This window comes from Manis pentadactyla, chromosome 2 (genome assembly GCF_030020395.1).
Source record: "Manis pentadactyla isolate mManPen7 chromosome 2, mManPen7.hap1, whole genome shotgun sequence".
Taxonomy (NCBI): Eukaryota; Metazoa; Chordata; class Mammalia; order Pholidota; family Manidae; genus Manis; species Manis pentadactyla.
In genome coordinates, this window is record NC_080020.1 from 176,675,308 (window position 1) to 176,963,665 (window position 288,358).

The window sequence follows — 288,358 nt, forward strand, 5'->3', positions numbered from 1 at the left end:
GAGAACTTGGGGCGGGGAACAGGTGATGCAGGGGCTGGGATTTTGAGCTAGGAGGCGAAAAGCTTCGATATAGGGAATCTCCTTCCATTTTTTCAGGCGCTGGCAGAAGTTAAAGAGATCGCGAGTGATGTTAGGATCAAGAGTTCCCCCCCTGCGGGCCATTGGTTGTTATTGTCTAGGGGGTATGTCAGCCAATCTTGGGAGCAGTATTTACGGAGAAGTTTTGGTTTTATATCAGGCGTCAGGGAGAGGGTAGTTAGATACTTGAGCAGGCATTCAAGAGGTGAACTTTCAGGGAGGAATGAGGAGGCTCCCATGGCTAAAGGACAGAGAAGGAGACAAACAGGGGAAGATGAACGGAGACCCTCGGACTGGGAGCAGACCGCAAGGAGACAAAGGGCCTCCCCGATGATCCTTGGTGGTCTGCGGAAACTCGCATACGAGTCGGTTTCTTAGGAAGTGTGGGTCGTCACCCAGACTTCTCTAAGAAGGCAGAGTGCCGGAGTCCGAGGGACCTAGTACTAGGAATTTTCGGCGGAAGGAACGGAAGGAGGAGGGGGGGAAAAGGGAGCGTTCTCATCCGCAAAGGAGTCACCTCGTTTATGGCTGTTGGAGGAGGGGGCCTGAGGGTCCGCTGCAGCTGTGAAGGCTGGAGGCGGGGAGAGTTACCTCCTTGTCCCCGAGTGTCAGGGCCTTGCCGGACGATCACGGTCAATGGCACTGCAATAGCTCGGGGAAGAGTGGCCCACTCCGGGGGAAAACTTACCCAAAGGCCAGAGAGGAGTGGTGAGTGTGAGGAGCCAGCGCCGGAGAAAGAGGACGAGGGCAAGCTGCTGCTGGTGTCGGGGGGAAGACGGGGCCCAGTTGGGGTGTCCCGTCTCCCGGGTTTCAGCACCAATGAAAGGAAGGAGCAACACACAGCAGCAATTCACCGGAGAATTCCGCTTTATTAGGGAAAGGTGCTGGGTTATATAGGAAGGGGCATGAGGTGATTGTGGTGTTACTTCTACGGGGCTGGTGGCTATTGGCTAGGTGCTGGGATTGGGAGGGGGGAGAGAGGTGATTGGGCTTCAGGTGGTGCCGGCAGGAACTGAGGACCCGGAAGAGAAGCAGGAAGTTCGCCATCTTATGGGTGGGGGCCCTTCATAGTGTTAGGCAGGAAAATAGATATGAGCGGGGTGGAAAGAGAAGAGGGTCAGTAAAGCCCCCTAGAAAGGACTCAGTTAACCAGTAAAACTAGAAATCCAGAAAAGACTGAGTTAATGAGTTAATCAGTTAAGCTCAAAAGATCAAGAGCAACTTGGCCTTCCTTGAATGTTTGAATATTCCCCAAATAGTATCTGAGCACAGCCCATGTCTTCATTGTGTCAATTAGATCATTGTAAGATTTACTCTAGTCTGCTAAAAAGCCCACTTATAAATAGCATAATAAAGACAGGGAGATCCCACCTTAAAGCCAAAATTGCATTTAGAAAAAACCCAAGAAGTTAAGAAGAAAGATTCTTAACATACTCTTTAGCAAACAACAAACAAATAACTCTGCCCACCTTGGAGGAAGGGCAGACAGTCTTGATTGATATGCTCCCAAACCAGGAAGCTGGTATCCTGGGAGGGGACCAGAGCAGTAAAGTTCTTGTGTTAAGCTAATTTTGCAGAATTACCTAGAGGGCTGATAAGAAACTTAATGTCTCATCAAAGGTACTTGAGACCACTTAACAAGTTCACACCCAGAGCCCTTTGTCACATTCCTGAAAAATCCTGAAAAGGGGGAACCCCCAAACTTTCTGTGCGCTCCTCTCTCTGAGGTCACCTGTACTTTCTAAGTAACTTTAAATAAAACTTTTACTCTGCTTCACTACTGTGTCTCTGCCCTTCAGTTCTTTGTTGCGGCAGGGACGAGAACGGAGGAGAATACACAACGCCTCTCCCCCAATGCTAGAACTTCACGGTTTAATGTACTATGCCTTTAAAAAAACCTGTCCAAGGCCTAACAAAGTCCTTCTTTCTGAGTGCACTATCAGCCTTGCCAGTTTATCTTAGGGGGAAAACCTCTACTATTGTTTCTATTAGCTCCTGAACATTGGCCTTCAGGTAACCCATTTCCTGATCATTTGTAGGAGAACCTGGGAGATACTCTGGGGTGATTTTAACAAAGGGCCTGAATATCCAAATGATCTGTAGGGTCAGGGACAGGATGTTGGGAACAGAGGGGTAGAGAAGAAGGTAGAGAAGGGGTATTTATGTTAGATGTGGGCTTTAATTTTTGCCCTACAATCTTATTGCTTATTTTTTCATCATATTAAGGGAGTCCCTATGGCTGTTATACTCCTTTTTATACACTTTTTAAAACTTGGCCTTTCCATAGGTACCAATGAGACAATAGTTTAGGAGTAGAGCTCTCTAGAAAAAAAAAAATTTTAATTTAGCCAATTGAAAGGAACCATTGTATGGCTATTGATGAGAACTATCTTATATTAATCTCTAGCAATTCAACCAATAAGCCTTTTTATGGCTTAACTGTGGACACAAGAGGTATCCCCAAAGAACGTGAAAGATGCAGGCCTCACAAGATCTAGAAACTTCACTCCCAAAGTTAGCCTAAGAAAGATCTAGCCATAAGTGGGGTGTAACCCAAATTTATGTCCAGCCAAATTAGCGGAAACAGAGTCCCTAGTTTCCCACAAGACTAACAAGACAATGAAGGCTGAGACAGTAGAGGCCCTTTGTGAACCGGGCGGGATCCCTTAATGACAAATTCCCTGGAGAGCTAGCAGAGTCAGACAAAGAGAATCTGCTTATCACATCTACAGCCTTTTCTGTCTGCTATACAAACCAGTACATGCATCGTTCAGCTGATGGAGACCAGAGAGAATATTCTTACTGGTCTTAAAGCCAAACTCTTAAATCATAGAACAAGATGAGGAAAACCTGTTTTTTGTTTGTTTATTTGTTTTTTATGTCACGTGCACATTAACAGCTTTAGCTAAGCTCTGCATATCTTGGAACCCAATTAATATTTAAGAGGGCTGGGCCGCTCCTCTGGGAGTTGTGTGGTGTTTCACAGCATACCTCATTGTATTTACGTTTTCTTGAGTTTGGTGGGCAATCTAGTGTCCATCTAACCTGTTCTGTGACCCACTTACCTAATGTGAAAGTTGCAAGAATTAGATGGTGAGTGAGTTAGGTAGTCTGACAGCTTTTAAGTGCTCAACCCGGGTCCACCAGTTTGGGCCTTTTTGCTTCCAGGATCCCCATTAATAATAGCTTTCACCTCATTAACTCACAGCAAAGTTTATCTAAACAGATGCTGGTCTAGTGAGAACTGTGATCTTACCAGTCAGTGAGGCTGGCTCGAATGATAGCTCATAGTGTTGATGGGAGAGGTGGGGTCGGCTTAATGGGGATGGAAATCCATCTGAGGCACGGCACCAAATATGTTACGGGAGCGTTATGTATTTTCCTCGGTTCTTGTCCCCACTGACAAAGAACTGAAGGGCAGAGACACAGTAGTGAAGCAAAGTAAATGTTAAAAGTGCAGGTGACCTCAGAGAGAGAGGAGCGCCCTGAAAGGTCGGGAAAAGTTAGTAAGTTACGCACTCAGAAAGTGCAGGTGACCTCAGAGAGAGGAGCGCACTGGAAGTTGAGAGGTCCCTCTTTTAAGATTTTTCAGGAATGTGACAAAGGGCTATGGGTGTGGACTTGTTAAGCGGTCTCAGTCCTCCAGGTAATTCTGTAAAATTAGCTTAATACAAGAACTTTACTGCTCCGGTTCCCTCCCAGGATAGCAGCTTCCTGGTCTGGGAGCATATCAATCAGGAGTACCTGCCCTTCCTCCAACGTGGGCTGAGTTGTCTGTTTACTAAAAAGTACGTTAAGAATCTTACTTCTTAACTTCTTGGGTTTTTTAAAATACAATTTTAGCTTTAAGATGGAATCTTTCTGTCTTTATTATGCTGTTTATAGGTGGGCCTTTTAGCAGACTAGAGTAAATCTTACAATAGCATTATCTGATTGACACAATGAAGACGTGGGCTGTGCTCAGATACTTTTCCTTTCTGGGGAATGTTCAAACATTCAAGGCCAAGTTGCTCCTGACCTTTTGAGCTTTAACTGACTAAATGTTTTCTGGCTTTTCTAGTTTTAACTGATTAACTGAGTCCTTTCTAATGGGCTTTACTGACCTTATTCTCTTTCCACCCCACTCATATCTCTTTTCCTGCCTAACAATAGGACCTATGCCTGTGTTATACCCATCTACAGTTTTCCTCCTTGTGACAAACAACACAAAAGACAGAGACAAAACAGTGGCCATCTCTAGGAGGAAAGGGATCAGTAGAAAACAAGAGTACTCATAACAAATTTTTACCAAAGTTTCTATACCCAGTGAACTAGTTCACCCAACTACTCTGTCCTGCTAATCTAAATTTAGAAGAAGAAAAAGGACCCTTACCACTGTCATTTCCATAAGACCTGATAGGCAGAGATTTTGGAGACTGACATGGTAAGAATTCTTACCTTCTGCCAGCATTTGTCAGAGGGCCAGGATCTCTCAGCTGCAGCAGTTCTGAAAGGAGCAATGTCCAGCCTTTGAAGGTTCCTTCATTGTCGCCAACTGTTGGGGCCAAAAGAAATTTCCCTTCTTCAGTTCCATATTTTTGGCTGGTATAATAATGAAATCGACGTAAGACAGATTAATGGGAGAAAAACAAATTTCACACATACAGGAGCCTGATAAAAATATGAGACCCAACAGCAGCCAGGTAATTGAGATCTATATAACATCCTGAGCTAAGGAAAGGGTAGGGTCTACAAAGGGGAAATAGGCCATTCACAAGAAGGCAGAAGAAATGTTTGGGAAACAAAGGTTTCCCTTTTTGGCAGATAAGTTTCTTAGGTAAAAAGGTATCTCTGGTAATACCTCTCTTCCTGGTACAGGCCCCCTTTCCACTGTAAATTTAGGCAGTTGAGAGGGATGTAAACAGCTTTTCCTGAATCTGCTTGGGTTTTGATTGCCTTCAACTCAAAATGATCCTTTTGCCAAAGGGACATATTTTGGGGTGACAATCTATTCTCCTTCACCAAACCTCTAGTTCTTCTATTTTTATTGGATAATTTAATGGAAGAGTTAAATAGTGTGCTAATAGGCCTAATATATAACGTAATATGTGGAAAGCTTTGCACAGGAGTGGGTCAGGTCTCTGTGATTAACAAGCCATCTTCCTTGCTCCTGTACCTTTATAAAATCATTGGTTTAACTGGGATAGTCCATGCTCATTCAGGCTCTCTTGGGAATGTTGTTGGAGGCTGTGGGAAGGCCCAGGAAGTTGATAAGGGAGTGTCCTGGGATCTGGAGCCTTTACTCTCTAGCAAGAAAAAAAAAGCCTAAAAGGTGGCCTGGGGAGGAGGGGTAGCCTAACGCTCACGCTCACTCCTTAGCCTTCTGGGCGCAGCGGGAGCTCTAAGCACACCACCCCAGCGCCTCCCTCACCACACAAAGCCTCCTTCTCCCTGCTGAGGCTAAGGTTCATCCCTTCCCCCAGCCTGCTTTCCAGGAGAGGGGCAGAGTGTTTCCCAGGATCCATGTGACTGCCCCTGGCAAGTGACGATTACAGATGGTTTACCAGTCAGTAAAACTGCCAAAGGCTTTTATGCCGTAATAATCCTTTTCCTGTTTAAAACTCTGGGGATTTTCTACTGTTGCCAATAGTTTTTCAAGTCAGCAATTACAGTGTAGATTATGTAATGGCTGAGTATTAAAAATAGAAAAGACCAGAGTTTGCATCTATTTTAACCAAATCAAAATAGAGCAGAGGGAGGGGACAGGAGGAGGAGGAAGACAGACCAGAGGTGGAGGGAAAAAGTGATTACGTGACCAGAAGCAATGCGGTCGCATAATATGACTGGACAAACCAGCTCACGATTTACTCTGCCCTTCTCCTGCATTCTTGGCCCAGGGGACTGCCCTCTCTTTCTCAGCCTCCTCCAGGGAGGGGGGGCCCTGCAGAGCATTCTGAGGACTAAAAACCCTTGTGGATATTCTTCACCTCCATGTTGGGATCTTTGCCTTTTTCTGACCAGCAAAATGACTAAGGGGGCGGGGATTGAATCTGATGTCCTCACAGTTGCCCTTCTCAAGTGCGGGATTACTGTGTCTTGATTTGCAAGGTCTTGGGGCTCAGCTTGTTTTTCTTTTTGTAGTTGGTAGAGTGAAAGGGTGGCTTACTGAGAAGTCTTTACATCCCAAATTTATATCAGTCCCTTGCCAAAGCCACCTCCCAAAAATATTCAGTGTAATTAAAAACCATGTATTTACTGTGAAAATGCAGCTTTAATATAGATACTTCCTGTCCCTTCCTCACACCTGCATCTCTTCACACTGGATTATCACATCTAAACCCCTCATCCAGGGCTACCACTTGTTTATTTTGTGTGTATTCTCACTAATCCCCCACCCCTCCCCCAAGTTAAGACATCTTTGTTTTTCTAGATACCTTTGAGTAATTTCAATAATCCTCTAAAATTGAAATTTTAGGTGCTAGGTAGGTCTGGAGTAGGGGGAATGTTTTTGGAAGGAGAACTTCCAGTGGCCTGACAGAGCACATAAAAATATACCAAGCTTCCTACTGTATTAACCCCAAGGCCCCTCCACTCCCATCCTGAATATCCACAGAGGGAGATTAAATCACTTGTAGGCCTTGAACCTGTGTAGAGCCCATGCTCAAAGCACCCTACTTTGTAGGTTCCAAGTGGCAGGGAGTGGCGTACTTTGAAGAAGCAGTTTACTGTTTCCAAAGATTGACCCCAAATAGGTTTGGTGGAATTAGGTAGAGAGACCTGAGAGTTTAGATCACCAATACAATCAGTCTCAGGCAATATTAGGAAGTTGTCTCCTCATTGTTAATTTTGTCCCTTTCCATACTTACCCCATCACACTGCATTCTCAGAGCCTTCAGCTACACTGGGGTGGGAAGAATGCCAACATCTAGAATAATACTGGTCTCAGCTCCACCCAGCTTCACCTAGCAGTGCTCAAACTAGTGGGACTGCAGTGAAAAGAAGAGAGCTCTAATTTGAGGATTTTAGGCATCATTTCACTAGATGGGAGGAGGATCTGGGGACCTTCATTAGGGCCTTTCAAATCATGATACCAACCTGGCCTGGGAAGTGCCTGTGACATGGCACCTCTTTTCTTACTCTGGTAGGTTTTTAGTTCAATGGTGCTGGTTTCCTGGCCAGATTCTCACCAGAGGCTGACTTTATAGCCCAGATTTTAATTCTTCTAACCCACTATTAATTAATTTGTGCCCATTAATGCATGCAAATGTGCCTAGCCAAGTGGCCTGTTCTCAGGTGTGGTCAGTGTCACCGCAAAGTCAGTTTTCTGTTGTTAAACAGGGTGGCCTCCCAGACCAGGTGGTCAGCAGAACTTGGATACTCACTTGGAGTAAGTATCTGCTCTCCACATCCCATCCCACCATTGAGGCTTTGAATAAGGTAAAGAGTCCACTGAAGCACATGCCTTCAGGGCTGCTAGGGGCTAGAGTCAATCCAGGACTAAGTCATTAGCAAGGTCCACAAAGGAACCCTTTTTATTACCTAACCTCAACACTCTCTGTGGCCTCCTTCCTGCTCTTATCCTCATGAATAAGACCATAAGGAGACGTCACAACTTGACCACAGCAGTGTTGAGTACACAGCTCATCCCCATTCTGTTCCTGAAGGTGATCACCCTTTCTACATTAAAATATGTAATGGACTTGCACCCCCAGTACACACATATGTGCACACATGTTACAGTGGTGGTGCATCCAGTGTCTGTGGCTTGAGATAATACTAGTGGTCACAAGCTGGTATGGATAATAACATTCAAATAGGTATAATATTTAGTCATCCAACTGTATGAAAAAATTTGAGACACAGTGCTAATGTATGTGGAATGTTCATTTGGGCAAGGTTTCTTGCATTAGGTCTCTTGCATTAACTCCAGTAGTAGGTCTCAGAGCTAGACAACTATTTCCCTTTACTGCACACATCATCACACCCTGTAGACCCCTTCTCTGTCACATTTTGACATCAGACTCAGAAATGAGTTTGGAGAATGGGCCAAGACAGGCTGAGGGTTAGGCCTGAGGACTCCACCTATTTGCTGTACCTCTGGTCGGAAGTATCAGGCAGTGGGAGTCTGGAGAGGGTAGGATGTGGGGAGAGGTGGTGTAGTAACCGATAAGACAGCAGCCACACCTGGAGCTACTCTTTGTCTTCCAACAGAAGATGGGGGAGGGAAAGCAGGGAGAGGGAATAAGAGGAAGAGGAAGGACAGAGAGTACAGGTGAGGAGGGGAGGGAAAAAGGAAGGGAGGGAAGGGAGGAGTGTGTTGTAGGCTGAACCTTGGGGGTGGGCAGAGCTAGATTGACAGGGGTGTCTCTGGGCCCAGCTGAGACGAATGGGCCTGGCAGAATGTCTTGTTTGAGGTGCTGAGTCTTGAGGAAGCAAACAGGAGACCTCTTGGCAGTCTGGTACAGTCTTAGGGTAATCTGACTCCAGGCCAAATGGGGTTGCTAACTAAGAGGCAGTGCCAGCCCCTCCTCTGTACTCTCTGTACCCTCTTTCCTTCCAACCAGACAGGCCTAGGCTCCAAAGACCCATTTCTTTTGTCACCAAAGGCAACTGTGGAACAAACTCACTAGCACTTACTATCCTGGAGGGTTTACATTTTAAGAGGAGACCCCAAAATATTGCTTCTACTACTACTTTAAGTATTACTAAAACTATTCTCCTTTTCTAGTCAATTTTGATAATTTAAAAATTTTGCTCACAAAATTTTGTTTAAAGTTAAAGTATCATTGATACACAATCTTACGATGGTTTCACATGAACACATTGTGGTTTCAGCATCCAGCCATATTATCAAGTCCCCCCTCCAATGTAGTCACTGTCCATCAGCATAGTAAGATGCTATGGAGTCATTACTTGTCTTCCCCTTGCTATGCTGCCTTCCCTGTGACCTACCTATGTTGGGAGTGCTAATTATAATGCCCCTTAATCCCCTTCGTCCTCCCTCCCCACCCCCTTCCCTTTGGTAACTGCTAGTCCCTTCTTGGAGTCTGTGAGTCTGCTGCTGTTTCATTCCTTCATTTTTGCTTTGTTATTATATTCCACAAACTAGTGAAATAATTTGGTACTTGTCTTTCTCCACCTCTCCCCCTGGCTTATTTCACTGAGCATAATACCCTCTAGCTCCATCCATGTTACAAATGGTAGGATTTGGTTTCTTCTTATGGCTGAATAATACTCCATTGTATATATGTACCACCTCTTCTTTATCCATTCATCTACCAATGGACACTTAGGTTGCTTCTGTATCTTGGCTATTGTAACTAGTGCTGTAATAAACATAGGGGTGCATATGTCTTTTGAAGCAGGGATCTTGTTTTCGTTGAGTAAATTCCTAGGAGTGGAATTACTGGGTCAGGTGGTAAAAAAATTTTTTTAATTATTAGAATAAATTTTTCTATTGTTTTCATATTTCTACTGTATTAATCTTCCCTTTTTCATTCCTAGTATCACTTTTCTAATGTTTCATGCCTTTTTTTCATTAGTTTTGTTAGAGTTCTATTTTCTTTTTTTAAGAACCAACTTTTATATTATCATCTCTATTGTTTCTTTGTCTTCTCTTTCATTAACTTTTACTTCTTAATTATTTTTAAACTAGTTTTATAATTGATAAATAATATAAAGGGTCACTTTCTCTTACAAACTGTTATACAAAGACTAGTTACCTAAAAGATTGGACAAAAGATTAAAAAAGAAATCTATGTGTTTTATAAACATAAGAAAAAGACCTTACTTGCAAGTAAAATAATAATTCTTTAATGGTGGACTTCTAGGCTTGAGGGGGGTGAGAGACATTTTAGAGCAAGTGCCCAGTGAGGGGAACCCTAGATTACAACCTTGAGGCCACTAATCCCAACCTGTCTTTTATTTACTGGTATTAGACAAGGCACAGACTTCTGTTTCCTCTTCTGTAAATAGTGACTAATAAGAAATGGCCCAACCTGCCTAACTTTATTGGCGGGATATCAAACAGATACTGAACGTGGAGATGACGCCTGAACTCCCACACTATCCTGTGTCCAGTTTTTCTTTTCCCGCAGGTGGCAGTAGGGAGGAGCTGCGGATGTGAACCCAGCCTCTCCTGGCAGGACTGCTTACCTAGCCTTTTAAGGAACATTATTTTGAAGGAAAGGAAAGGGTTTTATTCTCTCTTTACCTCATGGTGCCTACTGTCTTATCTCTTTTTCAGATGTTTTGTTTTTTATTTTGTGTTAAGGTTTTATAATTCTGTATTCTGTTGGAAACAAGTCCCAAGACCCGGGAGTCAGGAATGGGTGATCTCTATCAGCGGTTCTCAAAGGTTTTGCTCTCACGATCCTTCTATACTCTTAAAAATTATTGAGGATTTTGGAAATTTTTATTTGTGTGGGCTGTAGCTATTGATATTTGCCATAATACAAATATGGGAACAAGTATTAGAAACTGAGGCTTTATAAGTATTTAAAAAATAACAGTGATAATTCCTTTTAATGTTAACATTTTTATTAAAAATGTATTTTCTAAAATAAAAAGTTTAGAAGAGTCATACTGTTTTACAGTTTTGCAAATGTATTTTTTTGCCATTGAATAGAATTTATTTATTTTGTCTGTGTATTTTTTTATTGAAGCATAGTTGATATAGAATATTATATTGGTTTCAAATATACAACACAGTGATTCAACAGTTACACACATTAGTAAATCCTCACCCTGACTGGTGTTGTTAACAAAGAAAGATGTTTCAGAATCATTGACTATATTCTCCGTGCTGCACTTCCATCCCTGTGACCAACTTATTATGATTGAGATTTTTGTGCCTCTTTATCCCTTTCACCCACCCCAACCTCTCCCCCATGGTAACCACCAGTCACTGCTCAGTGACTGTGAGTCTATTGCTGTTTTTTTCATTTTTTTTTGTTTTGTTTTTAGATTCCACATACCAGTGAAATCATATGGCATTTGTCTTTCCCTGCCTGGCTTATTTCAGTTAGCATAATACCCTCTAGGCTCATCCTAGTTGGTGCAAATGGCAGGATTTCTTTTTTTCTAATGAATGAATAATACTCCATTGTATATATGTACCATGTCTTCTTTATCCGTTCACCTGTTAATGGACACTTTGGTTGCTTCTATATCTTGGCTATTGTAAATAAGGCGGCTGTAAACATAGGGGTGCATATATCTTTTTGAATCAGAGATTTTGTTTTCTTCAGGTTTATTCCTAGAAGTGGAGTTACTGGGTCATATGGTATTTCTGTTTTTATTTTTTTGAGGAACCTCCATACTGCTTTCCACAGTGGCTGCACCATTGTACATTTCCACCAGCAGTGGAGGAGGGTGCAAATGTCTTCTATGCCTGACTTAACAGAAGACAGCTGGATTCTCATACCTGCCTGTATATTCAGTCTGTTGTGATATATTGCTTTGGTGGAGTAGATGAATAAAATCCATCTTCATACAGAGTTGTAGTTGGAAAAAGTAGGAGTATTTTAATAGCCTTTTCACATAATTGTGGATATATTCTTTGATATGTCACCAAAATTGGACAAATAGTAACTTCTGAAAAATCAGTTACAATGTGGAATCTGAAACATATCAATGACTTCTCATACTAGGTTATATTAACCTCTGTTGGTCCCTTTTGCACTTTGAATGGGTCTTTCATTTGTGCCAATTTTGAAACATCATGCGTCGGTCATTTGGAAAATAATGGCTCAGTGATTTAAGCAGATCTCCCAAATGTAGACACATTTTTGTCTACAATATTGTTTTTGTTAATATGATCACTTGTTTCAGCAGCAAAGTCTTTAGGTATGGGGAAGCGTCCAGCTCATGGTGTGGATACAAATGTCCTAAAGTTCTAATTTTCTCTTGACAGCTCAAATTTTATCTTTGGCAAAAAATACTATAAGTTGTTTTTATTGATGTGACAAGCTCACTTCATTCATTTTTGAGAAAATGTCTGCCAGATGCCCAAGTTTGCATAATCATACTTTGTCAACCATTCTTTCTAATAAAAATGATGTTTCACTAAGAAAGCAGGTAGTTCAGCTCTCCACACAAATACTCATGTATGTGCATCCAGCACTACAGCATACAACAGAGGTGCTTTATGCATAGACTGTTAACAGGTGTGTACTCAAAATTAATAATTACTGCTCCATCATGGGCATTTTTATGTGAAGTTGGCCTTTTTGTTAAATTGTAGTATGAGGGGGTGAAGAATATGACTTCTTGATTTGTGTTAAGGCTCCAGCTGTTTTACCCAGTGTTGCTTTTGCATTATCAGTGCAGATATCAACAAAGTGAACAGTGCAGAAAAGTCTTGGTATTATTATAAAAATGTTCTTTACTCTTAGGCCACCCTGAAGGGGTCTTGCAGATGCCCAGGAGTCCAGGGATCGTAATTTGAGAGCCTCTGATCTATGTGATCATGGGTGATAACAGCTCATGGTTTGGAATACCTCGGCTTCCCTGGGGCTCAGTTTTCTCAACTGTATGGGGGGCTTGGGCAGGCTTTCAGTTTCTCCACACTGTTGGACCATTTGCTAGTTCTTGAAACCACTTCTCCCCTAGAAACTGTGACTGCTGTAGCAATCTGTGTAGCTGACTGTGATTGCAGCTGTAGCTCCTCCTCAGTTCACCTCTTACACGTGGGTGTCCTCCTTGTTCTGTCACCTCCTCCTTTGCTCCCTGGGTGATCTTATCCCCTCCCTGCTCTTTAACCATCCCCTGCGGGCTGAAAGCTCCCAAATCTCTATCTTCAGTCCAGAGGTCTATCCTGGGCTTCAGTTCCAGCTACCCTGGGACCTTTCCACCTGTATGCCCTACTGACATGTCAAAGTCAGAATGTCTAGACTGAGTTCATTATCTTCCCCCACACATTGTCTCCTCTTCCAGAACAACCAGTCTTTTTATGTGAAGTTAGCCTTTTTGTTAAACTGTAGTATGAAGCACCCACTGCTTCAGCCAGAAGCCCAGGAGCCCTCCTCTCCTTCTCTAGCCCCCTCACTTCCCTCATCTAATCATCTGGGCCTGTCAGTTCTGCCTCCTGAATATTTTTCAGTCTCTCAGCTCTTTCCAGCCCCCCACCCCCACCCCACTGTCCCAGGTCAGGCCCTCATCACTTCTTACCCAAGCTATTAGAAGAGCCTTCTTCCTGGTCCCCCGTCCCACCTTTCCAACCTGTACTCTACAGCTCAGGCAGGAAACCATAAGAGTTACCTTCTCAGTTCTTTTTTTCCATTAAATAAATATATATTGAGCACTTATGCAAGCCAGTGTGTAGGACACTGGAGATACAACACAACAGACATGGCCCCTGGCCTCCAGCCCTCACAGTGTAAGAGGGGAGAGAAGAAAATACAGGGCATAGGTAATCAAAACAATGCAGTGGGGAGAGACCTGGAGAGGGGGTGCCTGGCAAACCCTAGAAGCCTTAGCTGAAGGCCAACTGAGTCTGAGGGATGGCTGGAAAACACTTCCTGGAGGAAGCAACACTCTGAGACTGTACTCTGGGTGGGAGTTAGCTAGAAGGGGCAGAAGTGTGGTGGTGAAGAGCTTTCCTGGTAATTTTTTTTTTTTTTTGTATCATTAATCTACAATTACATGAGGAACATTATGTTTACTAGACTCCCCCCTTCACCAAGTCCCTCCCACATACCCCATTAGTTACTGTCCATCAGCGTAGTAGATGCTGTAAAATCCCTACTTGTCTTCTCTGTGTTGCACAGCCCTCCCCGTGTCCCCCCCACATTATACATGCTAATCATAAGGCTTTCCTAGTAATTTGATCAACTCACTTCCCCACTTAAAGCCCTCTTCTGAGCTTCACCACTGCCTGTGGGATCAAGCCCACATTCCTCCCCACAGAACACCCGTGTGACCCTTGTATTCACCCCAAGCTGCTTTTAGTTCTCTCCTGCCCGGGCTCACTCCCTCACAGCCCCAGGCCTTTGCACACTTCGTGGGTTCCTCCTGCCTTCCCCACTCCCACCCACTCAGAATGATCAGTGTCAGCTGACTCAGGAGACCTTCCCTGACCCTCCCATGTAGACTTTGTGGCTCCCTGTCCTGTACTCTGCACCTGTGCACACGCTTGGACTCCTGTGCACTCATCATGTCGTTTGAGCTTGTTCGTGTGTGTCTCTGACTCTTGCTCCTGCCTGCTAGTACAGGATCCCGGGTCCCACCTAGTTTCCACACCATCACCCTAAGAGCATTTTGGGCGTCCCCAGGGTGTGTGTCTCCAGTGTGCTGGTGGATAAGGTTAGACAGTTACCCCCACCCCCACCCTGCTATCTTTTCCTGTCCTCTAGCTCTGCCACCTCCCTTTGCCCCTGCCACACCCGATGGAGCTATCAGTTCTGCCAGACATTGCCACACCTATCAGGCACCCACACCTGTCGGGAGCCACTGACTCCTTTACTGTAGGAGCAGGGCTGTGGGTCTGCTGATGCCCCCATTGCCTTATAGAGCAGTGGGGTTTGGCCCCACTGATATGTCTGAATCACAGCTACCACTCTAGCTCAGAATTACCTCTTTCTTTCCACTGAGCAAAACTTTGTCTCTGGGTCAGCTCCTGTGTCTGTCCCCTCCTTCTGTTGGAAATAATTCTTTCTCAGTGGGCGTCTCAATCCCTCATGCAAATACATTTCCTGAGGTTCTGCCCACCAGTGGGCTAGACTGGTGTCACCTGCATCACCCTCCATCTCCAGCCTGGAGGCAAAATATGGATATTTATTCATTTAAAATGGTAGATAACAATAAGCAATACTGAATACAGCTTTGCCATTTAAAAAATCCAAGCAGACTAGAAATACATAGAATAGAAAAGTAAACTCCCTTTACATCTCTTCCCCTATCCTAAAGCTTACCCTTACTGGTAGGCACTATTAATTATTTGGTGGAAATGTTCAGATATTTTGCTCTGCATTTACACGTATGTACGGCTAGCATGATAGTTGAAAAATTAATCTCTGCCCCCCGAATTTTCCCCATTCCTACTCTCACAATTCATGGAACTAATTCCTCCTAAGCCAGCTCCCAAGATTAGAAAATGTTATCAAACTTCAGGTATCTTTGGTTTTTGTGTGCCAAAAGCTTACACACATAGGGAAACTTCAGGATTTGCAGAAGAGCTCGTCGAAGAAAAAGGATTCGCCTGCCCAAACTGAATGCCTTGACTAGAAGCCAGATGGAAGAAGGATTTCACCTGGGATGGAAAGGCCCCCCAACTCTTTGCAGCCCTCTTCTCCCCAGACTGGCTGGTGCCAGAAGAGATGGGGGAGAAAGATCTGTGGTTTCCAGAGCCCCTGCCTTGCCTTCTAGTGGGGAGGCTAGGAGTAAAATCCCAGACGTGGGGCCACGCTGTGGGAACACAGGCAGCCTGGTCCAAGATTCCTGGAAGCCCACGAGTGGCACAGAATGGCAGAGGCTACAAGACCTGGCCTTGTCTTCATAGCCACTGCCTCTGGCTCATGCCTACCACTTCTCAGTGTTCTGGAGACCTCAGACACACCTAGAATTAAGTTTCCTGTTGGCAGGATGGAGGCATCCAGAAACATTGAGTTACAGAAACTAAAGTTTGGTCCCTCGCACACCTGAATTTGTAAAGTGAGATTCATTCCTGGGGCTTGTACTATTCATATTCTTGCCGCTTTTGAAAAAAATTTCAGTGTATCTTAAAGATGTTTCCACAACAGTAGATACAGGTTCATTCTTTTTAGAAAACAATGTTATTTTTACAAAAATACATGCTTATATAAATAGGAAATTCAACAGTACCAAAGGAGAAAGCAAAGTTCTTCAGTCTTCTGTTCCCATTCCCTTTATGTAACTATTGCTACCAGCTTTTTGAGGTTTCTTCTAGAAATTTCCTATGCAAATAAAGACATGTGTTTATTTCTGTGTAGCTCTTTTTACCTACAAAGAACCTTACACTATACTTATCTGCAACTCTTTTTTAACAATTTGATCTTATCATTAAATAAATAGAGTTCAACTTCATTTCTATCAATGATACCCAGTATTCCATAGAATGGATGTGCTACATGTATTTAAGCAGTTGATTGGCATAAGTTTCCGGATTTTTAGCCTTTACCAATTAAGGGCACCATAGATACCACTTTGCATATAATAAGTCACATAACTCTGTGCCAGTTCAGTGAGATAGGCCCTATTATTATTGCTCCTGCTTCATGAATGAAGGAACTAAGTCACAAAGAGTTGAATAACTTTCCCACGGTCACATACATAGGCGATGGTAGACCTGGGATTTGAAGCAGGTAGCAGGTCCCAAGCCTGCACTCTAGATTAGTACACTACAGCTCCTGCCTAGATGCCCCGCACCTGTGCTAATGTATCCATAGACTACATTTGTACAGTGAAACTGCTGGGTCAGAATAAGTGCATGTTAACACTGAGTGGTTCTAATTGGTCAGAGGGTTATTTTGTGAAAAGAGCAGTGTGTTTCTTTTTATAATCAAGGGCAGAACCGAAGTGCTTCCTGAGAAGAGAAGGGCCAGGCTCCTGTGCCTCATAGGTGAGTGTGTTTTCGACCCATGGCCTAGGCCTTCAGCTCTGCATCCTATCTCCCCTCACCCCTCCCAGCGATCTTGGTAAACCCTGCTCAGGACCTCTAACAAGGCCACAGCCACAGGCTACTGGAGAAGTCAGGCCCTTGGCTCCTTTCCTGTCTGCACCCTCTTGGTCTCTCAAGGGTGAGGGCACTTCCCACCTAGAAAGGCTGCCTAGGCCCCAGTTGCCTATTCCATCTGCAAGAAGAGAAAATGGCAGCTGCCCAGAGAAATGTAATTGGCTGCTCTTCCCTTCCCCACCTGCCCACTGCAGCTCCTTACAGCTAACCACAAGCGGCCCCAGTGTGGGACCTTCAGGCCTGCATTCACATCAGAACTGCACAGAGCGGGGAGGTCGGAGCATGTGGCATGGCTTCTGCATGGCAGTAGCTTTTATAGGACTACACCAGTGGTTCTCAGATGGGGACAGTTTTGCACCCCATGCCTACCAGCAGGGGACATTCAGCAACGTTTAGAGATATTTTTGGTTATCACAATGTGATGAGGGATAGGAGGGTGCTACTGGCATCTAGTGGGTGCCCAAAGTCCAGGGACACTGCTGAACATGCTGTAATGCCCAAGACAGCTGCTTACAACAGGGTTCTCTGGCCCGAAATGTCAGGAGCGCTGAGGCTGAGAAGGCCTGGGCTAGGAGGGCAGGCAGTGCGTGGCACGCGGCTCGCCCCATGATTGCCTCTGCTTTCAGGAACAGCGGCAAACGCTTACAGGTCTTGTTTGCTTGTAGCTGCCACTGTTCTAAGTGCTTGACATCCATGAACTCATTTAATCCTCACAGCAAGTCCATGAGGCAGGGCTCCACTGTTACCACCCCCCTTTACAGTTGAGGAAGCTGAGGCATGGAGCTGTGAAGTGCCAAGCCTCAGGTTCCCCGGGTCCCAGTCTAGGCTGGGCTTCCATTAGAGCCTCTCACACGGTGCTCACGGCAAGTGCTCCCGGGTTTCTCTCCTTTCTTGTGCTCCTTCTGGAACCTTGGGAGCACCAGGGATTGTTTTTATCTGTACAAGGAATTAAAAAATTATTTGGCTGGTCTTTTCTTGCTATTTCTGAGTCCTCCATTTGTGATGGCTTTTGTATTGTTTTCTTTACTGGGGTGAGTACTGACTGCAGAGATTGTGGACAACCATGAAAATTTACTTGTTGAATTTGCATGAAAAAGTCCTGTCCCTCCTGCAGTGTCTCTTAGGGCTCTTTTGACCTCTGGCCTACAGGCTGGGCTGCTTGGGTAGTAGATGTGCTTAGACTGGAGAGCAAACTTTCTCATCCAGGAGGACAGGAGGAGCTGGTGAGTCAGGCTTGGGACACCAGGGGCACGGGACTGTTTTGACGAGGCTCAGAGTTTGTCAGAAGCGGGTGCTTCTCCAAAGGAGGCCTCCAACAGCAGCTTGGGAAGTTATAAAGGGGGTGAGGATGGTGGAAGAAGTATGAAGGGATCGGCTGGATCAAAGCCAACTTCACACCACAGGAAATGCTTATTGGCTCATTAATTATAGGATGTCATCGGATTGGCTTTGCCTCTGGGTGTGGGGGCACTAACCAAGGCTTCAAACAAACAGGCCCATCACTCAACAATGATTAGCAGCAACCATAGGCATCTTCACAGGACCAGATTGACAGGTAGCCTGCAGTACAGAGCCTCAAGTGTGGCCTGGCAACTGGGCTTGGATGGCACACCCGTGGAGCCAACGAGCCCATGCTCGTGCAGCCCACAAGGGCACAGACATGGGCACAGATGTGATGCATTCTCTCTTGGGCCATTTGCTGAGAACTTGCTGTATACTAGGCACTGAGAGGAGTGCAGAAGAAATGTATGACACAGACCTTACCTACAGGCTAGAGCATTGAGGAGAAAAGATTATGTTTGAAAAGTGAGACAGCAGCACAAGAAATATGTTGCATATAAGCGATGCAGTTGCTTAGAGCCAAAGGGGAGTTTTGGACAGGGATTCCCCCCCTGGTGGATGGTAGTGGGCGAGGTGTGCTTCATACCACCATATTTCTTCTAAGGGAAGTAGGAAATACAAAGAAGAAAATAAAAAATCATACTAATAACCCTTATCATAGACACATATTGTTACCATTTTGTCTTTTTTTTGTACTATTATGTCCTTTAACATTGTTTTTCTCTGCCTATAGATTATATGCACACATATACATTTCATTACATAAATAGGTTCATACTGTACATACTGTTCTGTGACTTACTTTTTATACTTAGCGGTAAGTTGCAGACAATTTTTCTTACCACTAAATAAAGTTCTTATGGATCGTATTTTACTGTGTACCTACCATAATTTAACTAATCCCTTATTTTTTGCCTCTTTAGGTTACTAACAGTTGTGGCCTACATAAAATACTGACTTGGTGCACACCCATATTTTTATCCTTAGGATATAATCTTCAAGAATTGTTAGACCAAAGACTGTGCATACTTTCAGTGATGTTGATACTTATTGCCCAGTTGCCTTCCAGGGAGGCTGTAACACCTTGGGCTCTCACTACCAGACAGTCTTATGTGAGTATCTCTTCCACTACATCCTTCCTAACACTACATATTATTATTTTTTTAATTGCCAGTTTGATAAGCAAAACTAGTATTTCACTGTTGCTGCTTTATTTTGCTTTTCTTTATTATTATTTTATTACTTGGCCAGTTAGTATTTTGATGAATTGTTTGATTATGTGCTTGGTATATTCTTTTTCTCATTTATTTGCACAGTATTTTATTTTTGTTATTTCGTGTGGTTTACCCTTTTTGTCTTGTTTTATAGGAGTACTGATCTATATGCAGGCTATTACCTCTTTTTCTTATAACTATTTTATCTTAGATTGTCATTTGCCATTTAGTTTTGTTTTCTGTCTAAGAATTCATAAGTCTAAAAAGTTCATGCACTCAGGGTAGTCTATATAGGTTTTCCAAACCACTGGGCTGGAAGTGGCATGACTAGAAGCAGGGCGGCCCATGGGCAGACCCTGTGCTGGTACTGGGGTGGTAGGACAGGGCCTGCCTGCAGTTGGGGCCAGGCTGGAGAGGATCAAGCTGGGCTGATTCAAGGCAGAGTGGACCTCGGGTTGGAGGGTGAGGAAGGAAGGGGAGCAGTGTGGGGTGACTCACAGGATGCTGACCTGGGTGATGTGAGCAGGTGGAGGATGAACGAGAATTGGAAATAGAGGAGGAGGAGGAGGTGGGGGCAGGGCCAGAGATTGTTATAGTGCCCCTTGCCATGTTGATGGAGGCTCTCTATGGAGAGAACTCCTTGGTATTTGGATCTCTAGGGCTGGTCTGGTTTCTGTCTTTGTGTCAGGCTTAAAAAGGCTTTTTCTGCTTCAGAATTATATAGTCACATAAATCCTCTCTTAATTATTTAACAGTTTTTTTTCTAGTCTTTTGCCCTGTACATGTAAATCTTAATCTAGATGGAATTTGTTGTATTTTGGTGAATTGTGGAATTAAGTATTTAACTTCTTGTTCCTGATGTCACTCATTAGTGATTAAATGATTTAAATGTCCATTCTTACTCTCTGTATCTGAAATACTGTATGTTGCAATACATACACTATGTTATAGTACATTTTCATGTATACCTGAGTCTGCTCTGGAAATCTCTAGTTTGTTCTAGTGAATTGTCTATTCCTATATCAGCACCATCTGCTGTGATGGAATTTTCTTTAAATATATCTTAATAGGTGTTGGGGTAAGATGTACCTCATCATACTGTTTTTCTCAGAAAATTTCTTCGCTTTTTCAGGATGGACTTTAAAATCATTATACCAAGCAAGCCCTACTCACTTGACTGCACACTGAATGCCGGAACATGGGTGCCCCTCATATGGCCCCTTGTATTCATAAGCACAAAACATACCAGGAGCTGGGTTTGGTGGGGCTAGACTTTCTTCCCAATGTGGAATCACATGGCCTCTTTAGAAATAAGTCCCTCAGTGCCACTGACCTCCACTTGGCTATCCTCCAGTCTTTGGCCCCAAGACAGTCCTGTGGATCCTCAGAGTCCCTGTGTTCCTACTGCTGCAGCTGCCATAGTGCCCAGCTGTATGCTCCCCAGGGTAGCCAAGCCAGCCTATTCTGGGCTCTGGCTGTCCATCTTAGGGAGCCCGGTTTCCAGCCAGCGCCCTCGCCAAGCCTGGTCTCCTCTAGGGATTTCCTGCAGGTTAGCTCTAGGGAGCTTCTTCCTAGTTTCTAATATACATGTGTTTTTTTCTCTATTTCATATTTTCTAGGCTTGCTCTTATTGAAGGGACTTTTTCAGGGTCTTTCTTATTGAGGAGTAATGAACACAGTAAATTCACAAACCTTAAGCATATGGTGAATTTTTGTGTGTGTGTGTGTGGTATGACTCTACATTTATTCAGGTCTTTTTTTAAAATTTTGATATTGTTAGTGTTCAATTACTTGAACAACATGTTGGTTACTAGACTCCCCCTATTGTCAAGTCCCCCCCATATATCCCATTACAGTCATTGTCCATCAGCTTAGTAAGATGCTATAGAATCATTACTTATCTTCTCTGTATATACTGCCTTTCCCATGTCCCCCACCCCTACATTATGTGTGCTAATTGAAATGCCCCTTCTTCCTCCTTATCCCTCCCTTCCCACCCATCCTCCTCAGTCCCTTTCCCTTTGGTAACTGTTAGTCCATTCTTGGGTTCTGTGAATCTGCTGCTGTTTTGTTCCTTCAGTTTTTCTTTGTTCTTATACTCCACATATGAGTGAAATCATTTGATACTTGTCTTTCTCCGCCTGGCTTATTTCACTGAGCCTAATACCCTCTAGCTCCATCCATGTTGTTGCAAATGGTAGGATTTGTTTTCTTCTTATGGCCGAATAATATTCCATTGTGTGTGTATGTGTGTGTGTGTGTATATATATATATATATATATATATATATATATACCACATCTTTATCCATTCATCTACTGATGGACACTTAGGTTGCTTCCATTTCTTGGCTATTGTAAATAGTGCTGCAATAAACATAGGGGTGCATATGTCTTTTTCAAACTGGGCTGCTGCATTCTTAGGGTAAATTCCTAGGTGTGAAATTCCTGGGTCAAATGGTATTTCTATTTTTATTTTTTTGAGGAACCTCCATTCTGTTTTCCACAATGGTTGAACTAATTTACATTCCCAGCATACGGTGAATTTTTACGTATGTGTACACTATGTAACCACCACCCTAATCAAGATACCTCTTTTAGAGTTAAACTGTTGGGAGGTTAGAGGGAGGGACAGATCATGAGCATCTTCCCAAGCTGCCATCTATTTTAGAACTGTCTTCAAAGGGTGTTAAGGGGAGAGCCACACATTGAGTCTATACAGTGGTGAGGAGAAAATGGTCAGGAGTGGTGGGTCATGTTCTGGTCCTCCCCCTTACTGGCTATGGGACTTCTGTGCCTCAGTTTCAACAACTGTAAATTGGGAGTAGATGATAGCTCCTACCTCACAAGGTTGTCATGCAGATTACACAAGGCATCAGTGCAAAGAAAATGTTAATTATTGTTTTTGTTGTTGTTGATAATGAGGAGGTGGCAGTGGTTCTTAATGAAGGGTGTGCATCAGAATCACCTCGGGGTGCTCTCATAAAACACGTGCTCAACCTGGCCATATCTATTGAGTCAGAACTCAGATTTTAAATGCCTCCCCAGGTCATTCTGTTGCTTATTGGTGATTAAGAACCACCGGGCTGGAGGGGGCCGTGACTGGAAGCAGGAAGGCCTTCTGGTGGCCCCTGTGATAATGAGGGCAGGAGAGGGTGGAGTTGAGCAGGTCCAAGGCAGAGTGGAGAGGTGGCCAGGACGTGGGGACCTCAGGTGAGGGAGTGAAGCGGGAGGGAGAGGCGACTGGGGCGATTCACAGGATGCTGACCTTGCAACAGAATGAGCAGGGGAGGACGAGCCAGAGTCGGGAATGTGGAGCAGGGCTAAGGGGCAGTGGGTCAGAGATTGTTAGAGCTCCCCTGGGGTTGTTGATGGAGGCTCCTGGCGCAAATAACAAGTTAGTATTTGGATCTCTAGGTCTGGCCTGTGGTGTTTTTCGTGGCGTCATCAGTGTAAAGGAGGTAGATGAAGCCATGGACCTGGCCATAGAGTCAGTGTAGAGAGCAGAAGAGAGCCAAGTTCACAAAGCATCTACCTCTGGGAAGAGCTGCCTCCACTTTCTCTGAGTGCCTGTTTCTCATGTAATAACCCCCTTGCTGATGACCATTGAGGAATAAACTCAGTCTTGTTCCTTGAAGATGAATAATAACTACGGACCACTTTCTTTCCTCATAGGTCTCAAAGTTTTTCACATCCCCTGACAGAGGAGCTTAACCCTTATCCCCCAGCATGCTCAGACAGCGCCTAGTTAGGGGCAGTGTCTCATCGACGGCCCTTCACCCGCAGTGCCGCCATACATACTTAGGCCCTGGTGGGCAGCTCCTTTGACTCTGGCTTTTCTCAGGCCCTTGAATCAACCAGCTACTGTCTGGTAAGAATATAAGCCATTCCCCTACCTCTCTCAGAGACAGTTGCATTTAGAACTACTGATATTATTGAAATAAGGAAAATGTTGGATACCTGAGAGAAGGTGATACTGAATCAATTATTCATTTGCCCATAAAGAACATTCCTGTCCAGTAGACCTTTCTGCATAGAGGGAAATATTCTGTGCTATTTAATATGATAACCACTAGCTATATATGGCTATTGAGCATTTGAAATGTGGCTAGTGTAACTGTGGAACTGGATTTTTCTTTTTAATTAGAGTTAAATTTAAATTGGCAAAGAGAAGCAGGCACTATTAGATTGCATTCACTGGATCAATGAGAGGTGGGGACACTACACCTGACACCCCACTTGGCTGCCCAACTATCAACTGTCCCCCAAAGGGTAACTCTGAACTCAAATGGGCTTTCTTTCTCCCACCCCTCTAGCCCTGGCCCTCAGTTTGCCTCCCCAAGAACGCAGGTGCCTACAGTTGTCCCCCAGAGGCCTCTCCCAGCGCTTGTGACTTTCTGCCTTGTCGCCCCCGCCCCTATTTGTGCTCATGCCACAGCAAACCCTACTTCCTCCAGGAAGGCTTCCCTGACTCTTGTCCCTTCCAGGTGAGACTAGTTTTAGGGCTCTGAACAGATTCCATTTGGCTTCCAGTCAGGGGTGGAGGTGGCAGGGATGGCTCTCAGGAAGGTGAGGGTGCAGCTGCAGGATGGATGTGCGTTAGATCACTGCATTTCAAACTTCCTTGACCACCACATTCAGTGAGAAATACATATCCTGTCCCAACCACCAAACACACCTACACCCAGGTGCATTTTTACCCACAGGTTGAAAAATGCAATGAAATCATCATTGCTTGGGACAATGCCAAACACAGGTCAAGGGGCCCAGTCCAGACTTCACCCTCTAGGTCCCTTGAAGAGCCGGCAGGTGATGGCATTGGCAGCCGTGGGCTCCTGGTGGTGGTCCACCTGGTGGTGCTCTGATCTTTGCATGGCGTCTCCTTTCAAGGCCCTAGTCGGTTGTATCATAAAGTGACCATGGTCACTGTTTTCAGGGCTGTGGAAGGTGTGTGAAGTCGATGAAGCACTCCAGACACCTGAGAGAAAGATGCCCCTCTCAGCGTCAGTGTCACAGGGCTGTACGTCTCCTCCCTCTTGATGAAGCTCCTCGTGGAGGTGAAACTCCCAGGCCTCGTGGGGCTCACCAGAGCTGCTGCCCGGGCAGGGCTGTGAGTGACAAATACAATATGAGCAAAGTGTGGAAATTCTGCGTGCAGTCCCACAGCTATAGAAATAGCCTGTCAGTCAGAGGACAGATGATAAATGTATGTAAGGAGCATTCGAGGGGCAAGTGAGTCTTGGAGTCCCATCTCCCTTTGGACTTTAGTCTTGAACTGTAAGTATTGAAAACAGTACCTATGAAATAGCTACACCAAAATCCCTGCCTCTAAACCAGGTGTTTTATCCCTCCAAGGCTTCAAATGCTGTTGACACTTGTTTAGCGCACATTCCTACAAGAGTGGCTATCTGATTTCCAAGCCCATCACAGAAGAAAAGGAACAGTCTGAAGCATGGTGCTGGCAAGCGGCTTTCAGAGGCAGATGCGTAGATAACAGGCAACTGAACGCGAGAGAAACAACTGTCTAGTTCCGTAGAGAATGCTCCTATCGATGACCACTTCAGTGAGAAAAGGATGTTTTTTAAGACAGGGGGCTTTGGGACCACATGTTAGCAACATTTCCCTTTAAAGTGGTTAAAATAGTATTTTGGCAATTCAAGTTTCACTTTTCAGAAAAAATAATTCTTGAGAACCTCAGTAATTCTGGATAAATTGGGTGCTGCTGAGCTGCTCCTGATTAGGGCTAGCCTTCCTCCTCGTGTGTTTGGGGCACACTGTGATCTCAGGCTCCTGGAGCAAGTCCTCTCCACCCACACCCTAGTCGGCCTCACAACCTGAAGCTGCTTTGCTACTATGGAATTCCTTTGTTCACCAGCATGAGTTTGTGAGCAAATCCTTTCCCATTTGAACCCAGTATTGGGTTTCCCATTTGTGACAGTATTGACTCCCTGAAGCCCTAAAGATAGGTATATAGAGAGAGCTCTGAGCCAGACACTCCCTGGGGATGGCAGGCCTGGGTGGGACTGCCTAAATGACCAGAGGGCAGGAGGAAGCCACTGGGATTGAGCTAGGGTGAGTTTTTAGGGAGCAGTAGGGGTGGGCTGGGAAACCAGTTGCACCCTCTTCATGGCCTTGCCTGATGACAGCCCACTTACTGAGGCCAGGCCAGGTCTCCTTTTCTTCTGCAGCCTGTCCGCTCCCAGCTCCCTGGCCCCCTGGTCCCCAGATCTGCTTCTATGAGTTGCCCTGAGTAACTGCAGGCAGGGGTGCTCCAACCAGAAGGGGACCTCAAAGAAAAGCCAGGCATTTCTGAGACAAAGATTGTTTATTCCTCACCATCTAAGAAAGTGAGTATGAAGCAGAAGTGGGGTTGGAGATGGGTCAACCCACCAGGAGGTTCTGTCTTAACAACAGGTTGTTGTATAGTGTGTATGTGTAATGCATTACTCATCCTAATGTTGATATTTGTATATGCTGTTTGATTACAAAATGATGGAACTGTTCCTCCTAATGGGGGAAAACACAATAATAAACTAAAACAACAATATCAAAAGTCTTTGAAAAGATTTCAGAGATTTGCAGAGCCATTCACTGATGTGTCCCCAAGGCCAGAAGTGGAGTAAGGCTTGGTCAAGTGATAGTTCTAAGAAGCTGCCCAGTGGAATTATTTTTTCAGAATAGAATGTGAGGGGTAGAGAAAAACCACTCAATTGTAAGTACTGTAAATGAGATTCTGATGAGGAAGTTGCAAATGGTTTTAACAGGGAGATGGTGGGGCAGCACAAAAGAAGACAGACAACCTTAGATTTTCAGTGAGCCTGCTGGGTTCTCCTAGGTTTGTGGTAACTGGTGTGTGATACACCTGGTCAAAGTAGCCAGAGGGACCGAAGTCCAGAATAGCAGGGCTTGGGGAGGAAGCCTGGCTGGCACAGCAGTTGCCCACCTGTTTCCTGACTGAGGTCTGTTTCAGGCAAGAGGATGAACAAGGTAAAGACAGGCCCTCTGATAGTGGGAGGTACAGAATGTTAATGTCTGAAATAAAGAAAAAGTGCCCAATTTCCATTTATTTCCAGCTGCCTCCCTTGGTATCCTGAAACTGGATGGAAAAGTAACAAAGATCATGTGTCATGTGGAGTGAAATGAAGCTCCCAAAGTGGTGGAACTCAACCCCTTCCTGAAGTAGAAGAACCTGTCTTCAAGAAGTAGAAGCCCACTGTGGAAGGCAGAACGTCACACACGTGGAGACCATTCAGGGCAATGCAGGGTGTAGCCCTCTGGGGAAGGCTCGTAGGAGAGGCAGGCTGAGGCCTCCTTCCTTGGAAAACAGCTCCTGAAAGTGTGACTTGTCTTTCAGGCGAACGAGGGCCGCTGTCCCGTCAGTCCAGTGCTCTCCCCAGCTGATTGCATGACGGCCCCCCTGTGCACCCAAGCAAGCACTGGGACTGGCTGGGCTGGCCTGGCAGGTCTGAGGATGCAGGGTCCACTCCACGGCCTATGGGCACAGCTGGGGCCCACAGACCCCATGCCTGAGCTGTAGGGTCCGGACATTAAGGAACCCTGTGCCTGCCTCCTCTCTGCCTGGCACTGTGCTGGGCGTCCTTGGGTGGTGTCGTGGCACATCACACCTGGGAGCTGGGTGGTGTCAGGTAAGTAAACAGGCTGGGACATTAAATTGTCTTCATAAGGGGCAGAGCCAAGGGCTCGGAGCCAAGGTTTCCAAGGGCAAAGTCAGATGTCACTTCCATACCCCACCCTGGGCAAGACCAGTGATGACTCAGCCGAGAACCCTGCCCTCAGGAAGATGGAGCCAGACATCCGGTAACTGACCACCTCAGCCCAGGGGAAGGGCCAGGAGGCTCTGAGAGCCCTGCCCTTCCAGGCCAGGCTCTTGTTTCTCGGATCCCTGCCTGCTCATGCGACCCCCTCACAAAGCCAATACCTGCCTGTGAAGTACTCAGGGGCTCCCTCCTGCTCACTCTTTATGGAAACCTCTCTCAATCAGTGGTCATTTTAGAGAAGGAAAGCAGTTTAGAAAAAAAACACTTTTTGAAGCAGCCGTGGCCATTTTTTCCCCCTAAAGACTATTTTTAAAGAACAGTTTTAGGTTTATAGCAAAATTAAGAGGAAGGTATAGAAGTCTCCTATATACCCCCTGTCCCCATATTCACAGCCTTCCCCTTCATCGACAACCCCCAGCAGATCAGTACCTTTGTTACAATTGATGAATCTATGTGGTGGCCTTTTTTTCCAACAAAAATTTCATCTGAACATGCTTAAAATTGAAAACAGATGCCAGGAGAGCTATTCTGCGTGAAGAGAGTGTGGGGAAACCTGTGGGCGACCTGTTTCTCGACCGCCTCCTGCCACCTCACCCAGATTCAGCAGGACCAGGGTGTAGCCTATGACTCCTGCTCTGAGCAGGGGAGACTTAATCCTATTCTTTGTTAATGAGCTCGTCTCTGGGTCTGTGCCTTTAGAACATAAGTTTCATGTTGGCAGATTTTGAAAAAAATTATGGTAAACGATACCATATTTATAAAATATAAAATTTACCTTTTTTGAGTGTACAGTTCAGTGACATTAAGTACATTCACATTGTTCTGCAACCATTGTCATCACCATCCATTTCCAAAACTTCTCTATCATCCCAAATTGGATCTCTATACCCATTAAACAGTGACTCCCCATTCAGCTCTGCCCCCTACCCGCCAGATTCTAGCAACCACCATTCTACTCTGTCTCTAAGAATGTGCCTATTCTAGGTACCTCATAAATGAAATCATACAATATTTGTCTTTTTGCATCTGGCTTATTTCACTTAGCATAATTTCTTCAAGGTTCATCCATACTGTATCGTATGTCAAATTTTCCTTCCTTTTTAAGGCTGAATAATATTCTGTTGTATGTATATATCACATTTGATTATCTATTCATCTGTCGATGGACATTTGTGTTGCTTCCACCTTTTTGCTATTGTAAATAATGCTGCTGTGAACATTGGTGCAGAAATAATCTGTTCGAGTTTCTGCTTTCAGTTCTTTTGGGTATGTATCCAGAAGTGGAATTGCTGGATTGTATGATAATTCTATGTTTAAATCTTTGAGGAACTGTCATACTATTTTCCACAAAGGATGCACTATTTTACAATCCCCCAAGCAGTGTACTAGGGTTCCAGTTTCTTCACATCCTTGCCATTGTGGCAGATTCCATTTTAATCTCTTATTCATGGCTGAGAGACTATGTCAGTGCCTAGCAGATAATAGGTGCTCAATAAATATTTGTTGGGTTAATGGGAAGCCTTTGTCTCTGGGCAAGTCTTGGTCTCTTGTACTTGGGTGCCCTCCTACCTGTCACCTAGTCAACAGTCCACTTTTAGTCCCTGCTCAGCTCTAAGACAATCACCCTTTTGATGGAGTAAGTTAACTAGAGCTTCAATAAAGAGGAAATGGTGGCACTGTGCAGGTCAGGGAATCTAATATGCTGGTTAGCATGGGAGTGTTTTTCAAATTGTGGGTCTCTACCCATTTGTGGCTCATGAAACCAATTTTTAGTGGTTAAAACCAGAATTTATGAAAAATTAATAGAATAAAATACCAGAATATACCACATGCAAAAAAGAGTATCACTCTGTGAAACTTTTGTTTTTAGTGTGATATTTATGTATGTGTGTAACGAACTGCCAAGAGTTTGAAAACACTGTTGTATAGGATATACAGCCTCTGCTTAAACAATTCCCCATGGCTGGGTGCGTACTAACTTACAAGGAAGCCCACGCCATTTGGGAGTCCACTGCCACATTGGAATGTTCCTCCCTCACGGAGCAGAAACCATTCAGCATGTAAGATCTCTGCTTTGAGGCCCTACTTTATGCTAAGACCTGTAATAGGCACTTGAGATGAAGAAGAATAGAGGGTGCCTCCAGGAGTTTAATGGAGAAGAGAGGCTGGAGGACATGGAAGGGGGCAGCCTGCTGTGAGAAGGAAGGGCAGAGGGGGCAGAATGAGTGCTGCCTGAGCGAGTCTAGGAAGGACGCCAGAATGGGTCTTGAAGGATGAGTAGGACCTTGCTATTCTCTACCCAGAGGAACGCTTATAGGAAAGTATGGAGATCAGAAAGAGCAGATTTTGTTCAAAGAAGAACAGGTAGCCTGGCTGGGGTCCAGGGGCTGGGGGCCAGGGTTTCTGGAGGTCTGGGTAGAGGAAGTTGAAGTAGGAGAGCAGGCAAAGGTCAAATTGTGAAAGGTGCCAAGAGCTTAGATTTTCACCCTATAGCTAAAGGGGTGTCATTTGAATATTTAGAATACAAATAGGTGTCAGGATGTGTATTGTGCCCTGGGGAATTAGGGTGAATGAAACAGAAACCTGGCCTGAGAAGTGCTGTTGGGGCCCTGGCCTAGTGGGCCTCTCACTGGGAGCCAGGAGAGGGGGTGTGTGCAGTGCCATGGCATCTGGCATGGGGAGTGGGGTGAACTAAGGAATCACACAGAGAGACAGTTGTAGGAAGTGGGATGCGTGGTGTGATGGGAAACAACGAGCCCATGATGGGGTGAAAGGCGTACCTGGTTTAGACCAGGAGGGAAGACTTTTGTGAAGAAATGATGTTTAAGTTGCAGCCTGCAGGCGAAGAGCCTTCTTGGCAAAGGAGACAGCATGGGCAGAGGCCATGAGGTCGAGAAGACCCTGGACCAAGAGGCAGCCCAGAAAGGGAGGCTGGAGGGCTGAGCCAGCCCTGGGGAGGGCCAGGGACCAGGTGGGGGCAGGCCTTGAGTAAGGATTTAGGATATTATCCCAACGGCAGTGAGGAGCCACTGTAGAGTTTAAGCAAGTTTAAGTGTGTTATGTGTTTACTTTTATATGAAACAAAAAGTACTATCAGGATGAAGGTAAGAGTCAGGAGGCCCAGAGGAATGGAAGGAAGGGAAACTGTGAGGCGCTATGGGAAGCTCACCCTTCCTTTCTGGGGGTCCTGGAGCTTGGCTGTTTGGATCTGGGGGTGCGGGATAGGAGAAGTGACAGGAGATGCCCAGAGGCTGTAACCCCTGAGGGAACACTGGAGGGCAAGGAGGGCGGAGGGAGTCTTCTCTTTCTCCAGGACTCCTGTTTCTGGGGCCATGCCCTCAGCCAGGCTGGTCTTTTGACTGAGCATCTTGTTCCCACCTCTGCACCTTTGCCCAGGCTGTTCACCCTCCCTGGAATGCCATTCCTGCTTCTTTCTCTTTCTTCCTAACCCTAGGTGGCTCATCCCTTACCGCCCACATCCTTTGGAGGGCTTTGCCCACCACTCTGGTTCCCCCTCCCTCCCACGCCCAGTCCCACACTGTGTGCGGCCCGCAGAGGTGGGAAGGATGGGGTTCTGCAGCATGTGTGGTGGCACTGCACTGATGGGAGCCCCTCTTCAGCTCCAGCGTGGAGCAGGGTGGGAGTCTTCCTCAGAGTTACCACACAATCCTCCCCACTCTCCTGGCTCCCAGTGAGAGGCATGCACAGCCCTCATGTCCCTCCCATCTGGGTCACACGGACCCCAGGCCCGGAGCGAGGAGGGTTTGGGGACTGATGCCAGAACCCCGGCACCTCCTGTGGTCTGCTGCGTGGATGAAGTGTGGGAAACTATCATCCCGCTTCCAAGTGTGGGCTCCCTCCTGCTTAACACAGCTGGGCTAGGGACATGAAGGCCTGAGCTGAAGAGCCTTTTAGGTGTCCCTTTATGGCCTTGCTGATCTGGGACGCCTTGCCCTAGCTCAGGGGGCAGCCCCTAGCAAGCAGATTCCCTCCTGGGCACACTTATGTTTGCCTGGGGTTGAGAGAGTGCTTGCTGGGCCTTTTCACCTATTGGGTAGCTGGGTGGCTGGGGAGGACCATTCATACTGTTACCTAAACCGCCCCCACTGCCACCGGGAGTGCCATTCCGGGCCACATGGAGCATTACCCATGTGGCAGGCAGCCCAGCTGTGGTTCCTGCAGGGCAATGTCTTTTGGTTGGGATTCATATTAGACACCCCATATGTTTTCTCCAGTGAAGGCATCTGCATATAGGACATCTGTGTCCCGTTTGACAGGCAGGTCTCCCTTGGTCCCAGTCTCCACAGATCTAGTGTAGGATGACTGCTTCCTTCTCTGAGGTGTCCCCCAGACTTCCCACATTTGATTTAGTGCATGCCACATGGTCTGTATTTTAAGTCTGGACATCCCACATTTTCTCTCCAAGTCTCATGAAAATTCCATCCACCATTGCTGTATGATACTGAGGCAAATGAGCAGAAGCAAATGTGCTTAGAGATCCGTAGTCCTTCGTAACTTCTGGCATTAATGTTACTGTCAGAGCCATGCCCAGGCCTGGGTTTTCTTGCCACCCAGCTTTCCTGCATCTCCCCTATCATAGCCTTGTGACAAAGGTCTAATTACTTAATTGTCTTCTCCTTCACTAGGCTCTTAGCTCTCAGAGGGCAGCAACTGTTAAACTCATATTTCTATCCTTTGATCTGGCACACAAAGTCCATATATTCCATATGTATTTGTTGAGATGATGGATATATGAATTCTAGACTTCTTGAGGATGGAGATTGAGTCAGAGTTGAGCCCATAGTAAGGCAGATAGGTTGGCCAATTGATGGGAATGCTGGAGAATGACCTGGAAAAGTTTTCCAGGTCAAACTGGATTTTTATCTTAAAGGAAACAAAGAAACCCAAAGGCTAGACTCTCCCAAATATCTGGAACACGGGTCAGTGAGAGGCCAGACCCTGTCACATGTGAACCATGATTTTGGACAGTGGGAAGGTGGTGTGGTGAAGTGAGGGGAACTTGGGTAATAAGAGAGGGGCTTTGCATGAACCAGTGGTGACCAAGTGCTCAGAGCTGAGGAACTGGTTAATTCAGTTGTCTACCCACAAGGTCCAAATCTAACAGAAAGGGAAGGAATGAGAGAGAGAGAGACAGACAGACCTCAAGTTTGGAAACTAGATCAAACCAAACCTGAATCCCCATTTCATCTCCTTCAATTATGGAGCTCTAGACATAGTATTAATCCTTCTGAGTCCTAGTTTGTGCATCTGAGGAATGAGAATTAGATTAATATATGTGATAGGCCCCACACCATTCTTAGCTCATGGTAGATACTCAGTAAATGATGGCATCATATTTTGCATGCTGTATCAACATGTGTCCAGCTAATGTAAGTCAAGAAAAGGTTACTTACTAGAAGAATCCTAGCTCACAGCCTTGAATTGGTTGACTCTGAGGCCTCAGAAAGGCCAGGAGAGTTGAGCCTGGGATTTCAGGAACATGAGGGCTGCTCTTGGTTGGGGGTAGTGCCAGCCCCCTTATGTAATCTCCAGACAGAATATCATTGGCCAATTGGGATCCTGTGCTGACAGTCCCACTAGGAATTGAGATGAGGTTCTTCTCCAGAAAAGTGAGGTGCTGTATCCAGAAGAAGGGGGAGTGGCAGAATTGTGGATCCCCTCCACCCCCACCTCCCACCCCACTCTGGTGCTCATTTAGGCCCTTCACGGAGCCCTCATGTACAAAACTACATCAAGACTGCTCCCCCCGCCCTCCCCATTCTTTAAATTCCTTCACCAATTTTTAATTTCAACACAGTCTGCTCAGTCTAGCTTAGCCCAGCCCTGAGCAGGAGGGTGGCATCTTTACTCAAGACTGCCCTCCTCCAAGGCCTGCTGCCCCCTCCCTGTCTCTTCCCAAGAGTCCCAGGCCCAAATACATACCAGCTCTGTACAAGGTTCTATACATAGACCCTACAGAAAAGAACCTCACTCCTGCTTTTAAATGTTATTCACTTCTTCCTACTTTCACTTTTTCAAATTGATTCTTCTTTTTACTTTACTCTTGGTGCAGTCTAGCAGGAGACATATTCTTAGGAAGCTACTAGGAGACTGGGGGTTTCCAGTAGAACAAGAGGCTCAACTGAGACAAATTGAAAATACGAGTACCAAGGATTGCAAAGTATCCTTAAGGACTGAGCCCTTCACAGGACCCCAACTGCCAGCTTTGGAAGCCTTTTCTGCTCCCAGTATTCTCCCACAGCAGTATCAGCCACTCAGGATGTCTGGAAGGCCTCTAGGCCTAAGACTTCATAGTGACTAGCCTCAGGCCCAGCAAAGGTGAGAAGCATGCTTACCTTCTCAAGACTGGTAAGTCAGCATATGTGCCTTTATGACCTTGTCCTCCCCTCTCTTTTGGAAGATTCCTACTGCCAGGGCCCTCATGCCCACCAAGACCAGTCCATTTCAGGTGGTATGTATCGCTTGCTGTGAACCTGCCCCTTCCCTTTCCCCTTATTAAAGCTCATCTCTCCTGTGTCTCCCCTTTCAGCCATCTGTGTGTTAGAATGCTCTGATTGGTCACTCCCCCATACAGCTGGTAAATTTAAAGTCCTAGAAAACTTGTATTTTATAGGGGAGTTTAAAGGGACAGAGTGTCCACTTCAAAGGGTTAGCTAAGGATTAGCTTCTAGTTGTGGGGCTCCTGGGCAGTGTAGCTCTAGTGCCTGAGGGAGGGAAGGAAAGGAGAAAAGAAGGCAGGAAGGAACTAAGGAACTAACTGTTGGGGAAGGAAGCAACTGATGGGGAGAGATTCCAGTCACAATCAATCACCTTCTCTGGATTCCATCTACCATGGTAAACAGATGGCTGCCTGCTCTGCCTAGTCATGTCTGGCTTGGGTTCAGCTGAATTCTCCCAGCCTGAGCATCATTAAAAAGTAGAGAAAACAATTTTTTTTTTTTTACAGAAAATTGTGAGAAGCAGTGAAATGTGGCATTTGGGTATGGGAATTTTTTATTTCTCTTTATTTGAGATATAGCAGCCTGCAAACCACAAAATTCACTCTTTGAAGTTTACAATCGAGTGTTTTTTTAGTATATTCACAGGGTTGTGCAGCTATCATCACTATCTTAATTCCAGAACATTTTCATTACCCCAAAAAGAGACCCCAGACCCATTAGTGGTCACTCCCTACCTTCCAGCCCCTGGCAATAACTAATCTACTTTCTGTCTCTGTGGATTTGCTTATTTTGGATATTTCATATGAATAGAACTAAACAATAAGTGGCCTTTTGTGTCTGGTGTCTTTCACTTAACATGTTTTCAAGATTCGTCCATGTTGTAGCATATACAGTACTTCATTCCTGTTTCTTGCTGAACAATATTCCATTGTCTGGATATCCTACATTTTGTTTATCCTGATGGACATTGGATTGTTTCCACTTTTTGGCTATTACAAATAATATTGCTATGAACATTCATGCACAAGTTTTTTTGTGGACATGTTTTCAGTTCTCTTGCGTGTACACCTAAGAGTGGAATTGCTGGTCATGTGATAATTCTGTGGGTACATTTCTGAAGAACTGCCACAGGTTGGGGATTTTTGATACCTTTTTTCCCCTAATTATAAACATATGTTCACTGTAGAAAACTCATAATATATGCAAATATATTCAGAAGAAAATAAGATTCACTCTAATTATATGACCCATTAATAACTTATCCTTACTATATTGGTATATTTCCTTCTTGTCTAGCTTATGTACATCATTTAAAAAACTGTTCTGAACTTAGAAAGATATATATATGTAGTTTTGTGTCCTAATTCTTTCACTTTACCTTCTGTTGTAGGCATTTTCCATCTCAGTCAATATTATGATGTGATTCTTTCTGACCACATTCTTTCAGCATTGGATTCATCATAGTGCATTTAATCAAGCTGTTCTTGGACATGGAGATAATTTCCACATTTTTATCACTATCACAAGTGATGCAATATCCTTGTAATGTAAATGTCCATTTACATCTCTGATAAGTTTTGAGATAAAATCTTAGAAGTGAAATTCTGGCTAAAAGAATGTGAAGCTCTAAAAAATAAACCTTTTGTTTTGAAATACTTTAAATTTACAGAAAGGTTGTAACACTAGTACAGAGTCCCCATATACTCTTTACTCAGCTTCCTCTAATGTTAATATCTTTTTTTAATTAATTCATTTTTTAATTAAGGTATTACTGATATGCACTCTTATGAAGGTTTCACATGAAAAAACACTGTGGTTACTACATTCACCCATATTATTGTGTCCCCCTCATACCCCATTGCAGTCACTGCCCATCAGTATAGTAAGATGCCACAGAGTCACTATTTGCCTTCTCTGTGCTACACTGTTTTCCCCCTGATCCCCCCAAACCATGTGTGCCAATCACAATACCCTTCAATCCCCTTCTCCCTCCCTCCCCCTCCGCCCTCCCCCACCCCTCCCATTTGGTAACTGCTAGTCCCTTCTTGGAGTCTGTGAGTCTGTTGCTGTTTTGTTCCTTCAGTTTTGCTTCTTGTTATACTCCACAGATGAGGGAAGTCATTTGATACTTGTCTTTCTCTGCCTGGCTTATTTCACTGAGCATGATATCCTCCAGCTCCATGCATGTTGTTGCAAATGGTAATATTTGTTTCTTTCTATGGCTGAATAGTATTCCATTGTGTATATGTACCACATCTTCTTTATCCATTCATCTACTGATGGATACTTAGGTTGCTTCCATATCTTGGCTATTGTAAATAGTGCTGTAATAAACATAATGGTGTAACTTTAATATCTTAACTAACAAGAGTATATTAATCAAAACTAGTAAATTACCACTGGTACACTACTATTAACTAAACCCCAGACTTCATTTGGCCATCACTGGTACTTTCTTACTAACACCTTTCTCAATTCCAGGAACCAGTCCAAGATATCATGTTGTATTGAGGGTGTGCATACTCTTAAGGCTTTCAATATATGTGTGTGTGTATGTTTGTGTGTGTAAAAGTTGTATAATTTTATGGTCCCACCAAAAGTATAGGGGAAAAAAGACTTTGCCAATCAAAAAGGCATAATAGCAACAACAATAACATAAATTTAGTGGGCATTTTTTAATTGTTGGTAGGTTTACAGATTTTTTCATCTGCTCAGTGGCCAATTGTACTTGCCTTTGATTTCCCAATCTACAGGGGTTTTTGTCACTGTCTAGGCCCTGAAGTTCCATTCAATCTGACTTACAACCAGTGTCAGGTGAGCGTCTTGGAAGCCGTCACTGCATCTTGCGAAGTCACCAAAGCAGGCATCACCTGGGAAGGGCAGGCCTGCCCGCTTATCCCTGCAGGCCTTGTTTCCACAAAGAGGAGAATTCCCCGTGCTGCGGACCCTGGGTGACAGTGGGGTGTGCTCTCCTAGAGAGCTGTGTACAAAGAGAAGTACAGGGTGGGCAGTGACGTATTGGAAAGAGCCCTGTCTAGGAGTTGGGAGAACTGGGGTTTGGTCCTACTTTTCTTAATACCTGTGTGAACTTGATAAACTCTGGTCCATTTGCTGAGCTCTAATTTTTTCATTGGGTTAACTGGCTGAATCTCGGGGACTGAATGGGCAATTGTGAAGGCACTCTGTAAAGCACTGTACAAATGGGTGACATGGTTCTAGGGAATGAGGTCAGGAAGGGGACTGAGTGTTGCCTTATGTGGACAGTATGAACCTTAATCTACCATCCCTGGAGGGCAGGAAATGTTCCTGAGATCAACTCAGTTCCAGCCCTGAGCTCTGGTCTTGCCTGACAGAGAGGAAATCCCACTGTGGGCACTCCAGGCCCCTCCCCACAAGGGTCCCTCTGGAATCCAGGAGGCACATGGTACTGCCCAGCAAGGGGCACTTCTGGGAGCTGTCCACTCTCATGGGCCCATGTGCCCTGTGAGGCTCGACCTCTGCCCCTAGGCCGCGCTTGAGGCTTTTATGCCCAGGACCCTGCCTCCCCGCCTCTCAGACCTGCCCCTCTCTGTCTCCATCCTCTCTCTGCTCCTGAGTTTCCCGGCTTCCCTCTCCTTTTCTCCCTTCAGGGTAGCCCTTAAGACACCCCCCTCAGAGCAGTAGGAGCGCAGGATCAGAAAAACAGACACAAGGGAGAGAAGGGCCTAGGGGTGGAATTTGTCTGATCCTGAGACTCATAGAGGACAAATCCAAGACCTTCTTGGAATGGAAAGGGAAAAGGGAAAACACAAATTAATATCTGAGAAACAACGTGGCCACATGGAGAAGAAATTGGAAGATACGTCCTCTTGTCCAGGTACGGTCACAGACCTGCTGTATGGCCTCAGACGCGGCCCCCGTTGGCTCTGAGCCTGTTTCCTCAGCTGTGTAATGAGAGAGTGGGCTCCACAACCTCTAGGCAGCCGTGGGCACTCACTGTCCTGGAGAAAGCCACTGCCTGGAGGGGGGAAGGTTGTCTTTTATTTGACGTTCCTGGTCTTTCCCAGTCACTGATCAGGTCTCCTTTAGCAGCATTGCTGACAGATTGTTATTCAGGTCTGTTGTTGTTCCTGTGAAGGTTTTCTGTGGCTCTGTATAGTCATCACAGTAAACATGAGCTAGCTCTGGGCTTGACCTAAGTGCCCTCTGTGCATTATCTCATTGCATCTGCATGACTGCTTTTTGGGTTGGTCCTATTGTTTTCATGTGATGAAAGAGGAAATAGAGGCTAGGTAGCTTTCCCACGGCCACACGGTGGGTGAGAGGCAGAGCGGGCCTCTGAAGCTGAGCTTTCTATCTCACTGGGTTGTATCCCCCCAGGGGGACAGAGGGAATCGGAATGCAAGTGTCCTGGGGCAAGTGGGTGACCATTGTCTGAACCAGTGTGGGAAAACTGTCCCCGAAGAGACTCCCGGCTTCTCATATTCCCCTGAGTCCTGAAGAGCTGAAGAGAGAGCTCTGGGTGGAGCATAAGGACCCCCTGGGAACGAGGGTCCTCTGGGGATGAGAGCAAGCGTTTCTCAGAGTTCTGGGGTTGCTGCCTGGCGGTAAGGCCCAGGACCCTGCCTGCATACCCTCTCTGCACAGAGCTTCCTCCTTTTTCCAGGGCCGGGGATTTGCTGTATTTATGCAAAGGTGGTCCAAGAGCACCACAGCCTGCTTCCTCTTTGGGCTGGGATAGGGATGATGTCTTGGTTTGCATCTGTTCTCTGGGTAGGCACATGCCACTGTCATCATGCACCACCCAAAGTCAGGGGCCCACCAACTGGGGCTCGCTGCCTAGAGAGGGCCCAGGACAGCCTGGAAGGGTGCAGTGGAGTGATACCAACAAGCCTCCCTCCCAGTGACTCTGTGACATTGGTCCCTCTGCTGTCCCCACAGAGTTACTTACACTTCTAATTGCTACCTCTCTCTCCTTCACCCATGCATGGGCTTAAACTTCACTGTGGAAAAAGAAAATTCCAAGACCTTGTGACCTTCCAAAGATGCATTCTACCCAATGTTTCTGATGAACTGGTTGGGAAATGATACCTTAGTTATCCAGGTCTTAAGCTAGGTTTGCACTTATATTGACTTAAAAGTCATATTGGGCCAATTCTTTGCATTTGTTCTTATTAAGCCTTCCTAGGCAGTACTGGCTCAGGCATTGTGAGTACAATAGAAATACCAGACAGAAGGTCTAAAGGCTGTCCTTCATTTCACAGATGGAAACAGAACAGTCCAGAGATGCTAAGCAGCTTGTCAAAGGTCACACAGCCACTGTGGCAGTTCTGGGTTTGGAACTTGAGGTTCCTGCCTTTCAGCCCTGTGCTGTTTCAACAGCATCTTATGTAATTTACAGTATGGTTGGAGGAACAGGAATGACACCCCTTAAACAATACCCAGCCCTTTGAGGGGAGCAGAGGTCCCCTTGCTGGTGATTTCCAACCCACAGTGGGCTGCTGCCAGTGTCTTTATGTTGTATATTTATGTATGCATGTCTGGCAGTTGTAATTTTCTTTTAAGACTGGGAAATCCCATAATTTAAAACAATGATTGGGTGAAATTGAATTCCTATACTTTTGCCTAGTTTGTGCTTCTTTAGTGTATGTGTGTGTGTTGTGTTTTATGGGGGTTTTTCTAGCACTCTCTATCCTCAGACAATTTCACACAGGTTGATCTGGGTTAGGGCTCCCGGTGTGTGCTTTCAACAGGGCACGATGATGGAGACAGAGGAGAGCGGGAATGGAGTGTGGGGAAGGGGTAACCCATACATGTGTGGAAAGGAGATACTGTGCCATCTTATTGGCTGGGAAACTCTGAACCTCAGGGAGAGGGGGTCTGCCGTGGTTGTCCGCTAGTGGAGTGAGGTGGGATCTCTGGGTGAAAGGAAAGAGGCTGTAAAGGGCATCTTTTAACCCAGAATGTACAGTTTTTGAAGGTTCCTGACTCAGTGTCAATATTATCCTTTCATTTGCTCAAATAATTCTGGAGAACACCCAACAAATAGTGATCTAAAATCACCTCTGGGCAAAGGCCCTGTGTCAGGTTCCAGGAGGGATGAATCTTACATCTAGGGACATATCCTGGTTATGTTCTCTCCTGTATAGGAGGGAGTCAGTCTCCTCTGGGTCCCATGGCTGCCTGAGGGCTCCCAGTCCACCTCAAGGGCTCCAGGATTGACTCCTGCCTAGTGCCGGGCCTCTTGAGGTTGGCATGGGGTAAGGCTGCACATCCACTTTGCTGCCTTACCAAGATCAGATTGGAGGAGTGAGGCTCTGTGGGGCTGGGCCTGGCTTCCAAGGAAGTCAACTACGCAGCTCCTCTGAGAAGCCAGTGGGCTGAAAGCAGTTGTTAGAGATCATGTGTCTCCATTCCTCCCTTACACCCAACTTTTTGTTGGAGAAAATGAAGACTACCAGGCTCACTATCCCAGAATGAAACCAAATTTGGATCTCACAAGAGATCAGAACAGATTCTCAAAATGGAAGGCTGGGGACTTCAGCACAGGCAGGCGTGCGGGCCTCCGAGGTGGCCCATCTGGGTCAGGGCCTCCCTGGGCCAAACAGCGGAGAGGGGCAGGGCTAGGTGAGGCAAAGCCGAGGTTGGGTCACACTTCTAACTCCTGTTTCTTTGGAGCTATGAGTTAGACAGATTTTATCTTGCCTGCTTTGACCCTCCATGAGGCAACAGTTGTGGGTGGTGGAGAACAGAGAGCAGCTAGCACTCTGGTTCTTCTTTTGGTTCATTTAGCAACTTCTTGTAACTTTTGAGCAAGAACAGGTATAACCCCTTGTGCCCTGAGGTGTGCAGTCTCTGATACACGCCTGTGGTCCAAAGGCCATTGAAAAACTGACCCTGGATCAGCCCAGTCAAACATATCGGGGGAGGAATGGGGGACATTAAATATGCAGCCTCAGCTGGGCCCTTCCATGCATCTGACTGATCACTCAGCAGATAATTGTGGGCATCTACTTTGTCCTGTGCACCATGAGGGGTATTCTGGCTCCTTCATGCCTCACTCCTTCCCCTTTATCGCTCAGCGAGGCCCGCCCCTTACCGATAAAGATCCAGGACCACAGGGAGGAAACCGTGGGCTTGGCCTCTGTCACTGAGTGAGGGCAGCTGGTAGCAGTCTCTTGGCAAATTCAGATGAATCTGTTACAGAGTTTTCCTCGAGTAATTATGGGTGCTTTCCAAACTTACCAATTCCCTAAATAATGGGGTAGGAGGAAGGGAAGCTTTCCAGGGAGAGAAACAGAATGGGCAAACGCCCTGTGGTGAAAGGGAGCAGGGCTCCTTCAAAAATCCCAGGAAAGATAGTATGACAGGGAAAGATAGGTGAGTTTGCAGGTTGGGCTCCTGTTGGGCAAGTGGGGCCTCTCTGTGAGCCCCTCTCATGATCCCTGTGCTTTGCCCAGGACACCCCTTTCCTTCCTCAGCTCTGGGTCTAGCACTAGCTTTTCTGGAAAGCCTTCCTGAGCACCTGGATACAGTCGGATCCTCTTCCACCTCTCCTCCAGACCTCGTCTCACCTTAGAGGGAGCTCTCCTTTCCAGGGCTGGGGCTTTTCAGCCTTCCATGGCATCTGGCTGAGGCCGACCCCTCCTTCCTCCTGCCTGAGGATCAAGCCTTAGTCTGGAACTGTCCCAGTGGGGAATTTCCTGGAGCTGCCAGGCATGTGACCAGGGCCTACTCTGTGCCCAAGAACCAACCCTGTCCCCAGGCACTCAGGGGCTGTTAGTCCCAGGGTATGAGGGCAGTTAGCTGACAGGGAATGTGACAGGAATGTAAAATACCATCAGCCCAGGACCCCATATCCTGGGAACAGCCTGGCTTTATGCCTGTGTGCCCTCCCCAGCCACCCAACATTGTCCTATTCTACTGCTGCTCTGAAACAATTCCAGAATCCCTACTCTTTGATCCTAGCCTTCTCCCAGAGTTTTCATCCACAATTCCCACCCCTGTCCTCAGCCTCATGGAGTCCCCCGGCACCCATCCTGCTTCCAGCCCACCCCCATTGCCCTCTTCTGAAGGTCCAGACCCTTTCTAACCTATCAGACACCCTGTTCCCCAAGCCTGCCAGCCCCTCACCCCTCTGTCCTTCCACTGCCCATGACCAGGTTAGAACACCCCAATGCTGGGTCAGATCAACCTCCTGCTGCCCACATCTTCCCCGTGGTGCTGGACCTACTACAAACTCCAGACCTCCAATTGCAACCAAACCTCAAGCAGTCAGCCTTTCCCTCGCCTCTTGCCCTAGATGTGTTCCAAGCTTTCCCTGCTGCCCTCGACCCCGTAACTCCTCCATCACGCTTCTGGCAAGCAACTCCAAATCCCACCTCTCCGGGGGCTCAGAGGTCACCAGAAGGGGACCCCTGCTGGGGCTGTTATGGAGGGGTGCTGCTCAGTCCTGGCTGGCAAGGAACCTGAGCAGTTGCGGGGAGCGTGGTCATCTGACAGCCTCCAGCTGCAGCCAGTGGGAGTGTGGCAGGGGTGATAATGCACATTAAACCTAAACGTATGTGTGCCTGCAGCCATTACACTGTGAATGGTGCAGAAAATTGAGCAAATGAGTTTCCAGTATTCAAAAACAGATTATCTAATTTAGTAAACAAAATTGACGCATAAGTGAAGTTCCAGTATTATCTTCATTTTACTTTTATCTTGCTAGTTGGCACAAACAAAAACATCAACCAGCATTCATGTCACAACTACACTCATTTGTCAGCTATAGTTGTAGGTTAGTTATGGATTCATCAGATTGGTAAAAATGAGTGGAAACATTTGCTAAGACTCAATTTGCTATGTGCAATTTACAATAAAGAGTATTATATATTTTATTATTTATAAACTGCTAAACATCCTTTATGTCAATAACATTTATAATAAGGGCCAATTGTTAAGCATTTTCCAGCACACCACAGGGCAGATTCCTTAGACTGAGGAGTGACCAGAGATTTGACTCTTCGGAAGGATTCCCAAAGGAGGGAGGAAATCATGAGGGAAAGAAGCTCCCATCATGGAGAGAGGAGGGGCAGGTAGGTGAGGCTCAGGTGGAGGGATTAGGATGGGTGGGCAGAGGCCCAAGAAAGGATGTTGGGGTGAAGAGAACCTGGGGTGGGTGGGGAGGAAGCTGGGGCTGTTTTCTCTGCCATGTGGGATGCAAGCTGTCTCCTGAGGTGAGAGCCAGGGAAGTGAGGAGATGACCTGGGGGAAAGGTCTGGCCTAAGTGGCCAGTGGGAGGCAAGGAGAGGACGTGCCAGGATGAGGCTGGCCCAGAAAGACAGGAAGTGACAGCACCAGAACAGACAATAACTGACAGCTGGATGGTGGGGCACAAACCAGGTGCAGCCCTGGGCCAAGCCCCTCGGTACAGACTGCTGTATTCATCTCCCAGGACAATCCTAGGAAGGAACGGGGGCTCGGAGAGGTCACATCCTTCATCCAGGTGGTTGAGTGGCTGAGTCATCATGTGAACTTGGGCAGCAGGCTCTGTTGACAAGGCAGGAGTCTGAACAGAGGCAGAGGCACTGTCTCTCTGCCTAGCAAAGCCGCTGAGCCTCTGCAAATTGGGATTGCGCCAGGACTGGCAGGGCAGGTGTGGCCACTTGTCAAGGGCCTGAGGGCATCACGAGGACTGGCAGAGCCGCCTCACGCCTCTGGCCCGTCCAGTGTCCACCTCCCGGGATGTTCCCACCACCACTCCGCAGTGTCTGCTAAAGCTAATAATAACAAATCAGGGCTTGCCTTTCTTTTTTTATACCTTTGTTATTTTTCTAATCATTTATTCTTACTGTATTTTTAAAAAGTAAAGTACATGACAAATTGGAAAATTACAAAACTGGGCCTCTTCCATAGAACATTTGAGAAGCACTGTCCTAACCCACCCTTCTAATCACGCCCTCCCCTTCTGGAAAGCCTTAGTGACCGCCACTGGCAGAGGTTTCAGATGGTGGGTGGAGACCAATTTATGGGTTGGAGCTTAATTCAGTGTGTCATTACCAGCTTAAAAGAACAAGTAGAGCGAAACAGAAAGTATCAGAGTATATTGCATGTAGTAAATATATTTTGTTTCAGCTATATATATTTACTTACAGGTATACATATATTTCATATATTATAATGTGTATGTGTACTGGAGTGTGATGAATGTTGTCTTACTATTGTCACAGTAAAAAAAAGTTTGAATGCCACTGGTCTGCAGGTAAAGACGGCACTGCCAGGTCTGACTTTCTGAGCCATAGAGGAGAGAAATGACTGAGGCAGGGCAGGTAGTGCTTTCTGGGAAATTTGTGAAGGAGAGCTGGGTTTGGGGGAAGGCCGGGTTATGGATGAGGAGAGGGGATGACAGGAGCAAGGGCCCAGAGAGATCACACCTTTTGCATCTAGATCGTGCGGGCGCTCCAGCTCAGAGGGCCTGGGTCATGCCTCTGGGAGCTTGCAGGTGGCATGAGGATTGCAGTCCCCGTGATGGGAGCCTGGAGGAGGGAGCCCCTCAGTCTGCCAGGAAATCAAGGGAGACTTTCTGGAGGTGGCAACACTGTAGCTGACTCCTAAGGAAAAGTTGGGGTTTGCCAGAAGAACGAGTTTGAGGAAGGCTTGCCTGGCCAAGTGAGTGGCTTGTGAAAAGGCACAAACAAGCCCGTCATGTCTGGGGACCCTGAGCCATTTAGTGTGGGCGCAGCATGAATTAGGGAGGGGACCCTCATGTGTTGTGTTACCAATTGAGATTTTATTTTGGGATGAGGAGCCATGGAGGCATTTTGAACAGAACGACATGAGTAGACTTACATGTCAGGACTCTGGGTCCCCTGAGGAGAGGAGAGTAGCAGGGAGCAGACAGGGTGGGAGACCTCCAGGACACTATTGCAATAGTCAGGCCTGAAGTAGGGCAGTGGCGTGCAGGGGGATGGGAGGGAGAGGGGCTCGGAAGGAGGAGCCAGCAGAATGTGGCCCCCATCAGGGACTGGTTGGGGAAGTGAGGGGTGGGAGGCCAGGGTGACCCCGGTGTCCCCCCAGGGTGGTACCTTCTGCCCAGATAAAGAGCACCGGCAGCGGAGCAGGTCTTGGGGGAAGGCAACACGCTCAGTGTTGAAAGTGACACTTGGAGGTGGACTTGGCAGCAGACAGCTGGAACGCAGGAGAGGTTAGGGCAGGGATGCAGACAGGGCAGAGGGCAGAGCGAGCAGTAGAGAGCTGTCGGGGGGCCTCGGGAGGAGGAGCCCATGAGAGACCGAGGGAGGAGTCTTTGAGGCACGTGGGTCCCAGGAGCCAAAGGGGCAGAAAAGGCCTGGGAGGAAAAGCAGCAGGGCAGATGCTTCGGAGAGTCAAAAACGGCCCACTGGGAGACATCTGGGGAGCCTGGCAAGAATGCAGCAGAGGGCAGTGGGGCTGGAGCCGGGGCCTCGGGCTGTGAGGCCGAGCGGAAGGGGGGCTGCCCCTAGACCGTGGGGTGCCTTTGTGTGAACTAGAAAGGGCAGCGGCCTCCTTCAGGTGGATCAGTCCCTCCCTGCTTGCTGGCCTTCAGCTCCACATGCCCCACAGAGGGGCGTCCACATGCCATTGCCTTGCGAGCACGGTGGACCAGCCCTTCTAGAAACTGACTGAGAAGGAAAGGGAGAAGGAGTCATTGACCAAGGGGGATTCAGGGGAGGGCTTTTTTTTTTAAGATGTGAGAGATTGGTGCATGCTGACTCACACGAGAGAGGGACCCAGTGAGGGAGAGGAGCTGCACTCTCCCAGGAGAGCTGCACCAAGGAGCGGGTGGGCACCTGGGCAGGAGGTGGCATGCCCCTAGGGCGCTGGGAGCAGGGCCAAGGCTGGTGCCCTTGCCATGGGCTGCTGGTGGGGGCGGGGGGAGCAGCGTATGTGCTCAGCCTGTGCCCTGGGCCACGGTGTGCAGCTGCCCTGCAGGCAGGGGTTAGCTGTGAATCTCTGCGGTAGGGCAGGGAGACGACCCAACTGGGGACACTGAGACACAGCTGAGCCTGCCTGGCCGCGGGGACCAGTGGTCCTGGGGCCCAAGACTGGTGGCATGCAGATTGCCTGGGCAGCGGGCTTGGAACTGGGCAGGTCAGACTGGGGAAGATCTTGGCACAGAGCTTTTGTTTACTTATATTTTGCTTTTTACTATAGGAAAACTTTCAAACACAGCCTAGTGTTATGGCAAACTCAAATGAACCCTCTTATACCTATCATTTAGCTTCAGTTATTATTCCTGTTGTTAACGTTATTTTATGAACATTCCCTCCCCTCACTTTAAATGCCTTTTAAAAAACTTAAAAACATTTTTAAAATAGATTTTATTTGTTCAGAGAAGTTTTAGATTAACAGCAAAACTGAGCAGAAAGTACAGAGATTTCCCACATACCCCTCGTTGAAAACTTTTCCATTTGGAAATAATTTTAAGCTTACAAAAACTGCAAGAACAAGTTTATTTTTAAGTAATGTTTTTCTTACTAGAGAATATATTCTCAGAATTTATATAAAGGAAAACTGAAATCATGCCTGATCCCCCCACCCAAAAATAACTAATGGCATTGTTTTGGTGTATTTCCTTTCAGTCTTCTTTTTATACTTATATACATACTTTCAATTCGATCATTTCATCCAGAGACTCTCCCCATCCCCCAAAGCCTTCCTGTCTGATTCATCCACATGAGCAGGCTCAGTCCCAGGGCTCTGGCCCCCAGTCCCTCCATAGGGAGTCTGCTGAGAGCAACAACAGTTGATCCAAGGTTCCTGCGTGTGATGCCTTCATTCCTTGGATTCAGTGCTAATGCAGGTTTCCCTTTAACCTTCCTCTCATTTTTGTTTCCTTGGGTAATGCTGGTTGATTTCTGGTGGGATGAGTTGCCCCATTCTTCCAGGGCCACCATTTTGCCCACTTCCACACTCATCTCTCCAGATTCAGGGCATTTGTGTCTGGGTCTCTTCTTTACTGGCCTGAGAACTCTGTGGGGGTAGAGCTCAGGTCTGATTCATCTCTCAACATGAGGCAGAATTGGCCTCAGGAAATATGTATGGGATTGAGTCAACGCATTTCCTTGGCATTAATCCATCCCCATCTGTGCTGTAGACTCTTGGAGTATCTTACACTAATTTATAGCCATGAGTAGGGTGTCTTGTCATACAGTAGGTGCTCAATAAATGTTTTTTACTGAAGTTACCAATAACCTGGAGGTTTCCATATGTTAGGGCTCTGCTGTTTTTCCATTTTGCCCTTTCCTACCTTCCCCCACTTCTCCTAGATGGTAAAGAAGAGCTACCACATCCACATGCTGGTGGGAAGGTGTCCCCGCTTTGTCCCTCCATCTTCTATAAGTTAGGACTAAAGTTAAGTTGGCAATGAATTCAAAAGCAGCAGTTCCCTGCACTGAGGCTATTTTATATGTTTGCATTGTTCACAATACCAGTTATCATTAGCAGCAATTAAAACTATTTCAGGATCAGTTTATAGCTGCCTTTGAGATATTTTAAGATGGACTGAAGTCCTCCAGGTGTCTAGCTCTAAGCCAAGTTTCCTGGTGTCCTTAGAAGCCCACTTGTATTTGGAGAATACCCTGTCTATATGTTTTGATTGTTTGAACATTTCCTAAATTTCAGAGGTGTTTGTCAAAAGTGGGTTAATGTCTCCAGAGCTGATTGGACTGTCTTACAAGTCCCACTTAACCTCAGTGACATGGCGGGGACCATGGCAATGGGAGAGGAGGAGGGATTTCTGCACAGGGTCTTCCCTTCGAGCCAGCCCCTCTAGCCAGGCAGAACCCCTAGGCCTCTGTGGCCCCGAAGGAAGGGGTGAAGGCTTGGTCTAGAGTGAGGGCACACACCAGGAATTGGGAATAAGGCAGGAACCCAATTTGGAGGGTCAGGCTGTGAGGAGAGGAGTGGGGAAGTAAGGACACCTTAAGTAATTTTCCTATTTGGCTGAAAGATAAATACAGGGAAAGAACCTGTTTCTGCACACTGGACCTCTAAGGAGTTTATCAGCAACTTGTTCTGACCAACCCTTGGTTGGCCTTGGCCCTGACCCTGGGCCTGGAGGGCTAGCAGTGGCACCGGGGCCTGGGATTGCTGTTCCCCGAACACCTCCAGGACCCTCCTGGGCCCTCTAAGGGCCTCAGTTGGAACTTGCTGACAGAATGGGCTCAGCTGGCCTGCTGAGCTTGGTGGCTTCCTGGGAGGAAGGGTTCTGAACAGGGTGGTAAAGGAGGTGAAAGGCGACCCAGAAGAGGTTCTGGAACATTAGAGAATGGGGGGGGCCCTGTGGGCAGGACTACTGTGTCCCTCAGTGGCTTGTTCAGTGAGGGCTGTCAGGGGGACCAGTCAAAGGAAAGCTGTCCTGCCTAAGTGCCTTTGGCTGTGACTTACAGGGTATGGAGTTCCTGCACTGGGGCTTCCTGCCCAGGAACTGTGGGGCTGGGAGTCAGGGCCTGTGGTCTGGGCATAAGGAACCAGACGGGGCCCTGGGTTTCCCCAAGTGCCTTGCTTTGGCCAGAGCCTACCTAGACTCCCTCGGGTTCCGATCTGAATCCCTAAGAGGGTTTTGGGCGCAATTCACCTCTTTGCCCTTCTTTTCAGCTTGAAGACCCATGGAAGCAGAGCACTGTAGCCTCCTGCGAGCTGCACCACGCACCCTGCACACCCCCACTCCCTCCAGCCTGGGGACCGTGGCCTCCGATGAGTTGGGTTGGTAGTTATACGGGATTGGGGCAGGCAAACCGCATCTTGGCCACGGTGTGAGCACCCAGAGGTGGGATGAATGGAGGGCATCCTGTCCTTGTCCCCACATGGGTCGGGGGCAGAAGACAGCATGACCCACTTTCAGAGCAGGGTGGCTGTGACTGGGGCTGCTTCAAGCGGTCAGCCTGTGCACACATTTGGTCTTAAAACACTTCAGAACTGGGCTGTTACACATCTGTATCCTGTTTTCGTTAGCTTGTAAGCCAGGGTGATGGGAACATGCCTAGTCTTCTGAGCCAGCAAGTGTGCTCAGAGGCTAAGAAAGAGCAGGTGTCTCCAATAAATATGATTTTAATTCTCAGTGTAAATATGTGTACAAATAAGTCTGTGAAATGAAAGGTGGGAGCTGAGTTCTATATGCAAATTCCACAATTTCATAGCCATTTGGGACAGAGAACTGTAGTTGGTGTGTGTGGTGCAGGTTTTCTAGGCGCAGGATGTGTGTGCAGTGTGCAGGGCAGGTGTTTGTGGACAGCATATATATGTATGGTGTGTGGCAAGGAGTGTGTGTGTCTGTGGGTGCATGTCTGTGGTGTGTATATATGTGCATGAAGTCCCCATCACATTGGTTGGAGACAAGACCAGCTACATAATTTACAAGGCCTGGTGCAGAATGAAGGGGTGGGGCCCCTTGTTCAAAATTATTGGGAACTTCAAGATGGCAACAGCAGAGCATCAAAGCAAGCCCGGGGCCTTTCTGAGCGCAGAGCCCCTTGTGACTTCACAGATCCAAAGTCCATGAAGCCGGCCCTGGGGGAAGAAAGTGCACCTTCTGCCTGCCCTCAACTTCTTTTGTTTCCTTGAAAAGTCCTTGAGGCCCCCTCTGTTGCCTCTCCAGCCAGCTCCCAGGGTGACCTTGCCCTTGGGAGTGGGGCATAGCACGGCGAGGAGCTGCAGCAGTAAGCCTGGGCACCTTTCCTGGCCCTCTTCGTCTTCGGTTTGGGCTCCACCGGGGCAACTAAATCCACAAGGTGTCTCTGGGCTCAGGAAAATGATCTCCCGAAGGACATTCAGGTCTCCTCCCAGGCCCGGCCTGCTGCGTGAAAGCTTGCCTTCCACCCTCAGGATCTGAAGGCTTCAGGCTCCTCTTTGGGCTTCTGCTTTGCTCCCAGAAGTCATCAAACAGCAAAGAGAAGGAGGCGTACCATTTCAAGGTAGGTCTCCATTGCCCACCAAGGGCTTCAATTCTCAGGGGCCCCGATGGGCCCTGTCCTAGGCTTGTGCCAGTTCGCACAACTCCTGGAGGGGAGGAAACGGCAAAGGGGAACCAGGGATCTGGGGCAGCACTGGGCCAGCAGAGCCTACAGCCCTGCGATCTCAGTGCGGGGGTGTGAGGGTGGGGACCTGCTAAGTCCTTCCTGTTTATTGTCCTGATTTGCCTCCTCTCAGTTACGTAGGTATGTGTGCCGGCTTCAGAGCACACTCAGCTGCTGATAGGTAATAATGAGGGTGTTCCTGCCCTAGTACCTATACTTGTCGATAATTAAACATGATTTCCTAGGTTCTGGGAGGAGGCAATTGCACCCTGCCTGCCCCAGCTGGTCTAGCTCATCAGTGTTCCATTAGCATAGGAATTCCAAGGTCCCTGAGCTGTTCTGGGTTGTTCCAGGTAATGCGTGTCTCTCAAAGGTTAAGGCAACTTGAGAACTAACTTCACTGTATCCTGATCCTAGCCAGAGACTATCCCAAAACTCACCCCCTTCCAGCTCTCCTGTAATGATGGGACCCCTGTGTGCATCTGTTTTGGGGCCCCGAGACGGGACTGTGAACAGAGCATGAAGGGCCTCCCTGGGGAGGACCACCTGCCTCAAGCCAAAGGACCCAGAAGAATATAAAGGTTGTGGGGAGTATAGGAAAAGTGGGCTAGAAAGTGCTTTGGGGCCCAAGTGGTTGGGCAGGAGTGGAAATTGCTATAGCTTGTTAATCATTGGCCATGGGCCTTTGCCTGCCCCAGAGAGAGAGAGACTGCTGGCCAAGGACCCCCAGGCATGGGTGGGATGATAAACTGGCTTTCCAGAAAACAAAAAAGTCCTGATTTAGAATTTGCCAATCTCTGTGGTGCAAATACTCCCACCAAATCTGATTTCAAGCTACCAGTCGGTTTAACAACTGGCTCACAAAATTCTTCAATATCGAGCAGTCAGTTATTGCTCACAGCAGTACAGCCATTAGAGTGCCGTCCCCTCAGATGCCATGAAAGCACAAGCCCCCAGAACCCAGCCATACACACCTGGGAGAGGCACCCCCACTGGCCTGCGTTTGTTGGGCAGATGCCCTTATCCATGCACCGGGCAGCTTGGGGCCTGAGGCCAGCCTGTCAGCTGGTCAGGCTCGTGCCGCCCAGTCATGGAGTAGGGCAGGCCTGCCTCTCAGCTTGGCAGGACGCTTGCCGAGGTGATGGATGTGAAATGACTTTGCCAAAGTGAACACCAGACACCGCCAAGTGCAAGGACCCAAGTCCCAGGAACCACCTGTTTCTAGCCCAGAGCAAAGGGGGGATCTGACTTCAGTGTCCACCCTGATGGCTAGAGACTCACAGTTTGGGGCACCTAATAGTCCTAATTTGCCGGCTGACATGCCAGCTTGCCTCTCATCTCCCTTGGCCACATGCCAGCTTCCTCACTCATTCCCGCTTCCAGAGGACCAGGGATGCAGGGCAGTGAATACCAGAGAGCCACTGGGTCAGTTCCTGGGCTACAGAGCAAGGCCCATCCCAGGGGCCGGAGGCCATCCACAAATGTCCACCCACAGAAGGGGCTTCCTGGTCATGTGGGCGGCAGGGCCATTCCTCTTGGGTTTAGGTGTCTCACTGTGCAGTCTTCTTGGAGACCCAGCTGCCTTGGCGCCTTCCCAGTGGCTCCACTCCCTCCTCCTCTGGGCTCCTGGCATGGCAGGAAGGCTTCACCTTAGCCAGGCAGCCGTGATGAGAGGTGTTGGCCCAGCTGCTTCCCTGCTGGCTCCTGTGTCAGGAGGGGTGTGGGCATGGCTGGGGACCCTGGGACTGTCCAGCGGCAGGGCTGCAGCCAGGGCCTCTGGGGCTCAGCTGGACACTGGGGGATGAGTGGTACAGGGAGCCCGGGAGAAACAGGCTCTAAGCCCAAAAAAACAGCCCAGAGCCCAAGCTGTGCCGTGGGTGCTGGTTTCTCTCCCATCTGAATCTCCCCCAGCAGAGGGCCCCTGCTGACCCTGGATAAGTATCTAGGGGGCAGGAGCAGGCCAGGTTTCCATGAGCCTCATGCTCCGGTCATTGCAACAGCCAAACTTGTGAACGTGCCAGCCTGGGGCACTGCAGCCCACACTCACCCAGGAGTCTGCACGTGTGCCATGGGTGGGTAGGAGGGCTGGATGGAGGGGGTGACATTGGAACAGGGTCATAAAAGTGTGTCCCACAACAGCCGCAATCTTCCTGCACAGGCCCAAGCCAGGCTCCAGCTCTAGGATGCACAGATCTGCCTTCTGGGCATCAGTGGGGTGATCCTGGGCAGCCCTGTACCCCCAGCCCAGCAGGTCACCCAGCCAGCCTCCTCCCTCCAAACTTCCCAGAATCTCACCACTGGCTTTGCAACATGTGGATCTTTCTCCCTCTCAGAACAGAAGGGAGTGAAATGCCCTGGCTACTCTTTGCATGAATGACCAGGTGAAGGGGGAAGTCAGGGGGCACAGGGGTGAAGCTGCAATGCTGGGGAAGGGGCTCTAGGCAGGTTCCTGGAAGGTGGGAGGGAACCGAAGGGAAGGAGACAACACAGGGGAGCCCAAGATGGTGCCCTCCGAGAGCTCGAGCGGGAATGGAATCCTGGATTAGGTGTCCACTCCCCAAAGTGCAACGTTTGCACCGGCCCACTTACAGAGGCCTTGCAGAGGGCACATGGGCTGAGGCCCAGCCCCAGCCCCAAAAGTGCTCTCACTCTGACTTAGGTGTGATCAATGAGGGAAAATTACTGTGGGGATTGAATTCATGGAAAATGCTTTCGTGTATGTCCCGTCATTTGAAAACCATTTCTGTGCCTTCCTGATTCCGGGACCTGCCTCTTTCTCCCTCTCCAGAGACTGTTACAGGATTCCATGCTTGGTTTACAGTGTATGAGAAACACCTCCCCGATGCCTCTTCTGCGACACATCACAGGCCTGCAATGACTGTAGGCTTTTCTCTTAGCCATTCCAAGTGGTCACTTCAGGTTGAGGGCAAAGGTCTAGAAGCTGATGGGCCTCTCCACCTCCCTTCTCCAGATGACAAACACCTGAATGTCATAAGGTCCTCTGTATCCTCGTCTGTTATTCTGGGACACAGGATGGGGAGGTACCAGCACAGGAGGCCCCCTCTGAAGCTGGCCTTTCTTCCTCTGATGTGCGCCGGCCTGTGCCAGTCCTGGGAGGATGCGGGAGGGTGAGGCACTGATCCTGCTCGTTAGGCAGGATGCTGCTAGGAGGGCGGGGCAAGTAGGGGTGGAGCTTCCAGAACAAAGGAGAATGGGCAGCCCTAGGGGCCCAGGCTAGGCATCAAAAAGGCCCTGCAGAGTGAGCAGGCCACAGCAGCTGCCCGCCTTTGTGCCCAGCAGTCGGTCAGACAACCCTCGCTTGCATCCTCCTGCGTACTCCAGGCCAGGTGCCCAGCCACGCTGCTCAGAGAGACCTCCTGCTTGACTGCACCGACACTGGTGTGTGGCTTTCTTTACGTGGCTTGCGTTGCTGCTGCAATTCCTGACGAGAGCACAGGGATGGCTGAGAGTGGAGCCAGGAGCCCAGAGGGCCGTCGGCAGCACGCCTTCGTCCCCAAACCTTTTGATGGAGCCAGTGTAGCCCCGGACCTCTGGCTGTTCCGCTTTGAGGTCATCAATGACCTCAACCACTGGGACCATGTCACCAAGCTAAGGTTCCTGAAAGAGTCCCTCAAGGGAGATGCCCTGGATGTCTACAGCAGACTCAGCCCCAGTGACCAGGGAGACTATGCGGCTGTGAAAGAGACCCTCCTGAAGGCCTTCGGGGAGCCTGGGGCCACCCCCAGCTACCTGCCCAAGGAGATTGTCTTTGCCAACAGCATGGGTAAGGGCTACTATCTAAAGGGGAAAATTGGCAAAGTGCCCGTAAGGTTCCTGGTGGATTCCGGGGCTCAGGTCTCTGTGGTCCACCCGAGCTTGTGGGAGGAGGTCACTGACGGCGACACGGACACCCTGCGGCCCTTTGAGAATGTGGTCAAAGTGGCCAACGGGGCAGAAATGAAGATCATGGGTATCTGGGATACACTGGTGACCCTGGGCAAGCTGAAGCTGAAGGCAGAGTTCCTGGTGGCCAACGCCAGTGCTGAAGAAGCCATCATCGGGACCGACATGCTCCAGGACCACAACGCCGTGCTGGACTTCGAGCATCGCACATGCACCCTGAAAGGGAAGAAGTTCCGCCTTCTGCCTGTTGGAGGAGCCCTGGAAGATGAGTTCGACCTGGAGCTCCTAGAGGAGGAGCCCTGCATGGAGGGGCGTGGCCAGCAGCTCTCCTATTGAGAAGACCCACTGTAGTGGAGGGAACAGTGCAGATCCTCAGGGGAGTCACTGGGCTTGGCCAACCTTCTAAAACTGGCTTCCTCCTCCTCCCTCTGCAGGGGTCTTATTCTGCCACTGGTGGGGGAGGCTTCCCTTTGAGAAGGCAGAGGTGTGCAACAGCACAGGCTGGCTTCCTTAGAGGGAGAGAGGGTCCCCGTGGTTGTCAGGCCGCTCTTGGTGGCAGACTCAAAGGCTGGAAGGCGGCCGGAAGAGGCTAGAAATGATTGTCTTTGAGAGAGGACTGGGGGATTCCCTCGGCAACCCTGGGAGGCGGCTCGGTCATCTTCAGGTCCACGCGGCTGTCTCAGCTGGGCTGGATCCTGCCTACAGGGCCCTTGCCAGCAAGACCCAGCTGCCAGGGGTGAGGGTCACTGCTGCCCAGGGTTCTTCTCTGCTAGGTCTTCCCCCTGCACCATGTATGTTTCCTTCCATAATGTGTTTTGAAAAGCATTGAGCCTTGTGCCAATAATTCATTACTTCAAAAACCAATAAAGATTGACTCACAGAAAACCTCGTAATTGTTGACTGGGGACAAATGCGATGGGTGTAAGAGGGAGGGAAAAACTGGGGGTGACTATCAAAGAGAAGGGAGACCCAAGTCTCCCCTGACTGCCAGCCTGGAGATTTTAGAGCATAGATATGTGGTGACTCTATGTCTGGATTTTCTTAGCCTCAATTTCAGATATTTTGATGTATTTCCTCCATAATTCCTGTTATCATTTCTAATTAGTAATTCCTCTAATCATTTCAAATGACAATATTTTAGCACCCAAATTGCCTCTTTTTTCAATTAAAAAAAAATTGAAGTATAGTTGATCCAAACTGCCTTATACCCCAAAATTATTTGTGAGGTCTTGACTGGGTATTAGAAAATTATGGTTATTATAAACAAATGGGAAAGCATCAATGTGGCAAATAGGTTCTTGCAGATGCAAGGGAGCCAGGACTTGGAGGCAGAAGGCAGGTCAGGAGCAAGCGTTGACCTGCGTAAGGCAGCCCACAGCAGCTCTGGAGGACAGAGGGGGCGTGACAGTGGGGGGCCCTGGTGGCAGAGGATAGCCTCTTCCTGGGGGGACTTGGAATGGAGCTGGAAACCTGAGAGGAGGGGTGGAGTGGGGAGGACCTTCCCACACCGGAGAACTGGGCGTCCATCGCTTTAAGAGGTCGGCCTCACATTTGCCTCCGACTTCCTGCCTCCTGGCTGGGAATCTGAAGACACCCATGGCCGAAAGGGTCTGCAAGGGGCACAAAGCTTCGCAAACTTTTGATGGGAGATGGGGAGGGCCTCTTCCCTTCATGAGGGTGGGAGGAGCCCCTCCTGGAGGTTTCCACCTGGACAACCCGAGGGAGAGACAGCCTGAGCGGAGCCAGAGGCAGATAGCCTTCTTCCCAAGAAGCCCCCGGGCACTTGGACCTGAGCATGTGAAGCTGATCTGAGCCAAGAGAGGCTGCTCCTCAGGGTTCCAGCTGGGATATTCCTGAGAACCGAGGCACCAGCTCCGCCCTTTAACCTCATAATTCCAGTCCCTGAGCAGCCAAGCACATTAACAGGAATTAGCTGCATCAGCCCCAGGCACATGGGGTGCAGCTGGGGTGGAGCAGGTGGAGTCTTTTCCCAGGAAAGTGAGGTCTGAAGAAGGGGTGGGCCCAGCGAAAGGCCTTGGTGTGGAGGTAGGAGAACTGAGAAGAAAGTAGGAGAATGGGAGGAGATGGCCTCCTTGTGCCTCCCAGGTCTGTGTCTCTCAGATTCGGTTTTCAATCCCTAATGAGTGGGGTTTCTCTCCCAGGCCAAATCCTCCCTGGAGGGGACAACCCAGGCAGCACCTCCCTGTGACCTAGCTTCCTCCAGGCCCTTCAGATCCTCGCCACACGCTGGGCTGGAGGAGGGAGGTGGGCGGGGGAGAGGAGACCCTGGTGCCGGGCCGGAATACCAGGGCAGCCCCCAGCTTGTCCTCTCCCTGCTCTTCCACACCCAGCAGACGTCTGAGCCCCGTCCTGGGTATACAGGAATGGGGGGAGCTGAGTCCCAGCTGCAGAGAGCCTTCATGCTCTGTCCTGAGTGAGGAGAGCTTGTGTGGCCAGCAGGCCCTCAGCCGCCTTACAGGGAGGTGAGCCCTGGGTGGGCCCAGCGATGGGGGGCCAGCAGGACCTCCGCAGCCCAGGCTCCCATGTGGGGAGGGACTCAGTGGTGGTCCTTGCCTGGAGACCCAGAGTGAAACTTAGGACAAATGCTGTGTGTGTGAGGTGGTTCCAAACTCAACTGTGTGGAGGTGGACCTAGACTGCAGGATGGTGAGTGCTGCGCTCCGGGGAGCAGAGTATCAAGCGGGGAGCCCTGGGGAGCAGCCGGGAGAAGTGGGCTCTGGGAGAAGGCTTGATGCCAGCCAAGAGTTTGTGCTTGACTTGCATGCAAGTGTGTGAACTTCAGAGAACCAGGAAGCTTCGTCTGGCTTCTAAGTGTAGGATGGAGTAAAGCAACAGCACAGAATCCAGCTTTGGAAGCCATGGCCGTATTCAGACATGGGCTGAATTTAAGATGATGTGAAAGGGGAGACATGCAGGCATCAGTGTAAAGGTCTGATCCTGGCTGTGCATTAACATCACCTGGGAAGATCGATTAAAGCTGGCTTTTCCGGTGGTCCTGATGAGCAGCCAGGTATAAGAACCCTGGTCTAAATTCTGGCTGTGTTTATCCTCTTGAGATCCCTGGACCAGCAGAAAGGCAGCCTTAGCTTCTCCTGAGAGCTCGTTAGAAATGCAGACTCTCTGTCTCCACCCAGACCTGTGCCAGAACCTGCACTGAACAAGATCTCCAGGTGATTCTCATACATACAAATGTTTGAAAAACCGTGGCCTAGGACATTCTGATACCTCTGGTTAAGGGGCAACTCATGGCCCCCACAGAGTACTGTCTTCTCAGATAATGACCACCACACACTGAATGCCTACTAATTCCCTAGACTATACTAAATAATTGCCCCTGCTTTTATCTAGTAAACATTTATTTTTAAATGTCTATTTTGAAATAATTTCAGATTTAAAAAAAGGATGCAAAAGTCATATGAAGAATTTCCATCTCTTTCACCTAGTTTCCCCAAATATTAACATTTTACCAATTAGCTTTTATCCTCTTTTTCTCTGTATGTGTGTATGAACTGTTTGGAAATTGCAAATATGGGTATTCATTTACTTCTAAATACTTCAGTGTTTATTTCCTAAAACACAAGGAATTCTTATATAACCACAATGTAATGATCAAAATCAGGAAATACTGACATAGATAAAATACTATTATCTAATCTGCAGACCTTATTACATTTTCCCAACTATCCCAATAATGACCTTTATAGCAAAAGAAAGCAACTGTTCTTTGATCCAGGACCCAGTTCAGCCACGCACTGCATTTAGTTGTCATATTTCTTTAGTCTCCTTTAATCTGAACAAGTCCTCAGTCTGCTTTTGTCTTTCTTGACCTTGGCATTTATGAAGAGGTCTTGTTACTTATTTTCTAGAATGTGAATCTATGTTTGGGTGACTCTAATGTTTTCTCATGATTAGATTCAGATTATGCATTTTTTGCAGGAATACCCAGAAGTGGCCCTGTGTCCTTCTCAGTGCATTGTATCAGGAGACATGGGATGCCTGTTTGTTCCAGTACTGGTGATGTTAACTTTTACCAGTTGTTTAAAGTGGTGTCTGCCAGTATCTCCATGGCTGACTAATTTTCCCTGTGTAATTAATGAGTGTCTTCTGGGTTGATACTCTGAGACCTATATAAATAGACTATTTCTCCTTAGACTGTCATCCACTTGATACTTTGATCCTTGCCTACCAATGGTGATTTTCTAATTCTACCCCTCTACATTTATTAGCAGGCTGTCAACTCTAAAGAAGAGTGTCCCTTCCTGTTTATTTACTATTTACTTACATTATTGTAGACTTACAGACTCTTATTCTAAGTTATACTCTTACTATTTTGACTCATTGTTTTAGATTTGGCCTTGGGAGACTCTTCAAATTGACTCCTGTCTTTGGACATATCCCCATCATAATCCGAGCCCTCCCTTATTTTCTGTCACAAGAAATCCCCAGCCCCTGGAATCAGCCATTTCTCCACGGAGCCCTGGTTCTTTCTGGTGGAGTCTGTTATTCAGAAACCAGGATCTGGGCATTAGGTGCTCTCATTGCTACTGGAATAGTCAGAGCTAAGAAAAAAACATATAGTAGATCTATATATGTTTCTGTATGTATCTATCCCTATCTATCTATCTATCTATCTATCTATCTATCTATCTATCTATCAATCTATCATCTATCTATATAAATATGAGTTTATACTGATACCTCCAATTCCAACAAGCACCAGACAGTTTATTGTAATCTTTCTACTTTGTATATTTATAACTTCTTTCTCTAGCAATGAGAAGCCTGGTTCTGGGTTACTTATTCGCTCAGTCTTAGAATACCCAGAAAATAATTTCAGAATTGCTAATCCGATGCCTATGGAAAATAAACTTGAAGCAACCAGTTATTAATCACCTGCACAAGGTCAGGGTGGACCTTGGTGGCAAATGAAAAAGATAAATTACGAAACCAGACTGCAGTCATCTTAAGGTGAGCTAAGTCTCCCAGGTATGCAAGGCTTTAGGTGCCAGACTTCAGGTATTACTTTATCTTGGGGATGCAATGTGTCCATCACGAGGGCAGCTAGAGTCAGAGACTGAAGGCCGCAAGTCCTCTGCTTGTGGCAGTGCTGAGGGAGTGGCCTGCCTCAGGCCCCAGAGAGGTGCTCTGGCCTACCCACCTTGTTCTCCGTCGCTGAGGAGATGGCAGAGGCAGTGGTCGGGGCTGATGCCAGCACACATTCCAGTCCCATCAGTTGCTATCCTATCCAAAGTCCACTGTCGCCAGGCAACCCCAGCTAGTGAATGCAGCTCCCTGGCTGGGCTGCAAGGACAGCGAACTCTGCTCAGGCCACTCTGACCTTCCACTCCACCCAGCTGTGCTGTTCCTTATTGTGGGCTCATAAACTGGTTCTCAAGTTCTGCCTACTCAGATATTGTGGGCCAGCCTCCCCCAAGTCTGACTGGGGTGAATTCTCCAAGGCACATGTTGCCTTGGGGACTCACCTGGGGCCAGCCTTGCCCTGCCTCTCTGAGCTTCTATTAGTGTTTTCCTGCCTTGGGAAGTGTGTGAAGCGAGCCCTGCCCTCTGGGAATTTACTGGCTGAAGAGGGAAGCAGTCAGGCGTGGGAACCCCCAGGTTCCTACCAACTCTCATCTTCACGGGGACACAGGGAAGGTCATGTGATAGGGGTGGGGGTCAGGAAGGGCCCCATAGAGGAGATCTTTAAGTCTTGAAAGACAAGTGACTATCTCCCAAGAAGATGCAGAGGGGAGGGAGCAAGGACCAGAGGGGCTGGTGCCACTAATGTGGTGACGAGGAGACAGGGGGAGGCAGAGGGTCAGGTGTGGACGGTCCTGTGTGACCTTTGAGGAAACCAGAAAGCCAGGGATAGCTGATGCTGGATTTCTTCATTCCTAAGTTGCACTCAATTAAAAAGTGATTATAAATGTAATCTTTTTTGGAGAAATTAAAAATAAAACCTGTAACATAAATGTTTGTACTAATGGTATATCCAGATTTAAGAAGTGGTAAAATGTATATGTGTGTATAGTGGGAGGTGGAAGAGTGGATCCTAAGGTAGCGAAAAATACCTGATCACAAGTACCAGCTTAGACCATGTAGCTGCCTGGTGGGCAGTGCTGCAAAGGAATCTGGTACTGTGTTCAGACACTGCCAGAAAGCTTGATTGGTGATGATTCATTAGTGATGTCTGTCCTGGAAGCAAGCATGGAGAGTTAAGTACCTGTTTCCTATGTGGGGTGCAATCAGGGGTCTTCACTCTTAGGTAATGGGGAACATGGAAGGGTTGTAGGTGGGGAAGTGACACAACACCTGTATTTGCAATACATTTGAGCTTCAGTTCACAAACTCAGATGTGTAATAAATGTTATTTAAAAATGTTCTTCTGAAATTAAAGCGAATTACATCCACCTCTGAGTCCCCATTCAGCCAGGCTATTGAGACAATCTCAGTCACTTTGGGGGTGCTCTTTACCCTGAATTGGGGAACAGTCCCAGATTCTTATGCAGCTCTAAAGCATTGGTGGGGAGAGGGGCTCTGAGTCATGGATGCTCAGGTGCTCGGTTGCCATGGATGCCTGTGTCCCTGTCCACAGGATCCTTTCAGACCCCATGGCTGTGCTGCTTTTGGTGTCATGCACAGGGGCAGTAGGAGGCCTTCCTTCCTGCCTTCCTAGGGACACCAGGCAGCTCCTCTGGTAGGTGTCCTGTCACTTCCTCAGGGCGAGGCTGCTAAGTGATGTGCGGGTTCTCCTGGGACTGCCCACCACCCAGCCCCAGTCCAGCCAGATCTGTCCTCCTCATCTCCTCTATGCATCCTGAGGGCCTCCACAGCGCCCTGGCCAGGGCACGTGAACATATTCCTGTTCAGGGGTTTAGGCAAGTACAGAAGGAAGAAAACTGTCATATCTTACAGGCAACCCTGACGTTTGGCCTAGTAACATGAAAGAATCCTGAACAGCCAGAGGACTTGCCTGATGGGGAAGAACCAGAGGCAGAGGCACACACATTAGTATTTTCATGTCCTGCCCTGCTGTGCATTGTTGCAGCCCATGGAGGCAGCCCAGAGAACAGGGCTGGATGGAGGCAGGTTGTCTGGTGGGGATTCTGTGTGGCCCATGCGGGATGTAGAGGTGGAACAGGCTGTGGGGAAGAGGGACGATTCCAGAGGTAATGGGGACAGTTTTGCCCCTCTGGCACATTTGGCAATGTCTGGAGACATTTTTGGTTGGCATGGCTTTAGGGGGCTGCAGGAGTGGGGGGGGAGACGGCGCGACTGGCATCTAGTGGGTAGGGGTGCCCACAGGGCACTGGAGAGTGTCCCCAGGGCAGAACTCTCCAGCCCCAAGTGTCAACAGTGCTGAGGCTGAGAAACGGGGGGGGGGGGTGGGGGGGTAGCTGACAGGTCGCTGATTTGGCAGTTTCCGTCCGAGTCTTGCAAAACCCCTACAGTGGCAGTTTTATCCTCACTGACAGACAAGGAGATGGAAATTGGGCCGGTTAGTCTGACCAACGTTGCGGAAGCAGTAAATGGCTGAGGTGGTAGTTGAAGCCCCTAGAGCAGTTTGGACAAAGATTTGGTAAAAATGAATTTAGGTTGTTTTCATCTACTGTAAATAGAGCCAGGAGAGCCAAAGTGGGCGGAAATGAATTTGGAAAAGCCAGAGTGCCCAACAGATAGTTACTGGTTAACCAAACAGTGTATGAGGTGTTTGCAAAGTTCCTGAACATGTTCACTATGGTCAGAAACACTCATGTTTTCATTAATTTTGAAAGCAAAAAATTCACAAAAATCACCAAACAAGTAGAGGAGACATAATTGGCTGAAAATAAATTGGGAGGCAAACCCCCCCCCCAAAACCTCTCCCCAAATCCAGATCCTTTTCTTTAATTGTTATTTCTTGTTTGGTTAATTTTTTTATTGTTTAAATTCCTTAGTGTTTTTTGTTTTTTGTTTGTAAGTAATGAGTGCTCATTATAGGAAAACCAGAAAATTGGGTCAATCCAAAAATATGTAAAGAAGCTTCACAAAGAACCTTGCACCCACTCACCCTCCCCAGGTCAAACATGGTATAATTTTTCCAGACCTTTCTCTACTGACATTCATACGGATTTATTTTTGTTCATCCTTTCTTTCTCTTTCTCTCTCATTTTCCTTTTTCTTTTTTAGCAAAAATAGGATTATATATTACTTTCTGTTTTGTAAACTCCCATATTTTATTTAACCAATTCCCTATTTTGGGACATTCATTCCGATCATTTCCAACATTTTGCTGTTACAAACCTCAAAATACGGTGGTAAAAAGCAATGTACAACACAGAGAAGACAAGTAGTGATTTTACAGCATCTTACTATGCAGATGGACAGTAACTGGGAAGGGGTATGTGGGGGGGACTTGGTGAAGGGGGTGGAGCCTAGTAAACATAATGTTCTTCACGTAATTATAGATTAATGATACCAAAAAAAAAAAAAGACAATGTAACACAGCCACATACAACTTACACAAACCTCATAGCCATAAAGTGGAGTGAAAGAAGTCAGACACGTGTACAGTATGATTCCATCCATGTGATAGTCTAAAATCTGCAAAACTAAACCATGACGCATATGGATGCATACTCAGGAGGCAGAATTATAAAGGCAACAAAGGGTGTGAATATGGCAGAAGCAGGGTAGCTGTGGTGATGTGCTAGGAAGGGCATTTGGGGACACCTGGGTCCCAGCTGTGTCTTGGTTCTTGACTGGGTGGTGTTTATGTAGGTGTTTTTTTAATAATAACCCACTAAGCAGCACATTTGTATTTCATGCGCTTTTATCGATGCATGGCATTTCAAAAACATTTTTAAGTGAACAGAATTAAAATAGTTGGCTGAAATATTAACTAGAAATTTAAAGTAGAGGTTAAGACTATTCAGAAATTTAAACAAAATACTTGAAAAGTCACAAAAGAATGTGCTCCACTTCCTTGCTGCATCAATATTTTGATTTTTTGGAAAATAATGTAGACTATACTTTTATCTCAGATTGTCCTTTGGGCTGAATGTTTTCACACCATCTTGTTCTCAACCAGATGGTTCTTTATCAAGGTGATTTGTTTTTGATTAAATCATCTGGATTATTCTAAAGCCCAGGCACTTTCTGTGGCCCTTGCTGGTCTGCCTTTGTACAACTCTGATGTTGAGCAAGTCTTTAATTTGTAGTAAAAATCACTGTGTCTCACCATTTGCCCTTGGGACATGTGACATTAGAGATGATTGTCCTGCCTGATCTCTGTGCCTTAAGTTTGTCTCTGTCTCTTATTCATTCATTCACTTATCCATCCATCCATCCACAATTGTACATCGCTGAACACCCAGTGTGCCAGGCATGTATAGGTGCTGGGACAACCCTGCAATGGGCAGTTTAGCCTCTGTGCTTGCAGAGTCCCATTTAATACTAAACAGACAAACATAGTAGCATGTGGTGAAAGGAAAAAATGAATCAGGTTAAGGGGTAATGTGGGTAGAAAGTGGTGAGGGGTGTGCAATTTTATGCAGAGAGGGTCGTGGGGCCCTCGTGGACAAGGTGCTGTTTGTGCAGAGACCTGAGTAAAGTGAAGGAATAAGCCATTGTGGCAGGGGAGGGTGGCCCAGGTGGAAGGAGAAGCAAGTGCAAAGGCCCTTGGTATTGGGGGAAGAGCCCATAGGCCGGGTGGGTGGGGCAGAGGGAGTGAAGGGGAGGGTGGCAGGACACCAGGTCAGGGAGGTTGGCCAGGGCCAGATCAGGGCAGGACCTGTTGCTGAAGAAACATGGGAGTTCTGCTGAGCGTGATGGAGTCCACAGGAGAGTTCAGTACCAAGGAAGACTTGGAGCTGATGCCTGTCTTTAAAGGACTGTGTGGGGCCCGGGGAGAGCCTGGGGTGGGGTGGGGTGGGGAGAGGACCTGGGGAGGAAACAGGGAAACCAGCTCCCGACTTTGCCTTTAGTCCCACCCCGCTCTGGTGGCCCCACCCCCACTCTGGTTGCTTTTTGGGTCTCTTCACGTGATCTCGGGGCTTTGCTCTGTGGTGGCCCCTTCACTCTGGAGATGGCCCTGAGCCCCTGTAACTCCAGGGGAAAATCCCAGGGCAAAATACCTTTGAAACAGAAATCAGTCAAAGGGAGAAATAAAGTGGGAGAAACCCGTTTATTGCTTACAAGCAGTCATCCACTTCTGCTCTCTCCCGTGTCTCTCACGACCTGGCTGCCAAAGAAAAGGGAGCCCACCCAACCTCTCCAGTCCAGATATGTGCTCGCTCCCCCTTGTAATTACCTACTGATATGGAGATAGACTACTTCTCTTTACTGCTTGGAAACACCTGTTGATTTGGGGATGCGCTAAGGCCAGGCGAGAGATTCTGGAAATGTTGCAATTTTACTCACAGCCCCTCCAGAAATCTCACCTCACAATCTACTCACTCCCTGTCTTCCACAATGGCCCCTGTGCAAGAAAACTGGAGCACTGTAACCAGACTAATAACATACAATAACAACAGCAATAAAATCATGATAATCCTCAAGCTGGAGGATTCGGCTAAGTTCAGTCCTATACAGGTTAAGTCCACAGCTCACCCATTCCCCAGGAGGTCAGTAGCTGAATGGGTAGGGAGTTGTAGCCAGGGGATGGGTTCAGGCCCCAGGGACTGTAGAAGAAAATAACCTTAAGGCCTATAATATACATGTTTTAATGACACCAGCATAGGCAAATCTTGTCCATTAGATAGGATGCATGCAAGAGAGTGGTCCTCTGATAGGACAGTGGCAGGAATGGGATCTCGTCTTGGTCTAGTATACCGGACTTCCAGCCCCCTCCCTGTGGGAGTTACAGATGGGTCAATATTATAGGGCTATGTGAGGTACATGCACTGGCCATAAAGGTAAAACCAAACTTTCCTGTAAGATGCTCTTACCTCCTGGACATTTTGGATATACTACTGTGATCTCTGGGGGCCACTCTGCTGTTACTCCAGGAACACGCAGGAGGCCAGCTTCCAGGTCTTTTCCCAAGATGCCAGAAGGGCCAGCCATCGCTGATCCCTGTGTCAAAATGTCCAGGGCCACATCCCCTCAACAGAATCTCCAGGATTTAACGCAGTTGGGGCTGGCAGCAGGATGTTGCTCTGCTGGCCATATCCTGGCTTCAATAACTCCTCTTTGGTTTGCACATATAGCTGTATAGGAGAGGCAGCAATATGTGTTAGCATGTCCACAGGGCTTAAGGCTCCTTTTCAGGGCTTTCCATTCAAACACCGTAACACTGTCCATAAGCGAACTGACCAGCACTGTAGACTATTGGTGTCCAACTTTAGGCCAGATTTCAACAAACCATTGTACCTTTCTTATCATGCCTGTCCAGTAGGGTTATATGGTACATGAAACTTCCACTTTATTCCTAATTGCTGCACCCATTCTTGCAATGCATGTCCAATAAAGTGAGTGCCTTGATCACTCTCAATCACCTGCGGCTGGCCATAGGCTGCAAAGATATGCTTTGGGCCCCTCTTGGTGGTTTGCTGATCTGCATGATGTGCAGGAAAAGCAACCAACAGTCCAATAGTTGTGTCCACACAAGTCATGTCATACCTCTCCTTGATAATCCTTTCCACTCTCTTGAGAAACAGACATCCCACAATCCCAGCTGCTACACGGCCACTCAGGGCCTCTAAGCAGTCTCCTATCTCACAGAGGGCTAATTCCACAGCTTCCAGTGTCTCCACCCTTCCCCAATTCTGGGGAAGGGCCCACCCCTCTAGGAGGTCCTTTACCCCAGACCAATTCCCCACTAGGGGCTCCTCAATTGGAAGCCCCACAGATAGGAGGCTCCTGATTGAAGCTGCAGCCTCTACCGCTGCAGTCACTGGGGCCTCCGCACATCCCCAAAGGGGGTTCCTGGCATCTCCCCACCATCTCTAGGGGCAGCCTGCCCAAGGGTCGCACCCATGAAGACAGATTTTGGGTTCAGAGGTCCTGCTGACTACCTCCAGGTATACTCTGGGGGAAAATCCCAGGGCAAAATACCTTTGAAATCAAAACCAGTTAAAGGGAGAAATAAAGTGGGAGAAACTCATTTATTACCTACAAGCAGTCGTCCACTTCTGCTTCCTGTGCATCTCATGACCTGGTTGTGGAAGAAAAGGGACACCACCCAACCTCTCCAGTCCAGATATGTTCTCACTCCCCCTTGCAATTACCTGTTGATATGGAGATGGACTACTTCTCTCCATCACTTGGAAACACCTGTTATAGAGATGCACTAAAGCCAGGCAAGAGATTCTGGAAATATTGCAGTTTTACCCACAGCCCCCTTTTCTCTTTGCCTGTGGGCAGTAAACAGTGCTTCCCTCTGGGGCTGGCACATTCACAGCCAAGTACATCAGCCTGCATTTGTCTCTTAAAATGCATCTTGACCGAGATACCCCCTAACTTAAGCCCCTCAAGAAAGCATTCATCCTAATTCTGTCAGGTGATCTGGATGCCATCTAACTCCCTCGGGGTCATACCCAGATGTTGAGACTGTGTCATGTGTACCTGACTCCAAATCATTGTGTTCATTTTGAACCAGACAAGGCTGAAGACAGAACCAGCTCACTTCAGATATAGTGCACTTTCAGTCCTAGACCACCACTGGAAATGAATATCACAATAACGTGAGTCAAATGAATTTTTGGGTTTCCCAGTACATATAAAAGCTATATGTACATTATAACGTCTATTAAGTGTACAATAGCATTGTCCAAAGGGCAATATACAAACCTTAATTATAAAATACTTTACTGCTAATGCTAGCCATCATCTGAGCTATTGGGGATTTGTAATCACTGATCACAGATCACAACAAACATAATGAAAATTTTGAAATATTACCAGAATTACCAAAACATGACACAGAGACACGAAGTGAGCAAATGCTATTGGAAAAATGGTGCCAACACATTTGCTTGGCACAGGGTTGCCACAAACCTTCAGTTGGTGAAAAATGCAGTATCTGTGAAGCACAATAAAATGAGGTATGTCTGTATCTCATTTGCCCCAGTGGGATGCCTTCTAGGAAGTTGACCTGCATCCACTAATTTAACCTCTGTGGGGCCAGAAGTAATTTGTTAATTAGATATTGAAATTTGCAAGTGATTTTTCTCTTAAAAAATATGCAACAGAGCAGATACCAGGCTAGTCCTGTAGAAATGTTATTCTCATTTATTTGCAATACAGTGAATTTTCTCTAGTTGGGAGAAAGGGTGGTGTTCCCTACACTTTGAACAGGTGACTCAGGCCCAGGTCAACTCTGCTGCTGCCTGCAGCCTCTGTGGAAACCCCCAGAGGAGCCCTGGATTCTCTAGATTAGTCAGGATCACCTTCAGCCCTGAGGCAGCTCCCTCCCATTCTTTGGCAAGTTCATTTCCACTATTTAAAAACTAACTCACCTTCCCTCTCCACACTGTCAACCCCAATAACTCACCTTTGCTTAGTCAACCTCACTTCCCTCTGCTTGCAAAAAATAAAGAGGATCTTTTTTTTTTTTATTATACACAGGCAGTGTTCTTATACTTCCATGTCCAACTTGTTCCTAAAAGGTGGATTTGAAATGACTTCCAAAATTACATATATTAGAATTTTTAAATAAATATCAAGGCCATAGAAAAGACGGGGATTTAAGTCACACATATACAAATTACAGGATATAACATAATTGCTGAAGATGAGATGTGGATTTAGCTCTGAGCATCCTGGCAGCCAAAGCAAAAAGAGAAAGATGACCCATTTAATGATTAATTGTTTAACTGAGGAAACACAAACACACTCTTCAGGGAAAGCAATGTGATTCCTTCACTGAGTTCTGAAAGGTGATTTTACCCAATATTACAAGATCTAAGTGTGGTGATGAGAAAGTAGTACCTCAATTAAGGCCTGTCTGATTGTTGGTTTCCATTGATGCCTCTTAAGGGCCTCATGCTGTTTCATGCCCTGTGCTGATCTATACTTGACTGGTAGTTGCTTTGACCAAAGCTTTTAACCTCAAAACTGCAGGGAATTGTTACCACCTCTGCAGTTGTTCAGAGTTTACACACTTGAAGTGTGGCATCTTTGTTGATTGTTTGGCTAGAGCTCCAGCTACTGTTTCTCTCAATCTGCAGTTGGAAAGATACATGCAAATGTTGGTCCTTAAAGCATCTCCCACTCTTCTGATGGAATACTTGAAAAAGGTCAGTACTTTAGGAAGGGTCTGTCTCTGACCCATCCTGGCACTGCCTGGTTTCTCTCTGAGTCTCTGAGCTGCCCTACAGGGTTGAAGTGGTTCTAGGGTTTGGTTTGGTTGGACTTTCTGAACAGCACCTAGGTGAGGTACTGCCTGAAAAATACTCCTTTCCCACTATATGGCCACATTCTGTCCCTGAGTCACCCTCTTCCCTGCTCCCTCTTTCAGTTTAACCACTTCCTGCCCACTATTTGTTGTCTAAATAGCACAGTCAGAATGACATATCTGAACACTTTCCTACCATCTGACGTAATTTTCCCTTCTAGGCTGATTTCTTCTCCAAATGTCAGAATTCTGTCTTCTGAAAGGCTAAGGTACTTTCCTGATGGTGCTCCAGCTTCCCTCGTTGCTAGTAAAGCAATCATAATTGCTGATGTGTCTTAAATGCTTATTGAGCATCAGGCACTGGGCTAGGCTCTCTCCATACCTGATCTGAAATCCCACCCCACCCCAGCAGCCCTGGGAAGTAAGTGCTATTATCATCCTTGCTTTCCACACTGGGAAAACAGAGCCCAAGACACTTGCCCTGAGTCACCCAGAGTGTAAAGAGTGGAGTTGGCGTGGGCTCTTGGGTTCATCTGACTAGTCTTTGTGCTTGACCATCACCTAGGACCTCCTTCCAGGGTATCTAAGGGACAAGGCACACCCCTGAGGACCTCTTCTTCCACTTGGCCAGCTGGCTCATTTTTGTTGATCAGAGTTAGCCTCAGTACAACAGCATCTTCTATCGTCTGGGCAACGGGAATATAGGCAAAGCAAGGCAAGAGTCTGTCATTCCTTTTTTAACTAAATGACCTTTCTGACGGATGGGCATTAGGTCTACTGTCCCCACTGACCACTGTGCAGGGCTGGAGGCTTCTGCCAGTTACCACCCAGCCTGGCTATCTGGGTGGTCAGCACGTCTGGTCGGGCTGGTGTGTTTCTCCCTCCCGCTGTACCCTCGGTCCTCCCAGGAGTCTTCTCTTCCAGGCCCATGATTTCCTTGAAGGAAGACAGACTGCTGACGGAGCTCCCTATCTCTACTGCCATCGCTCACCTCTGCCTCCAGGGGAGGCCAAGAGCTTACAAAAGGCTCTTCCCTCCCCCCAGGGCCTCAGTGGACCTCTTTTGCCCTGAGTCCCCCGGCCACCAGCTCTGTCGTGGCCATGGGCCATACCCTTTGTTTCTGGGCTGGCTCTTGTCTGTTGTCCCACTAAATCATGAGCTTTTTCCCACAAGATGTTGCCTTCACACGTACTGAAGGAGGCTCCCGGAAGCTCCAGGCCAGCAGAGCCTGCCCTTCTGCCTGCTGAAGGGAGCCAGTCACTCTCTCCTAGTGGGCATCTTGCTTTTCCTCTGGCCAACATCACCCCTAGTCAGCTGTCAACAGCCCAGCCACCATGTCCGGTCACCACAGCACGCCCCAAGGATTCTACATGGGTCCAAGCAGGCAGAGAGTTGGCTGCACAAGCAGTGCCAAGCCCTCAACACCGCTTCCTACATAGCTCCTGCCCGTGGGGCTCTTGGCCTCTGGAAGCCAAATGTCCCTAATTGATGGGAAGGTACAAGGGGACAGCGGGATCAAGGGGCTGCTATTCCAGAGTCTCTTGGCAGAGAGCCTTGGTGTGTCCCTCCTCATCTAAGTCACAGTGACATCTAAGGGGACCAAAGTGACACTTGAAAATGGGGGTTCCAAAGCCTGTGAGGAAGCTGTGTTGAGTAAATACTGGTTGAATAAGCGATGTCACAGTTTCCACAACCAGAAAGATGTGGTGAGAAAGACAGTCTTCAGCTTCTCTGCAGCAGTCTTCCCATCCTTTGCTGGCATCTTCCTCTGGCAGAATGCAGGGTTGTCGCCACAAGACACCAAGGGGCTCAGGCGTCGGGGGTTATTTCTCATAATAGGCAGGGAGGGAGTTAAGAACGAGGGGAGGGCGATGGCTTAGCAATGACAATCCACAAGCATCTTGTGCATCCTGTTTCTGCTCCATTGACTGGAACCTAAGTGCTCCTCAGAAAATGGGGAGCTGCATTCAAAGGCTTAAAAACAGAAAAGATGCTGTATGTGGAAACTTGATTACAGTCTGACACGGTTCTTGCAAAAACAGAGGCAAGGGAGCGTGGGGCCCAGGAGTCCGAACCCACCTGCTCTGTGGACTTGGGACACGGGCAATGCCGGCAGCACTGGCGCCAGGCTGGTGTGAGTGCACCAAGGCCCTGCAGGAGGGCACCCCATGCTTACGCTCAGGGCAGGTGAGTTGCCCATAATAAGACAGGGACCCTTACAGCGTAACAAGGGGCACCTCTCATTAGGCTACTGTGAATGGTCAGGAAGCCTTGGGAATAAGATGTCATTTTGTTGGGGAGGCTGTCTTTATGTGAGAACTGTCTGCATAATTATCTGCGGTTGCGAGCTGCCTCTCCTTAGCCACCATACACAGGGGTCCTATGTTGTGGTAGACATAGCTTTCCACATGCTCCTGATGGTTCTCTCCTTGGCGGGTTCCATTTGGGGCCTGTCCAGAGACAGATCCTAGAATCACAGACCCTGGGTGGGCTCGCACGTGGCCTCAGCTTCTGGGAGAAAGCCGGAGGGCCAGGCTACTCTGCGAGGTGGAAGTACCGGAGAGAGCCTTTGGCCGCCATCCCAGTGACCCTCTAGGGCACCATAAAGACCTTTTGAAACTTATAGGTGGCTTTAGCATAACAAGTCAGTGGTCAAGAAGGAAGAAGACACCTTCTTCCTTCCTCTTGACTCTGAGCAAGCACCCTCTCAGGGGAGCAGGAATGTTGGCTCAGGTCGGCGTGTTGGGCTTTGCGAGCTTGCCGGGACTTTTCAGTCAGTTACCCTGGAAGGGCGGCTCCTGGGGGCAGAGCTTCTGTGTCTTCAGCTCTGTGACAAAGCCTGGCACAGAGCAGGTGCTCAATCCCTCTTTGTTAAATGAATGAATGAATGCAAATTAACTGACAGGGTTAATAAGTAGAAGAACTGGCTTCTTAAACCAGGTGTCTTCCTCCTGTCAGCGGATCGTGTGGTACGTGAGCTCTTTCAGAGGGCCCGTCCTCCTCTCACGTGGCCCGCCGCACACGAGTGCTCCCAGCCGCCTGGCCGCTGCCCTGAATGCCTGCCCTGTTGTCCTGGATGTCCTCTTTAGGAGAGAGCCTAGCAGAAAGACGAACACCCGTTCGTCTCCAGGGCTTAATTTGAATGCCATCCCCTCTGGTTTCTCATAGCGTGTCCCTGTACTTAATTCGACAACCACATGGCATTACAATGTGAGTACATCCCTCTTTCCCACCAGACCAGGCGCTGCTGGAAAGATGGGCAAGTCGCGTTCGTCCTGCAGCTCCAGCACACTGCCTGCACGGCTAGGGGCGTTGTGAGGAGCTGAGAGCAAGTACAAGAGCTGGCGAAACAGGTAAGGACGGCAACTGGCACCATTCCTGATTCTGATCCACAAGTGGGCTCCACTGGAGCTGCACAATCTGGACTCTTACCACAGAATCCTAGGGCTGAAAACCTTCAACCAGTGAATTTTCCATGAAAAAAAATCTGATTCACTCAGTTTTGTAAGGAAGAACTATGAAAGGTTAAACTGGGGTATGAAACATCAGGCAGACCAAAGTTTCTTTCATAATGAAATAATTTATTGTTTGTTAATGGTCAAACAGCACAGAAGTTTACAAACACACAGCAAAGATTCTCTAAAACATGTAGTTCTAAAAATGCATGTGCTAACTGTAGTAAAAGCACCATTCTCTATATTTTGACACAGGATTTACATTGGCATCATATTTACATAAATAAACAAACATCTGGAGACAGAATTTCATACTCTCTCTGCTGCTCCTGTTTAGGCTGTTTTCACCATTAGGAAGAGGGCCCCTGACATTGATGGTTAACAGCGATATTCCCAGAGCACCAATTCTAGGGACAAGGGCTGAAGGCAAGATTGGTTCTCAGGTAAAAGCTAAAATGAAGAATGTCCCCCAAACCCCCAGATAGAATAAGAAATCAAAATCTAGCCAATCTTAGAATTGGGTGCCTTACTAATTCTCATTTTATGATTTTGAGAGAAGTCAAAGGTACTCAATTTCTTCAGCCATTTAACAGCTGACTCTAACAGTGCCAGGCAATTATTTCTTCTTTCAGAAGAATATAGTACCAGAAAATCATCTTGTAATAAATATTAATGAAAAAATCATGGTAAGTCACATATCAGTCCACCCAGCACCCTCAATACCCAGGTATCTTTGGAAACAAAACATCTGTCTACAGAGATCTGATCCTGTAGAATGAGAAAACCCACCCCACAAAGGATCTTTGGGTTGTCCTCTCCCAGGAAGCATTCAGTAAATCAGGAGTAGCCAGCTACCTGCACATAATGCATCCGGGAGGCAGACATAAGAAAATAATGGACTGACATTTGAAGGAAATTGCCCAGTAGCCTTTCACTTCCTGGTGTTCAACACACAGGGCAGGTATGGGAGAAAACGAACTTAGAGACATAAGTGAAAAAGACAAGACCAAGATTAAGGAATAGATTAAATAGCACAATGAAAGTATTCTTGCCCACAAAGTATGATGTAAGAACCTAAATGACAATGTCTATGTAAATTTTAAAAATAAGTTTTCTCTTTAATGATGGGTTAGACTCAAGGAGAAAAAATCCCACAAAATCTCTTAGCAAGCCCCAAGATATTGCAGGACGCTTACTTTGAGCATCACAATTCTACCTATTTTATGGGCTTTCCCCCACCACACCTCAGGGTTTTGTTCTTGGCCACTTCAGGGACAGAGAAGAGAGGCCTGTAGGAAACGCAGGTAAGGACTCTTTGTTTCTTTTGAAAAAAGTAGAGGTTAAAGGAAGATGCCTACCTTAAAAAAGCCAAAACCACTCAAGGGGCAGGGCCTACTTAATGCCCAGTTTTGAATCGACACTGAAATCGTTATTACAGTCTTAAATTTACCGGGAGAAGATTCTAGGTCCTGCTGAAAAATGTGGCACACTTTGAATCATTAACTAGCATTAGGTCTGTGACTAAAGAAAGGAGTCAGCAATCACTATCAGCACCTTGAAGAATTCAAGATCTCTGCTTAGCAAAAGAAAACCAAAACAAAATACCCTGGGTGTTCTGCCTGCCATTACAAGCCAACAGGCATGGAAAGCTATGTTTTCTGGGATGTTCACAGAAGCACACATGTATTTTCTCACTGCATGAAATCAAACTGACTACATACTCTGATTTTCCCATTTGCATTGCAATGGTATCAATAAGAGTATACATTTCTTTTCAGGTTTTAAAAATCAATTTTTCACATAAAAATATGCATATGCCTGTATTTACAGACATATGTATTTAAGTACAATTGTCAAAGTCTTAAAGGCTGGGGTTTCTATCTTTGCCCATTCCCTCCCCCCACCCACCCCCGACAACCCCTAATAGAAAGGTTTTTCATTTCACTTAAAAAACAAAACCTCAAAGACTGTATAGCTCTTAACAGTCCCGCTGGTGGATCCGTGAGTGAGAGGACAGATTGGTGGATTGGGGCTGCCCCTCAGCCACATGGGAAGGGGGTTAGCTGCCTGGGGCTGAGTTTGCTGGTCCTGAAAGTTACAGTTTTGGTGAGAGAGGCCTGTCTAGCATGCCGTGGTCTACCTCAGGTTTTGAAAAGTCATGCCAAACCCTGGTGTCAGTTTATTACAAGGGCATTAAAAATATAGAGATCTATCAAGTCCTACATTTATATATGCAATCAAATTGAAAAGGACCAGACAAACAGTGCAAAGGTCAAATAATTACTGTTTTATATTGGGACAGTACAGTTCATATTTCAACCAAAAGGCAAAAATGCAGTTTAACTCAAAGGCACAAAACAATTAAAACACAGAAAATAATAGCATCTCAGATGCCACATTTCTAAATTAAACAAATACACAAATTTTGTTCCCTTCCCTCCCCCAATGCAAACCCACAAGCTTTTCCCGAAGTCTTGAGTTTTTGATGCCATCCAGCATCCAGCATCTTGGACTTGTGAGGCGCTTGAATGTAGCAATTAAACAAAATGCTTGAGAGGTCTAGCGAATAGCATTCGAAAGGGACCTCAAAGTGCAGGTATATCTTTTTCAAACATGTTACAGGCTGAGCTGGCTCTCTGAACACTATCAATGCTGCTTAAATCCAGAAAGCAGGCTTTAAAAATGCAAAAGGCATACAAGTTGTATTTCAGTGCAAATCTTCAGCTGGTAATCAGAAAATATTCCAACAATAAGAAACCCTTTGTGTCACCTGCCCCTCTCCATACCCAAAGCTGAAATGAAGAAGAAAACCAATAAAACAGAACCCAGAAGAATTACAGATGACTTTGGAATCATTTAGGAATCCACGACTCCGATTAAAAACTTTTAAATACATTAAAGAATCATTAAAAAGAAAAACCCACAAAAGTAATCTTGCTTTGTTTAGCCTGCTCTTCCTGTAGAGCATGAGCCCCTGTGGAGAGTGCGTGTGGACTGTTAGTTGCATGGAAGGTGGAGGCGCTGGAGGAGCAAGGCTGTGGGGGGCTAGAGACCTCCGGCCAGCGGGAGCACCGGGCCGCCCGCTCCTGGTTCCGCCGCGGAGCCCTTAGGTTGCAGTGCGTCTGTGGATTGTAGGAATGTTCTCATCACTTTGTGACACACACAGTTTCAGCGTCACAGATTTTACAAATGGTTCAAATTCGATGAAAAAGATTTGCCAGAGGCTGACAACATCAAGACTTCAAAAATATGAATGCAAAAATATTAAGGGGAATGAACCAATTTTGTAGATACCTACATACAAAGTTTCTAGAACATCTATAAAAGCACAAAGTCATAAGAATTTATTTCTATTACATTAGTTTATATAAAATGAATAAATAGTATTTATAGATTTAATGTGTCTTATGTACATATACATGTGCTCTGTTTTAGCTTAAATAAAACTGCTACAAAGTGGGAGACCACTTAAGGGAGAAATCATAACCAAAAAGAAAACTCAGCCTTTTAAACTATCAACCCAAAAACCTTCATAAAGAAGTTTCCGGATGTGTCCAAAAATAATCACTTAGGAGAGAAATTCTAGTAACACTGTACCATTCCCTCCTGATCACCTACAACATAGGGAGTAGAAATGTGGACTTTTCCTTTCACTGATGGTGGACACCAGCTCAGCTAGTGCCAAAGCTCAGTTATTGCTGAAAGTTAAATAGGAAAATAGATTAGAATTGGACCAAATGTCACTTATTCAGAAAAAAAAAAGGCATAATCACTTTTGTGTTAAGTGGGAAATGGAGATCTCATTTATCTCTGAGGTAGGAAAAAAAAATGTTCCAGAGACAAGTCGCATCACAAACTGAGGGGAGAACGTGCCTTGGGCTGGCAATACACAGCACGGTCCCCAAAACATCACACAAAAATAGATTGTACCGTTTCATTCTCGAGAATAAACAATGGTGGAACTTTTATAAGCTGTGCGACCCCAAAGGCATGCTGTCAAGGTGTCCATTTTAAAATGAGAAATACTGTTCCCCTCCACACGCGGGGCAGGGCATTAGCGTAGGTATGTGTGCAGGGCGGGTTTTCTGGAGGTATTCCTGACTCCTCGGGGGTTGAGGTCCGTGGTTAAGTGCTCTTAAATGCCACTTTCAAAGCTTACTTTGGAGTTCTGAGATCAGGATCTCAACTTTAAGAGTTTGTTTCCTTCAGTTTCCTAAGCACAAGACACATTCGGACATTTCTTCTAGGCAAGTAGCAGAGTAAGCCAGAAATCTTTAAGAAAGGTTGGGGTCACTACACAGAGACAGTAAATAGGAGGGGGAATTGCTGAGATGTGACAGTTGCTCATTCGGTCTAAGAATTCTTGGGTGCTTCAAATTGATTGGAATGTACAGTCTCTCAGAGACGAATTTTTATGGAGAGAAAGAGAAGCTAGTGGATGCAATCAGAAACCCAGAGTCCTAAGCAGTTCCTTGAAAACTTTTACAAAGCTGATTTTGGTAAAGGTGGTACACTGACGTTTACGTGCAAGGGAACTGCAGGCAGGTCCAGTACACTACCTAATCCGATCCGACAGGGAGAGCCATCCGCGAGGCAGCTGAAGGGACCGCGCTCCCTTATAGACCCAGACACGTCTTGTGGTCGTCCTGGAGCTTTATCCTCTTCACGCCGGAGCTGGAGTAGCCCTCGTCACTGCCGAGGCTCTGCATGCTGCCCCGCTCGTCAGAATCACTCACGCTGCTGCTGCTCCAGTCCAGGTCACCTGTGAGATAGTCTGTGCTTTCAACGTCCACATCAATTTCTTCTGCGGGGAAGATGTGAGAGAGAGAGAGAGAGAGAGAGAGAGAGAGAGAGAGAGAGAGAGAGAGAGAGGTGAAGGCATTCCTCAGAAAACCCAGGCTGCCAATCAAAGTGATCCCAGCCCTTCCTGGACGCTGGTGCCTAGCTGCTAACAGGGCCTTGTAGAGGAGGGCACATTGCTTAACTTCTCTAAATCACAGGCAGGCTGCGAGTTCCTTCTCGCTCTGCCTGTGCGGGGTGGGCGTGGGGCGCTGGGAGAGGCTCACCCCTGTCAGAGTCCGAGCGCTCGGAGGAGACCGTGGAGCCAGTGCTGTCCGTTCGTATCCTCTCGATGCCCAGCTTCTCCAGCTGCCTCTTCAGGTGTCGCTGCTCTCGCTGAAGCTGGTCTATTTGGTGAATGGCTTTTCTGTCACAATCTTCAAGTTTCTGCAAGTCAAAGGAGTAACTGTTGGAGCCCACAGGCAGATTTAAAAATTGGCAGTGACCCTGCCTCTTCCTCTCTAGCACTGAAGTACACCAATTTTCCCCGAAGCCATTTGCTGTGTCACTTATCTAGCTTTGCCAGACAAGTTGACTGGCCAGTGACTCCTGTCTTCATCTAACTTCTTCAGCAATGACATCGTTGAGGGTACCTGTCCTGTCACTGGGACTCTGGAGGGGAGCTCTGACTCTAGCATCCTGGTACCCCTCAGTTTTGATACTGGAATGACTAGGTGGGACCCCTGACCTGGTCTCACATCTCCCTCATCTGTGGTGATAACCTGAACCCCGCATCTCTCTGAACTAGAGCACTGCTGTGATGGGAGCTTAAGAAACACACTCCCATTTAGAAGTATGTTTATTCAAGCACGTGGCCCAATTGCAGAGACACATTTTGTGTCATCCCAAATCTCAACTTCTGTTAGCAAGAAATAATGGTTCCTTTTGAAGTCCTGATTCCAAACTGTTCAACGTAATAGCTTAAAAAACACATTTCCATAAACTACTTCTTTTAACAAATCTGTTTGTGGTGGTTTTGCACAAAATAGGTGGTTTTCCCCCAGAACTGTCATGTTTGCTGGCTACTAACCATAATCAGAGTGACATCTGTCCAATGATGATATGACTTTAAAAACATGCTAAACAGTGATTTTTGGCAGTGGCTCTCAGAAATTTAATATAACTCCCTCACCCTTTGCTATTCAAGCTACGTGCTGAGTCCTGACTCTGCTGCAGACCCTTTGGGAGGTACAGGGGATACAAGGTGGGTGCGAAGACCCAGTACCCTCTCTCGTGGACTCTACTTTCAAACAACAGACAACCAGACAGTCATACAAACCATGGCTGGGGGTCAACTGTGACAAGTGCTGAGAGAGAGACACCCAATCCCAGGACCCCCTGGAGCAGGAAGGAGGTAAGAGGGCCAGGAGAAGTCTCCCTGAGCTATGGTACCTGTGCTGAGATCTGGACAGATTGTTCTTGGGAAGCATAGAGGTCAGCCTGAAACAGGGCCAGAGGAAAGCAGGGGGCCTGTGAGGAGTTTACCGTAGTAGGTGATGGCGGGGTGAAAATGGAAGCAGACCAGGCTGTGAAATATTTAGGTCTTGGAGAGACGGCTTAGAAATACACCACTCAGGAGCAAGAGCTATCAAGGGAGACCCAGCATTTCTGGCTTGTACAATCACATGGACGGCTGGATGGACCTTTTAACTTCTGGTGTACAGACGGGGGTGAGAAATGCTCAGCTGGGCTCTGGACATGTTGAGCTGGGCTGCCTGGGATTCATCTACGAGGCAGCTTGGAGGAATTCAGAGGAGAGGACAGGCCTGGAGATACACGTTTGCTGTTCCCGGTAACAACAGACACAGCTTCACTGGACAGTAATGAGAAACAGGCATCCTGGGGATACACTTACCTTTATGTGCAATTTGGCTTTTGTTAATAAACTCAGTGTAGTGTGTCGACTCGACTCAGGCCCAAGTGGCACTAGCCCCTTCAACTTCTCCAGGCACAAGCGAAGATGGGCCCGTCTATGAAAACAAGATCACAAAAGCATTTGAGAATTTCACAGTAGACTATAAGGCACCCCAGAAGAACAAATTCTAAAGGATATGAAGTTGTCCAGGCCCAGTAAGGGCAAATGCTCCCAGTGACCTCTCAAATAGAGGTCTTTTTGAAATCAGTCAACGCTGGTGAAAACCATGGAGAAGAAAAATCCAGGGTTTTCTAAAGTGACATCTCTTTATCATAGAAGTATCAGGGTAAGGACTAGTATCTGCTATTAGGCACATTTATCCAGTTATCTCCAGTCTCTGGTCTATAGGGAACCCACAGAGCATCCAAATTCAGAAAACAATGACATGCCAGGGTGAGAACCCTTTTAACCCCTACTCAATTATTTAGGGCTACTAAATCACTGCTGTCTATAGTGTTTACATGTGTGAACAATTATTCATTACAGCTTTATTTACAAGAGCAAAGACTGAAACAACCCAACTCACTATCATTAGAGACATAATTAAATAAAGCAAGCACACCCGCACAGTGCAGGACTCTCTGTAGCTATGAAAAGAGAGTGAGAATGTGTTCTATGTACTATTAGGAAAGAGTTCTCAGACGCTGAATGAAGAACAAGGCATCACACTACATACAACATACTATCTCTGGGTAAAAATGGAGAAAAAATTATTATTTCTTTCCTCATACAGATTTATACCGTGATTCTGGAATGATACATAAGAAACGATAGCTAGGCAAAGAGAAGTCAGGGAATAGACAGGGAAAAGGAAAGGGAATTTTTATTGAGTAATTTATACTCTGGTTTTTCAGCCATGTACACAGTTGCTATTCAGGAAGTTCACTACATTTTTAAAAAATAAGGAAAAAGCACATCACCTGTTTTGGCTATACTAACAAGTACAGCAGTTGGAGCTACACCACAGGAAGGTCTTGGAGGGGGCAGAATGGCGCAGAGAGACAGGGAGAAAGGGAGAAAGGCTGGAAGAAGCAGAAGCCACAGCGACCCATACGAGAGAGCCTTTAGTCACAGACTAGCCACAAGCACAGGAGTCCCTAAAAGTTTGGAAAGTCACATGTCATTGAAACTCTTGTTTGGGCTTTATTCTAGAACCTAGCAGAGTCCATGAATGTGAGAAACAGGCAAAGTTCAGGGTTTCTGCTCAAGATTCAGAGTTTTTGCTTTAGCCTACCACCTCCTTAAATCCTTGCAAGCCTTTTCAGCCCATAGGGATTCTTTCGTTTCCTGAGTACTGTTTTCTACTATTCATTGGGAAATTCACTGTTCTGCCTGAATTGTTGGGTATTTGTTACTTCACTATTCATTGCAAACTCTTTAGAAAGCTGGGGCTGCAGCTTAATGACTGCGGTATTACCACAGTGCCTTCTCCCACATGCTTAATAAATGTTTGCTGATTGGATTATGCCACCTATTCAACTAGACTTTAAGCTTCTCGAGGACAGAGTCCACCTCTACCACATCTCTGCACCTTCAGCAGTGCTCACGCTCCTAGGGTTTGGCGACATGACCACTGGCCACACACAACACCTGGGCAGAGCTCCTGGGAGGCTACCTTCCAGCTGAACTGGGAGACAAGTTTAGTTTGCTCTTTATTTCCCTCTTAAATGTTACTATATCAGCATAGGCTGGGAATGTAAACCAAAATAAAACTGCCTCAGAAAGCTCTAAGGTCAGCACGAATGATATTGACTGGGAGTTCAATCTACTGCCCTTCATATCAAAACTTCAGGATATTCTCCCAAGGCAGATCTAACAAGGGGTTTATCAGACATCCTTCTGAGCCGTGCCTCATCTGGATCCTGAAGGAGTTGTCGTAGACTCTCCAAGGGCCCTCAAAGCCTTGACAGGCTGGAGGAGTACAGCATTCGCTCCTAAGTGAGGAAGATTTAATGGTACAAATGCCTTAGTGTTTTATAAGACTTCCATTTGCTCTGAAGACCTGTCTGTGGAATGACAGCAAGCAAAGACTCACATTAGAGGTTTGCTCTTCCTCTTACTCCATGAGGGGGAAAAGGAAAAGCAGGGCTTGTGTGGAAAATGTACTTGTTCACCTTAGATAATATTCTTCAAAAAGAGCCATGAAAATACATATTACTAGAAACACCAGGAGAAAGTAAAATTAGTCACTTATATAGTTATTCAACTTATTTCTCACTACAAAGTGTATAGACTAATTGTTAAATCAGGAAAAATGTTCAAAAATGAAAACTGGATTCTGGACATTTTTCAGCCTGCTTGTTATTTGCAAACACGGCATGATTCAGAACAGTCTCATTATTAGTCCTTTTATAACGTGGGTTTATCTACAAATATGAGAATGTAATTTTTTAGGAAGTTTGTCTACTGATAAAAATATTTTAACAAAGTCATCTTCCCATGCATCGTCATTTCTATTTATACAGGGAGTCTAGCCCAGAAAGTACAATTTTCACTATCCAAACATAAGTTTCCAAAGATCACTCCCAGCTGTGAAACTAGACATAAGCCATCTAATTCAAGCTGAGGATAATACATGTTCATTCAGCCTAGTTCTATGAAAACAGGGGCAGGGTGCTTCCTGCATTTTTGTAGTGATCCAAAGCCTGCTTCTGCCTTCGGCCCAGCCTGCCCTGGCCTGCAGCACCTCACTGCTCCAGCCTGCTGGCCGCCCTGCCCACCTGCCACTCGCCTACAGACACATCCCTGGACTAGTGCCTGGGCCAACCACAGGGGTGGGATGCAGTCACTTCTAGAGAGTAGTGAAATTCAATTACTGAACCAATAAAGTAGCACAAAGAACCCCTCTGTAATGGCTCCTGCTGAGGGTCCTCATCCCTCAGGCAGACAGACACACCCACACGCATGTGTGCACCCTCCACTGGGGATCTGGAACCCTTCGGCTGGCCCTGAGCATCCTCGGAACACCGAGGTCTGAAACAAGCAATACAAGCACTAGCCTCAGTGTCCCCTCCTCAGCCCCATGCCCCTGCCCAGGCCTCTCGGCTTCTAGGAGGTGCCAGTGTCCCAATCTGAACCAGGTCTAACTCCCCCTCGGGGAACTAGCAAGGGTTTTGCCTCACGTTGTCAACAGGAATCACTCAGTATGTTGACCCGACCCCTACTTAGATCTCCTACCATCATGCCTTCTTCAGACAGTCCTGTTGCCAAGAGCTGCCTCCCAGCTGCCCCCACTCCCCAGCAGAAAAGGGCTCTACCAACTCCTGGCACCCTCCTGCCCTTAGCGACCTCTTCTTTTTGTGCTGATCCAACAGCTTTGAACTAGGTCATGAACTTAATATCAAATGTCACCTGCTGACTCCAGAAATATTGTTTTAATTGTTCTCATTGGGCTGATAACCCTTAGGTCTACAGTAGCATACAGAAACCAATCTTTGATTTGAGCTATAATCAGTGATGCTCAGAATCAAGTGTGGCCTACAACTAGTGATAATTAAATGAGATACTAGAGCTTTCCTCAGTTTTCTAAAAAAGTATCTCAAGTTTTTGTTTTTAATTATTTTTATATTCTCTCTCTGTCAGTCACTACACAACCAAATGTTAATACAATGATTAAGAGTAAAGGTTTGGGATCCTCTTACTCCCTGTGTGACCTTGAGCGAATTACTTAACTCTGTGTAGCACCCTTTTCCTCTGCTGCAGAGGGAGGAGGGCCCTGCCGGAGACGCTGTGGTGTGAAATGAACTGAGACAAGGCGTGGGAGCGCCTGGCCAGGCCCTGATGTGGAGTGCTCCACATAGAGTGGCACTTAGCCTTTCCATCCTAGCTTCCTCTGTAGACCGGTGGTTGCTGGGAGCACACACAGGTAATCATAGCACTGTAATATTCCTTTTACAATCCACTGGGATCTCAAAGTGTCTCACTAGGTAGACAGACACTATCTGGTAAAGCCCAATTCACTGAACTCTTCCTTAAAAAACACAGTTACCTTTGTCATTAAGAGATTTAATGGAAAACCTAACCCACCTTCTATGGAAACAAAGATTTTGCTTATGCTAAAGATACTATTTTTTACATTTAAAAAATTAGCAAGGATTTTATAGAGCTAATGCATGCAAAAGGAAGGACTTCTTCATGGCCACATGCATCATGTAGATGCAGGGGGAGAAGGGGCCCCCAGGTTGGGAGGGAAGCATCTGAAGCACACCCAAGCCTTCCTCCTACGTATCTACTGCAAAAGCCGAAGGGGAAAAAAATAGGGGCAAATATGCATTAACCTTAGAAATCCAAGCACATCTCTGGATGCGCTATCCATAGTGACAGAATCTAAAATAGCTTGTGTACAAAAACAAGAAGAAAGCATATTTAGGAACAAACTTAAGACAGTTTGGGAAAGACTTCTAGGAAGAAAACTATAAACTTTGCTGACAGACATAAGAAAATCTGAATGAATGAGAAAAAATAGCCCATGCCTAGATATGAACCCTCCAAGTAAAGATGTCAGTGTTACTCAAGTTTGTCTACAAATTTAACATAATTCCAAGAAAAAAAAATCCCAACAGTATTCTTTTCAATGCTGGGAAATTAGTCTAAACTTCATTTAGAAGAATGGAGGTGTGAGAGGCTGCCAACATTTTTGAAAAAGAATGAGAAGGAATGTGCTGTATCAGATACTGAATTGCATTATAAAGCTTTAATAATTAAAACAGCATCTACTGATAAGGGAACAGACAAATCATACATATTAAAGATTTAAATATAAAATATTTTTGGATATCACACAGTTCTGCTGTTAGTTTTCCTTAACTCTCATCAGCCATGAATTATGGAAAACTAAAAGTACCCAAGTGGAAGGAAGCCATTAATGAAGAGGACTCGGGGCTGCTGGAGGCACTCCCTCCTACCAGCGCTCCGGCACTGACAGAAGGCACCTTGGGCTTAACCAGCGTGCTCATAGACAGTTTTGAATGCTGCTCTTTTTATTTTTGCCTTCAGACTCAAGCTTCCTTGGTTCTACTTGGACCATGTCTCTCTTGGACCAACACATCTGTAAACCCGGGAACAGATGCAACAAGGAGAGTTAGAGTAGGTAAGTTGTGCCATCTGCAGATAGCGTCCCTATGCTGTGTTACCCCTAAGGGTCAGTCTGACTTGGGTGTACTCAAGACTGGGGGCGGTATCAAGTCAGGTGAGTGTGTGTGTGCACGGGTGTGTGTGTTGTGAGGGAGGCACTGTTATCAGAGATTACTCTTTTTTACTGAAGGTGTAAATTGAACTCTCTCTCTCAGACTTTCATGGTAAAGTATACGACACAAAGGAGAATTTTAAGGTCAGGGCTGAGTGAGTGTACAGGATGACAGCCAGTGAAGAGGGCAGGTAAGTAATGTGGTTCACAGGTGGAAATCTTGAAACATACACTTAGCTCTTTCATTCATTTACTCCACTAGCACTTCTGAAAGGATTCCTCCACATTGCTACTTTCCTAGGTGCTTAAATACAATGGTAAGATCAAGTCCCTGCCTTTAAGGTTCTTAAATTTAGTTGGAGGGACCAAATATGGAAACAAATTATTGCAGAATTATTGCTCTACCATGACACATGACAAATATCCGCTCCTACTAAAAGTTCTAGAATGGGTTCCTCTTTGCCCTCACCCGCATCTTGTTTGATGTGGTTAACTTCTCCATAAAAGATGCCAAGCTTTCCTAGTCTATCATGTTTTTCCTTTCCAAATCAATCACATTCAGTTATTCATTTATGCACTGCAGACCTCCTCTGTAAGTAACTTTTCTTTCATTACCAAGTAACAGAAGAGTAAGTCCTCTATTTTGTGTTAACCCATTAGAGCCTAGAAATAATAACGCTTCTGTTGATTATTATCTGATATCTTTGGTATCAGGAAAATCTGGTATCTCTGGTAACTCATGTCCCTTCTCTTTAAGGAAAACCCTATTTAATGAACATGATACTCTGGATCTCAATGACTCACTTTTCATTAAAATTGAGGCTAAGATTATTAACCAAAGAAGAAAAAAAGTTTCATAAAAACTATACCCTATTTAATACTCCAAGGTTTCACCATTTTATCTCCTATCTTTGTGTAGACACAGACCTAACCATTTAAATAGCTTCCTAAATCCTACTGGATAATTGGAGGTTGAATAAAAGCATAGGGGTACTTTCAGATATGGGTATGTATGAGCTGTTTAGTCAGAAAAAAGTTATTTAGTATAGAGCAAGAAGAAACAAATTGTCTCAAGGGATCAAAAATTACTCTCTAAAAGTGATTACAGGTCACAAGAGATTCTAACTTTCTCCAGATTTGGAGTTTAGAACAAAGCCTTACTGGGTTAAACAATAAAGTCTAGTGAAGATTATAAGTCACACTTTGAGGGGGGGAAACGTACTCTCTTCCTTTTTCTTAAGCAATCCCTTTTTAAACAATTGCCAAGTGCATCATTATTACCAATTTAATTGGAACCTTGGAAGGTTTTAAAGATTTCTTGTAATTGTGATAGTAATCTTTGTAAAAAAAAACTCACAAAAGTAGTCGTATATGCTAGCTGTATGGGAATGTCACTCAGTGAACAATGTATAAATAGCAATTCATGGTGGCTATATTTTAAAGTTCTAAAATCATTTCTCTATTAAAAGTATAAAATAGTAAGTATGCCTCATTTATGCTTCCTTTCTAGAGCCCACTTTAAAAAAATACAAAATATAATTAGTACTTGCGGGCTCTGTCTTACCCCTTGACTACTGATGCCTCTATGACAGACAGTCAGGGAGTGTCCCTCATGCCCCGGGTAGGGACTGGATATTGGCCGAATAACCAGCACTACGTTTCTTCTCCAAGTTCTTCTAAAAGCAGATGCCATCTATCCAAGAGGTATAGTCCAGGAAAGATGGACTGTAGTGGTTCAAATCTGAGTGCTCCTCTGCACCATCAACAGAGAAGAGATTTTGCACACTGATACCTACATCTCTCCTTTGTAATGACCAGGTCATGCCCTTAGCCCCATGTGGCAATAAAGCAATGTGCATTTGTTACAACATCCTAGAGTGAAATCTCAATGTGGTCAAGGCAGTTCAGAAGCAGTAAGAGTTGTGCAATGCATACCACAACTCAGGCCCAATGCAAAAGTCAGGCCACCTGATCCCTGCCAATATAAGGAGCCTGGCCATTTGAAAAGTCGAAAACCCAAAAGAAACAACTATAGGGACCTGTAATCAACTAGAATATCCTGCCAGAAGAGACCTGATTGGAATGAATTCTCATGCCAGACCAGATACCACTGAAATACTATTAGGCCAAATGAAAATAACAGCTTAGATCAGGCAGCTAAGTCCTCCCCCCAGAGCACACACAAAAATCTTTTGTCAAGGAGTCAGAAGACTAGCAGAGGTACTCTCTCTAGACCAGCTACCATTCCAGAAAAACAAGTGTCTACTATTAAAGGAGAAGCCAGAGACTTCTTTTTGAAGAGTCCATTCTAGCACCTGACTCCTGACCCACTGGCTGCAGCTTACACGCATTCACTCTCTCCATTTGCTGAAGGGCTTATTGAAAGGCACTTTAAGCCAGCGAATTCCCAGCCAAGAGAAGGAAACAGGAGAATTATCATCAATAAAGGGCATATAGTAACAACAAAAGATTAAAAGATTTCCTATATTCCAACAATAATTAATTCGTAATTATAGTGGGGAACAGTAGCAACTTAAAAATACATAAATCCAGGAATACCTTTTACAAAAAATGTGCAAGATTTACATGGCAACTACAAAAGTTTACTCAGAGACAGAGATTGGAACAAATGAAGACATACCCATATCTTGGATAGAAAGATTTAACATATAAACATGAACTTTTTAAGGTTACTTTATATTGGAATGATTCAATTTTGAAAATCCTGAAAGAATTGGGGGATAGGAAATTGATGGATTGACTATAAAATGCATCAGGAAAAATAAACTAGTAAAAATAGCTAAGAACATGGTAAAATATAAAAAGGAGGAGGAGGGAAGGGCAGAGATTTGCTGTACCAGTTCCTCAAGTACATGATAAAACCTCAATGATTAAAATAACGTGTACTGGCACAGGAAGAGCAGATGAATCAGTGTAAAGAACAAGTCTAGAAACAGGCCTAGCCATAAATAAGAATTTAGTATATGACAGAGGCAGCAACTTCAGTGAAAGAAAGATGATTCTTTAAAGGTAAATGATAAATGAGACAATTGTGATACACAAAGGGGCAGTATCATTCATATATATACCTTTTATACTATATCATCTTTTTTTTTCAAAATAAAAAGATAAACTACTCCTCAGCAGAAAATTGGGCAAAGCTTATTTTACAGGCAACACACACACACAGATATGAAGATTATTCAACTGTACTAGTAATATAAGAAATGGAAATTAAAACAAGTTTTTTTTTTTAACTTATCAAATTAATAAAGATCTTAAATTATAATATCAACTTGTGAAGGTATAAGGAAAATACAGCTTATAACCTGCTGGTGGGCAATCCAGCAGTCAACATCAAAACCTGTAACAACGTGCATACCATTCATTCCACAACTGTTTATTTACCCTAAGGAAATAATGATGATGTTGGACAGAGATTTATCTACATGGTAGTTTAAAGAAGCATTGTTTATATTAGCTAAATACTGAGAAGAACCTAAAGTAGGGGGACTGGTCATATGAGTCATTGGCATATTCATATGATTTAATACTGGGCATTCACTTAAAGAAATGATAGAAAAGGAGATTAAATGACATTGGAAAATGTTCATAATGTAGCTTGAAAAGGAGCAATATACAAACTATTTACTGTATGATCCCATGTTGATTTAAAAAATACGAAGTCTAGATGGCTATGAACTTGGCAGGAATGTCAGCAGTCGCTACTGTGGCAAGGTCTATCACGGGGGATTTTTACATTTGTACTTCTCTGAACTTTCCAATTTTCTGTACTAAGCTGTATTTTTAAAGTTTCTTTTTCCAAAAATAATTGGAAAGATATGTTTCAAAGTTCCATTGGCTTCATCTGGCTGCTAGAATTATAGATAATTTAATTTTTTAGTATGGCTTTCTATATTTCTCAAAATTTTCTATAAGGTTACTTTTAAAAAAAGAAAAACATTGCACACTTGCTAAGGGTGTTTCCTTAGGAGGCAAGACCCACCAAACTAGTTACAATGCAGAGAAGCACAGGCCAAGTGACAAATGCTAATATCTACAGTGATATTAAACTGAGGCCCCTGCCCCTGGGGCTTGGTCTTTACTGGGCTCTGTATTCCAGCCCCTAGAAATGGCATCACCAGTGTTCTACGAATGCCTTGTCTATTGAATGGAAAATACTGGCACCACCAACTCCCACCTCCACCACTCTAGAAGCCTTTTCATCTTCCCAGTAATGCCAAGGTTATTAAAGTGGTAGTATTGAGTATAATATCTTCATAGTGGAGTCCTGATGAACACCCACTATTCAGAATTTCTAAAATGCCACAGAAAAGGTTTCAGTGTAAAAAAAACTAACCCAAGTATAATCACTCTGCAACATCTAGAAGAATAAAAATGCCCACCATGAGGAGTTTTTCCTAAGCTGTTTTTTTTTTTTTGAGAGCCATGTCAATCTTTTTATGTGATGTTTTAAGGTAAAAAATGCTTTCTTTTGTAAGATTCGGCTACTAAAACCAGCAAGACTATAGAGCAGGTGTTCAACTGACTTCAAATCCCTAAAATACTTAAGCATCCACACTAATAAAGAAGAGCCAACAACTTTACCCTCCTCCTGTGGGTGCAGCAACCAATGCTTGGTTGAATTAAGTAAATTTGAATCTTTACTTCCTTTTGTCTGCTCACATGCTCTAGTCTAGAGAAAGAATTATCAAGATTTGAAAGACTAAACTCCGAAAAAGAAAGGACAATAAGGAAACAAGATAACTAACCCTTGTACAAGCAGCAGCTGACTGGTCCTACGGAAGCAGCCTGAATTATAAGCAGCTTGCCCAGCGATGAGTTCAAGTCCAGTTTTCTGGCATCTGCTGCCACAGCCTCCTGCGCACACCTCCGTGTTAGTGCACAGTGTGTTCACTGAAGCTGTCTCTGCAGCTTGTCACATGAACTGCACTCCTCTAGCATGGGAACTGTGTGGATTTAATACCCTAGTATGAACTCATTTAATACCCAGTATTGAGCACAAGCTCTTGACATGCTGTAAGTGGAAAATAAACATCTCTGAACTGCTATGATAAAACTGACTTTCTCTGCCGTTCTTGCGCAGGTGAAAGGCAGAACCTTGCAGTAAGCCTCACAGCCCTTACCTGAAGGGGTGAAACTTTAATAATAAAAATAAATGCCTAAGTAAAGGGTTAAAGGAGTGAAGGAGAACTAGACTTTCGGCAGAAGTAGTCCCAGTTTACCCAGTTCACCCCAAAGGTAGGAAGATAGGAGAGGATCTAAAGATGACAGAGAAGACACATGTGACTACCTTTCCACCGCAAGTGGTACTTTTGAGTTCCCAGTTCATGAGGTGTAAATCAGGCATAAAGAATGCTCTGACTTAAAACACTGTTACAATCACAGAGAAAGTATAAGGAAGGAAACTGGGATGGGCAGAAAGAAGCCCATATACCTCGAGATACTCAATGCCCCCTGGCCCCGCATGCATGCCATGCCACAGTGGGGCGATGCTGACTGTTCGCCCTGTTCCAGCATTCTCCTTCCCAGTGGAGTCTGGTCTGCCCTTACCCTGACAGAACATGTCATTCAGATCCTGACTTTCAGAGTCAGGCTCCTTCTTCAAAGAGGGCTTGCATGAAAGACTCACATGTATTTACACAGCCATCATTACATATCTTGTTCAGGCAGAGCACTGAGAAAGCCACTCAATCTGGATGGCTAGCCTGTGTTTCAAGTCGATGGGAGCCTGGAGACCAGAATAAGCCTTGTTCAGTAGTTCTCAGTCCTGGCAGCACATGAGAGTCACCTGGGGAGCTTTTAAAAAAATACTAGAGCAGAGTCTCAACCCAAACCAATTAAATCAGAATTGCTAGGGGTGAGATCTGGGCATTGTTTGTTTGTTTTCTTAAAGCTCCACAAAGAACGATCCATTTTTTTTTTTAGCATGCTAAAACCCAGCAGTTATGTTTTTTAAAAAAGTCTTTCCTAGCGACAGAAGATTTGCTTTAAAATACACTCTATGGAGAAGGATGGTTTTGATTACACAAGATTGGCAAAATGTTGGTAATTGTTGAAGCTGGGTGATGGACACATAGGAGTTGATTACATTTATCCACTATTTGAAAATCTCTATACTAAAAGGCTATTTTATAAAACCAGCAGAAAATTTATTTTCTTTACCCCCAAATACAAGTGTATATGTGTAATGTATTTAATATAAAAATATTTTTTAAAAGCATTAAAAGCTTTGCAAGTGATTCTAATGTACAACAAGAGTTGAGAACCACTAAGCATCACCTTTGAAGGAGGGGCAAACTTGACTTGGAAAATAAAGATTTAAATAAGCAGCAAGAGGATACCTCGGTGAGAGAGTTCAACTCAGGTTCTGGCAGGATGGATTCCAGTGAGGGTGGCAGGCCTCCTCTATGGACCACCATCTCTGATTTCTGCTGTGCATATATTTGCCTGAATTTTGAGAATCTTTATGCATAAGTAAACTAAATACACACACGTGCGTGTATATATCTCTATGTGTATGTGATTGAAGACTGCACTGCCAATTATATTTAGTAGTCTGCAATTTTTTAAAAACACTCTTGTGGCAATGCTGCCTATGACCTAAAATTTTGGACTGTGGAACAGTGACACAGAAAGGCCCTCCTCAGGAGGAACAGGCTGCAGGGGTGAGGGTGGGGTGTGTGGTCTTGGGAGCTGGTGAGCCTTCCATCTCCATAAGTGATTTATGGGCAGGGCTACTTAGAGGGCCCTGAGCGAACTCCTAACTCAGGTGCTCCTCGTGGGAGGCATCAAGGAGAGCAACCAAGTCTCAGCCTAACGAAGACAGATTGCATCGAAACGCCCCTCATACCACCCCCAAGCCCCCAACTCACCTATTCTTCTCCATTTCATTATGAGTTGATCTGAAGAGGGAATAAGAAAAGAGTAAGATTATTCTGGTTTTAAAGGACTACTTCAACACCAACACAATTGCTTTAGTTTCTTTCTCTCCGAAGTTGGTAGGAGAGAAGACAGGGAGAAAAACCTCAGTGGGCTCTACTAAAGACATTAGTTCCTTTCTGGTTTTAGATACATGTAAACCCCTGAAATAGAGTTCATGGAGAAGTGACAAACTAAGAGGCATGCAATCCCTACTGGAAAAGTTATCGACTTTAAGAAAGGAAATAAAAGGAGCCTATTTATACAATGAGAAAAACAGCCACGCAATGCAATGTGAATTGGGGTTACAATACCATGAAGCTTTCTTTAGGCTGAGGGTAGAAAGCAGAGGCTCTGCTCCCACCCCAGCCTTGCGGGTTGTTCTAGGTGTAGGATACACACCAACTTTTTATGCTAAGTTGTTGACAATAGGATACAGTTTTAAACGGATAAAAATACCTCTTCCCTCAATCTTTCTATTCCCTAAACTCACTATTTTATTATGTACAACCTCCTGAAATCCATTACTGTTGAATAACTACCAAATGATTTTAGGAAGGGGCTTCCAAAGTGCAACTCATAGGGAAGAGGATAGACTAGGTAAAACAGCAGTTAGGATGAAATCTGAAGTCTAGCTTTGCCACTGACTGGTACTATAAGAGAAATAAAATTCTTTACCACCCAGTCCTTGGTTACCCTTTCTGTAAATGGGAACAAAAATTATTGCCAATTATCTACTGTACAAGCATGCATCTATGAGGTAGCAACTGTTAAAAGTGATTAGCGAGCCTTGGATAAAAGCTGTGGTAGATGTGAAATCATATTATTAGTGTGTTTATAGCTGACCTTGAATATAAGGTCTGGTCTAAGAACCCATGGACACGTTTCCACAAAAGTTACAAAAAGTCAATGTGGCCTCTTCAGTGTCCTCACACAACTCCTCCCCGACAAGTTATAAATAAACTTGAGGAAATTCCCAGGGTTATAAAGGAGCTGAATCTTGACCTTTCTTATGGTAAATCTCTGGAATCTAACTGGTTCAGGAGATTATGCCTTTGCTCAGGTCATGAATACTCTGGGGCCATAATGAGAACCTTCCTGGACCTAGAAGAGAGAGTCTCAGTCATCATGGAGGAACATGACTTCCATGAATGTGTGTGTAATGGGAGATTTCCTTCTCTTCCACAAAGCTCTTGAGCTACCAATTTTTATTCACAAGGAAGAACAAGAAAGTAATGGCAGTATTTTAAGTTTTAGAATATCTGTTTTCTAGATAAAGGATATGTAGACCTTAAAATTGGTTACCTTAAAACATTTAAATTGATGTATTTGGTTATCCCTCAGCCCTCTTCAGTTACATTTTCTGAAGATTTACTTCCTGCAATGGCCAGCAGCGAATCAGTTAACAAGAACCAGGCCTGCATTGCAAACCTTTGGCTTTAAAGCACGTGGCATTTTAGTTTTAACAGAGACTAACAAGTTCAAAGTCTGACAGATTTTTTAAATGCATGAAAGTATATGACAACAGCTGGTCAGGATTTCCCTGCTTAATCGTTGACAAGGGCCATCATTGGGAGGTGGTGGAAGAGAGGATAGGTATTTGAAAAGAACATGGTCTCTGATTGTAGAAAATAACAGCACACAGGACATTGTTACAAAAACTTCTGGATTCTTTGAAGATACATATGAAAAATTCTGAATCCCCAAAAGAAGCTTTTTAACAAATTCCATAGGAAATGGCTTCCAAACTTTGAACAGAATTTTAGGAACTACAGATTTTATCTGTTTACTTAAAAGAGCTGAACACATTGTGATTTTTCCAAGGGGAGTCATACTTACTGGCTAGGGCATTACTGAAGTATATTCAGTTTACTGAAACTGAGTCTGCTTTAATAAAAAGTAGGCTTTTCAAAAAATGATCAAAGATTGACTGCCAACTCTGTTGATGCGTAAACCATATATTTTTCATTAAAGAAATCCATGTGATTATTGAAAAGATTTGGTAACTCTGGAATCACTGTTAAAGATTCAGTGTCACCATCTAAAAAATATACTCTTAACATTAAGGTAACTAAGGCAAACTATAGAGTATCTGAGAAAAGGAAAAGTCTTTGGGTTCAAAAAGACTCCCTATGTGAGGTCAGCTATATAGCTACTGTCTAATGAAAGAACTAGGTGGCAAGTCCTGAACTTCCACTTTCATAAGTGCCAAAGCCTGCTTTACCAACTTAACAAAACATACACTTAAAAACTCTGGATTTCAATTCTAAGTATTTACTAACCGATTTTAAAAATCAGTAGGAAAGAAAAAAAGGTTCCATCTCTCTGTTTTCTAGTAGTTTTCTGGATGACTCCAAAATAATCAACAGTCACATTTTCATTTGTTTTTGTTGTTTTTTTTAAACTAGAGAAACTTGATTAAGATCTGCATTTTCACTTCCCAGGAAGTTTACTATGTGACTCTTTTTTTAAATGTCCAAGGAAAAGTAACCCCCTGATTCTACAAAGAGCACAGCATTTCAATCTGAATTAACAAGAATAAACTGTTACCCACTGGTTATGTAAACCAGCAGTAATCTCTCCACAGTCTTTACCTCAGTTCAAAATCCTGACCATACATGGCCTTGGATGTAAGTCTAATTCAAATCAAGGGGTCAAACTGCCTTCTCTGGGGAGATCTCTCACTGCCCAGGTAAGGGTCATTCCAAACAGCTCATGAAGGAAATGATCACATTTACAAAACAACCTGCTCTTGCTTCATCTGTTTGCTTGGTGCCATCTCCAGGTTTAACCATGGTCTCTCAGAGATCCCTGCACCACTGAAGTTGTTACAATAATATACTATTAGTTCAGAACATGGACAACATGATAGCCTCCTGTCTCTAACCATGGAAAGCAATCCAAACCCATGAACAGAAGTAACACAGTTTTTCCAAAAATCAGCCATTTTTCAGAAATAATGTTGGATATTAAAGAGAAGATAATCTTTTCTTGGCTTGAAATGCTCAACTATTATTTTTCCTTCCTAATCACCTTTTGGGACCAAGCTACTTCTCTTCAACATCCCCTTTTTTCCTCTTTCCACAACTGAACATCCCCCCACCAACTTTCCTGTGAAACTTGGGAAAAAGTAAAGTGCCAAGGATAAAGCTTTGACTATTAATGTGGACAATTCCCCACAAACCATGAGGAGACAAGAATAAAAGCAACAAATGGACTACATTTTTCCAGAAAAGTAAACCAAACCTTTTCAAAGTTCTTATATATAAAACTTTAAAAACCAATACTGTAACAAAACACAACACAGCTAAGTTATTTTATACCATTGCATAATACAAGTGATTATTCATATCTTTCTTATGAATGGGTGCCTTAGTACCCATGCACACTTATTGGCTACCACCTTCAGGTTAATGCTAAAGATGGGAGAGGCAAAACCACCAGGTAGTTAATTACCAGGTTCATCCTTCACGTGCCTTCCATGCCTTCCTATTCAAGAGGTACTCACATCCTGTGGTTCTACCAACACTAAGGACAATGGGGTGAATCAAGGACAGAAGTGGCAGCAAGAACAAATTGAGTTTTAGGCTCAAGTGGGAACCTTCTGGCTTCTAGTGGTCTGTATTGTGCCACAAAGCTGAACAGATAATAGTTACATGCAGGGAGTTATTCATGAGGATGGGAGAGGGATAAGGATTCTAAATCAGTGATGAAAATATCAGTGATTTTAATTTATTGGAATGAAAGGTATAATTCAAAAAGATCTCATAAAACAGGCTTCCTAGTTAACTTATTTTAAGGGAAAAAAGGGGCAATAGCATTAATGGGGTACTTACATGTACCAGGGACTATGTTCATGGCTTTAATATGTGATTTCATTGACCATGAACCAAATACTTTCCAGTGAGATTCAGAGATTTAAAAAACTATGAGGCTAACATAAAAAGGTGGTGGTATACTAGTATATTAATGTTATATACTCTTCTATCACCAAAAAGGTAGGTTTTAACCTTAATCATTCCTCTTTGCCATTATACACAGATGTGAAAAATTCATCAGATAAACCACTGAATTTGTATGTCAATATGAAATCCTACCACCTATGTCAAGTCAGATACTGTAACGTTTATAAAATCTTCACTATGAAAAATCAAGAGAAATAATGTCCAGCTTTTTCAATATATAGAAAACAATTAAACTTTCAATTATAGAAAAAGAATCTGCAACTTTTGAAGGCAAAATACTGTCAGTGTTGCTGATCTCACTGGAAGTTTTCATAGAGTTTTGTTTCAAAAGGGAAGAAAACCACAATTAAATTTTTTAGAAAGTTCATAAAGAAATATCAAACATTTCCATTTCTCTCTTTTCTTCAGTTCCCTAACCCCAAACAGAAGGGCTGCTTCCTCAAATGGCTTAAGACCATGTATACATTACTGAATCATGATAGTCACTTAATTTACAGGGTTATAATTACAACAGGCAACTTCCATTCTGCAGTTTGTGTCATTTGCAGTATAATCTAAAAGAGAAAGAGAAATATTTACCAAATTACCTGCTACTGCTGTTATTCTTCTTGGATTTGTTCCTCCGTTTTAAGGCATCTCTGTCCTTGTTATTGTATGGTAACATGGAGGCATAACCATGTTCAGCTTCTAGAAAACCGGAGGATCCAGTTAATGAATGAGCCCAAAACACTCAATACTCTTTCCCCTACACAGTATTTCCTTTTCAAAATGTACTTATTTTTCATTAAAAGAATAATGTGAAAATAAACGGAGCAACGTGGAATTCTTAGAACAATGACTGTTTTTTAAAATTGTGCGAACACCCTCTGTTCGGAGCAGGTGTAAGGAGCATTCTAGTTGCTCATTGTTGAGAAAGACACATAAGTCGCCAAGCTCATGGAGCCTGGGTTTCCCGTTGGCAACGTCCAGCAGGTTGGTGTGTGTTAAGTGGGACCAGCTTCAGGCGAAGATGCTAGGCAAACACCGGGAGTCAGGGTCGGGGGTTGCGGGGCCGTACAGGAGAGGCGCTGCTCCTCCAGCAGGCCCACGTAGGGGCCGGCCGGGGCAAGCCCCGCTGAGGTAAACCAAGGGCCTGGCTGAGCGGTCCCCGGGCACCCCACTAGCCACGGGGTGAAGGGAAGAAGGGGTCACGCTTGGGACCTCGGTGGGCAGCGGCCCCTTTGCCACACTCATTCATTGCCTTTGGGGCAGCGGCAGCCTCCCAGCGGACCGCGCGTGGAGAGAACTGGAGAGGTTGGGAGCGCTCGCGGTCGCCCTCTTCGAGCCTCCAACCATCCCCAGAGTGGTTGGGAGCCCCGACCCGCGGCCAGGACCCTCAGAGCCCCGACCCGCGGCCAGGACCCTCAGAGCCCTGGCCGGGTCTCGGCCCGAACCCCTCCCGTCCCCGTGCACCTCTCTCCCGCCGCTCCAGGTAGTCGGCCGCCTCCAGCAGCATCTGGATGTTCATCCGAACCGCCGCCGCCATTCTGCACCGGGGGCCGGAGCCACGGGACCAACCCCCACTGCTCACGGGCTCACGAGCTCACCGCCGCCGGACACCCTCGCCCCGCTGTGGACCCCGCAGAACAGGGTTGAGAGAGCCTCTCCGGCGACCACGCTCGCAAGAAGGGGGAGGGGGCAGGTGAGCTGGGCACCACACACACCGTGACAGAACCCGGAGAAAAGCAGCAGCCGCCACCGTCGCGCAGTGTTTATCCCCGGCTCACCATCCCCCCGCCCCCAGCCCCTTCTCTTGACAGGCTCTCTTCGGCTGCGTTCCTCATTGGGTACCCCAAAGAATGCCCAGCCCCTGAGCTTGTCCGATTGGGAAAGGGCATCAGGGCCACGCCCCCTGGGGTCCGCTCCTCTCCCGGGTTGGTCACACTTGACAAGGCCCGGGCTGCACCCCCTCTTTCCAATTGGTGACAGTGCTAGCAACTCCGCCTCGTACTCCTTCCCTATTTTCCATTGGGTCTATACCGACAACCAGGCCCCTTCTATTTTGTTCCCATTGGCCAAAAGCTACAGAAAGCAAGCCACTTTGCCTGTTTCCCATTGGTGAAACCTTCTGAAACCTCCCAGCTACGATGACGTCACCTTTCTCCAGACCCAGAGAGCCCTGAGTGGCTGGGGGTCCCCGGCCCGGCTACTCCTCCCTGGATCTGGCATTGGCTACCGGGGCAGACCGGGAGTCGAGCAGCGCTGATTCACCGGCGGCCGCGGAACTCGGCTCCACCCTGCCCCGCCTGGGGCCTGTTGCCAGGACCTGTCCCAGGGGAAAAGTTGCGGGGCCCTGCTGGGCGCCTCTGAAGTGGAAGGTTGTTACCGCGCGTTGCCTGGGAGCTCTGCCCCACTCGGTTTCGGAACCAGAGTCCTCGGTCTGGCGGCCGCGGCTCAGAGGTTCCAGGCTTCCCGAGACGGGGACGGTAGAGGGATTTGAGTAAGTCTCCAGAAGGGAGAGCGGCACCAAAATCCCGGTGGGGGGCCGGCCTGGTGAGCCTTGAAGGGAAAAGCTTGGTCTCAGCGTTCTCTCTCGGAAAGCGCTGGAGTCTGGTGGCTGTAAGCGGCACTGAGCGCCTCCCACAAGGTACTCCCTACGCCCAGGTGCTGGCGTTACTCCCTCACGCGAGTGGGTTTTAAAGCTCAGAAACTTCCCGTGCCTACAGAATGACGCTCAGTCTCCCAGATTCTCTGACCTAAAGAGCTCTTCCAGGGTCTTTCCTTCCCCTTTAATTCTAGATGAAAACATTCAAGGATACTTCAAGATAGCTAAAAATGGTGTTTGTATCAATATAAATGTTTAAAGAACGAAACGTTTAAGGATTGTTCCTTAAGCCTATCAAGATTTATGAGATGAGAGCTATCTTGAGACCCAAGTTACATTATTAACATACTGACATGTCCACTTAAAAAAGTTGGAATAAAATTTTCGGTAAGTTGAGAACCTGAATATAGAAATGAATAAAGCATGAACATATTTCACAAACCTTTAAAAAAAAGTTTGCTGTTGCCAATATATGAAAACAATACCTTAGTATGTGTTAGGTAATTTGCCTACGTTATCTCTATAATCTGTAACAAAACCGCATTAGGTGTGTTAATTATCTTTATTTTACACGTGAGGAACCTGAGGCCCAGGGAAGCTGAATGACTTACCTCATCATCCATTTGGCTGGAGATGGAAGCTGAACCTAAATCTCTTCCACCCAGAGCCCACGCAACCAAGGCTCCCCTGCCAGTTGTTCTAAAAACAACAGTTAAGAAACATTTCCAGACTGAGTCACAAAACACTGATCCTCAAACACTGGGGAAAAAGGAGAAACTTGTATGTACAATTATGATGGGAAAATTTTAAATGTGTCCTTTTTAATGGTTGACAAATCCATTAAAATTAAATAAACTCAACAGAATTAGAATAAGTAAATGTAGTAACCCATGCTTTACATACAGGAAACTATTTTCTGATTTTATGGGTTAACTGAATCTAAAAGTTGATTTTTTTATGAAAACTAATAAATACATATACTGAAGATAAAAGTTGTCAACACAGAAATAAATGAAAATGGGGATATAAAAATTTTAAAGAGTATTTTAAAATTGCAGGTTATTTGTACAACATATTTGAAAATCGTAATGAAATGAATTATGTGCCAAAACATAATAGAGAAAACACTGATTTCATTTCAATTGTGGATTTTGTATACTTTTATATTTTCTCTTTAATTTTATTATGAATATTCAGCATGTCTATTTATTCTTTCTCCTACCCACAACTCTTTTTAAGACCCACTCTTAATTTCGTTATCATGATCCTTCACTTAAAACCATCCTGGCTGAAAATCACACATATAAAAAATAAAAAAAGGAAAAAGTTGTATCTGAGTCAGAAATAGCAAATTAATAATTTAAACACCAACAGGTTTATCTTAAACTCCAAATAAAAATGCTAAGTTATATAACAATCTGAAAATTAGATGAAAGAACGGACCCTTCCTGTTACTTTGTGGTAGTGAGGAGAAGTGATCCATTATCCAGCAACACCAACAAGAGGAATTAGTATCATGAACAACCTCAAAGGGCTTTTGGTGCCATCTACTGGAAATCAAGCAGTAACTATAAAACATTTGGTTTTGTTTTTCTAGAAATCATTTTACACCAATGTATACAATGACTAGTTAAAAAATCTGAAAGCACAGGTTTTGAAGAAAGAACTGAAAATCCTAAAACAAAGTACAAATGGTGTCCCCCAGTACCTGGTGCCTCAAAGGCATATTACATAAGTACTGACTGATAGACACAGCAGCAAAAATAAAAACTGGGAATTCCAGATTATCAGAATTTTAATTAAAAACTATGGGTAATAGCACAAACATGGGCTGACAGTAGTTTATATCTTCGAGCAGGTATCAAAATAAACTAATGGAAGTAAAAGAGAATGTTGAAAATGGGGAAGCACAAAGATATAAGATACTTGTTAGATAATCTTCACTGCCACCTTTTAGAAGCTAAGATACAGTCTCCTTTTGAGGGGCTTATACTGTGGATGGGCAGAGGATAGCATGAAAATGTCAGTGCTAAGCAGCATGCTCCTTAAATACTATGGGAATTCTGACAGATACGCCTCTTCAAAGGGTACCTCAGAGTGGCAAGGAAGACAACTTTGTAATATCATCCTTAAATGTCTAACAAGTTCCAAAATCGTGGGAATTAAAACACCCTATTTATAACTGAGTTTAATACCTCCTAACCACTATTTTCATTTTAATGAATTTTTTATTAGTTTTTGAGGAATTGATTTTGTTCTTTGAAGTAGAATAATCAGAACTGGAATTTTCTGCTTCAGTAATATCAATCCCCTTCTTTGGGCTATTTTGGATACTCCAATATCATGATTTATTAAGACATTAAGTTTTAAAAATGCTACCTTACAAAAAATTAGTCACTCCACAAATATTTGATTTAAAAAATGGCTAAACCAACAGTGGTATACACATTACACAAAATACTATACTGCAGTTTGAAAAAAAGGTAGCAGTACATTTACTACCATGGAAACCTCTAAGGCAGCACTGCATAAATAATTAAGTTATAATTATTTACATATGTACTTATTATTTGTGTAAAAAAAACCCTATTTCTTCCTTTCCCACCTTAATGTTACATATATACATGCATTGACAAAGGTCTAGAAGGGTACACCGCAAAGGATTCACAGTGAAGGGGCAACAGGACTAGGCCTGTAGGTACTGTTCAAAGGGATTTAGCTTTGTTATAATGTCTTAAAACTTTTACAGGAAAAATGTGTTCATTTATTACTTAGGTAGCTAAAGGTTAACATCCGAATCAAGGGAATCAGTCAGGTGAAAAAAGGTCAGAGAACTATATTCACGAATTCAACAAATATTTATTGATAGTGCTACACTCTGTGCCAGGCACTGTGTGTGGTGCTGGGGATACAATGGAAAACAAGACAAGAAAGCACCACTCCTCAGAGCTTGACGTCTAATGGAAGAACCAGACAGTAATAGATGAACAGGGTGTCAGGCGGTGGTAAGTGCTATATGGAAAAGGAAACTTTTACAGAGCATGTGAAGAAGCTGGACCCCTCACACATCGCTGATGGAATGTAAAATAGTGCAGTTGCTTTGGAAAACCATTTGACAGTGCCTAAAAAAGTTAAACAGAGTTACTATATGACCCAGTAATTCCACTCTTTTATATATCCAAGAAAACACGTGCTCATACAAAAACCTGTGTACTAATGTTCACAGCACCACTATTCATAATAGGCAAAAAGTGGAATCTCAATGTCCATCAACTGATGAATTATAAATAGAAATGTGGAATACCCACAGAAAAGAATGTTATTTGGCCATGAAAAGGAATGAAATGCTGATACATGCTCCAATATGGATAAACCTTGAAAATATGCCAAGTGAGAAAAGCCAGACACAAAAGGCCACATACTGTATGATTCCATTTATATGAAATGTCCATTTTATATGACAATGTCCACAGTAGGCACGTCTTTAGAGACAGAAAATACATTAGTGGTTTCTGGGGTGGTGGGGTGGAGGTGGGCAGGGAGGGAGGAGGAGTGATTTGTTAATGGGTATGGGTTTTTTTTGGGGTGATGAAAATATTTTGGAGTTAGTGATAGATACATAATTCTGAAAATATATACTAAAAACCACTGAAATGGTGTACTTTAAAAGGGTGAATTTTATCTCCACTTTTTTAATGTTAAAAAAAGTAAAACAGGGTAAAGGGACAGAGAAGGAGGGAGGTCCCTATTTTGGATAGGGTGGTCAGTAACATAAAGAAGCTACTCATGCAAATCTGGGAAGTGTTTGTGGGGAGGACTATCCCGGATGAAGAGCAAGTGGGAAGACTCTTGAGGTAGACTCATACCTGTTTTCGAGAAACAGCAAGGAGGCCAGCAGTGTGGCTGAGCACAGTAGCAAGAGGGGGGAGGTTGCAGCAAGCCAGGGTCCAGACTGTCCAGGGTCCAGCCTTGCAGATCACAGTAAGGACTGGACCTTCTGTAAGTGACAGAAAACCACCACCAGAGCCAGAGGCAATGTAACCTGATGCACATTTTAAAAGGACCACTCTGCTGCCGGGTGGAGAATAAACCGAAGAAGCAAGAGAAGGAAGGAGACCTATTAGAAGCTATTGCAGACCAGGCGAGAGATGGCTTACTTATAGGTAGTAAAAGATGGTTGGATTCAACATATAGTTGACCATTGAACAATGCAGGGGTTAGGGCACCAACCTTCCACAGAGTAGAAAATCTGCATGTAACTTTTGATTCCCTAAAAGTTAATTAACAACCTACTTGACCAGAAGCCTCACTGGTAACTAAAGTCAATTAACACATATTTTGTATGCTATATGTATTATATACCATATGTGTATTCTTACAATACAGTTAGCTAGAGAAAACGTTTTTTCAAATTGTTGCAAATCTCCCCCAAATTTTCCAATATATTTACTGAAAAACATCTGCATGAGTGGACCCACCAGTTCCAACCTGTGTTGTTCAAGGATCAACTGGAGTTCAAATAACCATAATATATACATTACATATCTTACAATTTTATGTCAATTATACACCAATAAATCTGAAAACAAAAAAACAATGTGGTTGGAGTCAAAAAATTATACTGAGATTAGAGTCAAAAGGATTTGCTAATGGATTGGATGTGGGGCATGAAATAAAGAGAGGAGTCAAGGATTTTGGTCTAAGCAAAGGATTGAATTCAAGGGTCATTTACTGAGATGGTAAGGCCTCAGAGAAGAATGCACAGGGAAATGAGAGTTCTGTTAATCTCAAATTTGAGGTGCCTTCTAATCTAGGTGCATATATAGTAAGCCTGGAATTCAGTAAGATGGCCAGGCTCCAAGTATAACTTTGAGAACCAGGGCAGAAGACATTTGAAGCTACATGAATGGATGTCTCACCAGGAAGAGACTGGAGTCCAGGGATTGAGCCCCACAGCACACTAACATTTAGATACAGGCATACGTTGTTTTACTGTGCTTCGCAGATACTATGCTATTCACAAATTGAAGGATTATGGAACCCTGCGTTGAGCAAGTCTATTGGTGCCATTTTCCCAACATTTGCTCACTTCATGTATCTGTATCAGAGTTTGGTAATTCTTGCAATACTTCAGACTTTATTATTTAATTATTATATTTGTTATGGTGATCAGTGATCTTTGATATTATTATAATTGTTTTGTGCACCACCAACAGGGCTCAGATAAGATTGGCAAATAAATGTGTGTGTTCTGACTGCTCCACTGAATGGCCAGGCCCCAGTCTCCCTCTCCTCATGCCTCCCTATTCTGACACAATAATATTGAATTCAGGTTAATAACCCTATAATGCATTCTAAGGGTTCAGGATAAAGTAAAAGTCCCACATCTCTCCAAATCAAAAGCTATAAATGATTAGGTTTTGTGAGGAAGGCATGTCGAAAGCCGAGATAGGTCAAAAGAAGGCCTCTTTTGCCAAACAACCAAGTTGTGAATGCAAAGGAAAAGTTCTTGAAAGAAATTACAAGTGCTCTTCCATTGAACACATGAATGATAAGAAAGGGAAACAGTCTTACTGCTTTTAGTGGTCTGGATAGCATATCAGACCAGCCACAACATTCCCTTCCACTAAAGCCTAATCTGGAGCTGAAAGAGGTGAGGAAGCTACAGGAGAAAAGTCTGAAGCTAGCAGAGGTTGGTTCATGAGTTTTAAGGAAAGATGCTGTCCGCATAATATAAAAGTGTAAAGTGAAGCAGCAAGTGCTGAGGGAGAAGCTGCAAGTTATCTAGATCTAGCTGAGATAATTCATGAAGTTGGTTACACTAAACAAAAGATTTTCATTGTAAATGAAATAGCCTTCTATTGGAAGAAGATGCCATCTAGGCTGGAGAGAAGTCAATGTCCAGCTTCAAAGGACAAGTACTTTCTCTTTAGGGTTTAATGCAGCTGGTGACTTTAAGTTGAAGCCAATGCTCATTTACCATTCTGAAAATCCTTTGGCCCCTAAGAATTACGAAACTAGTCCACCTGTGCTCTGTAAGTGGCACAACAAAGCCTGGATGACAGTACACCGGTTTACAACATGGCTTACTGAATATTTTAAGCCCACTGTTGAGAACTACTGTTTAAAAAAAAATAGTCCTTTCAAAATATAACTGCTCATTGCCAATGCACCTGGTCACCCAAGAGCTCTAATGGAGATGGACAATGAGACAAATGCTCTTTTCACGCCTGCTAACACAACATCCATTCTGCAGACATGGATCAAGGAGTAATTTTTACTTCCAACTCTTATTATTTACGAAATACATTCCATAAGGGTATAGCTGCCATAAGTGATTCTTCTCATATATCTGGGCAAAGTAAACTGAAAACTTTTTGGAAAGGATTTACCACTCTAGATGGCATTAAGAACATTCATGATTCAGCAGAAAAGGTCAAAATATCAACATTAACAGGAATTTAGAAGTTGATTTCAACCCTCATGGATGACTTCTCTGAGTTCAAGACTTCAGTGGAGGAAGTTAACTACAGATGTGGTGGAAATAGCAAAAGAACTAGAAGTAGAGCCTGAAGATGTGCCGAACTGCTGCAATCTTATGATAAAATTTTAACAGATGGGTTGTTGCTTCTTATGGTTGAGCAAAGAAAGTAGAATCTACCCCTGGTGAAGATACTGTGAAGATTGGTGAAATGGTAACAAAGGATTTAGACTACTACATAAACTTAGTTGATAAAGCAGCAGCAGTTTGAGAGGATTGAATCCAATTTTTAAAGAAGTTCTGCTGTGGGTAGAAGGTTATCAAACGGCATTTCATGTTACAGAGACATTCTTTATGAAAAGTTGAGTCAATCAATGAGGCGAACTTCACTACTGGCAATTTTAAGAAATTGCCACAGCCACCCCAACCCTTAGCAACCACTACCCTGATCAGTCAGCAGCTGTCACAGTGAGGCAAGACCCTCCACCAGGAAGATTACGACCCACTGGAAGTTCAGATGGTTGTTAGCATTTTTAAGCAATAAAGTATTTTAAACTAACATATGTACATTGTTTTTTAGACATTATGCTACTACACATTTAATAGACTACAATGTACTGTTAACATCCTTTATATGCACTAGGAAACCAAAAAATTCACTTGCTTCACTTTATTGTGGTGATCTGGAACTGAACCTAGAGTATGTCCAAGGTATGCTTGCACTTAGAAAGGTTTGGTACCATTTATGTCCTCTGAGAGGCAGCAGCCTATTAGAGGAAGACAAAGCTATTCCACAGTTGCTATGCTTACAGAATCAGATGATTTGAGGGATAAAAGGTCCTTCAAACCAAGACTTTCCTAGAGGAACAGAGGTGTTTTATCTCTGGGTTTTCCAAGATTTCTTCCTATTCCCTTTCTCTGGTGTTAGCTTATGGAGAGCAAACCTACAGACCCATCAGGTGTTCTCAGATTATTTCTTTTACAGAGTAGGCTGACTTGAGGATCTCAAGTCAAATCTCTATTAACACCACACTAAGGTGACAATCCAAAAGTCTCTAATTTGGTTTTGAGTAAACTATTTTACCCCAGAAGTTTTAGATTCCTTATTAAAACAATAACAGTTTGGTCTCCTTTCCTTACACAAATGTGTACACAAATGTGGTCAGAAACAGTCCTGGTCACAGACAATTTACAAATACAGTTTTTTGGTGGGTGGCATGGGGTCTATTTAGCTCATCTGGAAGGAAGTCCAAGCAAAATAATCCAACTGCTTAGGGCAGTGACACTCGTGCTATGGATGCACAAATTGTGCAACTAACATAACACATTCAAATATTTAGGCACTGAAGGCAGTAAGCATACAAACACCAATAATTTCTGTCTTTATGGTCTGATTAACCTCAGCTTTCTCATCTGGGAAATGGAGACAATAGTATCTGTTCTATCTCACAGGGCTTAAATGAACCAAGGTGCTCTGTGCACTGTGTTATGCAATGCAGTCCGATTATTGTTTTCTTTACAGGGAACTTTACAGAAAGCTTTTACAATAGGTGGCCAAATTTCAGCTGCAGAAGGATTTAAAAATCCAGCTAAAAATACTCAACAAAATATTAGCAAACCAAATTCAAAAATACATCAAGAGGATTATACACCATGATCAAGTGAAATTCATCTCAGGGATACAAGGGTAGTACAACATTTGAAAATCCATCAACATCATCCACCACATCAACAAAAAGAAGGACATGGTGTTCCACATGATCATCTCCATAGATGCTGAAAAAGCATTTGACAAATTCAACATCCATTCATGATAAAAACTCTCAACAAAATGGGTATAGAGGGCAAGTACCTCAACATAATAAAGGCTATATATGACAAACCCACAGCCAACATCATACTTAACACTGAGAAGCTGAAAGCTTTTCCCCTAAGATTGAGAACAAGACAGGGATGCCCACTCTCCTCGCTTTTATTCAACATAATACTGGAGGTCCTAGCCATGGCAATCAGACAACACAAAGAAATAAAGGGCATCTAGACTGGTAAGGAAGAAGTCAAACTGTCCCTGTTTGCAGATGACATGATATTGTACATAACAAGCCCTAAAGAATCCACTCCAAAACTACTAGAATATCTGAATTCAGCAAAGTTTCAGGATACAAAATTAATATGCAGAAATCTGTTGCATTCCTATACACTAATGATGAACTACAGAAAGAGAAATCAGGAAAACAATTCCATTCACAATTGCATCATAAAGAATAAAATACCTAGGAATAAACCTAATGAAGGAAGTGAAAGACCTATACCCTGAAAACTACAAGACACTATTAAGAGAAATTACAGAGGACACTAATAAATAGAAATTCATCCCATGCTCTTGCGTAGGAAAAATTAATATTGTCAAAATGGCCATCCTGCCTAAAGCAACCTACAGATTCAGTGCAATCCCTATCAAAATACCAACAGCATTCTTCAACAAACTGGAAGAAATAGTTCTAAAATTCATATGGAACCACAAAAGACCCCACACGGCCAAAGCAATCCTGAGAAGGAAGAAAAAAGCAGGGGGGATCTTGCTTCCTAACTTCAAGCTCTACTACAAAGCCACAGTAATTAAGACAATTTGGTACTGGCACAAGAACAGACCCATAGACCAGTGGAACAGAATAGAGAGTCCAGATATTAACCCAAGCATATATGGTCAATTAACATAGGATAAAGGAGCCATGGATATACAATGGGGAAATGACAGCCTCTTCAACATCTGGTGTTGGCAAAACTGGACCAGCTACATGTAAGAGAATGAAACTGGATTACTGTCTAACCCCATACACAAAAGTAAACTCAAAATGGATCAAAGACCTGAATGTAAGTCATGAAACCATAAAACTCTTAGAAAAAAACATAGGCAAAAATCTCTTGGACATAAACATGAGCAATTTCTTCATGAACACATCTCCCCGGGGATATCTCTCCGAGGGAAACAAAGGCAAAAATGAACAGGTGGGACTATATCAAACTAAAAAGCTTCTGTACAGCAAAGGGCACCATCAGTAGAACAAAAAGGCATCTCCCAGTATGGGAGAATATATTCACAAATGACATAATCCGATCAGGGGTGACATCCAAAATACATAAAGAGCTTATGCACCTCAACAAACAAAAAGCAAATAATCCAATTAAAAAATGGGCAGAGGATCTGAACAGACACTTCTCTAAAGAAGAAATTCAGATGGCCAACAGGCACATGAAAAGATGCTCCACATCGCTAATCATCAGAGAAATGCAAATTAAAACCACAATGAGATATCATGTCATACCAGTTAGGATGGCCGCCATCCAAAAGACAAACAACAACAAATGTTGCACAGGATGTGGAGAAAGGGGAACCCTCCTACACTGCTGGTGGGAATGTAAATTAGTTCAACCATTGTGGAAAGCAATATGGAGGTTCCTCAAAAAAAAAAAATAGAAATACCATTTGACCCAGGAATTCCACTCCTAGGAATTTACCCTAAGAATGCAGCAGCCCAGTTTGAAAAAGATATATGCCCCCCTATGTTTATCGCAGCACTGTTTACAATAGCCAAGAAATGCAAGCAACCTAAGTGTCCATCAGTAGGTGAATGGATAAAGAAGATGTGGTATATATACACAATGGAATATTATTCAGCCATAAGAAGAAAACAAGTCCTATCATTTGCAACAACATGGATGGAGCTAAAGGGTATTATGCTCAGTGAAATAAGCCAGGCAGAGAAAGACAAGTATTAAATGATTTCACTCATCTGTGGTGTGTAAGAACAAAGAAAAAACTGAAGGAACAAAACAGGAGTAGACTCACAGAACCCAAGAATGAACTAACAGTTACCAAAGGGAAAAGGACTGGGGAGGATGGGTGGGAAGGGAGGGATGAGGGGGAATAGGGAGCATTATGATTAGCACACATAATGTAGGGGGTGGCACAGGGAAGGCAGTATAACACAGAGAAGACAAGTAGTGATTCTATAGCATCTTACTACACTGATGGACAGTGACTGTAATGGGGTATGTGATGGGGACTTGATAATGGGGGAAGTCTAGTAACCATAATGTTGCTCATGTAATTGTACATTAATACCAAAAAAAAAAAATTCAGGTAAAGACACTTGTAAAATCATGTACACAAAAGGATAGTAATTATGAATTTTTAAAAATAGTACATTAGAACAAACTGAATCTCCCATCAATGGAAGATCAATTAAAATAAATTATGGTCCATTCTACAATGGATATAATTATTGTCCTTAATAAAAAAGAGGCAGCATTACACATACTGGTAAGAAATAATCTTAAGATATACTAGCAAACAAATAAAAAAAAGACTAAATACAAAATACTGTGTAGAGTTCATTTATATTTCAGTAGTAAAATAAGATGTACATATATGTTTGTGTGTGTGTGTGTGTGTATATATATATAGAATATCTTTGAAAAGATACACAGCTAGCTCATCGCTATATACCTTTTGTGCTGTCTGAATTATGTTCTATGTGTTTGCATTACTTAAAAAAAGATCTAACTACAGAGCTTCAAATGTCAGTGAGACATGAAACAGAATGGGGAAATAGTTATTATCTTCAATATAAAAAGAGCTTCCTTCAAATAAGAAAAAGAAAAGTTTGCCAAGACAAATGGATCCAAGATTTGGAATTAGCATTTCACAAAAGAAATATATATAGCTAAGTTATTTTTTAAATGTTCATCCTCCCTAGAAATTAAACAAATTAACACCAAACACAATTGTTTTACTCATCAGATTGGAAACTTTAAAAAAATTATTACACTCAATATTGGTGTATATATATGAAATGGGAATGCTCATACTTTTCTGTGAGTTGGTTAGTACCTTTCTAGTCATATTTATTTATCAAAAGCCTTAAAACATGTACATACCCCTCTCTTTCTCTCTCACTCAGCAATGTCACATGTAAGAAATGAACCTGAGGAAATAATGCAACAAGTACAAAAAGATATATATAACAAAGATACTACTCATGGGTTTAATTAAAACAGCAAAACATGGGAGAGAAGCCACTATTCACCAATAAAGGATTAGTTTAAATAAATTATGGTATAACCAAGTAGCTACTAAAAGCTACATTTCCAAATAACATGTAAGAATATTAAAAAAATATTCACAATACATGGAAGAAAAAGGATTAGCAAAAGAACAGCATATACATTCTGATCTCATGTGGGGCAAGAAACAAACCCATAGGAACTTGGAAGGACAGATACAAAAATATTAACACCGACTATTTCTGGGGGTAGACTACAGATGATTTTTGGCCTTTCTTTTTATTTTTTGGTTTCTCCCAAGTCTTATAATAAGCATGTTATTGCTTTTAAAATGGTGAAAAAATAAATGGCATTGAGGAAAAAAAACAAAGAAGACAGAAAAATCCAGTTAAACATTTCATTCTTCTAATTTTTAAACTAAGAAGCTGGATATCTAAATCTATGTATGAAAAAAGAAAATTTGTAGGGAGATACTTTCATATAGTAATAAAAATACTTATCAAATACAAAAGGGTAGAAATACCGCTTTATTTGAGAAACTTACATCCAACTTACTTTTAAGTGTTTAAAAAAGCCCTAATGCGCATCCAAGAAGAAAACATATATAGTTTTCATGGAATAAGGACAAAAAAATAGGGGTGATGACTGCCCCAAATATTTCCTAAAAGAAAAAAGTGTAATATTAACCATTTTTCTTTTGAGGCAGGGTAAATGAACTGCATACATCATAAATAAAATTTTCTTACTTTACAAGGAGGGAGAACTGTGATCCTGTTTTTGATACACATTAAATACAAAATATAAAATCCACTCTTCTGCTCAAGATCAAAGGGAAAAAAAATCATTCTTCAACATTTCAGTTCTCATGCAATGAAATCCAAAGGTCTGTTGAATCCACCTTTTCGATTCATGTACTGCCTATGACAAAGAAGAGAAAAACTGTTTCTTAAAAATTTCTGTACTCCTCTTATTAAAAATATTATAACCCCATGCTTCAGAGATTAAGCCTATAAATCACTTTTAAAATGGCAAAGTCTTCACAGACTACAAGAAGGGACTAGCGTTTACCAAAGGGAAGGGGATGGGGAGGGAGGGAGAAGGGGATTAAGGGGCAATATGATTAGCACACATAATGTAGGGGAGTCATGGGGAAGGCAGGGATAGCATGGAGAAGACAAGTAGTGACTCTATAGCATCTTACTATACTGATGGACAGTGACTACAGTGGGGTGTGTGTGGGGTAACTTGATAATATGGGTGAATGTAGTAACCACATGTTGCTCATGTGAAACTTTCACAAGATGGTATATCAATGATACCTTAATAAAAAATAAAATAAAATAAAATTCTTATAAGTGGTGGTCAAATAGTCACCAGATTTTCCTGAAATAAAAAAGGCAAAGTCTAGGGTAAGAAGCATTTAAGGTTACTTAGAGCACATTAGGATTTTTCACTTTCAAAGTAAGCCTAAGCCTTTCAGATTTCTTTAAAATCCAAATAGAAGTATGGAAATACACCTTCAAAATTACTTGGGAAGATTCTAAAGACTTAAAAAAAAATCAACTGAAAATCCATACTGATTTTTGGTAACATCAAACACCTAGTTTAAAGAAATGGAGAAGAGTTCCAAAATAGGTACTTTTTAAGTAAATTCAATTGCACACTGTATTAGTTCTTCCCATAAGACCTTATTTGAAGGCAATTTTACAAAGGACTGTTGATGACTCTGGTTATCACCTTAACTCACAGCATTTCTCAAATCACATTATTCATATCCTAAATTGACTGGAATATTAGTCTTTAATCAAGGATAAAGGTAGAGAGAAAAGGCAATGCTTTAAGATGTCTTGACTTTTCCACTCTTTAGGAATTCAGTGGAATTTCAAGTACAGATTGGTTTGTTCTGTGGTATTAATAAAATGTGATTATACTAAACAGAAGAATGTATTTATAATTGATATCCTTACATAATCAATATAGTTGACTAACTCAGGGATTATAAATATGAAATAATTTTATAATTTTAAACCTACATTATAATGAAATTAAAACAAAGATTTGAGATTATGCTGTTTTGAAGGAAGAACTATCTACAGCTTTAAAACATTTAAGCCAACTACCCTTCTCTGTAATAATAATTATTAGTTCACACGCAGACTGGAAATTATTTAATAAACCAGAATGTAAGAAAGGAAGATTAAAACAAGGGACTGTACGGAAAACTGCTATACTTGCTACAAACACAATTATCCCATAATAAATTCTTTCCCAAGCTCATAAATTATATCATTAGTTCAAACACAATAATGGGGCCTAACCATACCTGTACTTCCTCTTCTGAGACACATTTATAGCATAGGCATTTACAGAGCCATCCACCTTTTTCCCCTGGAGAAAAGCAATAAATAAATATAAAAAACAGGAAGCATGTACTAAAAGCTTTGATCAAAGTGCTGGATCCTGTAGATATACTTAAAATGGCAAGATCTATTTAAGAATGACGTAGCCCAGTGAGAGAAAGAATTTTCAGATCCTGAGGGTATCCCATGAACTCCTAAGTGTTACAACTCTCTGTTCACATTTTTATAGTCACACATAAGCAATTAATGCAATATGCAAACCAACAAATGTTCATGGTATATGTATTATGTGCAAGGCATGTAGGAAAATAAGGCAGCAGATCCCCTTTTTTTGGTCAAAGAATTATTTGAAACCAAATACGTATTTTCTCTAGAATTCACACTCACACAAAATGTAACTGATGACATTACTACCTCATAGCATTCTAAATCATGGCTGGAACAGTCATCATTCATCTAGGTCCCATTTCTTGCACAGGCCTTGCAATTTTGATTTTTAAACCAAGAATCAGAGTACAGAGTAACAGATGCTAATGTTAAGTGTCACTTATATCTTGACCTTTTTTATGTGGCATCTGCCCATTTTTCATTAATTCCTATGGATGGGTCTTTTGATTCAGCCAAGGTAACTCACCATTTGCTGTTCCTCACGCCCGAACTGCCTTCCCAAACCCCATCTGATGTTCAACTATCTGGTTCTTATCCATTGTTCAAGGCCAAATTAAAATGATCCAGCTGTCAAAAAGGCAGCTTCTCTAACTCCCACAGAATGTTAACTGTGCTTTCCTCACAATACCCTCCATTTTCTACCCTGCATTATCATGACATATATATATATATACACACACACACACACACACACACATGAATGATTATATATACATGATATTATTTCCCCTATGAGACTTCAAGCTTCTTGAAGGAGAAATATGGCTGAGTCACCTTTGCATTCTTGCATCCTAGGCCAATGCACTTGCAGGTGCTCAGAAAATGACTGCTAAATGTAAGAGCATCATTGGTCAATGCCATCTCACACACACACCCTCAACCCCTTCCCTTCCTCATTATTACTTATGGGAGTGCACCCTATCTGTGTAGCACCATTATTAGGTATCTGTGTTAGGGAAAAAAAAGGGTTTTTATCCACTGGTCAAAAGGTACACACAGGTGATGTATGTATATGAAGTGGAGCTAAAATAAACATATTTGGTTGTACTGTTCTATTCCCGTTTCACCACATTTTGCTGGATGGGGGAGTACTGGGTTACTTAAGATGTATGATTTTGAACTCCCAAGAAAGGAGGCAGGCATGACTTGGAAAGACTGGCTTGGAAAAAAAGTAAATAATGCTAACCTTTTTATTAAGTTAAGTTCCTAAAGGGCTTACTGATTTGTGAAAACTATTTGCTGACTTGTAATATTATTAGCCCTATTTTCATTTACATGCTAGAGAAGATAATTATCCATTAGAAAATATAACCAAATTTGGAAATGTTCTAGACTATTAAAATGGAAGGGAAAAATAGGTGACTACACTGGCATAGAAAAGGTCCCACCACAGATCAGTGATAAAATATCACAAGGTGTAACATCTTTCTATGTTGATAGTTACTGCACTAGAGGAGGTGAGGATTTGCTAATGTGGGTAACTGCTGAACCACTGTGTTGTACATCTGAAACCAATATAAGATTGTACATCGATACTTAAATAAAAAAAACCCACAAGATGTACATTACTGAAAAACACAAATGAGTTGAGAGATTTTATAACTGACAACCAGGAAGCCAAACACATATGAATAAAAAAACAGCTGACATCATCTGTTCTCGAGGTGGTCCAACACTAATTTTTATAGGACGTATGAATTCTCACCAAATTTTTCCTTTATAAACAAACATATTCAGCACAGACTACATTTAATAGTGAAGTGTGGCTCCATCTTTACATCTGATTCTCAGAATTTCAAATATAACATTATCAGGCAATCATAATCCCGTCCCCCAAGAAAGAAAATAATTCTGGTAAGTTCCCTCCCTATTCTGAAAACAATAAAATTAGAGTTGCTTTACTTTGGAGATATTTTTATTCACTCACTATATATATTAATAAACCATTTCATTTATAAAGTACTCTTTGGAAAAACGAATGATGATCTGATGTATTTAAGGAAAAAAAGCTTATACATAAACTTCATTAAATTGCAAAGTGGGGTTCGCATTACCATTTGTGAGAATAAGAGCTCATTCTTAATTTTCTCACCTTAGGTTAGTCATTTTAAAAACACGTGAGCCCTACACAATCACATCAGTTAGAAACTCCGACAGCATGAGGTTACCCCACTCCATTCACAAATCAATGGAATACAAGATTAGAAGTGGATTATTTTTGACAATTTTTCTCAAAGATCTTAACTTTCATTTGTAAAACTAAATGGACTTAAAATTCCAGAAGTTTTTATATTATTTTCTCTACACACATTATCCTCATGTCTGTCCTTACTAGCTCCCTCTCTACCCTCCCTTTCCACTTCCTCTCTCCATCTCCCCTCTCCCCTATTTTTCTTTACCCCTACCCTCCTTTAGCTCTCTTCCCTCACCCTCTCTACAATCTCTCTTCATCACCCTCTCCACATTCCCCTCCTCGTTTCCCTCCCCCATTTTCTTTTTCTCTCTGCAATTATGATTAAGGCTAGAGAACATTCACTCTCCAGTCTACCCCTCTTCTGAGCTATGACGTATATATGCAGCTACCGAACTGTCATCTTTATCTGGAGCTGAATTTCATTCTTCAGTTTCAAACCCTTCCTATAAGGATTTCTTGGTTAACTCCATCACCTGGTCTTTCAGCCTGTCACCTCAGAGTCATCACTGACCACTCACTCCCACTCCCAGCACCACTGCCACTAAGTCTGGTCCCTGAGTGTTTCTCAAAATTCCGGCCCCTTCTCTCCGGTCAGGCCTTCATCATCTTTCACTTGCACGACTCAGCAGTTCTCCCCGCCTCCCATCTGTCCTCCATGCTGCCCTGTGTCATCTTTCTAAAAACACAAATAATCCTGTTTCTTGCTTGCTTAAAACTCATTGCTTCTTCTCCTCAACAGTTAAGATGATCAACTCTGAATTCCTTAGCATGGCTAAGGGTATGAAACCCCTTTGTGATTTGCCTCCTCTCTCTGTTCCTAGTCTCATTCCTAGTCACTAGCCTGTCAGCACATTCACCAGTCACTGAATTTAGAATTCCCACAATACACATCATACTCCCTCATGCCTACATGGCATTTTCAGGAGCTCATCCTTCTACTTCAGATGATCTTCCTCATCTTCTGTCTCATCACTTTTAAGATCTAACTCAAACATCATCTTAAGGTAGACATTCCCTGAATTCCTATGTCAGCTCACAGCTTTCTTCTCTGTGCTCTCAGAGCCATTCACAGAGATAGTTATTGTCTTTTAATTGAATTAAACTTGTATCAGTGCAAGAAATTAAGTGATGATAATAAAAGAATATTGAAAAATGGGACAGTCATATGGTTTAATTCAAATGCTTAATTCAGAATGCTTAACTGGCTTCATGTTCTACTTACTTTTGTGGAGTCAAAGGAGGCAAAGCCCATTAACTTCATCATTTCTATTTCTTCCTCAGTTTTACCCTCTAAATCTTCCTCTACAAAAAAAAAGTAATTTTTAAAAACTCTATCTCTTCATATATATAAAGACAGGTGGCAATAAATTCCACTTCACCAGCAGAGAACATACAAAACAGTTAGCTAAAGACTTAAATCTCAGTTTGAACAGAATGTAACTTAAGGTGAAAAGTAGTAATGTGCTGTCCCTCAGGAGAGACTGCTTAAAAGGCTATGTGCTTAGAGCCTTTAGGCAGCACCACTTTTTTTTTTAAATCAGGCATAACACTAGTTTTGAAGGTACTTCTAGAATAGAATGCTTTTTGTCTCACATTTTCAACTGATCTTCCTGTATCAGGGGTACCACAAATATCCAGCAACTCACTAAGGTACAATTAAAACAAAATCTCAAAGCCATATGCAATGAACACTATAACAAACTTAATATTTAAATGTTCAAAAATTGTTCTTTTATAATTTTATCATGACTGAAGTTATCCAAACAAGGTACTAAAAACACTTTTCCTACAGTTGTTTATCTATTAACATTACCAGTAATTTGACGTTCTTTGCTCTTTGTTTCTTTTGTGTCTTTCTTTTCCTCATCTCTTCTTTCTTTCAGTCGAGAAGGGGAAGGAGATGTGGATCTATGTCGTCTTGGAGATCTAATATTTAGTACAATATCAGAAACAGAAATATACCTGGCAACTTGTGTCAGTCAGCACATATATATGAGTGCCTGAAAGGTGAAGTCTGAACAAAAAGCCAGGCTCCAAAGAACCAGGAGTCCATTCTCCATAGCACAATGAGGACAAAAGTTCTTCCTAGGCCCTGATTTTAAACAAAGATAGCAATCATCAGTCTCAGTATAGCTAGGGCTAATAAATTTGTTTAAGGCAGAAAAACAACCAGTTTCTAACAATTACACACACACACTTGACTTGAACAGCAACTGACACTGAGAACCAAGAGTCTAAGGTTCTTCCAAGCTCTCACATTTTTGATTAGTATAAGTGAACAAATCATTATCACCAAAGAGTTAATATAAAACACTTCTTACTATTACCAAGCACCATGCAAAGCGCTTTTCATGTATTATTTCTCATTTACTCCTCACGGCAACACTATGGTATAGAGTGTTATTAATAATCCCATTTTACCAACAGAAATGTTAGTTTAGAGTGAGGTACGCTTAAGTTCCTCTCATTTCATGAAATTGCAAACCCTTTATAAGTGATAAAAACAAAACCATGAGCAGCGATTAGTTTCCTTGGGACTTCTGGTAAAAATTTTCTGCACTTACCTAGAGCGTCTTCTGTGGGGGGATCGAGAGCGGCTCCTTCTCCTATCTCTCTCCCGGGACCGGGACCTTTCTCGGCGCCTGCGTTCTCTCTCCCGAGATGTGGACCGGGACCGCCTACGCTCTAACACAAACACACAAAACTGCAAAGGCCACACAACAACTTCAAATAGCTAGAGCTGAGCCATCCTATAAAAATATAATACGAGCCATTTCTAGGAGTTAAAGAAGTAAAAAGAAACAGGTGGAATTAATCTTAACAGTATGTTATTCGATCCAATACATCCAAACTATTACGAATTTCCACACATACTCAATATAAAAAATTGAGATATTTTACATTCTTTTTTTGGTACTAAGTCAAGGAAATCAGGTATGTATTCTACACTTAAATAGCACTTCTTAATTAGGACTGAGCACACTTAAGTGCTCAATAGCTCTATGTGGATATCTCATCTAACTTAAGAAAATCAAATCTTAACTAGTTGAAGGTGATAAAAACTAACCGGGGGGAGAGGTGACAGACCGAGGGTCTAAATTAGATCTCCTGACCGAACTCCTTAGGTTCCTTACAACACAATTCCTCATTTATGGGGCTAGGGGCCAGAAGACAACCAGGTGAGCTCCCAGCATGCAAAATTCTAAATATCGATTTCCCTATTACAAACTGGGACGGAAACTAACACTGTAGATTTAAGAAAAATGCTGAGGGTTATGGAATGTGACATTAATTCTCACATCAGTTTTTAAAGGTAGGTAATATTACCCCTAATGTCTAATTCGGACACAGAAAGGTTGATGACGCACACAGCCACCAAAAACTAAGGAAACCATGGTGTGATTCTAAATCCCCCAGCCAGCCACAGGTATAACAAAAGTTACTGTGTGAGGCTGCCTAGAGTCGGCGAGGCCCTGATTCAGAAGGGGAAAGAATTGCCTTCAAACTGGAGGGCTGTATAGGGCCCAGCTATTCGTTCCGCTATTTGCTCTCTGCTCTTCCCCTCAGGAGAAAAGGGCCCGCTTCACCAATGCACTAATACTGGGGGAAAAAAAAAAAGAAATAGGTCGTGTCTCCCACCGATCCCCAGGCCCTCCGAAACACTTCTGAACTCACCCCTCCGTGGGGACCGGCTGCGGCTGCGACCCATTGAAGTCCTGCTCCACCGCACACTGCCCCGGAAACGACTGTGCAACAACTTCCGGGAGGGTCCGGTACTGCGCTTTCACCGCCGACTGGAAAACGTCGAAAAGATTCGCTAGGGTTCCGGCTTTTAAAGAAAGAATGCTGAGTTGAGACCTCCTGGGACCATGCAGCCCCGCCCCCGTCCCTCGCCCCACTCCGCCGCCACTTCTGAGGTCAGAGATTTCGGTGTGAACCGAGTCGTCATCTCAGCTTCTCCAGCCCCGCTTTCGCCCCATATTCTGTGTACACGGTGGGCATTAAAATGTGCTACTTGATGTCGTTATAGAAATGTTTGGAAAAAGCTGTATGCCCACCGCAACACAGTTATCATTTTTCCCATTTTTCTTTCCACTTCTGACTGGGATGCCCAACCGCGCTGGTCTGTTATTGCCACCGGTTTGGGGCAGCGGCGGGGCGCTGACAGAACGGCAGATCGCAAGGGTGAAGGCGCGCCCTGCCTAACTTTTCGGCAGTCTCCCGCCCCGAAGCCTCCGGGCCAGCTCCGCTCGGCTATTCCCGCCAGACTCAAGGAGGCTTGGCAAGTGAGGACCTAGTTCCGACGTCGGATTACGGTAGGGCCCTGGGGCCCCTGACCCAGTCAGACCCACCCGTCGGGGTGGAAGCGGAGCCTGATCACCTCCCTAAGACCTCTTAGAGGTCTCACAGGTAGGGATTCCCAGGGATGGAGTGTTTAAAATCTGGTCTGAATACGTGAGCGATTCAGACACATTAAGTTTGCACTGAATCTGTGATTCCACAGCCTGTGCTACGGAATCTGAGGGGGCCCTTTGCTGTATTCGTGGTGGGACGCCACGACATAACGGTGACTCAGCTTTGGCTGACCTGGCCCGGGACTTATACGTGTGCACCTTAGCCAAGGCTGACCAAATCCTCCTAGAGGAGAGTGAACGGACAGGCATCTGACTGGTTTCCTCTCTGAAGGGGACACCCCCGCCCCCACTCCCCCACCCTCCACACCCCCGTCTGTCATTGCCGCACGGTTTCATGGGCACGCCATGGGGTCAGGACACAGCAAACCTACGGTTCTCAAAACCATGATCACAAATTTCAGGAAAGGATTTTCAGGAGACTACGGAGTAAAATTAACCCCTGACAAGTTGAAACCCCGGTGTGAATCCAAATGGCCCACCTTTAGTGTAGGGTGGCCTCAGGACGGGACCCCAGATGTCCCAACAGTCTGCCAAGTCTGGCAGGTCATCACTGGAGATCCAGGTCATCCTGATCAGTTCCCATATATTGACTCCTGGTAAAGAGTTGCCCAGACCCTTCCCCCTTGGGTGCGATTCACTTGCAACAGGCAGGGAGGGACAAGGTAGGGTCTTAGTTGCTTCAACAAAGCAGCCCACAAAAGACCAATAGAAGCCTGAGCCTCCACAAATTCTGGCTGGTGATCCAGAGGAAGAAGAACCAATATTGCCCCCCCCCATCCCGAGGGCCATCAGCACTGAACCCCACCCCGGTCCCAGACACTCCCACTCTCCCCCGGACCAGCAGCCAGACTGTGCCATCAACTGGGTGCAGGTGCCCTTCAGATGCCGGTATGAGAGACGCAGGAACCCAAGAGGAGTGATGAAGACAGGACCACCCAGCCCTGCCGATCCATGCTTTACTGTCAACTCTTCTCCATGACTGACCTCCTCAATTGGAAACACAACACCCCATCATATTCAGAGAAGCCACAAGCCCTGGTTGATCTCATGGAATCCCTCTTCCAAACCCATCGGCCAACCTGGGAAGACTGCCAACAGCTTCTCTGTACCCTGTTCGACACGGAAGAGAGGAGGCGGATTATAAGAGGGGCTCACCAATACCTAGAAGAACATGCACCAGTCAGGGTCCTTGATCAGGGTGCATGGGCTGAAATCTCTGTCCCCAAAGAGCACCCTGAATGGGACTTAACCACTACTGAGGGACAACACCAGATCCGCCGCTATCAGGATGTCCCTCCTCCAGGGGATCAAAGCCAGGTCCAAAAAGCCCATGAACATGACTAAAATATCTTCAGTCATTCAACAACCAGGAGAGTCTCCTGGGGAGTATTACGAAAGGCTGTGTGAAGCTTATCGCGTCTATACCCCCTTCGACCCTGAGTCACAAGAGAGCCAACAGATGTTCAACACCTCATTTGTGGCCCAAGCTGCCCCAGACATCAGATGGAAGCTCCAAAAACTTGAAGGCTTTGCCGGAATTAACATTACCCAGCTGACTGAAATTGCCAACAAAGTATATCTGAACAGAGAAGTTCAGGCTGACAGGGAGGCTGAAAAATGAATGAAGAGAAAGGCCAGCCTCCTGGCAGCTGCCCTAAAAGAAAGGGATAATCAAAAGGCAAAAAGAAACGGGCCACCAAGAGAAGGAGGCCTAGGACCACCCCCCCCTCACCCCCACAGCCAGGGACCAGTGAGCTTAGTGTAAAGAAAAGGGGCATTGGAAGAACGAATGCCCTAACTGAGGAAAAGCCCTGAAGCCCAGTTAGTACTGGGAAGAGCCTCACAGGGAAAGGCTCAGTGGCTTGGCAGGAACAGACTCAGATTGACAAGCACTGGGCCCTCTCACTCTCTCCCCCCATAAGCCCATGGTCAAAATGAAGGTTGGGGGCCAAAACATGACTTTTATAGTTGACACAGGAGTGGAACACTCTGTGGTCACCCTCCCTGTAGCCCCCTTCAGCGGAAGAACTGCAACTATTCTCAGAACCACTGGCACAAAAGCAGTCCAGCAACACTTCTGCCAAGCCTGCCAGCGTGAACTTGGGGGCCACAAGGTCTGACATAAATTTCTCTACCTACCCGAGCATCCCATTCCCCTCCTTGGCCAAGATATACTCTCAAAACTCAGAGCCCAAATAACTTTTGAACCAACTGGATGCACCAGCCTTGAATTAAATCTGGGGCAAGAAGAGCCAGGGTCCCTCATACTAGCAAAAACTACACCCAGGGAAGAGGAATGGAGGCTATTCTGTGCCCAGGCCCCCTCAAGTAGGCCACCTGAATTTAGAGCTGCCTTCCCCTCGGTATGGGCTGAAGACAACCCACCTGGACTTGCTCATAACTGAGCCCTTGTTATTGAAGAATTGACTCCAGGGGCCCAGCCACAAAGACAGCGGCAGTACCCCCTTTCACAAGAGGCAAAAGCAGGCATCCAAGAACACCTGACCAGACTCAGGGAAGCAGGCATTCTAGTTGAGTGCGAGTCACCCTGGGATATCCTGCTCCTACCAGTCAAAAAGCCAGGGGGAGGGTACCAACCAGTCCAAGACCTGCGAGCCATCAACAAGGTGACTGTTTTTTTTTGCACCCAGTAGTCCTTCACAAGAGGTGAAAGCAGACATCCAGGAACACCTAATCAGACTCAAAGAGGCAGGCATTCTAATTGAGTGTTAGTCGCCCTGGAACATCCCACTTCTACCAGTCAAAAAGCCAGGAGGAGGGCACCAGCCTGTTCAAGACCTGTGAGCCATTAACAGAGTGACTGTTTCCTTACACCCGGTGGTCCCAAATCTGTATACCCTCCTCAGCCAGATCCCAGGGTCTGCCAAATGGTTCACTTGCATAGACTTAAAGGATGCCTTTTTCTGTCTCTGGCTGGCTCCCCAGAGCCAGCCCTTGTTTGCCTTCAAATGGACTGAACTGAATAAGGGGCCGCGGATGCAGTTAACATGGACGCAGATTCCACAAGGGTTCAAGAACTCATGCACGCTCTTTGGAGAAGCATTGGCTGCAGACCTTGCCAGTTTTCCGAGGGAAGCCATGTGCTGTGCCCTCCTCCAGTATGTAGATGACCTCATCTTTGCCAGTGACACCCAAGAGAACTGTACAGAGGGCATGAAGGCCCTCCTGCAACTCCTGTCAAACTCAGGATACTGAGTCTCATGGAGAAAGGCACAAATCTGCCAGCAAGAAGTCCGGTACTTAGGCTTCTCCTCACCCAGGGGAAGAGGGCACTGGGGCTGGAGAGGAAAAGAGTCATTACCTCCTTACCTCAGCTCCAGACAAAGAAGGGCCTATGAGAATTCCTGGGGGCTGAAGGGTTCTGCTGAATCTGGATTCCCAGTTCTCAGCAATGGCAAGACCCCTCTACAGCCTCCTAGGGGGGCCAGACAGAGAGCCCCGTCTGGACTGAAGAGGCAAAAGCCGCCTTCCTGGAAATAAAGGCTGCTTTAGGACATACTAGGCCTGCCACATATAGAAAATCCCTTCAATCTCTTCGTACATGAAAAGGTAAAGGTGTCCCTCGGGGTTCTCATGCAGACTGTTGGCCCCTGGCAGTGGCCAGTCACATACCTGTCAAAGAGACTGGACCCGGTTGCAGCAGGATAGCCACTATGCCTCAGGGCACTGGCAGCCACAGTTCTACTCATTAAGGAGGCAGATAAACTTACCCTGGGATAAAAATTGAATGTCAAGGTCCCCCATGCTGTAGTGTCCCTCATGAACACAGAGGGACACTGCTTCCTCTCCAACTCTCAGCTAGCGCAATACCAAGGGCTCTGTGAAAACCCACGGGTCACTCTTGAAACAGTATGGACACTGAATCCAGCAACTTTCCTCCCCACTGAAGAGGGGAAACCGTATCATGACTGTTTCGAGGTAACTGACAAAGGCTATGTAAGTTGTCCATATTTGTGGGATCAAGCAATACAAAATCCAGAACTCACTATTCAGTGATGGCAGCAGTTACTTACAAAAAGATACCCAGAAAGCAGGTGATGCAGTGACCACTGCCACTGAAGTCTTAGAAGCAAAAGCCCTACTGGCTGGACAGTCAGCACAATGGGCCAAATTACATGCCTTGATCTGAGCCCTCACCATCAGCGAGAGCAAGCAAGCCAACAGCTACACTGACTCCCAATACGCCTTTGCCACTGTACACATTCATGGGGCAATCTACAAGGAAAGGGGTCTCCTCACTGCAGGAGGAAAAGCAACCAAGAACACGGAAGAAATACTAAAACTCCTCAAGGCTGTTTGGCTCCCAAAAGAAATAGCAATTCTACATTGCAAAGGACACCAAAAGGAAAATGACCCTCTAACACAGGAAAATCGCCTGGCAGATGAAGCAGCTAAGGGAGCAGCCAGTAAGGAGACAGGTAAAGCTCCTTCCCTCCCCATGGCCCTAATGCCCTCAGTGGAGGCCCCTCCACCCAAGTACACTGAAAAGGAGAAAGACTGGGCCATGGCTGAAGGGGTCACCCTGAGAAAGGGTGGTGGATGCTGCCTGATGGATGCATCTTTGTCCCAACTGCAACCGGAAGGCATCTAGTCAGCGAGTATCATCAGCTCACCCACCTAGGAAAAACTGCACTGGAAGCCCTCTTCAAGAAGCAGTACTACATCAGCCAGTTGCCAGCATTGTTGGGCAACAAGTGAGTGGTGCATGACTTGTGCCAGGAATAATGCTTGATCTGTGCCATGACACCCACCAGGTGTCCAAAGGGCAGGCGCTGCCCCCTTTGAAGACCTAGACGTAGACTTCACAGATGTCCAGCCAAGCAGAGGATGCAGATACTTCCTAGTAATAGTGTGTACATATTCTGGGTGGGTTGAAGCCTTCCTGACCAGGACTGAATGAAGTCAAGAGGTAGCCAAAGTTCTCCTGAGGGAGATCATACCCTGGTTTGGCCTACTGCCTGCAATCCACAGTGATAATGGACCTGCATTTGTAGCAAATGCAGTACAGATTTTGAGCAAATCTCTCAACATCACCTGGAAACTCCACACCGCCTACAGGCCCCCGAGTTCAGGGAAAGTAGAGTGAATGAATTGCACCCTGAAGGGAACCCTAGCCAAGTTCTGTCAAGAAACCGGCCTCCTATGGCTGGACCTACTACCCTTGACCCTCCTGTGTGCCTGTTGCACACCCGGAGCACAGGGCTTCTCCCCTTTTGAATTAGTGTATGGACGCCCTCCCCCTTCATGTCTAGGGAGCCTCCCAAGAAACCTACACCAAATAAGAGATAAGGAAGTAAGAGAACAGCTCCAAGCCTTAGGAGTCACCCTAAATAAGCTACAATAATATACCACAGAAAGAGCCCCAATCTCCTTGGGGACCCCAGTACATTCCTTCCAGGTAGGGGCTTGGTCTGGGTCAAAGATTGGAAATAGGACCCCCTTAAACCTCAGTGGACTGGCCCACACATTGTTGTTCTAACCACTCCTACTGCCTGCAAAGTTTCAGGCATGACTCTGTGGGTCCATCATTCCAGAATGAAAAAGGCCCATAATCTGGAAGAAGAAATACATCAGTGGAAGGCCCAGCCAGACCCCCAGAATCCCCTCCGCCTCTGCATCTGACGATTACCCTCTAATAAACACCTGCACTTCGTGGATCCTGGCCCTTGCCAGTGTGGAATCTCTCATCCTGGGAATTGGACTCTCTGCTGCTGCCCCTCTGACTGGAAAGTCCCCCACAAAGTTGCCCTTTCCATTGTCTATTGGGTAATCATAGGTTGTGCTGCTGTGCTTACTTGCCTCTCTTAACTTTAAATTTGGACCTCAGCCTGTCTAACTTCCCCATATCCCCAAACTAAGTTTCTCTCTGTAATGTTATGTCTATACCTTCTTGGACTGTTCCTAACTGCCCAAACCGCATTGGGATAAAGAAACCCTAAGCTATATAACCTCACACTGTCTTCAGGGGGAAGAGTCTTAGCTCAAAGTAATTGGAGGTATGAATGTAAGCCATCTAATCTCCTGGCAATCACACCTGGTCCTATGCTGACCCTCTACCTACCTGACCTGTTTCCTGAAACAAACATACCTACATACTCAGGCCGAGTCCAAAGAATAATAGAAAACCCTCCTGTGTACATGTGCCCTGATAACCCCCCTGAAACCCAAAAAATGAAACCTTGCAATGACCCCAGACAATTTTATTGCCCCTACTGGATATGTGTTACTGAAGCCACCTTTTCAGGAGGGCCAACTAGTAACCCTTGACTATTTTTAAAACAGGGGTCAGCAGGAATACTTAACCTCACTGTAAACCAACCCCTACATTATCAGTGGGGAACTGGATACACTTTGGCAATCAGGCTATACAAGTCTGGATATGATACAGGAGCCCTAATAACCATCCAGCATCAAGAGCCAAGATTCACTCTAAGGCCACATGGACCCTTGGTAGGCTTAGAGGATCCCCATAAAGTTCTCCCCAAGGGCTCTGGACTGTCCCCAGCAGAGGCTTCACCCCACCCAAAAAGAAAAACATGGCGAAATCGTAGCTTGTTTCCTATGTTGCAAAATATGCACCAACTCCTAAATATAACGCTGCCCTGATGCAGGAAGTAAATCAAGATTTAGAGCAGTTTAAATCCACCATGAATCAACTTCAAGATCAAGTTGATTCCCTGGCTGAAATGGTGTTGCAAAATCATTGAGGACTTGACCTCCTATTCATGTCTCAGGGAGGTTTATGCATAGCCCTTGAAGAAGATTGCTGTTTTTATGCAAACCAGTCTGGCATAGTTAGAAGCTCACTAGCTAAAGTAAAAGAGAAATCCGATGTAGAAATAAAGTACTAGAAAACAAAAAGTCCTGGTTTTGGGGATGGTTTGAATGGAACCCATGGCTAACAACTCTTCTAACTGGCCTTGCTGGGCCAGCAGCCCTTTTGCTCCTTGGGCTCCTAGTAGGACCATGTCTCCTCAACTGGCTCATTAACTTTTATTAAGGAACACATTTCCTCCATACAGCTCGTGTACATGCAAAGCCATTATGACCCTGTCATAAATCAAGATGATGATGCCCCCTAAAACAAGGTGTTTAAAGGGGCATTAGAGGGGGCAGTGATAAGGAAAATATTCAACATGGCCGATAGAGCCCACAGGAGAATCTCAGTCCCTCCCCACCTTGAGACCCTTCTGGGTTCTTCTTCCGACCTGCTTGCCGCTCACACCAAACCGCCACATAGGTGGAAAGGTATAAATTGCTCCCCTTACCTGTGCTTGGGCTCAGACTTTTGGAGATCACTCTCCTTGAGCCCACTGGTGTGAAATAAACCTCCACCCTCCAAGACCTCTGAGTGCCACTTGGTTCTTCCATCAGCGATCCCATCCAGGTTTTCCGTAACAGTTCTTGTCCATATGCATAAAATATTCCGTATAAAATCAATTGCAAACATAGTATACTTAAACAGTTTTAAGTCCATAGGACTAAGCATACGGTGGGCTCAGAGACAGAGGGAACAAGGGGAAAGAAAACATGAGTGAGAGCCTTTATTGTGGTTTTTACAGGATGCAATAGCAAAGGTGGGGTAAACAGGCTGAGATTTAAGATTGGCTAGATTGAATAATTTCAGCAGGCCTTTGGATGTAGGGGCTGTCCACAGTTGTTTGGTACCTGGCCCTGGAGACATTAGGGCAGAGAAATACTGCCTTGGCTTTTGAGAGTTTGATAATGAAGGTGGTTGGAGGCTATGAGCTTTCGCTTGTCTCGTTTGCTTGTGAAAAGCACAGTCTTAAGGGGAGACATTTGCTCTCTCTAGGAATTAGCTAGCCCCGAGAAGGGCAGTCTTAGCATGTCCCCAGATGTCAAATATCAAAAATTAAAAGAAAGAGGGCATGATTAATAAAATTACTCAAAGAGGATAAGGTTCAAGGAAAAATACTGCCCAAACCGTCCAAGTAGGGGGTCTCACGTGAAGACGACAATGGCTTTGCAGGGACAAAACTTCTTTGACTATTGGGACCAGGCTGAACTGGTCCCAACCTAATGCCAACGTTAGCATAATCCAGCAAAACTAAGAACTGCCCAAACCACACCTCATCATAATCTCATTAAAATAAATTGCAGTTCTGCTTCCCCCCTCCCTCCATGGGCTTTTTTGTGTGCATTTTAGGAAAAGACATGTGCACCAAGAGGAATGGGTGTATAACTAATGCTGACAAAAAAAGAACTGCCCCCTAGCTAGGTCCTGGTAAATAGACCCTCCCCTAAAAGTTTGGAGCCTTTGTATACCTTGACTTTGGCTCACTCATCCTTTGGAGTGTATTCAAATGAAACTTTTTGCTCTGCTTCACTACTGTGTCTCTGCTTTTCAAATCTTTGTTGTGACAAGACAAGAACTGAGGGGAACAAACTCAACCCATAACAAAAAAGACACAAGTCTGCTCTTCAGTAGCTTGCAGTCCAGGGAGGGATATAAACAAGTAAACAGTGTAAAGGGGTAAGGTAGTATTATCAAACAGTGTTGATAGGGGAAGAACAAGATATAATGCATATGAGTACCTAGCTGGTTTTGAGGGGGAGTTGTCAAGAAGTTTCAAGTAGGAAATGGTGTTTAAACGAGACCTTAAGGATGAGTAGAAATTAGCCAGGTGAAATTAGCCATTTAAAATGGGTTACGTTTGTGGTGAGGAGAGGTGGAAGAAATTGTGCAGATAGAGGAGACTGAATGCATAAGAGCAAGAGGCAAGGCAGAGGATAGGCCAGAGACCCAAAGGAAAGAATTATGGCAGCCACCTAGGGAATTAGGAGTGAAATATAAATACAGTGCTAGAATAGGCTTGTCAACTATGGTAAAGAATTCTCCTGAAGCAAAGTCAGTGAAGGTCTTTGAAGGGTTTTAAGGATGGAAGGGAATCAAGATTTGAGTTTGAATTATTCAGAGAACACTATAGGATGTGGAGACTTGACTAGAGGGAGAATATAGTAAGAGGCTGGTAAAATAATCTAGATTGGAAATTACCATGGCCTGTACTAGAATGGTATCTGCTAGTAAGGTGGAAAGTGCCTGAACTTCAAAAATAGTCAAAATTGGAAAAACCTAGTGATTTTTGGAAGAAGATGAGGGAATTTAGAAGTTTCAAGAATGACAGAAGGTTTCTGGCTTGTGAAACTAGGTAGACAGTAGCATCATTTGCTAAGATAAGGCATATGAGATAAATTCTGAGGGAAGATGTTGACATGCTAATTTGAGGACATGCTTATTTGAGGTGCCATTTTGAACACTAGATGTGTATCTGGAGCTCAGAAGAGAGATCTAGGCTGGAACTAGAGAGAAAAGAATCATCAGACTATAGATGTTCTTTGAAGCCATGAGAGTGCATGAAATCACTTGGTGCAGGCTCAGGAGAGAAAAGAAAAGGGCCTCACGAGAGACGAGACTAAGGTGTAGCCAAAAAAACAGAAGGAAAACTAGGAGAATGTGGTGTGAGAAGTTTTAAAAGAAGGCTACTTTTAAGAGAACAAAGTGGTTAATTTTAAGGGTTAGTTAAAAGGAATGAAAAACCCACATCTAACCTATACAATTTAGTAATAAAGTCTTTGTTGACTCAGGAAGTTTTAGTGGAGTTGAGTTGTGAATGGCTTTTGAAGTGGAGAGAGAATTTAGAGACTCCTGTTGAGAAGCTTGGCTGATAGAGGCCAAAATACAGCACTGCTTAGAGGTTAATGTGTGACTGAAGATTTTTTGAGAATGGGAGAAACTTAAGTACCTTTAAATATTGGTGCAAATGAGTTCATAAAGAGAAAAAAAAGTAAAGATACAGAAGAGAAAGGGAAAAAACAGAGGAGTAAGTTCCCTAAAGGGACAGCTAGGATGAGTATTAGCCAGGTGGTCTCCAAATGGCTCCTCCCCCTTTAAGATGTGGGCTAGAAATTGGGTTCCTTTGGGGCTTATTTACTGATCAAGCTGCCCTCTCTTAGGATGTAGATTATCAGCACTGTATATGTCCAGCAATTGTATTGGGAAGAAACCCTTCTAATAGGTTTATGATAACATGGTTTGAAGTTCCCTCATTCTGAAGGCCATTGTAGTGGAGTTTGAGTGGGGTAGGTGGGGTAAGGTCATACATTATTATCACACTTGATTATAACTTCCCTCCCCAACCAGACAGTAAGTTTTCAATAAAGGCAAACTGTACTTAAAGTATGTATGCACCTTATGTAAGAACCAATATTAACCATCTGTGATTCTCTCCAAATGTACTGTCTCTAGCCTTGGTTAGTTTTTTTTTTATATCTTTGCCAGTCCTACTTCATAAAAAACAAAAACAAAAACACCAGCCTTTACAAAGTATTCTACTTTGTCATTATGTACGGATGCATGCTGTTGAGTCAGTAATTTTCCCCCTAATTAGATGTAGTCTGACTGCTAGTTAACAGTGATTGATGACATTTCAGGCTTTTTGCTTTTATGTCTCTGTATCTTAGACCTTGGGAAGAATTTCAAACTCTCTAGTTGGTACTATGCCTTTTTTTTTTTTTTTTAGATCCACATTGCTTGAAATTATGATTCAACATATCTTTTCAGGTGATTGACAAGTTATTTGCAGAGGATGGCTCTATTATCTTTTCTTTTCTTTTTTTTTAAAGGTTAAGGACAACTTTTATTGCTACCAGGTGCGTTTATTATCAGTACATGGTTCTGACTGAAATACCTTCATCAGACTGCACAGGGAGCTCAGGATCCAGAAGTCATTAAAAGAAATACAGGTAGGCTGGGGAGACAGGGGAAATGACTATCAAGAAAATCCTAATGGTTTAACATAAAACTAGGGTACTGAATTCAGTTCTTACATGTTACAGACCCAAATCAGAGCTGCCCCAACATCTAGTCTCTCTCACTGATTATGAATGAAAACTATCAGTTGCACCCAATTTTAATTGTTGCATGTCTCTTTGGTGAGCATCTGGATATAGTAACTTTATCACAAGTTCTTTTATATAAATGTCAAAAATGCTTTCAACAAATCTGAGTGTCCTAATTATGTGCCACTTTTAAGCTTCACTTGGAGATAAAAATGAAAACAATGATTTTGTTCCTAAGCTAATAGAAATTGAGACAAAACCATGGTAATGTGAATCCTTTTCCTATTATCACCTCTGACTCACGGGGCAATTCTGAAGTACACTTTTCAGATGAATCTGAATATGAATCATGGCTGTCTCACTGTAATAATTTGCTCAGTAAATTGCTAAAAATTAACTTGAGGGTTTCCTAATCAGTGTCAGGCTATAGATCGATCAACATGCATAAAATTTAATAAGTATTCAAAGAAGCAAGCCAAAGCAAAAGGGAAATTAAATCAGGACACTGGGGACAGATGAGGTTTGCTAACTATGAATTTGGGGATGTAAAAAAAAAAAATTGTGAATTCTGACACATGGGAAATCTACATCATGTTTTATCAGAGAAAATGGTAGAATGGACAAACACCACAAAGAAATTTTTTAGTTTAGAAAAGTTTTGGATCTTTTGAATTTTATACATTTTTTTTGGTCTTTAAGTGCTTAAATAATGTTCAATTATAATTAGCCATACAAGTAAATGGGTTTTTTCTTCTGGCTCATTTCAAATCAGCCTGATAAAGTATATTCCTTAGTACAATCTTTCCTGATTTCCTGTTCCCATTTCCAGAGTAGTCTACCTTACTTAACACTTAAAGGTCATGCCTGAAAGCTACATGACAGAAACAGGCTGCAAAGGTGGACAAGGGGAAGCATGTCCCTCTTGCCTTGATACATCAGTGCCACACACAGAACCCATATTTTCTGAACCATTATCTTCATTATAGAGCCGTTTGATTCCATCATAGAAGTCATCCACTTCCATTTCCTCTACTTTGCATTTAGCAGAGGTATGCTTGCACCCACTGGCAGCTGGGAGGTGATGGCAGAAGGCTGCTGTACTTCTCACTGGCACTTCTGGTTTGCTGTTGTCCTTGGAGAAATCTGGGCCTGGGACAGAGGAGGGATGTAATCTGAACACTCCTTTGTCACAGGACACCAGGGTTTGCTTGAGGGGACGGTGGACATAAACGGAATTTAGAGGCAGGGAAGACTGCAGAGTAGAAAGGTGATGTGCCACAAGCTCCCGACAGTGGATAGATCTGTACTTTCTGAAGCAGTTCAATTGTAAGAGGAAGCCAATCAGGAATGAGTTTCTCCATTTCTAAACTAACCGTGGCTAGAGCAAGCATGGATCCTTTGAACTGCAGAAGTTGGTTGCAGGCCATACAGTGAAGCAATTGCTTGGTAAGGACTGACAAATGTTGAGATGGGCTCAGTTTGGGAAAAACTGAAAAGTAACTGAGGCCTAGTTGACACTGCAGTGGCATGAAAAATGTGAAGAAAATCCAATGGTGTGGCTGTGTGAAGATCCCAATTCAACTTATCCAGAATAATTCTCTCCATCCTCAGAATTTCAGATGAAGAACACCCACAGAAACGGTCTCTTGCCAAAACCTTCAGTACTGGAATTCTCTCATCTTCCTCAACAGTCTTGGCAGCTAGGAAAAAACAGCTGACTGCAATACAACTCAAGTATTTTGGGTGGGCCTCTACAGTAGCTAAAAACCTGTCCAAAAGACTGCTAGCCAGAGCAAGTGTTTCTGGGTAAAGGTTGAATTGGTACTTGAGTTTAGCCAGCCACCGAATCACTTCATCTCTCTGCGATGGAGAAACATTCTTCTCCTCCTCCTCCTCCCCGGCAGAACTGTAGGCCTCACAGCGGTGACTCGGGGTCATCCGGGGGCCCGTCACCACCACATTTTTCTCAGCGCGCCGCGGCGGGACGAGGACTGGGCCGACTGAGGAGAGAGGAGAGGAACCGGGCCGGCGGGCGCGGGTGCGACTCACGGCTGCGGCCGGTGGGTCGGTCAGCCAGTCAGTTCCATGATGCCCCCCGGCCTGAGGCCGCCGCCGCTAGTGCCCGGGTGGGGACGGGGCTCCCTCCCGCCATAGGGCGGCGGGGGGAGGGGAGAGGCGGGCGGTGACACCGGCTCTACCCCTGCCCGGGGGAAGCGCCTCCGACGGGAAATGACGAAGAGGGGGAGTGGGGAGAAGGAAAAAAAAGAAAAGGGAGAAGGGGGAGAAAATAAGAAAAAGCGAGGCGGAGGCGCTACCGCGTCCGCTCGCGGGGAAGGTTGGGGAAGGAGCTATCTTTTCTATTCTTTGCGAGGGTTCATCTTTAACAGATGTAACTTTTGACATAGTTTCAACATTAACAGTCCAATATTCTAGACCAACTCTGTTTAACAGAACTTTCTGCAGTGATGGAAATATGCTGTATCTGCACTGTCTAATATGCTACTCACTAGTTACATGTGGTTACTAAGCACTTAAATGTGCCTAGTGTGACTGAAAAGCAAATCTTAAATTTAAATTAACTTAAATAGCCAGTGACTTTTGGTAGCCCTACTCTTGCATTTGATGTTAACAATTATTTATGTACGATAGTAATCCAATTGCAAGGAAGTTGAAATGTGATAAAATGTTAGCTTCTAAACATTTGTTAAAAAAGCTGTGGACTACCACTGTTCAGACTTTTGACTACCTTGCTAAGTTTCAAACCAAATCCATTAAAACAAATAAAAAAAGCAAAGGTACATTCACATCCCTCTTTAATCATTTAGCATGAGAGTCTAGAACATTTTCACTGAAGGACCTTTACTTTTAGCCAAGCAAAAGTAATTATTAATGAGTAGATATTGTTTTCTAGCCCCAACAGCTTAAAAAAAGACTTGGCAAAGTCAAGAAGGCAAAAGCTGACAAACATATAAAAGCTTTCATATTTCAGTCGACACTATTAATAACTTTATTGAAAATAATAAAAAGCATGTAAACAATGAAATATTTGGTAAAAAACAAAAGCAGATCTTTCCTATCAGTGTGAAGTACTAGCTGACAATTACCAGTTTCTCAAGTGAGAGCACATCCTACTTGTGACTGAAGAAATAATTATTCTGTTTGTGGACGACATAAGCAATTTGGCCAGGAAAGAACCAATGGACAGGAACCATATATAATACCAATTTTGCTAATTTGTGTAAGTGAAATAAAATTTCACTCACCAATATACTCAAACTTTATCTTTACTCCCAAGTTCTGTAAAAATTCAATTATTCAAGTAATTCAATTTAAGATTATTTATATATTTTTTAATACATAAAGCGTAAAGAACCTATGATGCTGTAAGATAGAAAACAAAAGGAGCTCATGAGAGATATAATTATAGCCAGATATAAAAAGAAGAAATGTAGCCTCTTGATACAGCCAAATTATTATTTCTGAAACAGTTGGATACCAGTTCTGAGAATGGTCAAGAGAGTGAGGCATTTAAAAGGTTCAAGTTCAAAGAAGATGAATTCTGAAAGGACAAAAGCAATTTATGAACCTATGGACATATTAATAGGGAAGAAAATCCCAATAAATTCCAAAAGTTAAATCTAATTGGAAAAAAATCTAACTAGAAAGAAAAAATTCTGTTTTTAACTAGGTTTTTTTTGGTCCATTTTATATAGGAGCTCATTTAGTTTTTCCAAATGGGTACTTATTATTCATACAGATACATAAAAATGATTCCCATTTTTAAAAACTTACTAAAAATATACATTAACCACAAAAAGTACTTACTCTGACTGGAAAGAGAGGAGCATGGCTATTTTCAAAATAGCAGTAAACACAGTAAGTCAACACATATAAATCATGACAAGTGCACATCTCATTTTTGACAAAAATAAGTTCTATTTTTACATGAATGCTTTATTAGCTTCTATGAGATCCTCCAACCTTATTTACATTTGCTATGAAGTTTCTATTAGCATGTGTAACTCAAAGGCACTCAATTAGAGATTATAAAGTCCTGAGCTTAAGTTTAGGATTACCAACTAAAATTTGAACATAATTCTAAAGATCAGAGAATATGAAAATGTTTAAAGTATAATATTTGGTATATAAATAATCCATGACCTAATAATAAAGTTGTAAAGAATGTCAAAGAAAAAGACTATGTAAGGCAAAGGAATATCCTCAGACTCAAACTGATTTTCTCCCCCATTCAAGTTCGTTTGAATGTCTGAAGCTGATTTTTTGCTGTTAAAATCCTAAAGCAAGCAAAATAAAACAGCAAGAAAATGTTTAAGTTAAATAAAAAGTTCCCCAGTTTAATCTCCAAAACTATGAAAAAAGTAATGATTAAAAACAAGTATAGCTTAGAAAAATTTTAGAATAGGAGGAGTAATCATGAAAAAGCACCTGAAAAAAATTAAAGGACAGTTTTAAGCACACCAATTGAAAGAGCATTTATAATTGGCTGCTCAAATTATTCCTTTAGTCAAATAAAAATAAATTTACAGATGGCAACTGAGGTTTGCCAACATTAGCTAGGATCAAAGTTTAAGCTAAAAATAAATCTGTATTTGTTTGTAGAGAAATGTGAAATTTACCTACAACAATTTTCTAATGTTAAATTAAAAGCATAAGTCGACATCTTTATAACAGAGATAGATGGTTGACAGATACTTTCTTGGCTTTAAAACGTATTTTATATATGCATAGAAATGTAATGAGGGTAAGAATAATCTTCTGTATTATCTGCACAGTTCATAAGGCCTTTGTCATTGTTAGTCACCTTAGATGTGAATATCAGTAGGGCCATTAAATTAAAGCTGGCTAAAAAAGTTTTCAAAGTGCTACTCTTTGCAACTGATGAGATCTTCAGTTCTCTGGATTTTCTGGATGATTAGTTTCAGTTTTTTTTTCTGGTGATATATACAGGAAGTTACAGCAGATATATAAAGGGAAGATCAGAAGCCTGCTGTCCAAGTTCATCACTACTTGCTCCTATAAAACAAATTTGTAGCTTTAATAAGATAAGTAGACAGCAATATTAAAAAAGTAAAACAGAAAACCATACTGTTGAATTCAGTGAATTGAAGGAGAGCGTGGTGGTTAAGGGTTCGCATCTGGCATCTGAGAGTCACTCAAATCTCAAAACTCCCACCCAATAGCTTTGTGACCGTGGGCAGTCACTGATCTTGTCAAATGCAGCTTCCTCACTGTGAAACGGATACAATAAAAGTACCAAACCTCATAGGATTACACTGAGGATTAAATGAGGCAATGAAACACAGAGGGCTCAGCAAAGCCAGCCATATACAAAGTACTCAATAATGGTAGTTACTGTCATTACTGAAAATTTCTATTAAGTACCTACATATTTATGAATATAGTCCAGAAAAACACAGACTCCTCATTTAGCTTCATTTTCCGATGTCCCGTATAGCAAATAATTAGAATGAAAGTGGGAAGTCATTAGTATCACCAATAAGCCTGGTTCCCACTCTTGTCAAAGATTCCCCACTGTCTCTAATGCAACTAAGTTATCTGTCTCTTGGAACATAAAACACATTGCCAGGTAAAATCAATTTCAGGTTGAGTTACATCAATACACATGAGAATGCCTTGAAATCCCACAGAGACAGTACAACTGAGAGCTACAAATGTAACCATCTCTCATGCTACACACCTGCATTTGGAACCCTTTACCAACAGCGTTTGGTGAAGAGAATAAATCCTCAGAGTAAAAGCAAAAGCACAAAGTGAGAACTCCTGCTTTTTGAATACTTGATACATCTGGGCCTTTCTATGAATATGTCATTTATAATTAAAAAATGCTTTTATGGCCAACATGGCTGCACTGGAATATTTGGGGGAACATCAAACTAGGGTTTGCCACTGAGTGCATTGGAGACTATTACTCCACTATGCGCAAGTGTACCCCAATGCGGCATATTGTGCAAAGGTTTTAAGATTTCACAACGTGTCAATGAGGGAATAGGCAATAGGGTTTGAGAATTAGATCAGGTGCGGTTCAAACTCAGTGGGAGAAAATAGCATTTTTTTTCCTGCAAAGGATTTTCTTTTGACTCATAGGTAACATTTGAGTTCAGTAATTTTGAAGCAGAGGGGGAAATGATGATATATAATATGTATTGGGAGGCACAAAACACGACAGTACATTTAAAGAGCAAAATACTATTTTCCTACTCTGGCAAATAAGAAACACACATGATGTTTGAACTTAGACATGCTTTGTATTTCTGTAATGTCTTTTGGTTTATTCCCCAAGACCTGCACCAGATTTTCTGATACATTACCTCCCAAAACATGCATCTATTTGGTGGCAGAAAATAATCCAAATTCACCTGAAAGGTTATTAGATGTGGGAGGAACCTTTCTTCAATTGTTACAGAAATTCTTCAAGAACTGGAGAAACAGCTAAAAATACTTAAAATTCCATCTTATACGCAGGCACAATAAACAATAAACCCTAGAAATTATTACCATTCACCAAAGCCTAGATTAACAAACCAAGCACACCCTAGGTACACAGAATGTACCCCACCCCCACCCCAAGCCCCAACCCTCAAAAAAAGCCTCTTAGCTTCCCAGGTGCTTCTGATCACAAATTGCAAAACACTGCTCAATATACAACAGTGTGCCTTTTGGGAATATGTCTATCAGCTTCACCTTATTTTATATGTTTTGAATAATATACTACTAAACATTATTTAGCCCTAGATTTTAATTTTTTTTTACTAAGGAAAATGCTCCTGCAATTAAGAGGGCCTGAAGCTGGAACATTGGTGTGACTGATGTAGGCTCAAATGGACACAGCTTCTGTGTTGCGGAAGCAGCAAGATAAATTAGATAAAGATGGTAAGGAATACAGATGTGATCCAAACATATACATGCACATCCATGGTATCTCTATATATACCCAAACAGGGAAAGTGGTATTTAAAAAAAAGTTAGTGAACAAGATGAAAAAGGTGATGGGTCAGGTGTGTTGATCACCTGGGCTGATGTTGCCAACAGGGTTAGCAGAGAGGAATGATGTCAAAGCACAGTTGGTCTTTAGATGTGTGAGTCACCCTTGTGTAGCCAGTTCACAGCAGTAATTCTGAGAAGTCATATTTACTAAATTTGTTGAGGATATATGCTTTGATGATCAGTTATTGTCTGATCATTTGATGACTGATCATCAGATGATGCATATCTGATAATAAAAACCCAGATTCAGTACTACAACAAAACAAAGACTCTGAGGAAGATCAGCATTCTGGTATTATGAGTACGGTTAAAGCTGTGGGGGGGTCAAAGGCCTGGGAAAAGAAGGGAGCCATGTAGATGCCACTTGGGAACTGAAAGGACACACCAATTTCTGAATATTAAATTGTATTAATTCCCATTTCCCATCCCCAAACTGGAGAGCTCTAATCCTAGCTTCACCAAACCATTAACTCCATTTGAGGGCTCAATTCACATCTACCACAACATTTGCATTGAAGCACCAAAAAGTTTGATTTTCCTTCTTCTACTATGGAGTGGAAGCTGATAAACCCACACATCACAGCATCAGAGTGGTGGCATCTTCTTAGGTTTCCATTTCCACTTGCAGATAATTATTTTTCCATCTTTATTTATAAGTCCCTGCTTCTCTGAGACTCACGCCACTTATTCTGTACTCTCTACTACTTTCCCACATTCTATCATCTAGGTCTAAATTCCAGGATCCACAAGTTCAACGCCCTACTGGAAATCCTCACTTAGATATAAAGCAACTCAAATTGAAACCTTCAGCTACTGGCCACCACCCACTCTTCCCTCTCTCTGGGCCATCTATACTTTCAGTCTTGCAATTTGGCTTTGACCCCCATCCAACCTCTTAAATGTCTCACACCAGGTTACTCTTTTTACCCAACTCTTAAATACCAATGTTGCCTAGGTTTCTATCCTGTCATATTCTCTACACATTTCCTGTAAGTTATATAATCATTATTGCTTGTAAACTCCAGACCTTTAGTACTGTTCATTTTCCTTCCTATGAATCACATCTCAGGAGAAACTACTATAAATCAAGTTGCTGAAGGCAGAAAATCAGGAACTATTTTTGACTACTTTCTTTCTCACCCTCACACACAATTAGGCACCAAATTCTATCAACTGCACTATTTTATTTCTAGAACCTACCAACATTTCTTCATCCCCATTGCTACCTTCCTTAAGTTAAGGTTCTCACCATTTTTTATCTGAATTACAGCAACAGCTTTAAATCATCTTCCTGCCATTATCATGTCTCTAATCCTTCTTAAACATTGCTAAGATCATTCTATAATGCAAATCCAGTTAGCATAGTCCTGTGTATCACAAATCTTATTATTACATAAAAGCTATTAAAAATTAACAAGAAAACATAAACTGTAAAAATATCAATTTACATAAGATAGTATGTCCAATAAGCATACAAAAACTGAACTATACCAGTAACCAAAGAAATGAAAATTAAAATAAGTATGATTAGTTTCTACTTTTTATACTGAGAAAAATTGAGAAAGAATGATATAACACACTATGCTGGGTATACTCTCCTGTACTGCTGGAGGGAATGTAAATTGGATAGTATTTCTAGAGAGCAATTTGGCCACTAGAAAATGTATACACTGTTTGCCACAAGAATTCCACTTCTTGGAACTTATCTTTTAAAAAAAACCCAGAAAAGAGATTCAAGACGGCGGAGTGAGAGGTGAGATGGAGAACTCCTCCCAAAACCACAAATAGTACAAAAATATAGTTAATTAATACAACTAACCCTAAAATAGCAACAAGAAAGAAGGCTGAACCAGACTGCACAGAGACCTCATGAACAGAGCAGACCTCACGAAACAGGGTAAAGTAGGAAAGCCTTAATCCGGCAGGACCTGGGCCCCTCCCCCACCCCAGCTCACCAGTAGGAGGAAGGGAAACGGAGCATGGAAGGGGTGGAAGCCTGGGACTGCTGAACACCTAGCCCTGGAGATCTGCTTTGTGAGCAGATCCCTATATTGTGTGGTGCTCTGGAGGTTGGGGAGCTGGGACAGGCGGACAGCTTGAGAGACTGAGATTCTGGCCATTTGTGGAGAACAGGAATCCACACCCGGTCGCTCTGGTACAAGGGAAAGGCAGGTGGTCTGAGAGGCTTCCCAGCAGGGAGATGGCTGCTGAAGGGGCAGGGTTTGCACAGAGCTTGCTGCCCGGGGGAGGGGAGAGCTGAACAAGGTTGTCTGGGTGTGCTCTGCCCAGAAGGTTGGGAACTTTGGAGAGCTTCAGGTGCTCCACCCCTCTGGCTGGCTGCTCAGTTCTGAGGCCCCCCACTGGGACATGCAGCCTCCTGTGCCTTCCTCCTAGCCTGCCGGCACCAGTTCGCAAACCGGCAGTCACTGTGCTGGCATCAGGCCAGCCAGAGGGAGGCCCCGCCTACAACAGCTATAGATGCAAAGAACACAGGGTTACACCTGTGTGCTTGGCCCATGGGCTCTGACACTAGAGACAGGCACCACAGACGGGAATCAGGAAACAGATCTTTCCTCCCCTCAGGCACCAGTGCTGCTCCCCTGTGACCCCCAACCTTACTCTAGGGGCTGAGCAGCTCCAGAGACTGGAGCTTCTGGGCACACAGAAATATGAAACGTCAAAAGAATATGGTTCAGACCAAAATCTCACAAAACCCAGAAAAAGGGCCAAATGAAGCTGAACTCACCAATCTTCCTGAAAGAGTTCAAAATAAAAATTATAAACATGCTTATGGAGGTACAGAAAAATATTCAAGAACTTAGGAACAAATTTAAGTCGGAGATTCAACCATTAAGAAATTTCATATCTGAAATAAAACATAAGGGAGGCATTTAAAAGCAGATTAGATGTAGTAGAAGAGACGGTAAATGGAATATAAATTAGAGAAGAGGAATACGAAGAAGCTGAGGTGCAGAGAGAAAAAAGAATCTCTAAGAATGAAAGAATATTGAGAGAACTGTGACCAATCCAAACAGAACAATATTCCCATTATAGGGGTACCAGAAGAAAAAGGGACAGAAAGTGTCACTGAGGAGGTAATTGCTGAAAACTTCCCCAATCTGGGGAAAGAAATAGTCTCTCAAGCCATGGAGGTACACAGATCTCCCAACACAAGGGACCCAAGGAAGACATCAAGACATATAATAATTAAAATGGCGAAGATCAAGAATAAAGACAGACTTTTAAAAGCAGCTAGAGAGAGAAAAAAGATCACATACAAAGGAAAACTCATCAGGCTATAATCAGACTTCTCAACAGAAACCTTACAGGCCAGAAGGGAGTGGCATGATATATTTAATGCAATAAAGCAGAAGGGCCTTGAACCAAGAATACTCTACCCAGCAAAGTTATCATTTAAATTTTAAGGAGGGATTAAACAATTTCCAGATAAGCAAAAGCTGAGAGAATTTACCTCGCACAAACCACCTCTACAGTGCATTTTGGAGGGACTCCTATAGATGGAAGTATTCCTAAGGCTAAATAGATGTCATCCAAGGGATAGACAAAGAGTACAGAATATGATTCATAACATACAAAGAATGGAGGAGGAAAAAAAGGAAAAAAAAAAAAAGAACCTTTAGTTGTGTTTGTAATAGCATATGAAGTGAGTTAAATTGACTGTTATTTGTAAGGGAATTATCCTTGAACCTTTGGTAACCACGAATCTAAAGCCTGTAATGACAATAACTACACACTTATCGATGATCACCCTAAATGTAAATGGTCTGAATGCACCAATCAAAAGACAAAGAGTTACTGAATGGATATAAAAACAAGACCCATCTGTATGCTGCCTACAAGAGACTCACTTCAAACCCAAAGACATACACAGACTGAAAGTAAATGGATGGAAAAAGATATTTCATGCAACTAATAGTGAGAAAAAAGCAGGAGTTGCAGTACTTGTATCAGACAAAATAGACTTCAAAACAAAGAAAGTCACAAGAGACAAAAAAGAACATTACTTAATGATAAAAGGGTCAGTCCAACAAGAGGATATAACAATTATAAATATCTATGCACTCAACACAGGTTCACCTACATATGTGAAACGAACACTAACAGAATTAAAGGGGGAAATAGAATGCAATTCATTCATTTTAGGAGACTTCAACACACTACTCACTCCAAAGGACAGATCAACCAGACAGAAAATAAGTAAAGAGACAGAGGCACTGAACAACATATTAGAACAGATGGACCTAATAGCCATCTACAGAACACTCCATCCAAAAGCAACAGGATACACATTCTTCTCAAGTGCACATGGAACATTTTCAAGAATAGATCATATACTAGGCCACAAAAAGAACCTCAGTAAACTCAAAAAGATTGAAATTGAAAGACATATGCACCCCTATGTTTATCGTAGCACTATTTACAATAGCCAAGATATGGAAGCAACTGAAGTGTCCATCAGTAGATGAATGGATAAAGAAGATGTGGTACATATACACAATGGAATATTACTCAGCCATAAGAAGAAAACAGATCCTACCATTCGCAACAACATGGATGGAGCTAGAGGGTATTATGCTCAGTGAAATAACCCAGGCAGAGAAAGACAAGTGCCAAATGATTTCACTCATATGTGGAGTATAAGAACAAAGGAAAACTGAAGGAACAAAACAGCAGCAGAATCAGAGAACCCAAGAATGGACTAACAGTTACCAAAGGGAAAGGGGCTGGGGAGGATGGGTGGGAAGGGAGGGAAAAGGGGGACGAAGGGCATTATGATTAGCCCACATAATGTAGTGGGGGGAGGCATGGGAAAGGCAGTATATACAGAGAAGTAATGATTGTATAGCATCTTACTATGCTGATGGACAGTGACTGTAATGGGTATGTGGGGGGGACTTGATAATAGGGGGAGTCTAGTAACCATAATGTTGTTCAAGTAATTGTACATTAATGATGCCAAAATTAAAAAAAAAAGACATACCATGTGGTGGGAAATTGATTCAAACACGTTTGTAAAATTACTGGACCATGAAAATGAAGAATTGGTTGGGCAAAAAAACCCCCCAGAAAAATGTAAAGACATATGTACATTTTTTATAGTAGTGAAAAAAACTGAAAACTTTATCAAAAAGGAAGAATTATCGAAATTGTGGTACATCCAAAATAGCTGATACTATGCAGTAATGAAAATGGTGTGGATATATACCAACAAGAAAGGTTACGTACAAAAAAGCAGGTTACAAAATAAGTTAAAAGTAAGATCCAATTTTGATATCATCTCTAAGTGGGATACGTATGATTTTCCTTTCAACTTAATATTTTCTTCTGTAACAAATATCTGTGACCTATGTAAAACATACATATACAACTCTCCAATTAAAACCCTTCCATAGCTCTCCACAGATCTCAGAAGAAAGTCCACCTCCATCCACAGCCCAACTTGCCTTGACTCTAGTCCTACTGAACTCTTCCAAACCTCCTTCAGTTCCTTGAATGATGTATGTGCTCTCTTGCCTCCATCTTATCTATCATCTGAGGCTTGGTTCAGGTATCCAGTCACTTTTCAACTTTTCCAGGAGAGGAGGTATGCCCTCAGTTGTCTTCCCTCCTCCTCCTCTCCCAATAACCACCGCTACACACTACTTTGAGTTCATCTCTATCATGCTACTTGTCCTAAGTTACATAACATAAGCTTTGTATTTCTTCCACTCCTAGAACAGAACCTAGTATGCAGCAGGGACACAAATGTTTGTTGAATGAACAAATCCAGGAACATTTGGAATATAATTATTATCTTGGCCTGGAGCTTTTTAAGTTTCTGGCTGCTTTGAGGCATGACAATATTTTTATGAAGTTCCACATAGAAGAGGTAAAGATAGCCATTGTCCATGTAGCTCCAGAGGGTACAAGAGGGACCAATAGAGAATTCCAATGGAGGCAGATCTGAACTTAATATATATCTACCTTCTCAAATACTACCTACCATGGGGGGGTCAACTCTGTATCTCTAGAGTTCCAACAATGGGTTGAGGACCCACTGTAAGAATGCTGTTAAAGGAGTTCTCATGGGTGGGAAGGGAGGGATAAGGGGAAAAAGGAGCATTACAATTAGCACACATAATGCAGGGGGAGGGCCCAGGGAAGACAAGTAGTGATTCTATAGCATCTTACTACGCTGATGGACAGTGTCTGTGATGGGGTATGTGGTGGGGACTTGATAATGGGGGAATCTAGTAACCACAATGCTGCTCATGTAAGTGTATATTAATGATACCAAAATTTTAAAAAAAGTAATCAAAAAAAAAAAAGGAGTTCTCATAAGGGGTATATGAGGTTAGAACTATCACAAGGTTCCTAGCAATGCTAAATTCTGATGTTCTATAATCTCCAGTCTGAGGAAAATAGCTAACTTCTAGTAATTTATGTGAACTACAGGCTCCGTATGAGCCCTTTATTAAAATAGTATGTCCTCTGACAACATCAGCAGAATGAAAAGACAACTTATGAATGTATTTGTAAATGCTTTATCCGGTAAGGGGTTAACATGCAAAATATATTAAGAACTCATATGCCTCAACATCAAAAAACCAAATAACCCAATTGAAAAATTGGCAGAGGACCCGAACAGACTTTTTTCCAAAGAAAATACAGAACAGGAAAGAAAATTTCCAACACACACATGAAAAGGTGCTCCACATTGCTAATCACCAGGGAAATGCAAATCAAAACCATAATGAGCTATCACCTCACACCAGTCAGAATGGCCACTATCCAAAAGACAAAGAAATAACAAGTGTTGGGGAGCATGTGGAGAAAAGGAAACCCTCCTAAACTGTTGGTGGGAATGTAAACTGGTGTAGCCACTATGGAAACCCGTATGGAGTCCCTCAAAAAACTATATATAGAGATACCATTCTACCCAGTATTCTACTTCTAGGAATTTACTCAAAGAAAACAGAAGCCCTGATTTGAAAAGATGTATGTACCCCTATGTTTACTGCTGCATTATTTACAGTAGCCAAGTTATGGAAGCAATGTAAATGTCCATCAATAGATGAATGGATAAAGAAAAGGTGGTACATGTACATGTATTCAGCTATAAAAAAGAAAGAAATCCTGCCATTTGCAACAACATGGATGGACCTAGAGGGCATTATGCTAAGTGAAATAAGCCAGATGGAGAAAGACAAATACCATAGGATTTTACTTATTTGTGGAATCTAAAACAAAACAAAACTAAATGAACAAAACAGCAGTAAACTCAGAGACACTGAGAAGTGACTGGTGGTTAGTATGGGGGAGGGGCTAGGGTGGGGAGGGTGAGGGAAATAAAGGGGCACAAAAATTCTTAACCATAGTATAAGTTGATCCCAGGGATAGTAGTAGAGCATGGAGAATACAGCCAGTGGTTCTGTAATATTTTCCTATGTTGATAAATAGTAACCGCACTAGTGGGGTGAGGATTTAATAATATGGGTAAGTGTTGAACCACTGTGTTGTATACTTGAAACCAATATTAGATTTTATATCAATGATACTTAAAAAAAATAGTATGGCCTTTGGAATGGTGGTTAGTTTTAATAGAAAAAAAGTTCAATATTTTACTTTCTAAAAATGGTTTATTTTCTCATGACGACATATTAAAACTTCCATGGAGAAAGAAATGACTTCAAAGAGTTTTGGGAACATTACAGATATCTGTCATTTTAGAAACCTTTTGTCCTTGAGGATAAGTTCTCTTAATACTCAGGAGCTATGGAAACATAATGGATTTGTCTTCAAGGCGTCTGCTATTAATGTATATCTTCATGTACTTATGAACACAATAGGTAATTCAATTAAGATTCATAACTTTGTGAGGATGATATTCAGGATAAACAATTATTTCCCCATTATCAACTTTTCCCTGCTCCTTAAATGAAATTGTGTTTTTTTCTTTTTTTGTCATAGCTATTCTTTTAATGGAATGGGGTAAATTATGCAGAAGTGAATATGATACTTAACATCTTTACCTTTAAAAAACTTTCAAACCAATCTTTAAATCAAATGTTAATTCTAATTAAGAATTTTCAAAAGAAGATTCAAAAGACAAATATTATAATGAAATTATTAATAGAAAAGTAAACATACCTGATCCTTTTCAAGTGTAAGTATTTGATAGCCAGTTGTTCTACTACATATTAGTTTTCCACTACTATCAAAAGAGGCCAAACGTAATCTAGAATAAAAAAAACGTGATTTTTAAAACCACAGATTAGTTTAAATAAGCCCTCCGTCACTTTAAGATTTACATTTTTTCCCTATATTTTATTTTATTTGACAAAAGGTTTTAAGAAGTCTTTTCAAACTATAAACTGATTCCATTTAGATTTATAAGCTTGTGCTATTTACATAGCTGAGATACAAAAATAATATATGAATATGCCTTTTTTATTGTGGTAAAATACATATAAAATTTACCACTTTAACCATTTTCAAGTGTACAGTTGTTGGCATTAAATATATTCACATTGTTTTGCAATCATCACCACCATCTATCTCCACTTTTTCATCTTACCCATCTGAAACTCTGTCCCCAGGAAACATGAATTCCCTATTTCCCTTTACCTCACCCCCAACAGCCATCACTCTACTTTTTATATCTAAGAATTTGTCTACTAGGTACCTCATATGAGTGGAATTATACAGTATTTGTTCTTTTGTGCCTGGCTTATTTCACTTAGCATAATGTCTTCAAGGTTCATGTTGTAGCATGTGTCAGAATTTCCTTCTTTAAAAGGCTGAATAATATTCCATTGTAGGTATATACCACATTTTGTTCATCCATGAACATCTGTGAATGGACACTTGGGTTGCTTCTACCATTCAGCTATTGTGAATAACGCTGCTATGAAAATGAGTTGCACAAATATCTGTTTGAGTCCATGCTTTTAACTCTTTTGGGTAAATACCAAAAGGGGAATTGCTGGGTCACATAGTAATTCTATGTTTAGTTTTTTGAGGCAATGATATACTAGTTTCTACAAAGGATGAACCATTTTACATTCTCACCAGCAGTGCACAATGGTCCCATTTCTCCACGTCTTCACCAACACTTGTTCTTTTTGTTTTTGGTAAGGCCATCCTAATGAGTGTGAGGTGCTATCACACTGTGGTTTTGATTTGCATTTCTCCAGCAATTAGTTATGTTGGGCATCTTTTCAAATGCTTTATGGCTAGTTGTGTGTTTTCTCTGGAAAAACGTTTAAGTCCTTTCCCCATTTTTGAATTGGGTTATGTGTTTTTTGTTGTGGAGTTTTAGGAGTTCTCTATATATTTTTTATATTAACTCCTTATCAGATATGTAGTTAGCAAATATTTTCTCTCATTCTACGGGTTGCCTTTTCATTTTGTTGTTAAGTGTACTTTGATACCCAAGGGTTTTAAATTTTGATGGAGTCCAATTTACCATTTTCTTTTGTTACCTATGCTTTGGTATTATATTTGAAGAAATCATTGCCAAATCCAGTACCAAGAAGCTTTTCCCCATGTTTTCCTCCCAGAATTATTTCATAGTTTTAGCCCTTATGTTTAGGTCTTTTACCCATTTTGAGTTAATTTTTCATATAGTATATGGTAAGTATAAATATGTAACTTTAAAAGAAAAATCTGTTCATTGAGCTGTTTTCCAATTTGTTGGCACCCTCTCCAGAAAAACACTGCCAGCTCAAAGGCAAAGCTGGACATATCATGTCCTACAGAAAGTGAAGGATAGTACCAGACATGCTTTCCTGGAAAAGTATCTTGCTGTATTTCCACTTTGGTCCTTTTATTTGCTAGGAATAGCTTCAAGGCAACAGCTTCAAGCCCAGTGTCAATCCTATCACTTATATTGCAGGCTTTTCTTCCTCCCTGACATACTATATCTTATGTTTTTGATTATTAATACATTTCACAGGAATGGAGCCTTATCATTTCCCTGAATGTTTATATATGTGTTATCTTACTAAAGTTCTACTATTGTTGGTGTAAATGATCAAGTTTTAAATTTCATTTCTTATATTTCTTCTGGAGTGAAGAGGAGCAGGACAATCTCATCCTACCTAAATGCTATGCTCCTTCGAGGCTGTAAACTGACAGATCCACTACATGGCTGATTCAGTGTATTGCGTTTGAAAATGATGTATCGATTGGTGTAAGTTACAAGTAGGTCAAAGCCAAAGTTAAAACCTGTCCATCGCCAGCAGTACTAAGAAACAGAAAGAAAGAAAGATTTCAGCTTATCATACTAGCAAGTCAAAAATAAACAGTTCGAAATGTCTTTTCTTTATCTGTCATTCCAAATATCTCCCTCAAGGGTCCTTACTTTTGTCAGTACCTTTTCTTTAATACTTACCACACAGAATTTATCTGAATATATACAAAGATTTACCACACAGACACAGTATATATCAAAGCCAGAAAGCAGCCTTTATGATTATTATTCCTTAAGGTACTTCCCTAATATTCCCTCTTCATGATCTGTTTCATTATTTCTACATACTGTAGTTCCATCATAAGTAATACGGCTTTTCCCTGCAACTTTAAATATGTATAGCTTAGGGACTAGGAGTCTAGATGGAGGTAATAATGATCCATTAACACCTATCTTGACCTATCTTGCTATTTTTAAATACTTAAGTAACTAACCAACAGACACATAAATGAGTTATTTTAAATACCATCATGAGGTTCACAAGTTTGTTAACAGTCTCTCATTAACTATTAAGTAAGGTGGTGTGGTGCAGTGAAATAAAACTAGGGTTTCAAGTGTTTGGTTGACACTCAGAATTACAACATTAAATCAACAGTTCACTGATACTTATTGAGCACATATTATGTGTTAGGTACTGTTCTAGGTATTGAAGAAATAGCAGTAAGTTAGTGTCTGCCCTAGTAGAATGTTTATTTTAATATGTGTATGTTCACATGGAAAGAGTAGATATATTGATATGGAATGGAAGAGAAGAGAACAGAACGTTAGGAGACAGTGATGGGGTAAAGGAGCAGGGCTTGCAGTTAGGGAGCCTGCTGGTTCAGGCAGGTGGTCATGGAGAGTCTCTCTAAAGATATGCTAGGTGAGCACAGCCCTGAGTCAACTAAGGAGTGGACCAGGTAGCTGTGGAGGAAAGAGTGACTCAGACAAAGAGAACAGTGAGTACAAAACTCTGGAGGTTAAAAACATGCTTGGCATATTTGACAGCAGCTAGAGATGAATTCATTTAGTCAGGGACCAGAAAATTTAGGGCCTAGTCCATAGTAAGGAAGAGTTTGGATTTCTTTTAAGTATGGAAGAGGCTAATGGGAAGTTTTAGGGAAGGAAGTAACATAATCTAACTTGTGTTTTAAAAAGATGATTTTGGCTATTGTGTGGAAAAGAATGTAGAGGAGCATGAACAAAAAATAGGGATTGTAGTTGTGAGGCTACTACATTAGGCCAGGCAAGAGATAATGGTGGCTTGGATGTGGGTAGTAGTGGCAGACATGCTAAGAATATATTTTGAAGTAGAGTCTGGAGGAATTTCTTATGGACACCAGGTATGGTCTGAAAGAAAGAAGAATCCAAAGTTTGGAGCTTATGCAATGGCTAACAGATGGGCCACTTACGGGCTGGAAAATACTTGGTAGGGAGGAAGTTTGGGGATGAAAATCAAAGAGTTCAGCTTGGGATTACTGTACCTGAGATGCTATTAGATTTCAAAGAAAGATGTCAAGTGAGTAGCTGGAGTTAGGAGTCACCAGGATAAAGAGACTATATGAAATAACTAGAAGCGAGCACAGGAGTGGGCATTAGGAGGGAGCACAGATGGGGAAGAAGTCCTAATACTGAGCCTCTAGTCATATCAACATTTGTTGAGAAAGTAGGATCTAGCAAAGACTTAAAAAGAGCAGCCCAGTGAAATAGGAAGAAAGCCAGCAGAGTATGCTATCCTGGAAGTGAAATGGAGAAAATCTCTAAGAAGAGCTGAGTGAACAGATGTGTCATGTTGCCAAGTGCTTTTGGAAAACTGAAAACTAACCACTTGATTTGGCAATGTGGAAATCACTGGTGACAATGGAATGGCAGTTTCACTGGAGTTTGCCAGAGTAAATGAATTGGAATAGATTCAACAGAACATCAGAAACAGGAAGTATAGACAAATAAAGGCAACTTTCTAAATAAGTTTTGCTAAAAAGGGGTGTATAATAATGGAGTGGTAGTCAGAGAGGAATGTACAGTCATGATGTGGTTTAAAAAGGGTGATGATGCAGCATATTATATGCTAAATGTGAAAGATCCATTTAGAAAATGGAGTAGAGAAAAACTGATGATGCCAGAGAGGGAGGTGATAACTTTAGGAGCTAAGTTTCTGAACAGGTGAGAAGGGATGGAATATGTTACAACGGGAGGGGATGGACTAGGATAGAACCAGACAGCTCATCCACTCTATTCTAATAAGAGGAAAAACATAGCACACAAGTACACATGCAGGTAAATTGGTAGAACTGTTGGTAGGAGGAGGTACATATTCTCTTCCTATTGCTTCTATTTTCTGAGTGAAGAAAGAAGCAAGGGCCATCAGATAAGAACCAGGGTGATAGCACTGCCATTTTGAGAAGGTATGAGAGTTACTCAAAGGAGAATAAATTCACTAGGGAACTGTAGGATCACCATGTAGCCCTAAAGATCTGCTTGAGGCTTACAGTTACACACATTTAAGTGAAACTTTGTGGGGCTTGCTGTTTTTCTTTAGTCACACTCATCTGTGTGGAAGCAGGCATGGAGTTGGGATTTAACAAGAACTGGGGTTTAGCCAGTGAGTTTGACAGAGTGGAAAAGAAGTTAAGAGTATAAGCCAGGGACCAATTTTAAGATGGAACATAAAACATAAGTCAAGAAAGAAGTGGGGATGTGTTGAGAGGGTGATTGGGAAAAAAGTAGTAAGAATGATTTATTGTAATAGCCAAAGCAATCCTGAGAAGGAAGAATAAAGCAGGGGGGATTACACTCCCTGACTCAAAGCTCTACTACAAAGCCACAGTAATCAAGACAATTTGGTACTGGCACAAGAACAGATCCATAGACCAATGGAACAGACTAGAGAGCCCAGATATAAACCCAAGCATATATGGTCAATTAATATACAATAAAGGAGCCATGGATATAAAATGGGGAAATGACAGTCTCTTCAACAACTGGTGTTGGCAAAACTGGACAGCTACATGTAAGAGAATGAAACTGGATTATTGTCTAACCCCATACACAAAAGTAAACTCAAAATGGATCAAAGACCTGAATGTAAGTCATGAAACCATAAAACTCTTAGAAGAAAACATAGGCAAAAATCTCTTGAATATAAACGTGAGCAACTTTTTCCTGAACGCATCTCCTCGGGCAAGGGAAACAAAAGCAAAAATGAACAAACAGGACTACATCAAGCTAAAAACCTTCTGTACAGTAAAGGACACCATCAGTAGAACAAAAAGGCATCCTACAGCATGGGAGAATATATTCATAAATGACATATCTGATAAGGGGTTAACATGTAAAATATACAAAGAGCTCACGCATCTCAACAAACAAAAAGCAAATAATCCAATTAAAAAATGGGCAGAGGATCTGACACTTCTCCAAAGAAGAAATTCAGATGGCCAACAGGCACATGAAAAGATGCTCCACATGGCTAATCATCAGAGAAATGCAAATAAAAATCACAATGGGATATCACCTCATACCAGTTAGGATGGCCAACATCCAAAGACAAACAACAACAAATGTTGGCAAGGATGTGGAGAAAGGGGAACCCTCCTACACTGCTGGTGGGAATGTAAATTAGTTCAACCATGTGGAAAGCAGTATGGAGGTCCCTCAAAAAACTCAAAATAGAAATACCATTTGACCCAGGAATTCCACTCCTAGGAATTTACTCTAAGAATGCAGCAGCCCAGTTTGAAAAAGACATATGCACCCCTATGTTTATCACAGCACTATTTACAATAGCCAAGAAATGGAAGCAACCTAAGTGTCCATCAGTAGCTGAATGGATACAGAAGATGTGGTATATATACACAATGGAATACTATTCAGCCATAAGAAAGAAACAAGTCCTACCATTTGCAACAACATGGATGGAACTAGAGGGTATTATGCTCAGTGAAATAAGTCAAGCAGAGAAAGACAAATACCAAATGATTTCCCTCATTTGTGGAGTATAACAACGAAGCAAAACTGAAGGAACAAAATAGCAGCAGACTCACAGACTCCAAAAAGGGACTAGTGGTTACCAAAGGGGAGTAGTGGGGTTGAGGTCAGGTAGGGCAGGTGGGGAGGGAGGGAGAAGGGGATTGTGGGGTATCATGATTGGTGCACAAGGTGTGTGTGGGGTCACGGGGAAGACAGTATAGCTCAGAGAAGACAAATTGGGACTCTGTGGCATCTTACTACACTGATGGACAGTGACTGATATGGGGTATGGGGGGGACTTGATAATAAGGGTGAATGTAATAACCACATGGTTTTTCTTGTGAAACCTTCATAAGAGTGTATATCAATGATACCTTAATTAAAAAAATGATTTACTGTACATTCCAGCAGGATTAAAAAATTATTGGAGTTTAGTTCTTAGAAGGAAATACTAGAATACTAGAAAGAGGTACTAGAGATAACATGAGGAGGTACTAGAAATATAATAGGAAGGTAAAGTCTAAAAATACTTTGCTTGAAATGGAGATTTTTAAAGGGGCGTATTAATTAGTAATGTAAAAATTGAGGATATGCTCACAGCAAATGGGTGCCTGAGGGAGGGTGAAGCCAAGATCACCTGAGGAAGGAATGTCAGGGAACATAGATACTGAAATCACCAAGACCGAAAACAAGAATAGTGATAAAAAGACAGTGAATCCAGTGAATGATGGCCACAATAAGGGTATAAGTGATAAAGTAGAAGTCTGTGCTTCAAAAAAGTTGCAGTTCAATCAGAGATAAGGGAGAACGAAGTCTGGAAGCAGCAACAAGGAGGACTAAGGAATAAAGAAAACACCTATTCCTCTTATACATTCTGAACATTTACCACAGTTAGGAATGCAAATGAAATAATTCACTTTTAAAAATTAAAAATAAATATTTAAAATGAGGGGAAATTTGGGAGAAAAATAATTAAATATTATCTAAATTAGGCTGAACTTTTTAAACATGAAAATTACAATTAGAGTGGAAAATTTTTAAATGTTATCCTATTAGTGGGTTGTAAAATCAATTTAATGAGTTACAGTCACCTTTTTAAGAAAGTAAATAGAATATAGGATCTTTGGACTTAGCAGTGGTAAAGAATTATTCCATAATACTTTGTTTCACTTATATACATTTACATTGTGTGGTAATGAAAAATGTAATTCTTAATGTGGGTAGCAAGCAAAGGGTTTGAATGTCTTTGATTTAGGGTAATTGTAAAATGGACAGAATCACTTTTAAAAGACTATGTAACACCTCCCATATAGATTCTTATTTATTTTAATTTCTAGATTGCTGAGGGATCCTCTTTTTGTCTCTTATCTGGATACAAAAAATTCAACAGGCTCATGCAGGGCTGAATAATCTATCACAACGGAGCATGTAACTCCTTGTCCAGATCCTGCTACAGGAACTATACCAAAAAAGCTCTTTTTATAACATCATAATTGTTACTGAAAGTGTATTTTGCACCAATAGTACAATTTGTATGAGAACATTAAAAGTCACAACACAGACTTACTTCACCATCTTTGGCAAGTTTTCTACCACACCTCATGCTATTTCCCTCTAGTTCTTCTTTATTGATTTCTTGAGGCCTAGAAATTTACATAAGACATTAAATCTCATAGAAAATAGGCAACTAACAATTGAAAAAGAATTGTTAAGTTAAAAACAACAGACAAACTTGCTAATGGATTTAAAAATAAATTCTTGTGGAATAGATAAAAATAAGAATGTATTGATTAAATCTAGTTCATTGCCTTTGCTAAATAAGATTTAAAGTCTTTAATGTTTCATTGATAACCCTGACTTCTAGAATACCTTTATTAGGGCTCAGCCAAACCAGAGAAAAGGGGAAAAAAATCTATGAAGCTCATCAAGAAAATAAAAGTCTAATAAGCAAAATAAAATCTATTATTTAAATGTGACTTGCTGTTGCCTACCATGTGACATTACTGTTTCACATGCATGCCATCTATCATGTAATAATGACTATACAAACTCAGTATCCAATAGAGCTATAGAATTTATCAATTAATCTTTACTTGCTCTCCTACTTTAAAAACCTTAACTAAGAGAAATACTATTATTTGAAAGTCATAATAACAAAATGACATTATTATTAGTTTGGAATTCTGAATGATAAAAGTAATACAATATATTCATTCATACGCTGTATTGAGTGCCTAGACACTGGGGCCACCATCATCATCCTTATATATAGTAACAATATTGAAACAAATACAATAGAAAGTAAGTCACGTAAATAAAACTAATAAAACATGTCCTTGACATCCAAGAACTAGTAGGGAACTAGACGTAAGTAATAATTATAATAGTGTAGAGAGAATTGTGATGTTAAGAGCATGAAAAAGGCACAAATTTACTGCCCAGGGCTAAAGGGGGATCATCACAGAGGAAGAATTATTTGTGACTGAGTGTGAGCTTGTTGGGGTAGAGGTCAGGGATAAATTTTATGCAGGGAAAGGGCATTATTCCAGGTAGAAGGAATAATAGGTAAAAAAAGGACTGTAGCACAAAAGAATACCAAATGCATGAAAGATTTAGTGTAGCTGGAACCTAAGCTGAGCATGAGAGGACATGAAGCAAAAAGCGTTTCAAGGGTCCTACAGGCTATGCTAATACGTTTCAACTTTTCCTGTAGACCATAGAGGGTTTTTATTATAAAGCATTTGTTCTGTTAATTAAAAATTTTTTCTTATAAAAAAATACAAACATTAAAAAAGGAGAGTAAATGGTAAAAAGGAGAGTAAATACAAACATTAAAAAAGGAGAGTAAATTAAAAAAGGAGAGCCAGTTTTTCTTATCATCTAGCTTCAATAATCTTGTTTTAGTTTTATTACCAACACATTCCTTCCCACATCCCTCCCAAATGATTATTTTGAGGCTAATCCTCCAGACATCATATCCTTAATCTGTAAACAGTTTAGTATGTACTTCTTAAAGATAAGGACTTTAAAAAATGTTTACACAGTATATATCACATATAAAAAACAGCAGTAATACCCTCTATCATGAAATGGACATGACACTATTATATTTCTGCTTCAGAACAATAACCCTTTTGATAATGTGGAAAAGAGTTTGCAAGAGGAGAACTCTGGAGGGACACCTTACTAGATTATAACCTAGTGCCCAGAAAATACACTGTGTTCCTTACTTTTGTAGCCCTGCAACAGTGAACACATGCTCAATATCTATGGAATAAGATCACTTCAGTGGGGACACAAGAATCAGATACTTCTGAGGGTCAGAAAACCACTTACTCCAGGCTCAGTCTCTTAGGCCAGACTCTGTATTAAACTCAATAAGGTTATAGATGAAAAATCTTGGGAAACTAAGAACATACAACATTTAAAAACTGAAAATAAAAAAGCAGTAAGATGATTTATAAAATATTTCATATATTACAAAATGCTTCAAATCCTAATTCCATTAAATAACTGTCATTTTTTTTATTTTATTTTTCCTCTTTCAACCATCTTACTGTATTGTGCAGGATAAGTATGCTGTAAATATATCTGGAAAAAGATGGAATATAAATTATAAATAAAGCAGAAACTAAGAAACATGGATAATAACCTTGTGATCATTAACATGAGCTTATATATCATGTTTATATATTCATTGTTTGGATATAAACATAACTAGACCAACTATGTTACAGCTTAGGAGTTCTTTGGTATGTAAAATTGTGTTAGAAGAGATTGGGGCAAAAAAAATTGCAACATCTTAAGGCTTCTTCTATTTACTCACAGATGGATCATTACTTCATTCGATCTATACCAAAGAGGTAGTATAAAGATCAAATAAAATGCGGGAGAACTTCTGTGAACTGCATTGAAAAAAGATAATTGGCTTTCCCTTAAAATGAAGAATGTACATAAATATTCTATGGGTCATATACTTTTGGCAAAGGCATGTGTAACCAGATGATGTTAATTCATTTTAGACTCAAAGGCCTTCACCTATTACATTAATCAGAATTGGACAATAGTACCACAAATAAGAAAATCAGCTTTACCTGTATACAGATACTAAAATCATGCTTTATAAAAGCCTTATTACAAGTATTATTTCAGTATGTTGAAAGAAAACCATAATACAACAGTAGGTGACACAAAGTACAGGAATTATTACATTTTACAAATATAGCATATGATAATTCAAATACTAATTGACCAGAAAGGTAAATATTTATAAGATTGATATTATAGAAATATAAGAATAAAAGTTGAATACTGGTCTTTTCTCTATGTTAACAGCTCTTAATTTATCAATACTCTTACTTGATTTTTCAATATAATGAATGCATTTAAAAAATCATGGAATTTTTTTTTTTAATGAACAATGATATGACATAACATACTTACCCCACTTCACTGTCTTGTTCTGCCCGGAGCATAGCAAGCCACTGCTGTTTATACACAGAAGAGAGCCATTCTAAAATACAAAAGTAAATAAATATAATAAGAAAATGGGAGAACAAAAAGTACTTTGCTTTGGATAATCTCTACTTAATTACATATATTTAAGGTAGGATTTAAATCTTTACTTAAAAGTATATTCTTGAATTTCAGTTTCCTTTGCATAGCTCATATAATTTTCATTTGTGAGAAATGAAAATACTGCTTTACAGTATTTTCAGTTTTTATAATAGTTTTAATAGAAAATGGAATGATTATTATCTAAATTATCTAAAAATAACAACTAATTAATGGCAAATAAACCATCTCTAAATTTTTAATCAGCTGAATTATGCCCACTTGAAATAATTTTGGTACATTGGATTTAGGTAATCATTTTAAAAATAAAATATTTTAATTTAAGTTATTCTAAATGGAATCAAAATTATAATTAATTTTTCCTTTAATAAGAAGCATATATTTTTCCCTACAAGTTCATGTAAGCTGAAATTATTTTAGATAAGAACATACTTATTAAACATATATGTTGAATTGGCTTAGCTACATATTTTTCTTCTCTTATTTAGTCCAAACCAAATGAATAGTTTTTCTATATTTAAGTTAACCTCAATCTCTACTTAAATAGGGAAATTCCCAGTGCAATTTAAATGTAGATTTTCACTTCATAAGTCTCTACTTAAAAAAGAGATCCAAATGATTGCACTAATTTATTGGTATCTTTTCTTTAAAAACTCTCTATAAATATATTTTAAATGTTCCTTTTCCCCAAAATAATATTCTTGCTATTGTAAGGAATAACAAATATCTAGGCCACAATTTGTCTTCAGTAAGTAAAGAAAGACTAGTTGCAGTTTATGTAACTCAGTATACATACACACATACTGTGTATTGTCTATTTGTAATGAATTTAGATATTTAAACTCTGTTCTACTGTATTAAAAGAAAAAGCTGATCTCTTTCCAGTAAGATGATTTCTCAACTCACTAATGGTTATGCTTACAGTTTGATTAGAAACAGAATATGGCTTCTCATGATTCATTTATAAAACTGGAATGAAATGGTTACACATATACGTAGTCTCAAATATCATGTAAGATATATCCCATGAAAATTTAAGTTCCAATAACCTTTGATTAATCTCCTTCAAAACAAAAAGCATTTCATCAAGTTAAAAACATGGGTGCATATTTTTGTCCCTCCTTTCTTGCCTTAATTTCAAAGAGTAAGAAGTCAAACCAGAACTCTTTCTGGTCATTGGTAGTTCATTCAGTAATAGCAGCCCCAAAATAAGTCAAAAGAACACTTGGGTTCAAAGGTAATGTTGGCAGCTGATATATGAAATGAGTTTAAAAAACATGGGATGAAAATGAGTGAAACAGATTCCTTTATACAGTTTTTGATGTGATTTTTTTATATATGCAGTTGTATCTCCAAAAGGCAGATATAGTAGGCACAGTTTGCCAGAATCCTTTTTGGCAGAATGCTCAGCAGAAAGATTCTGAAAAGGTACCTTCAAGAAACTTCCACTCATTGAAAATTAGTTTAAGCAGTTATTTTAAATTATCAGACCAAAGCCAAAAAGGAGAACTCAAAATAGGCACATCAAGGTACCACGGATTAGCAGCTACAAATCTAATTTATAGCCATTTTGAATGTAACAGTATTTTCCTAACAGAATAAATAAGTTAGAATGAATTTACTTAAATTATTTCTCTTGTCTTTCTCTTGAGGAAGGGGGTCTCCAAAAACATACTGGGTGAATATCTAATATCTCAGATTTGTAAACTTTAAAAAAACAAACAAAAAGATAAAACATTGGGCTAAGTTAATACTAACTTTAAGTGAAAGAAAAAGGGTAGTTTCAGGTATGGACACACACATAAATTTACTTACAACCAGTAATGCTTATAGCAAAAAGAACCTACAAGTTGAACTATAATATGAAACATTTAAGTCAGATATAGATCATGAAGGTGAAGGACAAAAGTTTACATTAATAAAAAATGCCTATTGTAGATAACATTTTGTACAGAGCATCTAGGTATAAAGTGTTAGTACAAAATTATGGAGAAGTTTGACTAAAAGATAACTCATGTATGACCTAAAAATCTAGTTCCAACAGATGACAAATTTACTATACTGAATAACCCAAATCTATTTTCTGAATAAAATCAGTTATGTGGATTTATATATCTCTTCATTTTAAGCAACTTATTTTCATAAAACTCATACTGTTTTTATCATCTCCCTTCAATTTACAAAACAATTAGGTTTCCCCATTACTCCTACAACAGTAATCCCTGATATAAAAAGTTATAATACAACCTATTTCTCACCCATAATGCAAAATAAGGGACAATATATCTGTTTAATTATTTTGTTATCAAAAGCCAAAAAATTAAGCATACTCAAAAGAATGGTGATTCAAAGTTATTGCTCAAGTTTCTATAATTGGATGTAAGTGTTTAAGAGATTAAAGATTTAAGAGATTATAAACATCATGGAATTCTTTAAGTAACCAGTAAAATATAGTGAAAATATGGGCTTTAGAACAAGAAAGACTTGGGGTTGAAGAGCTCTGCTTCTCACTAGCTGTTATGACAGGATAGTCATGCTGCACCTCACCTATATGGAGACAAATGCCTTGATAAACATAAAAGATTATGTTACAAAATAAACAAATGCATAATCTGACATTTATAAGACACTGGGACACTGTGAAGAATCTGCAAGTTAGAGTAGGCAGTTAGTTAGACATAAGCAGGAGAGAGACAGCAGCCCATCGCCAAGGAAGACTCCTCCCTGGCCAACCCCTAGGCCCTCCATAGCTACCAATTCCATGTTAAGGATGCCTATTGTGAAGAAGCCCAGGACCAAAGGGGCTTCCCTGATTACAGGGCATGTGCAAGGTCCAAATACCTTGTCCAAGGGTAACCCCACCTCATTAAAAGTAATATCTAAATCTAATTAACACTGTGGTTTTGGCTCCACTGTGGGCTTCGCTTAGGTACTTATGGGTAAGGTGCCTAAGCACTGAGGAAAATGTTATGTAACCTAGAGCTGTCAATCAACCTGTCAATCAAATGACAGAAGATGCAGAGCAGGACTTCCTACCATCTTAAGAAAAAAAAAAAAGCCAACCTAGCCCTAATAGCAGGGCTGCTTCCAGTTTCCAGAGCCCACTCTCCTGCCTCTAGAGTGTACTTTTCACTTTTACTCAATATAATCCTTTGCTGCTTTTGCTTGCTATCTCGTGTCTCAACTGAATTCTTTCCCTCAAGAAAAGAAGACACAACACATTCCACCAGTAACATACATATTTACTTACTTTCCCCCTTTTAAGTTCTCAGGTTAGGAGCTAGAATCCAAACTTACCTGAGAGAATAAATGCACTATGTAAGTTAGTATGTTTTAGAAAACAATTTCAGGCCAATTGAGTGCCTATTACTTGTCCAACACTGTTCTATGCATGGGAGGAAAAAAGATGAAAAACATAAGGCCCTCACAGTCCAACAGGGACACAGATACATTCTGAACTAAAGTGATCTAGCAAGAGATGATAATATCTTAGAAAGGGAATGTCTTGGGCAAAGGAAAGGAGTATTTTTGAGAATTGTCTATGAAAAAAAGCTACAGGACTTGGTGAATGGATGTGGAGGAAAGAGTTTAGGAGGAGCGTAGGATGACTTCCAGGATTTGGCCTTTTTTGTAAGGTTGTTTGTTAATAATATCAATGACTGATACTGAGAAGACAGGGAAAAAAGGCAGGAAGGGATTGGGGCTGCAGAGGAAAGTTAATTACTGTTTTAGACAGATGAAATGAAACAACTTATAGAGGGCTAGTCAGCTGGATATCCAAGTATGGAACTCATGGAAGGGGCCAGAACTTGAATCTTTTAATAAGTAATGTGAACAAAGGAGATCACTCTGGTGCACTATGTGAAAATAATGAGAGAAATCAATGGACAAGGGCACCCTCTGGAAGTTAAGAGGCAGACAGAGTAAGAGAATCTTAAGAAAGAAAATGAGAAGAAATGATCAGATAGGAAAAGAATCAGGAAAGTATAGCATTTCTAAACAAAGGTAGTACAGTAGAGAATTTCAAGAAAAAACTAACAAACTATGACATACAAAATGCTAGAGAAGTTAGAATAAGGCCAAATGAGGCCACTAGATTTTGCAAACAGGACAAACCTAACTTCTGCAGGAAAGTTTCAGTGAGATAGTGGGGGCAAAAGACAGACTGCAGTAGGTTGAGAAATGACAAAAAGGAATGGAGATAGAGACAGAATCTGTAGACTACTCTGAAGAAGTGGCTTAGAAGGGAGAGAACAGTTGCTGTAGGAGGGATTCTGCGTCAAGGGAGGGTTCTTTGATAAGAGACATTTGACCACATTTTAAAGGCTAAGGGAGAATAAAAGGTGGGGAAAAGTTGAAGACACAGATTAAACGATAAAAGTCCAGAACAAACAGGAACTGATAGGACTATGAACACAAGAGAAGGCTGGCTTGAACAGGGATGAAGTACCTCAACTGTTGGGAGAGGAGAGGATGAACAGACAGGTGAGGAAGACTAGGAATTTGAACAAACTATTGCCTGATTGCCTCAAGTTTATATAAAAAAAAAGGAGAGTTCCCATACTGACAGAGGTTATTGCACAGGAAGCTTAGGCAGAGTGGCAAGGGTTTGATGTGACTGCTGAAATGAATGAAAAAGAAGAGTGACCAAGTAAAAGTTATAGTATAAAGAGTCCCAAGATCCAAGCTTAGTGCTAAGATGTGACTTTGCAGTGGCACCAATGCAAAAGTTGTAGAATATTCTGCAGCAGTACTCAGCATTGAGTGAGGCATTTAGGAACAAGAAAGGTTTAATTTAGTTTCAGGATTTTGCCAAGCAGAGGAAAAGAACTGAAAGCAGTTGTCATGAAAGAGTGACTCGGATGATCTATCATGAACCCAGGCCTGAAGAAGGCAGGAGAGGTTTGAAAGACTGACAAAAAATGGAAGGCTTAAAACGGATTAGAAATCAAGTAACAGCATAAAAGGGAATGAGGCTATGAACCCATTATAAAGTTATATGTAGCCTGAAAACTACTGGTTGCTGAGAAATTCTGGGTTACAAGGTTCATGGTATTTCCATAGGTGGTGAGTGCCTAATGTTCGGCAAATACAAATGTTACTGGAGTTGCGGTCAAATTACAGGAGGCTAGGGTATTATATGGAATGATCAGATGGACACATTATGTGATTGAACAGGAGTGGAGAGGCAGACAGGAAATCAAGTGTCTAAGTCTTAATTAATGTGGACAAATACCTAAGAGTCGGGAGAGAGAGGACAGAGGGTGAGTAGGATCATATGCGATAATGGTTTGAAAAGGGCATTTAGTTAGTGCCATGACTTTCTGGCCTTCTAGTTCTATACTGGCAGGGTGCCTTAACTATAAGTTAAGAAAGTCCTCTGTAGGGAAAATAGTTATCTTCTGGAAAGCGGAATAAATGGAGGGAAGAGATGGAAGATATGAGTTTGTTGACCTAGTTCCAGAACACATAATAGAAAGGTTTGGGAGGAACAGCAACAAGGTAAGTGAGAGGTATCAAGGAGTGAAGTATGACGACGAGAGTATGGAATAAAATAGATTTAATGATCTGACCTAAGATAACTACAATGCTATTAAATAATGAAGTTCAACCTGCTTGATACAGTTGAATCCTAAAATACAATGCTTCTATAGAAAGTCCTGATTTAATTTGGAATTCAACATATTTCTAAAATTTCTGACATTAGGATAGTCAAGATGGTTTACAACTCCTTGGGATGCATAAGTTTGACGCCACACTTTGCCCCCTCACAAACAGCATAGCATATAATTTTAATTTATATTCGGTTTTTGAAACTAATGTTTATTTGGATATATAGAAAAACCTATTTATTCATTTATATCTTTTAGATGGGGTATTCTAAAATGAAAAAGAGCCCTCTCCTATAATTAAAAAAAACTGTATTTGTATTGTATTTATATATCTGAAAAGAAATTTTTATTTTTATTGAGGAAAAAAGGGCTGAAATCTGTTCAGAAATATAGGATCTAAATTCCTTTCAATTCTGTACTGAGTAAAAAGTTTCAGACTAGAAACACTTGTACTCATCTTGTATTCCAAAAATATAAAGGTTACCCACTTGCATAACAGACACACCTAAATTAAACTACTTTAGAACTTAAAAAAAGAAAAACACCTCTTTCAGAATTCATTTCTAAAGAGCCTTAGAAAGAAGTACAGTTAGAGTGTAACTGGCCTTGGCATCTAATATTACACCATTGCTAGGGCCTAGTGTATAACACAGACCAAAACTATTACAGAACTGCTATGTTATAGGGAGTATAATCTTCAGAGAAATTGTCGTCAAAACCCCCACAACCACATAATTGTGTTAGACACCCCCTCATTTTGGCTCTCCAAAATTAGTACTGTAAAAACGATTTACATAAAATTAACAGAAAAGCAGTGGCTACAAACCTGCTAGAGTGATTTTATAAAAATGAATTACATTCAAATATACCAAAAGTATTAGCTCTAGGCTTGCCTTACATTCAATACCTTCCTGAGTAAGTATACAATTTCAAGAACAACTTAAATTTGTAAATATACTGCTTTATTAAGAAAAAAATTGAAGTGTCAAGAATATTTTTCACACAAATTTATAACTTACTGTTTATAATTTACAAACAAATCTTGAGTAGAAATTCTATTTTCTATTTCTTATATGCATATACAGTACTAAATTGAATCTTATATAAGCACGAAATTTAACTTAGAAAATTAAATCAGTAATTGTTTAAAAAATTATAAATTGTATTAACAAAGATATCACATTTGCTTTGACACAAGGTTTAAAACTAGAATAAGTAAATTTAAGGAGTATTAATAGAAAAAGCAGTTATGCCCTTTAAATAATACTTCAAAAGTAATTTTTAAAAGTCTAGTCCAAAATAGTATACTAGTTAATCAAAGAACCCATATTACACACCCATATTACAGAAACCTATGTAGCCATTTAAATATCCTGGAGAGTACTTAATTATATGGGAAAATACCTATAATATATAATGTGAACACATAAAAGTATCCAGATAGTATAAAAATGGCTTTGGTATAAAAATGTAGACCTTGGGATTAAGAATAATTACTATTTATTCCTTTCTATGATATATTTCACTGTTACAGTAAAAAAGATTACTTAAAATCACAATTTCATCATGTTCTCTTACCTGAAGGTACTAGAGAATCTTGTTCAATAATTCTTGCAGAGGCCAAATCACTGATAATATACTGTAACCTTAAATGTCTAAATACTGACACAAATGGTTTTCCTTGCTCAGTTTCAAGAAAGGTCATACCTTCAAGATCTATAAAAAACAGTTAAAATTAAATAGGCATTCTTTTCAAATACATTACTTTATTTCTAAATTCAGGTGTGTGGATTAAAAACTCAGGGAGATTTAGAAAAAAGCCCCAGGAAATTAACTTTGGTCCTAGTAGACCTGAGTTAAGAATTCAGTTGTACACTTTCTGGGATTTAAAGCTAATAGTGCAGCTTTGAGAACGGTAGTTAGGATTATGGTATCTCTACAGAATGCCCTCTCCCTGGGACTGAACACTCCAGTGGAGAGCTAGTGCCCAAACGCCTCACTCAAGTGTCTTCACAAGACATACAAGACATGGAACATCTCCTGGGATTCTTCTAACTTATGCTTTAGCTACATGTGATGAACATTAGTTAATGTAGTAGTTCTCTATTAAAATACAAAACAAGACACAAAAACATTGTAGCCAGGGATTTGTAAAAATGGGTGGTATTTAATATTAAAAGAATTCAAGTTTATGAAGTATATGAATTTTTTTCTTTTAGGGAGAATTTAAGGCTATTTCTAAACATAGTTACTGTAAGTTGCATTCCAATGTGCTTTCATGAGTGGAAAGGAAAGGTCTAGAGTAACTGCTATCAAACACAGACTTCTACCTAAGCAACAGCTGATTTTCTATTAAACAAGGTATACCTTTGGGAGTGGACCAGCCTTGCTGCTATTACGGATAGGAGAAAAAAGTTGAGAGTTGCTATTGTAGACAATTTTGTCTCAAAATATATGCTTCATGGAACACCGATTTGCTGTGAACCACAAAGGAGGTGCTGCCCACTAAAATAATTTTTATCCTGAAAACTGCAAAGAGACAGTCAAGTTAATGAAAATAATTTTCACAATTAAAAATTTTTTTTCACATATATTTTTTGTTTTCCTTTGGTGATTGCCCATAATAAAATAAAGCAAACAAGAAGGCAGTAAATTCATTTTTAAAAATTAATAGTTTACTTACTTACATAGCAGGTATATAACTGTGGATTTACATGCCTTATCTTTTAAAAATGGTAACACTAGATCTAGTTCATATACTGTATTAAATGTGCCCATTTCTGGGGTGTATTGAGCCATTATGTTCTTACAAGTGCTCCACCATAAGAACAAGTTATAAAAATGTAATTCTAGATTGTCTTATAAAAATCTAGAATTGATCCCAGGAAGACTTTTCTTTTAGGAAGTAGAAGAGAGTGGCTCACCTAATTTTTGTAAAAATTCAAGGGATTAAGAGTATGTTGTAAAGATTCTAGTTGACCAAAATGTGGCCATGTTAATTGCACCAGCCAAATTCAACAATAATCCTTACATATAATTGTATACAAAAATGTTTAATTTTAATTTTTTTTGTAGTCCTGATCCATATATATCTGAAAAGCCAAATAATCAGAAAACCTAATATACCAGAATATAATGGGTGAAGGGAACCTGAGTGCTATTTCTGTCTTATTTTCTGAATATTTCTCACCTCTATAATTTTAAAGTTGTTTGAAATGACATCTAAAGTACTCATTGGAAAACAAGGGCACTGGACAGGTATTTTGCTTTATGCAATAAATGTCTCCCTGCAAAGCTATCTTTAGCTGTGTACTTTTACACTAGGGAAGCTGGGATGGAGAGCCTAGAGTGGGGAAACAAGCAGTGGGCCACAGCTTTCAATTCAGGTCTCTGCCACACAGCTACAGAATAATTTCTCTCTTGATGGACTGCTATGGTTAACCCATCTGGAGCTCAAACGAGCATTTAAGTTTATGTCAACATTTACCTAACATCTACTGTTTCTACTGAGTCCCTTTGTCTTTTTAGTTTCTCTATCCTCCTTATCTCTTTTAGTTTTTATCTCTCTTCCTCTTTTTTTTATTTAAAAATTTTCCTCTGTAATTTTCCTAATCCCACTTTAACTGGCACAATGTAGCACTGAAATATAGTTTAAAATACAAGTTTCGTATTTTGTTCTTTAAGTAAATCAAGTTATATTTTATTGGTATGGTTCTTTACATATTCTTGGTCCATGAGCTTGATAGGAAAATAATTTATCTGGCTCTGACCTAGGAAATCTCACTACATGAAATAATTATACAAAATTTATTTAAATGATACAAAAAGCATTAAAATTTAAAATTAAGAACTTGTAATCATCAAAAGATGCCTTTAAGAAAAAGTAAAAAGATAACCTATAAATTGGAAGATAAATGACAAAGTACTGGTTATCAAGAATACACAGAGTGCCTATTAAGAAAAGATAAATATAATATTAAAATAGAAGACCTGAACAGAAGAGAAACATATGGACAATAACTACAGAAAGCCATCTACAGTCTCTTTAAGCTTACAAGGAAATGAATATTAAGACCATAACATGAAATAGTTCAGTAACAACTAAAACAAAATGACACGATGTCCAGTGGTGTGTAGAGCTGGCTCATACTGGCTCACACGAGCTGACCATGTGCATTTCCCAACTCCCAATCAATGATGTCATATTGGTAGCCTGAAATCAGCCATGTTAGGAGAATTGGAACATGGAAATTTAAAAAATGCTACAAATGAGGGATTATTTTTTCAGAGAGCCAGCTTACCAGCATACCACTGTATTATGTAGGTTAAGACATATATGTGTATTGCAATAAAATTATTTTTTTTTAAAGCAAGGGAGTAATAATCACAAAATCCAAGACAGTGGTGGAAGTAAGTCAGAGGGACACAAAAGGAGAGAGGCACATAAGTAAACTGAAGTCATTGATGTGCTAGTACTTGAAGATTAGTTCATGGAGGTTGAATATTATTAAAAACAGACAAAAATGATGGCCATGCAGAGACCAAAAGTCACAGTGAACTAAGAAAATCATGAACTAAGGATTACTATTTATCCACTTCTTTGTCCATAAGGGTTATTAAGTTTTTTTCTCTGTTTTAGCAAAGTAAAAAATACATTGCACACTCCACCTTCATCCAGATAAGAAAGACCTTATGGCAGTTGATCTTAACCAATTTTAGATCACTCTCCCCTGAGAATCCAAAGACAATATGGAAGTTCTACATTTCCCCCTAGCCCCAAAATGCATGTAACACACATATGCATATAAAATTTTTCATCCATTTTCAAGGGTTACTGACATACTTAAGTTTGTCTATGGGCCCCCCATGTTAAGAGCTGTTGTCTGATAAGACAGGGTTTATTAGGGAAAATTCAGTGAGGTCAAACAAAAGACAAATGCAGTCACCAACATCTGTTGGTGATAAAATGGGAAAAATAACTGTTTGGGGGAATCGAAGTACAGTGTTAGTTTGAGGGGTAATTCAGTTAACACTAGGCAAGGCATTTTTCTTATCCAGCCTCAATTTTCTCAGTGTAAATGGGGGGCTGCAATAGAACTGTTAAGGTCCTCTCCAGCTCTAAAATTCTCTAGGTTTGTCTATACGTAAGTTAGGGCCTGATTTAATAAATTTCAATTAAAAACTAAAACAAAAAACAAGCTCTTAATAAAAATTGCAGGCATACCTTTCCTCCTCTTAGAAAACCAGACATCTGTTTCAGTCAAAAGCTGTTTTAAAGATCCATTCCAAGAAGGCACAAGTTTAAGGTACATCCACTAGGTTAAAAAAGCAAGTAAAAAAGTTACAAGATTTCATCATTTTATGATTTTACATTTTCAAATTGCTTCTACCTTAAAACATAGTATTTAAGTCTTAATTTCCATTACAAGCAATTGAAAGTACACCTATCATATGACATGTAAACAAGCTTTAAATTCATCAAGGTATTAATCATGGCCCAATAATAAGAACAAGATGAGTGTGTGATGAGGAATAAATTAATCCCTGAAAAATATTTACGGTTTCAAACACACTGTAGTCACACTATTAAAAATGTCAAGGCTTAATTTATATTACATTGGAAATCTTACACTAATTTATTCTATTCACCAATTAACTCAATTTCACTACATACTATGTGGGATTATAAAAGTAAGAAATTAAACAAGTGAAAAAGGAATTTCTTATTGTCTTATTGCTGTTGAGTCAGTATGCAGAGACTAGTTAAGAGTACTGACTTTTAAATCCAGGCCTTGATATTTAAAAGCTAGGCAAATTACCTCATTTCTCTGGGCCTTAATTTCTTCATTTGTAAAATGAGCATAATATGTCTACCTTGTAGGACATTAAAAGAATTAGTATGCAAAATATATTTTCAATAGTGCCCACCACATAGTAAGCATTTATTGTTACTGGTATACAAACAGTTGTAATAACAGTAAAGAATGAATGCTACCAGTGGCTCAGAGAGAGAAATGGGCTGTTGACCACTTCTTTAATGATTGGATAACTCAGTTACTAAACTTCCTTGAAGAAAAATAGTAATAAAATGTCATCTCATAAAAACAATTGCAATGATATAACCTAGAAGGTGTCTCATTCCAAGATTTCACAACTTGGTTAAATGCAGACTCCGTTGCTGGGGACAAAAGGCTGGAGGCAAAATTATGCAGTGGGAAAAGCAACAAACCAGGACTCATAGGCCTGGATTCTGTCTCAAGTCTGTCACTTAGTAATTGCAAGAATTCTAAGTCTGACCATCTATAGAAAAGAATGGCTGATTTGTTTCTTCAGAGAGTTGTGAAAATAAAATTACATTTATAATGTTGAAACCTTTCAAAAGGATGACGTGGAAACATTTGTCTGAAATGCAAATAAGGTCTTTAGAATAATTTCAGTTATTTTCTAGAAAAAGTATATGTGAAAATTTCATCATAAAGTCATGAATTTAACTAAAGATTAATTTAGAAAACAGTTTTGAAAATCATACCAAACACTTAATATTTCTGGTTATGTAAACTACATAACAATAACATGTTGAAAAAAATCTGGGAGAAAACAGAAATGTATTCCTAGGGTAGAAAAGCATAAGAAGAAAATTAAAATCACTCATGATACCAAGTCCCTAAACATAAAGACTTTTCAACATTTTGGCATATTTCCTTTTACTTTTCTTACACTCAAAGCCATTTCCTTATCACTGGACACTAAATGCTTCCAGTTTTTCCCTATGACATGCAATGTTGAACTTATATGCTCACATGTGTCATATTGCATGAATACCTTTTTAAGAGCAGTGTATACATCCATCTCCACTTGCATCACAAATAAGTTAGATGAACCAATGAGCTGTTTCATGACGTTTATACTAGAAAAGATAAAATAGAGGTAGTGAGTTCATATTCATGCAAAGACTAAAAGACCCTAGTGAAGCTGAAACTTTAAAGTTTTTCTATCAAAATAAAATGTGTAATAAAAATTACATCAGTCTTCTTTCCCAGGTCAAAAAAATCTTAGAAAGCAATCAGTCTGAATACAGGGATACTTTTAATTCAGCTGGTATACTGTGAAAGGTTTTTTTGCATTGGTAGGAAAACAAAGTGTCGATCTGCTAATTAATCAAGTTAAAGCAAGGTCTCAATAAGATAACTTCCTGTATTTTCTGATAAAGTGGCAGCCTCCTGCTTTTCTTTCCTCCCCATTCAATGTTTAAATAAAAAAGACATTTATCAAAGTTTATTAAAACATCTACATCTTGAAAATAACCTTTAACCTCCAGGCTTAAGAGAACTGCTTAGTCATAATATTTTTCTTACTCTTAAAGAGTGGATCAAGAAATATGTGTTAGTTTAAATTTAGAGTGGAAATGGTATCACCAGTTGTTTCTCTTTTTTTCCCTTTTTCTTTCCTTATTTAAGCCATAAAAAGCCAGAACAACATCTGGGTTTTTAAGATGACTACTACAATTTATCTTCCTTTTGAAAAAGCTCAATGATAAATTATAAAAGAGAAAATAATTAAAGTGTTTCTAATGATTTTCAAACCAAACATACTGCTGAGCTTTGTTTATACCTTGACATTCCTCGGTGATTTTTTTGTAGACTAATGCTTCTCAGACATTTCTACGAAAGTATCTCTTAAGAGCAGAAGAAAGGAAAGGACCCAGGACTCCAGGAGGTGGTCTAGTCATAAAAGTAACATTTCTATTAAGTCTTGTATTTACTTCATCTTTAAAGTTCAAAGAAACTTGAATTCTCTCTATTCCATAACGTACTTAAATATAAAAATGTTTACACTTCTTTCCCTACCTGCCCAAATCAGTAAAACTGACATTCCAGGAAGCTAGGCATTGTTAATTTAAGTCTTTGGTTTTGTACATTTTCATCTGAATCCCATATACTCCAACTGACATCTGTACCCTTGTCTCCAAAGCACCACTGTCAAGGAAATGCAAACCTGAAAATGACTGTGAAGGTTACTGGCCTTTAGAAGTTCATTCCTGCCCTGAGTTTCTCAGTCCACCAGGACTATGTCAGCTCCCTTACTACACACAAACCTCTGAGGGCAGAGACTATGACAATCAGCTCTTCGTCCTTCACAGGACCAGGGTATCTTAATACACAGTAGACCTTCCAGGTAAGGAATGAATGAATAGTAAGCACATTTAATTCAAAAAGGCTAACTTGATTGTGGATTTAATATCATTAAGACTTAGCAAAAAGTTTAAAACAATTTTCTCAAACTTAATTTCTCAATGGTAAAACTGGTTTTTAGAAATAAATTTTTACATACTCTAAGAGGCCAGCAAAGGTGAGGTTAACACCTGAGATTTTACTATAGTTTTATAGCAGCAATGAATGTTCCTAGGAAAATTGGCTAAGACAGTAAACACACACATCATTTACAGTCAAAAAGAAATTTGAGCATTTCTTCAGTTCATGGATGTAGTCAAGATACCTTGATACCTTGAACAAGATACCTTGTTCACTTTCTCATAAGTAATACATTTTTGTTGTATACACAAATATCTTGCATACTTAAAAAAATGAAAAACATTATTTTAGGATGAGTAATTACAAATTTATTTAAAATTCAAATACCTGAGTTCTTTAAAAAGTTCGACATTCTGGTGTGTCATCAAATTATTTAGAAGCCATTCAAGGCATCTGAAAATAAAAAAATGGAATTATGACACTATATATCATGTATTTATGATTTACTAAATAGTACCTACAGTTAAAATAAAAACAGAATATTAGTCTTCCTAGGACATGCTCAAATTTTTTAACAACTGGAAATTTAGTATTGTTTTTGTCAGTAGTTAATAAGGGAATATTCTCTTTATATTAATAACAGCATTTCTAATTAAGAAAACCTTATTTCATGTTTGTGTTAAATGGTTTATGAAAGGGTTGGTATACTTCTATTACCTTCTCTATAATTTGAATATGGATACTGCAATTCTCAAGAGTTAAAAACTGTTAACAGTAGCTATTATGTCTACTACTTAGTAAAAATTGAATAGAAAATGAACTGTAAAAAGTAACCATAGTTTTTATAAGCATGTAAATCTCACCCATAGCCACTTACAAAGATAACACTTGTGAGGAAATTATTAATTAATAAGCCCAAATGTAAAAAGGAACTTTATATAACAAAGTTCTAGTCCCTTTTTTTTTCTTTCTTAAAACTATACATTCTTTTAAGAAACCAAAACAGCCAAATTCCCAAAAGTGGGATGGGAGGAAAAACAAGAAAGGTAACTCACTTTTTCTTTACAGAATCTAATCCATAGGTCCCTGCTGATGTGTAATAGCCACATACAGTTTTCACATTAATTGTTTCCTTCATTGTCTCACCACACTGCTGTATTAAACCATCCTGTAAATATAAATAAGCACTGGAAAGGCCCATTTCATGTGGGAAAAATTAGCTCTGAATATGTGCTTTTAAGTATTAAAAAGGAAGAAAGAAAACTCTTTAAGTGCAGCAAGCCTAAGTTTTTTATAAGGCCAGTAAAAATACTGAAAAAAAATCCAGCAAGTATCCAACTAAATACTTGAAATGGAAAAATAGATGGGAGAGGGCAAAAGCAGTAGGACAGAGATGAATATTGCTATCCTCTTTCTTTTCTATTCTTCCCTCACTGGGATCTTTGCAATATAAGCAGCAGCCTATCTGTTTTGTATGTTCTTTTTCAATTAAGACCTCTTTACATGGTTGACCATTGGATGAGCTAGGCAAGTAAACAATATGAATCATCAGAAAGTGTTTATTAAAGAGTAAAATACCTACAAATATCTAAGAGCTGCACCCAAAACAAATAAATTATTATAAACTTACATTGAAATTGTAATCTAAAGTGTCTATATAGATTTCAAATGAACTAAATTTGTTTAATATATGGAAAGACTGTCACTTCTTACTCAAATTTCTGAAACATATTCATCATGCAAGGATATTATTAAGTTAAACAGTTAGTTAGGTCATAAAGATAATGCAAAAAAAAAAGTGGATTTAGAACAAAACCAAAGGACTAAAGTTAGAAAATAAAGTATACTTACTGGAAATAAGTATTGAAAATATCAAAACATTTAAAAAGTCAAATGAACCTCAGCTAAATATATTTAGCAGAGTATTAACTTCAAATAAACCAGTATGCAAATGCCACATAAAAGGAAACTTAACTTTTTTAAAAGATCAGAATAAAACATTGACTCTATTAGGGCTTTAGACTTAGTTGGAAGTCATTCTAGACCCCTCCCCTTTCCTCAACATCTCAACTGCTACAAAGTCCAGTGGATTATCCCTGCTTATCTTCTCTGGTATCCAGTCTTTTCCCCTCCATGCTTATTGCTATTACCCTAATTTAGACTCGCACTTGGAATTGCTGCAGTAAGTTTTTATCTCCAAATGTTGTACTCATCGCTTTCCTTCAACCCATCTTTCACATTTTCCTGAAGTATTCTTTCTAAAATATAACTGTCTTTCCCTGATTAAAATCTTCCAAAAGAAGTACTTGTATATAAAGTCTAAACTTCTTAAAAGATATAGAGGGACTTTCATGATCTGGCCTCTGCCCCCCTCTCTCCAACCCTTCTTATGTTCTATGCTAGAGCATGTTCCATTCAGATCTTCTAATCCTCCACTGTTTCACATCTCTGGGTCTCACTTTGCTCTGCATGAAATGCTCTTCCTTTCCACCTTCTTTGCAAGATAAATACAATTTCAGTTTTCAAGGCTTAACCTCAAACATAACTGCCTTCTTTGATACCACCAAGTTGAACTGACCATCCACTCCTGAACTGACTATTTTGAGCAACCACTGAATCCTACAGGACATTTATTATCATACCTAAAATATTGGACAACTCTTATTATACTTTTAGGTCTGTATATCAACCCTTCATTCCCTATTCTACACACACATACTGCAAGCTCCTGGAAGGTGAGGACTGTATCTTAATATTCCTTTGCATATCTGTGCCTTGTTTGACACACTGCTTAATATACTTCCATTGAATGAACAGATCTATCATTGTACCAATAGATTATATAATTTGTGTGGTTTATACCTATTTTATAATTAAGATAAAGTTTACATTGTAGGCATTCAATGTTTTGAACCTATGAACTAAATGAATTAGTAATCATAAGCCATGTGTTTAGTGACAGTCAAGGTAAGTCAGTAATGAATTGAAATCTGTAAACAGATTTAGACAAGTAAATTTTTTTTATGCACACAAAATTTAAATGATATTACACATATTGTTTATCTCATATTATACATATTGTTTACCTTATTTTTTAATAAAGAGCTCCTTTATTCTATCCAACATTGTATTTCATTGTATTCACATATTTTAGTATTTTAACCAGTCTCTAATAGCTAATTGTTTAGATTATTCATATTTTTAAATTCTTTTAAACAATGATGAAATTGCACTGTTAATATTTCTGCATTAGGGAATTGCAAGTAAGTCAGTGGAGCATGTGGAAGGTGGCAACATAAGACTGGTTGTTCCATTTTTTTCATTTTCTTCCTCTTCACTTGGCTTCTAATTTATGGCTAGGTAGATAAGTAAATTATTTACCCATTAGAGTCATTCTAAGATACTTGCACAGAATAGCTTCCATTCATCCTACAGACACCATGAACCCCTTAGTTGTAATTAATTGCTTTTGGTTAAGCATTTTAAATGACTTATCACAAATGACATATTTATACATTTAATTTTAATTTTAAAAATTGTAAAAAACTAAGCTTTATTTTTGTCTTTGGATCTTTAAAACAAAGATACAACTATGGTCCTTTCTTTGAATAATACGCATACTTACCAACTGCAGCATACAAGCTGCTGCCAAAATGGCAATAACTTGACTGGGCTTTATTAAGACATCATCTCGATACAGTGAACCAAAGGCAACCTGCAAGGCTGAAAGCAGAAGTACACAGGTAGGCTGAATCAACAATTTTATCTATAGTAGTGTTACAAAGAAACATGACTGTTTTCACACACTAAGACATATGTCTAGGTCTGGTATGTACATAAAAGGATAAAAGAAGTACCACTAATTAAATGTAAGTAATGGTTATTGACTGATGGTACTAATTTAACAACAACATTATAAATAGCCATGTATTCTACTAAATTAAGCTGGATTGTTCTAAATCTAATTTTGACATTAGTTCATGGTCAGAATTAAGATACCCTTGTAAAAAAGTTTTATAAAGATACCATGTGTATATCTCATTAAGTACAACTACACAGACCCAGTGATAACTATAACCCTGGTGCTTTCAGTGCTTCATCACTGGGGCATGTGGAATAGCTCCTGGTCATGTCTATGCAGCCCTCTCGCCCAGCCACAACAGCTACCTAACTGACCATCCTTCTTTCCACTGCCACTCTTGTGCATATCCCATGGTTTGCTTTAGAAACATTATTAACTTTTCTCTTTGCCAAATGGTGAGTAATGGGTATTTCTACTCGGGCTAGCAAAGAGGGGAGCAGAAAAAGCACTGGAATAGGAATTAGGAGAACTATAATCTGAACTAGGCTCACTCAACTGCTCTGAGACCTAAAATAAGTCCCTTAAATCCTCTGGGCCTCAGATTCCTCATCTAAGAACTCACAGCTCCCAGAAAAGGTCTTCATATATAAGGAATAATCAATGAATATAGTTTACTAGGTTTTCTATGTAACTTAAAAAATGGTCATACTTTTCCTTCCTTCACAATACAGCCTCTATATCCCAGTCAGATATATTTACAGATGTAAATAAACTGATTGAGAAGGGCCACATGACTAAACAGATTAGGGATAGGCAGATCAGAACTGATATTACTAAGGAGCAAATCAGCCCCTGGGGTGTTGAATGGAGCTTTTTATTGCAGCCTACAAGGTTAGAAGGAAGTATGTATTTTCTACCAAAAGAATAAAAAGGTTATGATTTTAATGATTCTGTGTAATAGTAATTATGGTGGCAATTACCTTCTATATCAATATTCTGGTCAGGAATCTCCAGTTCAATAATATTCATGCTGGATTCTTTCCAAGAACCACTGAACATACTAGAAAAGTAGCCAGACTTTAAAAAAGAAAAAATATTATTCAGTACTTTCTGTGTCTTTCAAATTACTTTCCCATTTCTAACTCTAAGCAATTTTGCTATCAAAACTAAACTATCATATTCAGGCGAAAAAGAACTGACAAATATGTCTGCAGGAGAAAAGGAATTAAGGTAAGGACACTATTGGGTGTATCAAAATACTTTCAGGTTAGTACTAATTTAGTGAATACTAAACCATATTCTCATATTATTATCTACACTGAATTTCTATATTACTATTTGAACCTCATTAGCTTTTTACTTAGTTAAAAAATTTCTGAATATATTATATGTATATAATACATATTTTTCCTTCTTGATGACATTCTAAATTCAAGCTTAGAAACTATGTCACATACTTAAGTATTTCTCATAAAAATATGCCAGCACTCAAGGTGGAGACATAATAATGCACTGAGAAGAGATAAAAGAAGACTAACTTAAAGAGGCCTTCTAACTGTTGAATGCTTACTGTATCTCAATGGCTATAAAGTGGGCTCCAGACCAGTCCAAGGCAGCCCTAATAGGATGATCACCAGGAGATTAGGGAAAATCTAAGGTTTGGGTTTATCTAATCATAAAACTCTAGAATGGACTTGAATTCTTAGAAAGGTACCAGAATGGATGAAGTCTTTACCTTCTAGAAAGACCTCTCATAATTAAAATTACTTTGGAATGGATGAAATATTAATTTGTTTCAAAAATTTTACTGAGTACTTCCTACGTGTAAGGTACTGTGAATATGGCAGTAAACAAACTGAGTTTCTGTCCTGAGGGGGCTTATATTTTAGAGCAGTGGCTTGCACTGTAATCAACCACATTTCTTTTGAGAGAGAAAGCCTTAACAGAGGCAGACTCATCTTTAAATTCAGCAATCTGCCCTCAGATATTAAAAAGAAAGATAGGGAGCACATCCTCAAGTTGAGACCAATATTCTGATATAGTCTCGGGGCTTCATACTTCAAACCAAAGTAAATCTGTTTTAAAAAATTAAAATAAAAACATGACTAAAATGTAAGAGAAAAAATTCCTTTCAAATGTTTCTACTAAAGAATCTTATATTAATACTCTCTTACCAGTAATTACTGTCAAACAGTAAAGAAGAAAAGAGAAACATAGCTAGCCTCCATAGGATAACAACTGAATTGTTTACTTTTCTGTTCCCAGTGCCTAGGACAGTGACTTGAAGAAAGAACAGAAGGATTTGCTGAAGAAACGATTCTAGTAATGGTTATTTTTTTGATGGTGCATTTAATAACATAACCATCCATGTATTCTACCAAATTAAGCTGGATTCTTCTAAATCTAATCTCGACATTAGTTCATGCTCAAAATCAAGACACTGTTGGAAAAAGTTTTATAAAAATATCCCTCAGTAGACCAATACAGATCCAACGATAATTATAATCCTGGTGTTTTTGGTGCTTCATCTTTTATATTAAAAGATTAAGAGAAAGTATTTGAGCCATTAGAGCAACATTTCCTTTATTTTGAAAGATATGAATCTTTAAAATGGAGGGACAGGTAGTAACATTTTCAGCATATAAATCAAATAGGTATATCACCTAATTGACTTAGTCTATGTACTGTTTTGGTCTTGTCTTTAACTGTATTTTCTAGAAGGAAGAGTAAGTATCAAGAACAAATTCAGCAATCTTAACTTTAATGTTAACATTCTTTTCCCTAACTTTTCCCTTTTCAACAGAAGGCACCAAAATAAGCACCTTATTGAAGTAATGACAGAAAGGTATTACTAGGCTGCTATGACAGTGAAAATTCAAAATCTGTTTTCTGGACCAAACTGCATTTTCACTAATAATGTCTGTCATATTTCTAATAAAACAAGGCTCCTCATCGGATAACAGTACTTCCTTCAGCTACTGTCCATGCAGAAGATTACTGTGAAATGCTATGAGAGTGAACATGACTTAAAAGAGTTTTTTCAAGTGACCACCTTGGTTACTCAAATTAAAATACTTACTTGACATAAATATATTTTGTGTAGGCTCCACTCTTCTCCCAGAGCACAAATCTTAATGTCACTATTTTCACCATTCAAAAATAATGTCTGATAAATATATTTGGATGTACTCTTTAACTTTTTCCTGTTAAAAGAAATGCAAATGTTAACGTGTAAGATTGAATGTTTTACTGATTCTGCATGTAACTCAAAATAATCCTTTTGTTCAGTTTCTATTAAATATAGACAACTTGTCCATTATCTGAAACGATAGAGGATATTATATATTCAAATTTGTTCACATATGAAGAGTACATTAAGAAACTAATAATAGTGGTTATCTCTAAGGTACTCTATTCCCCAGAGAGATAATGGTGGCTAGATCGGGGCAGCAAAGGAGGGAGACCTTTTGCTATATACCTTCTTATATTTTTCTATTTTTGAATTAAGTAAATTATCTAGCCATGTGGTGATTTTTTGCTTATTTCCTCATTTAAAAATCGGTACTACGGAGGATCTCATAATTGCAGTAATACAATATGAAACCACAAAAGGGAGAACAAGAGTAAACATTTCACCTACCCAAGTTATTTTAAAAATAATTTACATTTAATCTTATTTTAGTACCAACTTATTCTTAAACTAGTTAAAATGTTTTTTTTTGTCCATTGGACAAAATGGTTTTCAGCCTTACACCAAAGGTTTTCAAAACTATGCTCAGTGAAGAAGTGTCTTGGGGTCCCCCAGGAGAGCCACAGTGTGAACTCCGGCATCCTACCCAACTTCAACCAGAGCAGTGTCGTATGCTCTATTTACAAACATCTTGGATTTCTGCAAAATTTAAAGGAAGAATTTTATTTTTTATAAGTTTGATTATCATTGCTTAAGATGGTTCAGTAAATAAAAGACAAGATTTAGGCAGCAGCTGATAAATATCTTTTACATTCCTGGTAAATCTTGACAGCTTTCCTAGTAGCTAAAATTTTTAAACCTTTTTAAAGATGAAGCAGTTGTTTCAGATGGTGTCTTGAACCAGTGTATTTAACATTTCTTCCCAAGAGACAGTAAAAATAGCACATGCTTTGGTGGTGGACAGACGGGTTTGAGTCTCAGCTCCACCACATCTCAGTTACCCCAGATGTAAAGAGGGTCTTAATAGTATCCACTTTATTAGGTTGCTGTGAGAAATAGATGAGACAGTGTAGTTTCTAGTTCCTGACAGCATTCTCTCCAAATTACATAAAAAGATTAAAAGTACAGAAAGGAATAAGCCCACCACAGCAAGAAGGTAGGGGTGAATCTATCACCTGACGAGAGACTTCTCTGGATCTAGAAGCTAGAAATATACTGGAATGGTAAAGAAGCAGTGAAGGCCACAGCTCGAAATACCATGAAGGTTGGATGTATGAAGACTGAAGCCCATCTGCATTTCAAAACTCCTGGGGTGCTGGGAGGATGAGGTCTCAGAGCAAACAAAAGGCAGAAGTGAGAAAGAAGTGAGGCAGAAAATGGGGAAACTTGTTCCCCTAATGGCCTCCTGCACTCTCTATGAACACAGAATACAAATAAGCAAGTACAGATAACTCAAGCATAAAGATTCCAAGGATTCTAGAAAGAAATAGAACAAATCTGTCAGGAAGATAAAAGACTTTAGTGTAGGTGTTGGTGCCCCCAAACAACCAATTCTTATTCTGGCATTTGAGGAATCTGTACTCTGCTAAGTTTCCAACCCATTTATCCTAACTCATCGTTCCCAAACTGTGCTGCAAAGCACCTGGAGCACCACAGCAAATTCAGGAAGGCCTGCAGAATATTTTAAATTTGAGAGAAAGACAGCAACATCTTTCATATACCATACACTCTACTACTATTGTTTGGACCTAACTATAAATTATTTCTTTAGGACCAGAGATGCCATGAGAAAAATTAGAGATACTAAGGGCTCTGTGCAGCAAGAAAGTTTGGGAATCTGTTCTAAAACAAAGCATGCCCTACCCATATCCAAATTAGTCTGCCTACTCAAAGGGGAGGCCTAGTAGAAAGAGATCTATTTACTCAATTTAAAACACCCCCCGGCAATTTCTCATTCTTAAATATATGCAGATAACCAAGGATCACCCAACATGAGGAAAATTAGGAACATTAAAGACTATTTCAAAAAAAGAGAGATACTGGTGTCAGAGGAAACAGAAATCAGGAAAAGAGAACTTAGAAATACAAAAACACCAAAGCATTCTAAATTAGTACATCTAGAAATATGAGTTAGTACATTTATGAAATAACAGAAATATGAGTTAGTAAATTTATGAAATAACAGAATTGTTGAAATTAAAAACCTGAAAGAGGCTGAATGAGAAAGTTAAGGAAATTTCCCAGAACAAAAAAAGCAAAAAAGACCAACAAAGTACAATCCAGAAAATCCAAAATCCAATGTAGAGGGGTACAAGAAAGGGAAAACAAAGGTAACAGGAGAAAGGATATTAATGAAATAAAGTTTTCCCAAACTAAACTAAATAAGGATCCGCCAAGTACGAAGACCCACACTTAAGAACATTCTAGTTAAATTCCAAACTACCAAAGAAAAATTCCAAAAGTTTCAGAGAAAAAAAAAAGTCACCTAAAAAAAGAAAATTAGATCAGCATCATTCTTCTCATCAACACTATAGGCTAAAAGATAATGACATCATATCATCAAAGATATGAAAAGTTATTTTAGATTGGATTTCCATACCCAGACAAAGGTTGAATAAAGTGAGAGACTAAGTTTACATTTAGATAAGTACAAGTTACCTCCTTTTGTACCCTTTCTTAGGAAAATACTTGTGGATGTAGTTCCTTAAAATGAGTGAGAAAGAAAGTTACAGGCTACAGAAAAGTGGATCCAACACTAGAGATGCAGTAAGTGCAGACCTGGAGAATAATGGATCCAGGCTGAAACAGGAAGACGGAGGAATTTAGGAGGGAGGTCTTGGATTTACAGGAGAGGGCCAGTGTGTTTGGACAGACAGAAAAATCTGAAGATATAATGAAGGAATATTATTCTTTTGTCAAAGGCAGGGGTAGTGGGGGAGGCAGTTAGAAACTAGAAAACAGAAAAGTAATACCAAAAAAAGGCATTGTTCCAATAAGATACAAATAAACAGGGCGTGACTTTAAGCACTTGATGTAATGTAAGAAAATGATTCCATTTTTTTCCCCTTTATTATTTTTATTAAGGTATAATTGATATGAAAATGATTCCACTTTACTGTGATGTTAGAAAATTTCTTCAAGAGAGAAAAAAGGTTGTGACACTGGACCCATGAAGTATGATTTATAATCTTAACACACTACTTAACTCTGCAATGAACAATATTTACATAGTTGTAACAATAAACACTGTTTACTAGATTCCAATTTTTTGGACACGATCTAGGGACATCAAACAGTTAAGTTTTAACAGTCTTGTTAATGTAAAACTAAACCATGCAGTTGAGGGAAGATAAGAATGAGGTGGAAGGTGGGCCTGGAAGCTAAAGCTTCTTAGGGAGTATTGGCTGAGGTGGAGTGCACACCAGGCAACTTCAGGAAGCATATTATTGTCAATATACAAATTCTATGCCTTAATATTTTCTTATACCCTTCATCCATGTTGGGCTGAGTAAACCAGTCATCTTCCATGATATACCACATACTAAATTCTGATATGCATTTTCTAATAAAGGTTTGCTTTAAAGGCTTCTCCATTCCAGTTCACATCTGGGTCAGGAGTTGGCAAACTTTTTAAAGGTCTAGACAGTAAATATTTCAGGTTTGTGGGCCAGACACCCTCCAAGCAAAACAAGTTTTGTCAGTAACCCAGTGGGCAGTTTCTGGCTTGCCAGCCTTAGCCTACCACATCTGAGCAAACTTCTCCACCTTCTAGTGGGCTACTGCTATACCTCCTCCAACATCTGAATCTCAGCTTGAGAAAGGTGGCCCGATTCTAGATCTGTTCCTTCCTTGGGTATACTGTCTCAGCCCTAGAAGTAATGACTGTTCCCTATACCCACTATTCCTGTATTCTTTAGAGATTTTTTAGTAGTTACTTTCCAGGTAGTTGTTAATAATGGTTACATTAAAATTCCCCTATTCAGATTACTTGATTTCTCTCGTTCAAATAGATCCTGACATGCCTATTTCAATGATGACATTAAATGTGAGAGATCTAAATACTCACAAAAAGGCAGAGATTATCCTATTGAATTTTTTTTTTAAAGCGAGACCCAACTAAACGCTGTCTACAAGATAACTACTTTAAATATAAAGACATGGGTGAAAAGGGCAAGGATGTTAAAAGACACAGCTTTTAAAAACTTATCAAAAGAAAGTGGTAGGGGCTCTATTAGCAGAGATTTTGTAATGATAAAGGAGGAAAATTTATCAAGGAGATATTATATTTACTGAGTTCCCATACCAGGCACTGAAAATTATATACCTTCTAATTGTCAACCCCCTTAAGGCAAGTAGTAGCTCTCCATTTTACTAAGGAGGAAATAATGTTATTAAGTGCAGAATACAAACTAGAACTCAGAATCTTAAAACTATATACCGACACTGACTCCACAAATACACTGACTCCAGAAATGTAACTTAACAATTTGACAGCGGGGGTTCATTTTTGTAAATAAATACAAGCACTCATACATAAAACTATATGAAAGATTTTATAAAATCAAACTATTAACAGAGGTTACCTACAATACTTTTTTTAAAAAAGTAACACTTTTGTAGCAAAAAAGACTCATCTGTGTGACCCTAATGATGACCTTTAAAAAAAAAAGCAACCAGATTGTTCATATGAAAACATTTTCTACTTATAAACTACATTCCAGTTCACAGGTAAATATCCTGTTTTTCAACTCTGAAAAAAAGTTTAAGCAAGCTGCAGAACAGCCCTACAGACGCATTCACGGCCAATGTTCAAGTACTACAGACTCTGAAAGATGGTTCCTAATAAGGAACAAAAAGGTACGCTACTGATAAAATTCACCTTTATGAGAGCTCCTGTGCACAATCATTTCCCCTACACCGAGTGGACAACAGGGATGCCCATCTCGAGAGAGACTAAATTCACGTGTCTGTACTACTTAAGACAACCGGATGCAAAACAACTTACTCTACTGCCACCCACTCCGGGAGGACAAAGGTGTATTACCGAAGGCCAACCAGTCGGTCGTGTCTAAGGATTAAAGAGGCGCAAGCTCCGGCTTGGCGTTGCTCCGTCTCACCTCGAGGCTGTTTACACCACCGCCCTGACAGCGTCTGTGGTTTAAAATCCACAGCACCAGGCGTTCCCACGGCGCTGCTCACCGCCCCAGCCCCGGGCCGGCCCGCACGTTACCGTCAAGGGCACGTCCGCTCCTCGCAGGCTGGGAAGCGCCGCACCCCCAGGCGCACCCGGCGCCGGCTCGCCCTAAGGGCTCCGGCGCGGGCGGTGTGGGCGCGTCCCCCACGTACCTCCTAGGGGTGTTGAGGAGCCGCTGCTGCTCGTCCCCTTCCTCCTCATTCTCGTCTGTCTCCGAGTCGGAATGACAGTGGCAAAAGGCCCCGCTGTTCCGCTTGCGCTTGCTGCTGCCGGCGCAGTAACAGAAGCCGTGGCCCACCGCATCTCCTTCGGTCTCCGGCCTGCGGGCCGAGCCCCCAGCCCCAGAACCCGGCTCCTGCTGGGCTCGGGCTCGTCCCGGGTGGCGCAGCACTCGGCTGCTCAGCGAGCCCATGAGCCACAGCTCCCAGGGACTTCAGGGAGTGCACCTCAGGGAGCCCAGCGAAACCCTTCTCCCGCCATGGCCCTGCCGCCGCCGGCCTGCACTCCACCCGGGTGCCTACACAGCCACCTTTCCACGCGCAGACCTGACCGTTGCAGCGGAGGATACAGCCTCCATTCTCCGCCCCGCCCACCGCGTCTCAACGCGCGGCGCGCCGGGACCGCAGGACCTCAACCCCCTCGCTTTCGCGACAAAGCGCGGGCTGGAGAGCGCATGCGTGCGGCGAGCCTCCGGAAAGGACTGGGAGAGGCGGGTGTGCGTGGCGGGTGGAGCATGCGCCCAACGGGATGCGGACTGGAGCGGGAACAGTGTGCAAGTTGAGGGATTTTGGCGTTCGGCCGGGCTGGGTCTCATTCTAGCTTGAATTTTGGGGTCCACCTACCGTTTAGTGTTACTTCACACACTTCTTTAGAAGTTTAGCAAGACAGGGAATCCAGACTCATTTATTCTTCCTTGAGCTCCAGATTCCTTCTGGGCCCTGTGTTAGGCAAGGGGCAAAAAGACGGCGCTATTTGGGCTCTTTCCTGGAGGTGCTCACCGCTTACTAGGATCATGCCCTAAGAAGGTCGGAGGCATGGCTTCTTTGGGGAGGAGGACCTAAAATGTGGCGTTTGGCTAGCCTTTGAGTTTCTTAAGCATCAGCTTTCCTTCTGTCCTCGATGGATTATGGCAAATGTTTCCTGCAGGCTGTTCCTTCCCTTCTCACGACAGTGGAGCGTTGGAACAGGGTCTGGTACCAGGACTGTCAGTGCTTAAGGGGCCTTATGGAGGCCCAAGCAAAATTTACAGCTGTCTACTTGGAGTATGCAGCCATTGCTATGGACTCTGGACAGCCAGCTGTTACTCCCTGACTCCCTTCTGCTACTTATTAAATATTTGTAATGAAATACAACGAACCACTCAAATAGAGTAGTATGTTAAGTACCTTTGGGCCCACACAAGTATGATTATTTACATTTGAATTATCATACTTCCTTTGATCCATTCTTTTAGGTAGAACAGTACAGATAGGCAGAAGCTATCTCTCCACCTCAGTCTTTCCCTCCACTGTGGTGGACACTGTCCTGAGAATGGTGTTTATCATTATTCCCATGTGTGTTCTTATACCCATAAGCAATATATATTCTTCTGCACATTTAGGCACTTAATCAAATGGAATCATATTGTACCTATCATTCTGAACCTTTCTCTTCTCCCAAAATTATGCTTTTGAGACTTATCCAACTGACAAGTCTGTTAATTTTCATTGCTTATTGTGACTAGCCCACAATTTATCTTTCGAAGGAGTTAGGTTGTTTCTACTTTAATGTTCTTTCTTATAGAGCAGCAATGAACACCATGTATAAGAGATTCACCAAATAGACTGCTAAAAGTGGATATGTTGGGAACTTTTCAATTTTATTGAAGCTACAGCCAAATTGTTCTCTGAAATGACTGCCCAATTCATACTCCCAACAGCAGAAAATGTAGTTTGCAGGGGTCCCAGTGGACTGAGTCTGACTCAAGTCTGAGAAATCTGAACTAGGAGAGGCTGGTTGAGACAGCTTGGGAAGGGGGTGTTGGCACGGGGAGGGCCAGAGTATTTTGGCTGCAAGATCTGTCTGCGTGCTCAGAATTTTGCAGCACAAAATATGTGCAAGTGTTTCCCATGGAAAATGTGTGGTTCATTATAAGACACAGCATGGGATCATCTTAGATTCTGTCCAGGAGTCTTGGGTGGAAGGACGAACAGACTTCAGCATAGAGAATCTGAAGGTATTGAATTCCTAGGGGCTGGAAAAGGAGAATAGCATTTGCCTTGCCCAAGGAACGGAAGATGAGTAGTTCCCTGGTGATGGGGTTGATAAAGGAACCCAGGAGAATGCCAACAAGAATCAGCTTTAAATGCTTGCTAATGGCACACAGTGCTGATCCTCTACCATCACAGCAGTAACAATCAGGTAGGAACTTTCTTGCTCACCTTTATTCTCCTCCCTCCTACTACAACCCTAGCTAGGTTGTGGGAGGAGGAGGGTATGGAAGGAAGGCTAGATGGAGGAAGAAGAGCAGCCCACCAAATCCCTTTTCCCAAAAACCAGCTAATTGCTGGCAGTAGGCCAGAGGTGAACGAGCTCTCAACTGTAGATCAAGTTTGGAATTTTGACTGGACATATTAACTGCTGAAATGACACTGTTTATGACCTGAACGGATTGCATGGTAGGACTTCTAAAACCTAAAAGTGACCAGAAAAGTCATGACTCAATCCTCTGAATTTTCAAGTAAAGACAGAAGAACTAGGCTCACTGAATAAATGATAGTGGGCAGTGAGAGAGAAAAACAAAGTTGCCTCTAGAAAGCTAGTCAACAAATGCAATTTAAAAAAAAATTCTGGCTAAGTAATGTATAATTTAAAGATGATACCAAAAATTTTGCAATTTTTCCAAAGCCAAATAAAGTTCATTTGAAAATTCCATATTCTTCTAGGTAGGTATCAAAGCAGAAGTTCTATTTCCTGTAATTACCTAGAATGACTAAGTAAAAAACTTTCACCAAGAGCTCAAGCTTGTAATAGGCAAGCAGAAAAAAATTGAAAAACAGATCTTTATATTTCGCCCATCAAAAGACAATGGATATTATAGAATGAAGAAGACAAGTATTAGTAGAACAGAGAACATTACTCATTTCCAGATAATAAATTAAATGTTATTTTATAACATTAAGTACTGTTTGGTGTATTTTTAACAGTTTTATGACAGTAAGTGCACATAAGACTAAATATGTTATTTTTTCCTGATGTTATAGTTCCTAAAAGAAACTGAGTAACAAACACAATTCTTCAAAAATATCTCCTTTCAGGCCCAGGATGAAAAACTTCACAAGTGAAAAAGTCTATCAGAGAAAGAATATATCATTTTAAAGACACCATGTTTTATTAAAATTATTTTTCCATGTTGTACACAAACTGAATTTCTGAATTAAATCCAAGTACAACTTCAGAGTAATCCTAGAGTTGAAAGGCATAGGTGAACATAAATTACTGCAAATCAACAAAATTGAAAAATATTTTAAAAATTATTTTTAGTACAAAAAAATTTCCTTTAAGTAAATTCAAAGCATTACACCATCAGCAGAATACTTAGTTTGACACTAATTTTTCCCCATCTTCAAGCTGGATTAAGATACTAACCATAATATTGTGGAATGTTCAACATTTATGTTTGGTAACCAGACACATGTATGATCTCTATAACCACACTTAGAATTTAATTTGTTCAGACAAGTTTGTGATTTTAGTGTACTTCAACCAGGACAGAATAAGTGATCTTAACATAAGATGTGATGAAGGAAATCTCCCATGCCAAATTTAATTAAGATCAACTAATGCTGTAGATAAAATCTAAACAAAGGAGGTTAGTGGATGCTTTCAAACTCTGTAAAATAGCAAATTGGACTGGTAGTCTTACTAACTAGATGCCCATAATTTCAAACCAAGAAGTTGCTTGAAAACAGAGTTAGGGAAGAAAAGTGATTTTAGAGCAGTCTTTCAGACTTCCACTTTAATAGTTTTTCACCAAAAGGGAAACACGGAATAATTTAATATATTCCAATTTCTGTGAAATGCAAACGAGAAAGCTGTTAAAAACATGGAGTACATTTTTATTTCTAATTTTAAATCTCCTTGTAAGTTTTATAAGCTTTGAAATGCAAGTACAGTTTTAAAGCATGGTAATAAGTATAGATGAATAATAATAATACAGTCTGTATCGTAGGAGGCATCTGTAGGCGTTTAATTGGAAATAAGCATTCTGAGATAATGCTAATAGCAGTGTAGAAAAATGAAGTTAAAAAAATGGAAAGTGTTGGGAATCCTCTTATCTTTCCTGGATTTTATTTTAATCATCTCCTCCACAGAGAATGAGCAGTACCTTCCTGTAGTCTCCAGATGTGTCACCCTGGGGACAAGAAAAGCAAAGTTATAGTCAGATAAGTAGGTTTTAAAATGCAATACACAGCTTGAGGTCTTCTAGGTTAACTTTTCAATCTTGTCTGGAGTTTTCTCAGAGATGTTTTTAAAAAAACATTTATTATTCTTAATTACAAAAATAATACTTGTTCAATGTAGAAAGTAAAGACATAAAAGAAAATAAAAATCATGTATAATTACACCATCTAGAGATTACAATTCTTAACATTTTGGTTTGTGCATATTCTTCCAGACTTTTTTCAATTTATACAGATTCCTATGGGAATTGTAGCATTTTTTTTTTTACTTAATATAGCCTATATCCTTACTTTAATAAGTTAAATATTCTTCTATAACATCATTCTTTAGTGGTTACAGGGTATTCCATTGTACACAGGCAAAATAACTTACTTGATTACCCCCTCCCTGTTGGATATTTATGTTGTTTCCAATTTTTCACTATTAGAAACACTGCTGCATTAAGCAAATCATAGTTAAATTTTTGGATGTTTTCTTGTTCATTTATTCAGATTTTTCATAAGATGGGGAATACAAGATTAATAATCGTGAATTTTCTTAAGCCTTTTAATATGGGTTGCAAAATAGCCTTGTAGAAAGGTGCTATAATTTCTACATATAATTTTTTTATGGTCTAAATAACAGATCAATTTTTGTTAGTGCTTCATTAGCACTAGAAAAGATGGGATCACTATAGGATTCAAAGTTTAATATGTATCTATTAAAATTAATGTTAATGTATCCTTGTTCATACTTTGCCTCATTGATCTGTCAATAAATAAGAATGTGTTAAAAAGTCTATCCAGCATAGGGTTTCCATCACTGTCTTCATTTGGAGCATCAAGTGTCTTATATATTTAAATGTAACACAATTTGGTACATAATGTTTCATGAAAATTTAACCTGTGTTGAGAATTGTTGCTTTTATCAACATAAAGTGATCTACTTTTACCTATTTAATGCTTTTTCTCTTAAATTCTTTTTACTTATAGTGTAATCCCTGCTATTCTTAATCCCAACTGTTCTTTTACGCTTCCTACATGTCACTGTATTTTAGCTGTTCCTTAGCATAGAGTAAGATTTTATATTTTTACCTAAATTGAGTTTATTTACTATTATAACTTACATTTTTATGTTACTTCTATCATTTCTTCTGTTATTTACATGTTTTATATTTCTGCTTTGCTCCTTTTGACAACTGTTACAGAATGGGCAATGCATTCTTTATTTTCAGTCTTTGCCAGTGTTGTAGATATGTGCTTATACACATGTATATTTGCATGTTTTTATATATAGAACCAAGTAATATAAATATATTTTATTTATAGTGATGTTTCCCCAAGCCAATCAGTATTTTTGTACCCCACCATTTTAGTGTCTGTACAGTATTACATTGTATAGATTTCCTATAATTTATCTGAGTCATCCCCTATTGGTTAAAAAATATATATATAATAAATTATATCCTAAAATGTATACCATATTATTTGTATAAATTATACAATATATAAAAAAAGTAAGGTAAATACAAACAATGCTTTGATAAAATATATTTAGTTTACTTCTTTCACATTTCATGAAATGATTTCATTCAAATGCACAGATTTTTTTAGGTGGTAAAAAATTTTTATGTATATACATACATACATACATATATATATATATAACAAAATTTGCTATTTTAACCATTTTTCAGCATATAATTCAGTGTCATTAATTACATTCTCACTGTGTAACCATTGTCACTATTTCCAAACCCTTTCATCACCTGGACTAGAAACTCTGTACCCACTAAATAAATAATTCTTCACTCCCCAGCCCTAGCCCCAGCTACTGGTGACCTCCAGTCTACTTTATGAATTTACCTATTCTAAATATTGTACAAGACTGTATATCAACACCTTAATTAAAAATAAACAAATATTTCACATTAAGTATGAAATCACATGGTATTTGTTCTTTTGTATCTGATTTATTTAACTTAGCATGTTTCCACATATCAGAAACTTCTTTCCTTTTTATGCATGTACATACCACATTTTGTTTATCCACTCATCTGTTCATGGATGCCCAGGTTGTTTCCACCTTTTGGATATTTTGAATAATGTTTGCATTGGTGAGAGTATCTGTTTCAGTTCTTGCTTTCATTTATTTTGAATATATACCTGGGAATGGAACTGTTGAGTGATATGGTAATTGTGTTTAACTTTTTGAGGAAATGCCAAACTGTTTTCCATAGTGGCTACACCATTTTACATTTGTACTAGCAATACACAAGATTCCAATTTTTCCACATCCTCACCAACATTTGTTATTCTCCTTTTTTTAAAAAAGTTTCAGAATGAGGAGACTGGAAAGAGATGGCATGAGAAGTGAGGCAGAAATCTCTTTCCAAAACCACATATATGAAAATACAGCAAATACAACTAATCCTAAAAGAGTGACCAGAAGGAAGACTGCAACAGATGGCCAACAGCTGGAGAAAAGAGAAGATCTCATGGGAAAGGGTAAAGTAACAAAGCCACAATTCGGAGGAACCCAAGCCCTTCCCCAACCCCAGCTCACTGGCAGGAGGAAGAGAAACAGAGCGGGGAGGGAGTAGAAGCCCAGGACTGCTGAATACTCAGCCCTGGAGATCTACTCCAGGAGCATGAACCCACATGGCATGGTGCTCTGGAGATTAGAGGGGTTGGAAAGCAAAGACAGGCAGAATACTCAGAGACTGAGATTGGGGAGAATGGGTAACCACAACCGGCCACTCTGGGACAAAAGAAAGGCAGGCCATTTGAAAGACTTCCCAGCAGTGAGAGGGGTGCTAAAGGGGCAAGTATTATACAGAGCTTGCTGCTAAGTAGAAATGACAGGTGGACAAAATCGTCCTAGCACAATCACCCCAGCAGGTTGGGAACTTTCAGCAACTTATGGCGCTCCACCCTCCTGGATAGCAACGTAGCGCTGAAGCCCCCTACTGTGATACACTGCCTGCCAGTACTTCCTACCAGCATGCACACCTGCTGCCTCCGCCATCACTCCAGACCAGCCGTAGGGTTGCTCCACCTACAGCAGCTACAGAAGCATAGTGCACAGGTGCCTCTCTGCACACTCGGCCCACCAGCCCTGGCAGTGGAGGCAAGCACTGTAGCTAAGCAGCAGGAAAGAGCTCTTTCCTCCCAGCAAGTGCCAGCATCGCACACCTGTGATGACCGCCATTGCTCCAGGTGCTGTGCAGCTCCAGAGAATACAGCTTCTGGGCACTAGAGGGTGCCACCTACACAAAGTTGTTATTGCAGAGTAATCATTAGAAATACGAATTGGCAAAAGCATCTTGGATAAACCACAATCACTCAAACACTAGAAAGAGGGCTCAGTGAAACTGAAATCACCAATCTTGATAAAGATTTCAAAAGAAAAATCATAAACATGCTCATGGAGCTACAGAAACATATTCAAGATCTTCAGGAGGACTTCAAGAAAGATATAGAAACTTTAAAAATACAGTATCTGAAATGAAACATACAAAGGAGGGATTTAGAAGGAGATTAGATGAGGTAGAGGAGACAGCAAATTAAATAGAAATTAGGTAACAGGAATACAAAGAAGCTGAGGCACAGAGAGAAAAAAGGATCTCTAGGAATGAAAGAATAAGAGAACTGAGCAACCAATCCAAATGGAACAATATTCAGATTATAGGGGTACCAGAAGAAGAAGAAGAGAGAAAAAGGGTTAGAAAGTTTCTTTGGGGAAATAATTTCTGAAAATTTCCCCAGTGTGGGGAAGGAAATAGTCTCTCAGGTCATTGAAGTGCACAGATCTCCGAACACAAGGGACCCTAGGAAGACAACACCAAGACATATAATTAATAAAATATAAAATATCAAGGACAAGAACAGAGTATTAAAAGCAGCCAGAGAGAGAAAAAAGATCACATACAAAGGAAAACCCATAAGACTATCAGCAGAAACCTTATAGGCCAGAAGGGAGTGGCATGATATATTTAATGCAATGAAACAGAAAGGCCTCGCACCAAGAATAGTCAACCCAGCAAGATCATCGTTTACATTTGAAGGAGGGAATAAACAATTTCCAGATAAGCAGAAGTTGAGGGAATTTACCTCTCACAAACCATCTCTACAGTGTATTTTAAAGGGAGTGCTCTAGATGGAAGCACTCCTATGGCTAAATAACTGTCACCAGATAAAATAAAACCCCAGGAAAGGAAGTAGACCAATTAATTAACTAACCAAATGCAAAATTAAATCAGTTACCCATAAAGTCAGTCAAGGGATACACAGAGTATAGGATATGACACCTAATATATAAAGAGTGGAGGAGGAAGAAAAGGGACAAAAAAAAAGAATCTTTAGATTGTGTTTGAAATAGCATATTAGCATGTTAAGTTAGACTGTTAGATGGTAAAGAAGTGGCCCTTGAACCTTTGGAATCCACGAATTCAAAGCCTGCAATGGCAATAAGTACATATCTATTGATAATCACCCTAAATGTAAATGGACTGAATGCACCAATCAAAAGACACAGAGTTACAGAATGGATAAAAACAAAACCCATCTGTATGCTGCCTACAAGAGACTCATTTCAAACCAAAGACATACAGAGACTAAAAGTGAAGGGATGGAAAAAGATATTTCATGCGAAAAATAGGAAGAAAAAAAGCAGGAGTTGCAATAGTTGTATCAGATAAAAGAGACTTCAAAACAAAGACAGTAACAAGAGACAAAGAAGGACATTATGTAATGATAAAAGGGTCAGTCCAACAAAAGAATATAACCATTATAAATATTTATCCACCCAACAGAGAAGCACCCAAATATGTGCAATAAATACTAACAGAATTAAAGGGGGAAACAATGTAATGTATTCATTTTAGGAGACTTGAGCATACCACCCACTCCAAAAGACAGATCAACCAGTCAGAAAATAAGTAAGGAGATAAAGGCACTGAACAACACATTAGAACAGATGGACCTAACAGACATCTACAGAATACTCCACCCAAAAGCAACAAGATACACATTCTTCTCAAGTGCACATGGAACATTTTCCAGAATATATCACATATTGGGCCATAAAAAGAGCCTAGATTGAAATTCTACCAACCAACTTCTCAGACCACAAAGGTATGAAACTAGAAATAAATTACATAAAGAAAACAAAAAGGCCTACAACACATGGAGGCTTACCAACATGCTCCTAAAAAATCAATGTATCAATGACCAAATTAAAACAGAGATCAAGCAATATATAAAGGCAAATGAAAACAATAGCTCAGCATCCCAACTTCTGTGGAACACAATGAAGGCAGTTCTAAAAGGAAAGTTTATAGCAATACAGGTCTATCTCAGGAAAGAAGAACAATCCCATATGATCAGTCTAAATTCACCATTAATGAAACTAGAAAAAGAAGAACAAATGAGGCCCAAAATCAGTAGAAGGAGGGATATAATAAAGATCAGAGAAGAAATAAATAAAATTGAGAAGAATAAAATAATAGAATTAATGACACCAAGGGCTGGTTCTTTGTGAAAATAAACAAAATAGATAAACCCCTAGCCAGACTTATCAAGATAAAAAGAGAGACTACACATAAACAGAATCAGAAATGAAAAAGGAAAAATCACTATGGATACCACAAAAACACAAAGAGTTATTAGAGAATACTATGAAAAACTATATGCTAACAAACTGGATAACCTAGAAGAAATGGACAACTTTCTAGAAAAATACAACTTTCCAAGGCTGACACAGGAAGAAACACGAAATCTGAACAGACCAATTACCAGCAATGAAATTGAATTGGTAATCAAAAACTACCTAACCCCTGGCCCATATGGCTTCACCACTGAATTTTATCAGACATTTAGTGAAGACCTAATACGCATTTCCAAAATAGGAAGGAATACTTCCAAACTCATTCTATGAGGTCAGCATCACTCTAATACCAAAACCAGGCAGACACCACAAAAAAAGAAAATTACAGACCAATATCCCTGATGAACACAGATGCAAAAATACCCAACAAAATATTAGCAAATCAAATTCAAAAATATATCAAAAAGATCATTCATCATGATCAAGTAGGATTTATTCCAGGGATGCAAGGATGGTACAATTTTAGAAAATCCATCAACATCATACACCACATCAACAAAAAGGACAAACATCACATGATCTGTCAATGCTGAAAAAGCATTTGACAAAATTCAACATCCATTCTTGATAAAAACTCTCAACAAAATGGGTATAGAGGGCATATACCTCAATATAATAAAGGCCATATACGACAAACCCACAGCCAACATCATACTTTACAGTGAAAGGGAAAGCTTTTAAGATCGGGAACAACACAAGGATACCCATTCTCCCCACTTCCATTCAACATAGTACTGGAGGTCCTAGCCATGGCAATCAGACAGCACAAAGAAATAAAAGGCATCCAAATTGGTAAGGAAGTTAAACTATCAAAGTTTGCAGATGACATGATATTGTACTTAAAAAGCCATAAAGAATCTACCCCAAAATTACTAGAACTAATAACTGCATTCAGCAAAGTTGCAGGATACAAAATTAATACACAGAAATCTCTTGCATTCCTATATACTAACAATGAACTAGCAGAAAGCGAAATCAGGAAAACAATTCCATTTACAACTGCATCAAAAAGAACAAAATACCTAAGAATAAACCTAATCAAGGATGTGAAAGACCTATACCCTGAAAAATACAAGACACTCATGAGAGAAATTAAAGAAGACAACAATAAGTAGAAATACATCCTGTGCTCATGGACAGGAAGACTTAATATTGTCAAAATGGCCATCCTGCCCAAAGCAATCTACAGATTCAATGCAATCCCTTTCCAAATACCAACAGCATTCTTCAACAAACTAGAAAAAATAGTTCTAAATAGTTCTAAAATTCACAAAAGACCCTGAATAGCCAAAGCAATCCAGTTAATATATGATAAAGGAGCCATGGACATACAATGGGGAAAAGACAGACTCTTCAACAACTGGTGTTTTCAAAACTGGACAGCTACATGCAAGATAATTAAACTGGATTATTGTCTAACTCCATACACAAAAGTAAACTTGAAATGGATCAAAGACCTGAATGTAAGTCATGAAACCATTAAAACTCTTAGAAGAAAATATAGGCAAAGATCTCTTGAATATGAACATGAGCAACTTTCTCCTGAACACATCTCCTCAGGCAAGGGAGACAAAAGCAAAAATGAACAAATGGGACTACAGCAAACTAAAAAGCTTCTGTACAGCAAAGGACACCATCAGTAGAACAAAAAGGCATCCTACAGTGTGGGAGAATATATTTGTAAATGACATATTCGATAAGGGGTTAACATCCAAAATATAAAAAGAACTCACATGCCTCAACACCCAAAAAGCAAATAACCCAATTAAAAAATGGGCAGAGGATCTGGACGGACACTTCTCCAGAGAAGAAATTCAGGCAGCCAAGAGGTACATGAAAAGATGCTCCACATAGCTAATCGTCAGGGAAATGCAAATTAAAACCACAATGAGATATCACCTCACACCAGTAAGGATGGCCAACATCCAAAAGACAAGGAACAACAAATGCTGGCGAGGATGCAGAGAAAGGGGAATCTTCCTACACTGTTGGTGGGAATGTAAATTAGTTCAACCATTGTGGAAAGCAATATGGAAGATTACTCAAAAAATTAAAAATACAAATACCATTTGACCCAGGAATTCCACTTGTAGGAATTTACCTGAGGAAAACAAGATCCCAGATTCAAAAAGACATATGCACCCCTATGTTTATCACAACATTATTTACAATAGCCAAGATATGGAAGTAACCTGTGTCCATCAATAGATGAATGGATAAAGAAGAGGTGGTACATATACACAATGGAATACTATTCAGCCATAATAAGAAAACAAATCCTACCATTTGCAACATGGATGGAGCCAGAGGGCATTATTCTCAGTGAAATAAGCCAGGCAGAGAAAGACAAGTACCAAATGACAAAGCAAAACAGAAGGAAAAAAACAGCAGCAGACTCGCAGACTCCAAGAAGGGACTAGCGGTTACCAAAGAGAAAGGGGGTGTGGAGGGCGGACAGGCAGGGAGGTTGACAGGGATTAAAGGGTATTATGATTAGCACACATAATGTAGGATGGGTCACGGAGAAGGAGGTATAGCACAGAGAAGACAAGTAGTGACTCTATACACTGATGGACAATGACTGTTAATGGGGTATGCGGGGGGGTAGGGGGGGACTTGATTATATGGGTGAACATAGTAAACACAACATTGCTCATGTTAAACCTTCATAAGATTGTACACCAATGATACCTTAATAAAAATTTTTTAAAAATAAAAAATAAAAATTATAGCCATCCTAGTAGGTATCTCATTGTGGTTTTGATTTGCATTTCTCTAATGATTACTGATGCTGAGATCTTTTCATGTGTGCTTATTGGCCATTTGTAGATCTTCCTTGGAGAAATGGCTATTCAAATCCTTTGTCATTTTTTAACTGGATTGTTTGTCTTTTTCTATTGAGTTGTAGGAGTTTTTTATATATTTTGGATACTAAACCCTTATTAGATATGATTTACAAATATTTTCTCCATTCTGTGCCTTAGTGCACTTTTATTCTATTTTATTATTTTCCCTAAGGAAATTCCTGAATATATAATAGCTAAGTAAGAGGTATAGTTTATTTTCTAAACATTTATGGCCAAGTTGCCTCCTTGAAAGGTTAGACCAGTTTGCAGTCTTTTCATAAGAGATGGTGAGTTTTCTCCAAGCCCTTCTCAATGCCGGTTATGTTCTCTTTAAACTTTGTTAAGGTTTTAGGTGAATAATGATGATTTGTTTTTATTTGCAATTCATTGTATATCAGTGCGATTAAACATTTTACATATTTATTGTCCACCTGTGTTTCATCTTTCATGAATGACATGTTTTCTTTTTGCCTAGTTTTCCTTTGGAGTTTTTCTCCTTTTTCTTAGTGATTTGTAGAAACTCTTCATATAGGGATATTAACCCTGTATTTTGTGTTATAAATATGTTTTCCCCTAACTTGTTTTATGGTCATCTTTGGATCTTAAAAGCATTTTACTTACAGCTAGCTATATTTCAGCTCTGCAAAATAAAGTCACCTCATAGACTGTACAGAAATAGAAACAAGTTGCTGAATGTCTTGTAGACAACAAACTCTACAGCTCAAATCACCTAGTAGTTACATCTCTCCTGGCTGTGAATAAGATTCACAATATTTTAATCATAGATCAAATCCTGATTTGATGTTTATTGTGCAGGCAACACTAGTTTCTAGGGAAATGGGTCTTGGCTTCATATTCATGACACCATTCTGGTTATATCAAGAAGTAAAATCCCAGTTAACGAAGGGTTTTGAAGGACGTGAATCATTTCTTGTCACTCCCATGCCATGCTAGGACTCTTAGAAGTCTGGTGCCAGGTAAAGAACAGCAATCCAGGATAACTAACACGTTTTTCCCATATTTTCAGCGGACTTCATCTGGCCCTAGATAGGGTTCTGGATGATTGATTCAGTTGCTTTCTTTCATTGCGAGAAGGGAGACAAGGAAATTGTGCTCTTAAGGTATTCATTAAAATACACTTCTCTCTGTGGTCAACATGAAATAATTACAATGTTTAGGAGGCAAACATTTCCAGCTTCTAACTGGGCAGAGATTTAAACATTTGTGTGAAAATAGAGAGACTGGAAATCTCTGAATTAGAGTACCATCTTTAAAGGGAATGATACCTGCCGAGGAGAGAAAAAGAGGTGTCTAAGTACCTAGGTAGAACCCTGTCCTTTCATCAGAGCTCTCCCCTGGACCAGGCAGGGTTCCTGTGACCTACCTTGATGAAGGAGTATAGAGACTGCCCATAGAGCCTCTTGAAGTTGTCCCGGATGTCCAACATATCAATCTCTGCTCGAGAAACCATCACTCTGATGAGGGTGTCATCATTGGTGCCCAAGCCCTAAGGAAGAAAACAAGATCCCTACATATCAAGGCCTAGCTGGTTTTCAGATGGAGCGCTTCATTAGGCTATCAAGGCAAACCTATGTATGTTCTCCTGCTGATGTCCTGTGTGCCACAATGTTAAAGGCCTGTGGACTATGGCTCTTCAGCATGGTGTTTGAGACTTTCCACAGCCTACCTTTCCAGCACTCTGTGTTCTGACCAGAGGACACCGCTCTCTGCCATTCTAGAGACATACTCGGTGTTCTTGAGCCTGCCTGCATCACCTATTCCTGCCCCCAAATGTCATCCTTTCCTCCCCCAGCCCTACCATGCAAAATCCTCTCATGTAAAACCTCCCTTTAAGGTCCAGCTCAAATATACCAACTTCTTTATATATTCTTTTCTGATTCTTACCCCTGAAACAAACAATATTCTTTAAAAAAATACTTTTTCCTCTGTATTCCTATAATATTTATATTGTCAACTGCTATCTTACATTTTATTTTGTTCTTATTGATGTTTTGCACATACTTCCCCTCAAGACTAGATGTTCTTTGAGAGCAAGGACTAAGTTTTGATCTTTCCTGCACCTCCCATGGTTTCCAGCAAGAAATCGTGCACAGAGTACAATGCATGGTTAGTAGTTTGGGCTCAGGAGCCAGCCAGCCAATGTTTGCATCCCTACTCTATCACTTTCTCACTGAGGACCTTAGGCAAAACACGTATCCTCTCTATGCCTCAGTTCTCTCATCTGCAAAATGGAGGCTGCTAACAGTACCTACCACATAGAACTGTTGTGGGTATAAAATTAATCTATATGTATAAAGCATTAGGAACAGTGATCACACATTATACATACTCAGTAAATATTACCTAATATTATTATTATCAGGCAGTCAGTGGAGGATTTGATGAATTGAACTGAGTATCTCATGCTGATTTTGGCTAATTGGTGTAGGGAATACAAGCAAGCATATGAAGGTGGACACAAAACACATCAGAGTCATTCAGATGCTAAAAATGAAGCTATTTACCTTCATAGACTTATAAAGTCTTTCAGCAAAATATGCAGATTTGTTCCTCATGCACTTCACTGTAGAGAGACAAAAAAATAAAAGATTATAGATAAAACCTATGAGAAAAACTGACAGTTGTTCCTCTGTTTCTACAAGGTAAGAAGTATCTCTTAATTGCTTTGCCAGAAAGATTTTAACAAAATGATGTTTTATGAACATAGGCTATGCTGAAAGCATTTTCACAGATGGCAAGTATCCTCAATTTATTGTCATGGAGAAGTAAGTAATAAAGGCCACTAAAGCAAAAGACAGCATATAGTTTCAAAATGATTTTTATCTCTCCCACATTAAACTGTTAGTTCTAACCATTCATAGACTCACAAGATGCAGCTAGTATAGGATTATCTTTCTATACACTGAGATGCAAAGGCACAGAGGATATAAAATATATGAGGCCTCATGGTACAATGACAATCGAGTTGTATATATTCGTTGTTTAAAATTCTGGATCACATCATGAGTGATTTAAACCATTTTTAAATTCCTGAAATAAAAAATATATCCCCATGACAACCAAGATTAACGAGGAAAGTTTATAAACATCTGTGAATGTACTCCTCATCACCTACTAGCTTACCTATAGCCAGCAGAGCATCTTCAAAGCTACCAGATGTTTCAGATTTAATACTCTGTTCAATATCCTTCTGTGATAGCCTTTTGTATTCATCAAATACTACAAGCAATAACAGAAGAGAATTATAAATAACAAAAAAGAATAGAGGAAGCTAAAATTTATGGAGAGAATAAGCATCTTTTAACCAGACCACACTATTTATCCTTTAGCTGATTTCAAGAGGAAACTAATTAGCAATGTGGGTGAGAACCCAGGAGGCATATAGCAAGTAGAATGAGCCCAAGGAGAGAAGGGAGAAATATTGGGAATCTTCGAAGACATCAGGCAAGTCCTTTTCCTTATCTGGGATCCTGGTTTCTCACACACAAAATAGAATCTCTAACGAGATTTGCTTTCATTTCTCATGCTTTCCTTAGTAAGAAGAATGTGTCTTTTTATCACGTTGGCCTTGGTGATCACCTGTATGCTCATCTTCCTTTTGGTTCATCAAAACTAGGGCAAATCAGCCTCTTCAAAACTGAGTCACACTGGTAACAACTGATCGTATCTTTTAATAGACTTTAAAGTAATACAATTTTTTTGCCTTTTTGCCAAGTATTTTTTAATGTGATGAACAGTTCAACTCTCCCTTTAATTCAAAGAGCCAAAAGTATTTCCCATTGTCCCGCTTGTCCCATTCTGTATTATTTCCTCTTAAGTTGGAGTCTGTGTATTGCTTGGAACAAAAAAATCTAATTGACATATTTTCTAAGCCTCGGTTTTCTCCACTGTAAAATGGGGAAAATAACAGCTGCTCCACTGGGATATTGCAACAAAAAATGCTTATAATGTGTTTAGCACTAGACCTAGAAGACAATTAACAAACCTCAGTTATTATACACCCTCACTATTATTGTTGGTTGGTAAGAAAATAGTGAAATTTTCTTGATCTAAATAGTGCTTAGTCATCTTATGTCACATAACCCCTGAAGAAATCACTTATATTAGCTTTACAACTTGGAAGTTCCATAGGAATAAGTGTCAACCAACATTTTTATTGTTTGCTGATGTGTTGAAGATTTTTCCATATGTAACCAAATTTAATGGGGCTGCTTTGGAGAAAAGACCGACTATGAAGGGCAGTTTCCTTTAAGTAGGAATGCCAGATTCCTATGAATACCTTTTATCTAATTGTTCGTAATGAATCTTTCAGAAGTTGGCCCTCATGCACATACATTTCCAAAGTAAGAAATCTAAGACAGTTCATACAATCAGTTCTTTGTAGCAAATAAAATGGAACAGGTTATTGATTAATTATGGGCAATATTGTTTTCACTCTCCTTCAAATTTTTTCTTTGGACAATGAGGTAAGGGCCTTACCATGCAACAGATGGTTTCGGTTTCGGGAACAGAGAACAGTTAGGAATTTCACCTCATCTGTTCCCCATTTCTTCTCTCCAGCCTCATACAGGTCCTGAAGCCAAACAAAATACAAGTTTAAACACTATAGAGAAGATGCCAGGACATATATAAATACTTCCAGAACTTCAAAGACCTGAGCTGGCTTAGTTTCATTTTGTTGGAGATGGGGGTGGAAGTGATACTGGCAGTCAGTAGAAATGACTTAAGATTTTTCCTTAAGTATAAAACTAATAGGACAGTCTATCTCCTTCAGAGTCAGGGCAAACACCAGCAGCTCCCAGTATACAGACTACATAGCTTTATTTTAAGAGCTAAAAGGAACGCCCTAGACTTGGGCTGTCCCACACAGTAGTCACTAAGTAGCTATTTAAATTTTAATTAACTAAAATTTAAAATTCAACTCCTCAGTTATACTAGCCATATTTCAAGAGCCTGGTGACCACATGTGGCTAATAGCTACTCATACTAGAAAGTGCAAATGTAGAAAATTTCCACATTGCAGGAAGTTCTATTGGACAACACTGCTCTAGAATAATCTGTGATTTGCTCTAGGCTACAGAAGGTCTCACAGTGGAACAAGGACCCCATTAATAACTGCTTATATTCCAAACATGTAGGAATACAAGAAACTGATACTGGCTACTTTAACTATATTATTAACAAATCAAAACTACTGTTTATATCACCTCACTGCTTTTAAAAAACAACAACAAATTAACAAGTATTGGCAAGGAGGTGGAGAAATTGGAATCCTTGTGCACTGTTGGTGAGAATGTAAAATGATGCAGCCTCTACAAAAAACAGTATGGCTGTTCCTAAAAAATTAAAAACAAAAGAGTTATCACACGATCCAGCAATACTACTTCTGGCTATATATCCAAAAGAATTGAAAGCAGAATCCTGAAGAGATATTTGTATACCAATTTTCATAGCAACATTACAGTGACACATGAATAAACAAAATACGGTATATACATGCAGTGGAATATAATGCAATCTTAGGAAGGAAGGAGATCTGCTGCATGCTACAACATGGGTGAATCTTGAGGACATTATGTTAAGTGACATAAGCCAGTCACAAAAAGCCAAATGCTATATGATTTCACTTATATGAGGTGTCTATAAGGTGGTGAATCTCATAGAAATAGAAAGTAGAATACTGGCTGCCAGTGTCTGGGAAAAAGGGAAGATGAGTTATTTAATGAGTATAGAGTTTCTTTTGCAAGATGAAAAAGTTGTAGAGATTGGAGGCACAACAATGCACATATAGTTAGCACTACCGAACCATATATTTTAAAATGGTTAAGATTAAATTCTATGTTGTATGTATTTTATCAAAAAATTTTAAACCCTGTTGTTTATTTATAACCAGCAGCTGGCTTGCTAAATTTCTCAAAATGCCCCTAATCGACACATTTTGTCACTCATTAGGCTTGCTTTCATCTACTCATTTGTTTATTCACTTCTTTCTTTAATTCTCTCACTGCTTTAGAGTCAATCTACAGAATCATGGAATTTTAAAGCTGGAAAGGCACAAAGGATTCACTTAGTGTAATAAAGTAACAAACTTTAAAATTCTGGTTTTCGTTGTTTCATTGAACATCATTTCTCCAACTTCCCCAGCCCAAACTTATTTGGAAGCATCTTTTCACCTGGTCACTTCCAAGGAGAACTGTGCTCCTTAAGGAGCCCAAAAACATTTGTTGAGTTGCAAGGTTTTTAAAAAAATCAGACAGATCTGGATTCAAAAAGTCCAGTTCCCCCAGCTATGTGATCTTGGATAGTTATTTAAATCTGTGCATTAGTTTTTTACTATAAAACAGAAGTTGTGATATCTACTTCACAGATTTATTATAAGGGAAAAAAGTCAAGTAGTTAACACAATGCCTGGTATCTTATAAACCCACAAAAAAAACTGACGGTGGACATAATATTTAAAGACTAAATGGCTCACTAATGCTCAATTTGGGATTCACCTAGGTAATGGAGGTTCCTTCCAACATGCCCCAAAATGCTATCCTTAAGGTAGCTGAAATTCACATAAGCCTCCAAGAGTTCAAGTGTTTTTAATAACTCTTCCCTCCTCAAAGCTTCTGGATTGAAAGCAATTTCCTATATCTCCTGTGTTAGATGGGCCTCCCTGAATCCTCAGAGCTCTCATGACACATATACCCCTCTCCCTTCTGCTGAAAGCAACAGGTTTTTTCCTGCAGAACCCATAGTGGTTGATACCTCACATACTGAATAGGACGAATACATCTTTATGGTTGTATATTGGTTAACAGTACAGGGTCTAGATAGATTCAAATGGTCTAGGTTCAAATCCCACTTCTGCCATTTATTATCTGTGTGAACTTGAGCAACTTTTCTGAGCTTCAATTTCCTTGTCCATAAAATGGAGATAGGAATACTTATAGGGTCCTTGCAAGGATTCAATGACAAACTTCATATAAAGAGCTTAGAACAATGTATGGTACCTGGTGAAGACCTACTTTTTATTAGCTATTATGATTAGTGTTATCTGGCCACAGTAAGCAGACCAGGGGTTGATGCCAGAGCAGCCATTAGTGAGCTGGACACCAGGGAAGGAGCTGCCTCTTGCGGTGTAGTATTAACTTCCCCCAACAGGGTACACTCTGTGCCACGCTATTTTACACAAGTCCTAACAAATGTTCTCTTTGAGGAAGTAAAGAGGCAACGTAAACAAAGCAAAGGCAGGTCCCTTCACCTCCAAGTGATTCAGAAGACACTCCAGGGTTCTCTGGGGCGGCCACACCATGGTCCTAGTGCCAAGAAATCCGGAACCAGGGATGCTTATATAATGATGCCCTGTGCTACCCCCTGAGCCCCAGGCATCTCTGCAAGAAAACTCTGCTATTAAAGGTCATCTATGGGAATCTTTGTTGTACCATATCCCAGTCTGGCCTACATACACTGAAATATACGAGGGTGTCCACCAACTAAGGCCTGTCCTACTGGCAAGAAAGAAGCTGCTGTTCTGCTCACCTGGGCATCCTGTCTCACGAGAGCATCATCCAGAAAATTTCCTTCATCCCTGCCACCCTGAGAAGGAGAAAAACAAACCAAAGAGCATGAGAAGGTACCCATGAAGATTTGGGGCCTCTGTGGAGACAGACTGGGAACCCAAGGACATGGTAATTAGAATAACAAGGGGTCACCTTTCGGGCCTAGGGAGAGAACACAAATGTCCTGTGAATGTGCCTGCATTATCCCCGTGGCTCTAATCTGTGCCTAGAGAACATTACCGACTAGGGCGGAGTCCGATGTGGCTCCCTAATGTTGCACGGCTGTCTGTGCCAGTGGAAGGGCAAGGAGAATGATTGCTGCCCGCCCCTTCCACTACTGTCTCCTGCCCTTCCACCTCTCCTCTACTGTCTGCCCAGCTGACCCAGCCTTTCTAACTGGCAAATCTGCATCGATCAATTCTGCCAAATAGGGGCTGGGGACGGAGGAGAACCAAGAGCCAGGACCAGTGGTGGTGCCTCAGGAACATGAGAGAGCCCCTGTCACTGCCGAACACCAGCTCACGGGGAGGGCAGGGTTGAAGCCTGGAGGAATGCTACTTTCTCTGGCTTGTTAGACTATTTTCATTGCTATGCTGTCTTGGTATTCTACAGTATAGGCAAGGCTCAGCAGAGTGGTAAACCTGGGAGGAAAAGGAAAAGTGGGTAGGAGATAAGCAGTAAATAACAGAGACAGAGTGAGGTGGGAGTTGGAGATGATTTTCTGGGTTCTCATTTGTGCATTGGAAGAGCAACAGTGTTAACAGAAACAGGAAAAACTGGTTTAGAGGGAAAATGAGTTCTTGTTTTGCTTAGGACTGATTTTGAAGTGATGGTAGACTATCCATAAGGAAACATCTGAAAAGCTGGGAGAAATGAGAGTGTCACACTCAGGAAGGAGGTCAGGATAAGCTAAATGTGGGAAATCATGTGAAATAGCTCGTGTATCCTCTTCTCTTTTCTGGTACCCCTGCTCCCACAACTAGCCCAGTCTGGCTTTATCACTCATCTGCAATAGTAAGCTAGCTTCCTACCTGGTCTCCTGCCCTCCAGTAACCTTGCACATCACTAATGCATTACTCTTCCGAAAATCCAGTTGCAATCACATCACTCTACTGCTCCCAAATCTTTAGTGGCTCCCTACTGCTCTCAAAAGAAAGTGTAAACTACTTCCAACATAGGATCCCAGTTCATCCTTCCACCTTTGCTCCTCAAATGAGCAGCCCAGCCGCTCAGCCAACTGTTTCTCGGACATACCCCGTATTTCCTGCCTCCTTGCCTCTTTCTCTGTTGTTCTTTCTACCTGGAATCCACCCACCCACACCTCCGCCTGACATCCTAGCAACCCTCTAGGTCCTCTCTGAATGAGCACCTGTCATGTAGCCTTTGTTTCTGCAATCAAAGTCTCCCCTTGACCCTTCCTTTGACTCTGTGCCTCTCCTGGGCACTTACTTTCCATGCCTTTATTCCAGCAACCTGTGTACCTGATATTCCCTTATGGCAATATAAACTCTTAAAAGTCCAGAAACTGTCCCTTAATCAGCTTCATAACTCTCAGTGCACCAAGTAATAAGGGTAACTGGCATGCCTTAGATACTTGTCTGTGAAAATTAAAACAATGGGCATATGTGACTAGCCAGAGTGTCTAAAGGAGAGATGATAAGAAACAGCAGCCCAAGACTCTCACCTGGGGAATACAGGAGTTTGGGAGGTTGAAAGGGTGAGAAAGACGGGAAAGGGGAAAGAGTGAGCATCCCAATAAAACCCCCAATAGAAGCAGCCAAAAGGGGGCATGACTCACTGCGGACAGAGACACCAGCACTCGCTGGAACATGAATGACGTGTCGGAGCAAATGTCATCTTCAAGGCTCCGCCCATATTCTAGCAAGACAGCAAAATCAGCGGCATCAGAGTCCTGCCCAACACTGCCCGATACCGTGTCACGTTCTGATCTCTCCAAGACCAGCTGTTTCATGAGGCAGCTCATCGTGAGGTTTTCCACCCCACACACAGTTTTTCAAAACCTAAACTCTGGTAAAATGGTCAAGATAAGTTTAGTTCGTTATTATAGTGGAAACGAGATGTCCTTGTTCCTTAAAACGGAACAGGAAGAGCGGCTGGAGCTGAATCCTCCCTCTATGGTTCCTCCTGTCCAGGGGTCTGTCCTCAAAGTGGTTTCTAGTGACGCAGAGAACAGCACCTGTTGACTGGCCTGTGAAAGGCAAATGGAGCGGAGTTTCCTCCATGTTAGGGACAAGAAGGGGCTGTCAGGGCCAGACTCCAGTATGTGCCTTCTCTGCAGGTCACCCGCCTCAGATCCTTCCCAAGAGAAACTCCAGCCTTTCCCAGGCCTCAGCAGGAGGAGACATGCGTTGGGCAGGTGTGGGCATCTGCACGCTAGAACCAAATTCCCAGGGGTTAGCATCTCCTTCTCTGAAGACTTACCGAAGAACTCCTATTGTTTTGTTTTCCTTCTACCAAAGTAGTACATGTTTACTACTTAGAAAACGCAAATAAGTAAAATGAAGAGGGGATAATAAAAATAACTCCAATATAACTTAATCACCCAGAAATAATAATCACTGACATCATCTTGGTATGCTTCCTCGTTTTACCCCACATACTTGTTTTTCTCTTTCTTATAAAAATGGCATCATAGCATACTATTTTATGACTTGTCTTTTTCACTTATCCACATACTGTAGCAATTAATGTAATTTAATAATATCCTTCAATATACCTCTTGATGACTACGTAATACTCACATTGTGTGGGTGCACCATATTTTGTTTAGCCAATCTGCTACTGTTTGACATTTTTAGCTAATATAAACAATACTGAATAAACACTGTAGGATCTAAAATTTTGTGCACTTTCTAATATATTCTTAGGACAAAAAGGCATGCATCTTTTAAAGGCTGTCATATGTATCATCCTTTGGAGATCTTTAAGAGAGGAGTAAGTGGCTATCACTCTGAGATGGCTGGAGGACACAGAGTCTAATCTGGAGGGAAGAAGTTGGGCCAGACAGCCCCTCTAGGTCCTTCCCTGGAATGCTAAGATTCAGTGGCATCACCACTTTTGAACAAGCATGCTTGATTCTCTGCTTGATAATAAGGAACAACTTTCCAACTTTCAGGGTAATAAAACACTGCACTGGATAGTCTAAGTAAGGAGACACCTTCACCTAAGAAGTCTTGAGAAGCCAATAGACAGTCATTTGCCTAGACAGGGACCTGCTGGAAAGCATAGCTTGGAACTGAGTATTCTTCAAGGACAGTGCTTCTATAAGGACAGTCTAATCAGTGGGTACCCACTGGCTTGCTGGTTTATTTCTCAAATCACAGAGAAACCTCATCCAGGACCATGGAGGATGCTACATACGAAGCTGGTAGGTCTGGTTTATACGCCGGATCTCCTCAGACGTCCGGGAGGCCAGGATCTCAATCAGGCAGCCCTCATCTGTGCCAGCTCCCTAAATGTGAAACCCAGAGAAGGGGCTTTATGAGCCAAACTCAGAAAAATCTGAGTCCCAGACACAGACAGAAAATAGACAGGAATCTGCAGAGAACAAAGAGATCCCACCAGGTCCTGGCCATAATTTGCTAATTTTTTACTGTCCTGCCCAAATTCCAATGTGTTTACCATAATCATTATCAGTAATAACAAAATTTATGGGTGGTTTCTGTTGGTTGGTTATTGTACCAGGTTTGGGACAGTTTCTGCCCTCTGGGGGCTTAATCTTTCCTTGACCTCCTCTGTACTTTTCCTTTGTAGGGCAGAATCTTTCCTGGCAAAGACTGTTTCCTCTACTTTCCTAGAGCCTAGCCCACCTTCCAAAAGGCTGAATATTTATTGACATGGTTGAGGAGGATAATTGTATTTGAATTTCCTACTCGGTCATTAAAACTGGCAGACCCTGGGCTAGGGCACAGTGGATCCAGCATCTAGAGGCTGAGAACCTTCTTACCAGTTCTGGGCCTACATTAGACCCAGAGGCTCCCAATGTGTCAGTCATAAAGTTTCATATCTCAAAAGCTGCTGTATAATAAGAAAGTTCTGGAGCTATAGCACAACTATAATCATTCTGTACAGAGCCACAGGAAACAGCAAGCGATTCTGTTAACTTTCTGGTAAACAACTTTTAAATTACAATTGCTGTAATGTCATGTTTCAAGTCATTTTTAAATGAAAGAAAATCTATCTCTGTACCTCATCCTCCCCACTCTCAGAAGGCCTTGGTTAGTTTCCTGAGAAAGCTGGGCTGCGTTCATACTCACAGACGGAGATCATGAGAGGAGGAGAACAAACCTTCATGGCCCTTTGCAGCTCCTGCACATCGTACAGCACCGTAGGCATCATCATCCCTATGATCACCCGCTCAAAGTTGCCGCTCAATTCCGACTTCAAGTCGTCTATCAGGTCCTGCAATGCAAGAAAGTGGCTCCGTTTAACTGGTATGGTAACAAACCAGCACTCTCAAAGTGTGGTCCAGAAACATCTGGGGTCTCCAAGACCCTTTCAGGAGGCTGGCACAGTAGAAACTATCTTCATAATAACACTAAGACATCATATGCCTTTGCACAGTTGTTCTCTCACATTTGTAGAGTAGCATTTTCCAAAGGCTGTTTGACATATCTACATTTCTACAGTTATGTCAAAAGGCCATTAAAATACTCTTTCCAACTACGTACTGCCAGAGACCAGATTTTCTTCATATACTTCAGCCAAAACCATGAATCACAGCAAACTGAATACAGAATCAGATTTGAGACTCTCTAGCTGTCTTCCATTAGGCCAGACATTAAATCTTTGCAAATGTAAAGCAATGCTAATTTTCCCACTGATTTTTTTGTTTTGCAATATGTAGCCATTTTTCATAAAAATGTAACAATAATATGTAATGGGTGTATTGTACTTTTAAATAAGTTAACAAATACATATTTCTCAATGTTCTTAGTTTTAATTTCTAATATATTAAATTATCAAGATATAACCCAGAAAACAAAAATGTCCTCAACAATTTGGTGTGTTAAAGGGTCCTGAGATCAAAAAGTTTGTAGACACTGACTTAGATGTATTCACTCATTTAATAATATACCTTGAATATACTTCCAAGTTAGTACTCACTCACCTATGACATTTTTAACACCTGGTGTAATTTCTCATGTAGACACAATATAATTTCTTTAATGAATCCCCTTTTTCTATTTTTGTACTGTTATAAACACATGCACTTAGTTGTATCTTTGTGATTATTCATGATTATTAAAGACCCAAATCGTAAAAAGAAATGTGAATTATTTGGATGAAGGACCAAATAAATTCTAAAGACGTTCACATTTCCTCCTAGAACAGGTCAAAGAGTTTAACAACCTGCTTAAGATCAACCAAAATAAGGAGCTGAGTTACCATTCAAGTCTAGATCTCTCATTCTCACAAACCTGATTCTATGACACTGTATCTCAATCTAATATGTATATTTTTATGTTCCATCCATCCATATTGATGAATAAATGAATTAACAAATAAATCAGTGCTTAGTCAGTCTGTTAATGTTGGGTGTTTAACAAACTGTAAGCAGATCAGCTTAGTTCTGAAGCTGAATAATTAACATGAATGTGTGTGACAACAACCGTCAGGTCCCTAGTTCATAAGTGACATGCACATTCATGCCTATATGTGCTCATTAAATGAGTTTCTTTGGAGATGGAGGAGAGTTTAAAATGCCCAGAAAATAGTCTGAGCAATCTAATCAAAGAAGCCCATTCCCCACTGGGATGCCCACCCAAAGTTCTCATGCAGGTGCTCCGGGGAGCGGCTGAGCCAGCCCCATCCAACCCAAGCAGTTTAATGCCTGTCTTTGAGCAGCAGCCTCAGTCTGACTGGCTGTAAAGTATCTCGAGGGTAGAAACACTTATCATAGAGTTATTGTACCCTGAAACCTGGAAATATGTATTGACAGTGTTTCCTCAATAAAAAGATTCTTGCTAATCAGAGAGCTAGGTTTTTAGTAATGGGGAAAGATTGGGTGTAATGACTCTGATAAGCGAGTTGTTGAAAACGGAGACAGAGAGGGGATCCTGAGGAGTGTGGGATTCAGCCTGAAGGGGAAAACATAGTGAATGAGTCATCTGAATGTATAAGCTACTAAAATACATACATACATACATACATACATACATACATATATATATATATACACACAAACACATAAAGCCCCATTCTAGAATTCGAGGGTGTGTCCCTCAACTGAGGATCATCAAAGGATCATACAGGCTGTAAATGAGTTCAGGTGTAAGAGTCAGAACAGACCCTGAATTCTAGGAGAGCCTGTTTAAAACAAACTGGATTTAAGTAATTTAGTCAGTTTGGAGGGTCTTCATCCACAGTGGCCTAAAAGAAACTTGACTGGGGTCAAGGAAGCTCAGTCCTGCCCAGTGCTCAAAAGGGTGGTGTTTGAGACCCTTCAACAACCAAGCCAGGACTTGGGTGGGAAGAAATCAAGGCAGCCTTGAGCTCCATGAACCAAGAGATCCTTGAAATCACTTCTGGCTAAGGATAGTGGAGGAAATGTGTTGAAACCATTTTTTTTCAAGAACATCTTTAAACAAGGCAAAGGATCCACCTTTTAAAAACACAGGGCCACTTCAGGAATCTAGATCAGAAAGAGGCCTCTGCCTCCATGTTGCCTGACAGGTCCTTCGTCAACCACCCGGAGCCTGAGACTGCGGCCTACCCTGCCGATGGTGGTCTTGTAGGCCGTCCTGATCTCCTGGCGCTGGGCCGTGTTGCGGTAGGCGAGGACGCTGATAATGGCATCTTCATCAGTGCCTGGGGTGGGGCGGGCAGAGACAGCGAGTGAGTGTGATTTGATAGAGAATGAGAAAACAGGTCCTTCTGGGGTCAGTGGAGCTGCCCAAACACATGCACAGAGCTTTCTAAGAGGAAACGAGGAGTAACAAGTTCAGTGGGCTTATCTTTTTTGGGAAACACATAGATTTGAGTCTTAGCCTCTTCTTTAACTGTTTAATTAGCTGTTTACCACTGAACAAAATAGTTAACTTCTCTGAGCATTAGTTTCTTTATCTGTAAATATGAGTGATCTCAGTGCTTTCCTTCGTAGTGTTAAATAAAACAAGTAAGTGAACTGCTCAGCACAATGCCCAGCAGTTACTAAATACTCAGTAAGTGCTGGCTGGGCTCATGCTTTTTCCCCTCCTCTGGAATTCTTATCAGGTCTTTTGGGTCTCCTGTATCTATCTTCCATGTTCTTGCCTTTTCTTATTTTATTTCCTTGGAGTTTTGAAACAATTCAAATTCTTCTTTTAATTCACTGATTTGGCACTTTCCAGGGTTTTAATTGGCTGCTCAATGCATTCACTGTATTTCAAGATCTGTAATTGTGTTTCTGTTTCCAAGCTATCTTCCCTGTCTCACGCAGTTCCCTTCTTATAACAGCCAACAAATTCCCATGATGTAATATCCCACCAGAACTTTCTGATATGAACAAAAATTTAAAGAAGTCTTAAATTTGCCTTCTTCTTGCAGCAGCTTTTATAAGGGTTCTTTATTCTGGTTTTCAAATTGGTCCCTGTCTTAGTAACAGCAGGGTGCTCAAGTATTTTTGGTGAGTTTTCTGTTTCCTTCTTCTTTATACTGTAAGGGGAGTTGTGGTGGATTATAGAAGAGGTTCTACTGAAATAGAACCCCAGGAGGTAATGAGAAAGTATAGACTTTCCAGAGGTGTTATTTGCAAGATCAGTAATCCAGAAAATTCCAAGGTGTAGAGAGGAAGCTATAGAACTTTAAGTTTATATACCTTAGGGACCTACTTTGCTTTCTGTTTTCTCTTGTTTTGTTTTTTAAAGAGAGTAACAGATACAACTATCTTTACCATCCTTTTCTCCTCTAGACTTTCAGCTGGGGGGTGAAGGTTCATCACCTTTTGCTCACCCCATCTCTACAAAAGGCACCATCCTAAATCTAGGCAGTCAAGTCTGAGCCCTCAAAATAGCTTTGATTCCCCCCCACCCTTCCTCCACATTCAGATTTCCTGCCAAGTCATGCAAAAATCTAACTCTAAAATCTTTCTGCATCTATCCCCTCTTCTTGATACCTACCAGTATTACTCTACTTCAGGGTTTCAGGGTCTTTCCTTAGACAACTGTAGAGTCTGCTAATGAGCATTCTTACCTACTAACTGGTCTTTCCAAAGTATTAACAAGATCATTTTCCTAAAAAGAAAAACTCACCATGTCCTTCCCCTGCTCAGGAATACAAAATGGCTCTCCAGCATCTGCTGGATTTACTACAGGCACTGGAGTCTGGCATTTGAGACTCTCTACAATATTCATTCACTAATGTAAGTTTTCATGTAAAAGGATACCAGGCCGCCAAATTCACAGACTTAGTTCTTGAATTATTGTACTTGACCCAACCATGCTGCACCCCTTTCTTCTGACCTCCTTCCCTACCAGCCTGCTGATGTATGCCTCCCTGTAGTGCCGTTACTCTGGCATCTGCTGTGTCCTGGCCAACGCCTTGGAGGCATCTCCCCATGTCTGTGGTTCTATAGGTGGCCTTCTCAGCAGTGATCCCAGGGCCTCCTCAGGTACCTGCCTTCTTAAAAGGCTCCCAGCTAGCCAACCCCTGCTTTGCAAGTGCCTCCTGCTGCAGGCCACCTTTCCCTGTATTTGCCGTGACTCCCCTAGGCTGCAGCTAAACTGGGAAACGGGATGGCCATGCTCATACTCATCCCATGCCTTTGTTCATGCTGTTCCATTCACCTGAAACACCTTCTCTTGAACTCTTATTAATGGAAACTTAACTCCTTTCCCAAGTCCCGTCTTAAATTCTACATCCTCCAGGAAGTTTTGCCTGATGCTCCTAAGTTAAATGTGATCTCCTCTCTGAACCCTAGTGGGATATTATTTGTGGCCCTCCTATTGCTATTATATTATGAGCTGATTCAAGTTATTTCTGTGCATGCCTCAGCCATCTAGCACCCATGGGCTAGTTACCATGAGGACCTTTATAATCCTTGTCTCCCCAACTATCTGCCTCACATTGGCTCCCTGCCACAGCAGGCACTGAAGAGGACTGGTTATGTCAAATGTCTCCTTACTTTGGGGAATTCTGGGAACTTGGAGTGCCATGTGGTTCATGTCTGACATATGGTGTTCTTGGCTATATGCCAAAGAATTAAGATAACATGAAAAGGGAGTGGGTAAATACATCTTCCATTTTATTTATGGAAAAGGGAAAATGAGAAGGACACACAGATTCAGAACAATGATCTGTTCAGAGGTGGACAGCAGGGTAGCACAGTGACTTAAACTCCACTCTGGAGTCAGACTGCCTGGCACCAACTGCCTGGGATTGCCCAGAATCCTGACTAATGTACTAGTTCTGAGACCTTGGGCAAGTGAGCTAGCCTCCCTAAATTCAACTTTCTCACCAGTAAAACCAGCTGCTGTCAGGATTAAAACAGATAACCATGCAATGCATTGTGCCTGATGCACAGTAGTGCTTAATACCTGTTTACTATCACTCTTACTGTTGTTGTTGTTAGTAACATTGGGCCTAAATAAAATGAACACTTTTTGGGTAGAAAACTGGGAAAGAAGACCTTGTGGTCCAGTGTTTTTATCCCAATCTCAAGGAGATTATACATAGCAGCTACGAACCAAGTGTACTTCTCTGGCCACATCCAGCCAGAGACCAACCCCAGGTGGCCGCCAGTACACAGCCCACCCCTGCGTGAAGTCTTTGCCCTCAGGAGCTAACTGGAGGGCAGTGACCAGAAGACAGCCGTCCCACATAAACCCCATGTTGCGCGCCAGCACTGCTGCCACTGCGCCACAGCAATGTGCAGACGGCCTTGGGGGAAAAAATGGGGACTTGGCGCTGGGAGGCTCCAGCTGAGGCCAGCCTCTGCTGAGTGTGACTCATGGCTCCGTTCCACTTACTATGTGACTTCCTATGTGACTCGACTTCTCTGGGGCTCAGCTTCACATATGGGTCTCAGTTTCACAAATCAGGTGAAAATAACAATATCAAGAGCTGCTTTCACGAAACCCCAGGCCTGTTGTGTATATCCTTGGGGGTAGTATTTGTGAAAGTGCTTTGTGAACCTTATGGCACTACACACATACAGTACTACATGGGGAACAAATACATTCCTTTATATATATTTATAATGTAATGCAGAGCAGAGTTAAATAATTGGGGAAATCCAGAGCAAATGCATTAAATTTAAAATTCTACAGTAAAAGTGAATAATTAATGTTTCCCATTTAATTTGTCTTGAAAAGCCAATGATGTATTCCTACCATTCTTTCTTAGTGTGAGACAGACTCTTTGCCAGCAGACTCAGTGCCCTCCATGTGGCTGTGATGCACAACACACAAGGGTGTGCCTACCTCCAGCAGGACACTCACCAAGCCCTTTCATGGCCTTCCTCAGGGTCTGTGCATCTTCACTGGCACTGAATCCTGATGCAGCTTTGATGGTGCCTCCTTTGGTTGCCTGAGCACATAGAGAAACATCACCTTACCAACACGGTGGCCTCTCGTTCAGCATGCATTTGCTGAGCACCTGCCATGAGCCTGACCCTCTCCCAGGTGCGGGGAATGCAGCAGTGACGATGAGAGAGGAGGCTCTTGCTCCCATGGAGCTTATGTGCTAGCTCAGGAGGAGGCAGACAGTCAACAAGACAATGAATAAATATTCTACCAGGTGCCTGGCAGTGAGCAGCGCTACGGAGCAGAGAGATCCTGCTCTGAGAAGTACACTCAGGCTGAGATCTGATGACAGAAAGCAGTGGATCATGCAAAGATCAGACGGGAAAGTGTTACAGTAAGGGGAAACAGCTAAGGCAAAGGCCCTGAGGCTGGACCCAGTTTCTATGGGAGGAGCATGACAGAGGCCAGGGTGGCTCTAGTTGGTGGGCAAGTGGAGTGTTAAGACAGGTTACATCACTACCTATGCTGTGATCTTGTCCCTGCAAAGAGGGGAACGAATAAACCTGAATCTGATTCAAGCCTCTAGATCAATACCAATTTACCATAAGTACAAAAGAGAGGAACATGTTAACTCACACTACAGGGTTGTAATCAGCAAAATCCAGACTGTGAGAAATACTATTTGATGAATGATCTAGGTTCTTCAACTACAAGGTGAATTAGAAAAGAGAGAGGTGCAAGAGAACTATGGCTTAAAAGAAATTAAAATAATCAATAATCATAATGGGTGAATGTTATTTAGATCCTGAAACAAACAGTTAAAAAAATGACGTTTATGAGACAATTGGAAATTTGAACACCAACTTGATACTTGAGGACATTAAGGAATTAGTGTTAACATTTTTAGGGATGATAATGGTATTGAGTTATATGTCATTTATTAGAGATTTAGTCTTATACATGTTGAAATAGTTTACAGATGAGAGGATAAGATGTATGGAATTTGCTTCAAAATAACCATAGGTGGGGGGAAGTAAGTGGAAATAAAGAAGAAACAAGACTGACCACAAGTTAATAATATTGATAGGTACAAAGGGTTCTTTTTAATATTCAGTTTTCTTTGACATGTGTTTATACTTCTGTATAATAAAAAATTTACAAACAAACAAAAAAGAAAGAAAGAAAATCAGGGAAGTGGGCTGGGCAGAACAAGGCAGCCGCCACAAGCCTGGTAAGGAGTTGGTATTTTATTCTGTGCAGTGGAAAGCCCCTGGTAGGGTTTAAGCAAGTGGATGGGGGAGATGTGATCTGATGTACATGTTAAAAAGATCACTCGGCTGCTATAGAGCGATGCAAAGACCAGTGCGGGCCAAGATCCAAGATCCAGGACATGATGCTAGACCAAGGTGAAATTGTTAAAAAAGAATGAAACAGACCGACCGACTCAGCACATGTTTTGGAGAAAAGGCAACAGAGCTTGCTGGTGAACAGACGTGGGAGGTGAGGAAAGAAAACAATCAGATATAACTCTAAATCTCCTTCCCTGAGCAGCCAGGCAGAGAGGGGTATAATATACCCAGATGGGGAAAAGTGGAGGATTACCAGATTTGGATAGGCAGTGGGGAGAAGGACTTAGAAGTTCTATTTTCAAAATGTTAAGTTTGGGATGTCATTAAATAACCAAGTGCTGTTACCAGAAGGACAGTTGGTTATACAATGTAAGTAGGGACCAAGTCTGGGGAAATATATTTAGGACATACCAGCATTTGGATGGTACTGGATGAGATGAGCTAGGGAGAAGTGAAGCTGGGGAACAGGAGTCCTAATAAGAAGCCTGGGCCTCTCCCACAGGATAGGACAGCAGAGAAAGAGAACCCAGAGAGGATGACCAAGTAAGGGTGGTCCCTGCTGGAAAACCAGGACAGTGAGGAAGGAGGAAGTGGTCAGCCTGCCACGGTGGGTTTCAGACGAAGACACAGATGGGACAGACAGGCTCAGCAAGAGGAGGGCTCCTGGTGACCCTAATAAGAGCTGTTCCAGGGGAATGGAGGAGACTGAAGCCTGACCAAGTGGGCAGAGGGGAGAATGGAAATGTCACAAGGAGGAGACAGCAACTCTGGACAATAGAGGTGATGACTAGCATCACCAGAAATGATCAACATGCCTTAAAGCAAGATGTACTCTGAGGTATACATCAGAGTTGGTGAAGCTGACCCTTGGCAAATAGAGATTAAAAATTAAAATGGGTTAGTATCCAATAGGGACCATCTCAGTTGGATTGTGATTAGAGATAATTTACTGATTAAGATCGAGTGCCCTGAGTATGTCTAACATATCTACTGATTTGTTAATATAATTTAATGTTGTGGGAGGCAGTGTAGAGAAACACATATAACTCAACACACAAAAAAAATGAATAACTAGATGGGAAATTCAGTGACAGGACACAAAGAATAGAAAACTAAGATGAACTAGAGGGATGGGGTGGAGGAGGGGTTGGAAGGAAACCAAAATGCAGGCCTTAAGGGCCTGTGTAGTTATGAAAGGTAAGCCACAGATTTCTCTGCCTAGAAGCCACAGCAAGAGCAAGTTGTAATCAGTAATGAGACTCACTCTGTCCATAAGAGGAAAAGGGACCAAATGTCCAAGAAATACCCTGCTTTTTTTTGTATTGAACTTAGAGGGAGGCTATAAGCACCAGTGGAGCTCTTCTGGGCTCCCTGATTGAACAATAGAGGATGGAATCAAACTAGCTTTAGTGCCCCTTCTGTACACGGACACTAAGCATTACTATAATCCTTTAACAACCTATGTTTTGTATTCTGAATTCCGTTTTCTTGTCTTTAAAACGTTTTAAGTAGTCATAACCAGCACTTTCTGAAACTGTCCTGCCTCCTCTCCTGTCCCTTAATGAATTTGTCACGTGTCTGTCATTGTGTTATGCATTTGATTGGCTGATGCTGCCTATGTGGAAGGATCTAAATGATATTCTTGGTACCCAGATGTCAGAGGAGTTCAGACCCATCTGGACACCTTCCTCTGTTCACAGCTGGTGCTGTGTGCTTTTAAGATGCTAAGAGCTCACGAGCTCAGGGTAAGAAGAGATAACCAAGGATGCACTTGGAGCTGAGGTCACACAGTAGGTCTGTCTCTCCTGACTTTTTTGATGATACCCCTTTTGAAATGGTAGAATTAACAAATTACCAGTGGTAGAATGTCATGGTGATGGGAGGTAACAAAACAAGGAGATCACTACGAACTACTGGAAAAGGAGAAAGGTTTTATGTCTTATATAAGCCTTGCTCAAGATGTACCCCATAGCCATGTGCCCATGGTCCATTCATGGAGACAGTCAGTCCTGTCTCCTCTACATCGCTTGGGAGGTCATGAACACTATAAAGGGAGTCCTCATGTTGGAGAAAATATCATCTGTGGGTCTTTGTGATGGAGACATGGTGGGCTAAAGTGAACGGCAGTAAAGCTTGGCGGTCAGGAACACAGGTGTTGGAGTGGGGCAGACCTGGATGTGAATCCTGGCTTCCACCCTTTCTAGATGTGTTGTTATGGGGGAGTTTCATTTCTCTCATTTGTATATTAAAAATATGATATCAACCCACAGAATTGTAATAATGAAGCAGGAAAATGCAAAGCACTCAGCCGAGGAACCAGCAAATAGTAAATACTGAAACAAAACCTCAAACTCAGTGGCTGTTACCATCATTATTATGACTTCAACAACATCTCCAGAATAAATATAATAGTGAGGTTTTTATATCTACTTCTGATAACCTCCCTTAATGTAAACTTATGGGGTAATGCCAAAGCAAAATTCAGAACAGAGCATTTGTAAAAGATGGCAAAAACAAGAGAGAACAGATCAAAGACTCCCTGATGATTTAGTTTGATCCAAGGATGTAGTATGGATCATGTAAAGAAATGGAGGGCTTGTATTCCCTTAGGGCAGTTCTCTGGCAAGTTAGACTTGAGCTCACTGTAGGCCACATCATGCCCTTCCAAAGGCCTCAGGCACCAGAGGGGGTGGGCTTTGTCTGCTGAAAGACCAAGTTTCCACCGCCTGGATATGGTTGGCATCTAGGACAGTCAGCACCCTCTATACACCTGACAGGGGAAAGTAGAACATGTAGTACTCCTGCAGAGGGAAAACTACATTGATTTCCTTGGGCACTGTTATGAGTTGAAATGTATCCCCCAAGAAAAGGTATGTTGGAAGTCCTAACCCCCAGTACCGGAGGATGTGCCCTTACTTGGAAACAGGGTCAGTGCAGATGTAATTAATTGGGATGACATCATACAGGAACACTGTGAGCCTCTAATCCAGTATGACTGGTGTCCTTAGCAGAAGACAGCTTATGAAGACAGAGGCACAAAGGAGAACAGCACACAGCAGAGACCGGAGCTAAGCAGCGGCAGGCTGAAGGGTGCCTGAGATTGCCAGCAAAGCACTAAAGCTAGAAAGAGGTAAGGAAGGAGTCCCTTACAGGTTCCGGAGGACTCGTGGCCTTGGCAACACCTTCATTTTGGATGTCTGACCTCCAGAATTGTGAGACACAAATTTCTGTTATTGTAAGCCACCCGGTCTGTGGTGCTTTGTTGTGGCAGCCTTAGGAAATGAATGCACATACTTTCTTTTCTTCTCTATATCAGTAGTAATAAGCAAACTGGACTCAGACATTGACCCCACCATGAGACACCTTTCTGAGTCAAATATTTCACAAGGTTCTTTGGGAACTCCAGTATTGAAAACATTCTGGATGGTATTCAAACATAGCATATGACTTTAAAGCAAACCGCATTGCTGAGGGACACTTGGGATTAAAATTAATATCTAACAAGATGAATTGATAGAGGGATTTGCAAACATGGTTCAGTTTATCAATTAATATCCTTAGTGACTCTTTTTTCCAGGAAAAAGAAAAGCCCAGGAAAATTGTTCTTGTTAGCCCTAAAGTATCCATACTGATTACATTTCAGGACATAATGTACCATTTATTATCTATTCTGGGAGGTCAGCAGATTCCATCCCATGGAGGCATCTTGTGGCAGCAGGCAAAGGAAAAGGGGAGGATGCAGGGAAGAAAGACAAAAACAAATAGCTAGGAATAGGTGTGATATCACAATTAATGAAATATTTTTAAAAATTTTTTTATTAAGGTATGATTGATATACATTCTTATGAAGGTTTCACATGAAAAAACAATGTGGTTACTACATTTATCCATATTATCAAGTCCCCACCCATACCCCACTGCAGTCACTGTGCATCAGTGCAGCAAGTTGCCAGAGATCCACGATGTTCCTTCTCTGTGATCCCCCACCCCATGTGTACTAAACATAATACCCCTCAGTCCCCTTCTCCCTCCCTCCCCACCCACCTTCCCACACCCCTCCCCTTTGGTAACCACTAGTTCCTTCTTGGAGTCTGTGAGCCTGCTGCCATTTTGTTCCTTCAGTTTTGCTTCATTGTTATACTCCACAAATGAGGGAAATCATTTGGCATTTGCCTTTCTCCACCTGGCTTATTTCACTGAGCATAATATCCTCCAGCTCCATCCATGTTGCTGCAAATGGTAGGATTTGTTTCTTTCTTATGGCTGAATAGTATTCCATTGTGTATATGTACCACATCTTCTTTATCCATTCATCTACAGATGGACACTTAAGATTGCTTCCATATCTTGGCTAATCAATGAAATATTATTCAGTTATTAAAATAATAATGAAGATAATAAAAGGCAAGATTGGAATACAGTACAATGGAATACTAATCAGCAATAAAAAGGAATGGAAGAACTGCTGGTATTTCCAGCAACATGGATGGAGTATAAAAAATAATGCTCAGCAAAAGAAGCCAGACACAAAAGAGTATAAACTCTCTAAATCCATTTACAGAATGTTCTAGGAGGGGCAAAACTGATCTATAGTGGTAACAATCAGAAGAGTGGTTGCATTTCTAGGGTGGAGTGGAGAGCAGGAAGGGACTTCCTAAACCGGTGAAATGTTCTATCTTGATAAGAGGAGTAGGTTACATAGTACATATATTTGTTTAAACTCATCCACCAGGAACCTTATGAGCTATGCGTTGTACTATATGAAATCAAAACTTTATTAAAAGTTCCTAAATACTTGAATACAATGGCTTTTAAACATGCTTTCCTTTTATAAATGCAGAGATTTGGAAAAAAATTTTTTAAAGAATTAAGAAGAAATTTAAAACCCATATATATAATAAGAAAACATTAAGTCCATAACTCTGTCATCTAGAATAATTTTAATATGCCACAAAATGTAATATAAACATGCTAGCATAGCAAAGATTAAAGTCAATACCTACTTAATTGTTATTTATGCTGTTATCACCACTGTTTAAAGACCATTATATGTGTGAATAGGGTCTAAAATAAAATGATGGAAAAGAATTGGGAATTACAATATTGTGACTATTGTGTTTTTCCTTTCCTTTAAAAATGTCCTTTAGCTGTCCAATAAATAAGAGTCATGATGGAAAAACAGGTTCTAGGAAGAAAGATGAGAGCAATTGAAGTCATTCTCCTCCAGTGGAAAGCACATTAAAGGGTCACCTGGTTACAGGCTTCACAGGTAGGAAGGCTGTCATCGTGCTACGGACAGGAAGATACTGTCCCATTAATTTTGCATCACCAGAGCCAAGTGCCATTTATAGCACAAAGTAGGGGCACTGTAAATGTTTCTGAATAAACGTTCTCCACATCCAGGGGGAATCAATCAAGAAATGGATTTTAAATTAAATTGTAAGAAATCTGGGAAAGACATGAGTAGGCCTTTGCCTGCCAGGGATGATGAAGAAAATTCTAGAATGTTCTAAAAATTACAGAAAATTCTATTACAAAATTTTTGAGATTATATTACTATTTGTTAAGGATAGTTTACATATCCATCTTCCTAAAGGAAGGTATTTAGAGCTGGCAGGATCTCTAGTTCCTCTCCAGGTATAAAATTCTACTTCCACTATTCCTTGCCAGAAGACAAGGGATCAGAATCACCTGCCTATTCAGATACCTTATTTGGGTGGGAGAAGGAGAACAGATGGCCAGCCAGCCTGGGGTATGTCTGCAGCTAAGAGGCTCAACTTCCACATCAGCACTGAACTTTACTGACCCTTCAAATGGATCTGATTCCCTACCTTTTCCAACGATCAGACAATCAAGCTCCAAGGAGTTCAGTCCCAGCCAAAAGCAGGAGGCAGAGGACAAGCCCATATGGCTAAAGACAGTCTTCTCAGTGAGCCTGAAATGAGGGTGTTACAGCAAAATGCAGATGGCACTCATGCCTTGATGGTAGAATCTACAGGATTTTAGTGTTTACTTCTTATTTGCCTAAGTTTTCTACAATGAACATGTAGTACTCCTGCAGAGGGAAAACTACAACTGGTTTCTGTACCTCGGGATGTCTGAAGGGTTCAAAGGATTCCCTCTTCGAACTATTGTTTAGGGTCAACTTACTTACCACCCCTGAAAGAAGTTTAAACAGTATTAAAAAAAAAAAAGAAACTGTCTCTTCATTTCCTCCTCCTTTCCTTCTGTTGAACAAACATCCCTTTGTATAAGCGAACAGTCACTGAGTACACATCCTGTACCTGCCTGTGGCTGGTACCAGGTGAGGTGACTTACCATGGCCATGACTCTATGTCAGGATCAGAGTTCAATTGCTCAAGCAGAAGTTCCTCTGTGATAAAAGCAGAAGGGAAATTACTGTGATGAGGGAAGTGTCATTGAAATCATTAATCAGGATAACTTGTAGTTTGCACAAAGTTAAATCATAGGAAAATTACAGTCAATTTCATCAAAAGGCCAGCCATCGATTAGCCAAAGATACAAGGGCCAAGGCTAATAATTAAAGGAAGACTATTCAAAGAGGCCCATTTATTACTCTAGCAAAATACTTTCCCACCTGCTCTTCTATTTGGATACACATTACAGAAATTATTCCTATTGTTTTGTCAGGAGGAAGTACATTACTTATGCTCAAGCCAACCTGGATTCTGAACTGTAAGCTCCCGTGGATCAGAAGACATGCCTCTTGGAGAGAAGAAATAATCCAACTCCATCAAGGAAAAGCACCGCACACCACCCTATCCTGTGTGTGTGTGTGCACATGTGCATGTGGTGACAGGCTAGTGGCCCAACCAACATTAGGCTCTTTTCACGTCCCAAAGACTACTTTGACCGCCATCACCTAGGACTTGACAGAGTTTCCTCTCTCTAGGCTGCAGGCTTACACTCTCATCTCTGTCCTTAGTTCTCTTCAAGCAGCCCCTGCTTCATCAAGAAGCCTTGAATCATCATGCATTTATTCAGTTCTTCAGAATGCAAAAAATGCCTTTATGTAGGCTAGGACTCTTGGTCTAATGATATATACACAGGCCTCTGAAAGGCAGGCCAATTGACTTCCTGTTTCCATATCTAAGTCCTCTGGAAAAGACTCCTTTCCTAAAATAAACATTTAGTTAGATCTTGATAGTCAAAGAATCATCCTGGAACCAGAAGCATTGGCATCACCTGGGAGCTTGTGAAAAATGCAGAAATCTCAGGCTCTGACCCCAGACCTATTGCCAGAATCTACATTTTAACAAGATGCCCCAAATACTTGTCTGCACAGTAGTTTGAAAAGCACTGGCCTAGACAATCCTATCAGGCAGCACTTTTCAATTGTTGTCCCAGAAAAACTAAATCCTTAATCCACTTTATTACCAATTAAGTCACATCTGGTCACATTTATTTTTCATCTTCCAGCTTTCTGTAGGCTCAGCCCATTCTTCCTTGTTTCCCATTACTCAATATAGACTCACCCCATATTACACAAGGGTTCAATCCTTTCCTAAAGGGAAGGCCAACTGGTCCTGGGGCACAGCTTGGGCAACGGTGCAGAGTTGGGAATGCGCAGTGGCTTCAGGGACAATGAGGAGACATGGCTGCTGTTTGGTTCTTTCCAGGGAAGGCTCAGAGATAAGGTTGGAAAAGCAGATGGACAGCAGATTAGTAAGGGCCTTGTATGTCCAACTGAGGAGTCTGACTTTATACTGCAGGTAATGGGAAAACAGTGGAAAGGTTTTGTGTTTTTTTTGGCAGGGAAATGATATAATAAAGGACGTGCTTTAGCAAGGTACTACACCATGGGGTAGACCAGAGTGAGGGACAAGGAGTTCGGAAAGCTCGAGATCCTACTATAAGAACAGAGAGGCAAAGGCCTGGGGAAGGGTGTGGCACCTGGAATAGGATACACATAAGAGATATTTGGAAGGAAGCCTTTATTGGATTTAGTGGCTCGTGGACTTAGTGGATTTATTCATTCAATCACCAAATAGTCATACCTCTATATTCCACTTATTGCTCTAGTTGATAGAGATAATACAGTGAACAAGACAAAGAACATGCCTTCAGGGAGCTTACAGTCTACCAAGAAGGACAGAGAGCAAACAAGCAAATGAAAATGTAAGATAATTTCAGATACCGGTTATGATAACAATGGTATAGAACAGGGATCAGCAACCAACCTACAGCTCATGGGTGAAATTCTGTTTCTGTACAAGCCTACAAGCTAAAAATCATTTTAATATTTAATATTCAAATAATATTTCAGGAGGCAGCAATGTATTCCTTCCCACTCATCCAGAACTTGGAAGCAGGCGAATTCAGTCTTTCCCTGAGCACCATACTAGTAAAATCAGCAAATAACCATCAAAACAAAGATATGCAAATTATTTCAATGAGAAAGAATTGCTCTAGAGCTTTGAAGCTAGCTTGCTGAAAGGTATTAGCATATTTAAAGAAAAACTGTGTCCACTGGCACTGCAAGCTCCACACAAAATCCCAGGGAGACTTACTGGGAAATATTTATCAAAGCCCTGTCCTAAAGAAAGGGTGACTTGGCCTCAGATACTTCCCCACTGTGAAGATGAATTTTATCCACCTCAGACCCTTTGTTCTGATTCCATGGTTGCCAAGCAACCTTTAGACTATAGAGTTTTGCTTCCCATGTAGACCTGTCTACAAAGTACTGAAGCATGAGGACATTTGTCTGTCACAATTATATTTCTTAATGTAAATAAATAAATTAGCACTGTGCATGTGTTTGCCTGTGAGTATGTGAATGTGTGTGGAGGGGGTGAGCCTGTAAATATGAACCTGTCCGTGAGTGTGGAACCCCCTCTTGGTGTGCTGATAAACACAATTTCTCTGGTCCTGCTGGATGAGACCCTGTGAAACCACCCTGGTGCCAGATGCTTTCCCTGAAACCCCAGCTTAACTTGGTGGCCTCCATTCAGATTCATAACACTGACCCACATCCCAGGACAGGCAACCAGAATGTTCGTTATGGAGGGATTTGCTGTCCTTGTGGCACATTCTTACTGAATCCCTCTCTTCCCCACAAGATCACATGGGAGTGAGTCAATCACCCGTTTTCTAAGGTACATGGTTTCATCTTACATCCCACAGAATGACAAATTTATATTTACTAGTCTGCGGATTTGTGGAGGGTGTGCCTGGGCCCCACCCAAGCACTGAAGGGCTTTCAAAATGATGAAATAGGAAAATAAAAGTCAACTCTTCTTCCTTGGAACTTAGATCCTTCTAAAGGTAACAGGAATTTTATTGCAGTGATGGGGTCTGAGTCTGGAGAAACAAGCATTTTCAAACCTTTAATCAAAGGCAAGATGTGTAAGCTAAATGAAGGCAGACAAATTTGGAAACATGCTTGCCAAGCAATCTTAGGGAAGAATCTATTTCAACCCAGTGCCTGGCAGGTAACTGATTGACAGTCCTTTGTCCAAATTTTAGCCACTTACTCACAGCCATTTGTGCACTGTGAGGGATAATAACTTCAATCCATAAATAATTTAAAAGTATGTATTTCACATATAATTCAAGACATCCCCTCACCTCTTCTCTACCATTCCCACATCATGCCGAAGTCTATTACATTTTTTTTTTCCCTCTGCTTCAATGATTCCTTTGTCCAAAAGGCAGGGGAAAGGAGAGAAGGAATTATTTATTAAATACTCCTCTATATTATCTTAATCAATCTACCCAATAACCTTTGGAGTCATGATTATTATCTTCACTTTATAAACCAGCTGGATGCTACAATAATGAAAGCTGGTTCTGATGAATTCTATATTGTATTAAGAGATAAGATTAGGAAAATTAAGACAGCACTGAGGTGGCCTAAATGATTGTTTAGAGAGCTGGCTGGGTCCTGCACTCTTGGTTCAATGCTGGCTTTGCTAAATGTCTTTACATAAGACCTCATTTATGTAATACTTCACAAAATACCTCAGTTTCTCCAGGCATAAGCTTCAACAGGGCACACATCAAAGCATATTCTAATTAACTTCATAAATATGGAGATGTGGCACCACCTGCCTTAGTCTGGGTACTATGTTCGGCTTGCTTGCTATAGTGCTTAGGTTTTCCTAAGTGATTTTCTTTTGTTATCTGAGCAATTCCTCATAACCATACCACATGGCGACCATACACCTTTGGAATTCTACTTGGCTGGCTTTTGTTGGTGGTGGTGTTTTTAAACTATAAGCCTTTTAATTTCAGACAAATTGTTTGGATTCCCCTCCTCTCAGGCCAGTGACCACAGAAACAAGAAGTTGATGTAACGTTGATTATTGCTCATCATCATGGGACAGTTTCGCTAATGTTCCATGTGCGTTTATTCATTCAGTCAACAAACATCTTAATGCTTCCTGCCTCATGCCAGGAACTATTCTAGATGCTAAAAGGCTCACTTTAATGTCCACCTTCATATAAAAATCATCTTCTATGCCTTGTCTGTTAAAGAGTAGCCTATCATTTGAAAAAAATTCCTGGAGGCTGTTGGTGATGACTCAGTTGAACTTCCTTCCCAGTTCAAGGACTCTCTACAACCTTTCTGAACTCATCCTCCCTCTGGTCACAGGGCTCACTCCTCCTCAGGGCAGGCTCTTCCACTAAGCGGCTCAGCATCAGGAATGCTGGTCTTGTAGTCCTTGCTCTGGGCACTGCAGCCAGAGGGACTTCATTTTTTAAAAATATTTTTTGACCCCTTAGTTGGATTGCATGCTTAGGTGACTTTTATCCACATTGCATCATTCTGTCCTTTCCTTGTCCAGTGAACCAGGCCTGAAAACTTAAGTTTTAAAAAAGGTCAGCACAGTGCCCAAGGTTGCTCATGGAGTAGATGGTAGGAGCTGTGTTTTACAGGTCTGTTTGATGCTAGAGACCTTTAAATTACACCATGCCAAATGCATGCACGTGTATATGCGTGATTATGTATAAAGACAGGTGACAATGCTAGATGCCTTTAGAGTGATAATGGAATAAAAATTTTAAATCATTGCATTTTTTTGCTGAGCTAAATGTTTTCTTGCTCTTCCTATCTCCAACAGGCTGGATGCAAAATAGAGCAAAATAAAACAAAACAGCAACAAAAATACTCCTCTCCCAGACTTACCCAGTGGAAATCGGACAACACTATGACTACCAGACAGCCCCCAATCAAGAATGTTGAACACAAGGCTTTTTGCTATTTGAAGAGAGCACATTTCTCACTCGACATGCCCCCCTGCCCAGTTCAACCATCCAGACTTTCTGGCGGGAGAAAGATGCAGCACAGTTCTAGGATGATGTCTCTCGGAGCAGACACGTGTTCAGAGTCGTGCCATCTCCAGCTGAGAGGGATGTAAGGATTCCATCCACGCACAGTTGGTGCCCCATTCCAGAACAGGGCCCAGCCTCCTGAGCTCAGTGCAGTGGGGAGATCACGGCTGATCCAACCATGACATTAAAGTGCCCAAAGTGCACCCTGCATCAGAGACTGACAGATGCGTCATGCCCTTGGGGTGACCGAATCCAGTATCAAAGGAGGTTAGAAATAATGACCCCATGTGATTGTGTTTATCCTAATGCCAGCAATATTAAGGCTATCCAGTGTACACCAATAGGGAGAGAAAGAAAGAATGCCAGAAATAGCTCTTCTGGCTTATGTATGAACTGAAAACATTATGGGCTTTCATTCAAAGCCTAAAATGAGTTTGGAGGAGCTATGACATGTTTTCTCAAGCCCTACATGGCAGTTACTTATACTTTTAGAGGCAGTGTCCCTCCAGACTTAAAACAGAATGATTCTTTTGATCTTCTAGAGTTGGTCTTCCCCATTTCCTAACGGGGATGTCAAGCAAACCACAGGTGAGAGAGCAATTCAAGGATCAGATGTAGGTGCCCAAAGAAAGTGGGATTAGAAATGGGGGGAAATGCTTGCTCCCAGAAAGAGCTCATTTCTGCCAGCGTAAGATTGCCAGGGTAAAGAAGACTTCAGAGTGTGCCCAGTGCACACCGTCCTTCTGTAGACCGAAAACAGCCCTGTTTACAGGTAAGTGGTGGGTCTGCCTTCTGGGTAGCGGGTGTGGTCATACCATGTTGGGTTCTCTCATCTGCCTGAGTTATGGCAGATGCTGGTCCAGTGGGCAGCACAGGCTCACACTAGTGCAGGAGAATCCATGCCATCCTTCTCATGAGAAACAGAATTGGAAAGATCCAAACCCAAGGGTGGTGCAGCCAACCTCAAGATCTAGCTGCTAATTTTGTATGATTGCCATTCAGACAGGCAGGAACTCCTCCTTCCAAGACCACACCATCCCTCCTCCATAACAAAGGGGCTACAGCCTGGAGTGCAATGGTGTGGGTTTATAACTCTCTTAATGCTTCCTAGCTATATGTTGGGCAATTTATTTCTCTATACTTCAGTTTCCTCTTTGATAATGTGCAATTAATTACCATAGTTACTTTACAGGGTTTTGGCAAAAGTTAATCAAGTTCTTACACCATGTGAAATACTAGAATGGCATACACATTATGTATTCAACAAATGTTGGCTATTCTTTTTATTACTTAGCAACCCTTATCTGCCACATCTACATGTGCTAGCATTACCTGTTCAGTGAGCTGTTTAAGGTCTGAGTTACAACCTCTACCTATATTAAAAACATCTGTGGTATACAGAGTTTAGGCTGTCACACCTACCCAATGTCAAACCAGATTTCCTGTGTGCTTCTTTTGGCCACCAAGCCAGCGAGGTCTTCTGTGTGTCTGTCCTCTGACACGACCATTGTCCTCATAGTTGTCTGAATTCTAAGAAAGCATCTTCCTTGGGCTCTGCTCATCAGATTCCCATCCAAGGCCTCTACTTTCCTGCTTCTAATTCTTAGCAGTGCCTTACATGTAGTGGGCCTCAAGAAACGCTTGCGGACTTTAACTGAACCGGCTGCTCCTGCAGCCATAGGGGAACCAGTGTTAACTGCCTCGGCTCCTTGAATTTCCTGAAAGTCTGGTCTTCAAGAAGGGCCTTCCTGAGCCCTCCCAGGGTCTCCTCCTTTCACCTTGTTTCTGAGCCCCAAGGTTATTTTCTAAATAAACATCAGCACAGTTTCAATGATGCCAGTTATACTGGAGTTTATTTTCTATCCACATAGCAGAATATATTCTCTGTCTTGAGGTAGGCAGGGATTTCTTAGCTAAGACACAAAAAAGCACTATCCATAAAAGATGATACTGATTTTTAAAAAAAGATCTCATCAAAATTTAAAATGTCTGCTCAACAAAAGACACCATTAAGAAAATGAACAGGAAAGCCATAGATTGGGAAAAAATATTCACAGCACACATATCTGACAAAGGACTCGAGTCTAGAATATATAAAGAACTAAAAATCATAACAAAAGGATAAACAATGCAGTTTTTAAAAAGGGCAAAAGACTTGGACACTTCACAGAAGATAAAGGAATGACCAATTAGCACTTGAAAAAGTGCTCATTATCAGTTATGCAGAAAAAGCAAATCAAACCATAATGAGATGCCATTCCACACCCATTAAAACGGTTAGAATGAAAAGAAACAAAACAAAAAACCTGACATCATTAAATGTTGGAGAGAATGTAGAGCAAACAGTGTTTTGTAGACTTCAGAGAGCTGTTTAATAAATTTCAACACACATCTGCCTTTTGGCCCAGCAATTCCATCTCTAGATATTTACCAAAGATGAGTGAAAACACACATCCACAAAAATCTTGGACAAGAATATTCACATAAGCCTTAGTTGCAACAGCTTCAAACTGGCAACAACTCAAATGTCTGTCAACAGATAAAGGGTTAAACAAATTACAGTACAGTCATGCAATAAAAAAGTACAGTATTTGGCAATAAAAAAGTACAAATTACTGATACAGTAATAGCATGGATGAATATCAAAAACACTGAATGAATGAAACCAAATATTAATATGAAGTCATATGAAATTCTAGAACAAGCAAAGCAAATGTAAGCAGTAGAAAGCACAGAAGTAGCTGCCTGAGGTCAGGGACTGCAGGTGGTGGTGAGGAACAGGGGATATGATCCGCAGAGGAACACGAGGGAGGGAACTTCAGGGACTGATGGAATGTTCCTTACCATGACTGGGGTAGGCATACACTTTTACCAAAACTACTGAACTCACCTCACCCCCATTATGATGGCTCCTATAAAAATAAAAACTAAAGCAGAAAGTAGCAAGGGTTGGTGAAGGAGTGGAGAAACTGGAATGCTTATGTATTGACGGCAGAATGTAAAATGGTACAGCCACTGTGGAAAACAATATAGCCGTTCCTCAAATAACTAAAAACAGAATAATTACTAGAGGGTCCAACAATTCTACTCCTGGGTATATATTCTAAGTGCATGTGCCCTTCTGGATATATATTTCAGAAGAATGGAAAGCAGGGACTTGAAGAGAGATTTGTACACTCCTGTTCACAGCAGCACTATTCCCAACAGCCAAAAGATGGAAGTAACCTATGTGTCAACTGATGGATAAATGGATAAACAAGACGTGGCAAATATACATACAACAGAATATTACGCAGCCCTAAAAAGTGAGGCAATCTGACACGTACTACAACATGGATGAGCCTTGAGGACATTATGCTAAATGAAATAAGCCAGTCACAAAACACCAAATGCTTTCTGATTCCACCTGTATGAGGTACTTAGTCAAATTCATAAAACAGAAAGTAAAATGGTGGTGCCAGGGGCTGGGAGAAGAGGGTAATAAGAAGTGATAGTTTAGCAGGTACAGAATTTCAGTTTTGCAAAATGAAAAGAATTGTGTGGATAGATGGTGGTGATGGTTACAGAACACTGTAAATGCACTTAATGCCACTGAACTGTACACTTAAAAATGATTAAGATGGTAAATCTTATCCTATGTGCATTTGACCACAATTTCTGAAAATAATTTTAAATATGTGTGAACTTCTTTAAACAACCTCATCAAACTAACCACTTAAAATCTGTGCATTCTATTGTATGTAACTTGTACCTCCATAAAATGATACACATATATACAGCCAAGGTCTCAGCTTTGCAGGCTGGTGGCCTCTCAGGGGAAGCATGCTGCTATTATCTTTCATTTAACAATACTCCACCTAAGGCAAAATCCAACTCAGTGAAATCCAAAACTCCAACTTTTGCAGGCATCATGGATAAAATCATGTCTCCTCAGGCTTAACAATTATTTAAAGAGGAAATCTGTTTAGCATGGTTAGGCTTTCCATGGGTTACACCATGTTTACTGTTCCATTTTTAGAGTTATTTTATAATCACAGGCCCTCAAGGAAATATGAAAAGTTGCTTAATTCCAAGTTCTTCCTTCCAGAAATATCTTAAGTAAACTGTTCCAGACAAGTGAGAGTCTAGTACAGGAACCACAACTAGTTGATCACAAGCTACTGGCTTTGATCTCCAGTTTTTATCTATCACCAGGGATTCTCATATATCACCTACACTTGGGTCACACTCATGGCCATTCCTTTTGAATCCCAAACTACAGGCCACCCACATCCCAAGACCCAAATTCCAAGGCTGACCAGTACTCCTGATATCTCCTCTTTTCTCATCAATCATAGTAAATTTTAGGGATAAAACAAGAGGAGCATCTCACCAGAAAAAAAGGACCCTGAATCTAATATCTAGTCTTTCTCTTGTAATCTTTCCCAGAGAAACTAAGGTCCACTCCATCTGTCTTTGCTAAATTTTTGTGATATGTAGGGGAATAAGACTGGACCCGAATGAGAAACTGAAGTACAGAAGAGAAGGATTTGTGGTGAGTCAGTGAGAGCCAGACGTGTGTCTGGGTTTCCTGTTCTGCCAGGTTTTCTCTGCCTGTAGGTGGGAAACAGGTAATGCAGCGCAGTCCTTCCTTACCAGTACCACCATGGCTATTTGCCTCTGAGGGAAGAACACTGAACAGGACAAACAGCGGAGTGTTCCTGCATAGATTGACAATGGCTCACCCTTGGAGATCTGGAAGGGAGCAGAGAGTAACACTGCTTTCTTAAATGTCACATTTTATTCTGCCACCTCCCATGCCCTGCAGATATGCAAGTTCTGGCTTTGTTTGTAACTCCCCACCAAATCAGCCACTCCTTCAGTGGGCCAGGGTGGGGTTCTTTTTCCAAATTTTTCCAGAATTCAAGATGACTCTGGCAGATGAATACAAAAACAGAACTGCTCAAATTCTTCCACAATGAATTTCTGATTCACATAGGAACCTTGCTATTTCTGATAGTCTCTCCCAGTTTTTCATTAAAAACCTCATGAAATCATGGGAGGCACAGGAGGAAACTCATGACAGAACAAAAAAGACTAAGAGTGATATGAGTTAATGTCAGAAGCTGAGAGGAACTGAAACTAACTTAGGGCAGATGAAGGGTGTGTGTGTGTGTGTTTGTGTGTGTCTATGACAGTGGAGAGATGGGTTATACTTCACCATCAGTTCTGTCTGTTCTGGGGATCCATCCAGAAAACCCCACTCGAAGAGCCGTAAGGTGGATCCATTACTAACTCTACTCACCCCCAACTAGCCATCGGGTGTTGGAGTGGACACCAAGGATGTGGGGAAAGATGATCAATGAGAAGTCTAGCAGAGATGCATGCCGGGAGGCATATTATACATACACATAGATTTAGCTCAGAGAACTAAGCACTGGGGATAGGAAAAGATGTCACTTCAGAGAGGCAGAGAGGAACAAAGAGAAAACCAGCTAGAACCTGGGAGTTGGACCCAGCACTATACGAACAACTTTCTCTTCTGCTTAAAGCTGATGTCAATGCAAATAGGTGCACAGGGTGAGACTAAGGCATTCTGTTCAACTTATCTTTTGACAGACACAGTCTCTATATCTGTGCTGTACAATTCAGTAGCCAGAAGCCAAATAGTGTGGTTACTAAGTGATTAAAATGTGACCAGTACCACTGAGAAAGTGAATTTTTAATTTTAATTTTAACAAAGTTTAAATTTTAAAATCAAAGCAGTTTAGAATACTTCTCCATACATATAACTTTAATGTTTCGGTTGGGTTACACTTCACTTTAACCATTGCATTGTGTAGGATACAGGTCAGGCACAGTGTATTCTTCCTACTATCATACCTAATCATATCACCAATCTAACTGGTATCAATATTCATTCACTTTGAATGATATCTTTCTTTGCACCAATGTAACATCGTTATTGTGCTCATTTGACTGTTTTACAGATGGCACAAGTTACAGTGATATCTATGTACATTATAATCTGTAAATATACTTATTTTAATTATAACAAATTATTTTCTAGTTTAAAGAAATATGTATGGAAAAATGTTTAAATTTAAAACTAAGACTGTTACTGATCTGGAACTGAGTGGACAGGCAGAAACATTATGACTGGCACAGCAAAGGAAAAGGGAGACTGAATTGGCCTAAGAGTCAGTGAATTAACTTGGATGGATGCAGTTTTAGAAGCGCTATGATTTTAGTTTCAAAGTCATATCAATTCTTCTAAAAAAGATGAACCAGTTTTTTCAATGTGGATGCAAATATTAAACGAAAATTATTTTTTTGTACTCAATTCTGATATTGGAAAACTTAAGTATGTTCAAAATAATTTGGGTATGTGAATCTACATGAAAGGTAAATGTTATGAAATCTAAATACAGACCAAGTATTTCTGATGAAAATTTAGCATTCAAATTCAGATGTTCTGTCAGCATAAAATACACACCAGACTGTTAAAACTTAACATGAAAAGAAGACTTAAATATCTCATTAATAATTTTTTTACTGATTACATGTTGAAATGACACTTGGATCTGCTGGGTAAAATAAACTACATTAGTAAAGTTAATTTCACCTGTCTATTTTCAATTGCTAAAATGTGACTACTACATAATTCGCACTTACATTTGTGGATTACTTTATATTTATATTGGATAGCACTGCTATAGATACACTTCACCTTGTTCAATAATTATTATAGCTATTGTTGAACATTTATCTGTGCCAAATACTGTCCTAAACACATGACATGAATGATCAGATTACCTCTTTTAAATCTCACAAAAAACTTGTTAATTCATCTTCTTAGTGCCATCATGTCCCTATTTGTTAACAACGAAGAAAAACAATATGGGTCTACACATTATGCTAGAGGACAAGGGAAAAGGAATACAGCCTCTGAATGTATAAAGGAAAAGCCTATTCCTGAAAATAATCCATTGATTATTCAGAAGAAACATGAAGGAAACTACTGCGCATCCTCAGTGTAAGGCAGAAAAACAGTATTCTAAACAGGAAGAGAAAAATGACCAGCACAATAGTATCAATAAGTCCCATGAGACTAAAGATTTTGGCTTAAATAATCTGTATTCAGCATATCAAGGCCAAGACTAATTTCTTATGATCATCCTTTTCCTCCCTCTTTAATTAAGTGACAAGAGATTTTAGAGTTTTAAAGCACCACATGTGTTTAAGAGGACTTATTAAATTATATCTAAGTATCATTCTTTTCACTACTGTTTGGTTTCAACTGATTTTTTTTTTTTATAAAAATTGAATCCTCTGGCAGGAATCCTTCTATAAGAAATGGAGACGAACTGCAGAGAACATTACAACATTTAATATTAACACCTCAAGAAAACACAGAAAGGATAAGACAGAAAATACTGGTTTGCTCTTTAAAAATAACCTTTACTTATTTTTGAGTATTAAAGATAGTAAATGTTGCTAATTTCACCTGTCACTGTTGCCCTCTCCTTCCCTCTTGCTGTTGTAATTTAAATTGCGTGTGTGATCTGCTAAACTTGTTTCTCACACATGCAGCATAATAGGGGTAGAAGTAGGATTTTCCACTGCAATGTGGAAAATCATGGATCTTCTCACCGCCTGCCTACAAATAGAAGAAAGAAGAGGTTAAAGTAACTTGCTTACTATATGACTCATTTTGTTTCCTATCCGTCAAACTTAGCCAAAACCTCTTCTTTTTTAGGCAAGGCAAGAACACCCAAAGCAGGACTATGTGGAAAGGGTAAAATTCAACTAAAGAAAGTTTTATTGAAAGATTCCAAGAAGCTGGTTCTTTATTCCTACAAACTTACTCCAACCCTGACCCACCAATAAAACATGGTAAGGCGAAGGGTTCACTGATAAACTCAACAGTCGGCTCTCCAAGAAAAGAAAACCCTAATTTGTAGCCATTTCTTTGGAACAAATATTTCCAATAAGACCAATTTCAAGTCACCAATGTGATGCCACTGAACTTGGAGATGGACATAGGAAGGCAGCAGTACACAATTATATGGTACTTCCACCACACAAAGTAGCCATAAATAACCTTAAGAGCATATGTAATTTAAAAAGGTAGCAAAATAATTAGAAAACAGTAAGTTGTTTTAAATATAACTGATTTATAAATATTCATATTTTACTATAATTTACTCCTGAGGTCACATAACAATTTTAAGTAGTGGCAAAAATATATGAGCAATCAGCTTGCAAAACCCCTGAAAAATTTAACAGTTGGCTCTGATGGGCTGATACATGGATGTTCCAGCACACCACTGGGAGAAGAGAAGAATAAAAACAGGATTTTTTTTATTGTGATAAAATAAATATACATAACAAATTTTACCATTTTAACAAATTTTAAATGTGTAATTCGGTGGCATTAATTACATTCACAATATCATGCAGCCATTACCACTATCCATTCCCAGACCTTTTCCATCATCCCAAACAGAAATTGCATCCATTAAATAATGACTCACCATTTCCCTCTCATCCTGGCCCTTGCTAACCACCATTCTACTTCCTATCTCTGTGCATTTGGCTAGTAGGTATCTCATATATGTGGAATCATATCATTATTTGTCCTTTGGGTCTGGATTTTCACTTAGTATAATGTTCTCAAAGTTTATCCATGCTTGAGCATGTATCAGAATTTCCTTCCTTTTTAAGGTGAAAGCAGATTTTAAGAGCAACATTTAAGGCCAACTTTAGTGCCTCAGACAACCACGCTTGGCCTGGGGGAGGGTGTTTGGATGTCACTCCACCTTCTCACTTCCAAGGAATAAGTTTAATATAGACTCACTGTAAGTACAGAAAACCCAGAAAATCCTGGGGAATCCTGTTGTGGGGAAAATGGAAGTTCCTATGGCCAGGATCCTCACCTGACCCTAAACTACTTGATGATGTAATTGGCCTACTGCTAGGTTAATGCTTCTGCACCCATAGGCAATAAGCTATTATGGACTGAGTCACTATATAAAGAGGTCTGCCCAGTGCTCCGAGTGGAGGCAGAGATGGAGGAGGATTACAGATCTGCAGACTGCTGGATGCAGGCGTGATTCTAGTGCTCGATCTACTGCTGTGAGAATAAAGCCAGGTATAAACCCTTTTACCCCAAGAACTTCCCATTGTCATTTCTTGGTCTCACTGAATCCACAGGGAACTTGCCCGGGGCTGATACCCTCAGGTAAGGCACCCAGTCTACCCAAAGCACAGCCCCGGTGGGAGGTCCCAGAACAGCTACAACAGGGAGCAAAAAAGCATCTGGAAAGGGTAGAATGTACCATGCGCATAGTTAAAATCCCATTGTTTATCTTTTCAATAAATCCAGACCAGTGTTTCAACTTAAAGGAAATTCATACAACTCAGTGTTTATGAAGGTGTGGTTCCCTCACCAAAAATATCACCATCAACTGGGAACTTGTTAAAAGTATAATTTCTTAGGTCCAACCCCAGGTCTACAGAATCCAAAACTCTGGGGTGGGGCCCAGCAATTTGGCGGTTAAGAAACCCACCAGGAAATACTAATGCATTCTCAAATTTGAGACCCATACTCCATATTCATGACTCTAAATTCTAACTGTTGATGCTTAAAAAGGTCCCTGAAATGCTCCATGGCCATTTCATAAGTATAGCTTCCCATTCATGACCTTACACCAAATACAAGGAAATTGGGGATGGGGGAGTGTACAAAAAACAGGAGAAATTATATTAATGTGGAAAAATCATAGCATTAACACTTTTTAAAATATCTGCATAAATATGACTCAGGAAATGTGTTTGCCAAAGATTATTTGAATAGGAGAGCTTTCAAAATCATTCACAGCAAACACGCATTACTCTTGGCAGGCCTGATCCATTATTTTATGATATCAATGAAACTACAAGTCCAATTCTCTTCCCACATACGGGTATTACGGGCAGAGGCTGTAACGGAGATCACTCAGTGCCGGACATAGCAGGCTGGGAATCCAGAACCAAGTTCCAGTCCCTGCTCTGCCTACCAGTTTTAACCCCACCTAAAAGGGCTACTCTGTTCTGGCATAAAATTGAGATAGTAGTGACAATTGTGCAGGGTTTCTTCGAAGATAAGTAATAACATCAATCCCAATTTTACCCTCTTTCCTCAGTAAGAGAATCTTAATGACTTCGGGAGTTGGGTTTAGAAAACAAGGAAAGTGAGACTCAACCCAAGGAGGAAATAATGATTGGTCCAAGGCAACCCCATTCCAATGGCAATAAATGGTTTGAGTGGACATCTGACCTGATTCTGGTCAATGAGAAATAAGGACCAGCCTGCTGAAAGCTTGCAGAATTTCATCCAGGGTAAAAAGACGGTCATCCTGCCAACTTCTCCCTTTCTCTTGATCTTGATGATGTCAGGACATGGTGTCTGGAACTATCGCTTAAAAGTATCCTAATTAATACACACTGTAAAGCACCTAACATGGTGTCTGGGAAAAGTTCTCAATTCTTAATGTGTACAAAAACCACCTGGGGAACATTCAGAAATACAGATTTGGGGGATGCTGGGCTCTTGACCTTGAGTCAGTAAATCTTGGGTGGGGCCCAAAGACATTATTTAATCAAGTTTCAATAGGCACCTCTGTTTCTCTCCTCACAGCTTGTTCCAGGCCCTGATTCTCATGGAGGTGGTCCCTGCACAAGACCCCAGGTCCAAAACTGCTGCTCACTGTGTGTGCAGGCACTCAGAGTCCTTACTTAAACATTTATCTTGCCCCTATTAAGTACTAGGCATTGTGAGGGACACAAAGATGGAGGAGACATGATCTTGCTCTCAAAGAGCATGTCACCAAGTAAGAGAAACAAAACAGGTGTAATAACCAGTCCAATGATAAAGCACATGGGTAGCTACTATCAGAGTTGCTGGGTGGGGCGAGAACATAGACTAAGTCACCTCACCAGACAGTCAAAGAGCTTCCAGTTGACTTAGGCTTCAAAGGACAGATAGGATTTCATTAGCGAAAGAGTTATGCAGGCAAAGAGAACAGTACAAATGAAGCTTCAGCTATGATTTGCAAGAGTACTTGTCTGGAGTTGGGCTGGAGCTTAAGGACAGGAGAGATGCAATTCTGTTCTATGGCAGAGTGTGCATAGCTTATCAAATTGTTTATGATGCAGTCCTATGATTTTTGAATTGTTGATTTACTAGTTTATCTCCCTCAGGATGGGGTCTATGTGTTGTATCCTTGAATCTCTAGTGCCTATCATATTACATAATAAATAAATGAACTGCTGAGATCCTGCCTAGCACCTAAAGACTCCTCCCCAAATTGTGCATTGCCTCTCCTGCCTTTTAATGCTGCCCCAAGTCTTGCTCCCACATGGATGTGCCAATAGCATCAAGGGCAGGCACAGTGCCATTGATCAGTGTCTGCTATCCACTCTGCACCTACCATCTGGGACCCCCTGGATACTCAGAATGAAAGTCAACATCAAGTTCATCTTGGAAGTGATATGCATACAGCTCTATCGCTTCTCCTTGGAAAGAGTCCAGCCCCATAGTCAGTTTAATCTCCCAGCTCTGCCTTTTCAGGCTGATTCCCCATTTCTAATCCATTATACAGTATAACACAGTGGCAAAGCACAGAACATAGAATCAGATTGCCAAATTCAAATCCTGGCTCTGTCATTTACTAGTACGTGACCTTAGGAAAATTACTCAAACCCTTCGTGCCTCAGTTTCCTCGTGTATACAATAAAGATAGTAACAGTAGCACCCACTGAATACAGTTAAGAATTTGATAAATAACATGCCAGGTGTTTGGCACAGGGTCAGGCTCAGAGGAAACACTGGGTGAACATTAGCTATTAATACCTATAGCACGGAGGCTCCAACATGCAGGGGCAGAGCCCTCACAGATTAAGGCACAGGGTCCAGGCTCTCAGCCAAGCACCTAAGCCCCAGGACCCAATATCACTGCTAGGACTTTCTCTGACAAAGGGCCCTGTGCCAGCAGACCTATCTTGCAGACCCTGACTTATCCCATCTGCCTCCTCTCTCTGCTTCTGAAGCTAAAGATACATGGAACCGATCAGACCATTTAAATTAAGAGCTTCCCCACCATGCAATTCAAGACACCCTTCTTTTTGGGACCAGCTGAAGTATACCCAAATGAATGAGCAACCCAACTGAAGTGTATGAGAAGAATGAGTGATTGTTACTTCATCTCATTGAGAACTAAGGCATAATTGCCTGTTAGATCTTAGGACATAAAGAAAAAAGTATATGATCATATATTAACTTTGAAGCTGAAAAGTGTGATAATTATACATTTTTATTTGTTTCATTCTTTCTCTTAATAAACAGTGTTAAAGGGGCAGGTGATATCTGTAACTGTTTTTAAAAAATGGATAACACGTGAGCATGACTTAAAAAAATTCAAATAGTACAAAAAGCACTACAAAATGGTTGTACAAAATTCACCCCTCCTCAATCAGGGGCAATCATTGTTATAATTTTCCAGTACATCCTCTCAGAAGTATTAAATGTATTAACAAGCATATAGAATATAGACAGCCTCCATTATCCTTACTAAAGAAATGATAGCATACCATACAAACCTGTATTTTGCTTTTTTAAAAAAATATGTAGCTTCAACCCTCCTACACTGTTGGTGGGAATGTAAATTGGTTCAGCCACTGTGGAAAGCAATATGGGGGTTCCTCAAAAAACTAAAAGTAGAAATACCCTTTGACCCAGTCATTCCACTCCTAGGAATTTACCCGAAGAAAACAAAATCCCTGATTTGAGAAGACATATGCACTCCTATATTTATTGCTGCACTATTTACAATAGCCAAGATATGGAAGCAACCTAAATGTCCATCAATAAATGAATGGATAAAGATGTGGTACATATACACAATAGAATATTATTCAGCCGTAAAAAGAAATCCTGCCATTTGCAACAACATGGATGGATCTAGAGGGTATTATGCTCAGTGAAATAAGTCAGGCAGAGAAAGACAATTAGCAAATGACTTCACTCATCTGCGGAGTGTAAAAACAAAGCAAAACAGAAGGAAAGCAGCAGACTCATAAACACATGGGACTAGTAGTTACCAAAAGAGAGGGCTTAGGGAGGGTAGGTGGGGAGGGAGAAGTGTATTAAGGGGAACTATAATTCTCAATCACAACATAGGTAGGTCACTGGGACGGTAGCACAGCACGGAAAATACAATTAATGACTCTGTAACATCTTACTACATTGATAGACAGTGACCGCAATGGAGGTGGTGAGGGCTTGATAATGTGGGTGAATGATGAACCACTGTTTTGTGTATGTGAAACCAGCATAAGATTGTTTATCAACGATACTTTAATAAAAAAAACTATGTAGCTTCAATATCATCCTATCTGTTCCTATCAACCTGTATCACTTTGTAACAGCTGCAGAGCATTGCAGTGCATGGGTGTTCCATAATTTAACCAGTCCCTTACAATAGCTATTTAGGTCATTTCCAAACTTCTGCTGCTACAAACAAGGCTGCAATAAATGTCTTTGTACACATGTCTCTACACATATGTCCAAGCATATCTTGAGGGTAAATCCCTAGAATTCAAATTGTGAGAACAAAGGTAATGTATTTTTTAATTTTGGCAAACATGGCCAGATTTTAGGGCAATTCTTGCCATGACATTTACATACCTGCAAGGTATACAGGATTGGGTTTAGGTGTGTGAACTGAATGAAAAATGTCAAATAAGTGAGGATTAATGGCTTTAATCAGGTTCTCAAAGGAGCTGTGACTCTAGCAACAATGAGAGCCTCTGAGCCAACAGGCTCTCATTCAGCATAAAAAAGCAACAAGCTGAAGCTAAGCAGGACCCAAAAAGTGCTTTCCTGAGCCCCCTGGACAGGTGTGAAAGGGAAGATGCTCGGGGCTGATTATACCATGGGGCTTGTATCTATAAAGGACCTCCTCCAGAGGAAAATGGCTCAATTACACATAAATCAGGAGAACTTGTTCCAGGGCCCTTCTGTGTCAGTTTCTGGTAATGTTACTTCTTGGGAGGGGACAGGTGAGCACCTTAACTCAGAAGAATTAATCCACAGGGACTGTGCAGGGAGGTCTTTCTTATGACCTGCTAAAAGGCTACTCATGGGCCTCCTGCTCTGTTACATGCCAGGCTGCTCATGCTGTGTTACATGTGGGCCAAAGGGTTAATGATGTTAGAAGGGAAAGATTGAAGGTCTTTTCCAGAGCATTTATAGTCTGGCCTTTAGCTGCAATTTATCCCTACTGATTGCAGATAAAACATACACTCTGGGTTTTATGTCCAGGCCAAGAAGCAGTATGGCAATGTACTGACCTCAAACCTCGTGAAACTTTAAACCAAATTCTTCAAAGGTTGTGGCTCAGGTTCCCAAGGCAAAAACTCTCAGTAGAGTTCAAACATACCTGAACATTAACAAGTCACTCCTAATAAAACCAACAAGCAGACCTTAGACAAAAACCCCAAATTCCTCAGGAAATTCATCTTAATATAGTAGTTAATTTGTTTAAATTAAGTTTAAAAACAAAAATCCTTCAGATGGAGCTCCATATTGGTCTAGGGGGTGTTAACTATGGTAAAACTATGGGGTAGGTTTCACATGATTGGTATAGTAAAAGCTATCATTGAGAATGGGCACAATTTCAGCACTGACCACATTACCTAGAGTTTACAGCATAACGACAATACTAAGTTCCCATTAAATCCTGTTTTGTTAATGCTCTGTTCACTTTGTCAAGCATGCACACATTCATGCAAATGTTTCTAAAGCTTAGTTTCTCAAAGCAAGGTCCAAGAAACACATGAATAATTATCCAGGGAGCTCATTAAATATGCATCTTCTTGGGCCACCTTGACATACTGGATAAGAATTTTGGGGACTGGGACAAGAATCCACATGCTGTTTTTTGCAAGCTTCCTGGGGATTTTCATGTACCCTGAAGTTTGGAAACTATGGCTTTAGAAGTCATCTTTGTTCAACTTTCCACCCTTCACAGACCCATCAGACAGGGGCTGTAGGGTCTCTGTTCAAGACACCTGTGCTGAGAAAGCTCTCACCAACTCAAGTCCACCCAGCCTATCGGTTTTCAAAAGCCACCACCTTAAATTCAACCAGAATGCACCATCCAAAAAACTCCTACCCAACTCTGCCCAATGCCACAAAAGAGTGAGTTTATTCCCTCATCCACAAGCTATGCTCCCTAGGAATTTAGGACCATTAACACAGGTCCCTACACTGTAGCAATCTTCCCTTCCTAGTCAAAACAGATCCACTTCTTTCAACCATGTCTGACATGTCAACTTGCCAAAAACAAAGATGAAAAGAAAAGAAACACAATGGTTCAAGATTTGGTTAATAAGCCACAAAACCACAAATGCAAATCTCTATGATCCAAGCTCTGATGGAGCCACAGGAGGGCAGAGAGAAAAGATTTAAATTCAGCTGCTTTAGGATCAGGCAGCTGGACTTAAATCCATGTACAATGGTCTGATCTGGACCAAGGACCACATGGAGCCTTGGGATCCTCATCCATATGACAAGGTTAATAACCCCACCCCCGTTTGAAATGAAGATTAAACGAGTAACCAAGAATTACTATAATTCAAAGTCCCTCAGGGGGGCATTGCAGCACCTATCAAACTGCCTCTGTAGCAGCCGTAATTGCAGTGAAAGCAAACCCAGGAGATAGGTTTGGGGCAAATGGCACCCCAAAGCCTAAGCAAAAGTGCTTTCAGTTTCTTATTTTATATTAAAAAGGTATATAAATTTGGAATTTTACTCCAAAATATAGCTGTCATTGTTTAGCATAAAAGGAATTTTAACCTCAAGTATTTAGGTAAAACTGACTCCCAAGGAAAATCCCCCGGACACACCCAGACCCCTTGTTTATTCTGAGGCTTCAAGTATTCCCTGACATACCGACTACCATCCCCAGTGCCTGTCACTCACCTCCATCCAGCCCTGGAGAAAAGCAGGCCTATTTTACAAACAGATGAGCCAGATTGGAAACACAAATGAGTGGTTAAACATAAGCAAAGAAATGGGCCACAGGACATGAGTCTGGGGATGACCAAGAGGCTCAGCTCACCCTTCAGATGCTGGTGTGGTTCAACTTGACTGTGCATGTTACTCTCTAAATCGCTTCTAGAGAAAAATGATCCCTAATCAAATGCAACAATATTTAGGAGGGAAATTCATAAATGCCTTTGATCTTGTATCTGTGTGTTTGTGTGGGCACAATGTGTGTGTCCCCAAAACAATAGAAAACTGACCTGAGCTGAGTAGGGAATCTGGCTGTGGCTAGACTGGGCTCTGGGAGGTAAGCAGGTCTTGGGTAGCTACCCATTTTCTCATTCCTGTTTCCCTCCTCCCCTGCTTGCTCTTCCACTTCTCTTGTCACCTGAGAATTCCCTGACAACTAAAAAGCTCGGGCTTGGTTATCAGTAGGAGGAGCGGGAGAGCCCTAGAACTGATGGGAAGTGGGATGGATAAGTTGGAGGAGGGGACCCTATCCACTCTTCCCACTGTCAGCTGGAGAAAGCAGACGCTCACTTTTCATGAAAGGTGTGGATTACTCAGTACCCACAATGCTGCAAACAACTCCGAGGGCTTGTATCAATTTGGGGTGCACTTAAAGCTGGGCAGATTACTGACAAGCAAAGCCTCTGTGGTCCCTAAGTCTCCAGCTAGTCCAAGCCACCTCAAAAGAGTGAGCTCCGCCACTGGCCTACTCACGACATGGATCTCGTAATAATAATAAATTCCCACGTGCCGGGCATTGTGCCGAGGGCATTAGCTATAAAAGAAGGAGAAAAAGGGCAAGAAACTAGTAAGAAGTAGTAAGTTTCTTAAAAGAAGTAAAGAAAGTTAAAACGAAAACTTACGTGTAAGATTCAGTTCAAGGGAGTATTAACTCAATCCTTTCTTTTTAATGCCCAAACACAGACCAGTGCTTGCACATGAATTAAATAAATAACCGCTGTGGTTCCTGACTGGTGTACATTCTGAAATCCACACACTGCCCTTGGGGGTCCTGGGCGGCGCGAGTGGATAGCGCCGCGTCTGCCTCGCTCTGGCCCACCGCGAGCGAGCCCTGGCCGGCAGGCGCCCGGCCCCCACCCCGCAGGAGCCGCTTCCTGGGTGCGGCGCTCCGGAGCCGCCGCAGCCGGTCCCCGAAGCCCAAGACCCCCGGCCCGAGCCCCCTTACCGCTCGGGCTGAGGCGGGGCTGCGCTCGTCCCCGGCCGCCGCGGAGGTCACACCCAAGCCGCGGCCGGACAGCGGGTCTTATCCTGCGCGGACCCGCCCCACTTCGGGGTGGAGACTGAGCCGAGTTCCTGGTTGTCCCTCCGCCCACGGGACCGGAAAATCCTCCAGGCGCAGCGCACCTGGAACCCAGCCGACGGCCGCGCGCTGGGCGCTCAGGGGAGGGCCGGCGTCGGCCCCAGGCCGGGGGTTGCACTGGCTCGTCCCTGCGCGGGGCTGGCGGCCCCGTCCCGGGCCCGGATCGCACCGCCCGCCGGGCACCGCCCAGCCCCGCTCCGGCCCCTGCAGAGTCGGAGCAGTTGGACTTCCCGGGTGTCCGGTGCTCGGCCGCCCCCATGCCCTCGGAGGTCCGAGCTCCCGGGCCTCTTCCGCACCCTCCCTGCGCCGGTCGCGGCAGAGATCCCCAGTGCGAACTCAAGCTTTCTCCCTGGGAAACCACTTTCTCACGAGGAGCCTGTGGGCAGGAAAGTGGAAAGTGAAATCAGAATGGCACACTTCGTTTCCCTTTTGCACATTAAAACAGACATCCCCGAAATTCCCAGTAGTTCCACATCTTTTTTGAGGAAACCCGTGTTCTCTTTCTTTGGGAAAGGAGTTCGAAGCAGCCCGGATCTTTCTCTCGTAACCTGTAAGTCTGAATAATTAATTTGGTACTGGTCAGTACAGGTGCGGCCTGGGATCTGCGCTCTCTGCTTGTAATACAGCTTTATGCATTCACACACATCTGCCTCCCCTACTGGACACAAGAATCTCCAAGGCGCCACCTGAGTGTCTGTCATCTCTGCACATGTGCCTTGTTTTCCAGGCACATAGTAGGTGCTCTGTGAATACAGTGTGAATCCACTGAGTCTACAGGCAAATCACAATTTTATTTAACTGAGGGTAGGTAGCTTTGGGTAGTGTTTAATGTCCAACAGGCCAAAATCCAAGTGGCTGTTAGTACCCTTAAGACGGAGAGGTAACATTAAATTATTTCATTAAGATGTAGCAAAAAAGGCTGACTTAACATGGCTAAGAGCATGGGTTTTAGGATCAGATTGATTTGGATTCTAGACCTGGTTCTGCTCCTTTTCTCTGCTTGATAAAGTTTCTGGACCTCAGTTTCTGAACTAATCTAGAGGAAACAAAATTAGTAAGGAAAAGAATGAAATAAGGGACTTTGCAGATGTGGTTCATCAGGGATCTAGAAATGGAGTGATAATCCTGAATTATTTGGGTGGGCCCAGGGTACTCACAAGGGAGCCTTCTAAGGGAAAGAGGGAGGCTGGAGAGTTCGAGTTCGAGAGATTTGAAGATGCTGCAGCCACAAAACCTGTCTTCAAAGATGGAGAAGGGGGCCACAAGCCTGCGAGTGCATGTGATCTTTAGAAGCAGGCAAAGGCAAGGGATTCTCCCCCTCAACCTCCAGACTCCAGAAGGAGGTGGCCTTCAACTCAACCAAATTTTCTAAGACAGACTAACCGTCAGACCCCTTTTGGAAAATCTGAAGAAAGCTGTGGATCCTTTGCCCAACAAGGCTGCAGTTTCTGAGGGCAGAGGAACCTCTGTTGGTGTCAGTTAGAAAGCCCTGATCTGAGAGCATCTTATTCTACTTCTCACTTTATTGTCACTTGGTCAGCAGTTCTCTGTCACATTTGAATGGAGTGTCAAATCTTGAAGGATGCTTATTACTGCTTTACACATTGAACTGAAGCCACACCTCCAGAGCAATGTAATGTAATGGAGCAAAAATTCTGTGCAAAGGGCTGCCCCCAAAGTGCAAGTGGTAACAGTGGAGCCCGAGGCTTACGCTGTGGTACAGCCCTCCCAGATGGTACCTACTTTCTGCAGGCTTGGGGCCATTTATTTCATAGTAAGTTGATTGTTTTGTTTTTAAAAAGCATATTTCTTCTAAAATCTTATTATAAAGGTTTTCTACCTATTTATGACTTTTCTGCATGTTTTAGGATAACAGATTCATGGTGTAAAATGTGTACTTCAGGTTAACATAGTAACTAGAAATTTTGGATTCTGTTATTATGTGACTCGAAATTTGTAGCACATTTTCAGGAAAATTGCTGGGATTCTTAGGTAATTCATTCTTTAGACCTTTTGTCTCCTGAATGTATGATTATTTCTGAATCTTGTTAATCCATTTTTAAGTTTAGAGAAAAAACTGTCTTCTTTTCATATTCTGACACAGAATGAATGCATTTGATTAACCTTACTAAAAATGTGTTTTGACAAAAAATTCCATTTGAGTGGCTCTAATATCCATTCTAGAATCTCAGATCATCTGCTTGTTATATCATTCATTGGGACTTCTCTGCAAAATAGAGCTTCACTGAGAAGGTCATCCTTGAAAATTCAAGAAATCTGAAGAAACTAATTTCGAGACTGAGTAGAGATCGAAAAGCATCATCAGATTGACAACATGGTGCCCTCTGGAAGCATCTTAGACTGCATTGCTTTTGTAAATGAAACCTAATTTGACTGTCTTTTATGAACTGGACTGTAAACATAAGGTAACCTCATCAACTATCTTCAGTGTGAGAAAAACACAACTGTAACTTCTAGAACATTTCTGTCAGTATAGTCTACTCTTGATTTTGCACTGTGCTGGAGGAGGCCTGGGTCATTCACCATGACTGAGGGTTAGACATCATGTATTCTGGATTTGAAGGTGTTGTGTGCTTCCTTTTGTAATGTAGTGTTTTGGGGCTTTTACAACATATGCGTCACAATTTCATGTCCCTTGGAAGAGTGGAAGAGGAGTCAGAGTTCATCTGTGCCCTGATTCTTGTTCTGTCCTCCTGTCTTTGCTTTGTTTGTACATATGGGGAAAACTGAGGGTATGAGATTCCAAAATTGATCTGAATCCTGTTAAATCTATCCTGCCTATCCTTCCCAGGTAACCTGGTTGTATTTCTTTTGCAGCTCTTCTATGTGCTGCCCTATTTTAGCCCCTTCACTAGGTCAGATAGAATTATAACTCTGCTGAGGCTTCTTTTCTCCTGTTGTCCCGTTTCGTTCTGCCTGCGAAGGGAGGTTTCAGTTGCCTTGCTGTAAGATTCCACTTGGGCCCTTTCATTTCCATCTCCCTTCCTGCATGGTCTTGGGGGAACTATAATAAATAGATCTAGACTTAGGGATCTTGGCTCTTCAAGGTCTGCCTGGAAAAATTCTCAACATTGGATTCAAAACAGAGCTTTGTGACTGTGGTGGTGACAGGGTTTCCTTTGGACATTCGCTGTGCTGGGCTTCCTCTGAACCACCTGATTCTCTTGGGGCCAGGGATGGACCTCCTTGTGCTGAGGCACGGGAGAACCAGAATGACTCCTGTGTAAGCTAGTCAGTTCCTGGAGTCACGAGTTAACGAGGGAGATGGAGACCTTCCACTGCAACCCCTTGGGTGCTAGTTCAGAGCATGTGCAGAGAGACTGATCACATCACTGATGTTCTGAAAGAAAGATTTATAAAAAAATAGGCCAAGTTTTAGGTGAACCTACATTGACTATCTAGCGATCTCTTACTTTAAAAAAAACAAAACAAAAAAACTGTAACCCTTAAAAAGCATTACCAAATTACCCTGATGTATTCAAAATGTGATATTACTCTCAAAATTTTTCTACATGTAGTTTTCAGAAACACGTACAAATGTGTTTTGTGTAAAGAAGTGTATACTGTGTATAATTTCTGATTATTGATCTAATATTAAACTCAGTGGTCTCGTTTAAAAAAAAAGAATGAAATAAGAATTCATTTCCTAGCCAAGGAAACAGTTTCTATTGAGGCTTCAGAAGTACAGAGGAATCACAAGGTGCTTGGGTGCTTGGGATTGAAACAATGTAACAATGTATCCTCCCCCCTACCAGGGACTCAGTGGTATGGAACAGCTTGTTAATCATAGTCATGGAAGCCCGTTAGTTTATAATACAGGATCCGAGTAACCTTTACAGAAATGGATTGAAATATAACTAGCATCCTGAATATACCTATAGTGACCTAATGGCTCCCACTGCAACGGTTCCTGGGTGCTGACTCCCCCAGCTTTGTAGTAAATGTATAAAAGGCACGGCCCTGCTGTACTCGGGGCTCACACCTTTGGAGAGCACCGTCCCCTGGGCCCGCAGGTGTGAAATGAACCTCCACCCTCCAAGACCTCCGAGTGCAGCTTGGTTCTTCCGTCAGCGATCCAGTCTGGGTTTCCTGGTTTTCTGTAACAAGCCCATTTGTAAGAAATGTCCAGAGTAGGCCACACAGCAGATCAGAGGCTGCCAGGGGCTGGGGAGGGGACGTTGGGGGACAGGTTTTCTTCTGGGCAACGAGAACTGGCGTTCTGGCTGCACAACGCTGAATACACTGTCACTGAATTCATATTTTAAAATGGTTAACTTACGTGAGGATGTGAACTTCACCTCAATAAAAACAAATTTGAAAACCCCAAAAAAAAAAAAAAAGAAAGAAAAAGAATTCATTTCCTCAGAGAGATTAGAGAGACTCTTGCGGTCCATCCCTTTAAAAAATAACAATTCATCTACTCTGAAAAAAAAGTGAAAGGTTAGGAATGGAGCAGATAACCCACTCCAAGATCACTGTTTTCTAGGCGGGTGCACCCAGCTCACAGTTGCCCCTTTCTTCCCGTAACTTCCCTCACACCACTTGGGAAGCCATACCCAGAGCTGGCTCTATGGAGTATGCAAGGCCAGGTATAAACCTGTGATACTCTTCGTATTCCAGAGCTTCCTTGGACTTAGGCTAGGCTGAATTTCAGTAGAAACCACACTGGCGCTCTGTTTTGTCTTCTGTGCTATCCTATTTCTCTCACTGACAGGTCTCTCCTGAGAAAATTTTCTCACTGAGGCACTTATACAAAAACCCCTACCTCAAGCTCTGCTTCTAAGGAACCTAATACAAAACAGAGTATTTTAAAAATTAATATAATTGTTGAAATTTAAGACTCAAAGGAGACTTTAAATTGAAGATAGCAGAATGAACACATGCATTTGCCTTAGCTCCCTCTTGAAATCCAAGTAAAGTAAAAGATTTTTCTTTTTAATCTCACAAGAACAAGGTGACAAGAGAGGAAAAATAACCAAACTTTAGAAACTGGAAAGCAGATAGGTGATAATTGATTAAGCAGCCCTGAGAAAACTGACTCCTAAGCCAGGAGTAGGGAAAGCCAAGAAGCAACATGATACAGTAGAAATTCTCAGGTATTGCTGCACCAGGTGCTTCTGAAAGTGGTTAGAATTAAGACTAAAAACAGGAGAAGTTTTTGTAAACCTCTCCAGGAAGCAGCAGTCTCTTCTGACCCCTTCCCTAACACTGCACAGCTGCCGCTGCCCACCTCCCACTCGGGTAGAAGACTGGCTGCATATTCTCTGGAAGACGTAAAGCAGAGGGTCTCTGGAATAGAACATACCAGGCATATCAGGATATTCTGTTATTTAAGGCTGCCTAACCAACTACCCTCAAACTTGGTAACTTAAAACAATGACCATTTTGTTATAGCTCATGATTTTGTAGGCTTGGATTTGGACAGGGCTTGGTCGGGTGCTTCCTCTGTTCCTGTGCATCAACAAGTCACTTGGTGGTATTCAGTTGGCAGCCTGGAGGATTCATTCACAAGTCCGGTACATGGTGGGATGATCTCAGCTGGCGTTGGTGACCACAGCACCTACACGTGCCCTCTCTGCATGGTAGTTTCAAGGTAGTTGGATTTCCTACACAGAGTCTCAGGGTGCCCAGAAGGGACATCCAAGAACTCCAGGCAGAAGTTACTTGGCTTATTAACTAGGCTTGGAAGCCCCTGAATGTTATTTCCATTGTATTCTATAGGTCTTGTGAGTCACTAAGCCAGCCCAGACTCAAGGAAAGGGAAATTAGGCTCCCTCCCTGAATGGGGGGACTAGCAAAAAGTTTGCAGCCACCTTTAATCTAGCACCCAAGGCTAGGGGAACTGTACTTGATGTTGAAGATCTATATGAAATTTAATATGGTGAGTATTGAGCTGGTCAGTATTCTTCCTTCACTTGGCTTCCAACACTGGAAGCCAGGATGGGGAGTTTGGAATACTCTTTTTTGGGGAAGAGTAAAGACCCAGAGAGACTATCATCAGTCACTCAATGAAACTGGGGCAACCTTTTAGTGAACTCAATTGTAGCCAAGCTCCACCCACTTACACAGGCATGTAGAGTTTCCAGGCAGCACTTAGGATCTCACTCTTCACAGAGAAGGACAACTACTGTATGATTTCACTTATATGTGAAATACCAAAAACAAAACAAACAAATAAACAGACAAAAGAGAAATGGACTCATAAACACAGAGAACAGACTAATGGTTTCCATAGGGCAGGGGAGACAAGAGATGGGGGTAAATTAGTGAGATTTTAATTTGAGTGATGTTTACATGAGTATATACATGTCAAAACTCATTGAGCTATAGACTAAGATTTGTGTATTTTATTGCATGTACCTCAAAAAGAAGTTCACTCTTGGTACTGCTAGATAAAATACAGAACACTTAGTTAAACTGGAATTTCAGATAAAACAACAAATATTTTTTTACTAAACATGCAATACTTACATACTATAAGCATGTCCTAAATATTACATAGATATACTTATATCAAAAATTATTTATTGTTTATCTGAAATTCAAACTTAACTAGGCATCCTCTTTTATTTTGATTTGCTAAACCTGGCACTCTTAAATAAGAGCAGAGAGCTGAAGGTCATCAAAATTTGGGGAAGGATCTGATAGAAAATAGAACAGGAAAAATGGAACTTGGAAGAAATAGACACTATGGAGGGAAGAAAACTTTGAAAAATCTATTATCAATCTCCTTTGAGAAAAAAATAGAAAGTAGAATAAAAATAGATTTTCTAAAAAATGAACACTCAGAGAATCAAACAGAGCTCTTTTAAATTAAAAAGATGACAACAAAATTGAAAAATGCAGTAGAGAGGTAGGAAAATAAAGTTGAGTAGATAACCTAGAATTCCTAGACCAAAGACAAAAGGAAGAGATAGAGTTAAGAAAGGATAAGAAATTTTGAAAGCCATCTCAGGACATCTGGGAAACAGAAGAAATCAACTAAATAATTCAACGATATATTTTTAGAACTAAAGAACATGAGTTTCTACATTGAAAGTGCTTATTGATCCAGCGCAATGGACAAAAACAGAATCACATCAAAGCCCATCATGACAAAATATGGGAAGACTGGGGACATACAGGAGGTCCTGCCAGCACCCAGAAAGGAAGATGAGGTTTCATACAGAGGATCAAGAACCAGAATGGCATCAAATTTCTACACAGCAAGGCTTTTCAATTTTGAGATTTCCAACATAAATTCTCATACTCATCCAAACTATTGGTCAAGTGGGGCGGCGGGGGTAAAGATATTTTCAGACATGCAAGATTTGGAAAAAATGTACCTCCCATATACCTTTTCTTAAGAAGTTTATGGATGGTATGTTCCACCAAAACAAGGAAGTAAACCAAAAAGGTTTAAAAAAAAAAGTGAATAGCAGAATGGACAACTGAAAATTGAATCCAAGGAAGGGTGGTTAGTTAACACTACAGTTATGGACTTCTAATTTTCCTTAACCACAGAGTATAGCTAACATTTATATAAGCACTTACTATATGCCAGTCACTATTCTAAGTGCTTTAGATAATACAGCTTTTTTTGTATAAGAAGCATTTTTTTAATTAAAAAATTTTTAATTGATATACAATCTTATGAAGGTTTCACGAGCAACATTGTGGTTTCAACAGTCACCCATATTATCAAGTCCTCCGCACACCCCATTGCAATCACTATCCATCAGTGTAGTTAGATAATACAGTTTTAATCAGTTAATCCTCACAACAGCTCTATGAGTTAGAAAGTTAGATACTTGCATAGAATAGGTGTCAATAAGTATTGACAGTAGACAATCATTTATTAACACAACAAAATTGTGTTAAACTTCTTGTGGCAGATTGTATTTTTCAAAATTGGTTGCAATAATATATTTAGTCTCGTGTGTGCTTCCAAAACCCTGCCCCTTCTCCCCCAGTCCAAAGATGGCATCTCTGTCACCCTCTTTGCACCTGAGTGGGCTTCTTGGGTGGGCTTCTGTGACTGCACAACGAAAGTAGTGCTGTGCAAAACAGGAGGAACAAAATAGCAGTAGACTCAGATACTGAGAAGGCTCTAGGGGTTACCAAGGGGGAGAGGTTGTGGTGGGTGGGAGAGAAGGTGAAGGGGAAGAAGGGGAATAGTAGTTCACAATCACAATATAAGCTGGTCATGGGGACAGTAGCACAGTATGGAGAATACAATTAATGGTTTTGTAACATCTTTCTATGTTGATAGATAGTGACCGCACTGGAGGGGGTGAGGGTTTAATAATGTGGGTAACTGTTGAACTACTATGCTATGTATTTGAAACCAACATAAGATTGTATATCAATGATACTTTAAAAAAAAAGTGGTGCTGGGACTTTCAGGGCTGGGTCTAAAAAGGTCATAGAGCATCCATTCAGTTCTTTCACTCAAAACATATGCCTGTGGAGCCCTGAGTGGCCATGTAATAAGCATAGCTGCCCTGAGGCCACCAGGCTGCAGAGACCACAGGGACAGGCCACAGGAAGACAGAGTTGGAGGAGCTCCAGCTGTTCCAGCCCCAGCAGTTTGAACCTTCCTCGTCCCAGTGTCAGATACGTGAGTGAAGAACACTTTGCAATGACTCCAGCATGTCCCTGCCTCACACCAGCCAGGTGAGAGACCTGAGTGAGAACCACCCAGCTGAGCCCAGTCAATCAACAGAATCATGAGAGAGAGCTAAAGTCAAAGATTGCTGATGTTCATACCATGAAATTTGGGTTCTTATTTCATGTAGAAATAGAAAACCAGGACATTTCCAGATAGAAGTGGAGGTTAGCCCAGACTTCTGAATCTCCCTTGCCAATATGCCCTGAAATGGCCCATACCATGTAAAGAGGCAAAATTTTTACCCTGAGCACAAACTCCTTTCTGATAGCCATTGTGCCTACTAGCCAGGAAGGAGGCAAGGACAGAGGCCAAATAGCATTTGGCCCCTTGGGACAGTGGCTTTGCAAAACATTGAGAAGAAACCTTGCAAGGGGGGCATTCCTTGCCAGATGGCTCCCTCCACAATCTTTTTAGGCTGCTGGAAGGCAACCACTCCTCCAGCCTAAGATATCAAAGATTATAACAGCATCCACATAGGCAGGGAACCAAGAAGAATTAGCTCATCTTGCTTGGGAACAGATGCAAAGGGTGGGTAAAACTTTTAAGATCCAAGGATGAGTAAGCATAAAAAAGTACATAAAACTATGAAAAAATTCTAGAACATAAAAAACATAGCATCTAAGAGACAGAAGAAGAAACTCTTTTTTTAAGTTTTATAATATGAAGCAGAAGTAAATTGTGAACTGTCTCTGCTAAGCCTTTGATAGATGAAGCACACCAAAAAACAGAAATAATCTAAATAATATTTTTCATGTGGTAGAATTAACAACTGTGGACTGGACTGGACTTCATATTCTACAGAGAAAATATCTCCTTTTCAATCATCTACCAAATATTTGCAAAAACTGACAAGATATTTATTTGCAAAGAAAACCTCATTATATATTCAAAAATAAAATTAGGTTTTTGAATCTCAGCTTTCCTATTTATTAGCTGGTGACCTCAAGAAAGTTACTTATCCTTTGTGTGCCTCAGTTTTTTCATCCATAAAATGAGGATAGTGATAATACCTACCTCATTGGTGCTATGGGATTAAATGACCTAATATATGTAAATATTTTGAGGAGTTTTTTTGACCCATTGTAAGCTCTATATTAGTGTTAGTTATCTTTCTGATCACAGTTAAATAAACTTAAAATTCAACAATAAAACCTTTAACCAATCACTCCCTTCCTCAATCAACAGTATTTGCTACCATGTAATTATATAAATACCATGTTTGACATAAAACATGAGCTCTAAAGGAAAGAACTCCTAAGGAAACTAACTTTGACACCATCCTTCATCAGCCTTCATGGTATTTCTCCACTGTCTCCTGGAATCCACTGGTATAAAAAAAAATCTGATGTTAAACTGATTCTTGTTCTTTTGTAAGTAATTTAGTTTTTCTCATTAGAAAAACTTAAGATTTCCTCTTTCCCTTGAAAAATGAGTTTAGGAGTAGGACCTGTTTCTCTAGCCCTGGTTGGCACTCTTAGGTCTGTTTACTTTGAAGACTTGAATCTTTTCTGAACTCATAATCATTCTTCTGTTATCTCTCCCATTATCTCCATTTTTTTGTTCTGGAATTTCTATTTGATGCTGTGAGAATTTTTGACTTTATCTCCATGTCACTTAACCTTTTTTTCATGGACTGATTTTGTTTAGTCCTTGAGCCCTGAGTTTGAGAGAATCCTTAGGATTAATCTTGCAAATTCATTCATTCCATTTTCAGTCATGCCATTATATCTACCAAATTTCTTTAAAATGTAGTTTTTGTTTTTATCAAATTTGCAAGTGCACACAGTTTCAAGAGGCAAATAGTTCTACAAGGCTTGTTACAAAAAGAACAGTAGTTTCCATCTCCTCTTCCCCCCTCTATCCACCAAGCAACTTGTCCTGCTCTAGGCACAAGCCCACTTAGGGACCATAGAATTCATGGATTCCTGAGGTTATAAATAGGGCATCCCTATCATAAGTCACAGCAATGTATTAGGCTTGCCCAAAGAAAATCTGTGAAAAGTTTGTAGGAGGGATTCTCATGAAGGAACCCATGTTTCCTAATTTGAAATGACATATGCACCCCCATGTTCACTGCAGCATTATTTATAGTAGCCAAGATATGGAAACAACCTAACTTGTTGTACATCAGTGAATGAATGGATACAGAAGATGTGATGGATACACACACACACACACACACACACACACACATATGTATATTGAGCCATAAAAAAGAATGAAATCTTGCATTTTCAGCAACATGGATGGACCTTGAGGGCATTATGCTAAGTGAAATTAGTCAGCAGAGAAACACAAATATCGTATCTCACTTATATGTAGAGTCTAAAAAACAAAACAAAACAAGCAAATAAACAAACAAAGAGCAACCAAAACCAAGCTCAGACACAGAGAACAGATTGGTAGTGGCCAGGGTGTTGGGGTGTGTGTGAAACGGGTAAAGGGGGTTAAAGGTACACATTTCCAGCTATAAAATAAGTCATAGGCCTTAATGTATAGCAAGACTATAGTTATAGTGCATTGCATATTAGAAAGTTGCTAAAAGACTAGATCTTTTTTTTTTTTTTTAATTGAAGGGTAGTTGACACACAGTATTACATTAGTTTCAGGTGTACAACACAGTGATTCAACATTTATATACATGATAATTCTAGGTACCATCTATCACCATACCAAGTTGTTACAATATTTTGACTATATTCCTTATGCAATACATTACATCCCGGTTACTTATTTATTTTGCAATTGGAAGTGCGTGTATATATATATATATATATATATATATATATATATATATTTTGTGTGTGTGTGTGTGAGGGCATCTCTCATATTTATTGATCAAATGGTTGTTGACAACAATAAAATTCTGTATAGGGGGGGTCAATGCTCAATGCACAGTCATTAATCCACCCCAAGCCTAATTTTCATCAGTCTCCAATCTTTTGAAGCTTAACGAACAAGTTCTTACATGGAGTACAAATTCTTACATAGTGAATAAGTTACATGGTGAACAGTACAAGGGCAGTCATCACAGAAGCTTTCGGTTTTGCTCATGCATTATGAACTATAAACAGTCAGTTCAAATATGAATATTCATTTGATTTTTATACTTGATTTATATGTGGATACCACATTTCTCTCTTTATTATTATTATTTTTAATAAAATGCTGAAGTGGTAGGTAGATACAAGATAAAGGTAGAAAACATAGTTTAGTGTTGTAAGAGAGCAAATGTAGATGATCAGGTGTGTGCCTGTAGCCTATGTGTTAATCCACGCTAGACACGGGCAATAAAACATCCACGTATGTGGAAGATTTCTCTCAGAACGGGGGGGTGAAAAAGACTAGATCTTAAAAGTCCTCATCACAAGAAGAAAAAACAAAACACAAGATTCTGTAACTATGTATGGTGACAGATGTTAACTAGATCTATTGTGGTGATCGTCTCACAATGTATATTGTTAAAAAACAAAATTCAACCAAGTAAATATGAAGATCTAATTGGTTTTATCAAGCAATTCATGAATCAGGCAGCAACCATCTAGCAAGCAAAGAAATGCTCCAAGGAGTTGTACGAAAGGGGAGGTTTTTATAGACAGGAGAGTGGGGTAAAAAATTATTAGCAAAAGAAAAGATCAAGGATTGTTTCAGGTAAGGTTACCCTCCCTTTAAAGGAAGAGCAGGGGGTCTTATTCAGATTATCTCACTCATAATCAGTAAATCCCAAATTGACTGGTTTACGGTTCCACTCCAGAGACAGGCTGAAACTCCCAGTTAGGTTAGGCTTTAAGCCTTAGTCACTAATTTGGTCACTTGGCCTAGAAGTGATCCAGTGTTGGGTCTGTTTTGCTTTTTAACAATATAAATATCAATTCATGATGTTCTACACCTGGAACTAATATAATGTTATATGTCAATTACACTTAAAATTTAATTAATTAATTAATTAATTAATAACAAGAAATGACAAGAAAATATGTCTAGGATCTTCATTTGGTGCTGTAATAACCTTTATTTAATGAACTTCATTGGCATTGGGAAAGAGGTATTGCCCTTTTTATCTCACTTTTGGGTATCAGGATCTCAGAGCTTTATGTTTGTCTAACAGACATTGTGAGCAAAGGTAGTGAATCCCTTATGAGCCCCATTCCCCATCAGGAGGTGCTCTAATATTCAGCATCTTCATAGACACATTGGCCTTTGATGGCTACAACTAAGTCATGAGTTTGAATATAGACAGTGACGTGGTGGCTGTTGGCTCCTCTGAATGTCTCAGGGCTAACACTTCAAACCTATCTACCTAAAAGGCATGTCTTGGGAACCCTTGATGGAGACACAGTTTGCCTTACTTAACTGCACTTCCCTATTGTCACTGCAGGACAGAGAAAGCACACCTACGTCATTGTGATGCCTCCCCCTATTCCCACTTTGGGGTAGGCCTTACTACTGGGTCATTGTCAACCATCCCCTAAGCACGGAGATTACTGTAGCGCTAGGTCAGCTTAACACATCTATAGATTCAGCCAGTAAAGAGACAACATGGAGGAAAACCAAGATGGCGGCGTGAGTAGAGCAGCACAAATCTCCTCCCAAAACCATATATATTTTTGAAAATACAACAAATACAACTAATCCTAAAAGAGAGACCAGAAGACACAGGACAACAGCCAGACTACATCTACACCTGTGAGAACCCAGAGCCTGGTGAAGGGGGTAAGATACAAGCTGCGGACCAGCGGGACCCGAGCGCCCCTCACCCCAGCTCCCGGCGGGAGGAGAGGAGTCAGAGTGGGGAGGGAGAGGGAGCCCAGGATTGCTAAACACCCAGCCCTAGCCATCCGCACCAGAGTGCAGACACACAGTGCATGTGTGGGGTGCTGGAAACTAGGGAAGCAGGACAGTAAGACCTGTGAGCGGGTCCCTGCAGCCGGCACCTCGGGGACAAAAAAAAGCGAGTGCTTTTTGAAAGTCTTAAAGGGACAGGGACTGCACAGCTGGACGGAAGTGCCCTGGGACACTTAGCCCAGCAGCTGCGAATCCAAGGGAACTCTGGGCACCCGAACCCCAGCAGCACAACTCGGAGGCCCCTCACCACGATAAACAGCCTCCTGCCTGTTCCCCCTCCTAAGTGGCTCTGCCATATTGGAGAAGCAGCCTGAGGCAGCCCATGCCCACAACAATTGCAGAGCTAAATAAACTCCATAGCGGCCGGGCAAGATCAGAAGCCCTGTCTGCACGCAGCTGCCCAGCACAAGCCACTAGAGGCCGCTGTTTTCCCAGGAAAGGAAGGCCATAAACTGGCAAGAAGGGACTTTCTCTTACCCAACACACGCGCCAGCTCCCCACAAATATATCTATCGCCATGAAAAGGCAGAAGAAATTGATACAGACCAAGATCACAGAGGCAAACCCTGAGAAGGAGATACACCTAACCAGTATTTCTGAAAAAGAATTAAAAATAAAGCTCATAACCATGCTGATGGAGCTGCAGAGAAATATGCAAGAGCTAAGGGATGAAGTCCAGAGGGAGATTACAGAAATGAAACAATCTCTGGAAGGATTTATAAACAGAATGGATAAGATATAAGAGGCCATTGATGGAATAGACACCAGAGAACAGGAACGCATAGAAGCTGATGCAGAGAGAGATAAAAGGATCTCCAGGAATGAAACAATATTAAGAGAACTGTGTGACCAATTCAAAAGGAACAATATCCACATTATAGGGGTACCAGAAGAAGAAGAGAGAGAAAAAGGAATAGAAAGAGTATTTGAAGAAATAATTGCTGAAAACTTCCCCAAACTGGGGGAGGAAATAATCGATCAGACCATGGAAGTGTACAGAACTCCCAACAGAAAGGACCCAAGGAGGACAACACCAAGACACATAATAATTAAAATGGCAAAGATCAAGGACAAGGACAGAGTTTTAAAGGCAGCTAGAGAGAGGAAAAAGGTCACCTACAAAGGAAAACCCATCAGGCTATCATCAGACTTCTCAACAGAAACCATACAGGCCAGAAGAGAATGGCATGATATATTTAATGCAATGAAAGAGAAGGGCCTTGAACCAAGAATACTGTATACAGCACGACTATCATTTAAATATGAAGGAGAGATTAAACAATTCCCAGACAAGCAAAAGTTGAGGGAATTTGCCTCCCACAAACCACCTCTACAGGGTATTTTAGAGGGACTGCTCTAGATGGGAGCACTCCTAAGACTAAATAGATGTCACCAGAGAAAATAAAATCACAGCAAAGAAAGCAGACCAACCAAATACTAACTAAAGGCAAAAATAAAAATCAACTACCCACAAAAGCAGTTAAAGGAAGCACAAAAGAGCACAGAATAAAACAACCAAAATATAAAGAACGGAGGAGGAGGAATAAGAAGGGAGAAAAATAAAGAATGATCAGACAGTGTTTAAAATAGATCAATAAGTGAGTTAAGTTAGACAGTAAGATACTAAAAAAGCTAACCTTGAACCTCTGGTAACCACGAATCTAAAGCCTGCAATGGCAATAAGTACATATCTTTCAATAATCACCCTAAATGTAAATGGACTGAATGCACCAATCAAAAGACACAGAATAATAGAATGGATAAAAAAGCAAGACCCATCTCTATGCTACTTACAAGAGACTCACCTCATACCCAAAGACTATAGGAACAAAGAAAGACTGAAGGAACAAAACAGTAGCAGAATCATAGAACCTAAGAATGGACTAACAGTTACCAAAGGGAAAGGGACTGGGGAGAAAGGGAGGGAAGGAAGGGATAAGGGTGGGGAAAAAGAAAGGGGACATTACGATTAGCATGTATAAAGTGGGGGAGGCATGGGGAGGCTGTGCAACAAAGAGAAGACAAGTAGCGATTCTACAGCATCTTACTATGCTGATGGACAGTACAGTAATGGGGTTTGTGGGGGGGATTTGGTGAAGGGGGGACCCTAGTAAACATAATCTTCAAAAAAAAAAAAGAGACAACACGCCCAAACAGATTTAGACAGTTTTATTACTCAAAGCACAGCCAGCAGCATAGGTTCCCTCTTGCCTCCAAGCCCCATGGGGATGATGCAGGGGCAGAACCACATGGATACTGGATGATAAGGAACAATTCTGAAATGTCCTAAATTAAGTGACAGAAGGATTGGAGAATGAGGGAGAGAGACAAGAGCAGGTAATTAGTCGATAGCCAAGGGCCTTAATTAGCCAGAAACTCCACATTCTCGGATCAAATCATTTCAACAACCATCTAGACGGTCACCAGAACCACCACATCTCCTTGCGCATGACCAGTGTCTGACCATCATCAACAACCATTCCACAAGTCTTCTCTCTGGACTAACCACCTACCCCCAGACTTGCCCTGCCTTAGGTTAGCCCACCTTCCTTATCTGTAGCCAATATGAATTTAAAGAACATTCTTTCCTTGAGACCCCTCATAAATGCCCTCTGTTTCTTGAGTCTGGTTGATAAGTTGTTTCTGTTAACAGGTCTTGGCTGCTGGTGAGGCAGAAACTTCCTGTTCCAGGACTCAGTCCTTCATCTGGCTAATGTAATGGTTCAATAAATCCTTTTATTTCAGTGATCTATCAGTCCCTAGGGTTTTTTATTTGTTATGGTCATACTGTGGATCTGTGTCACAACTGAGGAACAGTGAACCTAGGAAACCCCTAATCTTACAAGGGGCCTGCTAACAAATCTGCCCATCCCCATTCACCCCCTACCCCAAAGGTATTACCTTCTCTTTCCCTAGAATGTAAGCAAATCTTCTCCAGGGAAGTAAGGGCAAGATCTCTAGCTTTCCTACCGTAGAGTATCTCCAAGGAGAGCCAGCTCCAAGTCTCTTCAAGTCTCTTTATTTTACCAAGACTGTCTGTTATGCAAGCATCCTTGAACAAAACTGCCAACGCCTTTTGCTCAGAAGGTGTGCAGAAACTCAAAATCCATGGAGAATTCTCTCCCAACAGTTAGAATAGCCTTTTTAGAAACTTCTGAAAAATGCCAAGTTTTATTCACACCCATAAAAACTAACTTTAATATGATGAAATGTTACTGTCAATCATTATGTCACACGAAATACAAAAATCCATAAACAATGTGTAAAAAATAATGACTATTAAGTGACAGCTTTCTGGAACTTCTTAATTCTATTCTGAAATTTCTTGAGAGGCATTTATTGACATTTTGGGCTGGATAATTCTTCACTGCGGGAGAATGACTTGGGCATTGCAGTATGTTTTGCATCATGCCTTCCCTTTACCCAGGAAATGACAGTAGCACTACTCCCAGTGTGACAGCCAAAAATGTCTCCAGACATTGTCACAGTTGTCCTGGAAGCAAAGTCACTCCCACTGAAAACCACTCCTCTGTGAAATTCCCTTCATATCTAATCATATTTAAAGATAAACTGTCAGACAGCAAATACTTAGGAATAAGTCAATGAAACTCTTAACACTTTACACCAAAAACTATAAAACAATATTGAGAGAAAAATCTAGTTAAATGGAAGGAAGTACTATGTTCATAATTGGAACATTCAAATTATCAATATGTAATGCTCCCAAATCTTACCAAGATTGATTTACAGATACAACACAATCCAAATCATCCCATCAAGGCTTTATGGTGTGCATATGGAAACTGACACATGGATTCTGAAATTTGGACTGAAATGTGAAGGGCCAAGAAAGCCAAGTCTCTCTTGAGGAAGACCAAAGCCATTAGTGTAAAGAAACCAAGACGTAATAACATGATACTTAAGTCAGTGTGGCATTCATACAAAGATAGACACACGTAACAGGAGAGCACAGAAACCGAGCTTCACCCACGCAGCCACCCAGTTTAGAACAAAGGTGGCAGGGCAGTGGGATCGGATGGGTTTTTCCCTAAGTGGGGTGGGGTGGATTTGATAGCATATGAAAAAATAATGAATTTTGATGCCCACCTAAAAAAGAATCAATTGCAGATAGATGGTAGATCCAAACATGAAAGAAAAAACAATAAAGTTTTTAGAAGACATAAGTGAATTCTTCACCACCTCGAGTTAGTAAAGATTTCTTAAACAGGACACAAATAGCACTAACCATAAAGGAAAAAAATCATAAATTTAATTATGCTAACCTTAAGAATGTCTGTTCATCAAAAGACATGAAGATAGTGAAAAGGGAAGCCTTAAAGTGGGGTAAGAAATTTACAATTCATATATCAAGACAAGGACTAATAACAAGAATATATAAATAATACTACAAATTAAAAACATTGTAGAGCAAAAGAAAGACAAGAAACTGGGTAATTACCTACTGCCTTACTGGATATTTACTAACTTACAAAGGGAAAAAGAGTAACTTTATGGTGAAGATACTTGGCAGACACCATCATCACCACATGATCAAAGTTGACATCACAACTGCAAGCCATATGAACATCAGGTTCCTCTGCTATCATGCACTGAGAAGGATACATCACTCCTTCAAAGCTGTATGAACTGAATTTAATCTCGAGGGAACATTAGACAAATACAAATTGAAGGCACTTTACGAAATAACTGGCCAGAACTCTTTGAAAGTGTTAAGGTCATTAAAGATAAAGTAAGGCTGCTTAATGGAGACAAAGAAGACATGGCAACTAAAGACAGTGTGTAATCCTGGACTGAATCCTGAGACATTGATGAAATACTAATAAAGTGTATTTAATTTAATGTCAATTTCTTGATTTTGAATATTGGACTATAATTATGCACAATATCAAGATATGAACCTGGGTGAAGGGAATATGGAGTTTTGGGGTACTATTTTTGCAAAAGTCTGAAATTATTTCAAAATGAAAAGTTAACAAAGAAAAAAATGTAAAACTTTTCAAAGGAGCTATTTGAGTATTTTGCAGAAAATTAGCAGAAGACTTGAATAGACACTTTACAAAAGAGGATAATATCCAAATAACCAAGATAGGATGTGATCAGCTTCATTAGTCATCAGGGAAATGCAAATTAAGGCCCTAGTGAGACCCCACTGCACACACCAGGAGGTCTAAAATGAAAAAGACTAGTTATATCAGATGCTGTCAAATTAGAGCATCTACTGCTCTCATACCCACCAGTGGGAGTGTAATTAGTACAATCATAGTGGAAAACAGTTTGGCAGCATCAGTGTAAGCTGAGCAAGTGTAGGTTCTATGAGCAAGCCATGTGTAGGTAATGTGCATTAAGAAATTTCCAAAAAAATTTATAGCAGCATTATTTGTAATAGCCAACAAATGGAAACAGTTTATATGTCCATCAGTAGTTGAGTGGATAAATGAAGTGTGGTACAGTGACACAATGAAATACTATACAGCAAGAGAAAGAACAACTTACACCACAACATGAATGTCTTGCTCAAATAAACATTGAGTGATGGAAGCCAGGCACACAATAGCACCTAATATGCAATCCTATTTATGGGAAGTTCAAGGGCAGGTAAAATTCAGCTCTGTTCTTAGAAGTCAGAATAATGGTTATTACCTTTGGAGTGGCTAGAAGGGCTTCTGGGATTCTAGTAATCTGTTACTTGATCTGGGTGCTGGTTACATGGGTGTGTTCACTTGGTGCAAACTCATGGAGCTGTGTACTTTTCTGTGTGTATGCTATGCTTCTATAAAAAGTTTGCAGCAAAGAAATAATCTCTTATAAATATCACTGCATTCATTTCTCTAGCATGTAATAAAGGCACAGCTACTGCAGGCTGACGAATGAATTCAACTGCTGAACTGAAGAATGCTTTGATTGGGTCTTTAGGAAAAATTATTTTCAAAACAAATCAGTGGTCTCACTGAATAGTTTTGATAACTTCCTCAGCTGCAGCCTCACAAATGCATGGTAAATGAACTTCACAAGAACCAAATCATGAAGCAACGACTAAACATATTTTGGAGAATTTGGTGTACTTATATACCTGCAAGAGAATCATGTTACTAAAATGCTGGGTAAAAGAACTAGTTCTTAAGATGCCTATTCTTAAAAGTAAAAGTTGCTTAATTTTATCTGGAAAACACAGAACTATGAGTAATTAAGAGTTGTATTTAGCTTCTTAAAGAGCACATTCATCTTGAGGCCACATACTCCCTGCTCAACCCACTGTGCACCCCTCTGGGTCTTGAGTGTTCTTCAGGTCACGGAGATTGATTTTGAAGGCAGACTAAGAGACCTCACCAAGTGATAGAAACATTCTGTGTCCTATCTGGGGTGTTGGATACCCTGGTGTATATGTTTATTAAAACTCACTGACCTGTATTTGAAAATGTTGCCTTTAAGTGTAATGTAAATTTTGCCCCAATATAAAAACGATGCTGAAATGATAAGTAGCATAGGTTGCCTGGATTCAGAATTTATTAAACCAACACCCCATTATGTTATCAGTAAGGTCTTTTAGTACTTGCCAGAAATACTAGTTTTCAGGGAGCTGAATTCCCTGTGGCTTGACCTGTGCCTCCTCGATTTAAACTTCTGCAGACGGAAAGTCAGATGAACAAGGAAAGGAGAAGAGGCTCCACAGAGGTTTAAAGAGGCTCTACATTGTTTAAAATAGCTGGACAGCATCTGGAAGAGCTTGATGAGTCCTGTGAAATTGTTATTCCATTTAATACAATTGCGTGCCAGGATGATATTTCCAAATCACATAATAAAAAAGCTGGGAGGGAACTAAAGTCCTTTCTACACCGGCAGCCCCTCATCCCTGCTTCTTGCTTTCCCCGTTCAGCCTCCGTTTCCCCAGTAAAGCGTTTCCAGTACCGGGGAGAGGCTGCCATCTAGTGGCAAGAGAGGCAGTCACAGGGCCAAAAGCCGCCAGGGGGAATGAGCGCATCTTTTGCCATTTAGCAGAACTCAGAAGGCCCCCTGGCAGAAGATAATTCTCCACCTGTGGATTGCCAGTGATGAGCTGGCTAGTCATCCACCGAATGGCTTGAAAAGATCCTCGGAAATGACTCTTTGAAGCTGAAGAGAATTGAGGGAGCTCTTTTGAAGGGACGGACAGGAGACTCTCAGGCACTGACACTTCTCTCCCAGTCAGGGCAGTGATAGTGATGCGGCCAACGACGCGGGGCTGCCATTTGCCAATACTTACTGATGGACTGTGCCAAATAGAAAAAGGCTTCTTTCACGTGGGTGGACAAAGGCCCACGGTGCGTGGCTTGGTAAATGGAGTATGGGAAATATTTCAGCCCTGCCCCCCACTGGCTGAGCCTTCCAGCCTCATCTCTTGCCATCACTGCCTCTGCTCCTTCCCACCATGACTTTACTTTGGCTTCCATGAACTTCTTGCAGTTCCATGAATGAGCTGCGTTTTCCCACCCATGAGCCTTTGAACACGTGCAGCTGGAGAAGCCTGTATGAAAGTGGTCACCAGGGCACTGGAGTGAGTGGAGATGGGTTGAGAGGATCTCAAAAGGTGCAGAGAGGTGACCAAGACTAGTACCAGCCTCAAAGAGGTGGAAAGCTTCTTGAAGGCAGAGATTACAAATAGTATTGCTAGTTGCCCTCTCCCTAACCCTCCATGGCCAGGTGTTAAGCATGTGAAGCAAATTCTGAAGTGAAGCAAATATAATTGTACTGAATCATATTCTCAGAAAATACTCTCTGGTCTGCTTGGTTATTTTGGGAGGGGGCTCATTCTTAACCAGAATGAGAATCAGAGCACAACAGTAGCAGAAATGAGCTATTTTTTCATTCAGCTACACCAATATTTATTGGTCATCTACTGTGTGCCTGGGACACTGGGACTACTGTGACAGTTAAAGAGCTTACTGCCAATTGGTAAAGACTGGAAAATTACTCAATTATTAGAAAACTGTAAAAGGTGATGGGGGAGGGTAGCTAGTTCAAGGAAAGCTTTCAAAAGAGTTGATGCCTAAGTTGAGTCCTAACGGACAAGCAGAAGCAACTCAGGTGTGTGTGTGTGTGTGTGTGTGTGTGTGTGTGTGTGTGTGTGTGTGTGTGTGTGTGTGTGTGTGTGTGTGTGTGTGAGTGTGTGAGATAGAGCTGGTGAAAGAGGAGGGAATTCCAGGGAGCAGGAGATCTAAAGCTTTGGAGTTAAAGCAAGGTGTGGCACTTTCTGGAAAGTGAAAGTAATTCCACAAATCTGAATCTGAATGTTTCCAGTGATCTTAAATTCTGGTTTAGCATCTCAAGTATTGGTTTAAAATAGCTGGCAAAGTTAAAAACAATTTAGTTTCTGGCTGGTGAATTATATCCCCTAAGAAATGCTTAAGAGACTGTAGGAAAGAGAAGAAGGGTGAAATGACAAAACTTCAGAGGGTGGGGGTGACATTTATATTACAATTTGTCTTCCAATAGAAGCCCTTATTGGGAATTCTAAACAAAGAGGCAGGACCTTTGCCGAATAGTTCAAGCTTTTATCCAGCAAATGGGGAGTCTTTACTTCTGTTGTGGAGATGGAAGCAAGGTTCTCCTGGGGTCACACAGCAGGAGCTTGACATTGGGGAATGTGATTGATGAGTTCTGTCCTCCCACAGAGGAGCCACAGGCTGAGAGGACTCCAGAAACCAAACAGCCAAGTGACTTGCCAAACCAAACATCTGCAACGAAATGCAGAACCAGCTGAGCTATGCCAGACCTAGCTAGACACACGGCCCTGTGCTTCCCAGGAGAGCATATCTCCAGCCAGATTTTCCACCATTAAAACAGCTCTTTTTAATTCCCGCTTTCTTCCCCAAAGATTCCTACTAAAACATCCTAGCAGGAAGGGATCACATAGATTGTGTGAGTGTCTCAGCTTGCCTGTCTCCCAGTCGAGAGCTCAGCCCCCAGGGTGTGCATGGAGAGATGCAGGCAGATTGAGAGTTTAGGCATCACCTGAGATGAGTAGATGAATGCCCTGAAGTACAATCCAGAGCATCATGAGGGGCCAGGGCAGCTGATGCTGAAGCAAGGCTTTGGAAGGAAGGGGTCAGAGGGAAGAAATTTGTATTTCTAATCTAAAAATACAGGAATTCACCTTATTTTATGAAGTTCTACCATCGTACTAAGGGCCCTAAAAAAGGAAGCAAATCATACTGTATAGTTTGAGTAATATGTAGCGCTTTGTTTTAAAGAGCATTCTGGGCAGAAAAAACGATTGGCTTGAGTGGCAGGCCTAGAGTAGGTGGGACAAAGTAACATGACTTCAGGGTCCCTGAAGAAAAACTAAGTTTTTAGTCAGATGTATGGAGTTAAAGAGCTGTAATAGAAAGAGGCAGCAACTGGTGATTCCAGAATATAAGGGAAAGGACCAGACATCAGGTATATCTGGTTCAATTCAAAGTAAGATCCTTTGACTCATAAAATAATTTTGGTTGATGCTCTGTAACTGAAGCCTTTGTTGCTCTTATTTATGATGCAGGGGAAATGATCAAATGCCATCTGCCTGTGTCAACAAGCCAGGCCTGACAATTAAAGAGCAGATGCCAGGATGGGCTTTGGGAGTGTAGGATAACAGGCGCTAGATAAGAACAAAGGAGCATTGGTGCATGTTCCCAGGCACCAGCCTCAATTTTCTGCACTGAAACCTCTCGTTGCATCATAGTCAGCCTTGAACGCATAGCCAGGAGAAGAAGGCAACTTTACAGAATGGATGGATTTTTGTAACAGACATGTTCATATTTGCATGAATTTGAGAATAGTCATTTTGTGGCTATCTCTCGGGGCTTCTGCACTTTCTACCAGCTGACCACCTAAACTGATGGAGCTCCCCACTCCCAGTTCCTTCCTAGCTCATGACACTGCTTTATTGTCTATCAGGCACTTACCTTGGTTGTTTACTTGTTTATTATTGAACATAATCCTCAGGGGAGCAGTGTTTGGCCAGTAACAGGCATGCAGTAAATAGCTGAATTAATCACTCAAAAAACTTAAAAAAAATCTCCAACTCAGGCATCTCTGTTAATATGCCTACTGGACAATTCCATTTAAATGTTTCACATATACTTCCACCTAGAATGACCAAAATGCAATTCTTTTTGTCCTTGTCCTCCCCTCCAGTCAATGGCTAAGCCAAGAACTTGGGAGTGTTTTTCCAGCCTGATCTCTCACCTGGATTCCCACAGCAGCCTCCTGGTCAAACTGCCTCCTGCTGTGTTCTGTCTCTGATTCATCCAGTGATCTTCTGAAACACAGGTTTGATTGTGTCACATGACTGCTTAAAACTATTGGGCAGCTTCCCCTTGACCTACATAAGGCCCAAATTATCTTAGCAGGGCACGAAGGTCTTTGCTGATGTGGCTCTTGCCCATATTTCAGTCTGTTCCACATGCCTCGGCTTTAGCCATACCGAACTGCTTGGAGCTCCCCAAGTATAGATGCTCCCACATACCTCAGCCTCTGCCTCTCTTCTCTTTCTGCTGAATCCCTTCTTTCCTGAATCACCTCATCTATGAAGACTTTTCTTGACTAATATTGTATTTCTCAGAACTCTTGATTTTGAGGGGCAGAAACCCAACACAACTAGCTTCAGCAAAAAAGTGAAGCAGTAATTCATGTAAGTAAGGACTGGATGGGTCTGTCTCAGGAATGGCTGGATCCAGACATTCAAATGATGCTGTTAGCTCTCTCTCTCTGTCTAAACACACACACACACACACACACACACACATTCTGGCTTCTTGTTATGAGTTGATCTCACTCTCTCTTGCTAGGGAAAAATGTGGTCACAGGGAGCTTCAGGCTTACATATAGTTTGGTCACTCAGGGGAGAATGAAGGCTTCTTTCTCCTGGTTTCAGCATATAAAAATTATGGGAAAGCCTAATATTAGTTTGGCTGTACCAGGTGCTCACTCACTGAACCTGCAGCTGGAGGGATAAAGTTATGATTGGCCAGGACTTAGACTGTCTCTCTCAACCAGCAGAGGAAGAACGTGTACTCCCTTTGTTGGGGAACCATCCTCTAATAAAAGAGAGGGTGCTGCTCACAGGAAGAGAGGGTTGACCGCCAGTGTCTACTACCACCCTTCCCCCCCCTCCCTCCCACTCCGCTCATGTTCCCACTGTCCTCTGAGCAGAGGCAGAGGGACCAGTGGGGGACAAAACAGATTTTTGAGTCAGACGTACATTCACTTATTGGCTTTATAAAACTATGTGACCACGAGAAGGTTTTAAGCTTCTCTGTGCTTTTACTTTATCTTCTGTACATTATTTCGGGATTGTTGTGAGGATTAAAGCCAACATTGACAAAGTGTCTGGTACACAGTAGGTACCATTATTAACAACACCCTTACCACTTAATTTTCTGCATTTGCCTATTTCCTCCTTCTAGACTCTGAATTACTTTAGGCAGGGTCTTGTTTTAGGTACAATAAAACTCAGTCACAGTAGCGGGCTCACATCTAGCACAGAACAAATGCATCAGTTTGCTGGGGCTGCCATAACCAGTACCACAGACTACATGGTTTGGAAACAAATATATTTTCTTACAGTTCTGGAGGCTAAAAGTCTGAGATCAAGACTTTGGGTTGGTTTCATCTAAGGCCTTTCTCCTTGGCTTGTAGCTTGCTAACTTTTCTCTGTGCCTTCCCACGGTCTTCCCTCTGTGTGTGTCTATGTCCTAATTTCCTCTTCTTATAAGGACACCGGTCGTATTGAATTAGAGTCCACCTTAACAACCTCTTCTCACTTAGTCACTCTTTTAAGGGCTTTATCTCCAAATATAGTCATATTCTGAAGTCCTGGAAGTGAGGACTTCAACATAGGAATTTGGCAGGGAGTGAGGGGGACACAATTTAGCCTATTACAATTAATTTCCAGTAAAACAATATGTTATTAGCATGATAAGACAAATTTTTAGGGTAAGGGAGGCATTTAGTTTTGTTCCCCATCTTGGCTTTAGAATAATAGACCATTGCACTTATATGGTCTTCTTTTTTTTGTCTCTCCAAAGCATCTTCATATCTTTTACTTGATTTCACAGTGTTATTTCAGAGGGCCCTAAAATGGGTTTCATGAAAAGAATGACCCAGGATCTAGAAGACACAAGAGTAACAACAAATGGTCAGCAGGCGGCACTATGAACAAGCCCCCAGGGAAATCCCAGGGGAAAACTGCTGTGGTTCTGAACCTCGACCTGGAGTGGGCAGTGTCCCACCAACCGACTCAGGCACTTCTGGGCGTGGGTGCCTGGCTTTTGGATGCGCTCGGGTTGAACCAAGGTTGCCTCCCAGGGCATCTCACCACAAATTAGGTTCCAACCCTGGGATCTGGCCCATGTTAAGCCCTCTCTTATGCATAGGAGCTGAGTGAACACGGGGAGTTCAGTAGGAGTTCAGCCAGTCTTTCAAGCCTGCCTGAGTTCCAGAAATAAAGTGCTGTGTCCATGGGGATGGCAGTGGGCCCAGCAGTGGACATACTGTGGACAGTGGGCTGGCTGAATGAGGTTCACAGCCTGATGCTGGCCCTGGAGAAGGCTTGAGTGTTATGGGAAGTCTCAGTCACAGAAGTTCCAGTGTCCAATATTCTTAGGCTTCCCCCTGCCTTGATTGTCAGGAGCAGGTGTGTGTATTCTATAAACTCATTTAAACTGGAAGTCCTGCAGTGGGTGCTTTTGATCCTCACAGCATCCTTCCTTCCTTCCTCCTGGAAACAGAATCCTTGGGGTTACCAATCACGGTGCTTTCCCATATACAACATGACCCTCAGCCTAGGGCCCAGCCTCAACAGGCAGGCAAGAGCCAGGCTTGTAGGAAGGCCACCATGAAAGAAGAAGAAGAGCCTCCAAAACAGGAAGGTCAGAAATGTGCTCAGAATCCAGGCTCGTTGTCTTAAGCTTGGAGGGATAGTGCCCACCAGGCATGGCTGTCACTGGGAACTCATTTGGGACAGGGACGCAGACTGAAGATTGTCTATGCCCCATTCTCTTGTGGAGGACAGAGCAGTGGGAAGTAAAGTTTCTTTGAGGTTGGTTTTTGTTCATTCTTTATTAGAGTTTTCCTTTCCCCTGTTCAAGGTAGGAAACCAGGCCTTTGTGATTCTTTATCAGGTGAAGTCTGTGCTGTAAGGTAGAAAAGCAAAACCTGCTGAAACATTTCTTTCTTTTTTTATTTTCTTCTTTCTTTCAGTCCTGCCTTCCTTCCATCTCTCTCTCTTTCTTTTTACTGTTTGTGTATGTGTGTTAGTTTGGGGAGACAAGTGATGACTTTAGGGAAGAGGAGAAGCCCTGGAAGGATAGAGGACCAAGCCCAAAAGGGGCCAGAGATTTGGGATGTGTGAAGAGCAGGGTGCTGAGACCCACATACCTATGGGGCTAACACATAATGGCTTGCAGGAGCTGAATGTGAAATTTGCAGGAATGCTGTGAACTGGTTGACCTTTTGGTAGCTTGAAATCAGCCATGCTGGCTGTACACCATGGAAACTGGCACATGCTACAAATCAGGGCTCCTCCCCCTGTCCCAAAGCCAGTTACTAAACATTTACCATCACACCACTGCACGTAAGAGTGACCTTTCTCCTAGTCATTATCATTCAGGTAAATGGCTCCTTCCTTGGGGAGAAAGTGTGACAGGGGTGGGAGAGAGCACTGATAGGGCTCCCTCCTAAGAAGTAGACTGGAAGGTACTTCCTAGAAACATATGGACATGGAAATAGAGGGCATTCCCCTAACTTCCCTTTTTCCTTTTTACCTCATAATAATATCTATACTGGAAATTGTAGAAAAGAATAGCAGGGAGCATACTATGGTGGTTTAGGGCAAGACTTTGGAGTCAGACAGCATTTGGGCTCACATCCCAGCTCACACACTCTCTGTGTGATGTTGTATAAAGTGTAGTAAACGTGGAGTGAGAAGTATCATGATATGCATTTGGTGCAGAAGCCAGCCTGCCAGTGCCTCAGCTCTCTCACAGGATCTTGATGGGCCCCAAAGCACCCTGTCCTCACCTTCTCTGAGCTACTGCACTGAGTGGTGGTAGTAGCACGCAGACCTGGACCACAGAATGTGGGCAGGATCTAGGCAACACCTGGACAACTCATATACGACCCAGGCCTCAACGGCCCAATAAGCCCTTGTCTACCTCTTTAAAGCATGTCTAAAAACAAAATGCCAAACTGGAGATTCTGCCCCGAATGTCTGTCCTTTGGCCCTTCTTTATGAGGAAGTGGGTAGATTTCATGGCTTTCCTGAATTTTAATTTCCTCATGATGGGTGAAAATAAAAATACAATCTCAAGCCTTTTGTGGATACAGATTAAAAAGGCATGAAACTATTGCAAATTTGTTACCAAAGGTTTCTGGAGTTTCCCAGTTGGATTCAATTAGGATCATATCTGGTGTGGTTACCTGCACCAGACTGAAAGAAGAATTCCACCATTAACCCATAATTATTCACAAGAAACCCAAAGGAGTCCACGTTCTAATGGAGCTATTAAAGCTCTTTTCCTATTCAGCTGTTTCAACTCAGATTGAATAACCTGGTACTCCTCTGCTGTCCTCTCCACAGAACGTAAAGCACCAAGAGTGACCCCTCCCTGCTAACTGTAGGACAGGTGCCAGACATCTTTACATTCTTGTTTTCATGGTTTACTTTCTTCCCATATTGTTCTCATTTGGTTGTATTGTTTGTATGTGTGTGTGTGCAGGAATGTAGGTGTACAGTCTGTTTAGAGAGAGACTTTGGAAGCGCAGCACGGTCACACAGAGTGTAAGACCCCTTAGGAAAAGGAAAGACTGAGAGAATAAAGTGAGAAAAAATGAAAATGAATTGAGACAAAAATAGGCAACACAAAAAAAGCCTATATACAACACCCAAATCTTTCCTCTCTCCTCTCAATTTCATGTTTTTTCCTTTTTACTGCATTAGGCTTTTTTTCCTCTTCTCATTTCTATATGTCCCCTTTCTCTCTGTGCCCTCATTAATTCATCCTCATCAACACTTCCAAAACCAGAAGTCATTATCCTGACACCATCCCCCACACCCCTAAAGTCCTACTTCTCTTTCTGTATTCCCCCATCTGTTCTCAGGTTCCACGTCAGGTTAGCTGCCCAAGTTAAAAAAAAAAACAACTAAAAACTTTAGAATCATTCCTTATTTTTAAAATATTCTTTATTGAGATACAATTTATATACAATAAAAATTTACCCACTTTACATGTTCAGTTAAATGCAGTTGAGTAACACAATCAAGACACAGAACATTTCCGTCACTCCAGAAAGTTTCCTTTCTGTCACTATACTTTTGCCTCTCTTAGAATGTCATATAAATGGAATTATGTACTGGGTAGTCTTTTGGGTTATTTTCTTACCATTTTGCTTTTGAGATTTATCTGTGTCGTTCCATGTATCAGTAACTCAATCGTTTTTATTGCTGAGAAATATTGCATTGTACAGACACATCACAATTGTTTGTTTGTCCAAACACCAGGCCATTTGTGTTGTTTTCATTTTGGGGTTATTAGGAATTAAGCACTGTGAATATTCACATATAGGTCTTGGTGTGGACATATATTCCCACTTCTTTTGGGAGTAGAATTTTGTTTCACTTCTAGGAAGAGATACTATGTTGTGTGGTAAGTATAATTTAACTTTATAAAACACTAATAAACTGTTTTCCAGAGGGGTTGCATCATTTTCATTCCCATCAGCAGTATATGAGAATTTCAGTTGATCTTTATCATTGTCAACACTTTGTATTGTCAGTTTAAAAAATTTTAGCCACTCAAGTGTATGTGTAGTATTACCTCATTGTCCTTTCAACTTGTGTTTCCCTGATAAATTATGTTGCTGTGAATATTTTCATGTGCTTATTTGTCTTTCATTTGCTTATATATCTTCTTTAGTAAACTGTCCACATGCTTTACCCATTTAAAAACTGGGCTGTTTGTTTCCTTATGATTGACCTGTAGGAGTTCTTTAAACATTCTGGATATAAGTTCTTTATCAGAAACGTATTGTGCCTATGGAAATAACCCAAGATACAAAGAGTCACGCACAAGGTTTTTCACACCAATATTACTTACAATTAGTATAAAATTAGAAACAAGTTACAATTTAATAAAAGGGAAACAGTTCACTTCTTTAGGATTCAAACGAGTATTTTGTAGTCATTTAATGCTATTAAAAATTTAAAGACATGAAAACCTGCTTTTGATATAATTTGAAGCAGAAAATAAAATTAAATATAATAGTATAAGATCATTATGCATTAAGAAAGTTTGGAAGTATATATACCAAAATAATAATAAGTGTGATAATATCTAAGTGGTAAGATTATAGCTAATGTTCAAATTCTCTATACTTTTCTATATTTTTCAAGATTTATACAGGAAGCATGCCTTAACTAAAAAGTAAAACATCTCATAAATAAATAAACGGCTAATGTAAAATCTTTTACAAGCTTTCCTGGACTGTGGCATGATTTGTGATACTATTACTAAGCAAATGAAATAGTTAATTGCACAATGGACCACCCAAAAGCTTTGAACTATGATTCCAGCTCTGCCCTTGAACTCTGGGCAATTTTTCCCTCCTGTTAAAAATGGGATTGACAACTGTGAATTACCTAACCAGGTTGCCATGTAGCTTTCTGGGGAGCTGCTTTCCAGGTGTGTACTCTAAAATGTGGAAAAGCTCCTACGCTTATGGCTCAACGGCTCAGGAAGATCATCTTGAGAAGGTAGACGTGCCTTTAATACGTAGGAGTATGTGCTTCTGCTGATAAAGAACAATGAGACCAAAGAGAACACAGATTGAGAGACCTGGAGGGAAAGCATGGGCAGAAAAGTCTTTGGTTAAAGAAAACATTGGCGCTAAGAGGAAGAAAGAACAGAGTGGAAAGAGGAAATGGAGGTAAGAATTGCGAGCCTAAGCAAACAGGTCTCTGGACTCAGAATTGTCAGACGTTGAATAACTTTGTAGATACATTTTGCTCCTGTGAAATCTAATCCTGTAAGTAATTTGCATCTTTTACTCTTTTTTATTTCTAGTTCTGAAGTTGTTATCCTCAGAAGACTGAAAGGAGAGTACAATTACCACTGGGTTTATTGAGAGGAAGAAGTCAGATATCTCTCTAGGGATTATTTTCATAAGGCAATTTCCTAAGGCAACATATTTTGCGATTCAGCTCATTTTGGGTATTTTTGAACCTAGTCAGTTACTTTACCTAAGGCAGGCACACCATATATATATGCTGATGAATGACCCATGAAACCAAGAACTAACATTCAAATGATAATTCAGAAGGTTCAGCAGAGGTTGGTTTGTTTGTTTGTTTTTTCAATTTGGTAGCCAACAAAATCTAACCAAGATTTTTTTCTGTGAAAGTAAGATGAAAATGCAAAGGGCCAAGAATAACCCATACAATCTTGAGGAAGAACAAAGTAGGAGGACTTCCTCTACTTATATTTAGATGTATTATAAATAATTTTGGTATAAGGATAGACACACTGACCAATGGAATAGAATATAAATACAGAAAAAGGTCTTGCATATATGGATATTTTATTTATGACAAAGAGGCACTGCAAAACATTTTTAAAAAGATGATTTTTTTTTCAATGAATGGTGCTAGCACAATTGGATAATTATTGGGGGGAAACTTGATCCCTATCTTAAGACCACACATAAAAATTCATTCTTGATGTATCATAGACTAAAATGCAAAATTCAAATTAGAGCTTCTAAAGGGCAATATAGAAGACTTCAAGATAGGGAAAGATTACTTAATAAGTACTAATCATAAAGAAAGATACTGACAACAGACACATGAAAAGATGCTCCATATCACTAATCATCAGGGAAATGCAAATTAAAACCACAATGAGATATCACCTCACACCAGTAAGGATGGCTACCATCCAAAAGACAAAGAACAACAAATGTTGGTGAGAATGTGGAGAAAGGGGAACCCTTCTACACTGTTGGTGGGAATGTAAGCTAGTTTAATCATTGTGGAAAGCAATATGGAAGTTCCTCAAAAAACTAAAAATAGAAATACCATTTGACCCCGGAATCCCACTCCTTGGAATATACCCAAAGAATACAACTTCTCAGATTCAAAAAGACATATGCACCCCTATGTTCATCGCAGCACTTTTTACAATAGCCAAGATATGGAAGCAACCTAAGTGTCCATCTGTAATTGAATGGATAAAGAAGATGTGGTATATATGTACAATGGAATACTATTCAGCCATAAGAAAGAAACAAATCCTACCATTTGCAACAACATGGATGGGGCTGGAGGACATTATGCTCAGTGAAATAAGCCAGGCGGAGAAAGACAAGTGCCAAATGATTTCCCTCATTTGAGGAGTATAACAATGAGGCAAAACTGAAGGAACAAAATGCCACCAGACTCAGAGACTCCAAGAATGAACTAGTGGTTACCAAAGGGGAGGGGTGTGGGAAGGCGCGTGGGGAGGGAGGGAGAAGGGGATTGAGGGGTGTTATGTTTAGTACACATGGTGGGGGGGATCATGGGGAGAACAGTTTATCACAGAGAAGGCACATAGTGGATCTGTGGCATCTTACTACATGATGGACAGTGACTGCATTGGGGTATGGGTGGGGACTTGATAATATGGGTAAAATGTAGTAACCACATTGTTTTTTTATGTGAAACCTTCATAAGAGTGTATATCAATCATACCTTAATAAAAAATTAAAAAAAAGAAAGATACTGATACATTTAAGTAGGTTAAAATTTAAAGCCTCATTAAAAGTTTTAAAGACATTTTAAATAGGACACCAAAAAAACTAACCATAAAAAAAAAAGACTGATAAATTTGACAATAATTTAACATTTAAATTTAACATTAGTATTAAGAATTTCTATTAGTAGGTACAGAATATAGAGAATGTGTTTGTAACACCTATAACCTACAAAGAGCTCATGTACAGAATGCATAAAGAAATCCTACAAACCAGTAAGAAAACAACAGCCAACCGAAAAGAAAAGTGGGTGAAAGAGTTGAACAGATGCTTCTGGAAAGAAAAAAAAGAAAGGATATCCAATGGATAATAAACATATGAAAAGATACTTAACATCACTAATTATCAGGGAAATGCAAATAAAAACCATAACCAGACACCACTGTATACCTACCAGAATAGCTAAAATTAAAAGGCCAACACTACCAAGTGCTGATGAGAATGTGGACAACAGTTACTCTGATATGCTGCTGGAGGAATGTAGATCGGTACAACACTTTGGAAATTCTTTTATATTTAATAAAGTTGAAGTTACATATAACTTATGACCCAGCAATATGATCTGTAAGTATATACCCAACAAGAACATGTGCACATATTCTCTAAGAGACATATACGAGAATGTTCATACCAACTCTATTTGTAATCATCTCAAACTGGAAACTGCCTCAAAGTCAATCAACAGAAGAATGAATAAACAAATAGTGGTATATTCATACAATAAAATATTTTTAAGTAAAGTAAAAGAACAACAGCAGCTACATATAACAACCTGGGTGAATCTTAAAAATACATTGTTGAGTGGAAGAGGCCAGAGCCACAAGAATATATATTGTACAAGTCCATTTATATAAGTTTAAATACTGGCAAAATCACACTATGTTTAGGGTTCCATGCTTAGAAAATGAAACTATATAGAAAAGCAAGGAAATAATTATCACAGATGTTAAGGAAAGAAGTATCTTTGAAAAGGAATAGTGACTGAGAGGACTCACTGGGGATTTCTGGAGTATTGGCAGTTTTGTATTCCGTGACCTGCTGCTTGACTGGTCAACATCTTGACTGGTGTTGCTTTGTGAAATGTTATCAAGTTGTTTTGTAAACTTTATTATTTGTCTATTAGACTGGCCCAAAAAGAAATACTAAAATTGAGTAAACCAATAACCATAGGAGAAATTGAAATGGTAGCCAAAGATCTACTTCCTAAAAGGAACCAGATCATGTGACTTTATGGTTAATTCTATCAAACTTTCAAGGACCAATATTTCCTACATTATACAATGGTTCCTGTGCTAGTGTAACTCATACCAGAACTAAATAAGGAAAGCAGAAGAAACAAAAATACAAGTTAAGCTTATTTATAAGAAAGACACCAACATTCTAAATAGAATACTGGAAAATTGAATCTTGCAGTTTATTAAATGAACAACAATCATAATGATCATGGCTGGGTAAGATTTATAATGGGAATGAATAGGTGTTTCAACACTAAAATATCTAAAATGCAACCCACTGGAAAAGCAAAATAATGGATGAGGATGATATGATCATAGGCTCAGTAGATGTCATAAAGTATTTATGTGTGGCATATCCATTATTTTTATACTTATACGTGATACAACATATAATTATGTACTTATACATGATGTACTTACACATGATACAACATGGAGGAACCTTGAAAATATTATGCTAAACGAAATGCACCATACACAAATGGCCACCTATTGTACAATTCTATTTATATGAAATCTCCAGAATAGGTAGATCCACTGAAACATAATTTTTATGCACCAGCTGTAACAATAAACACACCTTAACCAAGCATCATGCCAGAAATGCAAGTATGGCTCATTATTAGGATTTGTATCAATATGCTACTATATGAATGGATCAAAGGAGAAGAACAATGTAATCATCTCAGCAGATACTGAAACCTCACTTAGCAAAGTTGAACATCCTTTCCTGATTAACAAGCAAACCAATATCAAAACAAAAACCAGAATGTCTTAGTATCATAGGAGTAGCTAGAATTTTTTTGCCCTTATAAAAACATGGCATCATACTTTAATTCCCATTAAAGTAGGGAAGAAGATATTACATTTCAGTAATGTTCTGGAAATCCTAACCAGTACACTTAAGAAAAGAAAGAATTTAAGAGGTAGAGTACCTCTAAAGGTAAGAAAGACTTATTATTCATAATGCTATCAAAGGATAACTAGAAATCTGAAGAAAATAGGCCTAGGAAATGTTAGAAAGTTCTGGGAAATTGCAAAAATGGCTACAGTATTTTGCAGGTCTTCTTGGAAGTAGAGTTTATTTCTTCACACTTTGAATCTGAGATGTATCATGTGATTTTCTTTAGGACAATGGGACATTAGTAAATGGATGCAAGCAGAAACTTGAAACATGCTTATGCATTAGAATTTGTCCTCTTTAACCATTTCAAGGAACTTTGAGACTGCTACTCTGTGATTTGAGCCTAGATTAGCCTGCTAGACACTAAGAGACATGTGGCCAAGTCATTGCCATAGCCCCAGCTGACAAAGAACCAAACTACTGAACATATTAAGTGAGGCCATCCCAGACAATCTCTGCTAGCTAAGGGGCCAATTGACTGCAGAGATAAACTGAGCTGGACCAACCAGATGAACAACCAGTTGACCCACACAGTTGTGAGAAATAACACATGCTTGTTGTTTTAATCCACTCAGTTTTGGGATCATTTGTTATACAGCAGAAGCTAACTGGTACAGAAATTATATGAGAATTTATTAAAGTGGTCAGTTACTTTTTTGTACAGTTAATATGCAAAACTGATGAATACTTAGAAAATATAACAGGAGAAAAGATCTCATTTATAATTGCAACACTACTACCAATTTACCTGAAAATAAACTTAATCAGAAATAGGTAGGACCTATATAAGGAAAATGTAAAGTCTCTATTAAGGGAGACTGGTTCTTGCTAAATTAATCTACAAACTCAATGTGATTCTAATAAAAATATTTAAAAAAATTTTTAAGCATTAAAAATGATATTGTGTTCATCTGTAAAAATAAACAAGAAAAAATCTGAACAGAAACTTATTGGGAGGTAAGCAGTCAGATTAGAGCTAAGTGCATTTTAAAGTTACAAGAATTAAAAACAGTTTGGTTCTAGAAAAAATTTAGAAAGATCAATGGAATAAAATAGAGAATCCAGAAATAGACTGAAATACAGATGAGATTTCAGTAGACGATAATGGTGACATTTCCAATCCATGAAAGGACAGATGGGTTATTTAAAAAGCAGCATTGGGACTATTTGGGGGAAAAGAATCAAGCTGTATTACCCCAGTTCTTTCATCAAGGTGAATTCCAAAAGGAATATAATAAAATGTTAAGATGAAACTATAATGGTACTAGCACTATTAAGAAGCCAGCTACAAAAGGCCAAATATTGTATGATTCATTTACAGGAAATGAACTTGTAATCCACAGAGACAGAAAGTAGATTAGGGGTTGCCAGGGGCTGGGAAGACAGAAATGGGGAGTGACTGCTTAATGGATATGAGGTTTCTTTGGGGGTGAAGTAAAAGTTTGAAAATTAGTAGTGATGGTTACACAACTGTGAACATAAAATCCATTGAACTGACACTTTAAAAGGGTTTTATGGAAATTATATTTCAATAATAAATTTAGAAGAAAGGGGGAGGAGGAGGAGACAATGAAGAAGGCTGCCACCCAGCGGATGAAGAGGCCAGAGGCATCTCTGACCCAAGCAGTGAGGTCAGAGACGCTGGAGATGGGTCTGGACAGGTGTTTTTTAGAAGCAGATGTTATAATTTATAAGTGAGAAAGGGAACACAAGAATTAACCCCTCTGGGGTGTGACTACTCCATTACTCTGCCTCTTCCCAGGACTTTAGGATTCCACATGCCCTGGATAATAAATTCAAACCTACTAAATGTTTTTTTTTTTTTTTTTTTTTGTAGATAATTATTTTTTATTGAAGGGTAGTTGACACACAGTATTACATTACATTAGTTTCAGGTGTACAACACAGTGATTCAACATTTATATACATGATAATTCTAGGTACCAGCTATCACCATACCAAGTTGTTACAATATTGAAATGGAAGCTTTATGCCTGTTAACTAATAACTCCCCTTTTTCCCTTTCCCGATCCCTTGGCAACCAACCATCATTATACTTTCTGTCTTTATGGTTTTATGATTTTAACTAACTACCCCATATAAGTAAAGTTATATAGTATTTGTCTTTTAATGACTGGTTTATTTCACTTAACATAATGTCCTCAAGGTTCAGCCATGTTGTAGCGTATTACAGAATTGCCTTTTAATAGAAAAAATGGGTTTCTTGAACTCTTGCAGTATTTGCTTTTGTTAATTCAATATTTTAACTAGAAGCCACTTAGAAGAAATTTATTTTAGTTTTCTAGTTAAGTCAATTTGTAGAGTGTTTTGTTTCCAGGGCTTTTTATTAAAGACATTTATTGGAGTTGGTATTTATCATTGGTTAAATTAGGCAGATTATGGTGGTCATTTATCGTAAATTGTACATTGTATGTGATGCTTTAACATTCCCTTTTTAGAAGAAGCTAAATATTTTTAGTTAAGTAAATAGATATTTAACTTCTAGCTTTTTTCTTGCATAAGATTAATCTTCTAAATTTCCATATGAAAATAGTGGTCATGTGTCATTAAGAAACTGGCCTTCACCATGTATGACTGTTGTTCTTCCATTTCCTTGTTATGGTTGTTGAGTCTTCTAGGCTGAGGATAGTCATCAGGCCAAACCCTTCATTGGAATATGTTTAGCTATGTGGTGAGAAGATAGGATGAGCTGCTCAGATGTCATAGTGGCTTGAAGGAGGCAAGTTAGACAATTACCTCTTAAGTAGTTACTTGTTTTACATCTGGACTCTTGACAGTGATCAGTACGGATCAGAATTTGTTATCTACCAAATCCAAGAATGGAACAATTAGATTTTTCATCTGCCGTCGATGTTGACGGTGCCCAGGAAGCTGAAGTCAGGTATTTGGTTTTTACCTTTGAAGTTTTGATGATTACAGTATAGAATTTCTGTAAGTGTATTGGCCCTTTCTTTATGAACACAGCTTATGAATTCAATGTTTTTTATCATGTTGAACTGAAATTATAAGTAATTGGATTTGTGAATTTTTGGTTAACTAGTGTTTTGCCTTATTTTAAAAGATACTGCAATCACTTTGTCTTTAAAATTTTTGTATATTTATCTGAAAATTTTTTAAATTGAAATTTAGGTCTCCACAACCGTACCAGTGTTTATTTAAGCCTATTGAATAGTAGCTTTGCCAGTCTAAATAAATGTATAATATATGTTTAAGGAATAAAAGGAATTTGTGAACATATATAAAATTATTTTATAGTACCTATAGCTTGACACACTAGTAGAATTAGAAATGTTTATGGTTTATTAGAATCTCAAATTAAAAATAGGATCCAGATATCATGCAGAGACTGCCAGATTGATAAATTTTAATTTCTTTCTCAATTAAGCACCTGTGATTATAACATGAATGTCATTCAGCCTTTTAGTTGTGTCATTATCCAGGCTGAATTAGATTATTTTAGTATGGGTTCAAATATGTGGATAAATTGTTAAAATTTCAATTGCCATCTTATAAATTGAAAATCACATGGAAGATAAGATGTTCTCAGGAATACCAAGGAGCCATATTCCTTAAATAATGTACAGATGGCATATATCTTGTCAGAATAAGAAGAGTGGAGTATCAGAACTATGTTGAAAATTTTTGTTAGTATATCCTTCTAATGCTTTAATTAGTGTTTCACATTCTTAAGGAATGGCAGGTCAGGATTCAGGGACTGGTAAGATTTCTTTTTTTTTTTTTTTTTTTTTTTAATAATTATTTTTTATTGAAGGGTAGTTGACATACAGTATTACATTACATGAGTTTCAAGTGTACAACACAGTGGTAGAACATTTATATACATAATTCTAGGTTCCAGCTATCACCCTACCAAGCTGTTACAATATCTTGACTATATTCCTTATGCTATACATTACATCCCGGTTACTAATTTATTTTACCATTGGAAGTCTGTCCCTTTTTTTTTTTTTTTTTTTTTGTGAGGGCATCTCTCATATTTATTGATCAAATGGTTGTTAATGACAATAAAATTCTGTATAGGGGAGTCAATGCTCAATGCACAATCATTATTCCACCCCAAGCCTAATTTTTGTCAGTCTCCAATCTTCTGAGGCATAACAAACAAGTTTTTACATGTAGAACAAATTCTTACATAATGAATAAGTTACATAGTGAACAGTACAAGGGCAGTCATCACAGAAACTTTCGGTTTTGCTCATGCATTATGAACTCTAAACAGTCAGTTCAAATATGAATACTCATTTGGTTTTTATACTTGATTTATATGTGGATACCACATTTCTCTCTTTATTATTATTATTTTTAATAAAATGCTGAAGTGGTAGGTAGATACAAGATAAAGGTAGAAAACATAGTTTAGTGTTGTAAGAGAGCACATGTAGATGATCAGGTGTGTGCCTGTAGACTATGTGTTAATCCAAGCTAGACCAGGGCAATAAAACATCCACGTATGCAGAAGATTTCTCTCAGAACGGGGGGGTGAGGTTCTAAGCCTCACCTCTCTTGATCCCCAATTTCTCACCTGATGGCCCCCCTGCGACTGTGCCTGTCTTAGGTTGTTCCTCCCTTGAGGAATCTTACCCGTCTCTGGCTAACCAGTCATCTTCCGGGGCCATACAGGGAAATGTGAAGTTGGTAAGTGAGAGAGAAGCCTTATTGTTTGAAAAAGTTAGCTTTTTACTTCTTTGCATATTTATGCCCTGTGGCTTCTATGCCCAGCATTTGTCTTGAGGTATCTTTACCACTTGGAAGAATTATGATACTCGGTAAATTTGATATGAGGCACGAATTCTATTTAAGGGTTGTAATTAGGAAGGAAGAAGAAAACCTATAGAAGTAGCAGGCGGAAGAAAACATGGGAAGATTGATTATTTCTTTGACATATCTTCTTGTAGAGTAACTTCAGCATGTATAGGTTTTAAGCTACTACTTAAACTGCACACACACATTAACATAATAGGAGTATAGTTACATAACCAAAGCATATCTGTAATTACTAGCCATCTGCAGTGAAACCAAGAAAACCAGTTAGGCACCTTAGGCATTTGTGAAAACTTATCTATGATATGGTGGATATTGTCCAAATGAACTTGAACAGTCTGAGAGAAATCAGACAAATTAAAACAACCCATTCCTGGGGACTGTTCACATGCCATATGTTCTTTTAACAATAAATAGTTTGTAGTTGTAAGACTTTGGAGCGCTACAATTTGCACTTCTCCAAATTCTTAGTTGAGTTCCAACAGTATAGATCCAGTCCAATTTTGTTGTTTTACTGTATGCACAGGCCAGCTTAGATATCTCCTTCCTCATTCCCATGGCAAGTCCAGGAACTGGTGGGATGAGTGCATCTACAGCTGTAGCAGTGCGTGGATCTTTGTTGGGGTTTTTTGATGATCATCTTCTGGCATGAGTCTTCCAGAGAGTGCAGATGTTGGAAGTTCTTTTTCATATCGTATCTTAGTTCATTTTCGGGGTAGCCCAATTAGGCTTTGATCCTCTGTATAAACACAAACAGACCCTTTGCCTACACTTTTATATGCCCTTTATACCCTTGTGTAGAACTCGTTGGAGGTTACCACACAGGAACTGCCCTTTTTTTTTTTTTGGTATCACTAATCTACACTTACATGACGAATATTATGTTTACTAGGCTCTCCCCTGTACCAGGTCTCCCCTATAAACCCCTTTACAGTCACTGTCCATCAGCATAGCAAAATGTTGTAGAATCACTACTTGCCTTCTCTGTGTTGTACAGCCCTCCCTTTTCTCCTACCCCCCCATGCATGTTAATCTTAATACCCCCCTTCTTCTCCCCCCCTTATCCCTCCCTACCCACCCATCCTCCCCAGTCCCTTTCCCTTTGGTACCTGTTAGTCCATTCTTGAGTTCTGTGATTCTGCTGCTGTTTTGTTCCTTCAGTTTTTCCTTTGTTCTTATATTCCACAGATGAGTGAAATCATTTGGTATTTCTCTTTCTCCGCTTGGCTTGTTTCACTGAGCATAATACCCTCCAGCTCCATCCATGTTGCTGCAAATGATTGGATTTGCCCTTTTCTTATAGCTGAGTAGTATTCCATTGTGTATATGTACCACATCTTCTTTATCCATTCATCTATTGATGGACATTTAGGTTGCTTCCAATTCTTGGCTATTGTAAATAGTGCTGCAATAAACATAGGGGTGCATCTGTCTTTCTCAAACTTGATTGCTGCATTCTTAGGGTAAATTCCTAGGAGTGCAATTCCTGGGTCAAATGGTAAGTCTGTTTTGAGCATTTTGATGTACCTCCATACTGCTTTCCACAATGGTTGAACTAACTTACATTCCCACCAGCAGTGTAGGAGGGTTCCCCTTTCTCCACAGCCTCGCCAACATTTGTTGTTGTTTGTCTTTTGGATGGCAGCCATCCTTACTGGTGTGAGGTGATACCTCATCGTAGTTTTAATTTGCATTTCTCTGATAATTAGCGATGTGGAGCATCTTTTCATGTGTCTGTTGGCCATCTGTATTTCTTTTTTGGAGAACTGTCTGTTCAGTTCCTCTGCCCATTTTTTAATTGGGTTATTTGTTCTTTGTTTGTTGAGGCGTGAGAGCTCCTTATATATTCTGGACGTCAAGCCTTTATCGGATGTGTCATTTTCAAATATATTCTCCCATACTGTAGGGATCCTTCTTGTTCTATTGATGGTGTCTTTTGCTGTACAGAAGCTTTTCAGCTTAATATAGTCCCACTTACTCATTTTTGCTGTTGTTTTCCTTGCCCGGGGAGATATGTTCAAGAAGAGGTCACTCATGTTTATGTCTAAGAGGTTTTCGCCTATGTTTTCTTCCAAGAGTTTAATGGTTTCATGGCTTACATTCAGGTCTTTGATCCATTTTGAGTTTACTTTTGTATATGGGGTTAGACAATGGTCCAGTTTCATTCTCCTACATGTAGCTGTCCAGTTTTGCCAGCACCACCTGTTGAAGAGACTGTCATTTCGCCATTGTATGTCCATGGCTCCTTTATCAAATATTAATTGACCATATATGTCTGGGTTAATGTCTGGATTCTCTAGTCTGTTCCATTGGTCTGTGGCTCTGCTCTTGTGCCAGTACCAAATTGTCTTGATTACTATGGCTTTATAGTAGAGCTTGAAGTTGGGGAGTGAGATCCCCCCTACTTTATTCTTCTTTCTCAGGATTGCTTTGGCTATTCGGGGTCTTTGGTGTTTCCATATGAATTCTTGAATTATTTGTTCCAGTTCATTGAAGAATGTTGCTGGTAGTTTCATAGGGATTGCATCAAATCTGTATATTGCTTTGGGCAGGATGGCCATTTTAACGATATTAATTCTTCCTAGCCACGAGCATGGGATGAGTTTCCATCTGTTAGTGTCCCCTTTAATTTCTCTTAAGAGTGACTTGTAGTTTTCAGAGTATAAGTCTTTCACTTCTTTGGTTAGGTTTATTCCTAGGTATTTTATTTTTTTTGATGCAATTGTGAATGGAGTTGTTTTCCTGATTTCTCTTTCTGTTGGTTCGTTGTTAGTATATAGGAAAGCCACAGATTTCTGTGTGTTGATTTTGTATCCTGCAACTTTGCTGTATTCCGATATCAGTTCTAGTAGTTTTGGGGTGGAGTCTTTAGGGTTTTTTATGTACAGTATCATGTCATCTGCAAATAGTGACAGTTTAACTTCTTCTTTACCAATCTGGATTCCTTGTATTTCTTTATTTTGTCTGATTGCCGTGGCTAGGACCTCCAGTACTATGTTAAATAACAGTGGAGAGAGTGGGCATCCCTGTCTAGTTCCCGATCTCAGAGGAAATGCTTTCAGCTTCTCGCTGTTCAATATAATGTTGGCTGTGGGTTTATCATAGATGGCCTTTATTATGTTGAGGTACTTGCCCTCTATTCCCATTTTGCTGAGAGTTTTTAACATGAATGGATGTTGAACTTTGTCAAATGCTTTTTCAGCATCTATGGAGATGATCATGTGGTTTTTGTCTTTCTTTTTGTTGATGTGGTGGATGATGTTGATGGACTTTCGAATGTTGTACCATCCTTGCATCCCTGGAATGAATCCCACTTGGTCATGGTGTATGATCCTTTTGATGTATTTTTGAATTCGGTTTGCTAATATTTTGTTGAGTATTTTTGCATCTACGTTCATCAGGGATATTGGTCTGTAGTTTTCTTTTTTGGTGGGGTCTTTGCCTGGTTTTGGTATTAGGGTGATGTTAGCTTCATAGAATGAGTTTGGGAGTATCCCCTCCTCCTCTATTTTTTGGAAAACTTTAAGGAGAATGGGTATTATGTCTTCCCTGTATGTCTGATAAAATTCCGAGGTAAATCCATCTGGCCCGGGGGTTTTGTTCTTTGGTAGTTTTTTGATTACCTCTTCAATTTCGTTGCTGGTAATTGGTCTGTTTAGATTTTCTGTTTCTTCCTGGGTCAATCTTGGAAGGTTATATTTTTCTAGGAAGTTGTCCATTTCTCCTAGGTTTCCCAGCTTGTTAGCATATAGGTTTTCATAGTATTCTCCAATAATTCTTTGCATTTCCGTGGGGTCCGTCGTGATTTTTCCTTTCTCGTTTCTGATACTGTTGATTTGTGTTGATTCTCTTTTCTTCTTAATAAGTCTGGCTAGAGGCTTATCTATTTTGTTTATTTTCTCGAAGAACCAGCTCTTGGTTTCATTGATTTTTGCTATTGTTTTATTCTTCTCAATTTTATTTATTTCTTCTCTGATCTTTATTATGTCCCTCCTTCTGCTGACCTTAGGCCTCATCTGTTCTTCTTTTTCCAATTTCGATAATTGTGACATTAGACCATTCATTTGGGATTGCTCTTCCTTTTTTAAATATGCTTGGATTGCTATATACTTTCCTCTTAAGACTGCTTTTGCTGTGTCCCACAGAAGTTGGGGCTTAGTGTTGTTGTTGTCATTTGTTTCCATATATTGCTGGATCTCCATTTTGATTTGGTCATTGATCCATTGATTATTTAGGAGCGTGTTGTTAAGCCTCCATGTGTTTGTGAGCCTCTTTGCTTTCTTTGTACAGTTTATTTCTAGTTTTATGCCTTTGTGGTCTGAAAAGTTGGTTGGTAGGATTTCAATCTTTTGGAATTTTCTGAGGCTCTTTTTGTGGCCTAGTATGTGGTCTATTCTGGAGAATGTTCCATGTGCACTTGAGAAGAATGTATATCCCGCTGCTTTTGGATGTAGAGTTCTATAGATGTCTATTAGGTCCATCTGCTCTACTGTGTTGTTCAGTGCTTCCGTGTCCTTACTTATTTTCTGCCCAGTGGATCTATCCTTTGGGGTGAGTGGTGTGTTGAAGTCTCCTAGAATGAATGCATTGCAGTCTATATCCCCCTTTAGTTCTGTTAGTATTTGTTTCACATATGCTGGTGCTCCTGTGTTGGGTGCATATATATTTAGAATGGTTATATCCTCTTGTTGGACTGAGCCCTTTATCATTATGTAGTGTCCTTCTTTATCTCTTGTTACTTTCTTTGTTTTGAAGTCTATTTTGTCTGATATTAGTACTGCAACCCCTGCTTTCTTCTCACTGTTGTTTGCTTGAAATATGTTTTTCCATCCCTTGACTTTTAGTCTGTACATGTCTTTGGGTTTGAGGTGAGTTTCTTGTAAGCAGCATATAGATGGGTCTTGCTTTTTTATCCATTCTGTTACTCTGTGTCTTTTGATTGGTGCATTCAACCCATTAACATTTAGGGTGACTATTGAAAGATATGTACTTATTGCCATTGCAGGCTTTAAATTCGTGGTTACCAAAGGTTCAAGGTTAGCCTCTTTAGTATCTTACTGCCTAACTTAGCTCGCTTATTGAGCTGTTATATACACTGTCTGGAGATTCTTTTCTTCTCTCCCTTCTTGTTCCTCCTCCTCGATTCTTCATATGTTGGGTGTTTTGTGCTGTGCTCTTTCTAGGAGTGCTCCCATCTAGAGCAGTCCCTGTAAGATGTTCTGTAGAGGTGGTTTGTGGAAAGCAAATTCCCTCAGCTTTTGTTTGTCTGGGAATTGTTTAATCCCACCATCATATTTGAATGATAGTCGTGCTGGATACAGTATCCTTGGTTCAAGGCCCTTCTGTTTCATTGTATTAAATATATCATGCCATTCTCTTCTGGCCTGTAGGGTTTCTGTTGAGAAATCTGACGTTAGCCTGATGGGTTTCCCTTTATAGGTGACCTTTTTCTCTCTAGCTGCCTTTAACACTCTTTCCTTGTCCTTGATCTTTGCCATTTTAATTATTATGTGTCTTGGTGTTGCCCTTCTTGGATCCTTTCTGTTGGGGGTTCTGTGTATTTCCGTGGTCTGTTTGATTACTTCCTCCCCCAGTGTGGGGAAGTTTTCAGCAATTATTTCTTCTAAGATACTTTCCATCTCTTTGCCTCTCTCTTCTTCTTCTGGGACCCCTATAATACGGATATTGCTCCTTTTAGATTGGTCACACAGTTCTCTTAATATTGTTTCATTCCTGGAGATCCTTTTGTCTCTCTCTATGTCAGCTTCTATGCGTTCCTGTTCTCTGATTTCAATTCCATCAATGGCCTCTTGCATTCTATCCATTCTGCTTATAAACCCTTCCAGAGTTTGTTTCATTTCTGCGATCTCCTTTCTGGCATCTGTGATCTCTTTCCGGACTTCATCCCATTTTTCTTGCGTATTTCTCTGCATCTCTGTCAGTATGTTTATGATTCTTATTTTGAATTCTTTGTCAGGAAGACTGGTTAGGTCTGTCTCCTTCTCTGGTGTTGTCTCTGTGATCTTTGTCTGCCTGTAGCTTTGCCTTTTCATGGTGATAGGAATAGTCTGCAGAACTGGGACGAGTGACGGCTGGAAGGACTTCCTTTCTTGTTGGTTTGTGGCCCTCCTCTCCTGGGAGAACAGCGGCCTCTAGTGGCTTGTGCTGCGCAGCTGCGCGCAGACAGGGTTTCTGCTTCCTGCCCGGCTGCTATGGAGTTAATCTCCGCTGTTGCTGTGGGCGTGGCCTGGCTCGGGCAGCTACTCCAAAATGGTGGAGTCGCGTTGGAGCAGGAGCTGCTGGGAGGCTATTTATCTCCGTAAGGGGCCTCCCTGCTCCCTGCAGCCCAGGGGTTAGGGTGCCCAGAGATCCCGGATTCCCTACCTCTGGATTAAGTGACCCGCCCTGCCCCTTTAAGACTTCCAAAAAGCACCCGCCAAAACAAAACAACGATCACAAAAAAAAACAAGAAAAAAAAATTTTTTTAATTAAAAAAAAAAAAATTTTTAATTAAAAAAAAAAAAAGGTGGTCGTTCGTTTTTCTTTATTCTCCGGTGCCAGCCTCAGGCCTCTGCTCACCGGTCTTTCTGCCCTGTTTCCCTAATATTGGGGTCCCTGTCCCTTTAAGACTTCCAAAAAGTGCTCGCCAAAACAAAGCAGCAAAAAAGCAAAAAAAAAAAAAAAAAATGGTCGCGCGCTTTTCTTACGCCCTCTGTCGCCCAGCCTCCAGTGCCTGCTCACTGTTCTTGCTGCCCTGTTTTCCTAGTATCGAGGGCCCTGCACTCTGGCCCGGATGGCTGGGGCTGGGTGTTCAGCAGTCCTGGGCTCTGTCTCCCTCCCGCTCTGCCTGCTCTTCTCCCGCCGGGGGCTGCTGGGAGGGGCACTCGGCTCCCGCGGGGCCGGGGCTTGTATCTTACCCCCTTCGCGAGGCGCTGGGTTCTCTCAGGTGCGGATGTGGTCTGGATATTGTCCTGTGTCCTCTGGTCTTTATTCTAGGAAGGGTTGTCTTTGTTATATTTTCATAGATATATGTTGTTTTGGGAGGAGATTTCCGCTGCTCTACTCACGCCGCCATCTTCCGCCCCCTCTCCCTAAATGTTTTTGAGAGTTAAAAAAAATACTAGAAGAAAACATGGGTGGATTCATTTATAATATTGTAATGAAGGTATTTCTAAGCACGACACAAAGCCCAGAAGTCAAATGGGCTTGATGGGAAAATGACTGATGCAATTGCATAGAAATCAGTGGTTTTTATATTATATTAAAAATGCCACATGTATATTATAACAGTATTATAATTATGTTTTGAAAAGTTTTTATCTTTGGAGAGATATACTGAAATACTTGTGGATGAAATGATATGATGTCTAGGATCTGCTTCAGAAATAACTGAAGCCTGGTATTGAGTACTTGGGGTACTCTTTTCTGTGTTTTTTTTTGTTTGTTTTTGGTATCATTAATCTACAATTGCATGAGCAACATTATGTTTACTAGACTCCCCCCATCATTACGTCCTCCCCACATAGCCCATTACAGTCACTGTCCATCAGCGTAGCAAGATACTATAGAATCACTACTTGTCTTCTCTGTGTTGTACAGCCCTCCTTGTGCCCCCCCAACATTATCTCTGCTAATAGTATTGCCCCTTTTTTTCCCCCTTATCCATCCCTTCCCACTCATCCTTCTCTGTGTTTTTTATGTTTGACTTTTCTGTAATAAAAAGTAAAAAATAAATTGCAAGAAAAAAACTATGTGCAAATTACAAAGTTAAACTAAGAACAAATATTTTCAGCATAAGATATTTAAAGAGCTAATTCCTTAATTTATAAAGAGCTTATAAAATGCACTCAGAAAAAGGCAACCCAAGAGAAAAAAGTGGGTGAAGATATCAACAGGCAGGATAATGAAAAGGAAACAAAGTAACCAATAAACTTGTGAAAAGATGCTCAGCCTGTGTAT

The 288,358-nt window shown here is 41.4% G+C and overlaps 6 protein-coding genes, 2 long non-coding RNA genes and 1 pseudogene across 15 annotated transcripts; 4 read left to right on the forward strand and 5 right to left on the reverse strand.

Moving 5' to 3' along the window:
• Positions 1–17,621: 17,621 nt before the first annotated feature.
• Positions 17,622–21,073, forward strand: LOC118923923 (uncharacterized). The gene is made up of 3 exons (XR_008995815.1): positions 17,622–17,781; positions 19,079–19,203; positions 20,438–21,073. It is a non-coding gene; the product is annotated as an uncharacterized LOC118923923 (long non-coding RNA).
• A 20,603-nt stretch (positions 21,074–41,676) lies between these two features.
• On the forward strand, positions 41,677–54,350 carry ASPRV1 (aspartic peptidase retroviral like 1). Its single transcript, XM_057497544.1, has 4 exons — positions 41,677–41,859; positions 48,145–48,300; positions 52,595–52,690; positions 52,788–54,350. The coding sequence occupies exons 1-4, from the start codon at positions 41,677–41,679 to the stop codon at positions 53,799–53,801; spliced, it is 1,449 nt and encodes a 482-aa protein (XP_057353527.1). The 3' UTR covers positions 53,802–54,350.
• A 19,179-nt stretch (positions 54,351–73,529) lies between these two features.
• On the reverse strand, positions 73,530–95,885 carry MXD1 (MAX dimerization protein 1). 3 transcript variants are annotated; one of them, XM_036908275.2, is made up of 6 exons: positions 95,556–95,885; positions 94,691–94,790; positions 90,093–90,122; positions 77,952–78,066; positions 76,324–76,483; positions 73,530–76,058 (listed from the first exon to the last, which is right to left on the reverse strand). In XM_036908275.2, the coding sequence occupies exons 1-6, from the start codon at positions 95,626–95,628 to the stop codon at positions 75,874–75,876; spliced, it is 663 nt and encodes a 220-aa protein (XP_036764170.2). In that variant the 5' UTR covers positions 95,629–95,885; the 3' UTR covers positions 73,530–75,873. The 3 variants fall into 3 exon arrangements, with proteins under 3 accessions (XP_036764170.2, XP_036764168.2, XP_057353091.1); XM_036908273.2 differs by having other exon boundaries at positions 73,530–76,061; positions 95,556–95,883; XM_057497108.1 differs by lacking the exon at positions 90,093–90,122 and having other exon boundaries at positions 73,530–76,061.
• A 3,641-nt stretch (positions 95,886–99,526) lies between these two features.
• Positions 99,527–116,790, reverse strand: SNRNP27 (small nuclear ribonucleoprotein U4/U6.U5 subunit 27). Of its 3 annotated transcripts, XR_008995807.1 has the most exons (9): positions 116,633–116,790; positions 115,522–115,642; positions 114,771–114,883; positions 114,180–114,259; positions 110,559–110,623; positions 108,982–109,153; positions 108,110–108,156; positions 100,554–100,758; positions 99,527–99,809 (listed from the first exon to the last, which is right to left on the reverse strand). XR_008995807.1 is itself a non-coding variant. In XM_036908277.2 (6 exons), the coding sequence occupies exons 1-6, from the start codon at positions 116,664–116,666 to the stop codon at positions 109,099–109,101; spliced, it is 468 nt and encodes a 155-aa protein (XP_036764172.1). In that variant the 5' UTR covers positions 116,667–116,790; the 3' UTR covers positions 108,744–109,098. The 3 variants fall into 3 exon arrangements, 1 of the variants encoding a protein (XP_036764172.1); XR_008995806.1 differs by lacking the exons at positions 99,527–99,809; positions 100,554–100,758 and having other exon boundaries at positions 107,780–108,156; XM_036908277.2 differs by lacking the exons at positions 99,527–99,809; positions 100,554–100,758; positions 108,110–108,156 and having other exon boundaries at positions 108,744–109,153.
• Positions 116,791–117,053: 263 nt separating this feature from the next.
• Positions 117,054–124,737, forward strand: LOC130682575 (uncharacterized). The gene is made up of 2 exons (XR_008995814.1): positions 117,054–117,243; positions 122,900–124,737. It is a non-coding gene; the product is annotated as an uncharacterized LOC130682575 (long non-coding RNA).
• A 3,279-nt stretch (positions 124,738–128,016) lies between these two features.
• LOC118923957 (cyclin-I-like) lies at positions 128,017–130,865 on the reverse strand (annotated as a pseudogene).
• Positions 130,866–131,049: 184 nt separating this feature from the next.
• Positions 131,050–180,695, reverse strand: GMCL1 (germ cell-less 1, spermatogenesis associated). Of its 3 annotated transcripts, XM_036908269.2 has the most exons (14): positions 180,260–180,695; positions 174,803–174,926; positions 172,704–172,800; positions 171,547–171,644; positions 168,977–169,089; positions 168,309–168,374; positions 166,492–166,576; positions 164,894–164,984; positions 161,248–161,385; positions 153,926–153,995; positions 151,050–151,125; positions 145,383–145,528; positions 143,431–143,518; positions 131,050–133,287 (listed from the first exon to the last, which is right to left on the reverse strand). In XM_036908269.2, the coding sequence occupies exons 1-14, from the start codon at positions 180,517–180,519 to the stop codon at positions 133,162–133,164; spliced, it is 1,578 nt and encodes a 525-aa protein (XP_036764164.2). In that variant the 5' UTR covers positions 180,520–180,695; the 3' UTR covers positions 131,050–133,161. The 3 variants fall into 3 exon arrangements, with proteins under 3 accessions (XP_036764164.2, XP_036764165.2, XP_036764166.1); XM_036908270.2 differs by lacking the exon at positions 161,248–161,385; XM_036908271.2 differs by lacking the exons at positions 143,431–143,518; positions 145,383–145,528.
• A 2,760-nt stretch (positions 180,696–183,455) lies between these two features.
• On the reverse strand, positions 183,456–241,120 carry ANXA4 (annexin A4). 2 transcript variants are annotated; one of them, XM_036908267.2, is made up of 13 exons: positions 240,982–241,120; positions 218,741–218,795; positions 211,050–211,137; positions 207,347–207,441; positions 204,919–205,032; positions 203,992–204,082; positions 202,409–202,488; positions 200,591–200,647; positions 197,543–197,636; positions 196,187–196,282; positions 195,568–195,626; positions 194,427–194,549; positions 183,456–184,500 (listed from the first exon to the last, which is right to left on the reverse strand). In XM_036908267.2, exons 2-13 carry the CDS (start codon positions 218,747–218,749, stop codon positions 184,441–184,443), a joined length of 966 nt encoding a protein of 321 aa, XP_036764162.1. In that variant the 5' UTR covers positions 218,750–218,795; positions 240,982–241,120; the 3' UTR covers positions 183,456–184,440. The 2 variants fall into 2 exon arrangements, with proteins under 2 accessions (XP_036764162.1, XP_036764163.1); XM_036908268.2 differs by lacking the exons at positions 207,347–207,441; positions 211,050–211,137.
• On the forward strand, positions 240,513–242,992 carry LOC130682682 (uncharacterized). The gene is made up of 3 exons (XM_057497545.1): positions 240,513–240,603; positions 240,995–242,459; positions 242,764–242,992. Exons 1-2 carry the CDS (start codon positions 240,513–240,515, stop codon positions 241,678–241,680), a joined length of 777 nt encoding a protein of 258 aa, XP_057353528.1. The 3' UTR covers positions 241,681–242,459; positions 242,764–242,992.
• The last annotated feature ends 45,366 nt before the right edge of the window (positions 242,993–288,358 follow it).

Excerpts from the sequence above, each read along its gene's own strand:
- ASPRV1 (XM_057497544.1), top strand. The coding sequence starts at position 41,677 with ATGACCAGGTTAGAACACCCCAATGCTGGGTCAGATCAACCTCCTGCT. Across the intron at positions 48,301-52,594 it reads CAAACCGCATCTTGGCCACG|GATGGGGAGGTACCAGCACA; the intron begins GTGTGAGCACCC and ends TCTGGGACACAG. Across the intron at positions 52,691-52,787 it reads TCCTGGGAGGATGCGGGAGG|GGGCCCAGGCTAGGCATCAA; the intron begins GTGAGGCACTGA and ends GGGCAGCCCTAG.
- MXD1 (XM_036908273.2), bottom strand. The coding sequence starts at position 95,628 with ATGGCGGCGGCGGTTCGGATGAACATCCAGATGCTGCTGGAGGCGGCC. Across the intron at positions 94,791-95,555 it reads CCTGGAGCGGCGGGAGAGAG|AAGCTGAACATGGTTATGCC; the intron begins GTGCACGGGGAC and ends CCGGTTTTCTAG. Across the intron at positions 90,123-94,690 it reads AAGAATAACAGCAGTAGCAG|ATCAACTCATAATGAAATGG; the intron begins GTAATTTGGTAA and ends TTCCCTCTTCAG.
- SNRNP27 (XM_036908277.2), bottom strand. The coding sequence starts at position 116,666 with ATGGGTCGCAGCCGCAGCCGGTCCCCACGGAGGG. Across the intron at positions 114,884-115,521 it reads CCCCACAGAAGACGCTCTAG|ATCTCCAAGACGACATAGAT; the intron begins GTAAGTGCAGAA and ends ACTAAATATTAG. Across the intron at positions 110,624-114,179 it reads CCTCCTTTGACTCCACAAAA|GGGAAAAAGGTGGATGGCTC; the intron begins GTAAGTAGAACA and ends GCTTTTCTCCAG.
- GMCL1 (XM_036908269.2), bottom strand. The coding sequence starts at position 180,519 with ATGGGCTCGCTGAGCAGCCGAGTGCTGCGCCACCCGGGACGAGCCCGA. Across the intron at positions 161,386-164,893 it reads GTTTTCTAAGAGGAGGAAAG|ATCTTGAAGGTATGACCTTT; the intron begins GTATGCCTGCAA and ends TGTTTTTTATAG. Across the intron at positions 151,126-153,925 it reads GAACAAGACAGTGAAGTGGG|GCCTCAAGAAATCAATAAAG; the intron begins GTAAGTATGTTA and ends GTAAATTTCTAG.
- ANXA4 (XM_036908267.2), bottom strand. Across the intron at positions 205,033-207,346 it reads ACAAGACCACCATCGGCAGG|GACCTGATAGACGACTTGAA; the intron begins GTAGGCCGCAGT and ends CTTGCATTGCAG. Across the intron at positions 202,489-203,991 it reads AAACCAGACCTACCAGCTTC|AATATGGGCGGAGCCTTGAA; the intron begins GTATGTAGCATC and ends CTGTCTTGCTAG.
- LOC130682682 (XM_057497545.1), top strand. The coding sequence starts at position 240,513 with ATGGATCTCGTAATAATAATAAATTCCCACGTGCCGGGCATTGTGCCG. Across the intron at positions 240,604-240,994 it reads AGAAAAAGGGCAAGAAACTA|GCGGGGCTGCGCTCGTCCCC; the intron begins GTAAGAAGTAGT and ends GCTCGGGCTGAG.